We start from the raw sequence: 255,178 nt of genomic DNA, 5'->3' as shown, positions 1-255,178 counted from the left end.
AAGGCAGCCAGTGTGGGGTAGACACGGGGTGCTTCTGTTCTTGAGCACCTTCGACTCTCTCGGTTAGAATCCAGCACAGTAACTAAAGGACAGTGTAGGAAAGGGGGGTGAACACCAGCAGGGTAGCACCTTTTAATAATCAACTTGAGACTTGTGTTACATCTGCATGAATTGGGAAGCAGATAGAAGAAAGGAAAAATTCAAGAAAGCACGTGTGAATATAGAATAAGTCTTGGAATCTTGTTATCAGAAAAGAATGTCTTTTGTTGTGATGGGCTTATTGGAGTAGGTTACCTAGTATCCCATTACCCGTTTTAAAACATCACCTGCTATGTGCACAGTTCAGTGGCAGAGCTGGGTATACTTGGAGACTTGATGTATTACACACGGAACCTGTTGTCCAAAATTGTTACAGGGAGTTTGGAGAAGAGAAATGGAAATAAGATAAACTAATTGGGAAGGATTTGCAAAGGATGAATGAGAGGGAACGTTGTTGCTTAGGGTAGGAGGGTTAGAGGACCCTTCGGAACACAAGGGGAGAATTACTGAATGAGCGTGTCCAAGGGTTTGGGGAGGTAGAGATGTCCGAGTGGCATCTCCAGGATGAGTTACGTCTTGTTTTAGGAGCAGGCGGTATCAGAGAGGGCCCACGATGAACAAAGGCTGGGGGCTAGTAAAGGTGTATGAAGCAACAAGTTAGCGAAGATGAGACTGGAAAACTAGTCAGCTCTTACTCCATGATAAAGGACCACTAGTAGATTTTTGGCAAGAGAGTGAGGGTCCTGAGATTTGTATTTCGTAAAGGTTAACCAGATTAATCGTGGAAGGATGGCTTTGTACTCAGACTGCAGGCAGGACAACCAGTTGAGATCTGGAAAAGGATTGGAGAAGAAGAGTAGGAATCAAGATGTATCGGTGAATTATAAAAGTCAGAATATGGGTGGTTAATTGAATGTTGGGGAGGTTACATGGAAGAAAGCAGGCAAGAATGACTGGTTTTGAACCCCAAGGCAGGTAATTTTGGTGCTACCAACCTGTAAGAACAGAGCAGCAAGGTCAGGATTGAGGTCTTCAGGTCCTTTGACGTCTAGAAAGGGTGCTGCGTATGTAAAATCATTCTGCTTAGGAAATGGTCTTGGCTCAAGAATCTGATTGTCATCAACAAAGTAAGCACCAGTTGATGAATGAAAGTATGAAACAAATAGTTCACCAGTGCAAAAATTATAGAGGATGGGGGCTGGTACACCCTTTACACATCTGTAGATGGCTGTTTAGGTCAACCTTGGAACTTTTGGTGGACTGAGTCTCATATTGGAAGCCTTTAAGGCTTTATAGAATACTGCCAATGCATTCATTAATTACAGACAAAAGCATTTTATAGAAATGGGCATTTAATACAAATTACTCATTTTATTCATACTTGGTTAATGGCCAGCATGAAGCAATGTGGAAACCAGGGGTGGATTAACCCCTATTTTCTTATTCCTCAAGTTTAAAAGTTAACCTAAATAGGCCCTGTTCTGTAGCCTCATTCAAGCCCTTCTTGGAGATCTAGAAATAATCCTTTGCACACCATTGTATTTTAGAAAGCATTAACATCTAATAAAAATCATCTAGCCTTCAAATACTATTGATGGCATAAACTAATTCAATATATTTTTGAATTTTTTGAATAATATGCATCTGGTACACAAACGTGGAAATGAAAGATGGTACACAGTGAAAATTTCTTCGTGCTGTCTACGCGTCACCCAGCTTCTCTCTCCAGGGTCAGCTGTGGTTACTAATTTCTTATGTATCTTTCCGGAAGTTTCTGTGCATTCCCAGGCATATTTGTGTACATTCTTAATACATATGTAAGCACACTGTATACACTTTACCATTTGCCTCACAATATTCTGTTTTGGATATTGTTCTAATTCAGTGAGTATAAGAGAGATCCCTCTCTCTTCTTATACTTACTGGTAGGTCATTGTTAGGTATGTTTACCAGATCTTTTGGGGACAGTGTTTCACTGATACTTCGTTTTTCCCCGTTACATGCTTTATAGCATGTTGTTGGATACATGAGATAGAGCATGTGTGTGAATATGTCTATAGCGTAAAATTTCTACTAGTTGAATCACTTGGTCATTGGGTATGTGTGTTTTTAATGTTTTTTATTTTTAAAATTTATTTATTTTTGGCTGCGTTGGGTCTTCGTTGCTGTGCGCAGGCTTTCTCTAGTTGCAGCGAGCGGGGGCTGCTCTTCGTTGTGTGTGGGCTTCTCATCGCGGTGGCTCGTCTTGTTGCTGAGCACGGGCTCTAGGCGCGTGGGCTCAGTAGTTGTGGCATGTGGCCTCAGTAGTTGTGGCTCGTGGGCTCTAGAGTGCAGGCTCAGTAGTTGTGGCACACGGGCCCAGTTGCTACGCAGCATGTGGGATCTTCCCGGACCAGGGCTCGAACCCGTGTCCCCTGCATTGGCAGGCGGATTCTTAACCACTGCGCCACCAGGGAAGTCCCTTTAATGTTTTTTAGATGCTGTGCTGCCTGTCCTTACTGTGGACAGTGAGAACTTAACGTTATTCCCGCTGGTCCCCAGCCAAGGGCATAAAGTCAGTAAAGGTCAGATGTGGATAAGAACTGATGGCATCATTGCAGGTAGTAGTAAAAGTTTAGGAAGAGAAATTACACGAGTGAACTGGGGAGAGCCTTGAAGAAGTCTAAAGTTGGCTAATGAGAATTGCAAGAATTCTTGTGTTTTAAATATTAGGTTACATAAGTAGATGCCTGTTTCATTAAATAAACTGTGTTAATGTCCTGGGGAGAGTTCTCTGTATGTTAGAGTTTTAGATGACGTGGTGAATATTAACAGTTTCCCTTCCTAGAGGTACCGCGTGAGTTTAATGATGGCTCAGTGTGTTCTTTGTGATAGAGGAGGGTGTTTGACTCAAATTCAGAAATCTTCATTTTAAAAAAATTCTACAGTTCTTCAGCGATGGGAATGAATATTGTTAACATTGGTGTGCCTGACTTGAAGTTCCTTTCTTAAATATCAAGAATAGGAAGAATCGAAAAGTCTTTCTTTTAGAAGAATCCTTCCCCTCCCCTTTGCTGTTCATATTAAAATTTCACTTTGAATTTTAAATCTTATATTACTTGGAAATACTGGAGGGGGAGATACTTCATTTACACACCTAAAAGGTGGAGTCTCTAAGCTGTATTTTAAGTTAGCTTTACCTAGAATTAATAAAATACTAAAAAACACTTGTGTTCATTCCCAAAGAATTATGGTTTGTTATTCAGTGAATTATTATATAAATTTGAACACTTCATAGCAAAATGAAATGATTTTTTTAATTAAAAAGTTTCTGTCTCTTAAGATAGTAGTAATTATGTGTACTTTGTACACCCAAGGACTGAATGAGTACAGTTTGCTATTTGAAAAATGGGAATCGCCTTAGTCACAGGTCACTTTTTCCAGTATCCATTGTCATTGTGAAGTGTTCTCTCTCCAGGGTGTGACCAGAGAGGAAAGGTGGTTTTGTTTCCTCATGTGTCGTGGGTGTTAGAGCAGGCGAGCAGTGTTCTCCAGCACGTGGTGTGGCTGGGCCAGGGCCGTAGACACAGCCGGGAGTGCACATCACTGGGCTGGGGAGACATATTTGTCCATTTTAGCTCGGACGGTCGGGGAGGCCTCCCTGGGCAGGAGGTGGCTTCTGAGCTGATGTGAGTGACAGGAGGAGGAGACTTGGAAAGTTGGACTTGAAGGCGAGCCCAGTTCAAGCTGAGGGCGTACCATTTAGCAAGGAAGGGATTGTGGCTGGGAATGGAGTGAACCAGCCCAAGGATGTTCTCAGCCCTCTTTTTTTCCCATTTTTGTCTGATTGAGACCGCCAAGCCTCCCATTCAGTGAAGCTTCAGCACGACAAATAGCTGTTTATATACTGTATTTGTGCTTTACACAAAAAAAAAAGAGTTAAGATTTTTGCCATCTAACTCATTTGCTCCCTCTTGGGGCCGTTCTGGCCCATTGAGAACACAAGACTAGAGCAGCATGTGCCAAGGCCACAAGGCTCACGTGATGAAAGGAGAAGCTGTAGGAAAGGCTTGGGCTGGGCAGTAATGCGACCCCGGGGACTTGACTGAAGGAGACCCCAGGGGGCAGGCAGACCATTCAGACCAGTCCAGAGGGGTGGACGGTAGCTGGGCTTGGTCCACCAAGGCTATTAATGACCGGGATACGGAAGAGGAGGGAGAGTAGATGGGCACCGCATTGATGGTCATAAATAAAAGGTGTCTGTTTAATGCTCAGGGCAGCTCGGGGCAGGTGCCCCCTGAGACACACAGGGAGGTTACCTATGGGCCCCACTGAACTGTAGCCAGGAAACGGAAGGAGAAACTTGAGTCTGATTTTCAACCTAGATACCATTTAAGTTTCCTATTTTTCAGTCATTTGGATATAGCTAGATGATCACACGCACACAAATTTACAGTGGTCAAAGCTCGAGTTATTTCATCTCGCTTTCTCCCTCCCTCCCTCCCTCCTTCCTTCCTTCCTTCCTTCCTTCCTTCCTTTCTATATTTGGCTGCGTTGGGTCTTTGTTGCTGCGCGCAGGCTCTTCTGTATTTTGTGCCTTTGATTCCAGACTGATTTCTGGGGAGTCTGTTGAAACGCCTGCCTACTCTTCTTTGCTTTACTGCAGTAGGAGTGCTCATGCATTAGTAACGTGAACAGTTTCAGTTGAATTCCATTTTTTTCTGTTAGAATTCAGTGATTCTGAACCACCGTATTGAGGGATGCTGCTGTGAATTCCCTAAGGTGTGGGGGCTCTCATTGCATGTGCTCGCTGCATTTTGTTGAATCTGTGAACAGGCAGCTTTTCCAGGCTCACACTGGAGTTAAGTCAAAGTGAGATTTTTTTAATATCACACAGTTTTTTGTCAAAGCTGAGTGTTCTCGTAAGCTTTCGTGGTGACTGAAAGCGGGAAGTAGCATATATGGTCTAAAAAAGGGAGTCGAGGGGGCTCTGAGGCACCCACACCACTTGGGAGGTCCTGTCTGTCTTTGAGGAGGGGGCTCGGGGTCCCCAGCCGAGCAGTGGGACAGGGGGCAGCCTCTGAGCTTTGCTGAGGCGGGTGTGTTGCATGTTCAAATGATGTAGAGTCGCAAAAAGTTAAGTGAGATTTATGGCTGTATTTTATGGGTTCTGTGCCTGGTTTGCACAGTCTTAGTAATTTCTCAAACTCTGGTAATCAGTAACCAGGACACTCTGTGCATTTTAAATATATGACAAGATTTTGTTTTAAACTCTCCCTTCCGTTTTTAGACTTTTCAGTCCCTTTTTTTAGATGAAATGTTGGCATCTTGTGTTCAGAACAAAGCATTAAAATGTTTAACCACCTCAGTGTATTTTCATGTAAATACCGTTCAGGACACACTAACTCAGCAGCGGTTCCCAGCAAGGAGGGCTTGGTAGAAGGTGCCCAGGGCAAAAGAGCACCTGGCCTCCCCACTGACAGAGCGCAGCACCTGTTTTCACCCTGTATTTAAGTACATCTGAATAGATGATCAGCTCACAACAATTCACATTAAACTTGTTTGGTGTTTGAGTAGTTTCTCCCCAGTACAACATTGTGATGTTATTTACTGCATATGAACGCATAATGGATTCTGCCAGTAATGTTTTTCCTAGTTTGTTGATTTACATGGTATCTTCAAAGTAAGTAACAGTAGATGCTGTTTTTAAGTGGTTTTAAGTATATGTTGAAAAATAAACTTATTATCAAAAATCTGATAATTATCACATTATCATTTGGTAGTTCATTCTAGTTCCTTTTCATTATATATGAACATGGTTAATTCGTGAAATAACTACTGTGGGATTCTTCGATGTGGCAGTAATTTACTTGGAATATTGAACTTTTACAGAAAACCGTGGACGCTGAACATGTAAGTTCATAATGATCATGTCATCTTGAACTAAAAATGCAGTTTTTGTTGATGTTTGTTTTTAAAACTTAACCTCATTATGCGACCACAGAGGCAGGTTTTCTTTGAGAAAACCTTTTGGGTTTTGGGCACTTGAGAAATCTTAGGTGATCGCAAGATGTTAACGCTGCTGGGTTTTTTCCTTTTGAACAGTTTTACTTTCTGTTTGTTTGTTTGTTTGTTTAACTAGAAATGCCTTCGTAGGAATTTGGGGACAAAATTCAGTTTGAAAATTTTCAGTGGTATCTTTCACTTCCAAGGCCTTTTTTCTCTCATCACAGTTGCCTTGCAGATATGGCAAATAGATACAGGTCTGGGCCTTTGAAACTGAGTTAATGTTAACTTTTCTTAGAGGCACTAATTATGTTTCATAAAATTATCAATTTGTACTTTATTAGATTTTATATGAGTCTTTGCTGAACTTTATGTTGATAACTACAGTAAATGTTATGTATGACGTTTGAGGAAAAAGATGGCATGTAGTATCAGTGAATTATTCTCCTGAAAATTTTAGTTGCCCTCAATAAAGCTGAATTTATTTTATTTTATTTTTTTGGCTGCACCGTGCAGCATGTGGGATCTTATTTCCCTGACCAGGGATTGAACCCGTGCCCCCATGCAGTGGAAGCACAGAGTCTTAACCATTGGACCAACAGTGAAATCCCAAAGCTGAAGAAACTTTAAAAATAAATGTGCCTTGTGCCTAAAACAGAAAAAGTTTCACTCTTTGATTTGTTTCTTCAGTATTTTCCAGATTTCAGTGTTACGTAATATTTATCAGTGATAGATGATTCTTACCTCTTTACTTGAACATGACCTTATCTTACATACTTATTTCTTTTTTTAAAAAAATTAATTTATTTTTGGCTGCCTTGGGTCTTCATTGCTGTGCAGGCTTTCTCTAGTTGCGGCGAGCGGTGGCTACTCTTTGTTGTGGTGCGCGGGCTTCTCATTGCGGTGGCTTCTCTTGTTGCCGAGCACGGGCTCTAGGCTCGCGGGCTTCAGTAGTTGTGGCGCATGGGCTTAGTTGCTCTGCGGCATGTGGGATCTTCCTGGACCAGGGCTCGAACCTGTGTCCCCTGCATTGGCAGGCAGATTCTTAACCACTGCTCCACCAGGGAAACCCTAAGTACTTATTTCTTAATTTTGAGTTGCTACGTGAACTTTAAAATAAATTCTTTTCTGATTCTTTAATTTAAAAATACTTAAAATTTTGCTTTTTAAAAATTTGGACTTGCCTGTTATGCAAAATTTGTGAGTTTTGTTTGGCAAAACAAACTGACAGCCTCAGTTTTCATAAACTTTGGAACTTGTGTGCTCTTTTCCAGTCCATCCATTCTGTGTCAGAGGCAACAATTTGTCTGTTTTGATCATATGTTAGTTTTCATTTCTGAACTTCATACTAATGGAATCTTACAATGTATACACTTTTGCCTCTGGCCTTTTTCACTGGACATAGTGTTTTTGAGATTCACATATGTTGTTGCATGTGTCTTATTACCACTGAGTGAATATGCCACACTCTGTTGAGTCTCCTGTTGATATATTCTTGGAGCAGTTTCCAGTTTGGGGTTATTAAGAATAAATCTGCTATGAACATTCTTCTACAAATCACACTTCTCATTTTTCATGGGGAAAATATCCAGGAGTGGAGTTGCTGAGTGTAGGGTATGTGTTTGTTTCTTAGAAACAGCCAAGCAGTTTTCCATAGTCAGCGCGGCCTCGTACCCCTCGAGCAGTGATGGATCCTTGCCAGCGTCAGTGTTGTCAGTCATGTCAGTCTTCGCCATTATTGTGTGTGGAGGCATATCACTGTGGTTTAATTTACATTTCTCTGTACCTTCTGATGTCGAACACCTTTTCATATACTTTTGGCCATTCGGAGACCTTTTTTTGTGAAGTACATTTGCCCTTCTCTTACTCACCATGCTCTTAATTGCTGTTTATAACTAGGTTGTGTGGTTTCATTACCGGCTGATGTGAGACTCACCGATCTATGTATAACCTATGATATTTTTTTAAAAAGATTAGGTAGCTTTATTAGAATTCTGAAAAGCCAGATGATATTGGGAATCCAAAATTGAATGTTCATATTATGGATTTTTGTATAATACCAGCTGAAAGACGGAAGTTATTTATTACATAATTGAACTTGTGATATCTGGCAACTTGTGATAACTTGGGTGGAAAATCCATGGATTTGATAGAAAATCAAAGCCTTAGTTTGTTATTTTTATTGCAGATTTTCAACCCAAAAGAGTCATGTGAAAAACATGTTGAGAAAATTTGTCAGCCTTCTAATTAATTAAGTCGATTGGAAGTATTTATTTATTTATTTATTTATTTATTTATTTATTTATTTATTTATTTATGGCTTGGGTCTTTGTTGCTGTGCGCGGCTTTCTCAAGTTGGGGCGAGCCGGGGCTACTCTTTGTTGTGGTGCGCGGGCTTCTCATTGCGGTGGCTTCTCTTGTTGTGGAGCATGGGCTCTAGGCACGCGGGCTTCAGTAGCTGTGGCTCGTGGGCTCCAGAGCTCGGGCTCAGTAGTTGTGGCGCACATGGGCTTAGTTGCTCCGTGGCATGTGGGATCTTCCTGGACCAGGGCTTGAACCTGTGCCTCCTGCATTGGCAGGCGGATTCTTAACCACTGGGCCACCAGGGAAGCTCCGATATTTTCTTATTTGTTCATCAGTTTAAGTTGTATTACATTGTATTACATCAAAAAGCAGGAAGAACTTGTAGTTGTATTAGCATGGGTTTTACAGGTTTACAGCTTTCATGGGTATTTTTTCAAGTTTCCTTGGGAAATGATGACTTGAATTTTTGATGTATTGTTCTCTTAGTCACAAACTATCTCTCTATATTCTTTGTTGCTTAAAGAGAATGTTAGGTAACAGAAAAGTAAACTTATTCCAGTGCAAAGTATACCGCATATTTTGGCTGTTGTGAATTGCCTGTAGTAATAGCATTTGGTTTATTTATTACTTTAGCAGCCGCTATTGTGGTCTGTGTCTTTGCCATCAAGGCAGAGGGTCACATTCAGTTGTGAACACTGTTGTGTGTTGAAAGATCTCGGATGGTGACTTTGATCATGTGGACGTCCCCTCCCCCATACCTACAAATTTCAGAACTTGTTTCTCAGAAGGAGGCCCTGCTGCAGAACAAGCTAATAAAGAATGTGGTTCCTTTATGGTTCGATATCACGGGAGTCTGCTCCAGAGGAGATCATTACCTTTTAGGCTGATTTCTGGCAAGGTATTTTTCAATTTGAGTCATTATTAAAATCCTGTTTCTTGGGTTTTACAATTCATGTGTTGTAATTGGAAGAGCTTTTGTAGAGTATTCCTCGGCCTCCATACTTGTTGAATTATGTAGTATTTATCTTCCATAGTTATTTCTTAGAGTGTACTTCTGTTATTTATATATAATTTATATTACATGATACAGACTGTAGTTTGTTAATGATTGACTTGTGTACTCAGTGGAAAATGAGATATTAGGTACACTGGTACATAGTTGACCATTAAGAATGTGCCTTCTGTAGTTTTAATGTTTTATTCTTTCAGAAAAGTCATCAGAAAAGTGCCTGTGGTATTGGCCGTTCACGTTTCTGACTATATGAAAAAAGTCTTAGGGTGTGGTTGGAGGAGCCTTTTCTTCTTTCATTTTTACCAACTAGTTCAGATGTGTTGGCATGAGAGGGTAAAATCAAACATGAACTCACTCAGTTCTTACTCAGTTTTATCCTAAAATTAATTTAAAGCAGACTACTTTTGCCACATAGATTTGTTACAGTTATGGCTTAAGATTTCAGCTGAAGTCCTTTTCTTAAGGAAATCCCTGGCAGTCCATTGGCTAGGACTTGGCACTTTCACTGTCGGGCCTGGGTTCGATCCCTGATCGGGGAACTAAGGTCCTGCAAGCTGTGTGGCACAGCCAAAAAAAAAAAAAAAGAAAACCTTTTCTTTAAATGCATTTGTTGGTTGATTTTCATATTTGGGTGTTCTTGAGGATCAGAAAATAGGAAAGTGCATCAACTTTCTAGGCCTTCCCAGGTTCTTAACTCCATATTACGAGCATCACTGAATGGGTGTGTTATCAGCACATCCGTAACTGTCTTTTTAGAGTTGGTTACAACCCAGTGCACAATAAACCTGGCCACTTAGTTATAGTACCACCTCTTTAAACAGAACTCTAGTGGTTGTTTTTTACTATTAAAGGATTAAGATAAGCTACCCTTTTAAAGACTCTTGGCAACTAGAAGTTCCTCAGTTCTGGAGATTACCTTTCTAGGTTTCAGCGTAGTTAGTGCTTTGTAAAACTTTCAGGTTCACATTTTTGAAAAGTTGAGAAGACCATTAAAATTTTTAGTAGACCTGGTGTCATTGTGTCTTTAAGAATTAAGTAATCTGGTTGTCCAGTTTGATTTATGGTTCCATTTATTCTTCTTGTCCATCCTTAACTTTACCAAAGGCAAAGTATATATAAGTGATACAGTTATAAAACCAGTGTAAGAATGCTAGTTGCAGATGGAAATAATATGCGAGATAATTTTTGTTGATTTATGGCATGCTTTGCTTGAAAAAATATTTAAGGTTTTTAAAGTGGGACCATGGATCCTATTGGATCATTGTGGCGTATTAGTGGAATCTATGAGTCTGATTAATTCACATGCAGAATTTTGTGTACATAATTTTTGCACGTACTTTTTGGCGGGGGTGGGTCATACTTTTCATCCAATTCTCAGGTGAATTTGAGACCCAAATGAGTTTTGAAAACTGCCAATTTAGGATAATTATTTCCAGTATCTTTGGGTCATGTACCCTCACTTTAAAAATATTGAGCCCAAAGCTGGGTATTTATTTCTCAGTTGTAATTGTGTATTACTGCGCTGATATTTCAGGTATGTTACAAAACACATTTCATAGGCATGAGGTAACAATAAACATAAACCTGGACCTCAGCAGAAAATCTGGAGTGCCTGCTGTCTGGGTAGGTAAGCAGGTCATCTTCTAATGGAGCACAGCAGACACGTTTGTGTGCCCTGCCTTGGTACAAGCAGAGTAAAATTTTGTACATAGGATAGGAATCAGGATCCTATGTAGGATTTTGGATTATAAGGGTCTTGGGCTGTGGTGTGCTGAGGGACCAGCAGTCCAGACGAGAGGACCTATGGAAAATAAGAGGGAGACGTTCAGCGTCGTGGATTTAACAGTGTTTACTCTGATGCTGAAACAAAATTTAGCTGAATTTTAAGTCAGTTGATGTTCTTAGAGGAAATGAAAGGAAAATCCTTACTGAATGGACATAATCAGATGAGGTAAAGACTAAACGGCATCTTAAGGGAACTTGATTCCTGTCACGGACTGTAGGAAGTGAGTTATCGCTTGTTTTTTAATTGATGGTTGAAACTTGTTTTTAAGAGGCTAAGTCTGATTTTATTGTAATCCTAGGAGAAAAGAAAACATGGATGAAGCTACCTGAAATTTGGTTTCCGGGGTGAACCGAAGTCGAGAGACAGGAAACGCTGGAGTCTCCCTTCAGGTCAGCACCTGTTGTAGCAGCTCCCTCTGTCCTTCCTGGTCCCCGTGTCAGAGTCAGTGGGATAACACTGCATAGCTCATGGCACAGTTAAAACCTCTGCTTCTCTGCCTGTCTTCTTATGCGGCTCCCAGCGTCACTGCCCTTTTCTTTGAGGAAGATTGGAGGGTATTTTTAGCTCCAAATTGCCCTTGTCTTTCCCCACTGGTAGTAATGTGTATATTGATTTGTCTTCTGGCAAAACTGGACTGGGAATAGAAATGATGTGTTAACACAGGTCTTACGTACGAGGGGAAAAAAAAGTCCCTCTTGTTTTTCAGTGATTCCAAGCCTAAAATTTTAGTCTTGTGGTCCTTTGGAAAGTGTGTGATCTTAAAATGGTTTAATATCATAAATTCAGATTCAAGCTAGGGACACTAGCTCCATTTCTCCCTTGCTGCTTCCCACCTTTTTAGAGGGTAACAGTTTTCCTATTATTTTATTGTTTTTTTCCATTATTTCTTAAAGACATAAAATTCTTTAGAATCATTTACGCTATGTGATCTGTATGATAGAACTGTGATGATGGTATGTTGTCACCCTAATAGATGCAAGAAGTATTATTTTAAGTATATTTCTTCCCTACCCCCCCACCCCCTTACATGGTGATTCTAATCTATTCTTGTTACAGCTGTGGTCCTGGGAGCCAGGAGCATCAGCCTTTCCTGAGAGCTGCTCGCAAGGTGAGAATCTCGGTACACACGGGCTCATCGAATCAGACCGCCCAGTTTAACGTGGTTCCAGGGGATGTGCGTCCACACTGAGTGAGAAGCACTGATAGGTACCATACCTTTGGGAAATGTCATCTTTTCAAAGTATCTGACGACTCATGGGCACAAAAATGTGACAGCTGTTTCTCACGCTATTATCCAGCTCTAGAAAATTAACGTTGGGTCGTGGTTCTCAAAGCTGGTCTCTGGATCCGCATCACTGTCACCTGGAAACTTGTTGAAAATGCAGATTCCCAGGTACATACTTGCTCTACTGAACAATAAAATCTTCAGGGGTGGGTGTTTGTGTGTGTGTGGGGGGTAGGATCCAACAGTTTATTTTATTTATTAAATTTTGGCCATGCTGCACAGCTTATGGGATCTCAGTTCCCCGACCAGGGCTTGAACCCAGGCCACGGCAGTGAAGGCGCTGAGTCCTCACCACCGGGCCGCCAAGGAACTCCGCCCCCTCCACCCCCCTTTTACTTTATCATGCTTTGTTTTCAAAACCTCTCCAGGTAATTCTGGTTTTTATGGATGAAATTATAATTGCCCTTTGAAATAGGTTTACAGAGAATCACTTTATATTCTTTGGACATTTTGTTGGTATTAAATTTTCCAAGTGTTTTGTTAAAGTAGGTTCCTTACTTAAATAAAATTTGAAGAAATAATCTCAAAATATACGAATAAGGAAAAAAACCCCTAATGTACATAGGTGAATTGTGCTGTGATAGTGAAGCTGTGGTTTCATGTGGCCATCTTTTGGTTAACAGTATTCCGGGGTTTTTTTTGTTGTTTTGTTTTGGTTTTTTTTAGTTAAATAACTGCTTTTCATTCCAGATCTCATTTTCTGGTCAGTGAAAAGAAACTGTTCATTCCAGGAAGAGATTAACTTTATGAAAGTTAAATAAAATGCCAAATATATATTTAATTCTAGTAGAAGGAAGTAACTTGACAGTTTCCCCTTTTAGAAATCTTATTTAAAACGTTGGTTCTCATACTTTGAAGGTGCAGGAGAATCTCTTGGATCAGAACACAGACTGCTGGGCCCCCAGTCTGTGGTTTAAAAGCCCAGGAATTTTCATTTCTTAACAATGTGGTGCTGCTCTGGGTTGAGGCACAATGAAATACTAGTTGTAGAAGGTTTTATAGGCCGAATATACAAATTCAGGTCTTGAATATTTTTTAGGTTTCCTGATCAGTAATTCTAGCCCAGTAAATTATTTTCTTTATAACTGAAACCTCTTTGTTCTTCCTTTACAAAAATATGCAATATTACTTCCTGTTTTCTAACAATTAGTTTTTTCTTTTCAGGTCATTTTGTGGGAGAAAAAAATTTTTTTTTAATTATCTTTGGCTGCGTCGGGTCTTCATTGCTGCATGCGGGCTTTCTCTAGTTGCGGCGAGCGGGGGCTTCTCATTGCGGTGGCTTCTCGTTGCAGAGCACAGGCTCTAGACGCGTGGGCTTCAGTAGTTGTGGTGCACAGGCTCCGTAGTTGTGGCTCACGGGCTCTAGAGCGCAGGCTCAGTAGTTGTGGCGCACAGGCTTAGTTGCTCCGCGGCATGTGGGATCTTCCCGGACCAGGGCTCGAATCCGTGTCCCCTACATTGGCAGGTGGATTCTTAACCTCTGCACCACCAGAGAGGTCCGGGATAAATGATTTTAATGACACAGGAGAAACGAGCCAGAAGAATCTTATTTTTTAATTTATTACTTTATATAACAGTCTATGGATACATGAGCAGTTATGACACTTTGATCCAGGTTGTTTTCCTAAGTTATATACCGTCCCCCTGGTACACTTGCTGGCTAATGCTGGCAAATGTTATGGTCACAGAGCAACCAACCCTCCCCCCCCCAGTAAATGGAAACCACTGGAGGGTTTTCTTTTAGGGACACGAGTCAAGGCACAGACTGGGCGGTGGAGCAGCAGAGCTGATCGGGTTAGACTCCACTTGGGGCTGGCTCTCTGGGAGCTCAGATGACTGTTTCCCAATTTTGTTTTAATTTGGTCCTGACTGAATTGTGAACCTCATTCCATTTTCCAGCCCAGTAGCAAGGCTCTTCTGTACCAGGAGGGAGCAGTCAGGCCTGGAAATCCCAGATTTTGTTGGAAAGGAACACCGTCTGCAGGTGAGCAGAGGATGGAGGGAAGTGGTATGGATTCCATCCGTTTTCTTCTGATCCTACTCAGTAAAGCTTTAGGATGTCAAAATAACTTTAGGCGTTTGTACCGTATTATGCTATGAAACATACTAACTGCATGAAATATTAAATTTTTCTAAATTCTTACATATATGTTCTTGTACATATAAATTTATATACATTTTTTTTTGGCTGCGCAGCAGGTAGGATCTTAGTTCCCCAACCAGGGATCAAACCCACACTGCCCGCAGTGCAAGCGCAGAGTCTCAACCACTGGACCGCCAGGGAAGTCCCCAATTTTTCTAAATTCTTATTTCATTTTATAAATCACCTTGCAGTACTCTCCTTGTATCTGTGTCCTACTGTTGCCTGGTCTTTGCTGATCATCCTCCTTGCACTTTTATGTTTTTCCCCGTTTTTATGCAAAGACTCTGGAGTTTCATGGTTAATGCTTTTTAAAGGTCTTGCTGTCAACGTTCTGGATGCTAAAACCTTGCCAACAGTAGTAAATTACTACTAATGAACTAGTAAATTCTCATAAGGTAACTGAAAGCTCTCAGCATAACCCTGCCGAGTAGAATTCTAAAAGCAGCACCTGAGCTTCAAACTGCAACCTCCTAACATTCCACTGAATACATTCTACAAATTTAAGAATTTAAGATGGGAATGACTTGAGAAGATAGTGTATGAAGTTGAGTAACTTGTATTCCTGGACTAAATCCAAACTCCTCATCCAACTGTAGTCCAACGTTTATTGGCGGGTATTAGGTACTAGGCACTGCTCTTTGGTACTGGGTATTGTAGGCAAAAGGATTGTAAGGTGCTTTCTACTGCAGCATACTAATTAGTGGTGACCAGATCTGGGTGGTATGGTTAGTAAGTTAAATTAATTGGATAACCCGACTTTGCATCATGTCCTTACCTCAGTATACACCGGAAAGTAGTGATAGCTGAGGCGTGATGATATTTCAGTGAGTCTGGATCCAAAGAGCCATGCATCCTGCTTGAAGTTACGGCCCCGCCCATGGCCTAGAGGGTGACGCTCCACTTACGCATTCTGTACTGTGTGCCCGGTATAACTACACGAGCCACAAGGAGATGGCTTTGCTTTCCACAGGTAGTACTAGCATATCTGCAAACCTTTGATAAGGTGCTGCTGGAGAATTGCTTTTTCAGGGCAGTCATTGTTCACACTTACTTTAAATATCAAAGTAGCAGCATTAACTGAAGTATCTGATGCGATTGGCTGCCTTATCGAGTGGAGAAGTCCAAGACCTCATCATCCTGGTCAGAATTTCCCCACCCCAGGGCTATAGAGAAGCAAGTTCAGATGAAAAGACCTGTCATAAACTGCACAGCTCTACAAGGTTTTATTCCTAGTGCTCCTGTAAAGGTGTTACCTAGGCATGCTTTTTAGGTGATGGGAATGTTTTTTAAAAACCCATTTCTCTTCCATGTATTGGACAGGGTGCACCACCGCTGAAATAGATCTCGTGGCTGTGAGGCTAGATGCAGCAGGAGTACAGCATTCAGTATCGTTGAAAAGTCTAATCCCAGCCATTGTTTAGCTAAACTATACATTTCGTATCCACCTTGTTTTGAAGTCCTGAGACTTCAGAAAGAAACTAGCAAGACCAGCATTGTGGTATTTTATTGAGGAAAGTAGGAAAAGGCAGTTGTGCTCTGAAATATCTCTACAGTGTGTGTGGGTTAGCTCTTAGTATCCACAGACTCAACAAATAACCGGGGAAGAAGAAAAATTTTCCAGCAAGTTCCAAAAAGCAAAACTTGAATTTGCTGCACACCAGGAACTCTTTACATAGAATTTACACTGTGTTTACAACTATTTACATAGCATTTACCTTGTATTAGGTATTGTAAGTTAATCCAGACATGAGTTAAAGTATATGGGGTGATACTCAAGGGGTTAAATGCAAATATGACACAAGGACTCGAGCATCCTCAGATCTTGGTATCTGAGGGGTTCTGGAACCAGTTCCCCATGGATGATGAGGGATGACGTATGTGACATTCTGAATTTTTTTCATTAAAATTGTAACTCACGCAATTGAGTTACAATTTTAAAACTAATCTGGAAATTAACAATTTTATACATTTCCATAACCCAGACAGCTTGATTCATTAGTCTGCCAAATATTTCTTGAAAGAATATAAGCATTAGACCCTGTGGGCAATCACTTTTCTCAGGAGGCAGAGTGTGGCAAAGCCTGGCTGGCCTTCCCAGTGTTCAAAATAAGTAACAAGATCTGGCTGTTCGAAATGACTTGACGGATTCCAAAACAAAGATAAAGTCCACATGTAATATCCCCTTTTATGCTCATAATGTCTGGTTTCTGGGGTTTTTTTTTTTTTGCTATATCTCAGATTGATTGATTTACTATCTTTTCAAACAATAAAGGGTAACCTGCAGATATATAAAGTTGTCACCTACTCGGGATCTGTGTCAATAGCACGTTGGAAAGATCAGACCTCCTCCCTCAAACCCGCCTACCACCTTAGATTAGTCCTACTTCAAGGGATGCAAACTCACACATTAACTTAGTGCTAACATTCCCACTGGATTTTTTTTTTTTTTAAACACAAAAATTCATTAGGGCTAGTAAAAAATTTCAAGTTAAAAAAAAGTTTTAATTTTCTTAAATAATCCTCATATGAACCATTCCACACTGTGGAAAAACATACAGTCTGGACACAATATCTAGATTTCAGAGCACTGGCACAAATACTTACATCTGTGTTTTATATGTTAGATGCACCATGCCCCATCTCTCAGACTGACAGGCCTTAAATGCAAGAGGCTTACAGAAGAAACTTTTAATTTGGAAGTGTGAGCTGTGCCAGAATTCCATACTGCTTTGAAGAGTGTTTAGAAATAGGTCTGAGAATAACTCTCCCAATTCTTTGGTCATTGCAGCTGTACTCTGTACGCACCTATTAGCAACTTAACCTGTTGAAAGAAAAAAAAGCATATATTTCAAGAGTTCCCCTTTGTTAGAAGAGGGGAAAAATAGCACGCACGGGCAAGACGTGTTTCCCTTCTTTGGCAATACTGTCAAATTGGTTATCAGTTTGGGTTGTTAGACTACCGTTATTTTAATTAAAAAGTCCAATTGAGGGATTTCCCTGGTGGTGCAGTGGTTAAGAATCCACCCGCCAATGCAGGGGACATGGGTTCGAGCCCTGGGCCGGGAAGATCCCACATGCCGCGGAGCAACTAAGCCCGTGTGCCACAACTGCTGAGCCCACGTGCCACAACTACTGAAGCCTGCGCGCCAACTCTCGCCATAACTATAAAAGCCTGCGCGCAGCAACGAAGACCCAACACAGCCAAAAATAAATAAAAAGTCCAATTGGGTTTTAGGTTACTACGTTAATTGTACTGTCACACAGATTGTTCCGGTCCAGCTAGTGATCATACATCTGGCAATTAAATATCAAAAGCACAGAACATCACCAGACTGCTGCACACCATGGATATCAAAGAGGGTTGAAATCATTTCAGACCCAGGCAGGCACACCAGGAACAGCATGACATTCCTGAAAACCTTCTCTAATAATGTGACCTGAAGGAACGACCTGAGCAGTGAGAGCAGATGCAAGGAGATTCTTACCTTAGCAGACGGCGCTTCCGTCAACCTTATAAAGAGTTTATTGAGGCCTGCGGCAGGGCTGAACGAGTAAACAAAATGACTGTCCTGGGGAAGAGACCAAAAGATAGATCAGCATTTCTGCAGACAGACTTCTCCATCTAGACACAGCCAGACTCCAGAAACCTTTAAGACTAGTGATGTAGAAGAAAATCCAAGTTTGTCTGAATTTCTTTATAAGACAACATGCTGTGATTTCTTTACTTTTCCCTTGCATTAAAGAGATAACATTTATCTGGAAAAACAATATATAGATAAAAAATCTTCAGCATTAGAATGTATCCAGCCATATACAGCATGCATGTTAAAAATCTTCATAACCAGTTAAATTCATCCTAAGGAGAGAATTTTATATGTGGCAAAGGAAACACACAACGATTCTTCAAGGGCATTTTTAATGCTAAAGAATTTACATAGCCACTATTAGTTTAGTTATTATATATTTATATTTTAAAACGTTCACAGTGGGGCTTCCCTGGTGGCGCAGTGGTTAAATCCGCCTGCCAATGCAGGGGACATGGCTTCGAGCCCTGGTCCGGGAAGATCCCACATGCTGCGAAGCAGCTAAGCCCGTATGCCACGACTACTGAAGCCCACATGCCTAGAGCCCGTGCTCTGCCAACAAGAGAAGCCACTGCACCGCAACGAAAAGGAGTTCCCGCTCGCCACAACTAGAGAAAAGCCCACACACAGCAACGAAGACCCAACGCAGCCAAAAATAAAATTTATAAGACAAAAAGTTCACAATGAATAAAAATCAAAATTATACTGTGATTACCTAAAATTAAACTAGGCATAGATACAACCAGTGTTATTCAGTGTTTATATTTAGATAGGATGTTTCTTGTACCTAAGAATTTATCTTCAAAATGTGAGTTCCAAGACTTGGTAAACATAGTTTAAAGCACAGATACCAATTAAAACAATTTATGATTATGGATTATTGCCATTTCCAGCAACTACAATTAACAGAAGAATTTATGTCATCTGTGCTTTTGATTAGAAGACTGTACTCAGTAATGAACTATAGAAACTTACCAGGAAAACAGGGAGTTGAAATTTATCATTTAAAACGACAGCTTGTACACTACACGGTCCACAGAGGCGAGCAATGACCTCTTTACCCAGAAAGTTTGCGTGGAAAATAAACAGCAGGATGCCGGAGCCTGAATTGGGGAGATACAAATAGAGATTTTAATTCCCCACCCAACAGGGCCACTTTGCAGAGCCTGAGGGAGGAGGCCCATGCGGGTAGGAAGCGGCCCATACCCCACCCTCGATTGTAAGATTTGATCAGTCTTCCAGGTGCAAAACCTGCTGGTGTTTATCTAGTGCTTTTCAGACCACAGAACCCTTTTTACTTTTAGTTTGAGTAGCTACTGACAGCTCATCGGCAGGCTTTTTAAATATGCTTTTTCTACACTGAAGTTATTTTTTTTAAGTGGTATTTAAAAGTTCCAGCTGAATGTATAAATGTCAATGGCAGCGAAACCTGCAGACTGTGGTTTCTGAGTGTGGGTTTGAGGAATTTTCCACTGTCTTCCACATACTATTTTGCCTTTTCTGAATTTTCTTATAATGTGAAAAAAATCTTATTTTTTGAAAAAAAAAAAGGTTGGGTAAGATTTGAAGCTTTTGAACATGCAAAATATTCTGCAAGATTCATTCTCTGAACAAAAACTTTACTTTTGATAATATAAAACAGATACATGAGTTGTTTTTTAATATGATGTTAAAAACTTGCGAATGAGGAGACTTCATAAAAAGACCCCTAAGAACGACTGGCTTTAAAATTTGTCCTGGTTCCAGGAAAAAAGGGCACACCAGGTCCCTGGCTCTTTTATCTCCTTTCAGGCTATGTGAGGTTTGACATAGGGTTTTGCTCTCCGTTTTATGACGCAGCTTCCCTGCTTAGAGCACCGAGGATGAGAGGAGAAGAAAAGGTCCGCGGAGGACAGAGGCTCTTCTTGTTTTCCCCTCAGCTCCACTGTGAAAACGCAGCTGTGTCCCCGTGACTGTAGAGCAGAACAGGCAGTGGAACCTCGTCAGACAGCCTGTGGGGATGGCCGTCCGCAGTGAAATCCTATTAGAAAACACTTTGACGAAGGTCATGTTTCTATTCCCGCCGACCACGGTGAGTGCTATCCACCAGAGGAATGGTCATCCTTCGTCAGCTCTAGTCGGACTGAGAAATACTTGATCCATACGGAGAATATGACACAACGGACCCTAATCAAGTTCCTGGTGCTTGTTTCATGGTATCAGTATAATTGTTTCTCTTCATTTCTTAAGAGCCACACACCCCTCAACAGACCAAGGTCAGTGTTTGTCAAACTTGAGTACTTTCAGGTCACCCAAGATCTCACCAAGGTGCTGGCTGAGAGTCCTGGTCTGGGTGGGGCTCTGAGAGGAGACCACAGTCTGAGTCTCGAGGGTCAGGAAAATCTACCAGGATCTCACATCTGAGGACGACAGGGCATCTTTGGAAAAAACCGCTAGTGGATGCATACATTGTGCACGTGCAGAAACAGCCATGCGTAGCCCAGGGCTGTCCAGCTGAGCCGAAGCACTGGTGTGGAGGTGGGTGACCGGCCAGTTCACGGACTCGGCTCACCAGCTCATGCCTGGCAGTGCAGACGGTCCACTTGGACTGTCAAGACCACAGTTCGCTATCACTGAGATGTTGTGAATGGCTGGCTTTGATTGGTAGAGCTATATTTTCTTCAACTAAATTTCCATTAACAAATAGGTATTTTTCAAACAGGTGGGTTGTTTTTTTTTTAAATGAAACAAGCCAGAACCCCGTTTCCTACCTTTCCTCCACTCTGTATACGGAGCACCCGTGTCCTGGAGGAGGGGCCATGGCCATGGTCTCTACCTACCAAGTAGCTGTTAAGCAGAAACTAGGAAGCAGAACTGAAGTTCTATCTCTTGCTACTAAACTGTACCATGGGACAAGACGTTTTCATTTTTCTTTGTCTTTTTAAAAGGACAAGACTATTAGTGATAATAAAATTCAGGGAAAATATTGATTTTGGGCTTATCATCTTGAAAGCTAAATTTTAATAAAAGTCAATTTTAATAAAAACTAGTATAATTATTAAGACTCAACTTGCATACTTCTAAAACAAGTGCTAACACGCTGCTGTGTGGACCCCTTGGGGTCGCCTGGGATGGTGAGTATCAGCTGCGTTTCTTTTTTTCTGCCAGAGCAGCAGTGCTGTTAACTATTGTACATAATTATTACACATAATGGAATTCGTTTTTATTAAAAGAATAAAGAGTTCTGCCTGAAAATCAGTTTATAATGTCACATTTCAAAATGAGAGAAAACACAGGCTTACCTTCTGGTATGTTCTGTGGGATTCTATAATTGAAATCCATTGAAAAGTCTGGGCCCTCACAGAGACGATGACATGCTATTGGGAAAACTGGTTCTAGGAGAGCAAGACGCGCTTCAAAGTAATCCTTTATTGTTTCTTCTGCTACTCTTGAAAGTCTAATAAACAAGTACAGTAAACGCTGTTAACGTTTGTGTCGGGAAGCACCATGAGCTACATTATCAGACTGTTGAATACAATGAGGCTTTCCCAGATCAACCTTAAGGGGGATAAAAAGCAGCCTCTCTCCTGCTTCCCTGCTTTTTTCGTAGCTCTCACACCTGACACGTCACATGCCTGTCTGTCTGGAGGCTCCGAGTGGGCAAGTCTGTGCCCCGCTGCCACCCCTACCCAGTGCCCAGCACACGGACAGAGCTCCATACACACTCCTCGGATGAGTCAATGAATCAGAAATAAGAATTCTGTCGGAAAATAAACCCAAGAACGGCCACACACAGAAAAGTCTTGTTACAGTACTTAGTTTAGAAAGCAGTCAAATACGGTGATTACTGCTAATTCCAAAAGTCTTTTCAGACGACCCTGCTGGGAATGTAACCAACCCACCCCATCCCAGGATGCTCTGCTTCAAGGAGTAGACAGTCCCAAGAACCCTTTCGTCACAGATGTAAAACCAAGCCCAGCGTCCCAGGAAGCCCAGCCTTGGGCAAACCAGGCAGGTTGGTCACCCTGCTTGCTGGCTCCCGGTCACTGCCACCCGGGTGGGTGAAGGCTGTCTGCGTGGGCAGAGTACCCAGGCACACACTCCCTTTTCGGCCTTTGCCTTTTTTGTCTCCTGTCTGAAATTTACCTTATTTTCTGCTTAGAACATGGGTCCTACATCTGGAAGGGGAATAACCATCTTTCAGGTGTGAAGATCCAAGTCATGTCCTATGTTTGGTGGGTGAGGAGAGGGGAAGAGTGGCTGTTCCTGCCCAAGGCTGCTGACCCAGGACTCTGTTACATGAACAATAAACACGCTACCTGCATTAGCTACTGTTCCTGAAGCTCGTGTTGCCAAAATAAGCAATAAAAAGCTACTAATATGAACTTCCAATAAAATGACTTAGAATTCATTTGAAAAAGCATGAACTTGAATGCGTAAACTGTGGTAGTTTCCAGACAATGTAATTATTATTCAGTACTAAAAGGAAACGAGCTCATCAGGCCATGTAAAGATACGGAGAAAACTTAAATGCCTATCAAAGAAGCCAATCTGAAAAGGGCGAATATGATTCCAACCAAATGACATTCTGGAGAAGACAGGAAAAGTATCAGTGGTTTCCAGGGTTTGGGAGAGAGGAACAGGTGGAACGCAGAGGATGTTTAGGGCAGTGAGACGACGATGTGGAGACACGTCATTATGTTTGTCCAAACCCACAGGATGGACAACACCCAAGGGGAACCTCAGGGGAACCAGGGGCTCTGGGTCATGAGCACATGTCACTGTAGGTCCATCAACTGTAATGGACACACCACCTGGAGAGGGTATGCACATGTGGCGGCAGGAGGTATATGGGAAATCTCTACTTCCTACTCAACTTCGCTCGGAACCTAAAACCTGCTCTAAAAAATTATCTGTTAAAAAGTTTAAATGGTTTTAAGAAAATGTTTGGGAGCCAAATTAAGCATAATTAAGATTTTAAGATGATACTCTTAGTATAAGTTTGACAGTTTCTAAGTCCTCAATAACTTGCAGAAAAATAATTCATACACCACTTTTAAAATTCATCATCTTCTGAGACCACAGACCCGTCAGGACTTGTGCTTGACAATCTTCTTCTGAGCAGTTACACACAGGCCACTCCAATTACGTGTCTGGATAGGCACCGGGCACATTCACTCCACACTTACGTCTCTAAGTGATTCTTCAGCAGGTCATACACCAGCACGTTGTTACACTGCTTTGCGAAATGCAGCGCACTGTTCTGGTGCTTTGACAGAATGTTGCAATCAGCCCCGCACTCAATGACAAGGCGGACGATGTCTGAATTTCCCCTTTTACAGGCCTGCGTCAGGAATAAAGGAGCAATAATTACTCGACTGTGCTCAGTGATCCTCTCCACGCTGAGCGGGGAGTAAGTTCTCCGTGACGGGAGGGAAAAGAACCACTGGGGTCGGAAACTGGGAAGCGTAAGTGCTGTGGTCCTTTTCCTCAGTGTGCAGTACAAACAGGGCTGCCTCATTCAGACCGCAGTCAAACGCCTCCCCCTCCTGGCCCTCCTCCATCTCTGGCCTTTTCCGACCCTTAATGGGTGACCTCTTTCAAGCCAAATCTGAGTTTCCCGCCTACCTCTCTCCTAGCTTAAGATCCACGTGTAAAACACCTAAGCATTTCCAGGTCCAGTGCGTGTAAAAATCTTCCATTTGTGCTGCCCGTGTTCTCTAACTTAGGAAATAGGAGACCAACCATCACCTTCAATTACTAAGTCCTGTGAATTTGACCTCTTTAAGACTGGTCAGTCTGTCCACTTCCGTCTCCACTGTCACTACTTCCGTGCAGACTATTATTATCCCACTTAATTTTAAGAACCTCCCTACAAGTCTGCAAACCAATCCATTCCCCCCACTGTAACGGGGGACATTAAAAACAATGCAGCGAAACCCAACCTTTATTCTGCTTCTGTCTTTCTCTAGGCTGGCCCTTCAGATGGCTCCCCGCTGCCGTGAGGGTTAGCCCCTAGCTCCCTGGCACAGATGCAGAGAGCCTGCCCCACACCCCCGTCTCACACCGCCCCCCCCCATGCTTCAGACTGTGCGAGCATCTGCTGTTGAGAATGTGCCTGGTGATTTCTCAGTAAGATGAAGTTTTAAATTCATGCTTCCACGTGCGACCTGTGCTCTAAACATACTTCAGTAGAAACACACAAGGAGAGTTGAAATTCAAAAGAAGGGCTCCTGGACAAAATAAACATTTCCGTGAATCAAAAATGAAACAGAAACACCAGCAGTGAGCAAGGTTTAACCCCCAAGTGTGGAAGAAGGCCGAGGAGCAGGTGACGCAGGCCTTAAGAACTGCACAGTCAAGCACAGACTCAGGGCCAGGGCCCCCGCCAACCGGGGGCTCTGACCAGTCTGCCTTCCTGACTCAGGAAAGAAGGTCGGGAAGAGGTACCACAGACACACACCTTCTTGGTGAGCAGCTCACACAGCTGCACGTAGGGAGCAGGCAAGTGAGCCTCAGCCTCCACGCACGGTACAAGGTCATAGCCTGCTGTGTGGACAGCATTATCAGGCCAGAAACCTGGAGCTGCCACAGGAAAGTGCTGGACTGGGTGGGGTCCCCTAGAAGCAAATGCAAGACTGCTAAACAGGGAGGGGGGGCTTCAACAACCTTCCACTCAAAACTGTTTGCAGGGGGCTCCCCTGGTGGCGCAGTGGTTAAGAATCCGCCTGCCAATACAGGGGACACAGGTTCGAGCCCTGGTCCGGGAAGATCCCACATGCCGCGGAGCAACTAAGCCTGTGCACCACAACTGCTGAGCCTGTGCTCTAGAGCACATGAGCCACAACTGAGCCCGTGTGCTGCAACTACTGAACCCGCGTGCCTAGAGCCCATGCTCCGCAACAAGAGAAGCCACGGCAATGAGAAGCCTGCACACTGCAACGAAAAGCAGCCCCCGCTCGCCACAACTAGAGAAACCGCGCACGCAGCAACGAAGACCCAACGCAGCCAAAAATAAATTAAAACAAAAAAACCCCACTGTCTGCAAACCACAATTCTGAGCACAGAAGATGAAGTCACCAGTGAAACAGTAACACGTGCACATCCCTCTTCTCCACACCCAGGTCTGCGCAGGGCACAGCCTGCTTCCCTTCCACTCGCACGTTTCATCCCTGCTGACCTGCATCTTGAGGATGTGGCTTAGCCACCTGCCAGGTCCATCCCAAGGCTGAGCTCAAATCCACACGACTGAGCCTGGTGTCCACTGTACACAAGCTCATAGCTCCCTGTGCTATTCCCACCACGTTGCTCATCACACCGAGTAACTGCCTCTTTGCGGGTCTGTTTCTCCCACTCAGCTGTGACCTGTAGGTCCACAGACAGTCTCGTCCCCATCATACACCAGCCCCAGCACAGCAGCAGCTGGAGACCCCAGCAGGACCATGCTGCATCTGAGGGGAGGACTGCTCCACGGGAGGCATTTACCTTCATTAGAGCCGTCTCACCATTGCTCTGCTGGACGTTTACAAAAGCTCCTGCTTCCAAAAGAATAGCCACTGTCGTTAAAAAGTTCTGTTAAAGAAAAAAAAAGGAAATTTAATTCCCCAAATTTTTTACAACTAAGATATTTCTAGATGTTTTAGGATTTTTATCCACCAGGAAAAGTACTCAGATTCTGTCCCAAGCAGGATGGTGAACACAATATAAACAGCTCCCCCGTGCAGGGTCCTGGGAAAGCTGGAGGCCGCGGGGAGCAGGCCCAGCACAGGTACCCGGACAGCCGCGCACCGTCTGCCGGAAACTTCAACCTCAAGTTTAACCACTGGTTTCAGCATAAAAAACTCTGCATATCGATCTTTTAATAAGATAATATATGGGAACATTTTAATTAAATTATTAAACAAAAGGGACACTTAATTTAGATTGGAAAACATTTTTAAAAGATCTAAGAATATTAATACCTTAATCAGAAGTTCTTTTTCAATATAAATCACTTCCAACTAGATAAATGATTTTGCAAATTCAATTACAAAGTATGACTGTCAATAAAAACGTATCTATTTATGACAAGTTACAGATGAACTGAACTATGAAAATTTAAAGTTACGTGACTGTAGGACCGGTACATTTCCCTGCAGAGACAGACTCTGTCTCGGTCCCAAGACTATCGAACCAAAGCCTTGAGTGGCCGACCTTCTCGGCAGCGTGGATGAGCGCGGTGGTCCCGTTCTTCTGCCGACCGTTCACTTTTGCCCCCTTCTTGAGGAGCAGCCTCAGCAGGTCGTCCTGCCCCCCAGCTGCCGCAAGCATCACCAGTGTCATCCCGCTGGAATCCTGTATTGGTTTTGTTTATGAAAAAACATGTCAATGTTTAATCAGAAAAATTTTAGAACTAAGTTTTTTCATTTACTATGTTTCAATGCGAAATCACTGAAATACATTGATTTATGTATCTACGTACTTAGGTTTTTCATTAAAATACCCTAACAATCAGAAACTAATCACCTTTAGAATTTTTCCATATGTGTTACCAAAAAATTTTACAACATCCACTTATTAAGTTCTGAAGGTATACCAACACTCTGCATGATACAAAATGAACAGTGAACCATGAGCCACATAAATGGCAAAGGTACTCACTTCCCTCAAAAGTCTGTGTTTTAGGTAAAACAGGTGAAACGCACATATTCATTACACTCATTTGGTTGGCCCAAAAACAGAAGGCTAGAAATGACGGTGAGAAGTCACACAAGTCCATTCTATTGGTTACAAACTAAAATGAATGCTTTCTGGATGAGACAAATGTTGGCCTATGTAAATATAACCGTTGGGAAGTGAGAGTGTGAGTTCTCTAAGGATACAGAAGGAAATTCAGAAGTGGCAAACAGGACACTGACATGGTTAGTTTCTGAGAGTCCATAACAAAATAGAGAAATTAAAGAAAAGTGCTTTTAATAGAGATAAAACTACAAAAGGCTGACAAAAGATAAAAAGGTAACTATTAGCTAAAATATTTCCGATCACTAGTTCAAGCAATCACCATATGAGAAAACCAAACAATTTATTAAATAACATTTGATAAAACCAAATTCCAGTAGTATGAATTAATTTAGCTATAATCTTAAAGTCTAGCAAAATTTGCGTGTCTGAGTAATTGGAGGGAACACAAATATAAGAAAAATGATTCTTGGCCGTAGTACTTTAGACAGACTCAACAGGATCCACTTAAATTGAAATAAGGGGGCTTCCCTGGTGGCACAGTGGTTAAGAATCCGCCTACCAATGCAGGGAACACGGGTTTGAGCCCTGGTCCAGTAAGATCCCACATGCCGCAGAGCAACTAAGTCTGTGCACCACAACTACTGAGCCTGCACTCTAGAGCCCACGAGCCACAACTACTGAGCCCAGGTGCCACAACTACTGAAGCCCACACGCCTAGAGCCTGTGCTCTGCAACGAGACAAGCCACTGCAATGAGAAGCCTGCACACCGCAATTAAGAGTAGCCCCCACTCGCTTCAACTAGAGAAAAGCCCGCGTGCAGTGTGAGAAGGATGGGTGCTAGCTCTTCTCTAAATGTTTGACAGAATTTGCCTGTGAAGCCATCTGGTCCTCGACTTTTATTTGTTGGAAGATTTTTAATTACAGTTTCAATTTCATTTACTTGTGATAGGTTTATATTTTCTAATTCTTCTTGGTTCAGTCTTGGAAAATTGTACCTTTCCAAGAATTTGTCCATTTCTTTGTGGTTGTCCATTTTATTGGCATATAGTTGTTTGTGGTAGTCTCTTTTTTTTTTTTTTTTTTTTTTTGCGGTACGCGGGCCTCTCACTGCTGTGGCCTCTACCGTTGCGGAGCACAGGCTCCGGACGCACGGGCTCAGCGGCCACGGCTCACGGGCCCAGCCGCTCCACGGCATGTGGGATCTTCCCGGACCAGGGCACGAACCCATGTCCCCTGCATCGGCAGGAGGACTCTCAACCACTGAGCCACCAGGGAAGCCCTGTGGTAGTCTCTTATAACCCTTTGTATTTCTGTGGTGTCAGCTGTGATTTCTCCTTTTTCATTTCTAATTTTATTGATTTGTGTCCTCTCCCTTTTTTTCTTGATGAGTCTAAGGGTTTATCAATTTTGTTTATCTTCTCAAAGAACCAGCTTTTAGTTTTATTGATCTTTGCTACTGTTTCCTTCGTTTCTATTTATTTCCGCCCTGATCTTTATGATTTCTTTCCTTCTACTGACTTTGGGTTTTCTTTATTCTTTTTTCTCTAGTTGTTTTAAATGTAGGGTTAGATTGTTTGAGATTTTTCTTGTTTCTTGAGGTGAGAGTGAATTGCTATAAACTTCCCTCTTAGAACTGCTTTTGCTGCATCCCATAGGTTTTGGGTCGTTGTGTTTTCATTGTCATTTGTTTCTATGTATTTTTAATTTCTTCTTTCATTTCTTCTGTGACCTCTTGGTTATTTAATAGTGCAGTGTTTAGCCTCCACGAATTTGTGTTTTTTTACAGTTTTTTTCCTGTAACTGATTTCCAATCTCATCACGTTGTGGTCAGAAAAGATGCTTGATATGATTTCAATTTTCTTAAATTTTCCGAGGCTTGATCTGTGATCCAAGCTGTGATCTATCCTCAAGAATGTTCCGTGTGCCCTTGAGAAGTGTATTCTGCCACTCTTGGGTGGAATGTTCTATAAATATCTATTAGATCTATCTGGTCTATTGTGTCATTTAAAGCTTGTGTTTCCTTATTTATTTTCTGTTTGGATGATGTGTCCATTGGTGAAAGCGGGGTGTTAAAAGTTCCCTACTATTATTGTGTTACTGTCGATTTCTCCTTTCATGGCTGTTAGCATTTACCTTATGCATTGAGGTGCTCCTATGTTGGGTGCATAAACATTTATAACTGTTATATCTTCTTCTTGGATTGATCCTTTGATCATTATGTAGTGTCCCTCCTTATCTATTGTTAACAGTCTTTATTTTAAAGTCTATTTTATCTGATACGAGTATTGCTACTCCAACTTTCTTATGATTTCCATTTGCATGGAATATCTTTTTCTATCCCTTCGCTTTCAGTCTGTATGTGTCCCCAGGTCTGAAGTGGGTCTCTTGTACACAGCATATATATGGAAAATGATTTAAAAATTATAAAATATGTATGAATACATCTAAAATAAACATACAAGAACTATATGAAGAAAAAAGCCCAAAGAACTTTGCTTAAGGGAATAAATGAAGAGCTGAATGAATATAGAGTTGTCATATTCCTGGATGGAAGACTCAAAGTGTCCATTCTGAGCTAAAATAATCTATATATTTCATGTGGTTTTAATGAAAATCCCAATAATCTTTTTACTGCAATCGTAAAGGATTCAACCTAACAAATCCACTATTAAAGCAAGAAAACTGAAGAAGAAAATACAAGAATCTTTTCTAAGCAAGGTAGGACACCCAAAAGGCTTAAAGGAACAGATCAACAGATGTAACTACCTAAAAATAAAAATCCCTCCAAGCAATAAGACTCAAAAAATAAAAATGTAAAAACAGAGAATGGGTTAATATGCTTCCATTAAAATCTTTACAAATCAGTGTGAAAAAACCTAGCAACAATAGAAAGCTGGGTGATTTCCCTGGTGGCTCAGTGGTTAAGACTGTGTGCTTCCACCACAGGGGGCACGTGTTCGATCCCTGGTCGGGGAACTAGATCCTGCAAGCCTCACAGCGCGGACACACACACACACACACACACACACACACACAACAACAGAAAGATGGGCAGTTGTTGTAAATAGGGAACTACCAATGAAACACAAATGGTGACATGAAAACGAGGAGTCACTTTCCCCTCAAAGTGCAGAGGTTAAACCACAGACAAAACCAGGCAAATCACGGCTAAAACTAATGGTCATTATACAGGGTTGGAATTACGGGACCTGTAATTTTCTTTCATTTTAAAAAAAATAATAAATAAATAAATAAATAAATTATTGGCTGTGTTGGGTCTTTGTTGCTTCACGTGGGCTTTTCATTGCAGTGGCTTCTCTTGCTGCAGAGCATGGGCTCTAGGCACATGGGCTCAGCAGTTGCGGCTTGTGGGCTCAGTAGTTGTGGCTCACAGGCTCTAGAGCGCAGGCTCAGTAGTTGTGGCGCACGGGCTTAGTTGCTCCGCGGCACGTGGGATCTTCCTGGACCAGGACTCGAACCCGTGTCCCCTGCGTTGGCAGGTGGATTCTTAACCACTGCGCCACCAGGGAAGCCCTATAATTTTCTACGTTATACATTTCTAGAATGTTTGAATCCCATAAAGTCAACATGTATCACTTTTATAGTTAGGAAAAGAAAGAATAAAACTGAATTATTTTAAAAGAGTTACTTTCTAAATAAATAAATAAATAAATAAATAAAAGAGTGACTTTCCATCTTCCTTTCATGAGATTTTTACAAAGACACTTTACCTCTTGGTCCAGGTTATATTCTTCACTTGAATTAAGTGCAAACTTCACAGTAATATAATCCCCGTTTTTCACAGCATCCCTCAATACATCTAAAATGAAAGGAAAGATAAATTAGGTTTTACATACCTAGATTCATGAAGGGGATCCCCGTAATTCCAGAACTACTCACTGCTTGGAATTGCTTCTGCTGTTGTAAAATTCTCATCTTCCCCATCAAGATGTTTTTGAAAATCCTCTAATTTCATCCATTCCAACTGCAAATCCATGCCGAAACTCAAAATCTGTTGTCTGCCATCTGGAACACAGAAGAGCCTTATTAAGATACATTTTGCTGGACTATAAAAAAAAATACAATGCTGTTTTATTAAATATATGGTGCCCTAATCAGAATGTTACACACACTTTGAACATACGTCACTACGTAACCGAGTCTCTAGTTAAATTTCTGATTTCCTTTGGGAAGTAACATGAATTATCCACTTTTAGAGGTCACACACAAAGAGGCATCAAGACAAATAGGTTTACTATTAACTGTAAAATAATAACATATGAACTTTGGAAGCTGAAAGGCAGCGAGAAATCAAGGATTCAGTAAGAGGAAGCGCTAACGTTTCTTCCTTCAGCCGTTCTTCTTGGACAGACGCTCAGCCCTCCTCATCCGGAAGGGCCAGATGCAGAGCATCAACTGCACTGCGCCACCTTACAGGAGGGGCAGCTGTACACTGCTCCCCGCCTCCATGTAGGTACAGGCATTCTGAACGTAGAGACCAGATCCGTGAGTAAAGAAGAGCCACTGCCTGCGGCCATGTCGCACTAGGCTGGGTTTCTCCCCCGGAAGCGCCACCATGACACCCCCAGCGCCCTGGGCTCCGAGCCACCCCCCGCACGCACGAAGCCAGCACTCATTCCCACTCTCATGTGTCTGGTCCACGGGCTCGTCAACACCACGGCTGAAAACGTTCATTCTCTACGGGCAGTGCAGTGGAGGGGATCTGGGGATAATTCAACATGACCGCACTAGTTTAAAAAGTGACAAGCCCATCAAATATTTGATGGTAAGAGATAAAGGATTTAAACACAGATGGCCAGCAGGCACATGAAAGATGCTCAACACTGCTAATTTTCAGAGAAATGCAAATCAAAACTACAATGAGGGCTTCCCTGGTGGCGCAGTGGTTGAGAGTCCGCCTGCCAATGCAGGGGACACGGGTTCGTGCCCCGGTCCGGGAGGATCCCACATGCCACGGAGCGGCTGGGCCCGTGAGCCGTGGCCGCTGAGCCCGCGCGTCCGGAGCCTGTGCTCCGCAACGGGAGAGGCCACAACAGTGAGAGGCCCGCGTACCGCAAAAAAAAAAAAAAAAAAAAGATACAAACTACTATATATAAAATAGATTAAAAAAATAATAATAAAATAAACAACAAGGACCTACTGTATAGCACAGGGAACCACATTCAGTATCTTGTAACAACCTATAATGGATAAGAATCTGAAAAAGAATATATATATGTATGTATACCTGAACCACTTTGCTGTACACCTGAAACTAACTCAACACTGTAAGTCAACTATACTTCAAAAAAAAAAAAAAAAAGTTCAAGGATTTAAAAGCGTCCCATCACAGAAACAGCACAGCCTTTGTTTCTTTGCTCCATGTTACATGCACGGCTCTAAGTCGCATATATGCTTGTACCTCACTTCTTGAACCCACCTGCTTTCGGGAAGACTTCTAAGTTTGATGAACTCTTGCATAAATTTGTAAGACTATTTTAAATTACTATTTCACATTCTTTCATAGTAATAAGACTATCCAATTTTTTTTTTTTTGGCGGTACGCGGGCCTCTCACTGTTGTGGCTCCTCCCGTTGAGGAGCACAGGCTCCAGACGCGCAGGCCCAGCGGCCATGGCCCTCGGGCCCAGCCGCTCCGCGGCACGCGGGATCCTCCCGGACCGGGGCACGAACCCGCGTCCCCTGCATCGGCAGGCGGACCCTCAACCAGTGCGCCACCAGGGAAGCCCAGACTATCCAATTTTTGTATTTCTTTTTGGGTCAGTTTTGTTAAACTGTATCTTTCCAGGAATTTCCCATTTCAATCAGTTTTCAAATCTATGGTAAGAAAATGCTCATAGAATTTTTATCTTTTTAATCTGGACGCCATCTATAATCACGTCTCTTTTTTCCCTGGAAATACTGTTTAAGTCTTCATTCTTTTTTCCCTTAAACTAATGGTGCCCCAGGCTGCTCTATTCTATTAGTCTTTCAATGAACCAGCTTCTGGGCTTTACCAATGCTCCGCTGTGAGAGAAGGTCCGAGGTGCTCACCGCCCACACCCTGGCCAGGAGGGGGCCCCTCACATCCTCCCCTGTCCTTGGGCTGTATGTTGTGCCCACTGTTCCCACAGTAGAAACAGTGTCAAGGACACAGCCTGGAAAGAGTAAAAGCTGCTAAGACCACCTGGACTGAACTAAGGCCTCTCCGTAAACTGTTAAGATTCTGCTGGGCGGGCGCGAGGTCTACTCATGCTGCGGCCCCCAAGACGGGCCTCCTGGAAGTTCTCTGCCAGTGCAGCCTGCCACCTCCCCATCTAGGGTGGCTGCCTCTTTCCTGGGTCTCTCCCTGCCCTCTGTGAACGGGGATAGTTTCAGGGTTCACCCAGGAGCTCCCCAGGTGGCTGGACCAACACCTACTGGACCTCGTGTTTATTGCTTGGTATGGCAGCAGCTGTGCTATTTGGTATTTGCCCTCTGGGCAACCCACTGCCCCCACCCCCACCCCCACGCCCCAAGGCACTGTCCCAGTCTCCTGCAAGCTCAGGCCTGTCTTGTCTGTATCCCAGAGCCTAGCTGCTCTGTAGTAATAGGGCCCCCAAGCTACCTGCTTTGCCATATATCCCAAATATTTCAGAACTTCTCTTCAGCTGTTTCACCAGTTATACAGAAATTTATCAGATTAACCTCTTTCGTTTATTCTGCCCTATCCCTTTATTACTCTTCTCCACAGCTACTGTCCTGTGTACTCTATACACGGCCTTCCCCTCCTCAGCTAATTCCGGTATCCTCAGGATAGCACTTACAATCTAACCTCATTTAATAAGTGTTATTTACTGCAAAGTTAAAAGGGAAGAATACAAATAAGTTAGTATTTGATAGCTTTCTGAAAGAAATCTAGTAAGATATACCATCAGACTGCTTGGCAACAGTAGGTAAGGCAGCAAACCAGAAATCTGTATAATTTCTAATGTGCTGAGCATAGCACATCCATTTCTGATCAATTCAGCAATCACAGAATAATCTAAGTCTCCAATACAAAATGTTACTTATTCAGGAGATTCAAATGGTTTTCTACTCCATCCTGAGATCAGAATGACCGTGGGAGCGGAGAGGAAGGCGAGGGAGACAGCTCAGTGCACAGAACAGAGAACGCTCCGCAGAATGACTACGGACACACCTACCAGAATTCTCGTCCGCTTGGGGCGTGCTGTCCACAACCTCTTGACCACCATCTGCAGCTATATATGCCCATGTATCAGTCTCATCTCTCGTATTTCTCCTTTCTTTAAGTAGCTGCTTGTTTTCCTTGCTCCTGTGGTCTCCTGTGACTTTACAATCCGGTGGTACTTCTTCTCTTTTCCGATTATTCTCAGGAAAATCACTTTTTTCTTCTGGAGTTAATTTAAATAAATCAAATGCATTTCTGATTTCCTTAAATGCTAGTGACAAAAATAAGTTGATAATAAATGAGTCACAAATTTCTGTTGTAACCAAAAGAAAATCTGGGTTAGTGTTAAAAAAACAGATATTTTCTTAATTCTTACTAATATCTGCCTTGGTTAGAAAGTCTGGTCAGGTTGACTATCACAGCCATGAAGTTCTTTCCATTCATCTTTCTATTGGCCGCTCCATATTCAGAAAGGACGTCCAAATTAAATGGTTATTCTTCTGGGGCTCTGAACCACTCCCAGTTTTGACAAAGGCCGCTGCAGACAGCAAGCCTCAGAATAATCCTAGTCACACCACCAACTGTCCTTCTGCTGAGACAGCTGCCTCCAGTTGTATCCTGAAGGTAACCTTGTACAAAAAGGACTTCTGGTGGAGAGTGGGAGGGGTGTAAGGGTGTCAGCACGGTGACTGTGGCCTGGCAACACTGCACCTGACGCCTGTGGAAATCCACTCGCTTTTAACTAAAGATATGAGAAAAACTCTATTATAAACTTTGGGTACATAGCGGATAGGTTTTTTTACTCAATTCTTTCATGTTAAATAGGGACATCTTCTCAGTAGCACTCTTAAGTCACTTCTCATTTATCTTCCTCAAGAACTGCACAGGCTTGTTTCAAATAGTTTAAACACCTGTGATAAACTACAGTTTGCTAAGAGTACAGGTACTCTGGTTAATGCTCAAAATGGTGTGGCCAGCAGAAAAGCAAGCATTATTAAATATGAGTGCAATCCTTACCAACACAAACTGAACCTTTTTTTTTCAATAAAAAAGCTAGTCCAAAAAAGGCTCTCTCTCGATAAAGATTTACTGTTTCCAAATTACAGTGAAAGGAACTTAAGTAATTTACCAATTTTGTTTTCTACTATGTGCCTTAAAGATACCTCACTAAAAACTAGTACCTGGGGACTTCCCTGGTGGTCCGGCGGTTAAGATTTCGCGCTACCAACGCAAGGGGCCCGGGTCCAATCCCTGGTCAGGGAACTAGATCTCGCACGCCGCAACTAAGAGTCTGCATGCCACAACTAAAGATCCTGCGTGCTGCAACTAAGACCCAGTGCAGCCAAAAAAAAAAGGTATCTGACACCCGAGAATGACATATGCAGAAGGTAATATTGTATAGTGACAGTACTGAGGTTGATTGTTACAGACATATTTAAACTCTGAGTATTAAATGGTGACATCCTAATTATTTATATAGAACATTGGTCCAATAACAAAAATACAGAACAGCAGCTAGAAATTTATCTCATTCAATGAGATAAAGAGATAAAAGTGTTAACCATTCTTTCCACTATTTTCTGCAGATAAGTCCTTTTTTTCTCATATTTAAATCCGATGGCAACTGAATTCTGGCATTTTCCCAAGCTACTGTATGCAGAGGATGCTGAAGGCCATCACACCACAGCATCTGAAACGTAAGGACTCTCACGTTCACCAGTTCTGGCACACTTCCAAAGTATACCCAACAACCCAGCTTTATTTCTGTCCAGGAGGCTGGGTGCCAAGCATAGATATAAGCACAGGTACACATGAGCAGCAAGATTACGGTCAACAGACTCTGAAAATTGAAAATGGAAGACACAGTGAGGCCCGTGAGGCCACATCACCCTACCAGGCCTGGATCAGAAGCAGATTTTAGTTTCAGGGATACTAACAATCAGACTCCCTGGAGTGCCCTTATGAACTTAACGAATAGTCATTTAAGACTAAACATTTACAGTAAAAATGTACCTGAAACTGACAGATAAGATACTCGGGCGAAGAAAAAGTTATGAACCAGTTCTAATCTTACAATATTTTGAACCTCCAGTCACTCTCTAAAGAAAAGATGCTTCAAGCTGTTGCATCGCTGTGAACAGGCACAGTCTCTACACTACGCTCACCTGCACACAACCCCTCAAAGCACCACTGCTCCTTCCCAGAGTCCCTCAGCCGGAGGCCTACTGCCAAGTCTAAACTGAGGCCTAGAACCCAAACCCACTTTTAATATTACCTCAGTTACACACAGCTTTGGGGAGAAAACCCCCAAGAAATCATCCATCTCTTAGAAATCACTGCTTCCACGAGAACATGTGTTCCAGGTACTTTCTGGTGTGTGAACTAAAATATCCAATTTTATTCGAACACTGTAATGGTGAATGTCTTATAAAGTACTTGTTCCAGTACTAATATGCACTATGGATCCTTAACTGAGCTGTATCCTGATGTGATCAAATGTACATTCATTATATTTATACAAATGACACAGAGCCAAATATATAAATATATTAAACAGTAGTTTACCTCAGCATCTACTATAAAAGAGATACTTATTTACTTTTCTGTCATAACGAATCTCCTATCTCTCTAAAGATAATGTATCCCCAACCTGAAACTAAAACATTGTAAGTTGACTATACTTCAATAAAAGAAATAAATAAATAAAAATAAAGAGAATATATTCTACCTCATATCCAAAAGGAAAAAGAACAAGGTGAACAGAAGGGGGGGGAGTTAATTATATTAATAATATAAATTATTATGTAAGTAACTAAGATAACTGGTAAACAAAAAGTAGCATAAGGTTCTAAATTCCCCAGTAAACGTATTTTCTAGCTCTATGACCTTGCAGCTTAGAAAAGAGAGTCTGTCTTTACAATGAACTAGACTCATTGTCTGAAAGACCCATGTAAATGACAAATGTCAGTATTCACACTCACTCTTTAATGCCTTGGGCTCTTTTCGGCCTTTTTCTTCCTTGTCCAAATCATGCTTTTTCGGGTATTTTTCTTTGGGTTCATTTTTTTTGGTCTCTTTCTCCTGAAAAAGACACATGTAAGACCCAAAACAAGAACAGATAGAGCTGACACCGATTCTGAAAACTGGAAAACAGGTTCCTGGCATCAGGTCCCCCTTTTATGCACTGTGCACATGACCCCTGATGACTACATCTGCGCTCACATCAAATGCTTCCTCAGTCAAGCTTACCCCTCAACCCTGACAATTTACAAAATATCATATTCAAAAGCCAACACCAAGTTTCCTCACTCTCTTTGAAGAATTATTATTAAAACTAAAACATGTAAAATTATTTTTATAATAGTGAGATAAGCTCTATTAAATATATCTTTGCAAGAATTTAAAGACTCAGAAAGTTAGCGCACTCTGCTATTATTTAAGGAAAAAGTGGTATGTTCTTCTCTCTTTTTTTTGGCCGTGCGGCGCGGCATGTGGGATCTTAGTTCTTCAACCAGGAATCGAACCCACGCCCCCTGCACTGGAAGAGCGGAGTCTTAATCACTGGACCGCCAGGGAAGTCCCACAAGTGGTATAGTCTTGAGACAACAGGGGGAACATACAAGTAGGATGTGAAAAGCTAATAAAATAAGCTGAGGAAGCTAGCTATAAGCTTTACTTCACAATGCTACATAGTAGCTGAATACCTCTAAAAACCCCTGACTTTTGTTCACAAATTCGCCCCCAGTTTTCTAGTTGCGGTCAGTCCAAAAGAAAGCAAGTCTGGAGACTGCTGGGGCGGTTCAAAAGCTGGATCTTCAGCATTTATAACTGCCTCTCACTAATCAGGCTTGAAGGGGAGCAGAATTTGCCTCCCCAAGTATGTCTCTTGGGCGTATTACTTCTTTTAAGCTGCTTATTTTCCAAGAAACAGCAGGCATGGGGAAAACTCTGAAAACCAAGTAGGAGCTGCCCTCTTGTGAGAAACATTTGCATCTGTAAGGGAGATCTCCGTTTGTAAGGGTGTCTCCCAAACCTCCAGAGCCATCAGTGGAGCAGCAAGGACTTCCGTCTGTGTGACGGCCCCGCCCTTGTCTACTGTGCTTTGCCTGGTCGCTGCCCCTAACTGCTTCCCCATCTTCAACATCCTCTTTGGTCTTTGGCTGAGGACGGTACATGAGGTGAGGACTTCGTCCGTTTTGGCGAGTTACTCCGTTTTCCTGGGTCTCTTCCATGTGTACGCGTTATTAAACTTGTTTGATCTTCCCCCTGTTCATCTGTCTCATGCCAATTCAATTCTAAACCAGCCAGACGAACCTAGAAGGGAGAGGAGAATTTCTTCCTTCTGATACACTATTATCTCCCTAATGGTAGAAAAGCTTCGTACACAGACACACCTCAGAGATACTGCGGGTTTGATTCCAGACCCCTGCAAATAAGGCGAATATTGCACTAAAGTGAGTCACAATTTTTTTTGTCTTCCAGGGCATATAAAAGTTATGTTTTTACTATAGTATTAAGTGTGCAACAACATTATGTCTAAAAAACCGTACATACCTTAATTAAAAAAAATACTTTACTGCTAAAAAATGCTAGCCATCATCTGAGCTTTCAGCCTTTTTTGCGATAACAACATCAAAGATCACCGATCACAAACACTGTAACACCTACAGTATTAACCTCCCCAGTGGTCCAGTGGTCAAGACTCCGCACTTCCACTGCAGGGGGCCCGGGTTCGATCCCTAGTTGGGGAAGTTCCGTATGCCGCACGGGGTGGCCAAAAAACAAAACAAAAGTTTAAAACGCTGCAAGAATGACCAAAATGCGGCACAGAGACACGAGGTGAGCAGATGCTGTTGGGAAAACGGCGCCGATAAACCTGATCGACGCAGGGTCCCCACAGACTTCCAATCTGTAAAAAAGGCACTATCTGTGGAGTGCAAGAAAACGAGGTTGGTCTGCTGGGCTTTACCGTCTCCTCATTACTCGTGGAGCTTCCTGACCACTCAAGAGTGCTAGCTTGATCTGAACATCTGTGTGTTGTGTGAGATGCAAGCTACAGCCCTTCGATCAGATCGAGCCAACCCCTCCACCCTGCCCCGGCACTCACCTCCGCACTCACCTCCCCCGAGGAGTCTGCGGGCCTGGAGCCTCTCTCCTCCGCACACGGTCTGGAGCTCTTCTGTGCTGGAGCGGAGGCAGCCATTGGCTTATCTAACTCAGCGCCACTTGGGCCTTTGTCGGGATTCCTCTGCTTTTTCTGTGTATTTTTCTTCTCTAAGAGGCTCTTGTTTTCTAGCTTTTTGCTCTCTTTAAGTTCCTCTGTCCTTCTCAGTTTCTTTTTCTTCCTCTTTGCTTTGACATCATCCTCATCAGCGCTCACAGTGCCATCCTGCTGTTTATCAGAAACAGTATCTTGAATCGCCTCCGGCTCTGCTTTATCTTTTGCACCTTTAATTGGCTGCTTCTCGTTTCTGTTGTCAGAATGCAAATCTTCACTGTCTTCTTCCTGAAAAGGGGAATCACTAAGGACACTCAATTCGGAGTCCACCTGAGATTCAACACATTTCTCTTTTTTTATTTTTCTGTTTTCTTTGGAATCTTCTCTTTTTTTAGTCTTTAAATCTCTTATTTCACCCTTTTTAACTTTCTTTAACTCCTTAGTTTCTTTTATATCATCTTTTTTGGGCTTTTTGGATTCCTTTAATTCTTCTTTGGCTTCCAAAATTCTTTTCTTTGTCCTTAAATCAAAAACCATACTTTCAGAGGAGCCCTCCAGGTCTGGTTTGGGTTTATCTTTTAGTTTCCCAGTCTTTGCTTTTTTCTTTTTCAGATCATCTGGGCTTTTCTCTTCTTTTTGCCTTAGTTTTTTCTTTTTCTTCTTTGAAGAAGTGTCTTCTTTGGTCTCACTTTGTTGATCACTATCAGAGTTTGCCTCAAATATGTCATTATTTAAGGGCAGTCTCTATAAAGTATAAAAAAGATTTAAGTACTCATTAACATAGTAATTTAAAAGGTTTTGAACAGCAGTACTAATGCAATCTGGTAGGAATTTTTTTCTCCAAGCAGTTTCTCAACTCCTTAAAATTACTTATGTGAGTTAACGTTGTACAGTATTACTTATATTTCTGATTTAACAAATAGGTCTTGGTGGTGACAAAAAGGGTCAGTTTAAGGAAACAGATAAAACACAGAGGGACAGAAAATGTCAACGCTGCTGTAGGTCCCAACAGTCATATGTATGGTGGGTTGCACATGATTCCAACTTCAGAATTTCCAGAGACACCAAGGAAGTAATTTGTACAGACTTTACTGGATGCCAAAATAGTAGTTACAAACCCAAACGCAAAGATTTTTTTAAGACTTTGGATCCCAGAATATCTTTAAACTTGCTGTTACATTTCACAGTTTACATAAGAAACTAGCAAGACTGCAAAGAAATCTTACTTCCCCAATTGACTTGGTTCGTGTAATACAGTAATCTGAAATATCCCCTCTGGAAAATATCTTTTCCTATTCTAAACAAACAAACAAAACCCCTTAAGAATAAAGTCTCTGTATAGATACAAAAACACTATGCAAAGCATTTTCAGTTCCCATTTCCCCAAATTCTCTTCTAAATGACTTGGGGAAGCAAAGGAGGGAAAGAAAGGATAGGTGTATTTTTAGAAGTTAAAAGACCACCACCAAGGTTACTAAGGCAGCAGAATGTGGTGGCATTGGCAAAGCTTTCTGACTCCTCCTACCGCGCTTCATAAAGACAGAGCAACTGGAGAGCAAAACAAACCCCCCACAGACGACATCCATAACCCAGTTAGGTGGCCAAGTATCCCAAGGAACCCCAAAATATAAGCTGGTAGGGACAAACTACTAATAGCCGTAAGACCTCTGTAGCATGAATATCTCCACAACAGTGAGCAAAGGCAGCAATGAAAATGGGAGAAATCACTGAAAAGTCTGGCAGGTGACCATGTGGGGAGCAGCTGAAAGGGGAGGAGCTTTGGGAACCAGATGGTGCAGGGCTGGTCCAGGCCCTGGGGATGCTCCCTGCCAGGACGGCCGAGACAAGGTCCACAGTGAGAAGCAGCAGAGACCAGATTCCAAATAAAGCAGGACAGAGAAACAGAAAGAAAACAGAAGATTCAGACGTAAGTGGTGGTGGTGGCGGCGGGGCGAAAACAGAGCCGGAAAAGCCCTCACGGAGTCTAAGGCTAGACTGTCCAACCCTCCGAAAAACAGTAAAGAAGGCTGCCCAGCAGCCACGAAGCTAAACAGATCATCTTGTTCTCCTCCTCTGCCTTCTAAAGTTTCAGAGAAAGAAATTTCACATAAATATAAGCAACAGAAATTGATTGGGATAGAATATTTTACTAAACTGTTATAAGAAAAAACAGACTAAGGAAAAAAAAACCAATAACAGACTAAGGAATAGAGTAACTAACCTAAAAAGGACAACAGCATGTCCGAAAGACACGCCTACTTTAAAAAGAGGCCCCAAATGTAGTCACTCATTGTAAGCCCACCAAGACCTAATGCCTAACCTCTCCCGTGATTGGAATTTTAAACGCTTCAGTCTGGAATTTCCTGGTCAGGACTGGTGAGGTAACTTCCCTAGTAAGACCCTCAGTCTCCCCCTAAGGGAAGGTGACCCGGCCTGAAATCATCCACTCTTTTAACCTCCTTATCCCACCTCCTCTGCCAAAAACAACCTTCCCTTTTATGCAGCTCCTGGGAGCAACCGTTTCTTTGTTAGATGGGATGCTGCCCGATCCATGAACTGGATAAAGTCAATTAGATCTTCAAATTGCCTCAGCTGAATTTTGGTTTCTACAAAACAGTGAAAATAAAAAAATTTGAGGCATCAGGTAAAAAGACTAAGTCATTTATAAGAGAAAGAAAACTCAGATTTGTCATTAGAGAGCAGTACTTCAAACTGGGTATGGAGGGAAGGGAGGGCAGGGAGAACAGGTCCTAATTAACAACAAACAAATAAACCTCTTTATCAAACTGATGACCACACAGAAGAAAAAAAGAATTAATCCATGTAACTTTTGAACAATCAACACCCGAAGTGAATATACTCTAAGGACAAAAAGAACTGCAAATAAATTTGGAATTTTACAGTAGAATGGGCATAGCAAACCTGAAACTGATTTCTAATTATTGTAGGACTCAGTAAATGAGTACATATAATGTTGATGAGAACCAGAGTTCTCATGGAAGAAAAGGGAGACAGAACTGCGGACGGTGAGAATGATAGGAGGACGCTGAGGTGATGGACCGAAATTACAGACATCGGAGTGAACTTGACTTAAAACAAATAAACGTGTATTTTTTCCCTTTATCTCTGTCTAAAGGGTCTGGAAATAATGATGTCCCAGTAGCAATAAGTACATCTTGGTTTCTAAATTCTATTCTCCTCTAAAAAGAATCAGGATTCCCTGGAAAATAGGTGATATCAGGGCCAGAGCAGGAAAGTACATGCTACTGGGGAACCTTGTGCCAGAGAGCAAAGACGTGCCCAAAACAGACAGGGACATAGCAAGAGGACACAGGAGCTGGCCTAAAGGGGCTCTCACAAGCCAGTGTGGGACCGTTTTAGCATTAATGTAAACAACAACAGTAATTAAATAAAAAGATTCCATGAGTGTGTACTGGTATTTAAAAAATTTAAGGGGGTGGGAGGAGCTGCTCTTTATAGGATACAAAATGAAAAATATGGAATAACAGGATTAGAAAAGTCATTATTTGAAGCCACCACAGTAATAACTAATTAAGGCAAGATTCTTCAAAGTATTTTACGGAACAGATGAACTTATCTGCAAAGCAGAAATAGAGTTGCAGATGTAGAGAACTTCCGGTTACCAAGGGGGGAAGTGGAGGGGTGGGATGAATTGGGAGATTGGGATTGACATATACACACTGTTGATACTATGTATAAAATAGATAACTGAAAAGAACCTACTGTATAGCAGAGGGAACTCTACTCCGTGCTCTGTGGTGACCTAAATGGGAAGGAAATCTAAAAAAGAGGGGATATATGTACACGTATAGCTGATTCACTTTGCTGCACAGCAGAAACTAACAACATTGTAAAGCAGCTATACTCCAATACGAATTTTAAAAAAAGAATAAAAGATTCTTCAAAGTATTTGAAAATCATGGATGAGAGGTTGTTGGGGAACAAGTGATTCTCACCATCTCAAAGATTACTTATAATCAGGTTGCTTACTATCAGGTTACTTATTATCGTATTACTATTTTACAAGGGAAAAAGGTACCTTTAAAAGGGGAGAAAAACTGATGCACCTCACTTTATCACATAATTATAATTTAACATCAGCAATGAGATAACGGACACATGGCTCATCTCTTGATGTCACGTACCTTACCTACAGAATACATTGGCCAGAATGTTTACACTAAATCTACAAATCATCTAATTCCAATTTTAAAAATACTATTTGTGATTTAACATTAATTACCATTCATCTAATTCCAATGTGAAGAACCTTCTATAAAACAACTGGCCTGGTGTCTTAAAAGGGGGGCAAAGGGCTCTGGAGTGCTCTAGATGAGAGGAAACCGAAGACGGGAGACTAAACGCATGCAGGACAGAGAGCGGTGAAGGACACCCCAGGACCTCCAGGAAACCCACACGGTGTCACCAGGCACCAGCTGTGTATGAGACAACAGCACTGCTGCTGTCATGCTGCTGAGGTATCACCCGTCCTGATGCAGCAGAGGGTCTGTGTTCCTATGATACACATGGTCAGGAACACAAAGGCAAAGTCTGCAACTTGCTCAAGGCTCACCTGAAAGCTACCCCTTTGGTTTAAGCAAGTTCTGTAAGAGAGACTTCTCAAATTTCCCTCAATCCGGAAGAGTTTACAACTGACTTCCACCTTCTTGAAAACCATTTTCCTAAAGACTAGTGTTGACCTCCTTGTTTCCAAGCAGAACAGCCTGATTTTACTTAAATTTTCTGCATTGGTAAAGGGGAAAAGGGGGGAAAAAGAGGAAGAATAAACGAAGCTTGCTAGGTGCAAGACTAATATTACTTCAAAAAAAGTTTAAACAAGAATTCTAAAACAATTATTTTTTCAAAATACTTACAATCCATCAGATTCTTAGTTGGAACACAGTAATAAGAAACACTATCCTGCACACTCCACCGACTCCCCACACTCCACATTTCCAGCCCAGATCTCCCTCCTTCAACTCAGACCCATGTTGCCAATGTGAGACTGGCCATCTTTACTTGGATGACAAGTAAGTAACTAAAATCTCATGTGTTCAAAACTGGAACTGTTCCCTGAATAACACCATCACTTACCTAGGTTCCCAAGCCAGTAACCTGAGACATCTCTGACACTTCTTCCTTCATCAGCTCGGTCACCGATCCTATGTGCATCAATTCTCCAACCTCCCCACCTCAGTTCAGCCCCTCGCCTCTCCCCGCCAGCAGCCTCTCCCCACTCCAGAGTCAGGTCAGGACCACAGCGTCTCAGAATCACCTTCCCAGTGATGTTAGTAATAAAGGCAGAAGGAATGTCAGAATTAGAAAATCACTATTTTCCAACCTGCAATGAAATAATGGTTCTAGGCAACAATCTTCAATGGCTCCTAAAACCTACACACGAAATGTGAGGAGTTTTCTAATGGTAGATAAGACTGAAAACACCTAATCTCAACGATCCTGTTAACTTCACTGGAAAGGAGTCAGCTAGACAAGATGGGCCTTCTGATGTGTTATAGCACCACTCATGACCATCCTTGCAAAATAAATCAATCAACCAATAAACTTGAGAGCAATCCTGCTTCTACATCTAGCCACCAGTTCACAAGAACACGGGACAGAGGAACATGTTATACGCTATCATGTGCTCATCCAAACCCAGAATATGGGAAATTCTACAGAAAAACAATGTGGTCTCTTCATCAAATAAACATGATGGGGAAAAATAGGGGAAGGTTAGAGGAAGAAGCCGTTATAGATTAGAAGATATTTAGAGATTACTGATGATATACAACATGCAGACCATTTTCACATCCCAATTCAATCAAATCAACAAAGACATGTTTTGTTTTGTTTCTTTGAGACAGCTGGGGGGAACACATTATTAGATAATAGAAGACATTAAGAAACAAGTGTAAACTTTTTTGGTACGATAATGGTATAGCGGTTATGTTTTCACAATGTCTGTAATTTAATAAAGTTTTGCAGGGTAGAGTGATATGCCATCTGGAGTACTAAAGTATTTGCCTTAAAATACTCCAGCAAGTAAAAGGGGAGAGTGGGAGCCGCAGACAGGAAGAATGGCGAAGTCCTGATAGTGACTGGAACTGGGTGATGAATTCTCAAGTCTCACGATACAGCCTTCTGCATTTTTATATGTCCAAATTTTCCTAATAAAATTCTTCAAAAAAGCAAGTTCCTAAAACATAAATCTCATCACACAACTTCCCTCCAAACTTCTGCCGGCCCTTCTACTGCCCAGACGGTTGAGTTTAAATCCAGGCGCACACGAATTTCTTCCCAATTTCTGCCCCCGTGTCACTCCTGCTCCTTTCCAAGTGAAAGCTCCGGCACTTCTCACCATCACCCCAAAATCTGTGCTTCTGCAAAACTCTGCATCTTTGTACCTGCCTCCCCTCCTAGGACCCTTGAATTTCTCATCTCTTAGGGCTTCGGCCAAAGGACGAATCTTCTGTAATGCACCTTTGATGCTTATCCTCTGACTTTCCACAGCGGCCTCACAGCTGCCCGAGATCGTGTCTCACTCCGTGTTTCAGGTTCCGTCCACCTGGCCCTCCCCTTCACGTACCGTGAGCGCCTTGAAGGCAGAGGCGCATCTTATTCTTCTTCTTCCTAATGACTTACATATGAGAAATGGATTTTTTTAATGAATGAACATGAAATAATTAGCAAACAAGAGGCTGGACTTATCCCTTTCATCAGGTAAAACAACTTAAAAGAAGTCTACAATTCCAAAGACTCTCGCCTGTACACAGAAAGACCCCCGGGGTCCCCCCCCCGAAATCCACAGCTGGGACCCCACAGCGCGAGGTCAGCCTCCTCTCGGCGCAGCTACTCGGCGCCTCCCTGTTGTCTCACCTGGTCCTGGCCACCAGCCAGGCTGCTGGCCCCATGTGGTGGCTGCTGGGTCACCCGTCGGCTGCTGCCCAGCGCAGCTGATTTACAAGGCCGCGTCAGCTTCTGGCGCACAGCGAAGTGATTCAGTTACACCTCCACACTTATGTCCTTTTCCATGATGGTTTATTACGGGTATGCAGACAGTTTTCCTGGGCTCTGCAGTAGGACCTTGTTGTTTATCCACTCTATAGATGATAGTTTGTATCTGCTAACCCCAAACTCCTAATTCATCCCCACCCCTTCCCCTTTGGTAACCATCAGTTTGTTTTCTATGTCTGTGAGTCGGTTTCTGTTTCGTAAATAAGTTCATTTGTGTCATATTTTAGATTCCACGTATAAGTGATATTTTATGGTATTTGTCTCTCTGACTTACTTTGCTTAGTATGATCATCTCTAGGTCCATCCATGCTGCTGCAAACGGCATGATTTCATTCTTTTTGATGACTAATACTCCACCGTGTATAGGTACCACATCTTCTGTGTCCATTCACCTGTCCATGGACACTTAGGTTGCTTCAGGTCTTGGCTACTGTGAAGACAGCTGCTGCTACCTATCCTAATTCCTCAGTCACCTGGGAAGAGCTCTAATGCTGGCTCCTTAGCACAAAACTTTGAAACAAGACTTTTCCTCTGGTCATTAGACTACTCCCAAGATAGTTACAACCTGTATGTTTTAAATAAATGGGTTGATGCAAATAAATAATATAGCACTTTGGCTTTAGGCTTCAAAATACTCTGTGTGAAATTATTATTTAGCATTATCTAATGAATCAGTAGGTTAGTTGCACCAGGGTAATCAGCCCTGGAGTAACTGGCCAGATTGAGTGAAGTCAGGACATAAAAAATAGCTACCATCTGATGAACAGTTGTTTGCCATCAAATGATGCAAAGAAATTAGTGTTAACTTTTAAAATAACTAAAAAATAGTCGAACAAAATTAAAACCACACATATCACAAGTCTGAGCACTTTCAGTATACTAGTAATCTGTCTTCTTACTCATTTTAATAGTTTCACACATAAAGTAAACATACTATTTATTATCCAAATTAGGACAACTTTGAAAATGAACGGGACTCTGATCACAGTCACACCAGGTCGACAAGCTTTTAAGCTGGGACTGGCCCCGGCAGGTCAGGGTCAGTCACCCTGCCCCACCTGCTCAACGCCCAGCCTACAGGAATGGTGATCAATACTGTGCATGAGGTGTGATGGCAAAACAACTGAACAAGGCACGCACACCCCAGCATCACTGCCTCTACCGAACCACCTCTGGAAACCATGAGCTTTTCAATAGTGCAACCACTGCTCGAATAACTTTTGGAAGCTCACCCCTGCACTTTTAGAGCCATCACCACGCTTTCCTTGGGTACAAAGAGGAGGCGTTACTAGAAATTTTCTTGCATGACATATAGATTCTTATGAAGACAATTCCAAAATAAATAATTTAAAACCATTTTGGGCCATGGAACTATTGGAATAAATGTTTACTTCACAAAATGTACACTCAAAAATAAAGCCTATTTGGGTGCACAAATTCTAATTCATTTTACATTAAAAGAGCACATATATTATTTTATAGGCAGTATTTCAAAAAGCTATCCTCAGACAAATTTTAAAATAAAGGCAAAACTATCTCCTAGCTGAGTAGTAGGGACACAAATGATTATTAAAAAACACAGTTGTGGGCTTCCCTGGTGGCGCAGTGGTTGAGAGTCCGCCTGCCGATGCAGGGGACATGGGTTCGTGCCCCGGTCCGGGAAGATCCCACATGCCGCGGAGCGGCTGGGCCCGTGAGCCATGGCCGCTGAGCCTGCGCGTCCGGAGCCTGTGCTCCGCAACGGGAGAGGCCACAGCAGTGAGAGGCCCACGTACCGCAAAAAAAAAAAAAAACAGAAAAAAAAACACAGTTGTTTGCTGGTTAGAATATGCATTGATAAAAAATTATTTTAAAAGAAAGGCAGGGGCTTCCCTGGTGGCACAGTGGTTAAGAATCCACCTGGCAGTGCAGGGGACACGGGTTTGAGCCCTGGACTGGGAAGAACCCACATGCCACAGAGCAACTAAGCCCGTGCGCCACAACTACTGAGCCCGCACTCTAGAGCCCGCGTGCCACAACTACTGAAGCCTGCATGTCTAGAGCCCATGCTCTGCAATAAGAGAAGACACCACAATGAGAAGCCCACGCACCACAACGAAGAGTAGCCCCCGCTCACCACAACTACAGAAAGTCTGCAAGCAGCAACAAAGACCCAACACAGCCAAAAATAAAATAAATAAATTTAAAAGAAAAGAAAGGCAGAAGGCAAAATCCTTTTATATGGTACTACTCTTGAAAGTAAGATCATACATGGACAACTTGTAAGGCCCCTCAAGAGCAAAAGATACATATGATCTATCTTCATAAAACTGTGACCATTTAAGGGTCTGGTCCATTTAAGACACTCTATATTTACTTGGGGAAGAAAAAGAAAAAAGCTATCTCTTAAAAAAGAACCAAAAATGTAAAAACAATAAAGTGTTGCCATGACAGGCCAGTAGAGGTTCTTCTGTGTCATGTGACATCCATCATCAAAGCTCAAGCAGACCAGCGGCCGCCTTGTCCGTAGATTTTCAGTCACTAAAGATGAAGGTCTGGAGTGTCTCACACAAATGAATGTTAAATAGCACCTTAGTTTTTCTTTTTAGCTTCAAATACCCGATGGTCAGCAAAAAGGTAAAAAGGTATCCGAATGCTAAATGACAAAAAGTATTTTAATGAACAAATACTATTTCTGCATCATGTATATTTTCTGGTGAAGAGTATCAACAATCACTTTTTGGGGTATTTTAGAATCCATTCCTAACTTCTGTGATGCTTACTAAGTCCTAGGCAAGCAGTGCTCCCAGATTTAAGTGGATAAACTGACGAATCAAATAGTCTTAAATACTGCTGTAGTAAAACCTCTCCACAAGACAAAGATTTTGGTGAATGGGAAATATCACAGTTTTCACATAGGTAGCAAATATTTGTTTCTTGCATGAACAGAACGATGACGAGATGAACAAAGCATTTTCTCCTACTGGCTCTCTACTTCTATACCTACAGTGAAAGAATCACAAGAACTTATGAACAGCAAAACTATTTTGCTGGGCTTCCCTGGTGGCGCGGTGGTTGAGAGTCCGCCTGCTGATGCAGGAGACACGGGTTCGTGCCTGGGTCCGGGGGGATCCCACATGCCGCGGAGCGGCTGGGCCCGTGACATGGCCGATGAGCCTGCGCGTCCGGAGCCTGTGCTCCGCAACGGGAGAGGCCACGACGGTGAGAGGCCCGCGTACCGCAAAAAACAAAAAAAACTATTTTGCTAAAGTGGGAAAAGGTTAGCGACCAGTGCATTTTTGCCATATGCCTGTCCACTGATACTACTCAATGATTAGGTCAAAAAGTCATAGCATTATAAATACTGGAATACTTTATAAAAGACAGAATTCAGGAGAAAGTTCACCTGACATAAGAAATAGAGGTTTCAGTCTTACAAAAATTCAAAATGTTGTTAGTGCCTAGAATTTTAAGTTACTTATAAAATAGTAAGGATAGCTTAGAAAAAGACACTTCCAAGTGGACAAGTGTCTTCCTTAAACTAGGACAAGGATTAAGAATAAGCCTCAGGGACTTCCCTGGTGGTCCAGTGGTTGAGAATCCGCCTTCCAACGCAGGGGAAGTGGGTTCGATCCCTGGTCGGTGAACTAAGATCCCACAGGCCAAAGGACAACTAAGCCCACTCGCCCCAACTACTGAGCGCCACAACTAGAGAGAAGCCCATGCACCACAACGAAAGATCCCGCATGCCACAACGAAGATCCGGTGAGCCGCAACTAAGACCAGATGCAGCCAAATAAATTAAAAAATTAAAAAAAAAAAAAGAATAAGCCTCAAACAGACCAGTCGATCAGGAAACATTCTCATTCAGACTGTCATCAATAATTTTAAATCAAGAGAGTTGCAAGTTGGGTTTAACCAGAGCCTTGGTAAAGTGAAAGGGCCAATAAAGCCAGTATTCTATAAGTCAAGACTTCTTGGGAGAAGTTTCAGCAAACTTATCTCACTAATAAAAGCAGGAAAGTTAGAAATAAATTTAAGAAGATTTCAATCAAAATGTCTAAATTTTGAGAGTAATATGAACCAATCACTTAGTAAGACAGGTGCATTTGTATTTGTATAGTGTTTTTACTGAAAGAAATAGGGAAGGAGGGAGTAGGCACCCATTCTAGAAAAGTGAAGTATAACTGCAGCAAAAAACTAAAGAAAACATTCTCTAATCTGAACTCATCTTGTGAAGGATTTCCTTTACAAAAATTTTAAAAGTACTGAAGGTTTTGCTTAGTAATTTAAAAACTGTATTTATTAAAGACTCTGCCACTACAGCATACAATTAAAAAACTGGTAATTCTACTCCTCTAAATGGATTTCAAACTACAGCCCAAACCAAAAGAAAACCTACCATAGTGGTTAAGAGTGTGGCTGCCTGTCTCTGTCACTACTAATGGGTGAATCTGGGCTGGCACTGAACTTACCTAAGCCTCCGTTTTCTCATCTTAATCCATGAAAGTGCTGGCCCAGCATTTGGCACAGACAGAGGACACGTGCTGGGTGAGCAGAAGCTGCCTCTATCACGGCTATTATTGTTAACAACTGCTACACACAGTCAAGTCCCAATACTGTTTTTGTCATTTAAAAAATACTAAGTATGCAGCTGAAACTCAAATTGTTGGGAAAGAAGGGATCAATATTCAGCCCTTAAAAAATAACTTCAACAACTAAGACTCTTTATTGTGAGCAATTTTCACTATATAGTTCTAAGTTCAAGAACCTCTGTCAGTATTCTAAAAAATGATAATTATTTCTAATGAAAAAGAAAACTAAAAGCAAAAGCAATAAGTTGAATTAGAGTCAGTTCAATTTATAAATAGAAGCTATAAATGAAACTTACAAAGAAAAGTAAAATGGGAAATTCTTAGAAGATTCATAAATAAAACCAATTCAATAATGTGTGGAATATGAGAATCAAGGATAAAACAATGGACAAATCCATAGAAGGAAACGCTTAAACCGAGTCTGTGCATTAGTTTTAATGTTATCCCACTTTAGACCACCATCAAGTCTTTTTTCAAACTGCTGATGATAGAAGTTTAACTCATCTGAGTTCCTTTCAATTCTTTATCCTTCCTTACCACCACCAAGAGCTACTAAAAAACCATAAAGTGGTTAAAAATTGAAGTGGAAATAGAAAAGAAAAACAGAAGACCCGGAGATAATCAGACCTATGAATAATCTGAAACGGATTAAAATTTATAGCTTTGTAAAGTGATCTAAGAATTGTTTGAATTAGCAGAAAAGTCAGACTTAGAAATATGTTAATAATGCTGATTAAATATAAGAGTATGTGTTGTATCTGTAATAGTAACATAAATTTTCCTCAGGTATACAAAAACATGATGAATATGACCATATTTAATGTGACCATAGTTAATAATAATAATGTGACCATAGTTAATAATACTATGATGAATAGCATAAAAAATATTCCTCAGGTATACAAAAACATGATGCTCACATCATGGACGAACAAGTAAAGTTTCAACACATCGCTTTTCTCCCCACTATCATCTTACTCTTAACTTAAAGGAAAATAACAACATGCCCCAACTATACCTGTATGTCACCTGCAATCACAGCTTGGCTACAGAAAAAAGAGCCTGGCAAAAATCAATGAAAGCATTCTATGAGAATCAACTGGCTATACAGAACTCACAATAGGAATGTTGTATATTTTATTATTATTTGTAAATTCCTTACTATACATTCTGTATATTATTAAAATTTATAATAAACTTATTATACTAAAAAAACCCACTATGAGATAAAATATAATACCTGGACATCCTTCTTCACTGGTTTAGCTTTGTTATCCGCAACTTTCTTCCTAAATTCAAGAAGAACTTCTTTACAGTCCTCAAGGTGAACCTCAGGCTCCCAGGTATCATCATCTGATGTGTATCCTTTCCATCGAACTTTATAAACGATCTTGCCCTGTTATATAAATTAAAAACAGGCAAATAGAGGATATTAGACTTGACTATAGCTCCAAAGCCATACAGTTGCTGAGAATACATGAACCAACCTGAAATGGAGATTAAAATCATGGTAAAGACTGTTCATCTCCTGAGATCATTTGTGAATTCCTTAAAATACATAATTAAAGTCCATCCGATCTAAGTACAGCTGTAGCTTCTCCCTCTGAGGGCAAGTGCTTACTGTAGTGGAATAATAAAATATCAGTCATATTTTAATCTGTCCCCTCCAAATGTGAATCAGCCTAAAAGCCTCTCTTAAAATGTTCTCTGCAAGACATGAGAAGCTGGTAATTGTAACAGTTTCTGGGGAGAAGGAAGGAAGGAGAGTCAATCTTCAATCTATTTTGCACGTATTACTTTTCACTTAATAACTAATTTTTAAATTAAGTAACCACAATAAAACAAATGTAAAAAAATGTTAATCTCCTGAAGCAAGTGGCAAAAACAAAAACAAAAACAGTATCACACCAAAAGCAAAAGCAACAAAAGCAAAAGTAAACAAGTCATACTACATCATACTAAAAAGCTTCTACACAGCAAAGGAAACCATTAATAAAATGAAAAGGCAACCTACTGAGTGGGAAGATATTAGCAAATCATATATCTGAGAGTCAATATCCAGAATACATAAAAAACTGATACAAGTAAAAAGCAAAAAACAATCTGATTAAAAAATGGGCAGAACAACTGAACAGTTTTCCAAAGAAGACATACAGATGGCCAACAGATAGCTAAAAAGATGCTCAACATCACTAATTATTAGAGGAATGCAAATCAAAACCACAATGAGTTGTCACCTCACACCTGTTAGAATGGCGATTATCAAAAACAGAAGAAATATCAAGTGCTGACGAGGATGTGGAGAAAAAGACCTCTTTTTTGCACTTCTGGGTGAGACTGTAAATTGGTGTAGCCACTAAGAAAAACAGTATGGAAGACCCTCAAAAAATTAAAAACAGAACTACCATATGATTCATCAATCCCACTTCTGGGTATTTATCAAAAGAAAATGAAAATACTAACTGGAAAAGATATATGTACCCCATGTTCACCGCATTAGTTACAATAGCCAAAAAGTGGAAACAATCCAAGTGACCATCAATAAATGAATACAGAAAACGTGGTATGTGTATATAGACACACACATATATATCACATACATATATAATCATATACATCACACATATATGTATGTACACACACACACACACACACACAATTATTCAGCCATTAAAAAAAAGAATGAAGTCTTGCCATATGCAACAACATGGATGGACCTCAAGGGCCTTACGATAAGTGAAATAAGTCAAAGAAAGATAAACACTACATGATCTCACTTACACATGTAATATAAAAAGATAAACAGGGCTTCCCTGGTGGCGCAGTGGTTAAGAAATCCGCCTGCCAATGCAGGGGATGCGGGCTCGAGCCCTGGTCCAGGAAGATCCCACATGCCGCGGAGCAACTAAGCCCGTGAGCCACAACTACTGAGCCTGCGCTCTAGAGCCCGCGAGCCACAACCACTAAGCCCGCATGCCTAGAGCCCATGCTCCTCAACAAGAGAAGCCCGCGCACTGCAAGGAAGAGTAGTCCCAGCTTGCTGCAGCTAGAGAAAGCCCCCACGCAGCAACTAAGACCCAAGGCAGCCAAAAATAAATAAATAAATAAATTTTTAAAAGGAAAAGAAAAACAAACACACACACAAAAAAACCCAAGCTCACAGATACAGAAAGCAGACCGGTGGTTGCCAGAGGCAGGGGTGGGGGTGGGAAATGGGTGAAGGGTGTCAAGAGGCACAAACAAGGTAAATATGTCGCGGGGATGTGACAAATGTGCAGCGTGTGGCCACAGTTAATAACACTGTGCTGCATATTCGAAAGGTGCTAAGAGTGCAGATCTTAAACGTTCTCAGCACAAGAAAAAAATGTTAGATGTTAACTAGACTTACTGTGGTGATCATTTCACAATGTATACAAATATCAAATCATTATGTTGTACACCTAAAGCTATTATAATGTTATATATAATGTCAATAATACCTCAATTTTTTTTTTTTTTTTTTTTGCGGTACGCGGGCCTCTCACTGTTGTGGCCTCTCCCGTTGCGGAGCACAGGCTCAGGACGCGCAGGCTCAGCGGCCGTGTCTCACGGGCCCAGCCGCTCCGCGGCATGTGGGATCCCTCCAGACCCGGGCACGAACCCGTGTCCCCTGCATCGGTAGGCGGACTTTCAACCACTGCACCACCAGGGAAGCCCAATACCTCAATTTTAAAAAAATTAAAATAAACAAACAAATAAAACCACAATACCATCAATCCATGTTTTTAATAAACCAAAGACTGAGGTCTTTTTCTGATTATATAAGCAATGTGCAGTCTTTGAAAATCAATGAAAAACAGGAAAAAACAAATAAAAGTCACCTCAAAATACTGATAACAATTTGATCTATTTCCTTCACCTTTTGCATTTATAAGTATATATTTAATGTATATATACTTAAAACACTGGGATACTATCAGTTTTATCTTGCTTTCTCACTGATATATCAAACATTTCTTGCTTTAATATCTTCCAGAAGCATAATTTTTAGTGACTGAACATTATTCCATCATATAAATACAACAAAAAATACATGGGCTTCCCTGGTGGCGCAGTGGTTGAGAGTCCGCCTGCCGATGCAGGGAACGCGGGTTCGTGCCCCGGTCTGGGAAGATCCCACATGCCGCGGAGCGGCTGGGCCCGTGAGCCATGGCTGCTGAGCCTGCGCTTCCAGAGCCTGTGCTCCGCAACGGGAGAGGCCACAGCAGTGAGAGGCCCGCATACCACACACACACAAAAAAAAACCAAACAAACAACAATGAAAACTCTCCCTTTGGAAACCAAAGGTTGTTTTGATTGTCTCCAATTTGTGTTTTTTATAAGTAACACTGTGACTCTGATTAGGTTGTTAGAATAAATTCCCAAAAGAGAGACAGGATCAAATAATAAAGCCATTTAAAGATTGTAAAAATGCACTGTCAAATGTCTTCCAGAAAAGATGCTCCAACTTTCACCTCACCTGATACAAGAGCAGGGATCAGCAAACTGTAGCAGGGCCTGCCTCTGTTTTTGCTCATCCTGTAAGCTAAGAATGGTTTTACATTTTTAAATGGTTGAAAACAAATCACCCGATCATTACACCTGAAACTAATGTAATATTCTAAGTGAATTTCACTTCAACTAAAAAAAAATTAAAACAAACACACAAAAACAAATCAAAAGAAGAATTATATTTACATCAAGTGCCTCAAAATGTGTTGTGCACTGTCAAAATCTCTTCATTTATTGGTTCACTTAATCTTTAGAATAACCCTGTGAAGTATTAATATTCATTTTACAGATGAGGAAACTGAAGCTTCTAGACAGACTAACTACTAATGATTACACAGCTAAGGAGTAGTTCAGGGCTTCCCTGGTGGCGCAGTGGTTGAGGGTCCGCCTGCCGATGCAGGGGACGCGGGTTCGTGCCCCGGTCCGGGAAGATCCCACATGCCGCAGAGCGGCTGGGCCCGTGAGCCATGGCCGTTGAGCCTGCGCGTCCGGAGCCTGTGCTCCACAATGGGAGAAGCCGCAGCACTGAGAGGCCCGCGTACCGCAAAAAAAAAAAAAAAAAGAGTAGTACAGCTGAAATCCAAACCCAGGACCTGGGCTGCATGCAGAAAGTCAGCCCGCACTGTGAAGGCAATACGTGTAAATGCCAAAGGCAGATGCGGGTAACACGTTCTAGTGAGTTCCCAAGAAGGAAGATCACTGTCTTTGAGAGAACGAAAGTTTTTTAGGAGAATGAGGTCACATTTCTACCATGACAAGGAACACCAACTCTAAACCCCCAAATTGTCTCTCAGCCTACAAAGTCTAAAATGTTTACTATATGGCAATTTACAAAAAAAGTTCTGCCATATTCCACATCCACTTACTAAATTATCATTAAGCCATTTACATTTTTTCTTTGAAAAATTACCTGCTATGTGCCCACTTTCACCACTGCTATTCAACGTTGTACTGGAAGTTCTAGCCAGAGCAATTAGGTAAGAAAAGGCTATAAAACGCATCCAGGTTGGAAAGGAAGAAATGAAACTATATTCATGGATGATATGATTCTATTTATAAAAAAATCCCAAAGAATACACAAGAAAGTAACCAGATCTAATAAATGAACTCAGCAAAGTTGCAGGGTACAATACACACAAAAATTAATTGTTTCTATACATCTGAAATGCCCAAACCAAAAATGAAATTAAGAAAGCAATTCCATTTACAATAGCATCTAAAGTATAAAATACTCAAGAATAAACTTAGCTAAGGACATAAAAGACTTGCATACTAAAAACTACAAAACACTGCCGAAAGAAATTAGAGAAGATACAAGTAAATGGAAAGACATCTGTGTTCTTTGGTAGGAAGACTTAATACCGTTAAGATGTCAACACTACCAAAGTGACCTCAGGTCCCTATCAAAATTCCAATAGCCTCGTTTGCAAAGGTAGTAAAGACAAACCGCAAATTCATATGGAATTGGAAGAAGTCCTGAATAGGCAAAATAATCTTAAAAAGAACAAATTTGGAGGACTCACACTTCTTGATTTCAAATTTTACTACAGAGCCACAATAATCAAAACAGTATGGTACTGGCATAAGAACAGATACATGGAGTCCAGAAATAAGCCCACACATCTAAGGCCAACTGATATTTGATAAAGGTGCCAAGTCCAATGAACAGGGACACAAATTGTGCTGGGACAACTGGATTTTCACATATGAAAGAATGAAGTTAAATCCCTATCTCACACCATACACAAAAATTAACTCAAAATAGATCAAAGACCTAAATTTAAAAGCTAAAACCATAAAATTCTTAGAAGAAAACACAGGGGTATATCTTCAGGACCTTGGATTTGACAATGAATTCTTGGATACAGGCATACCTAAGAGATATTGTGAGTTTGGCTCCAGACCACTGCAATAAATATCACAATAAAGCAGGTCACACAATTTTTTCGGTTTTGCAGTGCATATAAATGTTATGTTTATATTTATACCTTGGTCTACTGAGTATGCAGTAGCATTATCTAAGAAAACAATGCACCTACCTTAATTAAAAAACACTTCATTGCTAAAAAATGCTAACCATCATCTGAGTCTCCAGTGAGCGGTAATCTTTTTGCCATAGTAACATCAAAAATCACTGGTCACAGATCACCATAACAAATATAGAAATAATGAAAAAGTGTGAAATATTGTGAGAATTACCAAAATGTGACACAGAGACATGAAGTGAGCATGTATATATGAAGTGAGCAAGGTATATATACAACATCAAAAGCCCAAACAAAAGAAAAAAATAGGTAAAATAACTTCATCAAAAACAAAAACTTTTGTGCATCAAAGGACATTATCAATAGAGTGAAAAGGAAACCCATGTAACTGGAGAGAATATTTCCAAATGACATCTCATACGGGATCAACATCCAGAATATATTTTTTAAAAAAAACTCCTCCAACCCCAAAACGAGACAACACAGTTAAAAATGGACAAAGGGGGGCTTCCCTGGTGGCGCAGTGGTTGGGGGTCCGCCTGCCGGTGCAGGGGACATGGGTTCGTGCCCCGGTCCGGGAGGATCCCACATGCCGTGGAGCGGCTAGGCCCGTGAGCCATGGCCGCTGGGCCTGCGCGTCCGGAGCCTGTGCTCCGCAACGGGAGAGGCCACAACAGTGAGAGGCCCGTGTAGCGCAAAAAAAAAAAAAAAAAAGGACAAAGGAAGGACATGAATAGACATTTCTCCAGGAAGATATACCAATGACCAATAGCACCTGGAAAGATGCTCAACATCATGAGTGCTTTGGGAAATGCAAATTTCAAAACCACAAGATACTACCTCACACCCACTAGGTCAAACAAAAACATAGAAAGTAACAAGTGTTGGTGAGGATGTGGAGAAATGAGAATGTTCTCACATTGATGGTGGGAACCTGAAATGGTACAACTGCTGTGGAAAACAGTTTGGCAACTCCTCAAAAAGTTAAACAGAATTACCTCATAATCCAGTAATTCTTCTCCAAGGTATATACCCAAAAGAACTGAAAACAGAGACTCAAACAGATATCTGAACACACATTTCAGGGCAGCATTATTCACAATAGCTAAGAAGTGGGAAACAACCCAAACAAACAATCAACAGATGAGTATATAAACAAAATGTGGTATACACATATAATGGATTATTCAGCCTTAAAAGGGAAGGAAATTCTGACACATGCTACAATATGGATGAACCTTAAAAACATTATGCTAGGTGAAATAAGCCAGACACAGAAGGAAAATGCTGAACTGGCCAAAAAGTTCATTCTGTAAAAACCCAAATGAACTTTTTGGCCAACCCAGTATTTATGATTCCATTTATATGAGGTACCTAGAATAGGGAAACTCATGAAGACAGAAAGGAGAATAGTGGCTGCCAGGGGCTGAGAGGAGGGAGAATAGGGAATTAGTATTTAATGGGTACAGAGTCTCAGCTTGGGAAGATGGAAGAGTTCCGGAGCTGGATGGTGATGATGACTGCACGTCAGTGTGGATGTACTTAATGCCGCTGAACCACACACTGAAAAATGGTTGAAATGAAAAGGTTTAAGATACACATATATAAAAAAAAAGATACACATATAAAATCATATATATAAACTACATCAACAATATTTTAAAGTTACTTGTTGTATCTTTTGCCCATTTTCTTGCTCATTTATGAGAATTTTTCTCTTTAATACTTCTTTTTTTGGCCTTGCCACACGGCTTGCGGGATCAGTTCCCCCACCAAGGATTGAACCCGGGCTATGGCAGCGAAAGTGCCAAGTCGTAACCACTGGACTGTCAGGGAATTCCCTTTCTTTTTAATACTTGATGGCTATTAAATCTGTCATATATATTCCAAATTCTTGCTTTTCCAGATTTCTGATTTTTCTTTTCTGCTCAATACCCAATCTCACTGAGAAGCAAGAACATACTCATGCAATAGTTTTCTGCACGAACTGCAGAGCACCATTCTAGCTATACTCTTAACACTTGTCTGATTTTATTCATACAACCACCAAGGCAATAAACTTTCGAAACTGACTGCCAACCACTGTTCCCTCCCATTGCACCCTTCCATCATGCCCACACTGCCTTTCAATCATTCTGCCATCTGTAGAAAGACCAAGCATTAGCATCTAACAGGATTAGAAACTAAGAAATAGTGGGAAAAGAGTAGCCTCTTAACTTTTAGAAATAATCCTGAAAATCTTTATAATTTTAAAATAATAATTAAGAGTCTATGTTGGGAATTCCCTGGCAGTCTAGTGGTTAAGACTCCGAGCTTCCACTGCACAGGGCGTGGGTTTGATCCGTGGTCAGGGAACTAAGATCCCGCATGGTGGGCCCCCCCCCCAAAAAAAAGAGAAAGCATGTCAGTTTAACGGTTCAGCTATATAACTGGGCGCAGGGCAGTGATTATAACAACTGAAAATGCATGCGTATGCTTTTTAGCAAAACAGTGTGGAAAGAGAAAACTATTAATACACAACCCTGTAAGAGCTTCTATGAAGGCACAGTTAAAACTGGAGATAAACCAAGGTGAGAGAGCGGCTTGCTTAGGTCCTCGTGGCGGCACTCCTGCTCTTGGCACAAATACCACAGGAGAAGTTACACCGCTACAGGGGAGTGGAGGGATGCCTGAATGTACCCAACAACAGGGCTCGGAGACCAAAGATCCTTACCTGTGGGCCACCTTAGTTTTGTGTGCATAAAAATAGTGCTAAATGTGTTACTCAAAGTTGCTTTTAAAAAACACTATTTACTTTCAAATGGGCCAGAAAAAAATGTATATAAATAAAGAGAGAAAAAAAATAAAGCCAATATCAACAACTGGGGGATCTGGGTAAAGGCGTATGGGAGATTCTACACAATTCTTGCAACTTTTCTGATGATTAAAAAAAAAAGGCAGTAATGAACACATATAAATTTAATACTTGTTATCAATTAGGTTTGGTCTAGTCAATGAGAATGAGGGAGTATTAACAATCATTCTCAAGTACAAGGAACACATCTCAATTTTAGCTCCAGATTTAACTGACTGATAATTGTTAACAGCCTTCATTTCAGCAGTTTTGCTTCATTCATTCATTCAACAAATATTTACTGAGGGTCACTATGTGTATAGCAGTATACAAAACAAATGAAAACCTGAATTACATGTTTTTTTATAGGAATAATGTCAACCCAAATATTGCCCAAGACTTTGCTGTATATTAAGAAATTTCATGATAGCCCTGGGATCTATAAACTTATCTTCAAAATTCCCCAAATGTCTATTTTCTTGGTAGCCACATTATCTTTTCACTTAATCAGTGGGACAAACTAAATGGCAGCAGATGGTCCGTCCTCTTATCCTCTTAGGTTGTATATACTAGATAATTAGCTAAAAATTTTTGTTGGGCTTCCCTGGTGGCACAGTGGTTAAGAATCCGCCTGCCAATGAAGGGGACATGGGTTCGAGCCCTGGTCCGGGAAGATCCCACATGCCACGGAGCAACTAAGCCCATGCGCCACAACTACCGAGCCCATGTGCCACAACTACTGAAGCCCGCGCACCTAGAGCTCATGCTCTGCAACAAGAGAAGTCACCACAATGAGAAGCTGGCGCACTGCAACGAAGACCCAATGCAGCCAAAAATAAAAAATAAATAAAATAAATTTATAAAAAAAGAAAAAGCAGAAATAAATGAAAAAATAAAGAAATATATAATCTAACACTAAAAAAGGGTAACATCACAACAAACTTTGGTTTATTCTATGAACACAAAGTTGATTTAACATTAGGAAATCAATGTAGTTTATCACATTAGTGATATAAGGGAGAAAAATTATGCGATCATCTTAACAGATGCAGGAAAAAATTTAATAAAATTCAACATCCTTTCGCAATAAAAGTATTTAGCAACTAGAAATAAATGGAATTTCTTTAACAAAGGGTAAATACACAAAAATTAATTGTATGAGCAACAAATAAGACAATGAAACTTTTCAAAAGACCATTTACCACTGCATCAAAAATATCAATTATACCTAAAAATCAACTTACTAAGACCTCAACACAGAAAGCTATAAAACATTATTGAAAGAAATTAAATTGATCCTAAATATACCCACAGATTCAATGCGAATCCCAATAAAAATTCAAAGTTTTTAATGTGTGCAAGGAAATTGACAAGTTGATTCTAAAATTTATAAGGCATTGTTAAAGAATAAAAAGACAGATTTGCTCAATGTAACCTGATCCCTACATTACACTATACACAAAATCAATTCCAAGTGAAATGTAAATATAAAATCTGAAAGGCAAAACAACAGAGCTTTCAGGAAAAAAAAAAAGAGAGAATATTTAGGGTAGGGAAAGATTTCTCAAACCAGACATAAAAAGCACTCAACATTGGGCTTCCCTGGTGGCGCAGTGGTTGGGAGTCTGCCTGCCGATGCACGTGACACGGGTTCGTGCCCCGGTCTGGGAGGATCCCACGTGCCGCGGAGTGGCTGGGCCCGTCGGCCGTGGCCGGGCCTGCGCGTCCAGAGCCTGTGCTCCGCGACGGGAGAGGCCACAAGGGTGAGAGGCCCGCATACCGCAAAAAAAAAAAAAAAAAAAAAAAAAGCACTCAACATCAAGACAAAGATTAAGTTTTTCTACATTAATCATATGAACTTCTACTGACCAAAAAAGACATAGCAGGAAAAGAGATATACATGACATCACCCACAAAGGATTTGAATCTAGAATACAACAAATTAATAAAGAAAGACAAAGTAGAAAGAGATCTGAACAGGCACTTCATAAAAGATAACCAAATGACCAAAAAATAAGTATTGGGTTGGCCAAAAAGTCCGTTTTTTGGCCAACCCAATATATGAAAAGATGCTCAATGATTTCAACACTGATTACCAGTGCAGAATCCAGAGAAATATAAATTACAAGTAGGAAATACCATCAGATACCCCACCAGTACTGGCTAAAAGTATAAAGACTGACAATATCAAGCGCCAATAGGATGCTTAACAAAAGGAATTCTCATAAAACATTAGCAGTAGTGTAAATTGGTACAACCAATTTCAAAAACAGTTTCCACTTAAAGCTGAAGACACATGCATCCTGTCTGAACAATTCCACTCCTAGGTGTATACAACCAAGAGAAACATTTGTGCACAATACACCAGGAGACATGTTCAATAAAGTTCACAGAAGCATTATTCACAATAGCCAAAAACTGGAAACCCAAATGCCCATCAACAGTAGTAGAAAAGAGAGACTGTAATATGTTCATACAACTGAATACACTTGACCCTTTAAAAACATGGGTTTGAACTGCGGGGTCCACCTATATGCAGATATTTTTCAATAAATATATTGGAAAATTTGGACTTCCCTGGTGGCACAGTGGTTAAGAGTCTGCCTGCCAATGCAGGGGACACGGGTTCGAGCCCTGGTCCGGGAAGATCCCACATCTCTTTTGATGTCCATTTGATGTTTCATTTTTGATGCTGCGGAGCAACTAAGCCCGTGCACCACAACTACTGAGCCTGCACTCTAGAGCCTGCGAGCCACAACTACTGAGCCCATGTGCCACAACTACTGAAGCCCACACGCCTAGAGCCCATGCTCCACAACAAGAGAAGTCACTGCAATGAGAAGCCCACACACCACAATGAAGAGTAGCCCCCGCTCACCACAACTAGACAAAGCCTGCGTGCAGCAACAAAGACCCAACACAGCCAAAATATATATATATGTATATATGAAAATTTTTTGGAGATTTCCGACAATCTGAAAAAAGTCACAGACGAAACACATAGACAGAAGTACTGAAATGATTAAGAAAAAGGTATGCAATGAATGCATAAAGTATATGTAAATACTGGTCGATCATTACAAAGACATAAGGTGTGTGATATTTAATGTAAAATTAATGTGTTAGTTTTCTTAACGTTTTATAACTTTGCTTTCAAAGATTTATATTACCATATTCTTTTCTAATTGGAGAAAGTGAGTATTAGATTATTACAGGTAAGTAACTTCTTTAAAAATGTAATAATGTTTCTGATACTGTACTATGAATATGACTGTAATACCATACGCCACAAAAATTTTCTAACAATTCATTCATTAGTGTCTAGGCTAGGCTACTGGGAAGCAATTTTATCGATTACACTAGGCTACCATAAAGTATGAATCAATAAACTTTTTCACATTATCTTTTCATTTTTGGTGTCCAGTGCTGGTAACACATATAACATCTACAGTGTTTTATATCATATAAGACAATATTGATGTAGGTTCTGACAAGCAATTCATCTCATAAACAGAAGATGTATACTTAGGGTATAAATTACTGTAAATACATTTTCTCTTCCTTCTGATTTTTTAAATATTTTCTTTTCTTTAGTTTACTTTTTAATTAAGGATACAGTATACAATACACATAATATACAAAATATGTGTTAGCTGACTGTTTCTACTATGGGTAAGGCTTCCCCTTCTGGTAGAAGGCTATTAGTTAGATTTTGGGGGAGTTTATAAGTGGCTTTTCAGCTGTACAGGGGTCAGGCACCCCTAGGCCCCAAGTTGTTTGAGGGCCAACAACTATGCAGCAATGAAAAGGAAAGAAACTATAGCTCCAACAACATGGAATAAATCTCACAAAGATATTGTTGAGCAAAAAATGCAGACACACACCAAACAAATATAGTGAGATTCCATTTAAATGAAAGAAAAAAATTTTTTTTAATGTGGGGCTTTAGGTACAGTGCCTACAGTTCTTTGGAACTGGCAACATTGAATATTGTAAAAGAAGTGAATCAACAATTCTGAAGATATTACGCTCCTAACCAAATATTTTCTGAATATCTTTCACCTGCCAAGCACTATGTTAAACGCAGGTGATACACCTATCACCTCAAGGTGCTTACAAGGTATCTGGGAAAATTATACATAGAAATGTCCCTATCTTTACTGCAACTAACAATAAGATTGATGACGCTGGATTTCGGTTATTTATCCCCCACTGTACAGGAGAATCTTTTTTTTTTTTTTTTTTTTTTGCGGTACGCGGGCCTCTCAGTGTTGTGGCCTCTCCCGTTGCGGAGCACAGGCTCCGGCCGCGCAGGCTCAACGGCCATGGCTCACGGGCCCAGCCGCTCCGCGGCATGTGGGATCTTCCCGGACCAGGGCACGACCCCGTGTCCCCTGCATCGGCAGGCGGACTCTCAACCACTGCGCCACCAGGGAAGCTCCAGGAGAATCTTTAATGTCAGCAACTGTGTATGCTACAACTCATCTCTATATCCTCAGGACCTAACACAGCACCTACCCATGCAGTAGTTGAAAACAAAAAAAGTCTGCTGAATGAATGGACAAAAAAAATTAATATAAGGTAGCGTATGACAAATGGGAAATAACAGACAATAAAAAGAACACAGGGGGACTTCCCTGGTGGAGCAGTGGTTGAGAGTCCGCCTGCCGATGCAGGGGACACGGGTTCGTGCCCCGGTCCGGGAAGATCCCACATGCCGCGGAGCGGCTGGGCCCGTGAGCCATGGCCGTTGAGCCCGCGCGTCCGGAGCCTGTGCTCCGCAACGGGAGAGGCCACAGCAGTGAGAGGCCCGCGTACCGCAAAAAAATAAAATAAATAAAAAATAAAAAGAGCACAATATACAGAACGACCACCGTGTAGGGCCTTTGGTCATCTTACACCTATTTACTAAAACAGATTATTTTCCCATTGCCCATCCTCCCACCCTCTCACCTTCCCCCAGCCTCCAGCCCACAGTTCATTCACTCAATCTGATATACACAAAGCAAGCACGGTATGCTAGGCACTGGATTAAAGTGTCAGCGATAACAAATTAATAAAAAGCATAGTCTACCAAAGGAGCCTACAATCTAGCAGGAGACAAACATGTAAAGAACGATAAGCTTGAAGGGCATAAATGGGGAAGCACCACACTCTGCGGGGACCAGGGTGAAACACGGCTTTCACACAGACACTGGGCGGGAAGCGCCGGGCAGGGCGCGGCGAGGAATTCAAGGCTCCTGAGAGGCTGCTGGCACACGCCGCACAGGGAGAGCGGGCGAGGATGCTCAGGCTCTCAGACCCGAGACGCCGTCCCCCGGGGATGGGGATGGGGATGGCGCGGACGGGGCCTAAGAAGGAAGCCTCCTCTCAATGTCCCCGCGCCGTGGACATCCGTCTACACCGCCTCCAGCGCCTCCTGAGCGGGCAGCACCACTCCGGCCGCGCCGATCGCCGCGCGTGAGCCTCCCTCCGGCCCGGGCCCCGCATGTACCCCATCGATCTTCATGTCCAGGATTTTCTCCACCTCGAACACATCCTCGCCGTCATCCTCACTGTCCCCGACGGCCTCCGCTCCTTTTGCGGCCGCGTCCTTCTCTTTGCCCACCGCTCCTCCTCCCTCTCCTTCGACTCCGGGCGACTTGCCACTGCCGTCGGCACCCGAACCAGGAACTGCAGCCGCGCTCGCCCCCTCCGCCTCCGCCGCAGCCATAACGGATCTCTGCCAGCCGCGGGGAGAGCGGTTGCGACGCGCGCCCCGCGCTCGGCCCCGAACCCCCGCCAGCAGGATGCCGCTGACTAGAAAACGCCAATGGCGGGCTCGGGACCCCAGAGCGACGCGCGCGCACAACAATCACGTCAGGCGGGCGCGCCGGAGCCCCGCACCACCCACAGGAAGCGGGTGGGCTGGCCGAGGTGGGGATGCCCCGAGCGGAAGGAAGAGCAGGCCGATGGAGGCGCTAGGAGAGGCCGCGGTGTAGCGCCGGTGGGCGGGGCTTGAGGAGCGTGGGCGGGGTGTGGGCTGAGGGGAAGGGAGCCGCGGAGCGGAGGCTGCATTGTAGCGCTGGTGGGCGGGGATTGCGGGACTTGGGCGAGAAGTGGGCGGGGCGAGAGGGTCAGCGCGCGGGTCTGGTTCGTGGCGGGTTCTCTTCGTGCCGCCCGCTGCCCAGAGCAGGTGACCCTTATCTGGGTGATTTTGATTCGATTAACGCCTGTGGAGGATCCAATCAAACACAGCCTATAGTGCTGTTATATTTTAGGGAGTGCTGTTTAAAGATAAGGAAAACATTTATTTTCCAATTTCTAGTAGGGTTTTGTTTTGTTTTTTTAATTCCCACAGAGAAAAATCAGAGGAGGTGATAAAAGTAATTTGTACACGTTATGAATGATTGACAAAAATAGTCACCCCTCAAAATGAATTGTCGCCCAGAGTTGCTAGGTGAAATATTTCTCAGTTTGAATTGCAAATAAGCAAATAAAGTCTTTGTAGCAGCGAGCTTTTTATTTAACAGTGAACTTTGTCGACTGAAAATAAATGCACAAGGTGAGAGTTGCGAGTTGGGTTTTATTTGGGGCAAAATGTCCCCTATGTCCAGGGGACAGCGCCTCAGCAGCTCAGGGCCTGGGTGACCGGCCAGCAGACGAGCGGTCAAGCACGCGCTGCTGCTGGCCACGAGGAGCGGACACCCCGTTAATGATTTTGTGCCTTTCTAGATGTGAGGGGAGGCGAGAACCGGGCTCCTAAAACCTTCTCCAGCTTTTCCCAGAGCACAGAGCGCCTCACTCCTGATCTCCGCCCTGAGTTCCTCTCAGGGGGCCTTGAAGGTCCGCAGCTGTGGTGGCTAATGACCTCATCCTCGAGTGAGAATTTTCACCTGGCAACTTAATTTACAAAATTAACTCTTTTAAATGGGCTCCCTGAGTTCATTTAAGACTATGATCTGGCAGGCGCCTTTTGAGAGCAGCGCCAGATGTTTGAGTTGGCTCACAGAAGGCATCCTAGGCATTAGGAACACAGCGATCGCTACACCATAGCCTGCCCGCCAGGCACTCTCATCTCTAAGGGAAGACACAGCAATTCTAATGCTTCCATATTTTTTTTAAATAAGTTTAAAAAATATTATAAAGCAACGTTAGTTGATGGGGGACAGCTGATTGTTTCACAAGAATTCCAGCTAACAAGTATAGAAGAAAAAATAGAGAACCACAATATTTCATAAAATGATTCAGACAACAGAATCGTTAGCTGAAAGACTGAAGAGAAACTGGATGCCAAAGTATCTGTCCACAGGTGAGTGTTGGCTGTAGGCCACAGTGGAAACCTGCTGATCAATGTTAGCATTATTACAGTAGAACAACCAGCCTTCATGGCTCATGTTGACAGAAATGCTGATCCTTAATCTACTCAGGACTTTAGATCTAATTTCCAGTTTACAAGAAATATGGGGAAAGAGAAATGGAAAGAGACATGTCCAGAATGTGGGACATCCTGTAGGAGAGCCAACCCGTTTCCTCAGCAGCAAAAGAGGGAAGAAAAGGCTGTTCTAAGCGTCCAAAAACTTGACAAAGCATTTTAAGTCTTGAGGGAGTTAATTACACTATTTACTCTGCTTTTATGTATTTTTGAAATTAAGTATCTATGTTCATTGTAAAATTTTTTCAATTAATTCAAAAATGTATAAGATAGAAATAAAGTTCCTGTTCCTCAAAGGTAACTAGTTTGGAATATGACATGACGGATTTTTATCTCATACATATATAAACACCCATTTATACAACTTTTTTTTTTTTTTTTGCGGGCCTCTCACTGTTGTGGCCTCTCCCGTTGCGGAGCACAGGCTCCGGACACGCAGGCTCAGCGGCCATGGCTCACGGGCCCAGCTCCGCGACACGTGGGATCCTCCCGGACCGGGGCATGAACCCGTGTCCCCCGCATCGGCAGGCAAACCCCCAACCACTGCACCACCAGGGAAGCCCTTATACAACTTTTGAAATGAGCTCTTTTGCACATGCTCTGCCACTGCACTGTGTATCTATGCACATAAAATACATGCATGTGTTGGTGTGTCCATATTTCTGTAAGATGAATTTCTAGAAGTAGAATTCCTACTAGCGGAATTTATATGTCAAAGAGGGTAGTGATTTAATTTTTCCTTCCAGTTTGATTGAGATATAATTGACATCCAGCATTGTGTAAGTTTTAGATGTACAGCATAATGGTATGACTTACATACACGATGAAATGATGACCACGGTAAGTCTAGTGAACATCCATCATCTCAAATAGACACAAAATAAAAGAAAAATATTTTTCCTGTGAAGAGAACTCTTGGGATCTAGTCTCCGAACAATCCTTATATGTAACACACAGCAGCGCTCATTCTATTCGTCATGCTGCACATCACGGCCCTAATACTTACTTGTCGTATGACTGGAAGTTTGCACCTTTGGACCACCTTTGCGCACTCTCCCCTTCCACCACCCCCATCTCTGGTAACCACAGGTCTGATCTCTTTTTCCATGAGTTTGCTTGTTTCTTTTGGAAGCATAATTGACCTACAACACTATATTAGTTCCTGGTGCATAACATAGTAATTCGATATTTCTATACATTATGAAATGACCACCACATTGTGATTTAAATTTTGATAAACATTGCAAAATTTTGTTTTACTAGTATACGTCTCCAGTAACAATGTAACGAGGTACCCAGTTTGTCTTCTGTAATTACGTCAAGCAAACAAGCAGGGCAGGCCAGGGCTAAGACCTGACTGATTTGGCCAGTAAAGATATAACAAGCCTGTTTCAGATTTAGATGGTTTATACATATATAAACAGCAAAAGGCAGAGTAGTCAAAGATGCCAGCTCCCCTTGGCCTTGGGCCCACGGCCCCGAATGGAGCCGGACGTCTGCAGCGTGAGTAGTGGGACAGGTCCTGAGCTTCTTGCCTCATCGGGGAGGAAGGTGGGAGGAGGCCTTTAGGCAGCTCCTCACAAGCCTCCCATTCCCTCGGGCACCAGCAGGCTCACAGGGTCCCTCATCAGGGTGTTGGGAGCCACTGGAGAGGCAGGCGGGCAGGCCCCGCAGCAGGAAGGAAACCCTGCACCTGTGTGCGTGAGGGGTGATGGGCAGGATGGGTGGGAGGACAGCCAAGACTGTATGTCAGTCTTGGCGCAGTGGTTGAGAATCTGCCTGCCGATGCAGGGGACACGGGTTCGAGCCCTGGTCCGGGAAGGTCCCACATGCCACGGAGCAGCTGGGCCCATGAGCCATGGCCGCTGAGCCTGCGCGTCCGGAGCCTGTGCTCCGCAACAAGAGAGGCCGCAATAGTGGGAGACCAGCGCACCGCGATGAAGAGTGGCCCCCGCTTGCCGCACCTGGAGAAAGCCCTCGCACAGAAACGAAGACACAACAAGCCAAAAATAAAGAAAGAAAGAAAGAAAGAAATATTAAAAAAAAAAAAAGACTGTATGTCAAAGACACCGGGGTTCTACGTAAAGACAGAGCGGAAATGGACTGGAAGGCATCGTGTGGAGTAGGCTGGACAGAGACCTCACTCCCTTCACAAGAAAAACTCAAGATGGATCAGAGGCCTAAACAAACAATGCAAAACTATAAAACTTCTAGAACATAACATAGGAGAAAATCTAGATGGCCTTCGTTTGGTGATGAGATTTTTAGATGCAACACCAAAAGCATGATCCACCGAAGAACTGCTCGAGACACCTAGTGTCTCTAAACGATAAGAAAGGTGTCCAGGGACTTCCCTGGCAGGCCAGTGGTTAGGACTCTGTGCTTTCACTGCCGGGCCGGTGGGATCCCTGGTCAGGGACCTGCGATGCCACAAGCTGCGTGGTGCAGCCAAAAAAAAAAAAAAAGAAAAACAGCTGCGCAGGGATCTGCAGCTGAGGGTCCATACCAGGGAGCGTGCACACCAAGTGCCAGGGGGGCCCGGGTTCAACACCCGGTCCAGAAACAGGCTTGTTTCCTCCCAGCTTGCTCAGCCTGGCTGCACCGGCTCCCTGCCAGCCTCCTGAGAGGGGAGAAGGAAATGAGCCTCCAGCAGCACCACCCCGATGTGTCTCTCATCACCTTAAAGTATTCAAACACAAAAAATCTGTAATACTGGAATTTAAAATTTTTTTATTAAAAAAACTTTTTTTTGGCTGTGCTGCTCAGCTTGTGGGATCTTAGCTCCCCAACCAGGGGTGGAACCTAGGTCCCCGGCACTAAAAGCTCGGAGTCCTAACCACTGGACTGCCAGGGAATTCCCTGGAATTTTAATTTTATAATTGCTGGTTCGTTCATTAAAACAATAGACTGCTTCCACTTATTTTAAAGTGATTGCTACACTGAATAAAATCATAATTAGATTTCATTATAGGTATCTATTAGTATCTGATTATTGTATACATGGAAGCATGAAAAAAGTTTAAAAGACAAGTTCATGTGCTTCAGCCTTGACTGTACTTAAGAAGCCTGTGAAGAGGGGAAGTGGTGTATCCGGGTTGGGGCCCCAGCAGCTGTTTGGTGGCAGAGTCCTAGTCTTTCCCCAGCTCGAGCCGTTGGCAGATAGATGGATACTGCCCTTCAGTTCTTCTCAGCCATTCACTTGCTTTCTTTATTTTCTCAAAATCCCAGGGAATATTCCTAGATTAAAAACATTTTTCCATCAACTTCAGAATATAATTATATATGAAATGTAATGTGGTACCAACTCCAGCACATTATATCAGACAAAATCTGTCAAAAATTATGATACTTAGTAAAAGCAGTTCTCTCTGACTTTTTTCTTTTCCTTTCTGACATTTTATGAAAGTTCTTCCAGTGGCCTGACATGGTGCTTTGAACTTATTCAAAACATTTGAAATATAGTAAGCTCCTCGCTGCCCGGCTTCCACATGCTTCGCAGACGTTCTTGTTGCCTCCAGGACAACTCAAGCTTCTTTTTTTTTTTCTAATATCTTTATTGGAGTATAATTGCTTTACAATGGTGTGTTAGTTTCTGCTTTATAACAAAGTGAATCAGTTATACATATACATATGTTCCCATATCTCTTCCCTCTTGCGTCTCCCTCCCTCCCACCCTCCCTATCCCATCCCTCTAGGTGATCACAAACCACCCAGCTGATCTCCCTGTGCCATGCGGCTGCTTCCCACTAGCTATCCATTTTACACTTGGTAGTGTATATATGTCCATGCCACTCTCTCACTTTGTCACGTGTTACCCTTCCCCCTCCCCGTGTCCTCAAGTCCATGCTCTGGTAGGTCTGTGTCTTTAGAGTCTGTCCTACAGAGTGAAGTAAGTCAGAAAGAGAAAAACAAATACCATACGCTAACACATATATATGGAATCTAAGAAAAAAAAAAAAGTCATGAAGAACCTAGGGGTAAGACGGGAATAACTCAAGCTACTTCTCCCCTTCATATGTTGGTTTGCTGTCACTCCCTTTCCACTCTGAGTACAGGCTCAACGCTACTTTACAAACTGCTTTCTACTGTCCCAGGAATTCTCAACTGGATTCTTTACCTGTAAAGTACCCGAGAGTCACCCAAGAAACTGGCATATATTTAATTTTAGCACACAAACCACGAACAACTTACTAGTAAAATGTGCATAACGTAAAAACTTCACATTTGTGTTCAGAAAATGGTGTCAAATATTCAAGTCTACTGAAGACGCAGAAAAATTCTGAGATTTTTCATTAATATTAATTAGCTACTTCCTCATTTGTTTTGTTATCTGCTAGAACCTGTTAGCAAACAAATGGTAACATATACTAAAGAATATGGGGGGAAACTGAAAATTTGGAGAATTCTCTCCATCTTTGATTTTTTTCCCCTGTGAACTGGGAAAGGGCCATCAGAGTAGTGTGGTGGTTAAGAGATGGGTTCAAATCCTGCCTCTGCAATTACACAATATTGCTTGTGTGACATTGTTTGTTTTTTGTTTTTTTGTTATTTTTGGCTGCCTGTCTTGTGGGATCTTAGTTCCCTGACCAAGGATTGAACCCGAGTCCTCGGCAGTGAAAGCCTGGAGTCCTAACCACTGGACCGGCAGGGAGTTCCCTGGGAGTAGAGAATTTAATCAGTTCTTGTGAGAGGGTACACATAGACCTACTAGTTTATTTTAATTTCATCTGTAAGTATGTTATCTCTAAGGGATAAGAACTTTTTCCTAAGCATGAAATTTAAAGATAGTAATGAATAATTCTTTAATATCACAAAATATCCAGGTAATGTTTAAATTTCTGTAATTGTTGGGTTTTTTTTTAATACAATGGGTTTTGTTCAAATCAGGATCCAAACAAAGGCTACATATTGCCTCATTTCAAATATCCTTTAAGTTATAGGTTTCACCCCTCCCCTCTTTTTTCTCTTTTTTTTTTTTTTGGCGCCTCCCGTTGCGGAGCACAGGCTCCGGACGCGCAGGCTCAGCGGCCACGGCTCACGGGCCCAGCCGCTCCGCGGCAGGTGGGATCTTCCCGGACCGGGGCACGAACCCGTGTCCCCTGCATCGGCAGGCGGACTCTCAACCACTGCGCCACCAGGGAAGCCCCCTCTCTTTTTTCTCTTGCCATTTATTTCCTCGTATTCCAGACATTGCTGACTACGTCCCCATGGCATAATTTAACATATTCAATCTCAATTCCCTGATATCTGATCTTTATTATGTAAAATATTTTCATAGTTTCAAAGTCAAAACCATAAAACAGTGTACATTAGGAGAAACCTAACTTCCATCCTGTCTCCTCCCCTTCCCCCTCTAGATAATATTTTATTAGTTTTATTAGTTTTCCCATTATCTTGCCTTTTGAAAAAACATAACCAAATTACGTGCGTGTGTGTGTGTGTGTGTGTGTGTGTGTGTGTACCATGCTTAACCACTGCGCCAGCAGGGAAGTCCCTCCAGATGGATCTTACGTTTCTTTTTTTTCCTTCGTTCTTTTTTTTTTTTTTTTTTTTTTTTGGCTGCGTTGTGTCTTAGTTGCCACACATGGGATCTTTCCTTGTGGAGCGTAGGCTCAGTAGCTGTGACCAGCGGGCTCAGTTGCTCCGAGCCATGTGGGCTCTTAGTTCCCCGACAAGGATCGAACCCGCGTCCTCTGCATTGGAAGGCGGATTCTTAACCACGGTGCCACCAGGGAAGTCTCTCTTTTTATGTTTCTGCTTAGATATTTAACTAAGGATACAGATTTAATCATGTTTCCCCCCTGCTCCTTGTGACTTCAGTTTCAGCCACACTATTAAGTGTTATTCAAAGCAAACAGAAAATTAGAGCTATGTTTTGAATAGGTAATTCATGGTATCTGGGCACTTTAATTTCTGGACTATCCCTAGACTAGATACACACAGAAGAGTCAGGAAATAGAGAGTCCCCTATTCGCATGATACTATCTTCAAGAAGCAATTCATATCCATGCACTACACTTTAAAATATGTATAATAATTAATCTATGACTTAAATCACATACTTAATTATAATTTAAAGTGTTCAGTTTTCTCTGGAATTCAATAAGCTGGCTGATTTTAATGTAACAGATCCATGTACTATAGAAAAAAAAAGTAAAACACTTCACATTTGTGAGGCTGAAAAATGTGGAAACTAAAGATGGCATGCTCTTACCAGGATAGGATTCCTACAAAGCTCTGTACAGGGGACCTGTGCAGCAAGGGCGTCACATTGCCAAGGTGGCTCAAAAACACTGTGGTTTCACTCAGTCGGCCAACTCTAAATATCTGCAAGATGTCCACTGGACTCTCACTGTAAGAATTAGAAGAAAACCTTGAGATTACATAATTGAAAACAAAATAAAACATTGTTATTAGCAGAAAACCCAAAACAACCCAAATGTCTATTATTAGAGAACTGATTCAATGAATCACAATGCAACATTTCTTGGAAATACTATGCAGCCATTAAAAAATCACACTCTTAAAAATAAATAAGGGGGGCTTCCCTGGTGGCGCAGTGGTTAAGAATCTGCTTGCCAATGCAGGGGACACGAGTTTGAGCCCTGGCCCAGGAACATCCCACATGCCGCGGAGCAACTAAGCCCGTGCTCCACAACCACTGAGCCTGAGCTCTAGAGCCCACAAGCCACAACCACTAAGCCCATGTGCCACAACTACTGAAGCCTGCACGCCTGGAGCCCGCCCTCCACAACAAGAGAAGTTACTACAATGTGAAGCCCGTGCACTGCAATGAAGAGTAGCCCCCGCTCACTGCAACTAGAGAAAGCCCACACGCAGCAACAAAGACCCAACACAGCCAAAAATAAATAAATAAATAAATAAATAAATAAATAATATTTTAAAAAAATTTAAAATAAATAAATAAGGGTATAAAGCAAAACTTGTAGCAAAAAATAAGTGTTAGAAGTAGGTTATAAGGACTTCCCTGGTGGCGTAGTGGTTAAGAATCCGCCTGCCAATGCAGGGGACGTGGGTTCGAGCCCTGGTCCAGGCCGATCCCACATGCCGCAGAACAACTAAGCCTGTGTGCCACAAGTACTGACCCTGCGCTCTAGAGGCCGCGAGCCACAACTACTGAGCCCACATGCCACAACTACTGCAGTCTGCATGCCTAGAGCCTGTGTTCCGCAACAAAGAGAAGCCATTGCAGTGAGAAGCCTGCGCACCACAACGAAGAGTAGCCCCCGATCGCCGCAACTGGAGAAAGCCCACGTGCAGCAACAAAGACCCAACGCAGCCAAAAAATTAATTAATTAATTAAAGAAAAAGTACATTATAAAACATTAAGCAAAATATGATCCCATATTTTATCGAATATATAATATATAGAACATACTAACTGAATAAGTTCATTCATTCAACACTCATGCATTTATTTAACAAATACACCCCGTGCCTAGTACTCTACCAGCACTGGCAATAAGATAACATGGCCTCTGCCTCATGGAGCTTATGATGAGAGAGACAGAAGTCAAGGTGACAAACACCTGATCTTCTGTGCTGCTCAGCAAGCCAGCCAGGTTCAGAGAGACGGTGGCCAAGAAAGGCTTTGCTTTGGAGGTGACATTTATTGGACATGGCCAAATACGTGTGCTAAGATCTAACTGGTTGTTTGGGGAAAGTTAACTGGATGGGCAGGATGGAAGGAACATCAGGAAGGCTGCTGCTGCAGGGACGTGGTCTCTGCTCAAGGCAAGAAGCCAAGGGTAAACGGCTTTTGGAGGCAGAGCTGACAGAACGGGGATGTGCGGACGAGGGAGAGAGAATCGACGATGGCTCGGGGTGACTAAGATGGGGAGTGTGGGGACAGACCAGGGGGCTGCCGAGGGACCGGGCTTTGGGGGCTGGCTGGTTACTGGAACGTGCTGAGCAAATCGGCAGATGTTACTAACCACAACTTTTATTTCAGACAGTTGGCTTCCCAGCACCCTCTGGGTGCAGAGAAGCATCAGTGATACAACTGGGAAAACGTTCTATACCAAAATGCTAACAGTGGTTATATTATCTCTGCGTTATCGCTGGGTGGTGAGATTTTGGGCGATCTTTAATTTTCTTCATGTTTTCACATACTTTCTAAGCTTTTAGAAAAGAACGTGAATTTTATAACTAGAAAACAATTAATATGAAAAAGTCATTATTCGTGAAATGAAATGGAGAGAATCTACTTTTTCACAGCAGCAGAATCTCTCCCTAGGGAGAGGCCCACTTTTGATGTATGAATTCTTTAATACCTGGGGATGGGGTGGTTTGAGATCGCCAAGGGCTTGCTGTAGTTACATTAGATGGTTGCTGCTCCCTCCAAGGCTTGAAAATGCAGCTGCTCCTTCCCTTTGACTCCTTGGAAAAAGCTGGTGACTCCCCTCCTGATTCTACTGTCCTCAGATACCTAGGGGAGGCTCAAAGCCAAATCAAGCTAAAACAGTCTTGAGAAAGAAGAACAGAGCTGGAGGGATCATGCTCCCTGACTTCAGACTATACTAGAAAGCTACAGTAATCAAGACAGTATGGTACTGGCACAGAAACAGACACATAAATCAATAGAACAGGACACAGAGCCCAGAAATAAACCCACACACTTTGGTCAATTAATCTATGACAAAGGAGGCAAGAATATACCATGGTAAAGGCCATATATGACAAACCCACAGCAAGCATCATACTCAATGGTAAAAAACTGAAAGCATTTCCACTAAGATCAGGAACAAGACAAGGATGTCCACTCTCACCACTCTTATTCAACATAGTTTTGGAAGTCCAAGACACAGCAATCAGAGAAGAAAGAGAAATAAAAGGAATATAAATTGGAAAAGAAGAAGTAAAACTGTCACTGTTTGTGGATAACATGATACTATACACAGAAAATCCTAAAGATGTCACCAGAAACTACTAGAACTAATCAATGAATTTGGGTCAGGTTGCAGGATATAAAATTAATGCACAGAAATCTCTGGCATTCCTATACAACAACAACAAAAAATCAGAAGGAGAAATTAAGGAAACACTCCCATTTACCATTGCAACAAAAAGAATAAAATACCTAGGAATAACTCTGCCTGAGGAGACAAAAGACTTGTACTTGGAAAACTATAAAACACTGATGAAAGAAATCAAAGATGACATAAACAGATGGAGAAATATACCATGTTCTTGGATTGGAAGAATCAATATTGTGAAAATGACTATACTACCCAAAGCAATCTATAGATTCAATGCAATCCCTATGAAACTACCAATGGCATTCTTCACAGAATTAGAACAAAAAATTTTACAATTTGTATGGAAACAAAAAAGACCCCAAATAGCCAAAGCAATCTTGAGAAAGAAAAACGGAGCTGGAGGAATCAGGCTTCCCGACTTCAAACTATACCACAAAGCTACAGTAATCAAGACAGTTAGGGTATTGGCACAAAAACAGAAATATAGATCAATGGAACAGGATAGAAAGCCCAGAGATAAACCCATGCACATATGGTCACCTTATCTTTGATAAAGGAGGCAAGAATATACAATGGAGAAAAAACAGCCTCGTCAATAAGTGGTGCTGGGGGCTTCCCTGGTGGCGCAGTGGTTGAGAGTCCGCCTGCCGATGCAGGGGACACGGGTTCGTGCCCCGGTCCGGGAAGATCCCACCTGCTGCGGAGCGGCTTGGCCCGTGCGCCATGGCCGCCGAGCCTGAGCGTCTGGAGCCTGTGCTCCGCAACGGGAGAGGCCACAGCCGTGAGAGGCCCGCGTACCGCAAAAAAAAAAAAAAAAAAAAAAAAAAGTACCAAGCTGTTTACTAGTGTCTAAACCATTTCGCATTCTCCTTAGCAGTGTATGAGAGTTCCAAATGCTCTGCATCTTTGCCCAAACTTGCTATTATCAGGATTTTTTTGTTTTCTTATTTTAGCCATTCTGATAGGAGCGTAATGGTATCTTATCGTGGTTTGGATTTACATTTCCCTAATTACTAATAATGTTGAGCATCTTTTCAGGTGTTTATTTTTCATTCATATACCTTCTTTTGCAAATTATGTGTTCAGATCTTTTGTCTATAATTTTATCTGGTTGTTTTTCTCTTTACTGATTTGTAGGAGTTATTTATATATTCTAAAAACAAATTTTATACCAGACACATATTTTGCAAATATTTCCTCCACAGCTAAGGCACGTAGCTCTGTTTTCTGGATAGTGTCTTTTATAAAGCAATTAAAAAAAAAAAAAAGGAAATGAGGCATTGTTAGAGACAGGACACGGTCTAAACGAAAGTAGCCCCCTTGGCAAGGAGAAAGGCGGGGATGCTGGCACGTCATGCAAACCAAGGTAATGGCAGGCCGGGAGGGGCTCCTGCATAGGCGAATGCCTCCGTCATCCCAGCCGTCCTGATGGGGTGTTTGTCGTACCGAAATCCTGCCCCCGCCTTAACCTTGGAGAATGTGGAGGGTTTGCTCGGCATAACCCTCCTGCGCTAGCTGCAGGGCACACACCACGTCCATGTCACTTCATTCAGGAAGGTAAAATTTAACATAATTTTGGGAGATTTCCACCAAAATGGTTTAACAAAGGAGAAGGGCCAGCTCAAAAAGCCTCTTGTACAGAAAAGCTCTGTCCATCTGGTCAGGGAGGGTTACTCCCTTCGAGGAAACAGACTCACGGTCGCGCACGAGGTGAGTGAGGGAGGCCAGAAGGGACGGCTTCCTTTCCAATGAAGAAAAAACTAACACATCCTATCATGGTTTCCAACTTGATTTTTACTTACTTTTTACCCACACAACTAAATTCTCCACAAAATATGGTATACATTTTTAGGTAAAAGGTTAACAAAAGCCTTTCTCCTTCTTGGACACATTTGACCTTGGGTTAACTTTTTATATGTTTTCATGGAATCTGGATAAGAGTGGATGCCAGATATAACATTAGGCAAAACTCCTTGGGTATCAGAGACCTCTCCTTAATAACCTGTCCCGGGACTGGAGGTCAGTGAGTGAATGCAGACAGCGGGCGGCAAGCCCGAGCCCTGGGCCCAGGGCCCTGCATAACTGCCCTTCCCTGGGCTGCATCACAGGAGGTCTGGGCCCCTGGATAGATGTGAATCTCCTTCCTCAAACCAGAGCTGACACCTCGAGTGGGGCAAAGTGAGGAGCTCCCAGAGCCTGAGGGAACTGCTCTGTGGACGCTGCCGAGGAGCCCTGTGCCCTCCGGAAGTCTGAGTGTCTGGACAGAAGACACTCTGACATGGGCTGCAGAGTTTACTGGAACTTTAGGTATCGGCTCTGGGTTTGTTTTTGTTCCATTATTGTTTTAGGTTGGAACCATGCCCTTGACCTGACACAGACCTAGCGGAGGTCGTGGCCTCTATGCAGCCCTCCTTGCTGTCCCTGAGCCCAGGGCACTTCGCGTACATTTCAGGATCAGTTGAGTCATGGGGGGTGGGATCACGATGTGTTGTCCCTCCCAGGTGGCAGTTTCCGAGGGGCGGGGTATGAAGTCTTTTCATCTTTGGGCCTGGCCTCTAGTTGGCTGCTTGCTACACAGCAGGTGCTTAGTGAAGTGTGTGAAGGGATCTCTGTGAGGTGTGGACATTAGGAAAGTTTCCATAAGTGACTCAGAACAGGAGCAGGAACCTGCACCCCAGGGAGTGTTTTCCTTTGCTGAGAAATTAGCTATGAGCAAGGTGGATAAACACATAGGAGTCAACATGAAGACTGTACCTCGATGCCGTCGGCTGGGAGGAAGTGTGCGGATATAAGAAAGCTGTGGTCCCCGGGGTCCTTGGGGCTCTGGGGGCACCTCAGCTCCACCATGGCCGTCTCCTTACCTCCCTCTGTCCCTACCTGGAAAACAGGTTGTTCTTTCATAAGCTGCATTCATTAAATAACAAACCATACACGCCATTTTAAAATGTTGATTATAAAACTGATACATGTTCATTTGCAGATATAATTTAGAAAATATAGAAAGTAAATAGAAAAAATAAAAATCATCTGAAGTCCTACTACAGATATATAATCACTAGTAATATTTTGTTATATTTCCTTCCAGTATTTTTGCTATAGGTACACCTGTATATGTTTAAACTGTACCACTTTTCATATTTTCTTAATCACAGAAGAAATGTTATTTTCAAGTAACATTTTATTAAAATATCTAAAAGATACAAATGGAACATCATTTTGAATGCTGGTGTTATTTTGCATTTGTATGACGTCGCAGGAAAAGTTTTTTGTTTTTCTTTCTAATGAAAAATAATGGAAATTCAACATAGTATAAATACTTGGTGTCAAAGTAGACTTGGTGTCTACTCTTAAAATACAAGAAACTGTTAATAACAGGGAGGAGTACCTTTATTTTTTAATGTCATATTAAGATTTTATACTGTTTACATTTTTATTATAAGCATGCATTTCTTTTACAATAAGCTAAAAATTAAACATTAAATTTTAAATGTAAAAATTTTCTTGACTATTAAAAATCAACTCATATACTAAGGAATATTTATTCAGGATATGCACAATTTTTCCAACAACAAAAAAATTATCAAACAGGAAAAATAATTAGAACAGAACTTTCAAACAGTTCTGTTCCTCCAAATAGAAATCAGACTCTTACTTTTACCAAGGTGTTATATTTTGCAACTTCAAAATCTTGAGGAAAATGAGGAATTCCAACATTCTCTGTATAAAACCTGAAATTTGTATAATAAAATTTTAACATTAAAATGAACTTTTAAACAGAATTTCCATAAAATTCTTCTTGTAGATCTCCTAATTCTATACAAAATACATTATAAGTCCCTAATGCCTCCTTAGATATTCGAAAGATGGTTAAAAGGTCTTGTGGAATGAACTGGATTTCTCCTTCACATAATTCTAGAGCTCTGATTCTATAGCGAGGCTGCAGTGGATGGCAGCGGTGATGTGAAGCAGAAGCAGAGGCCCCTCCCAGAGGCGGGAGGCCTGTGTTCACTCTGGGCTCTGACCCTTACAAGCCGGTCACTCCAGACAGACCCACACCTCTCTGGACTACAGTCAGCTCCGCTTTAAAATAAATAAACGGGGCTTCCCTGGTGGCGCAGTGGTTGAGAGTCCGCCTGCCAATGCGGGGGACACGGGTTCGTGCCCCGGTCCGGGAAGATCCCACATGCCACGGAGCAGCTGGGCCCGTGAGCCATGGCCGCTGAGCCTGCGCGTCCGGAGCCTGTGCTCCGCAACGGGAGAGGCCACAGCAGTGAGAGGCCTGCATACCGCAAGTAAATAAATAAATAAATAAATGAATTAACTAACTAATTAATTATTTAATTAAAGGTGTCAGACTTATAATTTGTACTTTTAATTTTGATATTTGTTCTCTCCTTTAACACGAAGATTAACAAAGTAAGATCAAATGTGATGTCTAATTGATATTGCAGTTTGGGGTACGTATGCTTTAAGAAGCCATGTAGAACTTTAGACTCATATACTGCATTTCTTTCGCATTAATATTTATTAACTTCATAGGTATTGATTGTCTTTTACACTCAAATTGATTCAAAATTATCAGTGTGTAGATGGGAATGATGATAGATACTGTGAAAGATATTAGACTATGCTATGTAGGTTAATCTAACTTGCTCTCAATGCCCAACAGTGAAAAAAAAAAAAAAAACTCTGTAATGAATCTTTCACCGTTTTCAGAACAGTCTGTGTCATGTGCCCGGCCTGTGCTGGACATGGCAGGCTGAAGCCAGCATGGCTGCTCAGACCCACCTCTGGATCTAGATTTGTCCTGGGTGAGTTCTTAAGTCCTCTGAACTGGTCTTTTTTTTTTTACATCTTTATTGGAGTATAATTGCTTTACCATGGTGTGTTAGCTTCTGCTTCATAACAAAGCGAATCAGCTATACATATACATATGTCCCCATATCTCCTCCCTCTTGCGTCTCCCTCCCACCCTCCCTATCCCACCCCTCTAGGTGGTCACAAAGCTCCGAGCTGATCTCCCTGTGCTATGCGGCTGCTTCCCACTAGCTATCTATTTTACATTTGGTAGTGTATATACGTCCATGCCACTCTCTCACTTCATCCCAGCTTACCCTTCCCCCTCCCCGTGTCCTCAAGTCCATTCTCTACGTCTGCATCTTTTCTTTTTTAGATTCCATATATATGTGTTAGCATATGGTATTTGTTTTTCTCTTTCTGACTTACTTCACTCTGTATGACAGTCTCTAGGTCCATCCACCTCACTGCAAATAACTCAATTTCGTTTTTTTATGGATGAGTAATATTCCATTGTATATATATGCCACATCTTCTTTATCCATTCACCTGTTGATGGACACTTAAGTTGCTTCCATGTCCTGGCTATTGTAGAGCTGCAATGAACATTGTGGTACATGACTCTTTGAATTGTGCTTTTCTCAGGGTATATGCCCAGTAGTGGGATTGCTGGGTCGTATGCCAGTTCTATTTTTAGTTTTTTAAGGAAACTCCATACTGTTCTCTATAGTGACTGTATCAATTTACATTCCCACCAACAGTGCAAGAGGGTTCCCTTTTCTCCACACCCTCTCCAGCATTTATTGTTTGTAGATTTTTTGATGATGGCCATTCTGACTGGTGTGAGGTCATTGTACTATACCTCATTGTAGTTTTGATTTGCATTTCTGTAATGATTAGTGATGTTGAGCATCCTTTTATGTGTTTGTTGGCAATCTGTATATCTTCTTTGGAGAAATGTATAATTAGGTCTTCTGCCCATTTTTGGATTGGGTTGTTTGTTTTTTTTATATTGAGCTGCATGAGCTGCTTGTAAATTTTGGAGATTAATCCTTTGCCATTTGCTTCATTTGCAAATATTTTCTCCCATTCTGAGGGTTGTCTTTTCGTCTTGTTTATGGTTTCCTCTGCTGTGCAAAGCTTTTAAGTTTCACTAGGTCCCATTTGTTTTTTTTTGGTTTTATTTCCATTTCTCTAGAAGGTGGGTCAAAAAGGATCTTGCTGTGATTTATGTCATAGAGTGTTCTGCCTATGTTTTCCTCTAAGAGTTTTATAGTGTCTGGCCTTATATCTAGGTCTTTAATCCATTTTGAGTTTATTTTTGTGTATGGTGTTAGGGAGTGTTCTAATTTCATTCTTTTACATGTAGCTGTCCAGTTTTCCCAGCACCACTTATTGAAGTGGCTGTCTTTTCTCCATTGTATATTCTTGCCTCCTTTATCAAAGATAAGGTGACCATATGTGTGTGGATTTATCTCTGGGCTTTCTATCCTGTTCCATTGATCTATATTCCTGTTTTTGTGCCAGTACCATACTGCCTTGATTACTGTAGCTTTGTATTATAGTCTGAAGTCTGGGAGCCTGATTCCTCCAGCTCTGTTTTTCTTTCTCAAGATTGCTTTGGTTATTTGGGGACTTTTGTGTTTCCATACAAATTGTGAAATTTTTTTGTTCTAGTTCTGTGAAAAATGCCATTGGTAGTTTGATACGGATTGCATTGAATCTGTAGATTGCTTTGGGTAGTATAGTCATTTTCACAATGTTGATTCTTCCAATCCAAGAACATGGTATAGCTCTCCATCTGTTTCTTTCATCAGTGTCTTACAGTTTTCTGTATATAGAAATTTTGTCTCCTTAGGTAGGTTTATTCCTAGGTATTTTATTCTTTTTGTTGCAGTGGTAAATGGGAGTGTTTCCTTAATTTCTCTTTCAGATTTTTCATTATTAATGTATAAGAATGGAAGAGATTTCTGTGCATTAATTTTGTATCCTGCTACTTTACCAAATTCGTTGATAAGCTCTAGTAGTTTTTTGGTAGCATGTTTAGGATTCTCTATGTATAGTATCATGTCATCTGCAAACAGTGACAGCTTTACTTCTTTTCCGATTTCGATTCTTTTTATTTCTTTTTCTTCTCTGATCGCTGTGGCTAAAACTTCCAAAACTATGTTGAATAATAGTGGTGAGAGTGGACAACCTTGTCTTGCTCCTGCTCAGTGGCTCCCAGAAGCAGGCTTAAATTAAGCCCCTTTAGAATACTGTATGGCAGGCCATTGCAGGTGTGTGCCCAGGCAGGAGCATCTATGATGCTAAAGAGCTAGCAGTGGCCAATCACATTAAAACTTTGGGCGCTTATACTATTCATGAGTTTACCTCCAACAGGTCTGTCCATCCAACCGAAGTAGATGGGAATTCCATTGGAGAAGGGGCAATCAATTTGTTTAATTTTGTCCAGAGAAATACAGGAATCTAGCATATGTACTGGGAAGTGGAGCCAAAACCCCACGTTCAGTTACAAATTAGACAACAAGTGCTAAGTTTCATCGGGTTCAAACAGCTGTGGGTAAAAAGGACTGACTAAAGATTCTAAGGAATATTCATCACCTCCATTCAGCAGAATGGTATTAGCTTCTTTTCCACAAGATTGTGGAATGGACATTGACATTGGGGGACTGTAATAGGAAAGAACCTTCTGTATTCTATTACAAGTGAATCACTAAAGGGATGTTGCCTGTAAGCTTAAGTTATACACAACGGCCCATCTCTGGGAACCCTGCCTGCCAGGTGATGAGCATTAAGCTAAAATACCTTTGTTTAGCTCACAAACCTCCTGACCAGGCTCACCTGTGAATGACTGACTGCAGGGTGGAAGAAATTAACTCATCCCCTCCAGAGGCTCATGGGAACCAGGAGATGTTTGACTTTACTGCTCTTTGAGTATAAAAGGAGCCTGAATTCTAACTCAGGCAAGATGGTTCTTTAGGGGCACAAGCTCACCATCTTCTCTGTCTGCTGGCTTTCCGAATACAGTCGTTAGTCCTTGTCCCAAGTACTGCTCTCTCGGATTATTGGCCTCTCCTGCGGCGCAAGCAATACAAGCTTGGACTTGGTAACAGTAGTTTGTTTCTTACATTGTACCGGTTGTTGGAAATAGCACTTCATTTGATTTCTTTAAATATTTATTTAAACAGACACAAAGCCTGGGTGTGTACACAATGGTAACTTGCAGTGTCTGCATCTGCAATGGCAATTAAGAAAACGGTTTTCGAGTTTTGCACTTTAGTGTTCAAAACAGAACTAGGTTTATTTTAATAAAAAATAAACAAAATAAAATTAGGCTTTATTACCTAATGGGCAAAGAGCCAACTACGCATTAGGCAGAAAAGACGAGCGATAGCTACTTTAGAAGTGACTTCATCACAAGGTTACTTTTGACTCATCAGAGAGTGTGGCCGACTGTCCTTTTTTCGTTTACTTGGTCACTCGTGGCAAAGAAGACAAAAACAAAAAACAAAAGACACGCGGAACTAGACAGACGCCCCCGCCCCAACCGCGAGGGCGCCAGCCGAGGTTTTGAAAGGCAGGGGAGGGGCTCGGTCTGTCCCGGAAGTTCTCTCCGGGAACTTTTTCCCCCCGCCTCTCCGCCCGCCACCACCACCCCTTGCCCTCCCCTCCCGGGCGGAAGACGCCGGGCCGTGAGTGCCTAGTAACGTGGAACGCTGGGTCGCCGGGAGTGGTAGTTTGCGTGAGTCCGGCTGCGTGCTCTCGCAAGCGCAGAGGGACAGGTAGGAACTACATTTCCCAGGAGCCCTCGGGCCTGGGCGGAGCCGGGCTGGCCGCGGAGGCTGTGGCGGGTGGTTTGTAAGGGTAGCGGCGGCGGCGACGACGGCTCGGGCGCTGGCGTGAGTGGACTGAGAGGCCGTGGCCGAGGAGCGGGACTTCGTGGCGGGGGTGGGGTGGGGTGGGGGTGGGGAGGACCGCAGGAGCTGGTGTGTTCGTCGCCGTGCGTCCACGAGGGACGGCGGGGCGCGCGGGGAGCGGCGCCGGGCGGCGAGGGGAGCTCTGGGTCAGTGTCGGGCCTGCTAGCGCTGTTCCGCGGCGGCTTCTCGCGGGCTCCCGCCGCTTGTGGTCTCGGCTGCACTCTGAGCTGCTGCGCGGAGGCGCGGGGCCGCAGCTGCGCGAGGAGCGCGTCGGTGCGTCACCTTCCTGCTGGTCTGGGCCGGTCTCCCTGCCGGCAGGTGCGGTCTTGCAAAGCTTCGGGTTTGAAAGCTTTGCTGTGGGTTGGTGGCTTTCAAGGACGTGTACTTTGGGAGACCGGTAAGTCACCTTTCTAAGCGACCAGTTACTTCTCAAGGCCTGAGGGAGGCTTTGAATTGTTTGCGTCTACCTTTTCCTCCTCGCGAGGTAGAGAATTTATCCCCCCCGGCCCGCTGCTTTAAATAATGTTTACGTGGTAGTCTTTGGAGGTTTCAAGGCTGTCCGTTCGTTTCAAACAGATTTTGATATCAGGAAGATCTGAGTCCACCTCCTAATAATCCATTCTGGGCATTTTGCTGTATATGCTCCCTTTACCAAGGCCTCAGCATCAATACTAAGTAACAGGTTAAGGTGGAATTGTATTTCTGTGCGTCATGCCGACAGTAAATATACCTCTAGGATCATAGTGATGAAGCTGAAATGAAGCAGGGGAGGTTTCTTTTTTACGTGGGCGAGATATGTGTTACCGAAAGTGAGTTCCGGATGCTCCTGCGCAAAAGCCAGTGAAGAGGCAAGGCTGGTGGAAAGGAAAGTTTGCTTTCTTTTGGGTGCCGGGAGCGGGGAGGGCGACTCCTGTCCAAAGGCCGACTCCCCTCCCCTGCCCTCCGCGGCCACAGTCGACAGTCGTGGGTCAAGAGCTGTTATAGGCGGCGGGAGGAGCCCACGTGGAAGCAACGCAGGCAGCTCGGACAGGCATCTTGAAGCTGGTCATGCGGTGCTCTGGCCAGCGTCATCTTGACTGTTTTAAGTAGTTAACCTTAGGTTCCAAAGTCGGTTTGTTCCCATTTTCTTGAGGCCAGTTTTTAGAATCGCGGCAGCTTATGTCATGGCTACAGTTAATGTAGTTCACTTCTCCCACCTGATGGGGGTTTCATTATCTACAGGACAGCCCACCGGAGAGGGCTCCCGATATTAGCTACAGCCCTTGAGAAGGAGCTAAAGTGCCTTGCCTTTGCTTAATGACTAAACTGTTATTGTTTTGTCCTGTTTGACTGCTTTTCTTTGCTTCTGCATTTTCTCACTTCTCTGGTTAAACTTATTCTTTGGTTTTTCCACAGACAAAAAGGCAGGCTGAGGACATGGGGGGCAGGGACCATAGGGTCCTGCTCTGTTTTACATGCAGACGTCTGAGTGCTGCATCACATCGGTGCTTGCGCTTGCCAGTCTAGTAGGGAACTTTGCTAGTTTTTTTTGTTTTAATTAGAGTATAGTTAATTTACAATGTTATGTTTCAAGTGTATAGCAAAGTGATTCAATTATACATACATACATATTCTTTTTCAGGTTGTTTTCCTTTATAGGTTATTACAAGATATTGAGTAGAGTTCCCTGTGCTGTACAGCAGATCCTTGTTGTTTACCTGTTTTATGTTTAGTAGCGTGTGTCTGTTAATCCTAAACTTCTGATTTATGCCTCCCACCCCCACCCCCTGCCAATCTACTTTGGTAACCGTAAGTGTTTTCTGTGTCTGTTTCTGTTTTGTAAATGAGTTCATTTGTATCTTTTTTTTTTTTTAGATTCCACATATAAGTTATATCATATGATACGTGTCTTTCTCTGTCTGACTTCACTTAATGTGGTCATCTCTAGGTCCATCCATGTTGCCGCAAATGGCAATTTTCCATTATTTTTTATGGCTCCTACTCCATTGTGTATATGTACCACATCTTCCTTATTCATCTGTCAGTGGACATTTAGGTTGCGTCCATGTCTTGGCTACTGTAAATTGTGCTGCTATGAACATTGGGGTGCATGTATCTTCTAGAATTAGGGTTTTCTGTAGATATATGACCAGGAGTGGGATTGCTGGATCATATGGTAGTTCTGTTAGTTTTTTAAGGAGCTTCCTTACTGTTCTACATAGTGGCTGCACTAACTTACATTCCCACCAACAGTGTAGGAGTGTTCCCTTTTCACACCTTCTTCAGCATTCATTATTTGTAGACTTTTTAGTGATGCCATTCTGACTGGTGTGAGGTGATACCTCATTGTGGTTTTGATTTGCATTTCCCTGATGATTACTGATGTTAAGCATCTTTTCATTTGCCTGTTGCCCATCTGTATGTCTTCTTTGGAGAAACGTCTATTTAGGTCTTCTGCTCATGTGTTGATTGGGTTGTTTGTTTTCTTGATGTTGAGCTGTATGATCTGTTTTTATATTTTGGAAATTAATATCTTGTTGGTTGCTTCGTTTGTAAATATTTTCTCCCATTCTGCAGGTTGTCTTTTTGTTTTGCTTATGGTTTCCTTTGCTGTGCAAAAGCTTTTAAGTTTTATTAGGTCCCATTTTGTTTTTTTGTTTTGATTTTATTTTCATTACTCAGGAGACGGATTGAAAAAATATTGCTACAATTTGTGTCAAAGAGTGTTCTGCCTGTGTTTTACTCTAGGAGTTTTGTAGTATCCTGTCTTACATTTAGGTCTTTAATCCATTTTGAATTTATTTTTGTATATGGCCTTACAGAATGTTCTAATCTCATTCTTTTACATGTAGCCGTCCAGTTTTCCCAGCGCCACTTATTGAAGAGACTGTCTTCTCTCTATTGTGTATTCTTGCCTCCTTTGTCATAGATTAATTGACCATAAGTGTGTGGGTTTATTTCTGGGCTTTCTATCCTGTTCCATTGATCTGTATGTCTGTTTTTGTGCCAGTGCCATACTGTCTTGATTACTGTAGCTTTGTAATACAGTCTGAAATCAGGGAGTGTGATTTCTCCAGTTCTGTTGTTTTTTTCTCAATATTCTTTTGGCTATTCGGGGTTTTTTGTGCTTCCATACAAATTAAAATTTTTTGCTCTAGTCCTGTGAAAAATGCCATTGGTAATTTGATAGGGATTGCATCGAATCTGTAGATTGCCTTGGGTAGTATGGTCATTTTAACAATATTGATTCTTTCAATCCAAGAACACAGTATAGCTTTGCATCTTTTTGTGTTGTCTTCATTTTCTTTCATCAGTGTTTTATAGTTTTTGGAGTACAGGTCTTTTGCCTCCTTAGGTAGGTTTATTCATAAGTATTTCATTTTTTTATGTGATGGCAAGTGGGGTTGTTTCCTTAATTTCTCCTTCTGACATTTCATTATAAGTGTATAGAAATGCAACAGATTTCTGTGTATTAATTTTGTGTTCAGCAAATTTACTGAATTCATTGATGAGCTCTAGTAGTTTTCTGGTAGTATCTTTATGATTTTCTGTGTATAGCATCATGTCATTTGCAAACAGTGACAGTTTTACTTCTTTTCCTATTTGGATTCCTTTTCTTTTTCTTCTCTGATTGCTGTGGTTATGACTTCCAAAACCATGTTGAATAAAAGTGGTGAGAGTGGGCATCCTTTTCTTGTTCCTGATCTTAGGAAAAATGCTTTTCACTATTGAGTATGATGTTAGCTATGGGTTTGTTATATATGGCCTTTGTTATGTTGAGGGATGTTCCCTTTATGCCCATTTCCTAAGAGTTTTTATCATAAATGAATGTTGAATTTTATCAAAAGTTTTTTTCTGCATCTACTGAGATGATCATAATGTTTTTATTCTTCAATTTGTTAATGTGTTGTATCACATTAATTGATTTGCAGATATTGAAAAATCCTTGCATCTCTGGGATAAATCCCACTTGATCATGGTGTATGATCCTTTTAATGTATTGTTGGAGTTGGTTTGCTAGAATTTTGTTGAGGATTTTTGCATCTGTGTTCATCAGTGATACTGACCTGTGATTTTCTTTTTTTTGTGATGTCTTTGTCTGGTTTTGGTATCCGGGTGATGGTGGCACATTTAAATAGAATGAGTTCAGACGTGTTCCTCCCTCTGCAATTTTTTGGAATAGTTTGAGAACAGTAGGCGTTAACTCTTCTCTCAGTGTTTGGTAGAATTAACCCGTAAAGTCATCTGGTTCTGGACTCTAGCTTGTTGGGAGTTTTTTAGTTACTCATTCAGTTTCAGTACTGGTAATTGGTCTGTTCATATTTTCTTTTTCTTTCTTTTTTTTTTTTTTACATCTTTATTGGAGTATAATTGCTTTACAATGGTGTGCTAGTTTCTGCTTTATAACAAAGTGAATCAGTTATACATATGTTCCCATATCTCTTCCCTCTTGCATCTCCCTCCCTCCCACCCTCTCTATCCCACCCCTCTAGGTGGTCACAAAGCACCGAGCTGATCTCCCTGTGCTATGCGGCTGCTTTCCACTAGCTATTTTACGTTTCGTAGTGTACATATGTCCATGCCACTCTCTCGCTATGTCACAGCTTACCCTTTCCCCTCCCCATATCCTCAAGTCCATTCTCTAGTAGGTCTGTGTCTTTATTCCTGTCTTACCCCTAAGTTGTTCATGACATTTTTTTTTTCTTAAATTCCATATATATGTGTTTATATTTTCTACTTCTTCCCGGCTCAGTCTTGGGAGATTATTGTACCTTTCTAAGAATCTGTCCATTTCTTCTAGGTTGTCCATTTTATTGGCATATAGTTGCTCATAATAGTCTCATATGATCTTTTGTATTTCTGTAGTGTTGGTTGTAACTTCTCTTTCATTTTTTTTCTTTTTAAGGAACGTAATGCAATCTTTTGAAATTTTTTAAAAATAAATTTATTTATTTATTTATTTTTGGCTGCATTGCGTCTCCACTGCTGTACCTGGGCTTTCTCTAGTTGTGGCAAGTGGGGGCTACTCTTAATTGTGCACGGGCTTCTCATTGCACTGGCTTCTCTTGTTGCAGAGCACGGGCTCTAGGTGCACAGGTTTCGATAGTTGTGGCACATGGGCTCAGTAGTTGTGGCTCGCAGTCCCAGTAGTTGTGGCGCACTGGCCTAGTTGCTCCGTGGCATGTGGGATCCTCCCGGACCAGGGCCTGAACCCGTGTCCCCTGCACTGGCAGTCAGACTCTTTACCCACTGTGCCACCAGGGAAGTACCTCATTTCTGATTTTATCGATTTGGGCCCTCTCCCTCTTTTTCTTGATGAGTCTGGCCAGTGGTTTATCAATTTTGTTTATCCTTTCAGGGAACCAGCTTTTAGTTTCATTGATCTTTTCTGTTGTTTTTAAAAACCTTTTCTGGTTTTTGATGTTACAGAATGACCTTGTAGCTTGTCTTTGTTCTAAATTTGGATTTCATAAGTTTCCTGACGAGGTCGTTTAAATTCAGTCAGGGTTACTTGGTTGATTCTGATGAAGAGTTTTGCCTTTTTACATAGGTTTCCAACTCAGAAATAGTTAGAATTAGTTTGCTTACCACAGTTTAAAAAAATTATTCAGGAGTAAGAGATATCCAGTAAAGTGCCTTAATCTTTTTTTTTTTTTTGGCCACACCATGTGGCTTGCCAGATCTTAGTTCCCCAACCAGGGATCGAACCCTGGGCCCTTGGCAGCGAGAGTGCGGAGTCCTAACCACTGGACTGCCAGGGAATTCTCAGAGTGCCTTAATCTTAAGTGTACAGCCCAAACATATATACCAGTGTAGTCACCTCCCAGATACAGAACATCCCTAGCATCCTGAAGGCAGAAACCCCTTCCCGGGCGATACCAGCTTCCTAGACAGCCATGCTTCTGACTTCTGGACCTGGGAGTTTATTCTGCCTCTTCTCAAACTTCATACTAAGTGGAATCACACAGTATTCGTGTCAGACTTTTTTTTTTTTTTTTCGGTACGCGGGCCTCTCACTGTTGTGGCCTCTCCCGTTGCAGAGCACAGGCTCTGGATGTGCAGGCTCAGTGGCCATGGCTCATGGGCCCAGCCTTTCCAAGGCATGTGGGCTCCTCCCGGACCGGGGCATGAACCCGCGTCCCCTGCATCGGCAGGCGGACTCTCAACCACTGCGCCACCAGGGAAGCCCTCGTGTCAGACTTTGATTCCACTTTTCTCATCCATGTCGTTGCCTATAGCAACTGCCTATAGCAGTAGGTTTTTTTTTTTTTTTAAATGCTGTAGTAGCTGTGGTTGTCAACGTGTGATATCAGTGAGAAAACAAATCACGCTGCCATTTTTTTTGTTTTGTTTTGTTTTGTTTTATCCCCAGTTTTCTCCATTTCAGTTAATGGCAACTCTGTTCTTCGAGTTGTTTAGCCAGAGAATTTTCAGGAATGAAGGAGAGGATCCCAGGACACTCTGTAGGTTGTGGTAGACAATAAAGGAATAGTAGGTTATATAGTCTGATAATACGAGGTTCAAAATTGGGGATTTTGATGGTAGAGGAAGGGAGAATAATCCAGGTCTAAAAAAGAACAATAAAGAAGGTACGTATTCCAAGGGTATGGGCTCCATAGGAGGAGGTTTTCTCAGGAAGGTGAGAGAAGAGGTTAAGAATAATAGATTTTGCTTGTGACGCACAGTGAGTGTTTGGCATTGGGATGCTTGGGACACGGAGACAGGATAAGCACATGCGTGGAGATTAGCGTGGCACGGATGAAGGGCGCTGACATAAATAGATTCCCAAACATAAAGACGTGAACCCTGGAGGAGTCAAGGTGGATAGTGGTGATGGGCTGTAGGAACTGGTGGTTTTCGGGAGGAATGGGGCATTGGTGGGGGCTTCCTGCAGATGGGAGTTATGAAGTCTGGGTGACTGGGTCTTATTCTGCCCCTCATAGCTGCACCACATGCACTTCTTCCACCGGGTCCTTAGCTTTTCCTCTAAGTGAGGCCTTTCTGTGCACCCCGTCTAAACTTGCAGTCTCCTACCCCCACATGGCTTTTGTGTGTATTTTCCCCACTAGACTCTGAGTTATTAACTGCTGTCTACCCAGTGCCTACAGCAGTACTGGGCACAGAGTAAGAACACAGTAAATGTTAGTTGCTTATCTGTTGCACTAGTCACAGAGTTACACTAGGAATTTGGTTGTTTTAGAGTATGATTCATACAGCATAGCTGTCCCGTGCTATGAACCAATGAAATTTTTATTGTTGAACATTGAATGAACACAAACAATACTTTATAAAACTGAATTGTCTTCAACAATATAACCTTAGTTCTGATTTAATTTTAACTTACTTTTAGCAAACATTTATCAAGTTTCTTCTATCTCCCAGGGACGGATGGTGCTAGACAGTGGTGAATATACAGATACCTTCAAGGAACTCACAGCTTGGTAGATTATGAACACAGAAGCGAAATACCACTAATAATGAGATGACGCCAAAGCAGTGATGTCAGAGACCTCTAGGGATGCAGATGAGAGACTGCCTGCTGGGCAAGGGGTTATAAGAGAGAAGAGGAGGAACGGACAGCAGCAGACAGTGCCAGGTGAAGCCATGGGGTGGTGGTGACTTCTGTTCTGGGACTAGGGAGAACAGGGTTCCCCGTATTGGGCAAAGAAGCAGTACTGGACTAGGGCCAGACGCATGCACGTGGTTAAAGTGGATATTGATAGTGGCCTATTTTTCCTTTGGTAATCAAATAACTTAGAAGATGCTTTAGCTCCCTTAGTTTTTGGTCGACTGATTGAGCACTTGTGTAAATTCATCAGTAACTGATTAAATCAGAAGGGAACTTTGAGTTTTGATCCCCTCAATTTGGGTATTTTAAAGACGTTTTAAAAATATGTAACTTACTGCCCAATTGCTTTGCTAGTTAAAGTGTTTCCTGTAAGAAATATTCAGTAGGTTTTTGTGCTGGGTTAGGTTTGGGTTGAATAACTTTAACTAATAATTTTTGTTGGCTGTCTTGTTTCTACAGGTGTTGGAAATTAACAGCTCTTCTAGCTTTTACATTATTTAAATACAGTAGTGTCATTGGACTAAAATGTTCCTGATGTCAGCCTCTTCAGAGTTAAACAGTGGGCAGAACTTCTTAACCCAGTGGATGACCAGTCCTTCTCGGGCTGGGGTCATATTAAATCGTGGATTTCCTGTTTTGGAAGCAGAGGAAGAGAAGCGAGTAAATGTGAACATTTCTACCAGCTTTCCTATTAACCCCACAGATTTTTCAAATAGCTTCAGCTTTATAAGTGAAGAAGATTCACTTCATGAAGAACAGAAGTTGGAGCCCAACAGCCCTTACAAGTTACAATCAGATAAATCTGAAACACAGAGAGTCTTTCCTTCGACTAAAGAGGGAACACAAATAGTGGCATGTCAGCATGCTCCTGGACACTGGGAAGATAACAAAAATGACTTTATTTCAGATCCTGTGAGTGAATTCAAAGAAGTGGCTTATAAAGACCCACTTTTTAAAAAGCTTGAACAGGTAAAACGGGATTTGACTTAATATGTATCTGTGTTATTGCACAGTTATTGCAGGTACGACGAAAGGTCACCTGTTCCAGGTCTTTTTGTTTCTTCCCCTGTACTGTGAAAGCCTCATAACACCATATTTTGCCTTTTGTTTGATATGAAACATTAAAGCCTATTTAATATGTAAGATATAAATATAGCACTTACGGTAACATCTTTAGGTTGCTCCCTCATTTTGTAAAAACTAAATTGGAAATGGTTGACCAAATATTAGGGAAGAAAAGTTGATTATAAATGTACTGATACCTATCCTGTTTTAAGAGTCAAAGGATTCATGTGACTTGTTCTGTTTCTTAGTTGAGAGTTTAGTTTTGGTGGCAGATTTAGTTACTTAGAGATCCCTCTTTTTTTTTTTTAATTTTTAGAACTTTAAAATTTTTATTTATTTATTTGGCTCTGCCAGGTCTTAGTTGCGGCATGCAGGGTCTTTAGTTGCAGCATGTGGGATCTAGTTCCCTGACCAGGGATTGAACCCGGGCCCCCTGCATTGGGAGCACGGGGTCTTAACCACTGGACCACAAGGGATGTCCCTAGAGAGCCCTCTTTGAAACTCTTTATTAGAGAAGATATGAGAAGGGAGATGGGAGGGATTAAGATAAATGTAAGGGGCAAAGGTCCATAAAGAAATATTAAGTTAGTTTAATCAAGTTAATTTTATGTTTAAAAAGCTGAAAGAAGTACAACAGAAGAAGCAGGAACAACTGAAGAGGCAACAGTTAGAGCAACTGCAAAGACTCATGGCGGAACAGGAGAAGCTGCTCACCATGGTGTCTGGGCAGCATACACTCCCAGGTAGTATGTGCTTACGTAAGACCTTTGCTTGGTACAGCGATGGACAGTTACCTACACTTCCTGTCTTTCATTGTTTGACAGGTCATTTCTACCATTTCTCTATCATGTGTTGCAAACTCCAATTTCTTAAGAAGCCAAGCAGACAACTATGGAATGGTGGTGGTGTAATATAATTGGGATGAGGGATCTGTGCCATTCTGGAGCATGTGTGCCCTGCTTAAAGGCATTCATATTTATTTATAAAATAAAATTTTAAAAAGACCCAGCAGAATGAAAGATCCAGAGCTGAATTTGGCCTAGGGCTACTGGTTTACAACCCCTGCCTGATGAATGAAAAACTGCTCAGGGTCGTAAAGATGCGGATGTGTAGAAGCCATGCTGCTCAGCTAAAGAGCCGCACCAGAAACATCTTCTGTGGTAGTAGAGGACAGTTTTTCTGTTGTATGCCAGGTCAGTTAATAGAAAGCATGATGTGCTTATCAGTGGGGGGAAAGCAGTGGAAATGTGATCCGGAGCAGTAGCTTTGAAAGTTTTTTGACCGTGCCGCATAGTAACAAAACCATCTTAAATGATGACTCGTAATTTCAAAGAAATTTCATGAATCAGTTCTTATTGGTGTGCCTGGCAGGTAACAAGGATATTTTGTTTATTCCATTGTATGTCATTAAAAAAAAATGCCATTCATGATCTGTTGTGTCTGCTGATAAAATGGATTATGTCCCACAGTTTGAAAAACAGCGGTCTGGAGCAGTGTGTTTGCTTCTTGGGCTACCTTTTAAGAGACATGCTTTACTGATTCAGTAAAATGCTTGTTCTCTTCAGAGGTTGCGCTGGACATTGAGAATACAAAGAAGAAAAGATTGGCAAATGAATGTGCAGAGTGTGGCTGGATGGTACTCGGGGAGTGGTGGTAGTGCTGGTGATGAGAACTGTAGCAGATGAAGAGTGGTTTAGGGCATTTGGATGTTTATCTTAGAGAACATAGGGAACGTGGTATGTATCTTGAAATAATTGAGTGCCTGTATGGAATACATAAAAATAATAATCAGAATCACTTACAATAGCCTGTGATAGTTCTTAAGGTAGAAATAGCACTATGGTAGAGCAATAGGGAAGCAGATGTCAAACTTATTAATATAAGAACTACCTCCATGGAGTTATGAAACAATTGCTTTAGGGCCATTTTCACATTTTTTGGTTTCAGGACCCTGTAACACTCTTAAATTATTGAGGACCCCAAAAAGCTTGTGTTATATGGGCTATAGCTATTGATATTTACTGTGTTAGAAATTAAAACTTAGAAATTTAAAAATTAATTCATTTAAAATAATAACCAATTACATGCTATAAATAACTTTTTTTTTTTTTTTTTTGGCTGCGTTGGGTCTTTGTTGCTGTGTGCGGGCTTTCTCTAGTTGCGGCGAGCAGGGGCTACTCTTTGTTGTGGTGCGCAGGCTTCTCATTGCGGTGGCTTCTCTTGTTGCAGAGCATGGGCTCTAGGCTGAGCGGGCGTCACTAGTTGTGGTGCACAGACTTAGTTGCCCCACGGCACGTGGGGATCTTCCCGGACGAGGGCTCGAACCTGTGTCCCCTGCATTGGCGGGCAGATTCTTAACCACTGCACAACCAGAGAATAACATTTTTTAATGAAAAAAAATTTTCTAAAAAATTAGTGAGAAGAATTGCATTGTTTAATGTTTTTGAAAATCTCTTTAACATCTGGCTTAAAGAACTCAGCTGATTCTCGTATCTACTTTTGCCTCCCATCTCTTCAGTTATGTTGATTTGGTTGATGTATGTGAAAAAAAACCCAGCCTCACACGGACATGTAATTGGAAAAAGGGGAGAGAAGTATTTTAATAGGCTTTTCAAATAATTTTGGTTATTTCTTTGATACTGCACCAAACTCAACAAGTGGTCGTTTCTTAGCGGTTATTCACAACATGGAATCTGAAATCATATTAGTGAATTTTCATGCTCTATTACATTAAAATATATTAGAATGTCTTGCCATTTTTTTCTTTAAAAATAAAGATTATTAAAAATAATTACTGCATTAATTAAAATAGATCTCAGTTTCTTTTTTTATTTGGCTGCGTCAGATCTTACTTGCGGCACACAGGATCTTCGTTGAGGCATGCGGGATCTTTTTCTCTTCGTTGCAGCACTCGGGCTTCTCTCTAGTTGTGGTGTGCAGGTTTTTTTCTCTCTCTAGTTGTGGCGTATAGGCTCCTGGGCGTGAGGGCTCTCACTGAGGTGTGCAAGCTCAGTTGTTGTGGTATGTGGGCTTAGTTGCCCTATGGCATGCAGGATGTTAGTTTCCCGACTAGGGATCGAACCCGCGTCCCCTGTATTGGTAGGTGGATTCTTTACCACTGGACCACCAGGGAAGTCCCTAGATCTCAGTTTCTAAAGTATCATAAAATTTTAGGAAGTTTCTGAAAGTCAGAATCATTCAAGGTCAGAATGATTTATTCTTGAAAGTAATTTTGAGTACTGTAGATGTTTGTATAAGCATAAAAAAGGGTGTGAAATCGTACATGAATATTAATAATTTACTCCAAGGGATTGATATATTGTTTTTTTTGCTGTACTCAGGCCTCTCACTGTTGTGGCCTCTCCCGTTGCGGAGCACAGGCTCTGAACGCGCAGGCTCAGCGGCCATGGCTCACGGGCCCAGCCGCTCCGCGGCTTGTGGGATCTTCCCAGACCGGGGCATGAACCCGTGTCCCCTGCATCGGCAGGCGGACTCTCAACCACTGCGCCACCAGGGAAGTCCAGGGATTGATTTTATAAGAAGATGTGGACTTATGCAGATTAACTTTATACTTCGAACTATTTGAGTTGCCAAAATAAGCAAGAATTACTTCCACAATTTAAAACATCAAATTAAGTGAAATGAATAAATAAATAACAGTAATTACAAACCATACCACTCAATGGGATGTTATATTATACCTTTATGCATTCTATGAGTGATTGGAATAAACTGAGTGTACATTTCCTTCAAACTCTGGGATCATACAGTTCTAAGTAGAATGACAATAATCTCTCTTTTATTTGCTGTACCCAACCTGTATTTAATTTCCACACCTGGAGTGAGGTTTGTTGAACTCCAGAGTCTGGGTCTCTACTGATATCTTACTCTCTCAGGTGCACATGGCATAAGAGAAAGGTCACATTAAAAGATAAAGTCATAGGCAGATCATCTAATTTCTCAGATAACACCAAGAGCAGGGATTCCAGAAGGAAGTCACAGAAACTCAGGAGTGAATCATCAAACTGTACTTGGCAAAGCACTGTGCATTTATCCTTCCATAAGGCAAAAAGAAACGAAACTTTTTTTTTAACATCTTTACTGGAGTATAATTGCTTTACAATGTTGTTTCTTTCTTTTTTTTTAAACATCTTTATTGGAGTATAATTGCTTTACAATGGTGTGTCAGTTGCAGCTGTATAACAAAGTGCATCAGCTATACATATAAATATATCCCCACATCTCCTCCCTCTTGTGTCTCCCTCCCACCCTCCCTATCCCACCCCTCTAGGTGGTCACAAAGCACCGAGCTGATCTCCCTGTGCTATGCGGCTGCTTCCCACTAGCTATCTATTTTACATTTGGTAGTGTGTATATGTCCATGCCACTCTCTCACTTCGTCCCAGCTTCTCTTTCCCACTCCCCGTGTCCTCAAGCCCATTCTCTATACAAGTAAAACTTTTAAGTGATGTTTTCTGGGAACAACATTTAAGTTAACTGTCAGTGATCAATAATTTTTTTTAATATAAAAAATACCTGAACTTAACACATACATTTTGAAAACTTACTGTGCCTTTCAAAACATTTTATATAAACCTGGTAGTAAATTATTATGATTATTTATTCTTTCATTAATTATCTTGGCATTTTGAATGGATTTTTCATCACCTTTGGTTTGGTAAAACCAAACCATGCATTTGGAAAATAATAATTCCCTGAGTTATGTAGGTTTTTAAAATATTGACATATTTCATTATAAAAATTTATATCCATTAATACTACCACAGATCTCATCATAACTGTATTATAAAGTTGTCAAGCTCATGGCGATGGACATGTTTTCCAACATTCTCATTTTTACTTGGAAGTTCAAATTTTATCATTGGCAACGAATATTGTCAGCTTCTTTGAAGTAACTGGCTCACTTGTTTCATCTTTGAGAAAATGCCTGCCAAGTACTGAGGTTTAAATCACTCATCGTTTGTCGTTTGTCGTTTTGTAAAAATGATGTTCCTGGGCTTCCCTGGTGGTGCAGTGGTTGAGGGTCCGCCTGCCGATGCAGGGGACGCGGGTTTGTGCCCCGGTCCGGGAGGATCCCACGTGCTGTGGAGCTGCTGGGCCCGTGAGCCATGGCCGCTGAGCCTGTGCGTCCGGAGCCTGTGCTCTGCAAGGGGAGAGACCACGGCAGTGAGAGGCCCGCGTACCGAAAAAAAAAAAAAAAAATGTTCCCTGAAAGAAGTGTCTAGTTGAGCTTAGCAGATTTTTTTTGTCTGCGCCACGAGGCATGTGAGATGTTAGTTCCCCGCCAAGGGCACTCTACCCCCCTGCGTTGGAATCTTGGAGTCTTAACCACTGGCCTGCCAAGGAAGTTCCTCTAGTTGAGCTTATAGCTCAAAAATTTCACAGTCCATGTCTTGGTTTACGGCAGAAGTGATTTATGCGTACTTCTCATTTTGTCCTATAGAATGTTCATGTACTCAGGCTTAAAATTTAATTTAAAAATTTAATAATTTTTGCTGCTTTATCTAGAACATTCTTAAGTAAAACTTTTTTTTAAGGTTTTTTTAAAAAAATTATTTATTTTTGGCTGCGTTGGGTCTTTGTTGCTGTGCGTGGGCTTTCTCTAGTTGTGGTTACTCTTCTTTGCAGTGCACGGGCTTCTCATTGCGGTGGCTTCTCTTGTTGCAGAGCATGGGCTCCAGGCGTGCAGGCTTCGGTAGTTGTGGCTCATGGGCTCTGGAGTGCAGAGTCAGTAGTTGTGGCGCACGGGCTTAGTTGCTCCGCGGCATGTGGAATCTTCCTGGACCAGGGCTCGAACCCATGTCCCCTGCATTGGCAGGTGGATTCTTAACCACTGCACCACCAGGGAAGCGCAGAACTGTTCTGTTTTGGTTTTAAACTGAGAGTACATGGCGGTGACGAACACAGTGACTGCTAGCGCAGTGGGTGCTGCTCTACTGCTTTTGAATGGAGTCTCCAGGAGGTTTCCATTTTGCCTTTGCAGCATCAGTACATATGTCAACACAGTGAAAAAGGCAAGTACTGTCTTAATATTTCTGAAAATAGCTTAGAGCTTGGTGGATGGCCTGAAAGAGTCTTGGAGACCTCCAGGGGTTTACAGATCATGCTATGAGAGCTGCTGCTTTGGGTTGTTGCTCTTCTGTCAAAGATGTTTTTAGGCTGAAGTGGGTTGACCATTCGTTAAAAATATTTAGTGGGAGAGTATTGTTTTTAAGGAAGGGAGGTTGACTCTGATACTCAATGAGGGCCTACCTGATTTCCAGTTTTATTTGTGGGCTGGGGATGAGGCAGATGGTATAGGACATAAGTGGCATGCCTTTTTTATGAAACACTTCCCATTATGTCTTTTAATTCTGTTTAATTGAAACAATCCGGGAGAACAGAGGAAAGTAGCAGGATTTCAAGGGACTGGTACAGCAGGCAGGATGGCTAGTATTGCCACCTATCCTCTAAGAATTGTACCTCAGAGGTGTATAGAAAGGGCATCCTCTCTCTGTTTATCGGGTGATTTCAAAAGTAGAGACTTAAGAAACAAAACAGGTAAAAAGTAATACAGGAAATCTAGGAACTACAGAAAAGTACAAAACAGAAGTCACCCATAATTCCACCACCTGAGGTTACCAACATGTTAATGGTAATATAAAGGGAAGATGCGTTTGTGTGTTGTGACACAGCAGTTACTGATCATCAAGGAGCAATTCAGATTATTTGTAACTATCTGCATTGGTGCTCTCCATTTAACTGTATTCGTCACAGGGCTGTAGAGTTGACAGCTCCCAGCAGTGCTCATGGATGGAGCGTGATCGGTGCCTTCCAGAGTTAGGCGGTGCTGCAGCTCTGCCACGTACAAACTGCACATGAATCGTGGTATAAATATATTCAAAAATCAAAGGTCACTTTGGAGTCTTACAATTTCATGATTTTGTTAAACATAGTTTCCTATTAATGAGGAAAAGATACTTTTATCACTTGGGAGAAAACTTTGTATTCAATAATAGGGGTAACAGGTAGTACAGAAAATGTTATAGAAAGTCATCAGTTTTTTTCATTTTCTTAATCGTAAGGTTTAACTCTAGTGCCTGATGACCAGAGCCAGAAGTACAGATCTCCAGGAAATTCAGCCACTGTAGAGAAACCCACGCCCTTCTTACCATCATATATCTACCAGAATCAAACCCAAGAAAAAAAACACACTTCCAACATTTTATCCGATGAACAAAACAACTTCCGTAGAACTACTCATCCAGATTTTGTCTTAACTTCAAAAAGTGGTGCTTCTCCCAATTTGTTTTATGAGGCTCAACATCAAGAAGCACTTGTGAAAAAAAATGATTTGAAGGAAGAAAACCATAACCATCCTAAAGGTGAGTTACTTCTTTTTCTCTCTTCTGTAGTTAACTGACAGTGTCACCTGGTTGTTCTAAGACAAGAAAAGTCCTTTCTGCATTTTTTCCTTGTCCCCTGCATCTTTGTTTTTTTTTTTTTTTTTTTTTTGCGGTTATGCGGGCCTCTTACTGTTGTGGCCTCTCCCGTTGCGGAGCACAGGCTCCGGACGCGCAGGCTCAGCGGCCATGGCTCACGGGCCCAGCCGCTCCGCGGCATGTGGGATCTTCCCGGACCAGTGGGGCATGAACCCGTGTCCCCTGCATCGGCAGGCGGACTCTCAACCACTGCGCCTCCAGGGAAGCCCTCCCCTGCATCTTTTTTTTTTTTTTTTTTTTTTTTTGCGGTACGTGGACCTCTCACCGCTGCGGCCTCTCCCGTTGCGGAGCACAGGCTCAGCGGCCATGGCTCACGGGGCCAGCAGCTCCGCGGCATGTGGGATCCTCCCGGACTGGGGCACGAACCCGCGTCCCCCGCATCAGCAAGCGGACTCTCAACCACTGCGCCACCAGGGAAGCCCTCCCCTGCATCTTTAATTGTGAGATCCTACCTGCTACACAGCCACTGAGCCTGGATAGGACACAGAACCAGACATAGAATTTGTGACTTTCCAGGAACAAATTGCAGGACAACTCATGCCAATTTCAAACCTCGCGTGGCAGCGTGGGTCTTCAAAAAGGGAGGCAGCGAGTTCTGCATGCACCATTTTCCTTGAGACCTTAGAAAAGTTTAAAATTGAGTTAAAATGTGTGTGCTAGTGGTGGGGCACAGGATAGAAGATGTGAAGTGTGAGCAGTAGGTTGGTGATGGGAGTTATTACTCACAAAAGGAATCCCCCTAACCCAGACACTCGTCGCTGGCCCTCTGTGTTCCCAGAACCCGGCACGTGCCTGCCAGAGAACTGGCACTCAGTGTCTGATGGTCCAAACTCATGGAGCTCTCGAGGCATTTCTAGTATATTTTCTTCTTGTCCTTTTTTTAAAAATTTTTTTAAGTCCTGTTGCTGTGCTCACTCCCTGGCCTTTTTTTCCCCCTCCACATTTTGTAATCATAAAATATTGTATAATAAATTGTGTTCTTTTCCCACTCAACATGGAAAATGCTATGGTACGTTCTGTAGCCTTCATAACCGTAATTTTAATGGTTGTCATCTTTATGCAGATCATCAAATAATATATCAGTATTTAATGTTCTTTGTGGTAGGACTGAGTCATTTCCATTATTTTTAATTTAGTTTTCAATTTTAATGGTGTTTTTATGTATATGTTCCTTAGAGTAAGTTATAGAAAAACACAAATGATATGGCAAAAGGTGTCTATACTTACAGTTTAGGATTGGGCAGTTTTGGGATAAAAACTTATTCCTAATTTCGAGTAATTCCTGGGTGTAAAGAGGTCGTGTCTCTTCCTTATTTTTTAAACAGTACTCTCCCTTAACCTTTTCAATGTTTTTTTTTTTTTTGGCCGCACTGTGCAGCATGCGGAACTTCCCCTACCAGGGATCAAACCCGCGCCCCTTGCAGTGGAAGTGCAAAGTCTTAACTATTGGACCACCAGGGAAGTCCCCTTAACCTTTTATTTTGGAAAATTTCAAACATCCAGAAAAGTTGAAAGACCACTGCTGTAATTACCAGTATACCTACCACCTACATGCAACAGTTGATATTTTTCCATATTTACTTTGTCTATCTATATTTGTATGTGTGTGTATATACCTGTATCTATACTTAAATTTATATCTGTATTTACATCTGTATATAGTTTGCTGAGTCATTTCATTGCAAATAATATGCAGACATTATATCATTTCAAATATCAAGTAAAAATTAGGACATTCTTCTATATAACCACAATACTGTTATTATACCTAGGGACCTTATCTATGCAAATGCAATTCAGAATTCTCCCTATGATCCCAAAATTGCCTTTTAAAGGTGTTTTTTTAAAAATAGGATCCAGTCAAGGTTTATGTATTACATTCAGTTGTTACAACTCTTTATTTTTTTTGTTTTGTTTTGTTTTGTTTTTCCGGCCGCACAACGAGGCGTGCGGGATCTCAGTTTCCCGACCAGAGAGAGAACCCATGCCCCCTGCATTGGGAGCATGGAGTCTTAACCACTGGACCACCAGGGAAGTCCTTTAGTCTTTTTTAACTTAGGAAAGCCCACACCTTTTTCTCCATAACATTAAACTTTTGAAGACTTGTGTTTTTTTCTTTTTTTTTAAACATCTTTATTGAAGTATAATTGCTTTACAGTGTTGGGTTAGTTTCTGCTATATAACAAAGTGAATCAGCTGTACATATACATATATCCCCATATCCCCTCCCTCTTGAGCCTGCCTCCCACCCTCCCTATCCCCCCCTCTAGGTGGTCACAAAGCACCGAGCTGATCTCCCTGTGCTATGCGGCTGCTTCCCACTAGCTATCTATTTTACATTTGGTAGTGTACATATGTCCATGCCACTCTCTCACTTCGTCCCAGCTTACCCTTCCCCCTCCCTGTGTCCTCAAGTCCATTCTCTACATCTGTGCCTTTATTCCTGTCCTGGCCCTAGGTTCTTCAGAACCACTTTTTTTTTTTTTTTTTTTAGATTCCATATATATGTGTTAGCGTATGGTATTTGTTTTTCTCTTTCTGACTTGCTTCACTCTGTATGACAGTCTCTAGGTCCATCCACCTCACTGCAAATAACTCAATTTCGTTTCTTTTTATGGCTGAGTAATATTCCATTGTATATATATGCCACATCTTCTTTATCCATTCATCTGTCGATGGGCACTTAGGTTGCTTTCATGTCCTGGCTATTGTAAATAGAGCTGCAATAAACATTGTGGTACATGGCTCTTTGAATTGTGCTTTTCTCAGGGTATATGCCCAGTAGTGGGATTGCTGGGTCGTATGCCAGTTCTATTTTTAGTTTTTTAAGGAACCTCCATACTGTTCTCCATAGTGGCTGTATCAATTTACATTCCCACCAACAGTGCAAGAGGGTTCCCTTTTCTCCACACCTTCTCCAGCATTTATTGTTTGTAGATTTTTTGATGATGGCCATTCTGACTGGTGTGAGGTCATTGTACTATACCTCATTGTAGTTTTGATTTGCATTTCTCTAATGATTAATGATGTTGAGTAGTCTTTCCTGTGTTTGTTGGCAGTCTGTATGTCTTCTTTGGAGAAATGTCTATTTAGGTCTTCTGCCCAGTTTTGGATTGGGTTGTTTGTTTTTTTGATATTGAGCTGCATGAGCTGCTTGTAAATTTTGTACATTGAATTCTTTGTCAGTTGTTTCATTTGCAAATATTTTCTCCCATTCTGAGGGTTGTCTTTTCGTCTTGTTTATGGTTTCCTCTGCTGTGCAAAGCTTTTAAGTTTCACTAGGTCCTATTTGTTTATTTTTGTTTTTATTTCCATTTCTCTAGGAGGTGGGTCAGAAAGGATCTTGCTGCGATTTATGTCATAGAGTGTTCTGCCTGTGTTTTCCTCTAAGAGTTTTATAGTGTCTGGCCTTAACATCTAGGTCTTTAATCCATTTTGAGTTTATTTTTGTGTATGGTGTTAGGGAGTGTTCTAATTTCATTCTTTCACATGTAGCTGTCCAGTTTTCTCAGCACCACTTATTGAAGAGGTGGTTTTTTCTCCATCGTATGTTTTTGCCTCCTTTATCAAAGATAAGGTGACCATATGTGCATGGGTTTATCTCTGGGCTTTCTATCCTGTTCCATTGATCTGTATTTCTGTTTTTGTGCCAGTACCATACTGTCTTGATTACTGTAGCCTTGTAGTATAGTCTGAAGTCTGGGAGCCTGATTCCTCCAACTCCATTTTTCTTTCTCAAGATTGCTTTGGTTATTTGGGGTCTTCTGTGTTTCCATACCAATTGTGAAAGTTTTTGTTCTAGTTCTGTGAAAAATGTCATTGGTAGTTGACAAGATGGGGATTGCCTTGAATCTGTAGACTGCTTTGGGTAGTATAGTCATTTTCACAATGTTGATTCTTCCAACCCAAGAACATGGTATATCTCTCCATCTGTTGGTATCATCTTTATTTTCTTTCATCAGTGTCTTATAGTTTTTTGAGTACAGGTCTTTTGTCTCCTTAGGTAGGTTTATTCGTAGGTATTATATTCTTTTTGTTGCAGTGGTAAATGGGAGTGTTTCCTTAATTTCTCTTTCAGATTTTTCATCATTAGTGTATAGGAATGCAAGAGATTTCTGTGCTTTAATTTTGTGTCCTTCCACTTTACCAAATTCATTGATTAGCTCTAGTAGTTTTCTGGTAGCATCTTTAGGATTCTCTATGTATAGTATCATGTCATCTGCAAACAGTGACAGTAAATAAAACAGTGACAGTTTTCTTTTTTTTCCTATTTGGATTCCTTTTATTTCTTTTTCTTCTCTGATTGCTGTGGCTAAAACTTCCAAAACTATGCTGAATAACAGTGGTGAGTGTGGGCAACCTTGTCTTGTTCCTGATCTTAGTGGAAGTGATTTCAGTTTTTCACCGTTGAGAACGATGCTGGCTGTGCGTTTGTCATATATGGCCTTTATTATGTTGAGGAAAGTTCCCTCTATGCCTCCTTTCTGGAGGGTTTTTTATCAAAAATCGGTGTTGAATTTTGTTGAAAGCTTTTTCTTCATCTATTGAGAATATCATATGGTTTTTATCCTTCAGTTTGTTAATATGTTGTATCCCATTGATTGATTTGTGTATATTGACGAATCCTTGCATTTCTGGGATAAAGCCCACTTGATCATGGTGTATGATCCCTTTAATGTGCTGTTGGATTCTCTTGGCTAGTATTTTATTGAGGAGTTTTGCATCTGTGTTCATCCATGATATGGGCCTGTAGTTTTGTTTTTTTGTGACATCTTTGTCTGGTTTTGGTATCAGGGTGATGGTGGCCTCGTAGAATGAGTTTGAGAGTGTTCCTCTCTGCTGTATTTTGGAAAGTTTGAGAAGGATAGATGCTAGTTGTTCTCTAAATGTTTGATAGAATTCACCTGTGAAGCCATCTGGTCCTGCACTTGTGTTTGATGGAAGATTTTTAATCACAGTTTCAATTTCAGTGCTTGTGATTTGTCTGTTTATATTTTCGATTTCTTCCTGGTTCAGTCTCGGAAGGATGTGCTTTTCTAAGAATTTGTCCATTTCTTCCAGGTTGTCCATTTTATTGGCATAGAGTTCTTGTAGTAATCTCTCATGATCCTTTGTATTTCTGCACTGTAAGTTGTAACTTCTTCTTTTTCATTTCTAATTCTGTTGATTTGAGTCTTCTCCCTTTTTTTTCTTGATGAGTCTGGCTAGTAGTTTATCAATTTTGTTTATCTTCGCAAAGAACCAGCTTTTAGTTTTATTGATTTTTGCTCGTTTCCTTCATTTCTTTTTCATTGATTTCTGATCTGATCTTTATTTCTTTTCTTCTGCTAACTTTGGGTTTTTTGTTTTTCTTTCTCTAATTGCTTTAGGTGTAAGTTTAGGTTGTTTTTTTGAGGTGTTCCTTGTTTCTTGAGGTAGGATTGTATTGCTATAAACTTCCCTCTTAGAACTGCTTTTGCTGCATCCCATAGGTTTTGGGTCGTTATGTTTTCATGTCATTTGTTTTTAGGTATTTTTTGATTTCCTCAGTGATCTCTTGGTTATTTAGTAGTGTACTGCTTAGCCTCCATGTGTTCGTGTTTTTTGCAGATTTTTTCTGTAATTGATATCTAGTCTCATAGTGTTGTGGTCGGAAAAGATACTTGGCACGATTTCAATTTTCTTAAATTTACCAAGGCTTGATTTGTGACCCAAGATATGATCTATCCTGGAGAATGTTCCATGAGCACTTGAGAAGAAAGTGTATTCTGTTGTTTTTGGATGGAATGTCCTATAAATATCAATTAAGCCCATCTTGTTTACTGTATCATTTAAAGCTTGTGTTTATTTATTTTCATTTTGGATGATCTGTCTGTTGGTGAAAGTGGGGTGTTAAAGTCCCCTACTATGGTTGTGTTACTGTCGATTTCCCCTTTTATGACTGTTAGCATTCGCCTTATATATTGAGGTGTTCCTATGTTGGGTGCATAAATATTTACAATTTTTATATCTTCTTCTTGAATTGATCCCTTGATCATTATGTAGTGTCCTTCTTTGTTTCTTGTAATAGTCTTTAAAGTCTGTTTTGTCTGATATGAGAATTGCTACTCCAGCTTTCTTTTGATTTCCATTTGCATGGAATATTTGTTTCCATCCCCTCACTTTCTGTCTGTTTGTGTCCCTAGGTCTGAAGTGGGTCTCTTGTAGACAGCATATATATGGGTCTTGTTTTTGTATCCATTCAGCCAGTCTATGTCTTTTGGTTGGAGCATTAAACCATTTACATTTAAGGTGCTTATCGATATGTATGTTCCTATTACCATTTTCTTAATTGTTTTGGGTTTGTTATTGTGGGTCTTTTCCTTCTCTTGTGTTTCCTGCCTAGAGAAGTTCCTTTAGCATTTGTTGTAAAGCTGGTTTGGTGGTGCTGAGTTCTCATAGCTTTTGTCTGTAAAGGTTTTAATTTCTCCATTGAAACTGAATGAGATCCTTGCTGGGTAGAGTAATGTTGGTTGTAGGTTTTTCCCTTTCATCACTTTAAATATGTCCTGCCACTCTCTTCTGGCTTGCAGAGTTTCTACTGAAAGATCAGCTGTTAACCTTATGGGGATTCCTTTGTATGTTATTTGTTGCTTTTCCCTTGCTGCTTTTAATATTTTTTCTTTGTATTTAATTTTTGATAGGTTGATTAATACGTGTCTTCGTGTGTTTCTCCTGTATGGGACTCTCTGTGCTTCCTGGACTTGATTGACTATTTCCTTCCCATATTAGGGCAGTTTTCAGCTATAATCTCTTCAGATATTTTCTCAGTCCCTTTTTTTTTTTCTTCTGGGAGGCCTCTCTTTCGAATGTTGATGCATTTAGTGTTGTCCCAGAGGTCTCTGAGACTGTCCTCAATTCTTTTCACTCTTTTCTTTGTTCCGCTCTGTGGTAGTTATTTCCACTATTTTATCTTCCCAGTCACTTATCCGTTCTTTTGCCTCAGTTATTCTGCTATTGATTCCTTCTACAGAATTTATAATTTCATTTATTGTGTTGTTCATCATTGTTTGTTTGCTCTTTAGTTCTTCTAGGTCCTTGTTAAATGTTTCTTGTATTGTCTCCATTCTATTTCCAAGATTTTGAATCATCTTTACTATCATTACTGTGAATTCTTTTTCAGGTAGGCTGCCTATTTCCTCTTCCATTTTTTTGGTCTGGTGGGTTTTTACTTTGTTCCTTTATCTGCTGTGTATGTCTCTGTCTTCTCATTTTGCTTAACTTACTGTGTTTGCCGTCTCCTTTTTGCAGGCTGCAGGTTCGTAGTTCCTGTTACTTTTGGTGTCTCCCCCCAGTGGGTAAGGTTGGTTCAGTGGGTTGTGTAGGCTTCCTGGTGGAGGGGACTGGTGCCTGTGTTCTGGTGGATGAGGCTGGATCTTGTCCTTCTGGTGGGCAGGACTGCGTCTGGTGGTGTGTTTTGGGGTGTCAGTGAACTTTTTATGATTTTAGGCAGCCTCTCTGCTAATGGTTGGGGTTGTTTTCCTGTCTTGCTAGTTGTTTGGCATAGGGTGTCCAGCACTGTAGATTGCTGGTTGTTGAGTGGAGCTGGGTCTTAGCGTTGAGATGGAGATCTCTGGGAGAGCTTTTGCTGTTTGATATTATGTGGGGCCAGGAGGTCTCTGGTGGATCAATGTCCTGAACTTGTCTCTCCCACCTCAGAGGCTCAGGCCTGATACCCGGCCAGAGCACCAAGACCCTGTCAGCCACTTGGCTGAGAAGAAAAGGGAGGAAAAAAAAAAGAAAGAAAAAAATAAAGTTATGAAAATAAAAAATATTATTAAAAATTTTTTTTTTAAAGTAATAGAGAAAGAAAGACGAGAGCAACCAAACCAAAAAGCAAATCCAGCAATGATAACGAGCGCTAAAAACTATAGTAAAAAAACAACAACAACAAAAAACAGAACTGTAGGACAAATGGTAAAAGCAAAGCTATACAGACAAAATCACACAAAGAAGCATACACATGCACACTCACAAAAAGAGAAAAGGAAAAAAAACATGGAAGAGAGCAACCAAATCAATAAACAAATCTACCAATGATAATAAGCTCTAAATACTAACCTAAAATGAGCCTAAAACTAGAAACAAATTGATGCAGAAAGCAAATGCCAAGTTGCTCCCAAAGTCCACTGCCTCAATTTGGGATGATTCGTTGTCTATTCAGGTGTTCCACAGTTGCAGGTGCATCAAGTTGATTGTGGAGATTTAATCCGCTGCTCCTGAGGCTGCTGGGAGAGATTTCCCTTTCTCTTCTTTGTTCTTCACTCAGACAAGACAGGGTTAAATGAGCAGCTGATTCGGGGGCTCTGGCTCACTCAGGCTGGGGGAGGGCGGGGTACGGAATGCAGGGTGAGCCTGCGGAGGCAGAGGCTTGCGTTATGTTGCAACCGCCTGAGGCGTGCTCTGTGTTTTCCCAGGGAACTTTTCCCTGGATCACAGGACCTGGCTTGGCGGGCTGCACAGGTCCCCGGGGTGCATGCATGTGTGTGTGTGTGGATAGTGAGCTGTGCTCGCACACAGGCCTCTTGGTGGCGGCAGCAGCAGCCTTAGCGTCTCATGCCCGTCTCTGGGGTCTGCGCTGATAGCCGCGGCTCGCGCCCATCTCTGGAGCTCGTTTAGGTGGTGCTCTGAACTCCCCCTCCTCGCGCATCCCGAAACTGGTTTCTTGCATCTTAGGCAGGTCCTGACTTTCCCGGGCTCCCTCTCGGCTAGCTGTGGCATACTCGGCTAGCTGTGGCATACCCCTTCAGGCTGTGTTCACGCAGCCAACCCCAGTCCTCTCCCTGGGATCCGACCTCTGAAGCCCGAGCCTCAACTCCCAGCCCCCCGCCTGCCTCGGCGGGTGAGCAGACAAGCCTCTCAGGCTGGTGAGTGCTGGTCGGCACCGATCCTCTGTGCAGGAATCTCTCCGCTTTGCCCTTCGCACCCCTGTTGCTGCGCTGTCCTCTGTGGCTCCGAAGCAATCCCCCCTGCCACCCCCTGTCTCCGCCAGTGAAGGGGCTTCCTAGTGTGTGGAAACTTTTCCTCCTTCACAGCTCCCTCCCAGAGGTGCAGGTCCCGTCCCTATTCTTTGTCTCTGTTTTTCCTTTTTTCTTTTGCCCTACCCAGGTATGTGGGGAGTTTCTTGCCTTTTGGGAAGTCTGAGGTCTTCTGCCAGCATTCAGTAGGTGTTCTGTAGGAGGTGTTCCACATGTAGATGTATTTCTGATGTATTTGTGGGGAGGAAGGTGATCTCCACGTCTTCTCCGCCGTCTTGAAGGTCCCCAAGTAAAGTTTTATTTTGTAGAATTACCTCTAAAACAGTGCCCTATGCTTCAGAGTACTTCGTCATTACAGCTCTGTTAGTTTCCTGCTGCTGCCCTGTCGAGAAACTGTGACCACGTGGTGTATAAATTCTTTACCAAGGCAGCTCGACACCTTCTTTCTCTGGGGCTGAATCCCCGCTGCTCACGTGCTCTTTACACACACAGATCTTTCATTGACTGCAGTGGGAATTCTCAGTGTGTAAAAGGAGAGGTTTTCCTGTCTGCAGACTTTCACTTGTCAACTTCACAGGATGGCTTCCGGATTATTTTGGGGGTCTCAGTCCTCAGTAGCTTGCCAGCGAAGTTGATCTGAATTGAGAACTCAACACCAGATACTTTGAATAAAGTCCAGTCCTAGCAAAGGACTTGCTTCAAAATTTAATCAGGTAACAGTGTGACCGAACAGAGGGCTCACTGTCAGGTCACAGAAGCCAGTACTATGGCACGGGTTTTTGAGAGGTCAGCTGGAAAGGAGAGCAGAATGTTGTGTTTTCATTAGCATTTTGTAGTTTTTCTTTATCATATTAAAGAATTCCTTGAGAGTTCTAAAATCTTTGGTATACATTAAGTTTAACTAAATATTTTTTTAGTACAGTAACTTGTAAAATTCTCAAGTTTTAAGACTTTAATATGCTTTTTTTTGAACTAAATTGTTGCTCATTTTTATCCTAGGAGAAGGTATTTTACCATGTTCGGAGAAAATGACGGAACAGATTCAGGAAGGGAACAATACGAACTTAAAAAAAATTGGTGATTCCTCAGAAGTGGTTAATATCGAAGAAAGGTATCGTCCATGTTGGAAGGAATTTAGTATAATAGTCATTATTATTGGTACTTTCTCTGAAAGATCCATAGTTTTCTTGTTTTTGCCTGGGTATGCTTTTAAGTAAAGGGTTGAAGATCCAACGTATTCCATGTTGTCAGCAACAGAAGCAGGTTGGGGAGATACATCAGGTTGACAATGTCCTGGAAAAATGGAGCAAAGTTTTTTCACCTAAGGGAAATACCTGGATAAAACTAAGCTTCTCTCAAATAAGTAAATCCTGTTTTGGAGAAGAGAAAAAAGTCATATATTGGAGTCTTACACATGGTATCACTTACAAATAATAATTGAGTGAGTGTGGTTACAGAATTTAAAAATTTTATGTCAGAGATAAAATATCAACTGTGAGGTTGTTTATTATTTTCTTAAGTATTTTAATATACATTATGGAATGGCAAATGACTTTTGATTGTTTTGTTTATATTATTAAGGATCTTAAAGAATGTATTTAATGAACTATTTTTGAAATATTTTTATTTATGTAATGAATATGTTACTTCAAAAGTTAATCTAAGGTCAGTAGGTGGACTTCAGAGGGGTTTTTCAAATCATGTGTAGAGTGACGTGTATTTCTGTGCTTTGGAGGATGGAGTGGGATTGTAGCTTTTAATAGATTCTCGGAGGGGATCTGAGACTTTGAAAAAGGTTAGTTCTCAGTCAGGCACACTAAGTGTAAAGTATTCACCACATGATTTGAATGTTAAATAACTTTACTTTCATGATTAGGCCTATTAAAGCTGCTATTAGAGAAAGGAAACAAACCTTTGAAGACTACTTAGAAGAACAAATTCGGTTGGAAGAACAAGAACTGAAACAAAAACAGCTAAGGGTTAGCATTTCCACTATTTTGATTAAATTATCTTAAGGCTTTAGAGATTTGTTTATAATTTGCTTTAAAAATAACTTTGAGATTACTTGGATATACCAGAATTAATTCAAATATTCTTTTATTTTAGGAAGCAGAAGGATCCTTGCTAATCAAAGCAAAACCAAAACAACCATTCTTAAAACGAGGAGAAGGTTTAGCTAGATTTACTAATGCTAAATCTAAGTTTCAGAAGGGGAGAGAAAATAAACTAGTCACTACTCAGAGCATTTCAGAGGACAAACCTGTGTTTAAATTAGATAAACAACAATTCCAGCGGAAAACTGCTCATATAAATAAAGAACTGTGTACAGAGAACCTTCCTGTCAAAAAGAACAGTAAAGCCAGAACAAAGAGTGGTTGTGTCACACTCAGTCAGAAGCCGAAAGTGCTTAAGGGTAACAATAGGAAAAGTCTCTCTCCAGCAGGGTTGAAGATACTGGCAGGGAAGAAATGTGATGGGCAATTTAGAGGTCAGATCAATTTAGAAAAAACGGTAGAATCTAATAATAAAGAAAATGTACCCGAGTGTACAAAGCCTTGTGACGTTGGTTGCAAAATCTGGAATAATACACAAGGTAAAGACAGACTTTCCCTTTTGACAGGGCTGGCCAGCTGCGTGGCTTCTAAGAGCCCAATAAGTGAGACTTCGAAAGAGTCAGAATCTTCTCTTGACATTTCTCTTCAGAAAAAGTTAGAGAATTGGGAACGAGAAAAGGAAAAGGAAAATTTGGAATTAGATGAATTTTTGTTTTTAGAACAAGCTGCTGATGAAATATCATTTTCTAGTAATTCCTCATTTGTACTGAAGATCTTAGAGAGGGACCAACAGATCTGCAGAGGTCACCGGCTGTCTTCTACTCCTGTCAAAGCTGTGCAGCAAGAGAAGACAGCAACACCGGATCCCATCAGTGAGCGTAACCAAAATGAGGATCCAGACCGTACCAAGTGTGAAAGTAAGGGTGAGTGTGAGGTTGCACCCAAACAACCTGATTCAGTATCCTCACCTGATGGATCGCAGGAACAGTCCTGTAAAGTCAATAGGAAAGTGTTCCAAATGAGCATTTGTGAAAGTCCAACTAGGTGGAATGCAAGCGATGACGAGGGTGGTACAGACAGTGATGATAGCACTGATTCTGAGGAACACCTTGATGTCACCATAAAACCATCAACTGAGGATAAAGAAAGGGGTTTCAGCAGCAGAGAAGATAGTCCCCAAGTCTGTGATGGGAGGGGACCTTTAAGGGACACCAGGACTCAAGAAGAAGATAAGAGGAGAGATGTTGAGTTAGATTTGTCTGATAAAGATTACAGTAGTGATGAGTCTATCATAATAGCAGGCTTGAAAAATAAAGCTTCTGATTCCTCAAGAAGATACCCATCTATGAGTAAAATTGACTTTGATGATGAAAGAACTTGGACTGACCTTGAAGATGATTCATTTAAACATGATGTTATTCTTGGGAATGAAGCCATTTATGGGACTCCCCAGACAACCTACCCTAATAAGAGTGAAAAATGTGTACTGGACAAAACAATAAAAAGGAAGGTTGCAGCAGTCAAGAAGGGAGAAGACTTGAATAAATCCAGTAGGAGCACAAGTCCTCCTCCTACCTCGGATCTGATGATGAAATTCTTCCCTTCTTTGAAACCAAAATCAAAATCAGATTCACGCTTGGGAAATGAACCCAAGTTAAACATAAATCAAGACCAGCCGCCTGGTAAGTCAGAGCATTGTAAACTATGTAATGGAATGTTACAAGTTTAACATTTATTTTATCAGTATGTTGTCAGAATGCTTATTAAAATCCCAACCTTTCTAGTTGCTCAGTGGAAATCTAGTAGGTGATTTGTTAAAGTTTAGTAGGTAATTTGTTAAAATTGGATTTGTTTTGTGAATCTAATGTAATAGTCACTAGTATAAGAGTTTTGGAAGAATTGTGATTTCAGATTTTTCAAATTTTAGCCTGTATCTTATTGCTAAGGCTTTAAAATTAATTATTATAAAGTGAGATAACATTTAAGTTTCTTTTATAACCAGGGAATACCCAATTTGTGGTTTGTGCTACTGTGCTACCTCTGTGTGTATTTTTTTTAATTAGTTTTTTTTTTTTTTTTTAACTACCTCATGCATTTACTTGCCAAATATGATGAGGAAGAAACACAGTAAAATTCAAGTTTCTTTTCTTCCCCAGACCTGGGCTCTTAGAGACATCAACTTTCCCATTTCATTTGTGTATTCTACAAAGATTCCATGCATATGAAAGCATATGTGTGAATGTGTGTATAATCCTCCTTTCTGCACAAATGAAAACATATTTTTTATATACTGTTCTGCACCTTGCTTATAATAAATTTTGAAGATTGTTCTAATACACGCACATCTGTCTCATTCCATTTAGTGGCTATATAGTATTTAGTTTATGTGATGGATTTTATTAACTTATATTGAAAACAGTTTTCCATTATGTCATGTTATAAACTCTGAATGTCTAGCAAAGCATAGGTGCTTTAAAATAGAAATTATAACTTAAGGTAATTTTTAAAAATACTCTGATTTTAAAAATATATTTAAAATATATATATATTTAAAAATAATATTTTTTGCAGGAATTTTGGAAGTTAAAAAGTGTAGAAGCAAAAATGTTTATAACTACCCTATCCTAAAGTAATTGTGATATCATTTTGGGATATTTCTTTCCATTCATTTTTCCTGTGTATTTTTCATATGGTAGAGACATATATTATAACTCGCCTCATCCTTTTTGACCAGGTGTATAATATGCTTTGGCCATATCATTAAAACTCTTTGTATACTTTAAAAATGGTTGCAGAGCATTATATGAATGTAGCATAATTTTATTTAGTAATTTCTTTAATGTTGGATACGAATTATTTTTCACTATTAGAAATAACACTTCAATGCATATTTTTGTGCAGGACGATTTGTATGATTTTATAAGTTCGTTCTTTAACTAGATTTTTAGAAGTGGGCCTAAGGGTAGATAATGTGTATTTTAGCCTTGTGTTACAAATCAGGGTTATTTTCCAGAAGGGTAGTTGAAGGACGAAAGCATTGGCTATTTTCTTAAGTAGCAAATTTGATACTGAAAAAGATCTTAATTTGTATTTCTTTGATCAGTGGGGGGTAAACTTTGATTTTGGTGTTCATTAGAGCTTTAAGTCTCTTGCAAATACTTATTCATGTTCTTAAGCTATTTATGTATATTGGTTTAAAAATTTATTTGATTTTTTAAATACATAACGTTCATTTGTCATCAGATTGATACTCTTGAGGTAGAATGATTTGATTCTTAAATTTAGGCTGTTCCATCTGGAAAGTTCGACTATAATAATTTTTTTCTTTGCTTTTAGAAGCATTGTTTCTAATGCATTTTAATAGTACAGGTGTTTACCATATTTTTGGCTCCTAGTGTAATAGCTAGCTAGTGTTTTGCTGTTGAAAGCTTTTTGTGAAGTTCAGTATTTGTGGCTTATCTTATAGGTGACAATGTTCGATCTCAAGTTTTGAGAGAGAAAGTTATTGAATTGGAAACAGAAATAGAAAAATTTAAAGCTGAGAACACATCTTTAGCTAAACTTCGCATTGAACGAGAAAGTGCCTTGGAAAAACTCAGGTAAGTTTGCATCTGTAAGTGGGGGAAAATGTATAGTGATTCAGCTTTATTTTTAAGATTATATCTGAACTATTTGAAACAATTCTTATTAATCCAACAATAAAAGTGAGAGAAGGAAGTGAAATAAATACCACATAAGAATTTTTAAATAAAATGACCCACTGTGGTCAAAGATGTCTTAAAAGGAGAATTGTCGTCGTGATGAGGTCATAAATTGAAATTTGAAAAGCAGTGTGGAGCTCTGAATTCAAGGGCCACCTTGGCCAGTGTATTAGTTTCCTAGGGCTGCTGTAACAAAATATACACAAACTGGATGGCTTGAAACAACAGAAATTTATTTTCTCATGGTTCTGGGGGCTAGAAGCCTGAAGTCAAGGTGTCAGCAGAGCCATGCTTTCTCTTGTATCTTCTGTTGGTTTCTGGTGATCCTTAGCCTTCCTTGGCTCACAGCTGGACATGTGGGTTGTGTCTATGTTTGGGTTATTGTGAATAATGCTGAGGAACCACCATACTGTTCGGCACAGTGGCTACACCAGTTTACATCATGTTAGTTGATTTGTGTGTGTTGAACCAACTCTGCATCCTGCGGATGAATCCCACTTGGTCATGGTATTTAATGCTTTTACTGTGCTGTTGAATTTGGTTTGCTAGTATTTTTTTGAGGATTTATACACTGTATTCATCAGGGACATTAGCCTATAGTTTTCCTTTCTTGTATCTTTGTCTGCCATTGGTATCAGAGTGATAACTAACCTCACAGAATGAGTTTGGAAGTATTCCTTCTTTTCTTGGAAGAGTTTAAAAAAGAATGGTGTTAATTTTTTCTTTGACTGGTGGAATTTACCTGTGAAGCCATCTGGTCCTGGACTTGTGTTTTTTGGGAGGTTTTTGATTACTGATTCAGTCTCCTTATTTGTTATTGGTCAGTTCAGACTTTCTGTTTCTTCTGGATTCAATTTTGGTAGGTTGTATGTTTCTAGGAATTTAACCATTCTAAGTTATCCAGTAGTTTCGAATATAATTATTCATATATGGTCCTTTTTATTTCTGAGGCATCTGTTATAATGCCTTGCCTTTCATTTATGACTTTATTTATTTGAGTCTTCTCTCTTTTTTCTTAGTCTAGCTAAAGGTTTGTTGATTTTTTTCCTCCTGGACTCCCATAATGCGTATATAGTTCATTCATACAGTAGTGTCCCATAAATCCTGCAGGCTTTCTTCACTCCTTTTCATTCTTTTCTCTTTTTTCCCCCTCTGACTGAATAACTTTGAATCACCAGTCTTCACAGTCACAGATTCTCTCTTCTGCTTGAGTCTGCTGTTGACGTTTTCTGTTGCATTTATCACTTCATTCCTTGTATTCTTCAGCTCTAGAATTTCTTTTTGGTTCTTTTTTTATGATTTCTGGCTCTTCGTTGAACTTATTGTTTTGTTTCACGTATCGTTTCCCTGGTTTAATTGAGCTGTTTTTCTGTGTTTTCTTGTAGCTTGCTGGGCTTCCTTAAAGCAATTGTTTTGTGCTCTGTGTCAGGTCATCTGTAGACCTCGATTTCTTTGGGATTGGTTACTGGAGCTTCATTAGTCCTTTGGTGGTGTCACGTTTGCCTGATTCTTGGTGATCTATGTGGACTTGTGTTGATGTCTTTGCATTTGAAAGAAGAAACACCTGTTTCTGTCTTTACAGACTGTTTTTGGCAGGTAAAGACCTTCTTCCGCTGGATCCCTGGACCGGTGGGTCTACTTTCAGGATCACAGTCAAGTGGGGTTGTAGCTGGGTCCACAGTTGGTAGGCCTGTTACCAGGGTTGCAGTCAGCTGTGGTTCCTGCTGGATCCCCAGTAGGACAGGACTACTTCTTGGACCACAGTCAGGCAGGGCTGGAGCTAGGTCATGGGGCTGCCTCGTGGTCCACTGTTGAGTCTGTAGACAGGAGGTGTGTTTCCAGGCGTGAGGATGGGTGGGGCTCCTGCCAGGTTTCTGAGCAGCTTCCTACCAGGTCCCTGGGTGGGCAGGACTGACTCCGTACCACATAGAACAGGGCTGGAGCTAGGTCACAGGGCTGTGTCAGGATCTGTAGGCAGGAGCAAGGTCTGTGGGTCTCTTTCCAGGGGCATGAATGGGCATGGCTCCTCCTGGGTCCTTTGGCAGTGGGGCTGTTTTCAGTGCGTCAGGACCACATTTGGTAAGCCTGGCACTGGGGCATGGGCCTGCCTTCTCTAAGTGGCTGTCCTTGATCTTAGGCTTCACCAGCGTTTCTCATTTCCTGCCTGAATCCTAGAGCTTCCACAAACGCACTTCTGTCTGTGGATGGCGTTTGTGTGGAAGGATGTGAGCTAGGGGCCTCTTGTTCCACAGTCTTGTGTCGTCACTCTCCCTGTGCTCTTTACACAGCATCCAGAAGGAGCCCGAGTCCTGACAGTTCCTCTGACCCGCGTGCTCCTAAGCTAAATACCAGGGTCTTCACAGTGATCCACAGACCCTAGTTAATCGCCCCGCCTCCCGCGCCCCCCACCCTTTTTTCCTGACGTTTTCTCCTACCGTTCTGTCTCTTTAGCCACACTGGCCTCCTGCCTGTTCTTTGAACACATCAGGCATGTTCCTATCTCAGGGCTTTTGCATGTGGTGTTCCCTCTGCCTGAACTGTTTTGTCCAGATACCTCCATGGTGGTTCTCTCACGTCCCTCAGGTTTTACCTCAAATACTGCCTCAGCAAGATGACTCTGTCCATAATTTCAGGCTCCTAACCTCCATATTTCCTAACCTCATTCCTTGGTTTATTCTTCTTAACATTTCCAGTGTTCCATATATTTTACTTGTTAATCTTATTTATTGTCATCTGTCGCTCCCACTAGAATGTAAGAAGCTTTATAGGAGTAAGGATGTTTATTTTTCTCACTGTGGTTTCTCCAGTAGTGTAGTAGTGTAGTGTAGTGTACACGTAGTGTAGTACTTGAATCATAGTAGGGATGCAGTGAATGCTTGTTGAGTAGTGCTTTACTGAGTTAATTGACTGTTACTTCACTACTGTGGGCTGAAGATGGATTCACCAAAACTAGCAGCTCCTCAATTCCAGGTTGTCACTGGTGTTCCATTTTGGTACCACATGTGGATTACTGTACTGAGGTGGTCTCCTTAGATTATAACGTGGTTTGGTTGTTTTAGGAAAGAAATTGCTGACTTTGAACAACAGAAAGCAAAAGAATTGGCTCGAATAGAGGAGTTTAAAAAGGAGGAAATGAGGAAATTACAAAAGGAACGCAAAGTTTTTGAAAAGTATTCTACAGTTGCAAGAACTTTTCCGGATAAAAAAGAACGTGAAGAAATACAAGTATGTCAGTTCCTTACATTATACTCATATCAGTTAGTAAAGATGACAGTCTGGTAAGAATCTTAGAATTATTTGATGTGTCAAAGGGAAATTGGGTATCAGTTTATTAATCATCCATTGACTCAGCAAATAATCTGAGACATCAGGAACATCTTTTGTAGTCTTGACTTTCTTTTTTTTTCAATTTTTTTTGGCCATGCCATGTGGCATGTAGGATCTTAGTTCCCCGACCAGGGATTGGACCCGTGCCCCCTGCATTGGAAGCACGGAGTCTTAACCACTGGACCGCCAGGAAAGTCCTGTAGTCTCAACTTTTCAAGAGTAAAATGCATCAGTTCTTTTCTTACTGAAGGCTTCCCCAGAAAATGCTCCGGTAATGACACGGCTGTATTAACAAGCAGGAGCTGGGGATTCACCAGTGGAATGTGTTAATTTGTTTGACCCACCACACATTGTTCTGTTCATTTATAATAATTTAAGGCTTGTATACTAACTAGGTGTTTAACTCTAAAACTTGTAAACTGATAAGCCAAATCATCAGTCCTATTCATTTCAAAGTTAGAAATGGACATGATCAGAGGAAAGTAGTAGTTAAAAAGAACTAATGCATTTCTAGCTAAAACTATAAACCTTCTAGGAAAAAATGTAGGTGAATATATTTGCGACAGTGGCATCTGCAGAGGTTTCCAAGAGAAGACACAAAGAACTAAGTATAAAAGAAAAAGTGGATATATTGAATTTCATCAAAAGTAAAACTTCAATTTACCAAAATAAAAATTTTAAATGGCTTTCTATTATTTATAGCATAAAATACAAACTCATCTTCCACTTTCATATTTTACATACTAGTTTTTTTGAGTCCCGGCCTTTGCTTCCTTCCTTTCATATATAGTGCACCATCCTTGATTAGTCTTAGTACACACCTGTAGCTTCAGTTACCACATGCAGTGTCTATTAGGGTCTTTAATTCTATTTATTTCTGTAGGCGGAAACGTGCCATTATGTTTTTGTTCATGCTTGGTTTATTATATCTAATATGTTAGACTTTAACAATCTATTAAAGTTTTTATTTCAAAAGGTAATATATTCCTATTCAAAAGGTACAAAAAGATGTGCTGTGAAACCTCTCCGTCTCACCCTTGCCCTGGCACCTGATTTACGTCTCTTTTGAGGTATCCGGTGTTACCAATCTTTTGTATCTTTTCAGAGAAATTCTAAGCAAATACATATGTATATTCCCAATTAAAAAAAACCAAAAAGCAAATTAATGGTAGTATACTAAAATCATTTTACGTCTTAACGTAAAGAGCGTTCTCCTTTACCATTGAAAATAGATGCATTATAACAGCTGCATTGTATGGAAGTGCCGTAATCTACCTAACCAAGCATTTACGTTATTTCTGCTTTTTCTGTATATAAGAAGTGCTCTCCTGAACAACCTGTACATACCTCCCCTCTCGCAGTCATTCTGCATAGTCATTTAACATGTGGTTATTGAGTACAGCCTGTATAGCAGGCATGCACTAGGAATGAGGTAGTGAACAAAATAAATTCATCCTTACCTGTTTGTAGCTAATGTACACAAGCATATCTGTGGGATAAAGTCCTGCAAATGAAATTTCTAGGCTAAAGGGTATGTACTTAGTAGATATTGCCAGATTATCCCTCCATAAATATCACGACAATTTTTTTTTTCTTTTTGGCTGCATTGGGTCTTCGTTGCTGCACGCGGGCTTTCTCTAGTTGTGGCGAGTGGGGGCTACTCTTCGTTGTGGTGCGCAGGCTTCTCATTGTGGTGGCTTCTCTTGCTGCAGAGCACGGGCTCTAGGCGCGTGGGCTTCAGTAGTTGCAGCACGTGGGCTCAGTAGTTGTGGCTCACGGGCTTAGTTGCTCCATGGCATGTGGGATCTTCCCGGACCAGGGCTCGACCTGTGTCCCCGGCATTGGCAGACGGATTCTTAACCACTGCGCCACCTGGGAAGTCCCTGTCATGCCAATTTAAAATTCTACTAGCAATTTTAAGAGTGTTTTTTGCTCTTTGCCTGAAAGGTAAAAGATAAAAATTCGTGTTAAATTTAATTGAATTTCTTTTCTCTTTCCCTCTCTCCCTCTCTCCCTAACCCTCTCCGTTGGGTCTTAGTTGTGACATGCAGCATCTTTTGTTGTGGCTCACAGCATCTACATTGTGGTGAGCGGGCTTCTCTCTAGTTGTGGCGTGTGGGCTCTAGAGTGTGTGGTTTTAGTTGCCCCACAACATGTGGGATCTTAGTTCCCTGACCAGGGATAGAACCCACATCCCCTGCATTGGAAGGCATATTCTTTTTTTTTTTTTTAATTTTAAAAATTAAAAAAAAAATTATTTATTTATTTTTGGCTGCTTTGGGTCTTCTTTGCTGCATGTGGGCTTTCTCTAGTTGTGGCGAGCGGGGGCTACTCTTCATTGCGGTGCACAGGCTTCTCATTGCGGTGGCTTCTCTTGTTGCAGAGCATGGGCTCTAGGCATGTGGGTTTCAGTAGTTATGACATGTGGGCTCAGTAGTTGAGGTGCACAGGTTTAGTTGCTCCGCGGCATGTGAGATCTCCCCGGACCAAGGCTTGAACCTGTGTCCCCTGCATTGCCAGGCAGATTCTTAACCACTGTAACACCAGGGAAGCCCTGGAAGGCAGATTCTTTTTTTTAATTTTAATATTTGAATTTTATTTATTTTTTTATACCACAGGTTCTTATTAGTCATCAGTGTTATACACATCAGTGTATACATGTCAATCCCAATCGCCCAATTCAGCACACCACCATCCCCACCCCACCCCGTGGCTTTCCCCCCTTGGTGTCCATACATTTGTTCTCTACATCTGTGTCTCACCTTCTGCCCTGCAAACCCGTTGATCTGTACCATTTTTCCAGGTTCCACATACATGCGTTAATATACAATATTTGTTTTTCTCTTTCTGACTTATTTTACTCTGTATGACAGTCTCTAGATCCATCCACGTCTCAACAAATGACTCAATTTCGTTCCTTTTTATGGCTGAGTAATATTCCATTGTATATATGTACCACAAATTCTTTATCCATTCGTCTGTTGATGGGCATTTAGGTTGCTTCCATGACCTGGCTATTGTAAATAGTGCTGCAGTGAACATTGGGGTGCATGTGTCTTTTTGAATTGTGGTTTTCTCTGGGTATATGCCTGGTAGTGGGATTGCTGGATCATATGGTAATTCTAATTTTAGTTTTTTAAGGAACCTCCATACTGTTCTCCATAGTGGCTGTATCAGTTTACATTCCCACCAGCAGTGCAAGAGGGTTCCCTTTTCTCCACACCCTCTCCAGCATTTGTTTGTAGATTTTCTGATGATGCCCATTCTAACTGGTGAGAGGTGATACCTCATTGAAGTTTTGATTTGCATTTCTCTAATAATTAGTGATGTTGAGCAGCTTTTCATGTGCCTCTTGGCCATCTGTATGTCCTCTTTGGAGAAATGTCTATTTAGGTCTTCTGCCCATTTTTGGATTGGGTTGTTTGTTTCTTTAATATTGAGCTTCATGAGCTGTTTATGTATTTTGGAGATTAATCCTTTGTCCATTGATTCGTCTGCAAATATTTTCTCCCATTCTGAGGGTTGTCTTTTCGTCTTGTCTGTGGTTTCCTTTGCTGTGCAAAAGCTTTGAAGTTTCATTAGGTCCCATTTGTTTTACTTTTGTTTTTATTTCCGTTACTCTAGGAGGTGGATCAAAAAAGATCTTGCTGTGATTTATGTCAAAGAGTGTTCTTCCTATGTTTTCCTCTAAGAGTTTTATAGTGTCTGGCCTTACATTTAGGAATTTAATCCATTTTGAGTTTATTTTTGTGTATGGTGTTAGGGAGTGTTCTAATTTCATTCTTTTACATGTAGTTGCCCAGTTTGCCCAGCACCACTTATCGAAGAGGCTGTCTTTTCTCCATTGTATATCCTTGCCTTCTTTGTCATAGATTAGTTGACCATAGGTGCGTGGGTTTATCTCTGGGCTTTCTATCTTGTTGCATTGATCTATGTTTCTGTTTTTGTGCCAGTATCATATTGTCTTGATTACTGTAGCTTTGTAGTATAGTCTGAAGTCAGGGAGTCTGATTCCTCCAGCTCTGTTTCTCCCCCTCAAGACTGCTTTGGCTATTCGGGGTCTTTTGTGTCCCCATACAAATTTTAAGATGTTTTGTTCTAGTTCCGTAAGAAATGCCACTGGTAATTTGATAGGGATTGCGTTGAATCTGTAGATTGCTTTGGGTAGTATAGTCATTTTCACAGTATTGATTCTTCCAATCCAAGAACATGGTATATCTCTTCATCTGTTGGTATCATCTTTAATTTCTTTCATCAGTGTCTTATAGTTTTCTGCATACAGGTCTTTTGTCTCCCTAGGTAGGTTTATTCCTAGGTATTTTATTCTTTTTGTTGCAGTGGTAAATGGGAGTGTTTCCTTAATTTCTCTTTCAGATTTTTCATCATTAGTGTATAGGAATTGAAGACATTTCTGTGCATTAATTTTGTATCCTTCCACTTTACCAAATTCATTGATTAGCTCTAGTAGTTTTCTGGTGGCATCTTCAGGATTCTCTATGTATAGTATCATGTCATCTAAAAACAGTGACAGTTTTACTTCTTCTTTTCCAATTTGTATTCCTTTTATTTCTTTTTCTTCTCTGATTGCTGAGGCTAGGACTTCCAAAACTATGTTGAATAATAGCCGTGAGAGTGGACATCCTTGTCTTGTTCCTGATCTTAGTGGAAATGCTTTCAGTTTTTCACCATTGAGAATGATGTTTGGTGTTGGTTTGTCCTATATTGCCTTTATTATGTTCAGGTAGGTTCCCTCTGTGCCAGCTTTCTGGAGAGTTTTTATCATAAATCGGTGTTGAATTTTGTCAAAAGCTTTTTCTGCATCTATTGAGATGATCATATGGTTTTTATTCTTCAGTTTGTTAGTATGGTGTATCACATTGATTGATTTGCGTATATTGAAGAATACTTGCATCCCTGGGGTAAATCCCACTTGATCATGGTTTATGATCCTTTTAATGTGTTGTTGGATTCTGTTTTCTAGTATTTTGTTGAGGATTTTTGCATCTATATTCATCAGTGATACAGGTCTGTAATTTTCTTTTTTTGTGGTATCTTTGTCTGGTTTTGGTATCAGCGTGATGGTGGCCTCATAGAATGAGTCTGGGAGTGTTCCTTCCTCTGCAAGTTTTTGGAAGAGTTTGAGAAGGATGGGTGTTAGCTCTTCTTCCTTCAGTTAGTCATGGATTCCTGTTTCTGTTTTCTTCACCAGATAACCCCATCCATCTCTCTCTGTTTCACTTGCTGTCTTAGCTTAGACCTTTATCGCCGTGCGCAGTGTAACGCGCTGGCTGCCAAGTGGTGTCTGCCTCCTCTGTCTCCTCAGTTCTGGATGGCATGAGGTGAGACTCTAGCCTGAACCCCACTCCTTTTCCTGCGAAACCCAGTGTCATTGACATTCCTTTTTCTGCTGTCTGTGATAGGCTGGCAATTCTGTTTTGTTGATGTGTCTTGTCTCTTCTCTTGCATTGTTTCAGTTCTAGTAATGCTTTTCCCCCCTCCCCCCGCCCCCCGAGAGGCTTTGAAGCAGCAGGTAGCAGATTTACAGGAAGATTTGAAAAGAAAGGAAGGAAAATGGTCCAGTACACATGGCCGTCTTAGAAGCCAGATAGAAATGTTGGTCAAAGAGAACACAGACCTCCGGGAGGAAATGAAAGTGATGGAAAGATTCCGACTAGATGCCTGGAAGAAAGCCGAAGCCACCGAGAGCAGCTCCAGGATGGGTCAGTGCGCGACGGCCTCGAGAAGAGACGGGTCCAGGGTAGGTTTTGTCACGTTGGGGAGATGCTAAATATTTGAGCAGTCAGATTCGTAGAAACGGAGTAGCAGGGTGGGTGCCAGGGCTGGGGGGAGGGGAGAATGAGAAGCCGTTGTTTAGTGAGGGCAGTTTTGCAAGGTGAAGAGTTCTGGAGGTGATGGTGGTGATGGCTGCGCAGTGGTGTGAATGTACTTAACGCCAGTAACGTGTACATCTTAACGTGGTTAAGATGGTGATTTTGTGTTCTGTGTATTTTACCACAATTAAATACTTCTTTTGTGCATCGCTATACAGATAGTTTTCAAATTCATTTTTATAATTCTTATAAAGGAATTATAACACAGTAGGCGGGTAATCTCAGTTAAAACAGGGTAAAATTTTTGCAGAGATTTTTTTTTTTTTTGCATATGATCCTTTTAAATCAAGTATTTGGTTTTTTATTCGTCTGTATTCACAACTGTGATGTGCCGGTCATGGCTTTGAGGCACTGGAGACCAAGCAATGAATAAAACAGACAAACTTCCTTGTCCTCTTGGAGCTCGGATTCCAGCCGTGGGAGAAAGCTGAGTGAAGCATATGGTGTGGGACGTAGTGGCGAGAACTCGGGAGGGAAAGCAAGGAGGGGGATCACCGCTGGGCGGAGTGTGTTGCGGTTTATACAGGATGGCTGGGGAGGCCCTCCTGAGAAAGCGACATTGGAATAGTGGCCCGAAGAGGGCGCAGCGAGCCGGGCTGAGACGTGGGCCAGGAGCCCCGAGGCTGGGAGGACCAGGGTCCGTGAGGGGCAGAGCAGCAGGTGGGACCAGAGACGGGCTCGAGGGTGGTGGTGCCGCTTTCGTTAGGCCTTGGTAACTACCTGTGAGCGTTGCCTTTTTCCTCTGAGTCAGACGGGGAGCCCTGGCAGGGCTTGGACGGAAGGGGTGGCCTCCGCCTCTGTGTTGGTGAGCCCACCCTCCCTGCTGTAGACATGCGAGTGGCCTGAAGTGGGCGTCTGGGCGCCATCAGGACACCAGTTGGGGGGTTGCTGCAGGTGGATGGGGTTTATTGATGAACTGGGGATGGGGTGTGACAGCAGGAGAGGGGCGGGAACGGCTTCCAAGTTGAGTGTGGTTTTTTTGGCCCTTTACCGTGAGTCCCCGCAAGAAGAGAGCACGCTTTTCCTGCGGGTGTGGGTGTTGGTTAGGAGCTCAGGTTAGATCAGGTGAGCTCGAAATGCCTACTAGACATCAGGTGGACATCAGGCGGGGCTGTGCGTGTCCAGAGAAGCTTAGGTTGGAGCGAGAAGTTTGGGGCCCTCGGAACGTGTGGGAGAGATCGCTCGGCTGAAGGCGTGGACGGGGAAGGGTCCTGGGTCCTGGCCAGGTTGTAAGAAGATGGCGGGGAGGAGAATGAACCCGAGTCTGAAGTAAAGGAGGCCAGTGTGGTGTCCTGAGGGCCAAGTAAAGCAGCAGAGATGCCCGTGCCCCAGAGGCCGCTGCCGAGTAAGCGGGGGACTGCAGATGGGTCCTCGGATATGCCGGGTAAAAGCCTGACCGGCTAAGAGAGCGAGCGGTTTCAGGCAGAGTATAAAGCGCTGTGGAGAAGTTTTGCAGTAACAGTAAGGAAATGGGGCAGTAGCTGTAGGGGAAGTAGTTTTTTTTTTTTTTTTTTAAGATGGGAAAGTCAACACGTGCTTATGTATTGGTAGGATTGATTCAGTAGGAAAATACGGATGCAGGAGAGAGTGGGCGGGTTGCCGAAGCTGCGAGCACAAAGGAGAGGAGACTGGGTTTGGGGGAGTGGAGGCGCCCGCCCGGTCGGGAGCTCGACGTCCGTGTCTGGTGACGGGGCCTCAGCCGTGGACCTGGGGCTGGACGTGTGGGGTCCGTTGGTGGGACGTTCCCCCCTAACCCTCTGGCTTCCCTCGGGGAATGGAGGCTCGGGCATCTGCTGAGACTGAGGATGGAGGCCACTCTGGGAGGCTGGAGGGGTGGATCGGGGTCCACGAGAGTGGAGAGCAAAGGGCGAAGTGTGGTCTGACTCCTGGGCTGCGCTAGGGGCCCATGTAGGTTAGCGATTATATGTTTCAAGTGGGAATTGTTTGCGTTATTTTTCCTTATTCAGCTCTTTGGGTGTAGGGTGGTGGAGAGTAATATTGATATTTTAGCAGAGGTGTGGTCATCCAGGTGAATCATACAGAGTGAGAGGGGCTGGAAGTTGACAGTATGTAAATACAACAGGAGTGCCTGCAGTGCACCATGAATTCAGGCTGCTCAAGGAGGGCATAGGTTTTGGGGGACACAGAAAACATGTGGATCAGTGAATTGTGGGACCGTGTGGGCTGTAAGCATTGTTGGAGTGAGGGTCTCAGAGGGATGAGCTGGAAGGACAGGACACGGTAGTTAGAAGATGGAATTCTGCCCCCCATTTTATTATGAAAGCTGCCCCGAATAGAGCAAGTTGAAAGAACAGTTTGATGAACACCTGAGTGCCCACCTAGATCCAGCCATAGTTCACATTTTGCCATACTGCTGTATAGGTATTTTGCTGAACCATTTGAAGGTAATTGCAGAAATTGTGGAACTCACCCCTAAATACTTCGGCACTTTATTAAATGGCACTGGCTTTTTGGATAATTTTTATTTATGTCCCACATTCTGGATTCGAATGCTTTGAAATTGATACTTTTGCAGTTCTTAATAATCGCAGATACTGATAATGACTAGTTCTAGACTTTGTCCATTGGAGCGCATGGCCACGGTGGGAGAGAACAGGTGTAGAGATGGCAGCTAAGGTATTGGGGTGGCTTCTTCTGGCACGCGGGGTCCACGGACATGAGACTTGCTGGGGCAGGGGTGGCTAGGGAGGAGAGAAGGAGGGTCTGGTTGGAGGTGGTGGTGGGGAGCAAGGAGGACATCTACCTTGACCTCTAAATCTGGGGGCTGCGGAAGGGGCAGTGGTGAGCAGTCTTCTGCTGTCTGACCGTGAGTTCATGTCCTCTCCTCTGACCGCTCTGGTAACAGTCACAAAAACCTGTTTTGTTTTACATGGTCTGTTATGCCTTCACTTGAGGATTGCATGTATTTCCAGAGGCGGCGTGTGCGTGTGTGTGTAGCTCATTCCTAGTAGCAGCTTGTTCGCTCTGGCCTGTAGCAGTAAACGAAAACAGCATAAATGAACAAACTTAAAACATTCCCATTGCAAGCTGAGTTCTGTTAGTTTCATTCCTTGTACTAACGTGTAAACTAATACTAATTTTATATTCAAAATTTTCTCATACTATAGAAGTCATCAGTTCGATTTCAAAAGAGTCAAGTTTCTTCAGGAACCCAGGTAGAAAAGTACAAAAAAACCTATTTGCCAACACAAGGTAAGATAGTTGCATGATCTTCTTTTAAAATATTTCAGGAATTTAAAGAGTGGAGAATTTACACCCAACTTAAGAAATAAAACATTGTAAATATAATTGAAGCCCCCGTGTATCCTACTCCCAGTTAATGTGCACCCTGACAGCATTCCCTTTCTTATTTTTCATTCTTTTACTACATTGTGTCCGTAAATCAATATAGTGTTGTTTCATAGTTCATCCCTCTGCAGTTTGCTGCTTTCTCAGTATTTTAAGACGTAGCCTCATTAATACATATAAACTCTAGCTGTACAGATTCCATGGGTATTTGCCACAGTATATTTTCTTGTTGGCGGGCATTCAGGTTTTCCCCCAGTTTGTCACAGAATGAACAAGTCTCGGTCATGTGAGTTTCTCTCTGACACATGTCAGGAGTAGGATATTGGGTCACATCAGGTTTGTGCCACTTTAGGAGGCTTTCCCTTTGCAAAGCGGTTACCAGTTTCTTTTTTTACTGTCAGCAGAACATGCTCTTTGTGCTTGCCAACACTTGCTCTGCTCAGACTTTACAATTTTGGCTAGTCAGATGGGTGTGAAATGGTGGGTCAGTGTAATATGCATTTCCCAGGTTACTGATGAGGTAATGTGAGCATCTTTTCATATTTAGTGGACATTTGGGTCTCCTCTTTTGTGAATTGCCTGTTCATTTCTTTTGCCCATTTAAAACTCTGTGTGTGTGTTTGTGTATGTGTATGTTTTTCTGTATTGAAGTTAGTCATTCTGCATACTAATCCTTTGTCATTTGTAAGCACTGCCAATATCTTCTGCCAATCTGTATGTAGCTTTTTGGTTTGTGGGTTTTTTTTTTTTTTTTTTTTTTTTTTGCGGTACACGGGCCTCTCACTGCTGTGGCCTCTCCCGTTGCGGAGCACAGGCTCAGTGGCCATGGCTCACGAGCCCAGCCGCTCTGCGGCATGTGGGATCCTCCTGGACCGGGGCACGAACCCGTGTCCCCTGCATCGGCAGGCGGACTCTCAACCACTGCGCTACCAGGGAAGCCTGGTTTGTGGGTTTTTTAAAAAAATAAAATTATTTATTTTTGGCTCTGTGGGGTCTTCGTTGCTGTGCGCGGGCTTTCTCTAGTTGCGGTGAGCGGAGGCTACTCTTTGTTGCGGTGCGTGGGCTTCTCATTGCGGTGGCTTCTCTTGTTGCGGAGCACGGGCTCTAGGCGCGCGGGCTTCAGTAGTTGTGGTGCATGGGCTTCAGTAGTTGTGGCACACGGGCTTAGTTGCTCCGCGGCATGTGGGATCTTCCCAGACCAGGGCTCGAACCTGTATCCCGTGCATTGGCAGGTGGATTCTTAATCACTGTGCCACCAGGGAAGTCCCTGGTTTGTGTTTTTTATATACATGTTTTTCCTTTTAATATTGAAGTTAATCAATTTTTTTAAAAAATGGTTTTTGCTTTTTGTGACAGATACCCTTCTCAATCGTCAGGTCACAAATATGCTATTTTCTCCCATGAACTTTTGTTTTCACAACTGGGTCTTTAAGATCTACCTGGCATTTTTAGAAATTATTTCTGTGAATTAAATTTATAAAAGTGGATATAACATATGCAGTTTGGCAGTTATAAAGGAAATACTTGGGTAACCACTGCCTAGATAAAGAAATAGATTAGCAGCATACCAGAATTGACCCCTCCATGATTATATTACATTGCTTTTCCCTTTCATAGGTACAGCCCTAAAAAAATGTTTTACTTGTTTTTCAGCTTTCTGAATAGAGTTGTACTGTATGTATCGCATTGTCTTCTTTCACTACCTAGTTTTTTTTTTTTATGCATCTTTATTGCAGTATAATTGCTTCACAATGCTGTTAGTTTCTGTTGTACAACAAAGTGATTCAGCCATATGCATACACATGTCCCCATATCCCCTCCCTCTTGAGCCTCCCTCCCACCCTCCCTATCCCACCCCTCTAGGTCATCGCAAAGCACGGAGCTGATCTCCCTGTGCTATGCTGCTGCTTCCCAACAGCCAACTATTTTACATTCGGTAGTGTATATATGTCGATGCTACTCTCACTTCGCCCCAGCTTCACCCTCCCACCCCATGTCCTCAAGTCCATTCTCTATGTCTACCTCTTTATTCCTGCCCTACAACTAGGTTCATCGGTACCGTTTTTTTTTTTTTTTAAGATTCCCTATCTATGTATTAGCATACAGTATTTGTTTTTCTCCTTCTGATTCAATTCACTCTGTATGACAGTCTCCAGGTCCATCCACCTCACTACAAATAACTCAATTATGTTTCTTTTTATGGCTGAGTAATATTCCATTGTATATATGTGCCACATCTTCTTTATCCATTCATCTGTCGATGGACACTTAGGTTGCTTCCCATATCCTAGCTATTGTAAATAGAGCTGCAGTGAACATTGTGGTACATGACTCTTTTGGAATTACGGTTTTCTCAGGGTATATGACCAGCAGTGGGATTGCTGGGTCGTATGGTAGTTCTATTTTTAGTTTTTTAAGGAACCTCCATATTGTTCTCCATAGTGGCTGTATCAATTTACATTCCCACCAACAGTGCAAGAGGGTTCCCTTTTCTCCACACCCTCTCCAGCATTTATTCTTTGTAGATTTTTTCATGGTGGCCATTCTGACTGGTGTGAGGTGATACCTCATGGTAGTTTTGATTTGCATTTCTCTAATGATTAATGATATTGAGCATTCTTTCATGTGTTTGTTGGCAATCTGTATATGTTCTTTGGAGAAATGTCTATTTAGGTCTTCTGCCCGTTTTTGGATTGGGTTGTTTGTTTTTTTTAATATTGAGCTGCATGAGCTGCTTGTAAATTTTGGAGATTAATCCTTTCTCAGTTGCTTCATTTGCAAATATTTTCTCCCGTTCTGAGGGTTGTCCTTTTGTCTTGTTTATGGTTTCCTTTGCTGTGCAAAAGCATTTGAGTTTCATTAGGTCCCATTTGTATATTTTTATTTCCGTTTCTCTAGGAGGTGGGTCAAAAAGGATCCTGCTGTGATTTATGTCATAGAGTGTTCTGCCTATGTTTTCCTCTAAGAGTTTCATAGTGTCTGGCCTTACATTTAGGTCTTTAATCCATTTTGAGTTTATTTTTGTGTATGGTGTTAGGGAGTGTTCTAATTTCATTCCACTTACTGAAGAGGCTGTCTTTTCTCCATTGTATATTCTTGCCTCCTTTATCAAAGATAAGGTGACCATATGTGTGTGGGTTTATCTCTGGGCTTTCTATCCTGTTCCATTGATGTGTATTTCTGTTTTTGTGCCAATACCCTCACTGTCTTGATTACTGTAGCTTTGTGGTATGGTCTGAAGTCTGGGAGCCTGATTCCTCCATCTCCGTTTTTCTTTCTCAAGATCACTTTGGCTATTCGGGGTCTTTTGTGTCCATACAAATTGTAAAATTTTTTGTTCTAATTCTGTGAAGAATGCCATTGGTAGTTTGATAAGGATTGCATTGAATCTGTAGATTGCTTTGGGTAGTATAGTCATTTTCACAATATTGATTCTTCCAATCCAAGAACATGGTATATTTCTCCATCTGTTTATGTCATCTTTGATTTCTTTCATCAGTATTTTATAGTTTTCTGAGTACAGGTCTTTTTCTCCTTAGGTAGGTTTATTCCTAGGTATTTTATTCTTTTTGTTGCGATGGTAAATGGGATTGTTTCCTTAATTTCTCTGATTTTTCGTTGTTAGTGTATAGGAATGCAAGAGATTTCTGTGCATTAATTTTGTATCCTGCAACCTTACCAAATTCATTGATTAGTTGTAGTAGTTTTTTGGTGGCATCTTTAGGATTTTCTATGTATAGTATCATGTCATCTGCGAACAGTGACAGTTTTACTACTTCTTTTCCAATTTATATTCCTTTTATTTCTTTTTCTTCTCTGATTGCCGTGGCTAGGACTTCCAGAACTATGTTGAATAATGGTGGTGAGAGTGGACATCCTTGTCTTGTTCCTGATCTTAGTGGAAATGCTTTCAGTGTTTCACCTTTGAGTATGATGTTGGCTGTGGGTTTGTCATATACGGCCTTTATTATGTTGAGGTAGGTTCCCTCTATGCTCATTTTCTGGAGCGTTTTTATCATAAATGGGTGTTGAATTTTGTCAAACGCTTTTTCTGCATCTATTGAGATGATCATATGGTTTTTATTCCTTAATTTGTGTATATGGTGTATCACATTGATTGATTTGCCTATACTGAAGAGTCCTTGCATCCCTGGGATAAATCCCACTTGATCATGGTGTATGATCCTTTTAATGTGTTGTTGCATTCTATTTGCCAGTTTTTGTTCAGGATTTTTGCGTCTATATTCATCAGTGATATTGGTCTGTAATTTCCTTTTTTTGTGATATCTTTTTCTGGTTTTGGTATCAGGGTGATGGTGGCTTTGCAGATCGAATTTGGGAGTGTTCTTCCCTCTGCAGTTTTTTGGAAGAGTTTGAGAAGGATGGGTCTCATCCTTCTGTAAATGTTTGATGGAATTCTGTAAATGTTTGATGGAATTCGCCTGTGAAGCCATCTGGTCCTGGGCTTTTGTTGGTTGGAAGATTTTAAATTACAGTTTCAATTTCATTGCTTGTGATAGGTCTGTTTATATTTTCTAATTCTTCCTGGTTCGGTCTTGGAAAATTGTATCTTTCCAAGAATTTGTCCATTTCTTCGTGGTTGTCCATTTTATTGGCATATAGCTGTTTGTGGTAGTCTCTTATAATCCTTTGTATTTCTGTGGTGTCAGTTGTGATTTCTCCTTTTTCATTTCTAATTTTATTGATTTGCATCCTCTCCCTTTTTGACTTGATGAGTCTGGCTAAGGGAGAGGAAAGAGGAATGATTTAGCCGCCATGATGCTGACTTCACCTTTAAAAGTTCCCAGATTTCTTTCTTTAATGTAGTTGAATTTCACCTTTTTCCTTTATGGGTGGTGCTTCTTGCCTTAAGTCTTTACCTATCCTGAGGTCATAAACATATACTCCTAAAGTATCTAGCTGTTCCAGCATTAGTTATTAATTTTGACATGTCATTTTATAAGGTGCTCACAGTGGTGGACACCCATCCCCCTCTGTTCCTCCCAGTGAGAATGTGCTCAGAGGCTTGTTCATGACGTTCACAAACAGCTGAGAGAATTAAGCTTGGTGAGCTCGAATACTGGTTCTGACTTGACTTTTATTAGTTGACAACCGTGGCAAGTTATTTAGCCTCTCAGCTTTGATTTCCTCACCTATAAAATGAGGCTATTAGTCTTTTCTACGAGGCTGGTTGTAAGATTTAGAGATGATGTGACACGGAGCTCAGACTGCACTGTGGTTCTTTGTGCCTGTGAGGTGGAGGAAGGTGTTCATTTAGCCAAATCTGTGTGCACTCCTTGATCCCTTTTTTCTTGTCTCCTAACCCCCCACTCCCATCAATCCCTAAACTAATCCTGATGTTGGTATTTTCTGAATTAAGTAGGTTGAACCATACGACATTGCTAGCACTCCCACTGTTTGGGACCCACGGGTCAGTGATTTGACACAGTACAAACACTGCCGTCTCCACAGTCGCCCACCAGCCTCCTGACTGGACTCTGCCTCTGTTCTTCTTCTCTAGTCTATTCTCCCTGGAGCATCCAACATCCATTTTAGTGTTTAACACTTAAGTCAGATCCTGGCACTTGAGCTTGAAACCCTTCAAATTTGGGAGTGTTTACAATACCCATTGGCGTATAAGAAGAAAATATTAGAACTTCAGTGTATTTTCAGTATCACTTTGTTGGTGGTGGTGTCTGTGTGTATGCACATACCTGCTTATTTTATAATGTACGAACGTGTACAGTACATGATTTGTGTGTTGGTCATGATCTAAAAAGTTTAGACCACAGCCATTAGGTCTAGATTATAATTAAATACCCAGTTATTTGTTTTCAAGCCAAATTCTATGTGTATTCCTGGATGCTTCTATTATCTGTACCCCATTCCTACCCTCTAACTAAAGTCCTGGTGATTGTCTCCAAAATACCTTTGGGTCCATCTGTTAGGTTAGTTGAGCACCTTTCTCCAGATTGTACACTTTCAAAAAACAGATACTTTGCGTTTCTTGGTCATCAGACTTAAGTATTTGAATAAGTATTTGAATTTATACAGTGAAGAACTCCTAGGAATTAATAACGAAAAGTACTAAGACTTCCTTAAATAATGGGTAAAGGACGGCAGTTCACAAAAGAGTGAACTAAGGAGATGTTTGACCATAGTATTGAGTAAACTTAAAACTTTCAATTAAATAATAAAACTAACTCTGGTAATTATATTCTAACAGGCAATCCATCTCGAAGATCCAAGTCTGTGTCTCGTGATTTAGGCAATTCGGATAAAGGACAAGTAAATCTCTTTATGTTTTTATATATTAAACATATTATTCAGGCTTAAAGTTGACTGGTTAACTGGCTTAAGTTTCTAAACCATTTATAAAGGAAGCTTTTTACTTAACATTGTAAATGTTTTCTATACAACACCAAATACTAGTCATACTAGAATCCTGTAATAGTGGAATCTGGCTTTTGGACTAAGTGTAAGTTTTAGCTGCTTGAGATTTTTATTACATGTAATGTAGGACAGACCGAGAGCCTCTTGTCCTTACAGACAGCCTTACCCAGGGAGCCACCTGAACCAGTGAACTCTCCAGATCCTGAATGTAAAGACGACGATGAAAAAGAAGAAAAAGAAGAAATTCAGGGAGAAATCAGCCATCCTGATGGAAAGGTTAAACTTTTTTCTTTAAACCAATGAATACTATAAAAAATGAACATGGGTTAAAATAGAGTTGAGGGGCTTCCCTGGTGGCGCAGTGGTTGAGAGTCCGCCTGCCGATGCAGGGGACACGGGTTCGTGCCCCGGTACGGGAGGATCCCACATGCCGCGGAGCGGCTGGGCCCGTGAGCCATGGCCGCTGAGGCTGCGCGTCCGGAGCCTGTGCTCTGCAACGGGAGAGGCCACAACAGTGAGAGGCCTGCGTACCACAAAAAAAAAAAAAAAAAAAAAAAAAAGAGTTGAAACAGATTCTGCAATAATTGATCTTCAAGACTTGATGGGGCTGAGGACCTTGGCACATGACTCGGTTTGAACCTTGGGACCCTATGAAAATACTAAATGGACAGCATGCATTTAGCTGCCATTTCTAATTTAGAGATGATGCAACAAAAGGAGGAATACAATCCAGTTGCTTAAACTCTTGTTCTTTCTCCAGACATAGCTAAGAAGCCTTGGTAATCCTTGGTACTTTTCAAAACCTCAGTTCTCGGCCCTACCCTTCCTGCAGGCTTCCTTAAATATTTCCTGGATCAGCTGCTCTCCACCCCCAGCCTGACAATTTTATTCTTGTGCTTAGGAAAGGTTTTGAGTGGGAAAACGGCCTGGCTGGGTGTTCCAGCTAAAAAGTGAAAATGACAAGAGGAGGAACATAAACAGGGTTACTGAGGAGGTGATGAGGGAATTTTTCCTCGGGTTTATAGAACATGTACTTTTCCAAGTACTCTAATCTGATCCACTTTAATAGAAATCAGAAGGCCAAAGTTCACTGCAAATCTTGAGGAATGAGTGAAGGACAAGACCAACAGTCAGAAGTAAGTTGTTAGGCTCTTCCTGTACAAACTCTACTTCAGGATAACAAATTGTTGACGAGGGAAGGTTTTCTTTTTTAGAAGAAGAATCGCAGCTAATGAATGGAAGAGGAATGAGAAAATTAGAGAATCCCCAGTTTACAATTTCTGACGACACGAGGGTCTAGGTAGTCATCAGTGGCTCCTAAAACCTTAGACGAAAGGTTGACGGATCTCGAGATGCCACCCACTCAGTGCTGAGGTCAGGAGGCAGCGCATACCTACTGGATCTCTGGACGTGCTGCCACACAAGGCCCACTGCTGCACCTAAAAAGTACTCTTGTCAGAGTAATTCAGCTGGAATTTAATCAAGCCTCGAGAGCTAACTACTGGGTTTTTTAAGGAAAAAGTGATATGGGAACATGTTTAATGACACTATAATGGAAAAGCAATCAGCCAAATCCAGAGTGTGGGAAATGTTACATATTCAGTGACCCAGTTCCTTCAACAGTTGTCATTAAAAGGGGAAAGGAAGGGACCATTAGAAATTGAGGGGAGAGACACATCAAGTGTGTGTGGATCTTGTTTTGATCCTGATTCAAGTAAACTGTAAAAGGCCTTCTTTGTGTGCATTTATGGAAAATATGGTTATGAAGGAATTAATTACAGCTTATTAGGGATGATAACGGTTTGGTTATGTTAAAAATACTTCCATTAGAGATACCTGTTGAAATGTTTACAGGAGAAGTGATGTCTGCAGTTTGCTTGAAAAAAAAGTTTGTTTTGGGGGAACAGGTGACCTAAGAACAGTGATGTGTAGATAGGTGAAGCTGATTATTATGAACTTATTAACTTTTCTCTCCCTCTGAGAAGTGTTTTAATTTTTATTATGAAAAATGTCAAAGTAGGCAATTAAAAGTATTAGGGATATTTTTGTCGTGTGGTCTCAGGAAGTTTTACATATTGATAGTCCTGGTTTTTCTTTTTTTTGTAGATAGAAAAAGTTTATAAGAATGGGTGCCGTGTTATATTGTTTCCAAATGGAACCCGAAAAGAAGCGAGTGCAGATGGAAAGACGGTCACTGTCACTTTCTTCAACGGTGATGTCAAGCAGGTCATGCCGGATGGGAGAGTGGTAGGTTTCCACGGGCGTGTTTTGTCCGTAGCGTAAACACCTCTGAAGAGGAGGCAGTGCTGACTCTGTGTCTTTGCAGATCTACTACTACGCAGCCACACGCACCACCCACACCACGTACCCAGAAGGACTGGAAGTCTTACATTTCTCAAGCGGACAGATAGGTGAAAACCTGCTGTGCCCTCTCAGTTATTACATTCTTCCTTTCTTTAAAAATAAAATATTTATGGTAACCCCTTTTTCTACAGAAAAACATTTCCCAGATGGAAGAAAAGAAATCACGTTTCCTGATCAGACTGTCAAAAACTTGTTTGCTGATGGACAAGAAGAAAGCATTTTCCCAGATGGTACAATCGTCAGAGGGCAACGGTACGTTACCTGTTTTGTTTCTAGATTTTCTAGTTTTCAACTTTTATTACCAGTTGAATTTTAAAAATCTTAAAACATTTGTGTAAGTCATTCAACATTTCACTGAGTTCAGAATTTGAGAGCAGGTGAGACATGTTTTCAGCATTCTGGAGTTTAGGATGAGGTTGAGATAAATGCATTGCAACGTCTAGGATAATCTTTAGCCTACAGACCTCTAAAGGGTGTCTGAACAGCACTTCACGAAAGGCAAATGGCAAGTATTTGTTTAGAAATCAATCTGGTGAAATTTGAAAGCAGTGAGTGAGACACAAGGAAGGAAAGCTGCCCTGTCAATTTTTAACAATAACCAGACTCTGTGTTTTGCTTATCTGGGTCTCCCTTTCCCAGCGTAAGCACTTTACTCTCTGGCCACCCTAAGCCAATTCCTTAAAATCAACAATTATCTTTCTTTCTCCTTCTGAGTATTAAATGTCTTGAAGTTAGAGCCAACTTCTTCAATCCACAGTGAAGAGCATCTTATAAGCACCATTTTAATTGAAACCTTGGTGGAGTTTTGTCACATCGAGAGTCCTGTTTTTAGTTTCACCCTCCTCTCCTGGAGTGTAACAGTTTAAGTACCCATTAACTTGAATTCTGTGATATAAACTTGGCAATAATGTAGGAACTTTTCATGGTCATGATTGTGTTTTTCCCTTAATGTGGTCTGAAACTTTATCTGGTGCTCAACTAAAGATTTTCCTCAAACTTTTATTTCTTCTGTGTACAGTACACTTTGATTTTAGAAACTTTTCAAAAAAATTGACTCGATTGAAATTTTCTGTAGTAGAAAGAAAATAATATGAAAAGGTTCCCATATCCGTCTGTCCATCTTCAAGTATTAACTCATGGCAAGTCTTTTTTCATCTACACTAAAGCACATCCCGTGTATTAATTCATTCAGGATTATCATGTTTTAATTGAGATACAATTAAATACAATTAATTAGTTTCAGGTGTACAGCAAAGATTTGATATTGGTGTATATTGCAAGATGATCACAGAATTCTAGTTAACTTCCATCATTACACACACATACTTACACATTTTTCTTGTGATGAAGACTTTTATTCTCTTAGCAGCTTTCAAATATGCAATTCATTCAGGATTACTTTGCCGTTTTTCACTTACAGCAGTGGTTCTCGAATCAGCTGGAGGGGACTGTTCAAGAGTAGGTTGCTGGGCCCCAGCCAAATAATTTGCGTTTCTAATGAGCCCTTGGGTGATGCTGACACCCTAGGGCCACACTTGATAGGGCACTGGCTAACACCTGTATGTGGCACAGAGCCATTGTGTTCATATAAAATTTGAGAAATAACCAAAACAGAAAAAACCACTCTGTGCTGAGGAGTCCCAATTATACCTATATAAGGACCAGGGATGTTGTAGGAGAGGAGTAACTGCCAGAGTTCTCCTGCTGTATATACTCCATATTTTTAAAGAAATTAAATTCTACTTTAAATTTACAGAGATGGCAACAAAATCATAGAGTTTAATAATGGCCAACGAGAACTACACACGGCCCAGTTCAAGAGACGGGAGTATCCAGATGGCACTGTTAAAACTGTGTATGCAAACGGTCTTCAAGAAACCAAATATTCATCTGGTCGCGTAAGAGTTAAAGACAAGGATGGTAATGTTCTAATGGACACAAAGTTGTCATGATCCTTGTGTGTGGCTAATCATGAAATAACATTAACTCGATTTTCTTCTTTAAAAAATGTACATTTTCTTGTGGATTCTGTGGTTTAATTTATATATACTGTGTGTATATATAAATGGAAAAGATTGTTTGGAATTTTTTCATAATGTTTGAAATGCACAGGGACAGCTTTCATTTTTAGTTCACCTACCTTGTCTTTCTATGGTTCTAACCAGTACAGACTTTTAACAAGTGGATGCTTTCATTGGTTGGAGATGGTTATGAGAGCCAAGAAGTACAAGCAGCACAGTATCACAGATTTTCCCACCACCTGCCAGGCCTATGAAGGGCTTGCTTAGAAAGTTTACTGAAGGAGTAAGAGGATTTCTCCAGTCAAAATATTACTGTGCTCAATTAGTACTAAAAGTGAAGCATTATCTACCACAGAGGTCACAGAATTGGAAGTTAAAACAGTGACTGAGTACAAATAAACAGTAAAACAAACAGGCAGAAGAGTTCATTCTATGAGTGCAGATAAATCTCATGGGAGGAAAAAGCAGTTGTCACGAGGGTGACAGCTGAGAAAGGCGGGGCGTGAAAACTAACCAGCCAGTGTTAACTGATTGATAGACCACAGGTGCCTTGACCTTATTACCTGTAAGGCGGGGCTGACAGGAGCAAGATGTCCTTGAAGGGGTGGGGGGCAAGTCACCTACAAGTAGATTCACATAGTAAGTTTGGTCTAGTCACTTAGTGCAGTCTGACAGTAGTGCTGGCAGTAACTCAGTATTTTTAAAAAAGCCACATGTATTAATTCCAGGTGATTTAAAACTGAATAACAAAAAACTTTTCAAAGAAAATAAATAATTATATATATTACCTCAGGAATAGAGAAAGATTTTTAAATTTTATTTTTTAAATTATTATTATTTTTGGCTGTGCCCCACCTCTTGGGGGATCTCAGTTCCCAGACCAGGGACTGAACCCAGGCCACAGCAGTGAAAGTGCCTAACCCTAACCCCTAGACCCAGGGAGCTCCTGAGAGAAAGATTTTTAAATGAGACACAGCACAAACCTTAAAAGGTTGATGAGTCAAAAGTTTGTTTGTCCAAAGATAACACAAAAGAGAGTAAAGTCACAGCCTAGGAAAAGAAACACGTATCTGACAAAGGATTAGTAACCAGAATATATAAAGAATCCCTATTAGTTAAAATAGGTAATTACAAACAAAGGATATTAATAAGCAATAAACTAAAACCAGTAAATGCATATTTCAACAATGAGGTACCTTTTTACGTTCGTGTCATAAACTGGCAAACAATGGTCTGGCCACACCACATGCTGGCAAGGAACTTGGACTACTGATGGTAGAATTAGCTGGTAAAATCCCTTTTTTGGAAAGCAGTTGCCTCATGACCTAGTACTAAATTCCACTAAAGTATATTTACTAGAAAACCCCTCACAGGTGCATAAGGGGTTGTACAGTAGAGTATCTGTAATTGAGAAAAAACTGGTAACGACCTAAATATCTTAACAGGATAAATTATATGCACAGATGGATGTAACAGTGAAAGTGAATAAAATAGAGCTATGCATACCAATATGCATTATATAGTGGAAATAAAGTAGGGAAAAGGTAATCGCGTGATACTGCACACACTTAAAAATATACAGAGCTCTTGTTTATGGATGTGTGCACATACAATAAAATTATAAAGCGCTATATGAGAATGCTAAACACCAAATTCACAGTACTCACCTCCTCTGTAAGAAACAGAATGACTGGGGAAGGGTAGAACAGGGGCCTACAACCATGCTGATGATGTCTTATTTCTTCAGCTGAATGTACATTAGTTATAAAATGAACTAAATATGTTTTTTCTAACGTGCCTGAAATATTTCATTTAAAAATTACAGTAAAATAAAATAAGTAAATACTTGAAAGCAAATATTTATTAACTTTTTTTGAACAATTCCTAACAGTTCAGCATGTAAAGAACAGAAAAAAAAAGCCCAGCACTATTGCAGAACAAGTCAAGAAAAATAAGCCTGAAACGGTCTACATATAACAGAAAACTTTCTTCTGGGCTGCTATAGATGCTCTGTACTGTAAACCTGAAAAACAAAAGGTGTGTTATTTTAAACCTTTGCTTAAGGTTCAAATACAGTTACTGAATCACGTTACATTTATGTGAACGGATAAAGAGTGAGCTGTTTACCGAAGGACTTTAATAACCTTGTTATCAGGGCATTGACTGTCCAGTAGTGCTGCACGTGTAGCATAGAGTTCTGTGCTTAAATTATTTATAGTGCCCACTTTCTGCTGCTCTCCTCCTTGCCCCCATAACCATCTGGCACCATGAATGGTCAGGACAGCCGTCCCAAGCGTCTTTATAGCTATGGAACCTCTCTGTTGCTGGTACTCAATAGGTAAGAAGGGCCTATGAAGGAGAGATCTACAAGAGAGACTCTGGTCGAACTTTGTTGTCATTCCTTTGACAAGTCAAGGAAAGGCCAAAGGTGCTTTTCAGGGCAATTTAGTATTAATCTCTGCTACATCAGTCACATGCCGTATGCTGACTATAAGGGTGAACAAGAAGTCGTGGTACTTACATCACTCATCTTGGTCTGCAAGCCCCATTTCTACTAATGACATATGAACTGGATACCGTTCATCTTCATATAATGTCACTATTTGTTCTGGTACCTGAGCCTAAAATTAAAAAGATACATGTCAAGAAAACACCATCATGTCTTTGCTGCCTGTTCCTCCTACAACTGGCAGGAGGGACAAGGCACTGTCTAAGTTTATTTATAATTTATACGCTGTTACTTTCAAAAGGTATCTTGATGGTTTCTTGCTAGGTCTCACTCTTTCCCTCTTTTACTTTATGTAAAATGTAACTAACTCTCCCCAAGGTTTTCCTAGATTGGGCCAGTGGGCTTTAATACTACCATCGCTGTTAAAATTCATTTACATTCTACACAGAAAGCATACCTTACGCATACAGTCAGCAAATTTTGAGTGTTACTCATAGAGGTGAATACACATGTATTTACAAGAACATCTGTTATTTTCACTGGCTTCTTGAGAGAAACCCTGCATAAGCTATTTACACCACTGCACACACGGGAACGTGGTATGTACAGAGGTTTTGAAAAAGCACTTTCTAGTAATAGCACTGCTCCATTAAGAGCTCATTCTTGTCACAGCCAGTATATCAGAAATCCCCCAAATCTCGGGTCCCCAAACCAGGGCGAGCTGGACTGAAACAGCAGTGGTGAGGACTAGGGTGAACCGAAGAGCATGCTCCCACCTAGAGGGACTGCTGTTGCCCCGCTGGTGCTAGCTGTCATTCCAGAAGATTTTGTAGTACTTAGAAATAAGACTTTTGGTATAATTTTCCAATTTTATAACAGCTGTGCACTAAATCAAACATGGTTACAAGCCAGATATGGCCTTTGAGCCACCCCTTTGTGACTAAGCCTCAAGTAGAAAGCATATTTATACCAAGCATGATCTGAATTTTCTTTTCTGGACCTTCTACTGCATTAAACAATTCAAAGTCAGTACAGTTATGATATGAGCACCATTTGAACCTTTCTCTGACTCTGACCAGAATCCCCTTTCTGGTCTTTTCTACTTTTAGGATGCAGCTCAAATGTCACTTTCTCCCGGTCATACTTAACTGAATAAGCACTCGAGTGCCTCCTAAGCAGGGGCTCAAACACCCTACCCTGATCTCTCCAGACAGAATTCATCGCTCTTGCTTCTCTCCCCACACCCACACCCCAAAGATACCTATACCTTTTTTATAGCATTTATTTCATTCTACCTTGTATTAGTAGTTTACATGTTTTCCTCATTATCAGTTCTTTGATTATAGGATACTCATCTTGATCATTTTTCATCTTAGTCATTACATCACTGATATTTTATATCATTGCAGGGCGAATCAAAAGGTTGTAAAATATAAACTAAGACATTTGAACAAGCCTTAAGATTAATCCTATAGTATTTACAACATCAAATGCTTTAAAGCGTTTTTGCATCTAGAGCTGCAGAGATAAAAAGCACTTCAGAAAGTTAACAGGGATCCTTGAAATAGCTTTGAAAGTATTTTGGCTAATTAAGACAGATATTTACCATGGAAGAAGCATAAAGTTGTTTTCCTTGAAGACAGTCTATCATAGCCCACAATGCTTCCATGCTCCACTTGGGACAGTACGGTATTCTTGCCTTTCCTATATCTCTTAAGGGAGGTTTAAACCCTGCCAAGAGCACCTTTATGGCTCGGGCTGGATACTGCATAAGATGAAGAGGAATTTGACGAAGTCTGTCACAAAAGAAATCCTTCAATTAAAATGTTAGGAATGTCACAATTAGAGGAAAAGTTAATGGTGTTGGATTTGGCAGTGTTTCTTGGATATGACACCAAAAGCACAGGCAACAGAAGAAAAAATTTTGATAATATCAAAATTTAAAACTGTGCAAAGGGCACAATCAACAGAGTGCAAAGGCAACGTACAGAATGAGAGAAAATACACATTAAAAAAGACATTTCTCCAAGGAAGGGATATAAATGGCCAACAAGCAAATGAAAAGGTGCTCAACATCACTAATCATCAGGGAAATGCAAATCAAAGCCACAATGTGATTTCACCTCATACCCATTAGGATGGCTACTATTAAACAAACAAACAAAAACGGAAGGTAAGTGTTGGTGAGGATACAGAGAAAAACTGGAACCCTTGGACATTTGGTGGGAATGTAAAGTGCTACTGTGGGGAAGTTTGGTGGTTCCTCCAAATACTAAGAATAAGCATATTATCCAGCAACTCCACTTCTGAGTATATTTAAAGCAGGGTCATGAAGAGATTTTTGTACACCCATGTTCATAGCATCATTCACAATAGCCAAGTATCCACTGATGGGTGCATGGATAAATAAAATGTGTTATATACATATGATGGAATATTATTCAGCCTTAGAAAAGAAGAAAATTCTAACATATGCTATGACATAGTTGAACCTTGACATCATGCTAAGTGAAATAAGCCAGTTACAAAAAGACGTATGAGATACCTACAATCAAAATTCATAGAGATGGGAAAGCGGAACAGTGGTTGACGGGCTGGATGAAGAGGGAATGAGGGATCGTTTAAGAGGCACAGGGTTAGTTTCAGTTTTCCAAAATGAAGAGAGTTCTGGAGATTGGTTGCACTAACAATGTAAAGAAAGTTAACACTACTTAACTATACTTCTAAAAATGGTTAAGATGTTAGATTTTATGATATGTGTATTTTACCACTATTAAAAAAGTATCACAAACAACAATAAAAAAAGTTGGAAAATAACAGTGTCGGCAAGGATGTGGACAAAATGGAACTCCTGTGCGTTGCTGGTGGAAATATAAATAGTATAGCTACTATGGAAAAGTTTGGCATTTCCTGAAAAAGTTAAACACAGAATTATCATATGGTCCCGCAATTCCATTTTGAGGTATATAATACCCCAAACAGCTGAAAGCAGGAACTCAAAACGGCTCTTTGTATGTCAGTGTTCATAGCATTATTCACAGACCAAGTGTCCATCAACAGATGAACAGATAAACAAAATGTGGTATATACGTAAAAACGAAATATTATTTAGTCATAAAAGTAATGAAATTCTGACACATGCTTCAATTGGATGAACTGTGAAAACATCATTGTAAGTAAAATAAATCAGACATAAAAGGACAAATACTTATGATTACACTTGATGAAGAACCTAAAATAAGCAAATTCATACAGGGAGTAGAAGAGGGGTTACCGAGAGCTGAGGGAAAAGAAATGGAATGTTATTGAGGGGTACAGTTTCTATTTGGGGTTATGAAAAAGTCCTGAAAATGGACAGTAGCAATGGTCACACAACACTGAATACTTAATGCCAGTTAATTGTATACTTAAAAATGGCTAACGTAAGTTTTTTCTCTAAGAATTTTTTAAAATTTATTTTTTAACATGGTAAATTTGATGTATATTTTACCACAATAAAAAATAATTTTTAGACAGAAAATACTCCCAATATATAAGCAGCTTTAAAATAGATTTTTCTTTTAAAAAAAGAGGCAAAATCTTTTCAATTATTTAAAAAAAAAAGAATAGAAAACTAAGAATGCTAATTCAACTAAGTTTACATTTTTGTTTTTCTAACCTGTTTATTGTCAGCTTTTCAGTTGATCCATAATCAACAAATTGTACCAGGACAGCCAGAGGATTAAATTCTTTAATGGAAACAATCTTTGCTCTGTACCATACGCCATCATCATATTCTGCAAGGCAAGGCATTTCTGAAAAGACAAAAAGGGGAAAATGACATTGCCTTTTTTTTTTTTTTTTTGGTGGTACGCGGGCCTCTCACTGTTGTGGCCTCTCCCGTTGCGGAGCACAGGCTCCGGACGCACAGGCTCAGCGGCCATGGCTCACAGACCTAGCCACTCCACGGCATGTGGGATCTTCCCGGACCGGGGCATGAACCCGTGTCCCCTGCATCGGCAGGCGGACTCTCAACCACTGCGCCACCAGGGACGCCCCACATTGCCTTTTATTTTCTTAAAAACGTTTTTAAAAAAAAATACAGCAAAGTACAAAGAAAATTAATCACCAATTACCCATTATTCAGAATTAAACACTCAACAGTTAGCCACATGTTGGCTTATGCTCTTTTTTCTGTTTATACTTTATAAACCTTGTTTGTCTTAATTCCTAAGTTAGGAAAAGGCTGGAAGGAAGACACCTCTCCATTCTCAGAGTCCTAGTTCTTCCACCACCCAAGGCTTAAACCATCCTTCCATTGTTCCCACTTCTTATATGCCCCCGATTTTTTTTCCTTTGGGCAGTTGTCTTCTGCAAATGACAGTAAAATGGTTTCTGTTATTCCTACTTTTAATTTCCTTCTCCTCCAATCCAATTCCATTGCTCTGTAGTTTAAAAAATTTCAATGGCATCTTAACTGTCTGCAGTACCAAGTCCTTAGACTGCAATTTACAGGGTTCTTCACAATATACTCCCAACCCACTTCAACCACATATCCTCAACGTGTTACCTAAATAGATTCCTTATTCAACTCCTTCAATATAGATTCCGTACATATTTAAGAAGCACTTGTCTGTGAATCAACTTGTACATATGCATACTTAATTGAAGAACCACCACAGAAAAAATGCACACATGTATGTATAGCTCCGTGAATTATCACATTACTCATGGACTGTTGGTGCAGCCTCCCTTGAGAGAAGAGCACAGTGAGGAAGGAATTGTTTCTTCCAGATTATACATTAATTTACAAAAAAAAAAGTGACAGTGAGTTTATTTTTTCACTCATTGAGCAAATACTTAAGAGCACCTATTTGTGCCAGGTGCCCTCCTTAAGTGCTGTGGCACAGAGTCCCTGCTGTGGTGCTGCCTTAAAGGCCCGGAGGGGGGGAGGAGGGGAGGAGGGGGTGGGGTGGGATGCATCAGGGAAGAGCTGCCATTCGGGGATAGCTGAGCAGAGACCCTGCTACACATCCCAGAACTTTCCAGGCAGAGGGAACAGCAAGTGGTGGTCATCAGCCAAACATGGGTCACAAGTGATTAAAATCTCATTAAGTAAAATCAGACAGGACGTCAGACCGATGTTTTCCTTTGCTAAATTATCCTCTGATAGGAACAAAATACCAAGGATGAATACATCCCTATACATCACATACTGATGAAATGTGTAGACACCACTCCTTGTACTCAGGAACCGTCATCACCAGTAACTAGATGCATTTTCCTCACAGGAGAATGCCATGTATTTAATAAAGATAGGGAAATAGAAAGGGAAAAAAGCAGGGTTTCACCCATGCTGGCAGGACTCAACACGATCTGAGTTCTGCTTACCCACACCACAATTAGCAGCTTAGGTGGCTTGTAATTAAAATAAGTGCCGTTCAGGTCCAAGTAACAACTCACAATCTGAGCTACTGGCGAAATTGCAAGCTCAGAAAAGCCATCTTCATGCAGTCAATGTTACAGTTCGACTTGAGCTTTGAAAAACAAAAGCGCCCCAAGGCAAGAGACCATGCATATCAAGTGAGGGTGATAAAAATACCAGTTAACCTTAGAAACAACCCAGTCTCGTCAGCACTGAAACAAAACAGGGGCTTCATTAGGAATCCCATTTTACTCTGAAAGTTTAGTACCTGTTCTGAAGTCCGTCAGAGGAGGGAATGTCTCCACATCCACATTGAACCTCCCTAGCGCTTCCTCAAGGCTCTCAGGCTCAGGTTCCCAGCTGACTCCACTGTCAACTGTGTCATCATGCTGCTTAACCAGATTACAGTTTTCTACAGAGTCAAGGCAAATATACACCTAAGTGGGGAGAAGGGAAGGGAAAAAGTTCAAATTCTGTAATTTTTAGTATTCATGATGTGGACAGAACGACTGCGCAGCCAGTCCCCAGCAACGGCCTCACAGTCCTCACAGAGTCAAGTCCCCACAGCAAACCAGACTTGCTCTTTGTGACTGTAAAGCACGACAGCGGCGGCGGTATGTGACCACCGAGCCCAGGTTGTCAAAGGCGTGGTCTCTGCCTTGGTGGCGCTCAGCCCACCAGGGGAGCGTGCAGACCCGCGCCAGCAGGCCCAGGAGAGGCCCGCGGGGCCGGGGCCCAGCACTCAGGCTCTGGAAGTGGATCCTGCACACCCCCCAACACACACCCCGACTGCAACCCGAGATCCTGGATTCCCGACTTTCACGTGTGTTGTTTTATGCTGCTCAATTTGGGGTAATTTATGTGGCGACTAATAACTAATTAAAAATCATAAAAACCAACAATAGTTTGCACTACTATGTTCTCTGATGAAATTATGGAGCAAATTCTTCTTGTCTGTGAAAAGAATGGTTTACTGTGTAAAAATGGCTGAGGGACTGCCTGGCCACTTAATTTGTCATTTCTTTCTCTCATGTTAGCCAAGCATATATAATTGAATTTTCTTTAGTGTACTTACTCATTCAGTCAATATTTACTGAGTGCCTGCTATATCAGGCAGTATTCTAGGTTCTAGGGATACACCTCTGACCAAAACAGACAAAAATCCCTGCCTTCATGGAATTACATTCTAGTGGGAAGAAGCAGACAAAGAAAATAAGGAAGTGGCACAGTGTGTTGTTACAAGGTGATAAGTGGTATGGAAAAACAGCAAATAAAGAGCACCTAAGTTCAATGTAGGAAGAGGACAGGGGAATGAGATGTTTAATAAGATTTCACAGGTGGAAATAAGTTCCAACTTAACAATCTAAATATTTGATTGAAAAAGCTACACAATACTTGGAAAACCCAACAGTGATTAAGGAACACTTGCCTCATTAAGTACAAACAAGTGTCTGAAGAGGACATTATAGGGCAGGCAACCTAGCGGCCACCAGCTGTCAGCTATGAAAATCAGGAAGACGGAAATGTGGAGAATCAACCCTAGAGTTAAAGACCGAGACTGCCTGTCATGTTTTTAACCACCAGCATTACTGGAATCACATACTTCGCTGGGTGAGACAACGTGCTTAACTTGAACAGCGTAGAGCTCTCCAGGGGGAGGAAGAGGTGAAGACAAATATGGCGGTAAAACAGGAGTCTCTGTTTCAGGCAAGAGCAATTCCTAAAACACCAAAAATAAATTCCAATTTCAGAGTGACTATTACAGAAACCCACCACGTTATTAAAGCTTATTACAGTGTCAATTTACTTTCATTTAGCAAAAATCTAGCTGAGACACTGAAAATCACAAAATAATTTTTTTGTAGGACCAAAATGTGATAAATAATCAAAAGATCTTTAGCAATCTTTCGTCCCCTGCCCCAAAAAAAGATTTTGTGTAAAAAAAAAAACCCCACAGGAATATTTACTTATATATAATATTTACATATAACACATAAAACTCTAGAAGAATGATTAACAAATTGCGGCTGCTTAGTGGGATGGACTGGGGTGTTCAAGATGTAGAATTGGGGCAACTTCTTTCTTTTCACATTTCTGTGATATTTCATTTATTTTTAGAGTATTTTATAATAAAAACTAATATATGAAATGACAAAGGAAGATTTAAGTTAAAAATCATGAAAAAAGTGTGCTCTCTCTTAAGCTCTATAAAAGCATGAGGAGTAATTAAAAGTTATATGATTCCAAAGAGGATCAAGGCAGTTAGCAGTTGTTAAAAGAAATATACATATAAAAATATAGGGGATTTTTCTTTTAGTAAGTTAAAAAAAACTTGAATATGGTGATTAATATGGTGATTAATACTAAAACAATCATATTCAAATTTGTAGACTCACTTATTACTATTTAACATTTCCAAACTGGTGGCAAAACAAAACATTTGAACCACTTAGATTTCAGCAAGAAGTGACTACCTACTGTTGAATTTTACTGATTTGTTACAAAACACTTTACAACAAGCATGTCATTTTTATAATTATAGGAATTAAATTCTACTTAAAATTTTAAATGATAAAATTTTACTTATGAAAACACTTCTTTCACCAAAAAGCAAAAGTGACAAAAGAAAAAATAAGATAAAAAGGATAAACTAGACTCCATCAAAATTTAAAACTCTGGTGTTTCAAAGGATACCATCAAGAAAGTGAAAAGACAACCCACAGAATGGGAGAAAATATTTGCAAATCATATCTGATAAGGGACTTGTATCTTCACACCTATCCTAAGATGGCTAGGAAAAAAGTCAGATAAGTCTTGGTGAGGATATGGAAAAAGTGGAACCCTTGTACAATCCTAGTACCAAAGTAAAATGATGCCGCTGGTTTGGAAAACAGTTTCACAGTTCCTTAAAATGGTAAACATCGTCACCATATGACTTAGTAATGCCACTCCTAGGTCCATACTCAAGAGAACTGAAAACAGACATCCACTTAAAAATTTGTACACAAACGTTCATAGTTGCTTTAATTCACTATCTGTAAAGGTAAAAACAACGCAAGTATCCATCAACAGATGAATGGATAAACAAAATGTGGTGTATCTGTATAATGGAATATTATTCAGCAATAAAAAGGACACATACTACAACATGATTCAACCCTGCAAACATTATGCTGAATGAAAGAAGCCAGTAACAAAGGGCTGTGATTCCCTTTATATGAAAGGTCCAGAATAGACAAACCCACAGAAAGTTTCCAGGAAACTGGGGGAGGGGAAATGGAAAGTGACCGCTGCTGGTATGGAGCTTCTTTCTGAGACGGAATGTTGTGGAATCAGATCGTTGTGATGATTGCACAACTCCATGAATATATTAAAAACCACTGACCTGTACACTTTAAACAGTTGAACTTTATGGTATGTAAATTAATAAAGCTGTTATGCTTACCTACCTGATCTTGTATCAGATTATTTGTACTGATGAAGTGTCCAAATTTTCAAAATATTTGGATTGAAACTTACCTCAAACCTTATTTCCCATCTCTCTTCCTCACACTTTGTATTGTAATCTGTTGGTTTCTGAAATAATATAGTATTATTAATGAATAAAACTATCTTTAACTATGTAATATTGTTTTAAGGCACTTTCATATTTCATCCCACAAAAACTGCGTGCATGACCTTGTTGGCATTCATTTCAGCTTAACTATGGGAAAATTTAGTGTTCTGAGTGATCTTAATATTGCAACAAGAATCCTCAAAATTATGCTAAAAGCATGTCAACTGTCATTAGTTTATAATAAGAGTGGGAGCTCTTACCTTTCCTTTTAAATGTTCACACTGAAGAGTACACCTGGCAGAGAGACTAAGTAATCTTTATAAAACCGGTTTAACAGATGAAACACCCTTTACACAAACACGTGGGGGCACGCATGCGCGCACGCACGCACGCGCGCGCACACACACACACACACACACACACACACACACCCTCTATGCTCAAAAGAAACAACTGGCTGTGAGCATTGCATGTACAAAGTTATGTCATAGTTTCCTATTTGAGAGAAGAAAGTAGTTTCCTATATTGAACTGAACATCCACTGTTTGGTTGTGTACTATCACTAAAATGAATTTCAGAAACCTAACAAGTGAACTGCAAGTCTAAAAATATCTTGCTATATAAAATGTTCACATTCTTATTTATGAGTACCCTGTTTCTATAAAGTATTTGTGGCAGCCTGCAATGTGAAATCGTATCTGTAACAGACTAATTATGTTTTTTAAAATATTAAAAACAGAAGCACCAGGCAACTGGGAACGGGCTATTTACTGAAGCTAAGCTTAAAATCTGGCTCTGAGTTCCCTGTAAGAAAGCAAACTGGGGGAAATGTTATAATACTGAATATAAGGCAAAACCATTTTATCTTGGGAGAGAGTCATTTCTGGCAGTGAATTCCATTATGATTTTATAATTTACATCTATATTCAAACAACGTTAGAGAACATATGAGCTTCTCATTAGGTTTGAAGATATAGAAAACTAAGTGACTCTTAATGCAACTGAAGTCTTTTTTAGGACTTTATAAAGCATGATATAGGGTATTGCTTTCTCAAAGAATTTACAAATCCTCTAGACCCTCTTAACATATCAGGCATGTAGAACTATATGGAAGGCTTGAGGCAAAAGACAAAATATGACATTTTAACCAGTTTCTTTTTCTATAGTTTAGAATTTTATAGAAAAATAGTTCACTTACTTCCTTCAGTATTTCCTCAGAATGTTCAAAAGTACAACACTTATGGTGTGCCATAAAATAAGAAAGTGACATTCCATCAAAATAGAGATGAATAGATAATTTCTCCCATGGATTTTCTGGTAATTCCTATTTAAGTTCAATAAAGGAGATTATTACTATAAAAATAAAGTCTGCTTGTAGATTAAAATTTTACAGTCAGCAAAAATGAAATTAGATTTCTGACAATCACAGTATTACTAGTTTGACTAGTGACTCGTTTTGTAAAATTTTCTTCCTGGTATTTTGGCAGATAACAAGGCAATAATGCTACTACTACTCTGGTTTTTATAAAATATATTTACATGTCCATAAGGTAGAGTTTTCTAGTTATGTAAAGAAAACAATTTGCTATACATCATCTTTAGATAATACTAATAATTTATACTAAGTAGAAGGAGAAAGAAAAAGTTATGCTCAGGGGTAAAGAAATGAAGTTTAGTTAAAAATCCAAAAATGGCAGGAATCAGAAGAAATTAACAACAGTCTAGGAGTCATATAGTGGCTTTCAAACCCGTGGGTCCATTTTCAAACATTAGGTACCAAAATGCACATGACTGATAAGCTGATCGTTCCTCACTGTTTCCACTCGGTACCACCTTAGTCCTAACTCAGAGTTAAGTGTAATCGCCTTCCAGCTGATCTCCTGCTTCTACCTTTTTCTACCGTCCAGTTTTCACCAGTGCAAAGTGAAAACAGTAGATTGTGAGGTCAGATCACATCCACCTCCGCGCAGCGACAACTGCACCTCTCACAGGTGGCCTCCCACCTCCGTCCGTCCGTCTGCTCCTTGGACACTCCAGGCGTCTCCTGCCCTGCGGCTCTCTGCACTGATCTGGTAACGGCGTGGTGTGTCCTCTCACCACTCGGAAGTCTCAATCAAATTTTATTTTTTAAGGGATGTCTTCTCTGACCACTGTATTTAAAATGTTATCTCCTCCCCCACCCACCTCTCCTTATCAGCCTTTCCGAATTCATTTTTCTAGCCAGCACTACTATTTAACATATCATATATATATATATATTTTTTTCATTTTACTTCCCATCACTAAAATGGAAGCTCAACGGAGGCAGGAGCTTCTGTTCGGCTCTTGCTGCGCCTGCAGGCCCAGGACAGAGCCCAGCAGGTAAGAGGCACCGGGTCCGTGCCATGAGCACGTAAGGTAGGAGGAACACTTCTGGGGAAGGTCCGCTACGGCAGCAGGGCTGCAAGGGCAGGCACAGGCATGGTTTCTGAGAAATCCAGTACCTTGGTATACGCCACACTGTTTTCCTAGGCTAATAAGCTAAGCAGTAAAGAAAGCCACCTGGATAACCTGAACAGTTCCCATCTCTGCAGAACTTCCGTGACTGTCCACAGAGGCTGTGAATAACCAGAGGCGGAGAGGCTTCTCCACTTTCTTATTTAAGTGCGTCTGTGGCTCTTTTTAGGTCTTTATTAGCCTGCCATCACACCTTTCATACAGAAACACTTCCTTAAAGTTTTTCTATCTTTCTGCCTGAACCCTCCAACACAGCTCCAGGAGAATCTTCTCACTGCCTCACTGCTCAAGAACCCCCAGCGGGGCCTCCTGCCTGACGTCTACTTCTCTTAAACCCTATTCGCACTGCTGCTCCTCCCAAAACTTCTTCTGTTCTAGCAGATGCATTTCCCATTTCTGTCTCCGCACCTACCTGGTCAGGAGCACTTCATCCACTCCCATTTCTACATTCCTATTACACTCACTCTTTTTACCAGCTGCCTGGCTCTCAGCAAGTTGTGGTGTAAAGTCTTTAGGGTTTTGTCTTGTGTCTCACTGTTTCACTAACTAGACAGGGCCCTTGAGGATGGGAATTACCTGCACCTAACACAGTGCTACACACACAGCACCATCCTGAAAACTACCATGTGTTTATAAACATCTCTACTTCCTTAGTACTCTCCTTGTGTCAAAATAAGTTGTTAATAAGGAATCTTCCAAGTTACTTGCTTATGGAAGTTCTCAGGAACTTGCTCAAAATTAGGTTTATTTAAAATGAGCCTAGGAACCAAAGTGGTAACTTCTTTTATGTTAACGAGTAACTGATAATCACACAGGAACATAGTTCTTCATAAAAAAATCCCTCAAATTATATTACCTGTAACACTTTATGGCTAATTAACTAAATCAATGATATATGCTTTATTTTAAATTTTTTTTGAAGTTGGTTGTTTTAAGATTTTTTGATGTGAACCATTTTTAAAGTCTTTATTGAATTTGTTACAATATTGCTTCTGTTTTTTGGTCCCTTGGCCGAGAGGCATGTGGGATCCTAGGTCCCCGACCAGGGATCAAACCCACAGCCCCTGCATCGGAAGGCAAAGTCTTAACGACTGGACTCCCAGGGAAGTCCCAATGATATATGCTTTAAATACAAATTACCATAATGTGAACTTCCACCTCTCTCTTTGAAAGCAGTTCCTGAAGGAGTTCTACTGCATCTGGTTGCCAGACATTCCCGACCTATTTGGGATTAATAAACTCAGATTCTTTCACAAAATAAAAGCAGGAAGTAAATGAAGATACACAAAAGTAGCCATAAACAGATAACACTAGAGAGAAGGACAAAATATATAGGCAGTTTTCAGAGAATATCATGGGTATATGATAAAAATGATCTTAAGAAACTAATAATTTGTCTCAGCTTCTCCCCATGTTACTCTCTTAAAGCATTTTATGCTTTAAAAAGATAAACCTGCACTAAAAACAAAGCATCATAAAACTTTTAAAAGAGGCCAATATGCCAAAGCAGTGCTTGTATACTGACTACAATGTGTATTTATTAAGGAGCAGTGACTATTACGTCTTATGTGTTAAGAGGTTCACTTGGCCAGGAAATTGGAGCCTCCTGCCAAAAGCCCACGAGGAGGCCCAGCTTCCTGCCAGCGCCCTGTACGTGAGCATCTGGAAGCAGGTTCTTCAGCCCAGTCAGTCCTTTGGGTTATTGCATTTCTGGTGCACATCTTGGCTGCAGAGTCATCAGGGACCCTGAGCCAAAACACCCAGCTAAGCTGTTCCCAATGCCTGAGCCACAGAAACTGTATGAAATTTTTAAAAAGCTTATTGTCGATTTAGACCACTAAATTTTAAGCTTAATTTGTTATATAGCAAGAGATAATTAATATACCATTCCCTTCTCTGATCCAGCTTCAAATTTCTTGAAATTTTATTTGAACCGTAACTAAAAATTAACAATTCCAAACAAAATTCCCATCTACGAAGACATTATCTCTCTTAATTTATTCAGATATTTTTATATCCTTCAGTATAATTCTGTCATTTTCTTCCTAAAGGCCCTTTAGCTATCTTTGTAAGCTTATTTCTAAATATTATTTTTGTTGCACTGAAAGGGATTTCATCTTACATTCTAATTTCTAGAAAACTATTGTTAATAAAGACAGTATTTTAAAATTAATCATCCTATAAATCCCTGTTTACTCACAGGTATGGTATTATAGAGCTGACAAGGAATACAAAGTTGGGGTGTATCAGGATATAGCAAAATAGGGTAAAGATGACACTGTGGAATCTTCTCAGTGAATCCGTGATCTAAATATTGTACCTGAAACAGGACAAAGTTCATAATTAAAACATACTACTAAAAACTAGGGGACAGAAAGGACTCCCTGGTATTAAAGAGAATAAAAAAGAAAAGACATTCTAGAAGGAGATATAAATCTGGATTTAAAAAATCTCTAGAAAAAAAGTAACACTGTATTTCCTCATCCCATAGTGTATCAAACCTCACTGTCAAAAGGTTTTCTTACAAATGAACAAAAGCTTTTTCTTTTCTTGAGAATAATCAATTTTTTGGAGGATGTTTAAAATTTTTCTTTTGTTTTTCCAAGTACTTTAGAAGTCCTGATTTCCATTTAATAAAAGAACATTTCTCAGTATTCCTCAGTTTCACAGTTTGGGAAACTCTGCATGTAATGTTTCCTTCCTGGAGAATCACACTGCATAATAAAGGTTCTGAGAAGTCCTATGAGAAAGAAACTTGTTTTTAAGTCATCCAATGTTCCTCAAATTTTGTAAAATAACTTTCTAAAGACTTCATTTTTTAAAGAACTTTGGGTTCACAGCAAAATTTAGAGAAAGGTACAGAGATTTCCCTCACACCCCAGCCTCCCTCACTGTAACATCCTGCACCACAGTGGTAATTTGTTATAATCATGAACCTACATGGATACGTCAAAATCAAGGTCCATATAGATTACGTTAGGGTTCACTTGGTGATGTACACCCTGTGGGACTGACAAATGTATAAAGATACTCTGTGAAAACAAAGGGTGTTTTCATTGCCCTAAAAATCCTCTGTCCTCCCTCCCCGCAACCCCTGGCAAACATCTTTTTACTATCTCCATATTTTGCATTTTCTAGAAGGTCATATAGTTGGAGTCATACAGTATATGTAGCCTTTTCAGACTTGCTTTCACTTAGTGATATACATTTAAGGTTCGTCCTTAAAGCCATGGCTTTTCATGGCTCGAGAGCTCATTTCTTTTTAGCACTGAATAATATTGCATTGTATGAATGCACTACAAGCTTATTTATCCGTTTACCTACTGAGGGACATCTTGGGTGCCTCCAAGTTTGGCAATTATGAATAAAGCTCTTATAAACAGGTTTTTGTGTGGACATGTTTTCAACTCCTTTGGGTAAATACTGTAAAAATTTAATAAACAGAAACCTCACTTAAACAGAGTTGGGAGATCAGAAAGGGGGAGCTCCATGTCCTTTGATGATAGCAGAGCCCAACAGGAGGAATACAGACTCTTCTTCTTTCCTGGGAAGGACTCAGCCAATGAAAAGCCACGGACGCTTTGTTTACTAGAGCCATACCCACTTCCTTTTTTTCTCTATAAACGTGTTCTCCTTTCCTTGCTTTGCAGGAACTTGCACGTTCCTGCAGACCCTGAATTGTAATTCTCTGCTGATCCTGAATAAACCCAACTTTGCTGGAGAAGTATCTGGCAGTCTGTTTATTTCAGGTCAACAATACCAAGGAGTGCGACTGCTGGATCATATGTTAAGAGTAGATTTAGTTGTTGAGAAACCACCAAACTGTCTGCCGAAGTGGATGTACCACTGTGCACTCCCACCAGCAGTGGAGGGTTTCAGTTGCTCCATATCCTCACCAGCATTTGGTGTCGTCAGTGTTCCAAATTTTGGCCATTCTAGTATATGTGTAGTGCTATCTTGTATTAACTTGCATTTCCCTGGTGACATATGATGTGGAACTTCTTTTCATATCCTTATTTGCCATCTGTATGTCTCCTTTGGTGAGGTATCTGTTAAGGTCTGTGGTCCATTTTTTAAATTGGCTTGTTTTCTTACTGTTAAATTTTAAGAGTTCTTTGTATATTTTGGATAACAGTCCTTTATCAGATGTGTATTTTGCAAGTATTTTCTCCCAGTGTTTAGCTTGTTTTCTCATTATCCTGACATTGTCTTTTGCAGAGGAGAAGTTTTTAATTTTAATGAAGTCCAGCTTGTACCTTATTTCTTTCATGGGTCATGTCTTTGGTGCTGTATCTAAAAAGTCATTGCCATATTAAAGGTCATCTATGTTTCTATGTTGTCTTTCTAGGAGTCTTACAGTTTTATGTTTTACATTTAGGTCTGTAGTCCATTTAGAGATGATTTTTATGGAAGGTGTGAAATCTGTGTCTAGATTTTTTTGCATGTGGATGTTCCATTGTTCCAGCACCATTTGCTGAGGAGACTATCTTTGCTCAGTTGCATTGCCACTGCTCCTTTGTCAAAGATCATTGACTATACTTATGTGGGTTTATTTCTGTGTTCTCTAGTCTATTCCATTGATCTATTTGTATTTTGCTTTGCCAATACCACACTGTCTCGGTTAACTTTATACTAAGTCTTGAAGCCTAGCGTTGTCAGTCCTTTAACTTTGTTCTTCTCCTTCAATATTGTGTTGTCTATCCTGACTCTTTTGTCTCTCCATATAAACTTAAGAATAAAGTTTGCTGATATCCACAAAATAACTTGCTGTAATTTTGACTAGGATTGCACTGAATCCATAAATACAGTTGAAAACACCTGACATCTTGACATCGAGTCTTCCTATCCAAGAACAGAGTGTTGCTCCATTAATTTTGTTCTTTGATTTTGTTCATCAGAGTTCTGCAGTTTTCCTCTTATATATCTTTGTATATATTTTGTTAGATTTACACCTAAGTATTTTGTTTTGGGGGTGCTAACGTAAAATGGTATTGTTTTTTGTTTCCAATTCCATCTGTTCACTGCTAGTATATGAGAAAGAAATTGAGTTATGTATATTAACCTTATATTCTGCAATCTTCCTGTAATTGCTTACTAGTTCCAAGAGCTTTTTGATGAGTCTCTTGCTTTTTTTTTTTTTTGCGGTACATGGTCTAGTCCATCTAGGTTATCCAATGTGTGGGTATACTTGTTCACAGTATTCCTTTATCTTTCAGTGTTCATTAAATCTGTATTGATATCCCTTTTATTTCTGATATTAGTAATTTGTGTCGTTTTTCTTTTTTTTTTCTTGGCTAGCCAGGCCAGAGGGTTATCGATTTTATCAAACTTTTCAACGAACCAACTTTAAATCTCATTAATTTTTTTCCCTTGAATTCCTGTTTTCAGGGATTCACAGATTTCAGCTCTACCTGGTCAGGAGCTCTTACTATTTCTTTTCTTCTGCTTACTTTGGCTTTTTTTTTCTTTTTCTAATTTTCTAAGGTAGAAACATAGATAACTGATTTTAGACTTTCCTTCTTTTATTATATATGTGTGTGTGTGTGTGTGTGTGTGCGCGCGCGTGTGTGTGCATTCAATGCAATGAATTTTCCCCTCAGAACTGCTTTAGCTGCATCTCATAAATTTTGTAAGTTATTTTCATTTAGTTCAAAATATTTTAATATTTCTCTTGAGATTTCTTCTTTGACCCATGAGTTATTTAGAAGTTTGCTGTTAAATCTCCATGCATTTTGGGATTTTCCAGTTGTCTTTCTCTTACTGATTTCTAGTTTAACTCTATTGTGGTCTGACAGCAAACACTGATTCCTATTCTTTTAAATTTAAGGTGTGTTTTACAGCCCAGAATGTGGTCTATCTTGGTGAATATTCCATGTGAGCTTAACAATGTGTATCTTGCTGTTGTTGGAGGAATAATTCTATAGATGCTAATTATATGCAGTTGATGATGTTGTTGCTGAATTCAGTTATGTCCTTACTGATTTTCTGCCAGTTGGATCTGTCCATTTCTGATTTGGGGGGGGTGTTGGAAGTCTCCAACTATGATAGTGGATACACCTATTTCTCCTTGCAGTTCTACTAGTTTTTGCCTCACGTAGTTTGACTCTCTGTTCTTAGGGCCATGTTAAGAATTTATTAAGACATTCAGAATTTTATGTCTTCTTGGAAAACTGACCCTTTTTCATTATGTAATGCCCTTTTTCCTTGATAACCTTCCTTGCTTTGAATCTGTTCTGAAATCATTATAGCTACTCTTTTTTTTTTTTTTTTTTGTGGTACACGGGCCTCTCACTGTTGTGGCCTCTCCTGCTGCGGAGCACAGGCTCTGGACGCGCAGGCTCAGCGGCCATGGCTCACGGACCCAGCCGCTCCGCAGCATGTGGGATCCTCCCGGACCGGGGCACGAACCCGTGTCCCCTGCATCGGCAGGCGGACTCTCAACCACTGCGCCACCAGGGAAGCCCTATAATCTATTTTGAGTTAATTTGTGTGTACTGTTTAAGACAGTGGTCTAGTTTCATTCTTTTGCATGTGGCTGTCCAGTTTTCCCAACACCATTTATTGAAGAGACTGTCCTATCCCCATTGTATATTCTTGGCTTTGTCATAAATTAATTGTTCACATGTGCGTAGGTTTATTTCTAGGCTGTCTATTCTATTCCACTGATCTATGCATCTTTTTTTTATGCCAATATCATACTGTTTTGTAGTTTTTTCTTGATAGCCAGATATGTACTGTGTAAAAGGAACTGCTATAAATGGGCCTTCAGTAATGTGGTAGGAAGGTGTGGCGGGAGGGGAAATGTTCTATAGTCTTATGATTACGTCTCAGTCTTTCACTGAGACTATGCTTTCAGACTGTGAACTTCACAAGTGTTTCTCAGTTTTTTGCTCTACTCCCTAAAGTGGGAAAGGATTATATAGTGAGCTGGAGTTGGGTCTTTTTCCCATGTGGAAAGCTAGAGTTAACTGGAATTGGGTAATTTCCTTTCCCCCAGGTTGATTAGGCTCTGGTAATACCCCAGATGCTTAGGCCCTGCTTAACTACTGTCTCCTGAGTGCAGGCCTTATTAAGAAAAACAGAATGCTCTAGCATATTTCAAAATGGTTCCTTTTCTCCTTCCTCTGCTGGAAGCATCTCTGATATTTATGTGAGAACCTGGTCAAGCTCTTGGAGATAAATCTCACAGAACCGTGTGGAACCTTCTGATGACTGGGTTCCCTGGAGTTTTTGCCTCTCAGAGTTGTCCACACTAAATTCCAGCAATTCTTGGGAATTCCCTGGCAGTCCAATGGTTAAGACTCTAGGCTCTCACTGCCGAGGGCCCGGGTTCAACCCCAGTTGGGGAACTAAGATCCCATAAGCCATGTGGTGCAGCAAAAAAAAAAAAAAAAAAAAAATTCCAGCAATTCTTCCATTAGAGTTCTGGTCGTCAGTCTCTGCTCCCATAAGCTGTGACTCCCTATATTCACCTGACTCTCTAACTGTTGGGGCAGTGGTTTGCCCTTTGTACTCCCTCTCTTACAGATACAAGAAGAGTTACAGATTTTTCAGTTTGTTCAGCTTTTTACTTGCTGTTAGGATGGTGTGGCAACTTCAAAGCTTCTTAAATGTGGAACCAGAAACTAGAAGTCCTCAACAGTCCATTTTTAAAAATGCTTTATTTAATTTTGATTATTCAGTTTCTAAATTGTTTCAAGAATAAGGAATGTCAATAAGTTACTTCTGTTACCCCAACTTAATGAAATGAACATATCACTGTTTAATTGGGCTGTCTTGGCAGTCAGCATTAAAAAAATGAAATAGAATTGAATAAAAATTATCTGAGTACTTCACAGGTAGTTAGGGTACGTACAGTTACATGTAATGTCTATTTCTTAATGTGGATCACAGGATAACCTTGAAAGATATCAGGTTAAGGAATGAAAAATTTATTGTGTATACTTGAAATGCATAGGAAAATAATTAAAAATGATGATTAAAATATCAAAATACTCTCAAATTTAAAAAAGAGATATTAGAAAGTATGAAAAAAATATAGTTCACCACTATCTTATTTGGATCCTATATATGTAAAGATTATGAATTTAATAACTTAATGAAAATTGAATTTCAATTTACTTTTAGATTAAAAAAGTTATCTGAACAATTCAAATGTATGTGAAAATAGACTCATTTGCATATAAACACATGAATCTGTTGCGTATCCATATACCTAAATAGTAACCCAAAATTTGAAACCATCGTACTTCTATTAAAAACCTATGAAGGGGCTTCCCTGGTGGCGCAGTGGTTGAGAGTCCGCCTGCCGATGTCGGGGACACAGGTTCGTGCCCCAGTCCGGGAAGATCCCACATGCCATGGAGCGGCTGGGCCCGTGAGCCATGGCCGCTGAGCTTGTGCGTCTGGAGCCTGTGCTCCGCAACAGGAGAGACCACGACGGTGAGAGGCCCGCGTACCGCAAAAAAAAAAAAAATCTATGAAGGGCTTCCATGGTGGCGCAGTGGTTGAGAATCCACCTGCCGATGCAGGGGACATGGGTTCAGTCCCTGGTCTGGGAAGATCCCACATGCTGCAGAGCAACTAAGCCCCGTGCGCTACAACTACTGAGCCTGTGCTCTAGAGACCACGAGCCACAACTACTGAGCCTGCGTGCTGCAATTACTGAAGCCCACGCGCCTAGAGCCTGTGTTCTGCAACAAGAGAAGCCACCACAGTAAGAAGCCCGCACACCTCAACAAAGAGTAGTCCCCACTCGCGGCCAACTAGAGAAACCCCATGTGCAGCAACAAAGACCCGACACAGCCAAAAATAAATAAATTGAATAAATAAAATTTTTTTTTAAAAACCTATGAAAATAAATAAATGTATATGTATAACTAAATCACTTTGCTGTATACCTGAAGCTAACACAACATTGTAAATCAACTATACTGCAATAAAAATTTTAAAAAATAAAAATAAAAGATACCTTCCAGGAAAAAAACCCACAAAACCCTGTAAAGTCTGTATTCCAGCACAAAAAGCACAAGGCTTAGATCAGAAATTTTGGAATCAGATGCTTAGATATGAATTCTAGTACCACCACCCACTGACATGTTGACCTCAGACACATCACTGAACATAAATTTCAATTTTCTTACTGGTAAAATGGGAATAGTAATCTACATCTATGATAGTTGGAAACGAATAAGAAAATACAAACACGCATATGTGAAAAAAGCTTAGAAACCTGAAGTGCTACGTTATTGTCAGGTATCATCATCAAATAGATAATAATCTCCTGTTCAAGTATTAACAAAAGACTTTTCTTCTTAATTTTCCCTCCCTTCCTAAAACCAAAATCTTCACAGGCTGAATGTCTCTTGATTTCATTGCTATACTTAAAGTACAATGTAAATGGAGGCATTTTCCATCTATATTTTTATATACACATATTTTCAAAGTACAGTTGACCCTTGAACAACACGGGTTTAAACTATGAGGGTCCACTTCCACATGGATTTTTTTCAGTAAAAACCTACTACAGCACTACATGATCGACAGCTGACTGAATCCGCGACACAGAACCGTGGACTTGGAAGAATGATATAAATTATACTCAGGTCAGCTACAGAGAGTGTCGTCTCCCCAGCCCTAGTGCTGTTCAAGGGTCAACTGTATGCAGCTCTTTCTGAAGATTTTAGATGAAACTCAAGTACTATTCTTAGTATTCCGGAAAGAGTAAATTAACCCTAATGTGAAAGGGTAAATTAGGGGGTCCCGTAAACAAATTTACTAAGGAGATATAGAATATACTGGAAAGTAAATTGTTTTATTTAGCACCATGCACACAAATAAGGCTGCCAATCACAAATAAGTGGTACCATTAAAGTTTCAGTGGTAAAAATCCCTATCTGGAAATATTCTTTTGTTATTCAGGTTAATAAATATACTTGAAAATAAAAAGAGGAATTCTTATTACAAATAAATATATAATGCATCTAAGTGATTCTCCTACATGAATGAACTCATTAAAAGATGTTTTAATCAAAATTTCATGTATCTGAACTTGAAAGACCTCTTAATGTTATAGCACTTAGCCTTAAAATAGTCACAAAAGAATTTCAGACTCACCCTGATAGTGCCGCCAATGACTTCCATTACTTTGCCTCGATACCACAAAGTATCTGACCCCCTTACTGCACAAGCTTCTCCCTTTCTCCAGAAATAAGGCTCCAAAAGACCAAGGCATTTTAAATTACTCTGAATTTCATTCATCATTTTTATTAGTTCAAATTCTGAAGAAATTATTAAAAATAGAAAGCATTTAGGAAAAATTCCCTACCATTTTCAAATGAAGTCATCATCAAACTTTAGTAACTTCATCACTTAGATAACATTAAAAGGAATTAAAAATCACTCCCCACATAATAGAGCTTTAATAAAAATCTAATTTAGTCAATAGCTTCAATATGTTTCGAAACATACTACTGACTAACAACATGTAAATTATTATTCTGATCTATGGTTACAAACACAAGCATTATCTTGGAAGTGCAAGAATCATTAAAAGCTCTTTGTTATTTGATGCTTAGATACAGCATAGTGCTGCGGGTATAATATTAAAATTCTAATATTGCTACTTCCTGCTAACTGGCTCATTATTTCCACAGTAAATTTATATGCCCATAACTGATGCCAGAGAGGGCAAGCTCTGGTGTCAGTTCCTATAACAGCTCTACTACTTTAGTTGCAAGCTCCTGGGCATAAGCCTCAGTCTGTTCTTCTGTAAACTGGGTGTAATAGTGCTAGCCCACATTATCAGTATTGCAGGAGATTGAAAGTAAGGCATCTGGCAACCAGTTCTAGCTATGATTATTTACACACGTCAAGCAAAGTTTCTGGATTAAGTACTGTTGCTACAAGTCTGAAACACTACTCACTTCTAGAATAGCCAATTACACAGATTTAGTCTGGTTTTCAAATTAAAAAACAGTATTTAGCAGATCAACACATGAGACAAAAATTTCAACAAATTCGTAGCCCCCATACCCCTATCCGTAGGTGGACTTACTATGAAGCTAATGGAGCTTAAGTCCCGTGAAAGCTAGAGCTGCTGTGAGTCATCAAGTGTCCTGGACACACTCAGGTTGTAGAAAGGAAGCGTTAGTACATAAGCTAAAGAGATCTCAGGAAGGACCTGAATCTCAAATGGCCCTGACTCTCCAGTCATTTGTTGTGACTTCTTTTCTCACTTTTAAATGAATATAAACATTTGTATTCTTTTTTCTTAGAGAGCCTCCAAACTTGTATAACTGGATAACCATGCTTATCTTAGGCCCAATGTTTATCCATGCCCAATGTCTCAATAAATGATTTTCATGTGCTAGGCATTGTGCAAAGCACTTTTCATGCATTATTTCATTCAAACCTCACAACAACTCAGTGAAAAAGAGGTTCAGAAAGGTTAAATATCTGCCCAAGGAATTTCAATCCATGTGTATTTTACTAGAGATATTCCCTTCCAATTAAAATTCTCTAGTAGTAAAAGCGACCACTTGTACAGAATACTGCATAATGTGAAAGATCTTACCTGATAATTTAGGTATCACAAATATAGTTCCATCATCACCAATGCAGCTGACTACTGCCTCAAATACTTTCTGGTTAGGAATAGCTGGTGGTTTATAGCATCCAGTGGTTCTTGGTTCTAGAATTTTCTCCTTAAATTCAGACACCTCGTGTTCACTGAGAATATCAGCAGCTTTTTTGTCAGGGTCAGAGTTAATTTTAATACACTTAGTAACCACTGACTCTCCTTGTACCAGTGGGATTTCCAGAGACTTCTGGGATAATGAATGGTTGTTATGTAATTTATTAGTTCTGTAACATGCAAAAAAGAATATATCTAACCATGAGCAAATAAAAAAATTCTGGGAAAACAATATAAAAAGAATCCTTCAAATATACTTGAAGGATCAGTCTAGTCTAATTAATCTAGGATATCCTAGTCTAATTTGTTACATAAAAATGAGCATACTTTAAGTTATAACGAAAATTATTTTAAATTATGCATGAGCTTGATGATAATAAAGCAATATAATTTCACTTAAATGCATTAAATTACTATCCCATATTTACACGCTATTCTCTCTTAAAATCTATTAAGTATATCCCAAGTATCATACAATTAACTAGGTGTTATTGGGAAATACAACAGCTTCAAGCTGATTCTAGTTTAGCCCAAAGACAGATCATACATGTGGCAAGTTATCAACATTCATAAAATAATACAAAGATAATGAGTCCCTTAAAAAATACAGTTTTTCCATACTATTCAGATATTAAGTGTTAGTGGTAACACATGCTATATTCATTCATAATTGCTTTACTTCCTGTTATTCCCTTCCAATTAAAAAAAATGCCTATAAAAAACCCTAGAAGGAAATATTAACATTTTTATCTTAGAAAAATGATGGCAGATTTTTGTTTCTTCCACTTTCCTGTATTTTCTTTCTTTCAAAAGGAAATGAGCACTGATAAGATAATAGCTGCATAATTCCTCAACTAACACCGCTCCCTCATCACTCCCAGCCTTGAGGTAGTAGTTTTAGTGCCAGAAAAGTAGAAAAGAACATTAAATTAGTGGCAGATATTGTTAGTTAATATAAACTTGCCCAGCATTTTTCACTTTAACATTTCTTTCAGCGAGGAACTGTGTTAGCCTGAAGTCAGTGAATGCAGGACTAGATGCAGAGCCTGGCTAACTGCCAAGGCCCAGGCAGTGAAGTCAGCATCTACCACACCTGGCCAACTACCTCGGGTTTCGTATTATTTCTGATCTCTCATTCTCCTTCCATTTCATCAAGATTGGGGTCCTGATCCAAATAAGGTAAGGTATAATAATCTAAGATAAAAAAAGAGATCTGGCCACGTATGGTAGAAGGTGACCACTTGGAACATGTATCTGCAATTCTAATATACCTCTACCTCTAGAAGGAAAAAGATAAAGAGGAAACTAGAGTTACAGTGATATCCTGATCCTTCTCCCCTTGGATCAAAGGTATTTAAACCCCAAATTTAGTATCTGAAAGGATCTTTACATGTAAATATTGTTCAATTACTTTTTTGGCTACCCATTTCTACTCATTTGCTACCTATATCACACAAATATATTTTGGTATATACCTACCAGAATTTCCAACATAAAGCTTAAACATTTCTGCTTAAGCAAATGAGGCCAAAGGGTTCAGATCTGGTACCCACTGTGTAATTCTCTTTTCCTTTAGTTTAAAATGTACTGATAAATGCCAGAGCAAAGGGGGAAGTATAAAAGCAAAAATGTCTAGGGATTTAAACATTTAGCAATTCTGAATGAATTTACTTCTAAGCTGGCTCCTCAGGATTAGGTTATAAATCATTTTTAAGAGCAAACAAGAGGCAATTCATGTCTGAGCACACACAGATACGAACATTTACACAGGCACATAAGAAGCCTCCATCACAAAATGCTGTTTTAAAAAAATAGTCTATACCTCGTTTCTCTCAAAGCCAAACCCCTTTTAATCAAATATTTGGAGACATCAACAAACCCTCCTTCTTTATCTCTGCAGAAAATTTTCACAGGTAATGGCCATGTTGTGTTGTTTTCCTGCAGTGATTTAAGAGCAGAGTAAATATGAGACACAAAAACGCAACTTCGTATAAACATTACACTTTTCACAGGTATTCCCTCCACATTTCTCCATGCCAGAAAGAAAAATTCCCAAACAAGTAATTTTGATATCGGAACATATCAGAGAGAAAACAGCATGGAAGACAGTCATCAGAGAAAGACAGTTGTTTTGTGAAGTCTATCAGGAAGACTTCACTGTCCAGGGGAAAAATACCAAGCGGAGGAGAAAAAAGGACGACTGAAAACTGTGTTTTCCATCCCAGATTGGGGAGGGAGGAAAACATCCTCAATTACAAGTTCTCTATTCTCCTGAATTCTTTGTAATTATAGAACTAAAATATATTTTCACAGGTGTGCCTTTCTTCTGCTGTGAAAAGCCAAAGAAAGAACTACAAAACATATATTCTGTTTTATATGTTATTATAAAAATGGGGGAAGTACACAAAGAAAAAATTAACATGGAAAGACTTACAAGAAAATTCTAATCATTAATGCAATAAAATGTATCAAATTAGAAAAAAGTTAAGGAGACAAGGAATATTTCTTAGTGTTCTGAAAGGACATGTCCTATATATGTATCCTCTTCTCAAATCGGCACTCATACAAACACCTTTTATGATGTACAGTTAATATGATTTCACTAGAAGCCTAACTACCAATTCGTAAAGAATATCAAAGGCTTCAGAACTGCACTCTAGCATACATACCTTCTGGTTTTTAATATGCAAATTATCAACTCAAGAATATTAGTTTAGAAATGTTTTGATTCACTCATATAATCATTTACAGTACGTATCTATTATGAAACAGGCGTTACAGTGTTTTTTATTGGCCAGGTCGTGTGGCTTGCAGGATCTTAGTTCCCCAACCAAGAACAGAACCTGGGCCCTTGGCAGTGAAAGCATGGAGTGCTAACCACTGGACTGCCAGCGAATTCCCAAACAGGCGTGATAACTTGAAGACCAAAAAAAAATGATGCAAAAAAATATCCAAATAGGGAATTCCTTGACAGTTCAGTGGTTAGGACTCCACGCTTCCACTACAGGGGGCACAGGTTCGATCCCTGGTTGGGGAACTAAGATCCCACATGCCACGCAGCCAAAAAAAAAAATCCAAATAGCTTACTATTATTTTCTCAACAAAATAAATGCTTTTGTAGAAAATGTCAATGAAATAACCAGTACACATCTACTGTACCTGTTCACACACTTGTATGACGACGGTTGCTACGGCTCCAGTGAGGTAAAACGAGAGACAGTCACAGGCTGTTGCTGTCCATTTGTCACTCCCACCAGCTGGTCTAAAACAAAAAATGACAACTTGTTTTGTAACAAATAGCATAGGATATAGAAACATAAAAGAACCATCATATAAAAATATATTTCAACCAACTACATATGTAGTGAGAAGTCAATTTAAACATGGCTTTGTATTATTCTCACAATTTTCTTCCCCATTTTCATAGCCTTTTATTCATCCCTCTATTCTAGCTACGGCCCAAATTACATGCTAAGTTATTTATGTACATCTGTTCTGAAGCTACACTGAGAACTCTTAAAAAAGTAGATGTGTTTTAAGTTTTTTAAAGCTAGTATATACATTTCATATATGCTAACTACACTATAAACTCAGAGAGCAGGGATGGTGTATTTTGTGTTATGTGTACACACATTTGATTCTTGAACGATGTGGGGGTTAGGGGTGCTGACCCCCCGTGCAGTCAGAAACCTGTGTGTAACTTCACAATTGGCCCTGCATATCTGTAGTTCTGCATCCAGATACAACCAACCACGGACATGTAGTGCCATAGTATGTATTTACCATTTATGTATAAGAGGACCCGTGCAGTTCAAACCTGAGCTAAGGGTCATCTGTATATTATGTGTTGTATGTGTTATGTCCATCATATCTCCAATGCCTAGCATAGTGCCCAGCTCACAGAAGGCACGCCAAAAATATTTAATGGAAATACAAACAGTCCCTTTGTAATGATGATTTCTCTGCCCAAATATTTTTGGAAGATTTTTTCTGGAATTTAAAGCTAATTTGTATTACTACCCATGAATATTAGCCTCAATTATTTTTAGAAAATTTATTTTTAATAATCATGGTAAAAAGTGTTCAATAAATATTTGACAAATCAATGAAGAGCAGAGTATCAACTTCATCATCTATTTTCGTTTGCAAAGTCGAAACTGAGTGACTTTAGATGTTTCTAACCATCAAATCCACCCCCAAAGAATAAAGAACTAGTACCACTAAAGAGATTACAAGTAAATACTGCAGGCTCTGAAGGCTCTCTAGAAAAGGCTTCTAGATGTGGAGTTTCATTAGCGCTGCCCCATCCTCTGAGTAAATAAGCAATGTGGCCAATCTTTTCACACTGAATGGTTTATGTGAGTGAACTAAAGAAATCAACTGTGGGGCTTCCCTGGTGGCACAGTGGTTGAGAGTCCGCCTGCTGATGCAGGGGACACAGGTTCGTGCCCCGGTCCGGGAGGATCCTACATGCCGCGGAGCGGCTAGGCCCATGAGCCATGGCTGCTGAGCCTGCGCTCCGCAACAGGAGAGGCCACAACAGTGAGAGGTCCGCATACCGCCAAAAAAAAAAAAAAAAAAAAAAAAAGAAATCAACTGTGTATGTAGTTTGACCAAATAGGATTTAGTAAAACTATTTATTAAGAAGCCCAAACAGTGTTTCTATGAGCTAAGAAGCTTGTATTATCAGTGACGCCTTGAATTAGTTATCGTTTTTTATTTATAATAAATAAATAATAATTATTATTATTAGCATACAAGCATCATTAAGGTTTTCCTATGATTTATTAAGAATACACACTTTAAAATATTACCTTTTGAACATCTGAAAGTATTCACAACATTTCAAAAAATCTATGGCATGTATCCATAAAACTTTGTGTTTCAGTTGAGAAAGATAAAAAAGTTCTGGAGATGGACAGTGGTATAGGTTCCATTACTTAAAGCCATGGAACTGTACACTTAAAAATGATAAATTTTATGTTAATGTATATTTTACCACAATAAAAAGAAATCTATAAAAAAGATTTCTCAGAAGGGTAGTAAAGCATAGTGGTTAGAACTCTGGTTCCAGAATCAGAACTTTAATAATCCTAGTTCAACAGTTTGATGTATTACTCTGGATTATAAAATATTTAACCTCTTGAAGACTCAATTTCCTTATCTTTAAATAATACTTTTTATCTATAGCTTAAAGGTCTGCTGTGATAATTAAGTAAAATAATGCCTGTTAAGGCAATTAATACAGGGTCTAGACATGCTTAAGGTTAGCTATTATTAGACTCCTGAAACAGTGGTATTCCATTACAGTCCATAAGACATAATTCAAGGTGTCAATAGGAATGCATTCTCTACAAGAGGGGTCCCCAGCCCCCAGGGTGTGGACTGGTCCACGGTCTGTTAGGAACCGGGCTGCACAGCAGGAGGTGAGTGGCGGGCGAGCAAGCAAAGTGTCATCTGCCGCTGCCCATCGCTCTCGTGTTACCACCTGAACCATCGCTCGCATTACCACCTGAAATATACCCCCCACTACACACCCCATCCATGGAAAAATTGTCTTCCATGAAACTGGTCCCTGGTGCCAAAAAGGTTGGGGACTGCTGCTCTACAATACTGGGTACAATTAAGGGACTGACAGAATTCTGTTCTATCAATGAACAGAGCCTCCACAACAAAGGGAAAAGGACAGCATCAAGATAGGGAGGAGAGACAGAGACACATTCTCGCCAAGGAAAGACCCACGCCCCAGCTGCAGCGATCCAGAATCAGGAGGGACCACAAAGGACGGAGAGAGCTGAGCTCTACATGAGGCATGCCAACTGATACTGAGCAGGGCCCTGTAGGGCTCCTGGGCACAAAAACTTTGTGTCTCCCATTTTTTTGAGTATAGGAAATACCCTTCACTTGGCATCACGACCTCTAGATCCTGTACAGGACAGAGTCCCCGGAACACCTGGCTTTGAAAACCAATAGGAAATATGACCAGGAAAACTACAGAACTGCAGAGAACATGATGCTGAAAGCTCAGCTTCTCTGTACACTGGTGCTGAACTGAATCTTGGAGACAGAGTTTTGGGTGAAGTAGAAAAGGATAGCTTTATTACTTTGCCAAGCAAAGGGGGAAACAGAGGGCTACTGCCTCGAAAAACTATGTGTTCCAACTTGGAGAGGACAGTGAGAAGTTTTATAGTAATGGTTCGGGGCTTTCCTGATGGTGCAGTGGTTAAGAATCCACCTGCCAATGCATGGGACACAGGTTCGAGCCCTGGTCCAGGAAGATCCCACATGCAGTGGAACAACTAAGCCCGTGTGCCACAACTACTAAGCCTGCGTTCTAGAGCCTGCGAGCCACAACTACTGAGCTCGTGTGCCACAACTACTGAAGCCCACACACCTAGAGCCCGTGCTCCACAACAAGAGAAGCCACAATGAGAAGTCTGTGCACTGCAATGAAGAGTAGCCCCTGCCCGCCACAACTAGAGAAAAGCCGACATGCAGCAATGAAGACCTGATGCACCCCCCAAAAAAAAAAAAAAATCGTTCAAAGAAGGCGTGATCACATGGACATTCTTCTGATGGGTTGGTAGAGACATATGTCAGCGTCAGCATCATCAACCTTCACTGGTTCCAACTGGTCTGGGGTCTACATGCTTGTGGGCAGCATACTATCATTAATCGTTAACTTCTCCCACCTGGAGGGGGTTTCAGTATCTCCAAAACAGCTCAAAGATATTGTTGTTTATCCACTGATGGGGAACCAGGACCCTCCCCAAGGCTGCACTACTGTTTCTCTTGACTGTTTTTCCCTGGTCTCGCATCCCCTCCCTTCCCTAATTAACAACAGTTTGAATCTGCCCATTGGAACTCAGGTCATGGAGGCTGAATGAAAGCTATTTCCTGTAATCAAAGAAATGGGGGACACAGAAAGTCTTTGTGCCAGGGAGTCCCAGAGGGCCCTGCTTGGTAGTAAACAGAAAAACCTGCCCTTAAAGGGCCTGTGCCCAAACTCACTCAACCTAAAAACAAGTGCAAAAACACCAGATTGAAAAGGGCATGGGCCACACACGAAGAGGACCCACTTACTAAATCTTAAAGCGTTTGCTGGAGAGGGAGAAACCAGCTGGGATGCCCCCTAGGGACTGAGACACTAGCAGGAGCCTTTTTTTGTGATCTCAGGCTACCTTGCTATCACTAGCACTGAAATTCTCCCTCTAACCTATTAGCACTAACGGGTCTGCCCTGCTGAGAGTCCTGCCCACCCGAGCCTCAGCTGGGCCTCACAGCCATGCAAGCAACAGCCCTGCCCACCAGCACCCCACAGCAGCCGCTGCCCTGCCACAAGAGGAGGGCACACAGAGCCCACAGAGGGGACACCCCTTGAGTGCCAGGCTGTGGCCACCAGGCAGGATTGTACCCCTGAGTCCCACTGAGCATCTCCTAAGTAAGGCCACTCTTTCAAGACTGGAAGAGAGAGCTGATTTATCTAATACATATGAACAGACAGAGAATTAGGCAAAAAGAGGAGACAGAGGAATATGTTCCAACCAAAAAAACAGATTAAAACCTCAGAAAAAGAACTAAACAAAACAGAGATAAGCAACGGACCTGGTAAAGACTGAAAAGTCATCATCATAAAGATGCTCACCAAACGCAGGAGAAGAATGGATGAACACCATGAGAACTTCAACAAAGAGACAGAAAATATAAGAAAGAACCAAACAGAAGTTGTAACTGAATGAAAAATGCCCTAGAGGGCTTCAACCGCACACAGGATGAAGACAAAGAGCGAATCAGCAGGCAGAAGACAAAGCAGTGGAACTCACCCAGACAGAGCAGCAAAATGGGAAAAAAAAAAAAAAAAAGTGAAGATAAGAAACTTTGGAGACAACAAGTGGAATAAACATTTGCATTATAGGAGACCCAGAAGATGAAGACAACAAAGAAAGAAAGAAAGGACCAGAAAAATTATTTGAAGAAATAGTGGCTAAAACTTCCCTAATCTGAGGAAGGAAACAGACACCCAGGTCCAGGAAGCCCAAGAGAGTTCTAATAAGATGAACCCAAAGGATCACATCAAGACACACCATAATTAAAATGGTAAAAGTTAAGGATAAAGAGAAAATCCTAAAAGCAGCAAGAGAAAAACAACTTGTTATGTACACGGGAATCCCCATGAGGCAATGAGCAAATTTTTCAGCAGCAACTTTAAAGGCCAGATGGGAGCGGCATGACTATTCAAAGTGCTGAAAGAAAAAAACTTCCAACTAAGAATTCTCTACCCAGCAATGTTTTCATTCAGAATTGAAGGAGAGATTAAGAGTTTCCCAGATAAGCAAAAGTTAAAGGAGTTTGTCATCACTAAACCAGCCCTACAAGAAATGTTAAAGGGATTTCTTTAAGCTGAAAAGAAATGGCACTAATTAATAATAAGAAAACATACAAAAGTAAAAATCTCACTGAAGATGGTATAACAAAAGTAGTGGATCAATCACTTATAAAGCTAGCATGAAGGTTAAAAGATAAAAGTAGTAAAATTAATCAGAAGAAAGTACGCACACAGACTGAGAGTGAAGTTATAAAAAAAGAATTCCATGCAAATGGAAATCAAAAGAAAGCTGGAGTACCTATACTCATATCAGGCAAAAGAGACTTTAAAACAAAGATTGTAATAAAAGACAAAGAAGAGCATTACATAATGATAGAGGAGTCAATCCAGCAAGAAGATGTAACATTTATAAGTGTATATGCACCCAACACAGGAGCACCAAAATATATAAAGCAAACATTGACGGACTTAAAGGGAGAAATTGAAAGCAATACTATAAAGGTAAGGGACATTAACACCCCACTTGCACCAATGGATAGATCATCCAGACCAAAAACAGTAAGGAAACAGCAGATTTAAATAACACGTTAGATCACATGGACTTAACAGATATATGCAGAACATTCCATCCAAAAGCAGCAGAATACACATTCTTCTCAAGTGCACATGTAACATACTCCAGGGTAGATGACATGTTAGTTTACAAAACACGTCTGAATAAATTCAGAAAAATGAAATCGTATCAAGCATCTTCTCCAACCACAATGGTATGAAACTATAAATCAATCACAAGGGAAAAAAATGGGGAAAACCACAAAAACGTGGAGATTAAACAACATGCTACTGCACACCCAATAGGTCACTGGAGAAATCAAATAGCTGGTGACAAATGAAAACAGAAATACAACATACCAAAAATCTACAAGACACAGCAAAAGCAGCTCCAAGAGGGAAGTTCACGGCAATTAGGCCTACCTCAAGAAACAAGAAAAATCTCAAACAAACCAACTTTACACCTAAAGGAACTAGAAAAAGAAGAATAAACAAAACCCAAAATTAGTAGCAGGGAGGAAATAATAAAGATCAGAGCAGAAATAAATGAAATAGAGACCCCCCCCACCGCAAAAAAAAACCCAATAGAAATGGCCAACAAAACTAAGAACTGCCTCTTTGAAAAGATAAGCAAAATCAACAAAACTTTAGCTAGACTCACCAAGGAAAAAAAAGAGAGAAGACTCAAATAAATAAAATCAGAAATAAAAGAGGGGATGTTAACAACTGATACCACAGAAATACAAAGGATCATAAGAGACTATTAACAATTATATGCCAACAAAATGGACAACCTAGGAGAAATGGATAAATTTCTGGAACCACACAATCTTAGCAACTGAATCCTGAAGAAATAGTGAATAGACTCATTACTAGCAAGGGAATTGAAACAGTAATTAAAAAATCTCCCAACTAACAAAAGCCCAGGAGTAGACAACTTCACTGGTGAATTCTACCAAACATTCAAAGAAAAATGTTTTGAAGAATTCTCAAACTCTTCCAAAAAACTGAAGAGGAGAGAAACCTTCTGAACACATTTTATGAAGCCAGTATTTCCCTGACACCAAAACCATACAAGGACACCACAAGAAAAGAAAATTGCAGGTCAGTATTTCTGATGAACATAGCTGTAAAGATCGTCAACAAAATATTAGCAAACAATACATTAAAAGGGTCACATATCACGATCAAGTGGATTTATTCCAGCAGTGTAAGGATGGCTCAGCACCCACAAATTAATCAATGTGGTACATACAGTAATAGGATGAAGGATAAAACCATATAATCCATCTCAATAGATGCAGAAAAAGCATTTGACAAAATTTAACACCGATTTATGATAAAAACTCTCAACAAAGTGGGTACAGGGAGAGTGTATTTCAACATAATAAAGGTCATATATGACAAACCCATAACTAACATCACACTCAATGGTGAGAAGCTGAAAGCTTTTCCTCTAAGATTAGGAACAAGACAAGGATGCCCACTCTCATCACTTTCATTCAACATAGTATTAGAAGTCCTAGAACAAGTAATTCTAAAATTTGTATGGAACCACAAAAGATCCCGAATGTCCAAAAAACAATCTAGAGAAAGAAGAACAAAGTTGGAGGTATCACGCTCTCTGATTTCCAATTATACTACAAAGCTACAGTAATCAAAACAGTATGGTACTGGCACACAAGCAGACACATAAATCAATGAACATAATAGAGAGTTCAGTAATAAACCCACACATATATGGAAAATTATTTTATAACAAGGGAGCAAAGAACATACAATGGAGAAAGGATAGTCTCTTCAATAAATGGTGCTGGGAAAACTGAACAGCCACATGAAAAAGACCACTAGACCACTATCTTAAGCACAAAAATTAACCCCAAAAGAATTAAAGACTTGAATGTAAGAACTGAACTATAAAATTCCTAGAAGAAAACATAGGCAGTATCCTCACTAACCTCAGGCTTAGCAATTTCTGTGGATCTGACGCCAAAGGCAAGGGAAACTAAATCAACAAATGGGACTGCATCAAACTAAAAAGCTTCTGCACAGCAAAGGAAACCACCATCAAAATGAAAAGGCAACTTACTGAATGAGAGAAGATATTCTGCAAATCACGTATCCAGTAAGGTGTTAATATCCAAAATTATAATGAACGTATACAACTCAACAACAAAAATCCCCAAACAGCCTCATTAAAAAATGGGCAGAGGATTTGAATAGACATTTTTCCAAAGAAGACATACAGATGGCCAACAAATATATGAAAAGATGTTCAACATCAGTAATTATTAAGAAAATGCAAATCAAAACCACAAGAAGGTATCACCTCACATCTGTTAGAATGCCTGTTATCAAAAAGACAACCAATAAAAAGTGTGGGCAAACATGTGGAGAAAAGGGAACCTTCCTGCACTGTTGGTGGGAATGTAAATTGGTATAGCACTACCAACAGTGAGGCTGCAACAGTGAAAGGCCCGCGTACCGCAAAAAAAAAAAAAAAAAAAAAGCTATCTGCACCCCTATGTGAACTGCAGCACTATTTACAACAGCCAAGATATGGAAGCAACCTAATGATCCATAAAATGGAATAATGGATAAAGGACATGTGATATACACACAATTGAATACTACTCAGCCATAAAAAAAAATGCAATCTTGACATTTCTAACAACATGGATGAACCCTGAAGATATTATGCTAAATGAAATAAGCCAGACTGAGAAAGCCAAATACCACATGATTTCATTCATATGTGGAATCTAAAAAACCAACAAACAAAAGAGAAACAAACTCATACATACAGAAATCGTATTAGTGGTTACCAGAGGGGAAGGGAGTTGGGAGATGGGTGCAAAGGGTGAAGGGTGTCAATTATAACGGTGATGGATGGTAACTAGGCTTGTGGTGTGATCACTTTGCAGTGAATACAAATGTCAAATTATAATGCTGTACAGCTGAAACTTATATAATAAAAAATATCTGGTGAATTTACCTTTAAAAATTTTCAATTTGTTTTTCAATTATAGTTTTCAAACATATTCAAAAGCAAAGAGAATATAATAAATCTCATCTATCATTCAGCTTTGACAATTGTCAATACATGACCAATTCTATTTCATCATATTCCCATGTATTCACTCCCATCCCTGATTATTTTTTTTAATATTTATGTGTGTGTGTATGTATGTATGTATGTATGTATGTATGTATGTATGTCTGAGCTGGGTCTTCGTTGCTGCACGAGGGCTTCTCTAGTTGCAGCGAGTGGGGGCTCTTTGTTGTGGTGCACGGGCTTCTCATTGCGATGGCTTCTCTTGTTGCAGAGCACGGGTAGTTGTTGCACGTGGGCTCAGTAGTTGTGGCTCACAGGCTCTAGAGCACAGGCTCAGTAGTTGTGGTACACGGGCTTAGCTGCTCTGCAGCATGTGGGATCTTCCCGGACCAGGAATCGAACCCGTGTCCCTTGCATTGGCAGACAGATTCTTAACCACTGTGCCACCAGGGAAGCCCCTAATTATTTTTAAGTCCCAGATTTAACATTATTTCATTTGAAAATATTTTAGCTTGCATTTCCAAAACTAAATCTTTTTTTTTTTTTGCGGTACGCGGGCCTCTCACTGTTGTGGCCTCTCCCGTTGTGGAGCACAGGCTCCGGACGCGCAGGCTCAGCGGCCATGGCTCACGGGCCCAGCTGCTCTGCGGCATGTGGGATCTTCCCGGACCGGGGCATGAACCCGCGTCCCCTGCATCGGCAGGCGGACTCTCAACCACTGCGCCACCAGGGAAGCCCCAAAACTAAATCTTTTTAAATAAACATAACCACAGTACTGTTGTCACATTAAAAATTAATAATTTCTTAAGATCAACTATTCTTAAGATCAACTATTCAGATGGTGTTTTTTTCCTGATGTTTCAAAACAGTCTGAATTGGTAAACAAAATCCATACATCATGAATGGGCAATATGTATCATTAGTGCCCCTTCCATCTCTTTCCCTTGTAATTTTCTGTTGAATAAACAGAGTTGGTTTGCAGTTTCAATGGTCTGAATTTAGCTGACTGCATTCTCATGGTGTTTAACATGTTCATCCATCTCTTGTATTTCCTTTAAATTCATAGTTAGGTCTAGAGTCTCGATCAGATTCAGGTTCGCCTATTTCTTTTTTCAGCAGTACTATTCAGAGATGGTGCTGTGTACTTCCTTCAGGAGGTACATAATGTCTGATTCTCTTTTGTGATGTTAGCAGCCACCAACAATCATGTCTAGATCCCTTCGTATATAAGAGTTGTAAAATGGTGGTATTCCAATGATATCATTCTTCCTTTGTTAGAAGGAACGCTTATAAAGAACAACTTTCCCTTACCACCTAATTGATATCTCGAGACACAGATTGTACAGGAAAAACAAGTGCTCATTTCCCTTATTTACCAATTTTCAGAATAATGAACTAGTTCCCTAGAATCCTCTAAAAGTGATTTTTTTTTAAAAATCACTTTATGAATTTAGAGACTTAAACATATCAAATGCTTTGATACAACATAATAATCATCCTACTGCTGTTCAAACTGTCCCATCTTTGGCCAGTGGAAGTTTATTCAGGTTGGCTACTGAGTCCTGTTGTCATAATGTATCTATCCATCCATCTATTTATTTATAGCTTTCTTGCTTTTTGCTAGGTCAAGATATTCTAGGCTCACACTGTGTATTTCCTTCCCAAGACCTGGAATCAGACATTTTCCCAAAGAGCACTAAATTCTTTTAGTGGGAAATGGTATTTGGAGACCACAATTTGTGCACCAGCATGGCTCATTGCTACTGGGTCCTTCATGTTACAAGGCTAAATAACATGTTTTTTTATAATTAAAATACCTTATCAGTTTCTACTGATACTATGAATTCAAAATCAGGAGTACAAGGTAAATCAACCTTAATCTTACATTTTTACCATCTAACAACTGTTCTTTATGATATGTAACATAATTACTATTTTGAATTATCCCACAAAACACACACAACAGTTTCAGTAACACTACAACCAACTTTGGGATTAATAAAAACAGCTGACTTGGGGGGGGGCAGTTATTTCTTGTCCTTACGATATATTTTGGTAAGCATGTACAGTCAACTTATTGTGTTTTAAAGTCACTTGAAAAAGTTCCTCTCTGCGAGGCTATACCACCACCACATACAGTTAATTTCATTTTACTATTTTTACTGATTTGTCTGCATAAAATATTAATGTTGTTCTAATGTTAAACTGATATTGTTAGTAACCTCTTTTCCCCAACTTATTTGAAGTACTTACTCTTAGTTAATACCAATGTGACAACAGGAAGTTGATTCAGCTTCTCACATATACTCTCCTTTCTCCCTCCATTCTTTGAAATTGTGGCTGATCTACTTTGCATTCTATACTGTTTTCCTAATAACTATCATTTAATCTTGGTTCTTTTGGTAAAATAAATGTAATGTTCACCACAATTCTTATGTCAAAATCTCTCTCGTTGGTTACCTAAAACTTGTTCTCTTACAGGGACCGTTCCTGGAAACAATATCCCCTGAGTGATGAAATCAGTATTTTGTGGTCTTTTTACCAATACCTGAAAGTCAGTTGGCTGGATATAAAACCCACAGCTTGCCATTTTCTTTTGAGTATTTTTAGAATGTTACTCTCTTACCTTCTGGCATAAAGTGTTGATGATGACAATGTTATTTTATATCTCTCGTGAATCAATGATTTTACTAGATAATCTCTCAGTGTTGGCATTCCTGAACCGATTTTCCAAGATAGGCAGTGCGCCTTTTCAATGTATTTTTTAAAGCAGTATTTTAGGGACACTTTTTTGAATTGGGTTTTTAGTATTTGTTTTGATCTATTTCTTTTAGTCTTGTTCTTTGACATTCCTATTACATGTATATTAGGTCTCCGTCTAGGTATCTTTTGTTTTCTTTTAAATCCTTTGGATTTTTAAATTAAAAACATCTGCCCTTCTTTTGATCTTGTATTTCTTTTTTTAAACATTTATTTAAATTTATTTGTTTACTTATTTATTTATTTTTGGCTGCGTTGGCTCTTTGTTGCTGCACTCAGGCTTTCTCTAGTTGCAGTCAGCAGGGGCTACTCTGTTGCGGTGTGCAGGCTTCTCACTGTGGTGGCTTCTCTTGTTGCGGAGCACGGGCTCTAGGCATGCAGGCTTCAGTAGTTGTGGCACGCGGACTCAGTAGTCGTGGCTTGTGGGCTCTAGAATGCAGGCTCGGTAGTTGTGGCGCACAGGCTTAGTTGCTCTGCAGCATGTAGGATCTTCCCGGACCAGGGATCGAACCCGTGTCCCCAGCATTGGCAGCTGGATTCTTAACCACTGTGCCACCAGGGAAGTCCCTTGTATTTCTCTTTAACACATTTTCTATTACTTATTTGCTTTGTGTTTTTTCCAGTTTAGTCTACATTCTGATATGATTTTCTTTTCCTTCCTGAGTGCTATCATCTCTTTTCAAATCTTCCTTTTTCTGTAATCAATCTTATTTGAGTTTTTCTAATTCTATTTTATGTTGTTCTTCACAGTGTCTATCATTTTCTAAATTTTTTTAGTTTACTTTGAAATACTACTGCTTTGTAAGCCTGTCTTTTTCGTGGATTCCATTGCCTCTAGGGATATTATTTGGCTCCTAATTCTCTTTTCTCATAATAATTTGTAAGGAGTTCGACTGTAATCCTTCTTTTCACTAATGTTTTAAGTGAAGTAAAATTTCCTGTACTTCAGGAGAACGGGGGGGATCACAACTGCTTTCCGAGCTTCATGGCTCTGGAACTCTGACTTGTGTCGTTCTCCCAAAGTGACAGACAACATGGCTTCATACCTTGCTCTCTACTTTTATCTGCATCTTTTCTTTCCTTTGCCCCACAGTCTGCCTTGCTCAAATCAGGCTCTCTTCTCAGCAGATTCTCCTCTGTCTGGGGGTCCTAGAAGAGAGCTTGTATGGCTAAGAAGGCTTCAGTAGCATGAAACACCGGCCTGTCACAGAGCTCTCGCATTGAACTACAAAGAGCACCCTGCGTCTCACTTTTGGTTGCTGTTCTCAAGTTGGCCCATGTGCTCTAGTGAAATGCTGTTGCCAATTCCTATTTTCAGACCTGTGAGGACCCCAGGCAGCTTTCCCTCTCCATCCTCCCCCACAAGTGTGACACCACAGGGTCTGGTTTGTGGAGCACCCCACCTGCTTGTGTTGCCTACTTTCGTTGTAGATGTTGTCCATGCAGTCTGCAGATTTGCATCCATGTTTATGTGTTTATGGTAGGATTCTAGCAGACTCTACAATTATACCTTGCCATTTCCCAGAATCCTAATTCACTCTTTCTGGTAATTTACACATTTTTAGCTATCCATGCAGTTTTAAGCTTATGAAATACATTTTTATTTCTATCTGCTTGTGTGCCTCAAGGGTTTTTTTTTTTAACAGTTTGAATTCTTTCTAGATACCACCAAAGTTTATTATGTACTTCACATTTTTATCTTTCCTGTTTTTGTTTTTTAATTTTTTGGCCACACCATGCGGCATGTGGGATCTTAGTTCCTTGACCAGGTATTGAACCCACGCCCCCTGCAGTGGAGGTGCAGAGTCTAAACCACTGGAATGCCAGGGAAGTTCTTCTTTCCTGCTTAAAACCTTAAAATTAACTAGACAGATCAACTAGATCTTATGAAAATTTCAGAATATGTCAGAAAAATCAAAACTGATAAGAATCCATCCAAAAAGAAACATATTTAAAATCATATTCAATAATGAGAAAATTTACTCAGCTAAAAACTACCTTATATCAACAAGAGAGCATTCCAAAGATAATCTTCCCATGGTCTTTAGGTTTTCTTGAAGTTCTCTTAAACAGTTAATATTCACTACTAGTTCAACACCCACGTCATACAGCAGGACCTATGAAAACAATAACTTATTAAGTCTATGGAAAGACAATGCTTAAAAATTTTTTTTTTGCAAACTGAAAAGCATGATAAAAATTGGATGAAAATACAAAATGCATTCACTTTCATGATTATATTCTTAATGCTGCATTTACCTCCACCAATGTGTCTGTAACCATTCTGATGATCTGGCCCCTTTGCCACTGATTTTCATCTGGGATCTTAACAGCACAGTGCATATTGCTCTTCCATTTAACAGGTTCCCATTTTGAGTTTTCATAAGCAGAGACCATCTTTTCTCCTAAACTATGTAAAGAAAAAAAATGTTAACTCTCGAAACCTTTTCTTGTGACGTACAATTCCCTGACTCCCTGTCTTCTACTGTCCTCCCTCCCTCATTCTATTCCAAACAAACCGGCTACCTTGTTCTTCCTTGGACACCCAAGCACATTTCCACTGCAGGGTCTGGAACTAGTTCTTCCCTCTGCCTGACGTGAGCTTCTCCCAGGCATCTTCATGGCTCCCTCCCTCCCTGCCTTCAGGGTCCATTTCAAGTGTCACTGACTCTGTGAGGTCTTCCTCCCCCACTGCTTGATCTTTCTCGTCCTCATCATCATCTGCTGCACTGAATACTTTGTTCACTGGCACTCCCTCTACTAGAATTTAAGCTCCATGACAGCATAAGCTTGTCCATGTTTTTAGCACTGTATCCCCAACACCTATAATACTGGCTGTCAAATAATAGGCACTCAGTAAGCATTTGTGGAATTTATAAACCCTAACACAGTGAAAATAACCAGTAAAAATATTATTTGTATATTTTTAACTGTTTTTTTAGTGAATATTTAGCTGAAATAATTTTGTACTTTTAAAATTCTGCATTTATGACTTCTAGATCTTTGAAACGAAATACAGAAAGAAGAATAAAGCTACACGCACAATGTTTTCTTTGAATGTTATACCTATGAAGTAAGTCTTCTGTTAATAACCACTGAACATAGATCTTCTCAGGAGACACTACATTGCAGATGTACACAGGCAGTTCCTTATAATAAAGTGACTGCAGATCCTCATTAGGTAGAGATTTTGCAAATACAGGATTTAAGTTGTTTACTTCATTTGAAATAATTTCTTCTGGAGAAGGATCCCATACTTCAGTATGCTTTTTGGAATTATCTTTGAGGGTGTATCTGAAAAATAACAAAACCCATTAGCAAAAAGAGTAGCTTGCAAAATATTTATGTTTGTATTTGCTTAGATCTAGAGATGAATAATATGATTTTAGATACGATTCACTGCTTTGCAGTTTTGATACTAACAGAAATTTTAGTCTTTTGCAGAGCACAGGCTCTGGACGCGCAGGCCCAGCGGCCATGGCTCACGGGCCCACGGCATGTGGGATCTTCCCGGACCAGGGCACGAACCCGTGTCCCCTGCATCAGCAGGTGGACTCTCAACCACTGTGCCACCAGGGAAGCCCTAGTCTTTTTTTTAAAAAGAGTTCTTAATGATTAACAAAGGACAAAGAGGAAAAGTAAAAGCCAAACTTTCTATTTTAAAAACAGTTTAAAATACCAAGCGTGCTCATAATTACACAATTTCCCACTGATATTTTGTACTCACAAAGGAATAGAACTATTCAGTGTCTTTTTTTTTGGTGACTTGAATATTTCTCCTTGACTAAAAAGTATCCATCTGTCTGAGAATATAAGTGGAAAACAACTGCTATTTTAAAATATCTTAATAAGCAAAATTATAGAAGTGTTTAGAATGTTTAATGAATCAGATTAGCTCAGATTCTAATCACAAATAATTAATGTCAAAATTTCTTTAAAGGAAAAAACTTAAGTTCTTTCACAATAAGCTTGAGATTTTGCTAACCAAAGAGACTAACAATTTTTCCTTCTAAATCTAATGGACAGTTTTCAGTCCTTACTCAACATCTACTCTGAGCCTAAACTAGCTACTCTTTCCTTCTTGAAATGTTCTCTTTCTTTGGTTCCTCGTTTTTCTTTAGTTTTAGGTTCCCGATTTTTTTTTTTTTTTAACTTCTCTCTCTTGTAAGTGATAATGCTCAGACTTGCATCTTCACCTAGGAAGACTGGGATGATTGATGAAAGTGATGGACTCATTTATTATGTGTATGTTAACTTGCCATCTGAATCACCTAACCAGGTCTCTCTTCCATGCTCCAGACCCAGGTACTCATTTCTTTCATTCAACTAATATTTCCTGGGTACATACTGTGAGCCAAGAATGCTAGATCCCAGAGATATGGCAGTGGACAAAATAAGCAGGGTTCCTGTCCTCCTGGAGTTTATGCTATTGTGATACTGAGAGATCACATAATTACACAAACAATAAATTATACAGAACAAGGGCACAGGCCAACGAAATCTAACCCAGTCTGTGAGTTGGAGAAGGTTTCTCTTGATTAAATGACATTTCAATCGAGATTTTAAAAGGACAAGCAGAAGTTAGTGAGGCATTCCAGAAACCAAAAGAAAACATGTAGCTTTGACATAGTAAAGCAGTAGGACATGACATGAACCTTAAGGTAGACAGGCACCAGAATATTTGGGAAACATTATGTTTTATTTTATAAAGGATGGTGTGCGTATATGATATAGTTGAGCCCGACAGACTAGACTGTGGAACTTCACATTTCTTTTCTTCTTACGCCTCAGGTGCTCAGGGCACGCACTGATCAAGGGAAGCTCATGTTCTACTTTGACGACAGGGAATAGATACTATGAAAACAGTGGGACTGGTTGCAGTCCTCAGGAATCGGCAATCCGGGTGTGGAAGGGCAAGGAGACTGGCTGGGCTGCCAGAGCAGCAGAGGTGGTTTATGAAAACTGGTACCTTGGGAGGGGCAAAGCAATGTGCTTTTACAAAATTTTCAAAAGTAAATACTGTAAGTGCAATTAGTTAAGATCACGGGCTCTTTCCACTCTCACTTTTCCTGTCCTTTTTTTTCTCATCTTGGATGTTGGCCAAAGCATTCTGGGGTGGCTAAGGGGAAGCTGAGTTGGAGACACATTTAGTTTGTATTTAGTGGGATACAGTTTTGTGGCTCACGACACATCCTGTGGAGTTACGCTATTGCTAGCCATCTTGGTGCAGCAGTGGGTTCCAGAAATGCTCCCACAACCTTAGTGTCACATATGAAGACATAAGGTTCAATACAAAGCTAATGCACCACTATGTGTAATAAGTAATTGAGCCACTGTACACCTGTTTTTCTGGCATAACAGTGCTTCTCTTTCATTCTTTAACATGTCCCAGTTTGGACGAGAAATAGGGTTACCCTGTTAATAAACAAATTAAATCATAAATCAATACATTAATAAATGTCAAATCAAACTGTATTAAAGATTCATTATAATAAAACTTGAAGTGTCTTGAATATTATGTATATACATAATATATGTATAATACATGAAAGAAATAATAGATTCTCCTAAAATTAATTTTAGAAATTTACATGACATTACCAATAATTGAGCTATGGCTCTAAAAAACTTTAAAAAAATTACCAATAAACAAATTTCGATCAGCCACACTAAAGACTGGATTACTTTTCTATTCTCTCCATAGGGATATCACAAAATCTGATATTTCATGTGGTAATCAGTATACAGCTAAAAAAGAAAGTATTTTACAGATGAGTCTGAATTTTCTAACATTTGTGGTATTTGTTAACTTTTGAAAATCTGTAATTTGTTGATTTCTTTTGCCAGCCTATATAAATATTACTTTTGTTTTTTAAATTCTATAGTTATAATTTTGCATTCTTTTTCTCAAAATGGGGTCTCCCAAATGGTACAAACTTCAGGCTGACCCAGGAGACCTGGAGTTGCCCTTGCCGGGCACAAGCCTGAGCACCAAGGGTGAGCAGACATGGCTGCCTCTCCCCTCACCCCCCTTCCTTAGCCGCTGCAGCACCCGCTCCTCACTCTCACCACGCGACTCCTGCGGTCCCACGGCTGAGGGCACGGCCCACAGCTCCCGACCGCTGCACAATGCTTTTGCTGCCTGGAGATTCTCCCTCTGCTTTCTTAGCCACAGGACCTCACGCCAATACACCCAGAGCGGGTGCTGCCTTCACTCTCCCCACAAACCTGTGCTCTGTTCTCAGGGAACAGTGTCACCAGTCACTGGTGGTCAGGTCAGTGATCCTGAGTCAACCTCAACTCCCTCCTCTTTCTCACCTACAATGAGCAGCAGGGTCTTGTGATGCTCACCCCCTTTATGTTTCACGATCTAGCCATTTTCCATCTCCAGGTGTTCTTTGAAAACTTGCCATCAGACACAGCTTTCTAAAATGCAAATCTCTCAGTCCTCTGTTTAAAATCCTTCAATAGCTCCCCTTTCTTCAAGGGATAAACTGCAAACACATTCAAGTGTTTGAAAAGTACTGTAATTTACTTCTCAGTGACTGAGGTTCCTCAATTATCTAGTCTCTGCGTTTCTCCTGCCATACCAGCCACTAGTACCTTTTTTTTCTGTCCGTTAGCTGTGTGACTATACTAACAATACATAAACACACATATTCTCCCTGAATGCAGGCCTTCACTCCTGGTTGTATTAAAGAATTCAGCTTAAGTGAGAGCTCCACTGGTGAGCCCTCCAGGATTCCCCCACAGCACCGTAATTACCCTTTGCACAGCTCTTATCGCACTGAAAGGTCAGACTGACCATCTCCTTTCCTACTACAAACCAACCTTACTCACCACTGAGTATAGCATAACAAGTCAGCCTGTAAATATTTCTCGCTTATGTAACTGAACAATAAGGACTATTAGCTAATGGGCTATTTAAAAAAAAAAAAAAGTTTACTGAAGTGTATCTTAGATGTCAAAAAGTTCACTCATTTCAAGTGTATGACAGTAACTTTACCAAATGGTATAACCACCAGCATCGATCAGTTTTAGAACATTTTCACACATACACCCCCGTAAGATCCCCCACGTCCATTTACCCTTAATCCTTGTGCCCACTTCTAGCCCCAGGCAACCCCTAATCTACTTTCCGCATCTACTGGTTTGCCTTTTCTGGACATATCATACAATTAGTAATCTCCTGTTTCTGGCTTCTTTTACCTAGATTAAAATTTCTGAGGTTTAGGGACTTCCCTGGTGGTCCAATGGTTAAGATTCTGTGCTCCCAGTTCCGGGGGGCTGGGTTTGATCCCTAGTCAGGGAACTAGATGCCACATGCCGCAAAGAAGATCCCACGTGCTGCAACTAAGACCCGGCACAGCCAAATAAAGAAATATTTTTTAAAAATTTCTGAGGTTTATCCATGAAGTAGATGTGTCAGTTTGCTTCTTTTTATGGCTGAACAATATGCCACTGTAGGAATATACTGTGTTCTGTCTATTCACCAGTCACTGGATATTTACATTGTTTCCAATTTTTGGCTAGAATATGAATAGTGCTGCTATGAACAACTGCTTGCAAGTTTGTGTATGGACATATGTTTTCATTTCTCCTGGGTAGATACCTAGGAGAGGAACTGCTAGGTTTTATGGTACTTTTATGTTTAAATTTTGAGACATCCACAAGCCATTTTCCAAAGAGCTACACGCTGTTCTGCGTCCCCCAGTAATGAGGGTTACTCCACGTCCTCACCAGCATCTGTAATTGTCTGTCTTATGTATAACAGCTGTTCTAGTGGGGGAGAAATGGTACCTCATTATGGCTTTAATCTGCATTTCCCTGATGATTAATGACATTGAGCATCTTTCATGTACCGATTAGCCAATTGTATATCTTCTCTGGTAAATGTCTGTTCATATATTTTATCCATTTTCTTTGGTTGGACTGTCTTCTTATTGAGTTTTAAGAGTTCTAGGAATTCCAAAAACAAGTCCTTTATAGGATACGTTCTGCAAGTATTTTCTCCCGGTCTGTTGTTTGTCTTTCACTTACTTAATAGTGTCTTTTGAAATGTACATGTTTTAAATACGATGAGAACAAACTTATCATTTCTTTTCTTTTATGGACTATGCTTTTGGTGTCTTATCTTAGATATCTTTGCTCAATCCACTGTACTGAAGATTTCCTTTTTTCTTCTGGAAATTTACTTTAGCTCTTAATTTTAAGAGTATAATCCATTTGAGCTAGCCTTTGTGTACAGTGTGAGGTAAGAATTATGCAAATGCAAATTAAACCAAACCACTACACATCTACTAGAGCCACCAGAATCGAGAACACCGACAGCACCGAATGCTGGCGAGGATGTGGAGCAGCAGGAACCCTCACTCACTGCTGGTGGGAACGCACACTGAAGTTACTGTGGAAGACAGTTTGGCGGTTTCTTATAAAACTAAACATACTCTTATCATAGGATCCAGCAATTGTGCTACTTGGTATTTACCCAAAGGAGGTGAAAACTTATGTCCACACAAAAACCTGCACGCAATCTCTACAGCAGCTTTATTCATAATTGCCAAAACTTAGAAGCAACCAAGATGTCCTTCAGTAGGTGAATGGATAAATAAACTGTGGTGCAACTAGACAATGGAATATTATTCAGTGCTAAAAAGCAATGAGCTGTCAAGCCAGAAAAAGACACAGAGGAACCTTAAGTGCATATTACTAAGTGAAAGATGCCGATCTGAGAAGGCTACAGACTGTATGATTCCAATGTGGAAAAGACAAAACTACGGAGACAGTAAAAAGATCAGTGCTTGCCAGAAACTAGAGGGGAGGGAAGGATGAACAGGCTCTCACAGAGTTTTAGGACAGTGAAAATACTCTGTATGATACTATAATGGTGGATTCAAGTCATTATATATGTTAAACCCCACAGAATACACACTAATATAAACCATGGACTTTGATGATTATGACACGTCCATACAGTCTCACTGATACCAGCGAACACAACACGTTAGGGGGTGATGATGGTGGGGAGGCTGTGCCTGCGTGGGGTAGGAAGTGTACGGGAACTCTGTGCCTTCCGCTCCACGTTCTGAACCCAACACTGCTACAGAAAACAAAGCCTATCTAACAAAATAAAAAGGGTGACAGACCTGAATATGAAACATAAAACTATAGAATACACAGGAGAAAACCTTTATGACCTGGGGTTAGGCAAAGATTTCTTACCTAAACACAAGCACCTGAATTATAAAAGAAAAAACATTGTCAAACTGAACTTCAAAACCAGAACCTTCTGCTTTTCTTTTTTTAAATAAATAAATTTATTTATTTATTTTTGGCTGCGTTGGGTCTCCATTGCTGCGTGTGGGCTTTCTCTAGTTGCGGCGAGCGGGGGCTATTCTTCGTGGTGGTGCGCAGGCTTCTCACTGCGGTGGCTTCTCTTGTTGCAGAGCACAGGCTCTAGGCACGCAGGCTCAGTAGTTGTGGCGCAAGGGTTCTAAGAGCGCAGGCTCAGTAGTTGTGGCGCACGGCATTTGTTGCTCCGCGGCATGGGGGATCTTCCCAGACTAGGGATCGAACCTGTGTCCCCTGCACTGGCAGGCGGATTCTTAACCACTCACTGCGCCACCAAGGAAGTCCCCCTTCTGCTCTTTGCAAGACACTTTAGGAAGTCAGATTGGAAGAAAATATTTGCAAAGCACATGCCTAATGAAAGGCTTGTATCTAGAATGTATAAACAACTTTCATATTTCAATAACAATAAGCAACAATGTTTTAAAAGCCAGACACAAAAAGGCAAAATGTTATATGACTCCATTTATATGAAGTTGTGGAATAGTCAGAATTATGGAGACAGAAATTCGATCAGGAGCTGCCAAGGACCGGGTGTGGCGGAAGGAGACTGACTACATGAAGGCACCAGAGGGAACTCTGAGGGGTGATGGAAACAGTCTGCATCTTGACTGTGATGATGGTTGCATGACTATATGTATTTATCAAAATTCATAACTGTACCTAAAAAGGGTGAATTTCTTATTGTATATGTTATATATCTCAATAACCCTACTTAAAAAAAAAAAGAAAACCCAGTCCAATACATTTGAATGTTTCCTCTCCTTTCCTTCCCTCCCTCGCTTAGGACCTATAGTGAAAAAGGGCAGGCCCTCTCTTCTTCTACTAGTTCCGTTCCTCCCTTGTTAGGGGCGAGGTGGGGGGAGAGCCAGACCACACGCTGAGCACGTCACTGCAGGCCTCTGCTGGGTGTCTCCTCACTGCTCCTCTGGCTTCCCCTGGCAGGCATCACGTGTGGGTGTTATCAAATATTGGCTTTCTTAATGGCTGTGCGAGGGAGTTCTTCAGAAGACCCCTCAGGGGCCAACCCCAATGCACAAGTCACTATTGTGGAAGAACTGCTGTGTCTTGACTACACACCCTCCCACCCTCCCTAGCACCGCTCTGCTCTTCTGATTCCGGGGTCACCTCAACCACTGGCCTGGCCTGGGTCTCAGCACAATAGCTCAAGCCTGGGTCTCTCTGAAAGTATCTACCTGAGCGCAGGAAAGATCCACATGTCTCCAGGTGAGAACATGGGCTTCTCTGCCACGATGCTCACGCTCGACCCTGCCGTTTCTCTTCCTGATCCTCTTCACAAAGGTTCAGGAGGCACCTAAGCAGACACCCCACCTAGAATAAGACGCCAGTCTCCTTTTCTTAGAAGCACCCTCCATCTCCAGGAGCCATTCTTGTTGTTGTAGAATCCCTTACAGATGAAGGAAAAAGCCACTCTATTCCCACTAGACTAAAGACTCCAATTATTTTTCCTTCTCTTTTTACTGACCCATTAACAGGGAAAAGCTCCCAAGTCTATAGCCTAAGCAGATAATCAATGGGGAATGATATGCCAGTTTCCCTTCTTGTGAAGTGTTACATATGAAGTAAAAATAAAAGTTTACAGGTCCACTTACCCTACTTCATAAGATGCTAGGCCCTCTTTAACTAGCTGGTCATTAATACTGGTAGGAGTCATTCCAGGAGCACCATGAAAATCGAAAAGCTCAACTAAGAGCACATTGTCTTCCAGAATTTCTGTAAAACCATTAAGACTAGTTTGGGGAAAGAAACAAATATGTCCCAAAATATACTAAAGAGCAATTTTTAAAAACCTGAGAACTTAATTTCCTTCATTTTGCATAATGTCAGTCTCTCTCTAGGGGTAAAAGTAGCATTTTTCACACATAAAAGAACTGCCAATGTTAATAAAATTTTCATTTTAGGTTATTGTGTACTGTTCCATAATGAACCGAAAGCAGCTTAAAGCTTTTAGGTCCAGAAAAAACATAGTGACATATACTTATTGAAGCAGCATTCTGTTGTGTTTTTAAACTGTTTTATTGGATTCTGCCAAATTCCAGAGGACAAAAGAAATGAATGAAAGTTAATTCAGGCCAGTGCTTATTTGCAAAGTTTTACAGCTTTTATAAGAATGGCACCAAACAACAACAACAAAAAAAAGCAGCACAAAGTTTAAAACAACAAAAACTCAACCCAGAGCATTAAGTGGAATTTTTCCCCGTCCTTCTGTTTTTAGGACAAACCATTAGGTCTATTTCTTAATCTAAACTGGGAGTTAGCTGAGGGTAAAGTTACACCTCGTGTGCCTATTTACTTATTTATAGTACATAGCATAGAGAACCTGCTCAATATGCATTTGAATAAACGACTGAGGAATTTCTTTAGGAAACACACAGTTCTATGCACTGAGATCGGTTTATGTCTATACTTCTATACAATAGTAGCTGGCAGGTGCTAAGAGAATGATGATTCCAAATAAAAAGATAACTCATTACCAGCAGTAACATCCTATATTACCTAGTTGTAAGAATACATGTTAGAAAGCTATTTTTCAAGAGCTTAAAAATCATTCTTCACTACTTTTTTAACACATAAATTATCTAGAAACAAAAAGCTAGATAAATTATCTAGAAACAAAAAGCTAAGCAACTCTGAGCCTCAGTAAACTCTAATCTCCTCACTTTCCATCTTTTGTGTTCCCTTTAGTGCTTTGATTTCATACTGCCCATGCACAAGTTCTTTATTCCACAGGGCCAGCTTCCCATGGTGCTGTACCTTCACCATCTTCCCTGCTCTGCTCCTAATTAAAATTTAAATGTCTCTTGCTTTGTAAGGTAACAATGTATACTAATCTCATCACTGTGCAGGTTAATGGGGAAAGATGTTTTAGGTCTGGTGGGGCCTTCTGGCATTCCTTAAATCAAATTATCTAGGTTAAGATACACTACAACTTGTGTTTAGATATTATTGGTATAACAAGTAATTGAGAATGAAAAAGGGGGAGTCAAGAGAGAAACCCAGGAGGTCTTGCCTTCGTGGGTTAACCTCGGGAGGAGACGTTAAAGGGAGAGCTAAAAACCAACAGAATAAAATACCAAAAGGAAAGCTGAGAAGCAGAATTAAAGCACATTAAAGTCAGCTCAAAATCAGTGGAGATTACTCAAGACTAAGAGGCCCTTAACTTACTGTTTATATCAGAGAATCCAGACATAAAAATTCTATAGACTAAGGGTACAATTTCTACCATCATATTCCTCTTCAACAGAGCTACCACGTCAGAACAATGTCTTATGTTAAAGTGAATAAATTAACACAAATATGCAATCATTTCTAGGTTATGTGGCCTTGAGCAATTGATCTTTAAGCTTCAATTCCCTTGTAAAACAGGCTAATAATCTCATGGTATTTTGGGTTTACTAGATGGGAGTATGATGAAAATAAAAAAAATGGATACAGTAAAAAGTACCTTTTGAAGTCCCTTAAGTCAACCCTAAGTAAACATGCTCATGTGTATCCTGCACTAGTACTTGTTAAGACCAACACAGCCACGTTGGTCACAGCTTTGGAAAAGATCAAAATCCCAGATAATAACAGCTTTCAAATCCCCCATCCAAATCCCTTGGGGCCAGACATGTTTCAGAATTCTTCAAATTGAGAAAAGCTATATAGAACATATATTGCTTATTTTGTAATACCCACAGCAATTCTGAGGCAGCAGCTCAGAAGCGAACATGACTATCCTGAAGTGGAATATATCTCACTGTAAAGAAGATCAATACAACATATAGCATTGTATCTTCATGTAAATTCAGATCAGATTTTGCCATTAAACTTGCTGGGTTACCAAACTGTGGGCTAGCGCTCAGCCTGTGTATCTCAGACCCAAACTGTTCCAAAAAAGAAGCAACTTTTTTCAAAATATGCCGAGAGCCTATACTTAAACTTCCTCAAGTAGAATGAAACAAAAACAAAAAAACCTATTTACCAGTTATGTCCCATCTCCCCTCACTTTCTTGCAAATTATACCTTAGCATCCATCACTCCAAGATGAGGGACAGAGACCCAGGACAAAAGCAAAGAGAAACAAGAGAAGCTAACTCCTTGCTTTACGGCTTTCAAAGGGCCATGCTGAGGGTGACTTGATCTTTAATGGAAATTTTTGCCTCATGTACTGATTTTAGGCTCTAGAGCCTGCAGAAGATATTATTCCATTGTCCCCAGTTCTCAATAAATGTTCTCTCTCACTACTCATACTGATGACACATTGAATTTATTATATGATCTGACAAATGTTATATCATAATGTTAGTCTTATTTAAAATTATGATCATACAGCAACAAATAAAAATGGAAATAGCTTACTAATGACTGAACATGTCATAAACTTATCTTGAGTCTTTTCTTGAAATTTTTCTGTAGCTTTTTTTGACCACTGCAGTGTCCCTTTACATGGTTCAATATAGGCCAGCTTACATTTAATTGCCTGTGTCAAACAAAATTGCACCATTAAGAAAGTAAACTTAACTTAGTTATTTTAGAATTAAAATAAAGTGTTCAATGTGTACAAAACTAAACTTTGCATTTGAATTTAATACATATTTAGAAAACAAATAAATGTCCAAAGATGTCTCTAACAGTACTTTTATAAATGCAAACAGTTAATCAACAGAGTATGGGATTAAGAGGTACAAACTATTATGTATAAAATAAGCTACAAGGATATATTATACAGCACAGGGAATATAGTCAATATTTTACAATAACTATAAATGGAGTATAACTTTAAAAAATCATGAATCACTATATTGTACACTTGCAACATACATAATGTACATCAATTAAAAAATAAAATCCGTAATAACCTATTAAAAAAAATCCAAACCAAAAATGAAACAAACAACAAAAAAACAGAGTATTTTGTTGAATGAATTATTGTATACTCAGACAGTGGAAAAATAAGCATCCACTGAAAGAATTATGATACACTGTTAAATGAAAAATCAAGTTATAGGACTATATATAGTCTAATCCCATAATTTTTTTTTTTTTTTTGCCATACGCGGGCCTCTCACTGCTGTGGCCTCTCCCGTTGCAGAGCACAGGCTCTGGACGCGCAGGCTCAGCGGCCATGGCTCATGGGCCCAGCCGCTCCGCGGCATGTGGGATCTTCCCAGACCAGGGCATGAACCTGTGTCCCCTGCATCGGCAGGCGGACTCTCAACCACTGCGCCACCAGGGAAGCCCTAATCCCATAATTCTTAAAAACACAGAAGATGTATCTTACAAGTATATATATCAAAAATATTGAATAATTCTGAGTGATTCCCCCCTCATTTTACTCATCCGTATTTTCAAATTTTTCCTGTATCATTTTACCCATTTTTAAATGAAAAATACTGCTTAATAACAATTCAAATACTAGGAGTATATGAATTAGGAAATAAACCTCCTTAAACTTATCTCTGGGGACTAGGATTCCAAGATAATGATAAGTTTTTTATTGATACTTATTCTTCCAGACTTCTCTCTTTCTCTGGCACACATTATATATACTTAAACATAAATGGCATCACAGTAAAATCATTTCTATAATCAGTTTTTTTCACATAATATATCATATTCTTACTACCTTATACAGATATTTCAAAATAACACTAAAAGCTGCACACCAGTAAGTACTTATAAAGACACAAATATATACACATTTAGAATTAATGTTTATTTGTTAAGATACATATTATTTTTTAAACAGTAACTATAGAGACTCTTTTCTATAGCCCATGAATCAGAAATTATTTACAGAAAAAGTAAAGTTAAAAGAACATTTCTACAGTGAAAATAACTTCTAAAAATACTTGCATATTTGTGCTAATATTCTAACCCTATGATTTATAATGAGTAGATTACCTTCTCTGCAGGATTCAGAAACTCATCCTTTATTTTACGCATTTCTTTAAGTGTTATTTTTGCTGTATTGCCAAAATCCACATATTTAACTTCAACTTCACGATGTCCAGGCAATCCTTCAAAAATTATGAAATTGGAAATCACAAACTTGGGAAAAAAAAGAATTATCTAGCAAGATTAAGACTGATCTACAATCAACTAGATTCGAACACTTCTATGTTCAACATACAAACTTAATATTATTTTAATGTAGAAAACATTTCTAATATGTGAACTTCACAAAATCAACCATAATGCACAGCTGTTCAGACTCGGTGAATGAGAAACTAACAATTTAAAGATATCTAGGGCTACCCTGGTGGCGCAGTAGTTGAGAGTCCGCCTGCCAATGCAGGGGACACGGGTTCGTGCTCCGGTCCGGGAAGATCCCACAGGCCACGGAGCGGCTGGGCCCGTGAGCCATGGCCGCTGAGCCTGCGCGTCCGGAGCCTGTGCTCCGCAATGGGAGAGGCCACAACAGTGAGAGGCCCGCGTACCGCAAAAATAAAAAAAATAAAAAAGATATCTAAAGGACAAACAAAATCAGGATAACAAAACAGCCATCAAATGCTAGGTGTTATGTCCTAAAAGTTAAGAATTAGGTTTGGAGTTAGACACTTAAATGACATGTGACTCTGAGAACGCTAATTAATATCTCTAAGATACTACCCTGAGCAAGTTACTTTTTCTCTGTAGGCCTCATTATTTCACCTGTAAAGTGGGTGTACCAATAGAATCAAATCTTATTAAGACTCTTTTTGAGGACTCACCTATTTAAAATACTCTGCAAAGAACCAAGCATAAAAGAAGCACTTAATGTTTGTTAGTCAACATAGGTAATCAAACAAGGCAAAACACTTAATGATCAAGACACAGGTTCATTTGTATAATATCTAATTGTGAAATTTAAAAAAATTATCTGGGGATATTGTGAAAAATGAACAGAAACAGACCTCTATGTGAAACTAGTTTTCATATTTTAAAGGATACCAAAGAAACCTCTGGAAGGTTTGAACACATCAAAGTTTGAATAAAGATCTACCATAAACTGACCTTTTTGTAAATACTCAGAATACGAAATATGACTGACTTTAGTCCCCTAAGCACACGTATGTACAATGCTACAAAACTTGTTGCCATTACTTTCAAATTTAAAAACTAATACAGTACATGTAATTTCAAAATGGAAAAAGTTTGGGCATTCTCTGCCCCTTGGTAGAAGTGAAAGCAGATGTAACAATACTGGCACTGCTCGAGATGGCACTCAAGCAGCTCAGGTACCTGAGAAGTCGTGTGTACCCTAAGAGTAAGGTAAAGAGGTGAGGGGACCTTGCCCTGTTTCCACTGGAATCCTCATGCAAGAAAGATAATCTCAAGTGTAACGACACCATTAGATTCTTACCATTCCTCAAGTCTCTGAATGCAGATGCGGTTTTAAACAAAAACAAACAAATGGATATGGGACTTAAAAGAACAGTTTTCCCCAAATTATCAATCATGTGTGAGTAGAATCGGGAGACATGGAAGGTCTCAAAATTTCCCTTCCATTTATTCTCTCTGAGGAAAATGCTCCACCAAAATATGGGAGTAAACCGAAAAGGTAAATGAGATCCAGAAAACAAGCAATCCAACTTAGGAAAACAAGTGAAATAAACTCCCAAAATAACAAGCCTAGGGGACAAGCAGTCTAATTGGAGCAAATAACAGGATGTTTTCACTGTTACGAAAAAAAAAAAAAAATCAAACCAGCATTATCTGAAAAGTCTAATCATGTGGAAAATTGTTTTAAACTATTAGGAAAATGTAGCCATAGGTTACTGGCCAAAAAGTTCTTTCGGTTTTTAAAGTAAAAATAAAAGACACATTTTTCATTTTCACCAAGCACTTCATTGAACAACATATTCACCCTTTTTGTTCCACTACCTTCTGCCATTTTTCAGGCAACTTCATAATTTGATCTTCCCAAAACTTATCTTTTTGAACAAAGAACTGTTCCAGGTGCCTTTTACAGTCTTCCAGGAGATGGAAATTTTTTCCATTAAGAGAATTTTGTGAAGACCGAAATAAATGGAAATCTCAAGGTGTAATGTCTGGTGAATACAGCGGATGAATCAGAACTTCCCAGCCAAGCTGTAACAGTTTTTGCCTGGTCATCAAAGAAACATGCAGTCTTGTGTTACCCTGATGGAAGAGTATGTGTTTTCTTTCTTTCTTTCTTTCTTTTTTTTTTTTTCTTGGCAGTACGCGGGCCTCTCACTGTTGTGGCCTCTCCTGTTGCGGAGCACAGGCTCCGGACACGCAGGCTCAGCGGCCATGGCTCAAGGGCCCAGCCGCTCCGTGGCATGTGGGATCTTCCCGGACCGGAGCACGAACCCGTGTCCCCTGCATTGGCAGGCGGACTCTCAACCACCGCGCCACCAGGGAAGCCCAGAGTATGTGTTTTCCGTTGACTAATTCTGGACGCTTTTCGTCGAGTGCTGCTTTCAGTTGGTCTAATTGGGAGCAGTACTTGTTGGAATTAATCGTTTGGTTTTCCGGAAGGAGCTCATGATAAGAGGATTCCCTTCCAATCCCACTATATACGCGACATCACCTTCTTTGGATGAAGACTGGCCTTTGGTGTGGTTGGTGGTGGTTCATTTTGCTTGCCCCACGATCTCTTCCGTTCCACATTATTGTACAGTAACCACTTTTCATCCTCCGTCACAATTTGTTTTAAAAATGGAATGTTTTTGTTACGTTTCAGTGGAGAATCGCATGAGGAAATACAGTCAAGAAGGTTTTTTTCGCTTAACTAACGTGGAACCCAAACATCAAAGCGATGAACGTAACCAAGCTGGTGCAAATGATTTTCAACCCTTGATTTGGACGTTTTGAGTATGTCAGCTACTCAAAAGCATCTCCAGCATGGTATGACATTGACTGTTCTCAATTAATGTCTCTATTTGATCGATATCAACTTCAACTGGTCTACCTGACAGTGGAGCATCGTCCAGAAAGAAATCTCCAGCATGAAACTTCGCAAACCACTTTTGACACGTTCTATCAGTCACTGCACCTTCTCCATACACTGCACAAATCTTTTTTTGCGTTTCAGTCGCGTTTTTACCTTTCTTGAAATAATAAAGCATAATATGCTAAAAATGTTGTTTTTCTCTTCCATCTTCAAAATTAAAATGGCTACACAAATTTCACCAATTTTGATGTTTCTTTTTAAATGCACGCTGATACGACAGCTGTCACAATACAACAAACAATACAATTGTTTCGAATGAAGTTAAAGACAACTAAGTGCTATGAGAGCCATCTTACGGGAGAAATGAACCTTTTGGCCACAACCCAATGAAAGAAAATGGAGTGAAAAACTGATGCAATTATTAACTCAGAATTAAACTATACTTTATGGAGTAGCACTGAAAATACCTGCATAGAATAAGAATATAACTAAAAATTTTGATATATCAATAACTATGTGGGGGGAGAGAGGGGACAAAAGAGCTACAAGAGATCTAAAATTCATATAACATAATTAATACCTAAGACTGAAGTACCTACAAAGTATTATATTATTTAGAAGAAACAACACAGATAAATAACAAAAAGTATTTGTCTTTTTGGAGAAGAGTGAAGTATGTGTCATTTACCACTATTTAACTTTCTCAATAAGGCAATGTTAGAAAAAAAAAAAAAATGGTGAAGTCCTAGTCAAATCGAATGAAATCTAAGGAGCCAGAGGTTCATCTATCAACACTATTGCTAGCTTTCTAAAGAGCAAAACTGTAAGATCAAAAATATCACTTCCATGATTTAATTTGTACTGACTCAAATGGTATCAATTTTTAAGCATAACACTTCCCTGAGGAAATAGTGTGCAATTTCCTACCAATAACTTTTGCTCGGTACCAAACTCCATCTTCAAATTTAGCTACACAGGCTTGATCTTGAACTGGACAGAGGATTTCAAGATTTTCTGCATCTTCATTTTTATAGAATTCCTCAATTGCCTTTAATACAAATAAAAAATCCAGGCTCTTTATCTAAGAAACAGAGTTAAAGCAGGGATTAAAGCACTGTAGTTTCATAGAAACTTAAAATTTAAGTGTTGCATGTTTATAGGCACTGCTCATAAAATTATGAAATATTAGAACTGAATTAGATATAAGCTGTCATGTAATTTATATCTGAAATATTTTGTTACAGAAGTAGTATATAAAATTAGCATATATAAACATAACAAAATTTTTAAAAATCACATTTTTCCAGATATCTAAAACGTATATGCTTCTAGGTATTTTTCTTTTTTTTTGGCTGCGCTGTGCAGCTTGCAGGATCTTAGTTCCCTGATCAGGGACTGAACCCAGGCCCAGAGCAGTGAAAGTGCTGAGTCCTAATCACTGGACCACCAGGGAACTCCCGCTCCTAGATCTTTTTCTAAGCACACTTTCCATACTTTTGTATGTACCAAAAATGAGACCATACCATACGTATAATTCGATAATCTGCATTTTTCTATCAATTCTCACTTTTTCTGCCTCAGTAAGTGTTCCTACTAGTACTTCTAGACCATATTAGATTTCCCTAACTGACCAAACCCAGTATCCAATCTAAGACTACATGTTATATTTGGTTACCTCAATAAGTCTTATAATTTAGTGTAGTGTTCTTTTTAAAATGACCCTGTCTTATTAAAGACAGTGTGCTATTTTTCTGCAGAATGCCCCATCTTCTGGATTTATGTGGTTATGTTTTCATCCTGTTATTTATCTTGTTCCGCCACCGAGCAGGGCCTATCCCTGGAATTTCTCCCAAACTGAGAGTTGTATCTACAAGTTTGATGGATTCAAGCCAAATCTTTTGGCTAGAATACGTCAAGTTGCAACAAATCAAGACACAATATTACTGACTCACTAAGGATATGCTAAGATTCACCTACAGAAAGGGCTTGTGATTCTCATCCCTTCATTATACAGTTACATTTTTCCCTTGTGGTCACCAAGTAATTCATGTAGTACTACTCTGGCATTGTATGAACGTCCAATTTCCCATCAGCCATCCATCTAATGGTTTTAATGTGAATTGATAAATCTTCTTTAATAAATCAATCATTTCAGTAGAGTTTGTGAAATGACTGCATAATTGAATAGAGCTTTATCTTATTAAATGGGACTATTTGGTTACTTAAAACCTGATGTTCTTATACTACTTAAAACACAGCTCCTAAAACAAAACCAAGGATGAATGTTTATTTTTCCAAATACCAATTCTTAAGATGAAAAATATTTTAAAATCCATCTCAAATGGTCAAAAAATGAAGTTTTTCTCTTTTGTGGGTATAATAATGCAAGTGGAAATTTTCTGAATCTTTTGTTATTTCATATAAATTATTTTCACAACACTTTAAACCTTTCTTTTTTTTTTTTCCACAGTACATTGTTGTAATTGTTCTATTTTATTGTTGGTTATTGTTGTTAATCTCTTGCTGTGCCTAATTTATAAATTAAACTGTATCTTAGGTATACATGTATAGGAAAAAACATCATATATACAGGGTTCAGTACTGCCCACAGTTTCAGGCGTCCACTGGGAGTCTTGTATCCCCTGCAGACAAGGGGGGACCACTATATGTGATGGAGGAAATGGACGGAGGTCTGGATGCACAGACTGTAAACCTTTATTTCTAAGTAGGTATTATTCATATTCTTCCATTAACAGATTACCCAAATGGAACACTGGAAAATTCAACAGAGAAATGACATCAGCAAAACAGCAGACTCTGAAGCTCCAAGCTCTTGTGTCCCCACAGAAACACTGAAAAAATGAGAAACCATCTGAACCAACTTTGTTAGAGCTCTGGGAAACAAAGGCTTACAGCACCCAAGCAAACACCCAATCAAGCTTTCAACATTCAAGGAAATCAACATAAACATTTGCTGAACACGAGCTAAAAGAACAGAGAGACTTCAGTGATCACATACTAGGAATAGTATTTGTAAGAATAGTTTGAAAAAGTCTCAAAATAAACCAACTACTAGTCTTCAACAATTTTAAAAAATCCAGGATGTGTGTGGCGGGTGATCTTTCAGAGTTCTGTAATAGTCAATGCCCAATTTTCAACAAGAAATCAGAAGGCATACAAAGAAACAGGAAAACATGGCTCATTCCAAGGAACAAAATAAACAGACAGAAATCAGCCCTTAGGAAGCCCAGATAATGGATTTACTAGACAAAGACTTTAGAACAACTGTCTTAAATATGCTCAAAGAGCTAAAGGAAGACATGGACAAAGAACTAGAGAAAACCAGGAAAACAATAAAGGATTAAAATGAAAGTATCAACAAAGAGACAGTAATTATAAAAAGGAATCAAATTCTGTAGCTGAAAAGTACAATAACTGAAACAAAAAATATTCTGGAGGGGTTCAATAGCAGATTTGATCAGGCAGAAGAGTCAGTGAACTTGAATATAGGACAACTGAAATAGTGAGGAACAGAAAGAAGAAAGAATTAAGTGAACAGAGCCCAAAGTATTTGTCAGATATTAATCACACCAATATATGCATTATGGGAGTCCCAGAAAGAGAAGAGAGAAAGAAAGGAGCAGAAAGAGTATCTGAAGAAATAATGACCAAAAACTTCCCAAATTTGATGAAATACACAAATCTACAAATCCAAGCAATATTATGGGTTGATTTGTGTCTCCTCCAAAAAGATATGTTGGAGTTGTAATCCCCAGAACCTCAAAACATGACCTTATTTGGAGATACGGTATTTATCAAGTTAAAATGAGGTCGTTAAAGTAGGCCTTAATCCAATGTGATTGGTGTCCTTATTAAAAGGGGTAAATTTGGGCACAAAGACACATACACAGGAGAATGCATGTAAAGATGAAGGCAGAAACTGAAGTGAGGCAGAAGCCACTGAACACCAAATTTTCCAGCTAACCACCAGAAGCTAGGGAAAAAGGCATGGAATAGATTCTCACTCACAACCTTCAGAAGGAACCAACACTACTAACAACTTGATCTCACACTTCTAGATTCCAGAATTGTGAGACAATAAATTTATGTTGTTTAAGCCACTTAACTTGTGGAACTTTCTTATGGCACCCCTAAGAAATGAATACAGATTTTGGAATAGGAAAGTAGCGTGCTGTTGTAATAAATACCTAACATATGAGAGAAGCTTTGAAATTGGGTAATGAATAGAAAGAAAAGGAAGAATTATGCGGTACTTGAATGAAAATAACCAGATTGCTTTGGAAAGATTACTGGCAGAAATATGGATGTTAAAGGTGCTTCTGGTGAGGTTTCAGACAGAAATGAGGAATACGATACTGAAAACTGGAGGAAAGGCAATCCTTGTTACACAGTGGTAGAGAACTTGGTTGAATTATGTTCTACTGAGTGAAAAGTTGAACTTGGATATTTAGCTGAGGACACTGCTAAGCAAAGTGTCAAAGTGCCAGCCAGGTTTCTCCTTGCTGCTTATAATAAAATGTGAGAGGACAGACATAAATTGAAGAATAAATTGTTAAACATAAAGGAAGCAGAATCTGAAGATTTAGAAAATTCTCAGCCTATATGTATTTCAAAAAATGAGAAAGCAAGCTCTGGAGTGAACACCAAGGGCATGGCTGGACAGTGTCTGCTCAAGAGATTATGGGTAGGGCTTCCCCGGTGGCACAGTGGTTGGGAGTCCGCCTGCCGATGCGGGGGATGCGGGTTCATGCCCCAGTCTGGGAGGATCCCACATGCCGCTGGGCGGCTGGGCCCGTGGGCCATGGCCGCTGAGCCTGCGCGTCCGGAGCCTGTGCTACACAATGGGAGAGGCCGCAGTGGTGGGAGGCCCACGTACAGCCAAAAAAAAAAAAAAAAAAAAAAGAGATTATGGGTATACGACTTGTGGATCTAATCATTCGTCTCAGCAGAAACAATGCCAGCGTGAACTGAAGGGGACAGAGGTGAGAGGAAATGAAGGGGGGCCGGTGGGCTTGTGGGATTCTATAGGCAGGAAGTGAGCTGATAGAGCTATTCAGTTATGAACTTATGTTTCAAGAAAAGGGAAGACTGATCCTGAAGGAGATTCAGAGGCTAGTGTGTCTGCAACTGCTACTCAGGCCCAGAGGGCACAGACCTGAGAGGCAGGGCTGGTTCCTCCTCTGTTCCAGGGATGGGGCCTCCTCCTGGGTTCCAGAGGGTTAGGATAAATCCTCAATTCCAATGGGTGAGGTTGCTGCCATGACTGAAGGGGTAGGGCCACCACCCTAGTGGGACTGGAGGACAGAGCATCCAGCCAATGAGGATTATTCTCAAGCCGTAAGAATCTAATGGAATTTTCCCTGCTAGGTTTTAGACTTACTGTCTAGTCTCACAGATTCAGAGACAGAGAGGAGTTCTGCCTCAGCTTGAGTTAAACAATTCTTACCTATACCTGATTCAGATAATCAGGGATTCAGTGATTTTATATGAGATTCTGGATTTAGATTTGATGCTAGAATGATTAAGATTTTTTGGAATGTTGGGATGGGGTTATTGCATGTGGGGAGGAAATTTTTGATACAGCAGAAAGTGGACTGCTTATGGGTTGAATTGTGTCCTCCCCCCCAAATATGTTGAAGTTCTAACCCCCCCAGTACCTCAGCATGTGTCCTTATTTGGAGATAGGGTTTTACCTTGATAGGTATTATCAAGTTAAAGTCTTAGGCGGGACCTAATTCAACATGACTGTTGTCTGTATTAAAAAACTGAGACAGACAAGTACACAGAGAGAGTGCCATGTGAAGGAAGCAGAGACTGGGATGACGCAGCAGAAGCCAATGAGTGCTAAAGACTGCCGGCAAACCACCAAATCTAGGGGAGAGACATGGAACAGATCACAGACCTCACCCTCCCAGACCACAGAAGGAACCAACTCTGCCAACACCTTGACCTTGAACTTGCAGACTCCAGAACTGTGAGAAAATAAATTTCTGCTTTTTTAAACTACCTACTATATGGCACTTCTTGCACGAGGCGGGTGGGAGTGGGCATGCCACACAGCTTGTGGGATCTTAGTTCCCTGACCACAGATTGAACCTGGCTCCTGGCAGTGAAAGCGCAGAGTTCTAACCACTGTACTGCCAGGCAATTCCCTGTGGCACTTCGTTATAGCTGCCCTAGAAAGTTACTATACTCAAAAAACGCAAAGTAGGATAAATTCAAAGAGAGACACACTAGATGCATGATAAACAAACTGTCAAAAGCCAAAGACAAAGTGAGAGTTGTGAAAGCAGCAAGAGAGAAGTGACTTGTCATATATAAGGGATCATCAATAAGATTATCATCTGACTTCTCATCAGAAATCCTGGAGGTCAGAAGATAATATTAAACTGCTGAAAGAAAAAAAGCATCAACTGAGAATTACAGATCCAGCAAAACTATCCTTCAAAAGACAGGAAGAAATAAGCTATTCACAGATAAACAAGAGGTGAGGAAGTTCACTAACACCAGACCTGTCTTATAAACAATGCTAAAGGGAGTCATTCAGGAGGAAATGAAAGGTGCTAGAGTGTAACTCAGAGCCACATTAAAATGTAAAGATCTGTGGTTAACATAAATACGTGGACAAATATGAAAGCCAATATTATTAACTTTAGTTTGTAATTCCACTTTTATTTTCTACAGGATTTAAAAGATAAATGCATAAAAATAATTATAAATCTACATTATTGAGCACACAATGTACAAAGATTTATTTCTGAGATCAATAATATAAAAGGAGAATGGAGTTATACACGAGTAGGGTTTTGTTCAATTAAAGTTGGTAACAATTTGTATTAACCTCTGTCACTTTAGGATGTTATATGTAATCCCCATGGTAACAATAGATAAATATATAGATACACAAAAGGAAATAAGAAGGGAACCAAAACATGATGCTACAGTATTTCCACACCCATGTTCATTGCAGCATCATTCACAATAGTCAAGAGGTAGAAGCAAACCAAACGTCCATCAATGGATGAATGAATTAATAAAATGTGGTATATACATACAATGGAATATTAGTCAGCCTTAAAGAAGTTAAGTCCTGTCACATGCTACAACATAGGGCATTATGCTAAGTGAAAAAAGCCAGTGCCAAAAGGACAAATACAGGTATCCCTGCTATCTGAAAGTGGAGTGTTCCTATGAAATCTTTTGTAAGCCAAAATGCAGTAGGGCTTCCCTGGTGGCGCAGTGGTTGAGAGTCCGCCTGCCAATGCAGGGGACACGGGTTCGTGCCCCGGTCCGGGAAGATCCCACATGCCGCGGAGCGGCTGCGCCCGTGAGCCATGGCCGCTGAGCCTGTGCGTCCGGAGCCTGTTGCTCCGCAATGGGAGAGGCCACAACAGTGAGAGGCCCGCGTACCGCCAAAAAAAAAAAAAAAAAAAAAAAAAAGTAGTAGTAACCAAAAATTCTCTTCAGATTTCTTCAGTTAGTAAAAACAGATACTAACACAGGTCTTTCAGAAAAGCGAAGCTGGTGTAAAGCGAACTTTCGAAAAGCAGGGTAAAGCTGTACTGTATGATTCCACTTACATAAAGTATCTAAATAGCCAAATTCATAGAAAAAGAAAGTAGAATTGTAGTTGTCAGTGGTTGAGGGTAGAATGAAATACGGAGTTACTGTTCAAGGGGCACTGAGTTTCAGTTTTGCAAGATGAACAGATTCTAGAGATCTGTTGTACAACAACATGAATATAGTGAACACTACTGAATATACATCTTAAAGTGGTTAAGAGGGCAAATTTTGTATGTGAAGGACTGACAGATTTTCTTCTAAGAACAGTAACAGGACAGGATGCATGCTTTTGCCACTGCTATTTAATATATTATTTTAAGTTCTAGCCAGAGTAATTAGGCAAAAAAAGATAGAAAAGCCAAACAAATTGACAAAGAGTAGGAAAATGATCTCTTTTTGCAGATGACATGACCTTACAGGTAGAAAACCCTAAGATGCCACAAAAATACTAGTAGGTCTAATAAATGAATTCGGCAAAGATGTAGGATACAAAATGAACCCACAAAAAAATCAGATGCATTTCTACAAAATAACAATGAAGAGTCTGAAAAGGAAATCAAGAAAACAATTCATTTTACAATAGAATAAAAAGAATATACTCAGGAATAAACATAATCGAGGATGCTACAGACGTGTACACTTGTAGTACACTACACAACACTGCTGAAATGAATGAAGACAAAATAAAGATGCAAGATCTCCCATGTTCATGAACTGAAAGATTTAATATTGTTAAGATGTCAGCACCCAAAGCAATCTACAATTCAAAGCCATCCCTATCAAAATCCCAACGATGTTTCATGTAGAATGGAAAAACGCATCTGAAAAGTCACATGGAATCTCAAGGGACCCCAAACTTCCAAAACAAACTTGAAAAAGAACAAAGTTGGAGAGCTCACACATCCTGATTTCAAAACTTGCTACAAAGCCACAGTAATTAAAACAGTGTGCCACTCAGCATTCAGACAAGGAACAAAAGGTATCCAAATTGGAAGGGAAGAGGTAAAATTGTCACTATATGCAGATGACATGATACTATACATAGAAAACCCTAAGGATGCCACACAAAAACTACAAGATCTGGGACTTCCCTGATGGTCCAGTGGGTAAGACTCCACACTCCCAATGCAGGGGGCCTGGGTTCAATCCCTGGTCGGGAAACTAGATCCCACATGCGTGCTTCAACTAAGAGTCTGCATGCCACAACTAAGAATCTGCATGCTGCAACTGAGACCTGGTACAGCCTAAATAACTAACTAAATATTAAAAAAAAAAAAAAAGCTCTACTAGATCTAATAAAGGAATTCAGCAAAGTAGCAGGATACAAGATTAACATTCAGAAATCAGTTGCATTTCTTTACACTAACAATAAAATAATATCAGAAAGGGAATGTAAAAAAAAAAAACCTTTTAAAATTGCACCAAAAAAACCCCACCTTGGAATAAACCTGACCAAGGAGCTAAAAGACTTACATGCTGAGAACTATAAAACATTAATAAAGGAAATTACAGAGGAATCAAAGGAATGGAAAGATATCCCACGCTCTCGGATTGGAAGAATTAATACTGTTAAAATGGCAATACTACCCAAAGCAATCTACAGATTTAATGAGATCCCTATCAAATTACCCATGACAGTTTTCAGAGAACTAGAACAATAATCCAAAAACTTACATGGAAACATAAAATACCCAGAACTGCCAAAGCAATCCTGAGGAAAATAACAAAGCAGGAGGCATAATTCTCCCAGATTTCAGACAATACTACAAAGCTACAGGAATCAAAGCAGTGTGGTATTGGTACAAAAACAGACATATGGATCAATGGAACAGAACAGAGAGCCCAGAAATAAACCCACACATCTACGATCAATTAATCTTCAAAAAGGAGGCAAGAGGGCTTCCCTGGTGGTGCAGTGGTTGAGAGTCCGCCTGCCGATGCAGGGAACACGGGTTCGTGCCCCGGTCTGGGAGGGTCCCACATGCTGCGGAATGGCTGGGCCCGTGAGCCATGGCCGCTGAGCCTGTGCGTCCGGAGCCTGTGCTCCACAACGGGAGAGGCCACAACAGTGAGAGGCCCGCGTACCGCAAAAAAAAAAAAAAAAAAAAAGGAGGCAAGAATATAAAATGGGAAAAAGTCTCTTTAGCAGTGGTGCTGGGAAAGTCGGACAGCTGAATGTAAATCAGTGAAGTTAGAACACACCCTCACGCCATGCACAAAAAATAAACTCAAATGAGATGGCTTGAAGACTTTTATAAGACATAAAACCATAAAACTCCTAGAAGAGAGCATAGGCAAAACATTCTCTGACATAAACTGTACCAATGTTTTCTTAGGTCAGGCTCCCAAGGCAATAGAAATTAAAACAAAAACAAACAAACAGGACCTGATGAAACTCACAAGCTTTTGCACAGCAAAGAAAACCATAAACAAAACGAAAAGACAACCTACAGTATGGTAGAAAATATTTGCAAATGATACAACCGACAAGGGCTTAATCTCCAAAATATATAAACAGCTCATACAACTCAACAACAACAACAAAAAAAAACCCAACTGAAAAATGAGCAGGAGACCTTAATAGACACTTCTCCAAAGAAGACATACAGATGGTCAGTAGGCACATGAAAAGATGCGCCACATGACTGACTATTAGAGAAATGCATATCAAAACTACAATGAGGTACCACCTCACACTGGTCAGAATGGCCACCATTAAAAAAGTCTATAGGGGGATTTCCCTGGTGGTGCAGTGGTTAAGAATCCACCTGTCAATGCAGGGGTCACGGGTTCGAGCCCTGGTCCAGGAAGATCCCACATGCCACGGAGCAACTAAGCCCACGCGCCACAACTACTGAGCCCGTGTGCCACAACTACTGAAGCTCGCGTGCCTAGAGCTCATGCTCTGAAACAAGAGAAGCCACTGCAATGAGAAGGCTGCACACCACAACGAAGAGTAGCCCCCACTCGACACAACTAGAGAATGCCTGCGTGCAGCAACTAAGACCCAACACAGCCATTAAAAAAAAAAAAAGAAAAAGTCTATAGGGACTTCCCTGATGGTCCAGTGATTAAGACTCCGTGCTTCCACTGCAGGGGGCACAGGTTCGATCCCTGGCTGGGGAACTAAGATCCTGCATGCCACGTGGCATGACCAAAAAAGTAAATAAAAGCAAAAAAATTAAAAATATTAAAAGTCTACAAATAACAAACGCTGGAGAGGCTGTGGAGAAAAGGGAACCCTCCTACACTGTTAGTGGGAATGTAAATTGGTGTAGCCACTATGGAGAACAGTATGGAGGTTTTAGAAAACTAAAAATAGAGATATACCATATGATCCAGCAATTCCACTCCTGGGCATATATCCAGAGAAAACTATAATTCAAAAAGATACATGCACCCCTATGTTCACAGCAACACCATTCACAATAGCCATGACATGGAAGCAACCTAAATGTCCATCGAAAGATGAAAGGATGAAGAAGATGTGGTATATATATACAATGGAATACTATTCAGCCATAGAAAAGAACAAAATAATGCCATTTGCAGCAACATGGATGCAACAAGAGATTATCATACTAAGTGAAGTAATTCAGAAAGAGAAAGACAAATACCATATGATATCACTTACATGTAGAATCTAAAATATGGCAAAAATGAACCTATCTATAAAACAGAAATAGACTCACAGACATAGAAAACACTTGTGGTTGCCAAGGGGGAGGGTTAGAGGCAGAGGAATGGACTGTGAGTCTGGGGTTGGTAGATGCAAACTATTACATTTACAGTGGATAAACAACAAGGTCCTACTGTACAGCACAGGGAACAATATTCAATCTCCTGGGATAAACCATAATGCAAAAGAATATTAAAAAAGAATGTAGGGCTTCCCTGGTGGCGCAGTGGTTGGGAGTCCGCCTGCCGATGCAGGGGACACGGGTTCGTGCCCCGGTCCGGGAAGATCCCACATGCCGCGGAGCGACTGGGCCCGTGAGCCATGGCCGCTGAGCCTGCGCGTCCAGAGCCTGTGCTCCGCAACGCGAGAGGCCACAGTGGTGACACCCGCATACCGCAAAAAAAAAAAAAAAAAAAAGGATGTATATATGTATATAACTGAGTCACTGCAGTGCAGCAGAGATTGGCACACTGTAAATCAACTATACTTCAATTAAAAAAAAAAACAACCAAAAAAACCAGTGTGCTACTGCCATAAGGACAGATGGATGGACCAATGGAATAGAAAAGAGAGCCCAGAAATAAACATTCACGTATATGGTCAACTGAGTTTTGACAAGAGTGCCCAGACCGTACAATGGAGAAAAGACCATCTTTTCAACAAACAGTGCTGGGTAAACTGGATATCCAAATGGGAAAGAATGAACCTTTCCCTTACACCATATATAAAAATTAGCTCAAAATAACTCAAAGACCTAAATGTAAGAGCTAAAACTATAAAACTCACAGAAGAAAACACAGGGGGGAAAAGCTTCACGATGTTAGATTGGCAATGATTTCTTGGATATGACATCAAAATACCGGCAACAAAAGAAAAAGTAGATAAACTGGACTTTATCAATTAAAAACTTTTTGAAAGAATGCTATCAAGAGAGTGATAAGGTAAGCCACAGAATAAGAGATAACATCTGAAAATGATATATCTGATAAAGGATTAATGTATAATCCTCTATACATTATACATACATCCTTTATACATTATACATATAATGTATAATGTATAATCCATAATGTATAAAGATCTCCTATAACCCAACAACAGCAAAATAAATAATCCAATTCAAAAATGGGCAATGGACTGGAATTAACTCATTCTAAGGGCCATACTGCTTTGTGTGACACATAAAGCACGGACACAAAGAGATCAATGAAGATAAACTTTAATGCTGGTAGCTATCTAAAACAGACCCATCAGTCATATACCCAAAATTTTCTATGAATGCCTTTAACCTGAATCTATTTTGGTATTGTAATTCAGAAAATTACCTAGGAATAAGAAGTAAATTCTCATACATTATCAGAAGCAGGTGTTATCATTTTATTTTGATTTGCCAGCTCTATGTGCTCTCCTGGTTTCTAGATTTCAGAAGGTAGCAAGAAACATTTACACATTAGGGATCCTTCATTTTCCTTCCCCTCCATACTTCACTAACTTGCCTGATAAATTTAGATTTCCTTCAATTTACTATGAATCATGTGAATTTCTTGTTTAAAAACAAGAAACTACTAAGCTACTAAGAAACTTAAATTTGCAGAAGGTTGATAGTGGTTTGCTCTCAATTCATACTGGGCACTCACTTCCATTATAAATTTCTACTTAAAATTTGAAAAAATACTTTGTCTCAAAGGACCACTATATACTTACCAACTGAAGATAGAAATCAGTAGGACTATTTATATGACAAACCATAACTGAAACATCTGTCATTTCCTTAGGCAAAACAGGTGGATGATAGTGTAAAGTCGTATTTTTTTCAGAGTGACTTCTTGATAACTGAGACCTAAACCTAATTAAAAGCATAAGCAAGAGCCATTAAGTCTCTCTTCTCTCAGTGGATTAACTGATCTGAAGAAAGGACTTACACACATACTGATTTATCTACCAAGAGTATTTTTCCAATTTCTCTCTTCTAACTTACAACATTTCTTAGTATTGTCTCCAATTATCAAACCAGGATAAATAAGAGGTCAAGTCTCAAAACTCAATAATTAACCTTCAAGTTTGTGCTGGAACATTTGTGAGTTGGGCCTGTATGTTCTACTCAAAGTTTCTACTCTTTTGGTTGACAATACCCAGCATCTATGGTAGCAATCAGAAAGGCCAGCTGAGGGGTTTCTGTGACCCCTTTCAGCTCCAATACTCTAGTTAAGTTTTATTTTTCCAGAATGGAATCTACTTGGGTCACTTCCAGAGTCGTGTAATTGCTCAGGACAGAAAGTAGTATCTTCCATTATCTCTGTGGTTACTTAGTCATCTTACTTTGCTCATCAGACATGAGAAAGGAAAGAAATTTAAGTATCTACTCTAGATTCATACATTAAATATAGAGTGGTGATCATGATCTTATTCCAAAGGTTAGAAAATGTAAGAACTCTTAAACTATAATTCTTAAAACCCTAGTGGAGCTACTTGTAAAAGTTAGCAAGAGTCTAAAAAAATGTTCCTATCTACCAATAGTTTCTATTTTGAGCTACCTTAATTTTTCTATTTCCTTAAATCAAATGACCTGAATGCAATTTTCACAGACAACCATACTTAGAAAACTCTGACAGCAATATTTTTAACCTCTTCGAGTATGTTAGGATGTCCCTGGTGGTCTAGTGGTTAGGATTTGGTGCGCCCTCTTAGTGTATGTTACAGTTCACTTTAGAGCCCATCTTTTTTTTTTTGCGGTACGCGGGCCTCTCACTGTTGTGGCCTCTCCCGTTACGGAGCACAGGCTCCGGACGCGCCTGCTCAGCAGCCATGGCTCACAAACCCAGCCGCTCCGCTGCACGCGGGATCCTCCTGGACCGGGCCATGAACCCGCGTCCCCCGCGTCGGCAGGCGGACTCCCAACCACTGCGCCACCAGGGAGGCCCCAGAGCCCATATTTTTTAAAGGTAAAATCTGCTGTTCCAATTTATAGCTATAACCTTGAAAATATTTACATTTTAGTAAGTTACCTACCTTGCTAGTTCCATAAAAACTAATGCATCTCTAAGAGACACAGGCATATCACTGCTTATTTTATTTGTTGGTGGCTTCTGCAGATCTACAATTAGCACACCATCTTCTTCTTTAAAAACTTTCATTAAAACAGCCTTCTTATTTACCATTTTCAAAAATTCTATTTTAGCTTCTTCTCCCCAGCCTTCAGTCTGTGGAAAAAGTAAAATTCCAATGTATTCAGTAATTATAATTAGCTCTAATGGTACAATGTTGTAGATTTAGCTTTCTAACAGCCAAAGTCTGCAAATTCGAACAAAGGCACTTAACCAACCATACATATTTAGAAGCGGCTGGGCCCACAAACCCAAAGACAGTCTTTATGTATGCACAATGTACGGATCACACTTAGATTTTATAAACATGGTCTCAAGGTGACCATAAGCTGTTGTACTTCAGGACTTAGTTTTACTTCTGAATATTAATATCAAGATAATAAATAAAAGTTTAAAAACAAAACAAGTATTATGTACGAATTTTCCACTTAAACGATGAAATCCAAAAGGTAATTTTGAAAGCATGATGGAAGCCATGTAATACATTAAAGATATTTACAATCATTACCAGGTAACTTAGTTTCCATTACTAGCAATATGTGAGGTAAATGCTACTTAAACAATAAGGAAAAATACTCACCCATTGAAAAAAAAATTTCTCACTGAACTTTGAAACTTTAATTACTCATACCTAAAGTAAATTTCACAGGCCAAAACTACACATTCCTTAAAAATAAAACATCTTCTAAAGATTTTGTAAGTATAAAAGTAAAGCCCATTCAGAATAAAAAGGCAAAAAAAAAAAAAAAAGATAAAATTAAAGCCAAAATAATTTTCCCATTTTGAGGAAAATACCAGGGCTAATATGTTTATGTGTTTCCTTTTACTTTTTTATTCATTTGTTCATTCTTTCAAATATTTGCTGAACGCCTACTACGTGCTCAGTGATTTGCTAAGTGTTGGAATACAAAGATGAGCAAAGGTGCAGACTCCTGCTTTCACAGACTTTATAATAATATAACTGCTTAACAAGTATTTTTACACACAATTTCTGTCTCATAGGAGTTTTAAATCTTTCTGGGAAATAAATATTCATTAATAATATAAACAGAATGCAATATAGGCTATAAGCAGTGAGCAAAGGGCCATGGAAATAGTGAAGAAATGAATGGAAACACATACCACATAACATTTAAAATTTATTTTTCTCTCCATATTTATTTGACTCCAAAATTTTATGGTTTACTTGGCTATTTCACCTATCATTATGTTCATATATGCATATTCAACTCAATTTCCCGTTAAGAACGATTCTAATTGTAGAAACTGAAGTTCATTTCCTTTTTTATTGGCACCAATAGTTTATTATACAAAATGTATTTAACAAGAGAACTGAACCTACATTCAGTAATCTGATCAGCAATGCATAGCTAAAACTGGACTATTTGGCCCCTGAATAAGAAATAATTTAAGTCTCACTTACTGAATTCTGTGGAACAATGTCTTTCAATGAGCATGGCTGTGCTAATGGCTGGATGTCTTTCAGCAGCCCTTCAATATATGGCTCAGACTTCCTCAGAGCCAGACACAAGTCATTTAGTGTGACATGCTGCTTAGCAATGTGTTCTGATCTCACATAAGTATCACCAACTCTGGGAAGAATTCAAGCAATATTTACTGAAGATAATGCTTCAAGCCCAAACTTGCCTTACCCCACAAAAGGTATGCATTTCTAAGGATACTCTCTTTATGTTAAATCTTCTAGGAAGTTATACTCTTTTAAAAATTTATTTATTCATTTATTTTTACATCTTTATTGGATTATAATTGCTTTACAATGATGTGTTAGTTGCTGCTGTATAACGAAGTAAATCAGCTATACATATACATACATCCCCATATCTCCTCCCTCTTGTGTCTCCCTCCCACCCTCCCTATCCCTCCCCTCTAGGTGGTCACAAAGCACCTAGCTGATCTCCCTGTGCTATGCAGCTGCTTCCCACTAGCTATCTATTTTACACATGGTAGTGTATATATGTCGATGCTACTCTCTCACTTCGTCCCAGCTTACCCTTCCCCCACTGTGTCCTCATGTCCATTCTCTACATCTACATCTCTATTCCTGCCCTGACACTAGGTTCATCAGTACCATTTTTCTAGATTCTATATAAATGTGTTAATATACGGTATTTTTCTCTTAGAAAGTTATATTCTGATTCATACTATCTCACTATATAGATTTAATCTAGCTTTTATAAACACAGACACTGTTTCTACCTATAGAAATAAATCTCAACTGCCTTCATCTGGATTGTCTTTCATATACCTATTTGGTTTAAATTTAAAAGGCATAATGACACCCCCAAACAAAAAGCTATTTATAAAGCTATGACCATTTAATAAAGTGACCATGCAAGAGTTAATACTGGTCCTTACTAGAAGAACATTTTCAGTTTGTTTTATTTTCCTAGAAGACTGAGGGAAACAGTTTTGAACACCTAGAGTTAGACACTATGCCACTTTAACATACAATAATGGAATTATGGAAATATGATTAAAAATTTTACTCAATCATCTGGCAACTAACCGTAACATTTTATTTAAAAGAACCATTTTTGAGGCCTCCCTGGTGGCGCAGTGGTTGAGAGTCCGCCTGCCGATGCAGGGGACACGGGTTCGTGCCCCGGTGCGGGAAGATCCCACATGCCGCGGAGCGGCTGGGCCCGTGAGCCATGGCCACTGAGCCTGCGCATCCAAAGCCTGTGCTCCACAACAGGAGAGCCCACAACAGTGAGAGGCCCGCGTACCGCAAAAAAAAAAAAAAAAAAAAAAAACCCCACCATTTTTGTGCTTCATTTCCTGCTTTGAGGCTATATAGAAGAGCATTTAAGTTTGAAACATCAGAAAGTTCTTTTTCCAAGCTCCCCATCTAGTAACACTGATAGCTAATACTTTACTAATTCAGTAATTAGTAAGACAAATTACAGAGCAAAATAAAAGGTATATGCCTTGGAAGTGAAGAAGGATAACTTATTCCTCTCTACCTCTTCCTACTTTTCTTTCTTCTTTAGTATCTCCCCTCCTCCCCCATCACAAGTGTTTCTAAGCAGACCAGGAACACATAGTAATTATAAAATAACATACCCTGCAACAATTAGGACTTCAGAATTTCCAAAATCTACCATGAATATTTGTATTAGTGCAACTTTGTGGACTGAGAATTTGGTTGGAATACAAGGTTTTCTAATACTTTCACTTCCTATTGGAATTAATTCAGTAATAGTTCCTCGACACCACATTCCATTTTCAATACTGTTGACAAATATTCTTGCACCTAAATAATGGAGACAAATCATTATCAATGTTTATGAAGAAGAATATCTAATTAGCTCTAATTTACAAACATGTACATTAGTTCCACCACTAAGAAGTCTTAATTCATTTATTAACTGATGATACAGTACTGTGTCAAGTGCTATGAGAGGGATTAAAAGGTAGTGTATTTTGGCAGTCTGTTATACAGAAACTTATGTCCTAGACGGGGAGGTAAAAACAAAGAAAACAAAGCCAGCAGTCCTTTACTGAGGACCTGTGTTTTATAAACTATAACAAAGATGAGTAAGACCGTCCTGCTATCAAGAAGCTCAAGAAAGGAAAGGAGACAGGCAAGTGACTATAATACACTGTACTTATAACAATAAAGACCTATCCTTGTGCATGTACACACATGCAAGTACAGATATATATATACCGAAATCTATAAAATACTTTAGTAGCATAAAGGAAGCAGCAATGACATTCTCTTGGTAAAAGGGGAGTGAAAGTAAAGAAACCAAGAAAGGGAGAGTGTGAAAGGCCAAAATTAAGAAATTGATACACAGTGGAGTTCAGAGAAGGGGAAGATGAACCAAGGACCAAGCAGCAGAGGAAGACCTTATGGTCTTTCCTTATGGAGGGATCAGATGAATTACAAATTAATAACCAGAAAAAAATATCAAGTTAGAAAGAATTTTTATTTTTACTATAGGCTCAGCAATGTTCTCAGTATTTTATGTTTGAATTCACCTCCTCCCCACAACAACCCCATGGAGATGATGCTTCCATCCCATAGGTGAGGAAACTAGGCAAAAAGAGGCTGAAAACCCAGCCGAAGCGACATGGCTACTTAGAAGAGGTAGGAAGAGAACCCAGGTAGTCTTAGAGCCCAACCTCTTAAAAACTCATCTAGCATCAGAGATATACTTGTTAAGACTTGATCACTGATTATATACAGAGAGATGCTGCATAATCCCCTCTATACATGCTAATAAAAACAGGATAGTTGAGATGCACATCAGGGCAACCTTTTAAGTTCTACCAAAACATCTGTTTTGGCCTTGAGATTGTCATAAACCCTTCTCTTATGCTGATATACCATATAACCAATATTCTTAGTTTTAAACTATACGCTATTAAACTATTCTTTCTTGCAACAGATGAGATAAAAGTCTATTGAAGTAATCTGTTGTTCTTTATAATGAAGAACACAGGTAGGAAAAGGGAACATGAGGAAACTCTGCTAAAGCGTTATATTACATTTCTTCCCTTACCATTAATTTCTTGAAAGATAAATAAGGGCTTCCCTGGTGGCACAGTGGTTAAGAATCCAGGGTAATGCAGGGGAGACGGGTTCGAACCCTGGTTTGGGAAGATCCCACATGCCACGGAGCAACTAAGCCCGTGTGCCACAACTGCTGAGCCTGTGAGCCACAATTACTGAAGCCCGTGCGCCTAGAGCCCGTGCTCTGCAACAAGAGAAGCCACCACAATGAGAAGCCTGTGCACCGCAACGAAGAGTAGCTCTTGCTCGCCACAACTAGAGAAAGCCCACATGCAGCAACAAAGATCCAACGCAGCCAAAAATAAAAAAATTGAAAGAAAAACGATAAATGAGTATTTAAATCATATATATCTACCTTGAAATAATAATTATCCTTGACAACTTAAAGGATGACTTTTTGGCTTTCATAGAACATTTTCTAAATCTAAACTGAGCTCTTTTGTGCATGTATTAAATTTAGAGAATTATTTGCAGCCGTAAAATTAAGTTTAACACTACACTCTTCCCTCCTTAGATATTCAGAATTTAAACACGATTTTTAAAATTAATTTATTCTATTTATTTATTTTTGGCTGTGCTGGGTCTTCATGGCTGCACACGGGCTTTTCTCTAGTTGCTGCGAGCGGGGGCTACTCTTCGTTGAGGTGCACGGGCTTCTCATTGTGGTGGCATCTCTTGTTGCAGAGCAGGGCTCTAGGTGCGCGGGCTGCAGTATTTGTGGCATGCAGGCTCAGTAGTTGTGGCACACAGGCTGTTGCTCCGTGGCATGTGGGATCTTCCCAGACCAGGGATCGAACCCATGTCCCCTGCATTGGCAGGTGGATTCTTAACCACTGCGCCACCAGGGAAGTCCCGTGGTGGCTTCTCTTGTTGCAGAGCACGGGCTCGAGGCACAGAGGCTTCAGCAGTTGTGGCTCGCAGGCTCTAGAGCACACAGGCTTCAGCACTTGTGGCTCGCAGGCTCTAGAGCACAGGCTCAGTAGTTGTGACGCACAGGCTTAGCTGCTCTGTGACATGTGGGATCTTCCTGGACCAAGGCTCGAACCCGTGTCCCCTGCACTGGCAGGAGGATTCTTAACTACTGTGCCACCAGAGAAGGCCCTAAACACTGTTTTTTAACTTTAAAAATTATTATTCATTTTTATCAGAAGTATGTGATGATTCTAGTCTTCTGATATTCTGATAAGCTACAAAGATGAGCTGAGAGTTAGTTAACACTTTTAAAGAACTACTATGGGGATTTCCCCAGTGGTCCAGTGGTAAAGAATCCCCCTTCCAATGCAAGGGATGTGGGTTCAATCCCTGGTCGGGGAACTAGGATAACACATGCCGCAGGGCAACTAAGCCCACGTGCCTCAAACTAGAGAGCCCGAGTGCCACAAACAACGGAGCCCACATGCCCTGGAACCCACGCGTCACAACTAGAGAGAGAAAACCCACATGCTACAACTACAGAGAAGCCCATGCACTGCAACTAGAGAAGCCCACGCACTGCAATGAAAGGTCCCACGTGCCGCAAGCAAGACCCGATGCAGCCAAAAAATTAAAAAATTAAAAAAAAACCCATACTATATAAAGCTGAACAGACAATATAGTACTTTTTGGTATTAGTTATATGTAGGCATTGATATTAATAGAAGGAGAAAAATGCTCTATTAATAAATCAAACAAATCATAGCTTCATCTTATTACAGAGTATAATCAAATTTAATCAAGTGTTACAAGGAAAACGTTTGTAATGAAAGCCTAAATTACAGCAAATTACACACAGCCTTAGAATTAAGATGGACTGATTAAATTTACCAACTACCCTCTGTGTGACCCTAGGAAATGGATGCCACTGCCCTGCATCTATCTCACTCGGGCGTTCAACGACATCTTCAACATTCACATGTAGACAGCAAGGGATGGTAGTCGTACTACAAGGAACACTCAGAGGAATACTTTTCTCTGGAGATGAGGGGACAAATTATATAACCCATCATGGGTTTTGTAATTTTAAAAATATCTCACCTTACTCCATAATGGAGTTTTTGTGTATATCTCACTCAACAGTCAATTTTATGTCCAGTGACAGATGAATGGATAAAGAAGATGTGGTACATATATACAATGGAATACTACTCAGCCATAAAAAAGATCAAAATAATGCCATCTGCAACAACATGGATGGACTAGAGATTATCATACTAAGTGAAGTCAAAAAGAGAAAGACAAATACCATATTTGGTATTTGATGAAGTGGGAGTTTGTGGTTGGTAGATGCAAACTATTATAAATAGAATAGATAAACAACAAGGTCTTACTGGATAGCACAGGGAACTATATTCAATATTCAGTGATAAACCATAATGGAAAAGAACATTAAAAAAAGCAAGCTCCAAATTAGTATGACTCCAGTTAAACTTGGCAAATGATACTAAAAATATTTAAAAATCATTTTTAAATGACATTAAAAATACTGGAGTTATGTATACTGTATACTGTAATAATATTACTACTAGGTAACTCTGAGCAGAAAAAAAAAACAGTTGATTTTAATACTTAGCTAAGTTACCTAAATGTAATTGAACTTATGTTAAATAATTCCAAAACCTTTATGCTTGCACAAATCTGTATTACAAGAAGTCTATATGAGTTGGCCAATATTATAATATTTAAATAAGCTTCATATTTTAACTTAGAGTAATATTTCATTACCTAGCTCCAAAATGTCTGAAGGATCAAGATATACACTCTTACTGCAAAACTCATTCACCTTCTTTTCCAATACTGTTGCATCTTTTATTTGTGAATACTTCCGAATGTAGAAGTGGCAAGGATGTATTACATGGCTTACAAAAACTAGCTCTGGAGAACCTGGATGAGAATATTTAAACGACATTAATAAGCCAAAAGTCAGGAAAGAATTCACAGAAACTGAATGCAGTATCCTTTGAAAGAATGTGTCTTGTAGCACTGCAAACTTTAGAATACCTGGGCCCACAAAAGGTAACCCAAACCCCAAACAGTAACTAGACTGATAAAACACACACATCCCACTTCCACAATGATTTCTTTAGCAACCTGAACTGCAAACCTTTTATTTTATTTGCAAAATATGTTAAATAAGTGGAACTGAAGTTCAAGAAGTTAGTTGGGTTCTAAAGTCAGGGTATATGCTGTAACTCTACTGTATTACAACAAAATTTCAGAATTTATTTATAAACATAATTGGAACTCAGAACCCCATTGATAATGATGTTTCTAATATAGAAACAAAATCCTGTTTAAACTATACTAAACTGAAAGAACTAATAATTAGCTCATAGCCACTTTGAATCTTAAATCAGGCTGGAGAAGTATGAAAAAAAGTCTGGGAAAGACAACATACTGAGCAGCATTTAGGGGGAGATATGTGTGTTTTGGTGGAAGTAAGGGTGGGGCAGAATAAAGGACAGTGAGAAACTTTTTGTATACAGCAGTAATTAAGCCAAGTGTTTCTACTGATATGAAAAGATCTCCAGAATATAATGTTAAGGAAGGAATTAAGGGGCTTCCCTGGCCGTCCAGTGGTTAAGACTCCACACTTCCACTGCAGGGGGCACAGGTTCGATCCCAGATTGGGGAATTAAGATCCCACATGCCATGTGATGTGGCCAAAAAAAAGACAAAAACAAAACAAAAACAAAAACAAGGAAAAAAGAAAGGAATTAAAAAAACACTGCAGTGTATATGGTATGCTATGTTTTGTGTACAAAAACAACCAAAAATGAGAATTAGAAAAATAATATATGTGTATTTGTTCAAATATGAATAAAGAAACTGGAAGGGAGGAAGAGACAAATGGAATGGGAATAGGTTAGGGGAAAAGGTTCACAGGGTATTTTAATACATATATATTTAATTTTTGAACAATGTAGGTGTCCTAGTATATCTAGTAAAAATGTTTAAAGAACAAAGACTAGGAGGAACTGAAGTATAGATAGATGATAAAAACTGAACAAATAGATCATTTTACCTATCCAATACAGATCACACAGAATAATACCCATACTGAGGATGAGGTAAAGAGATAAGTATGTGTAGCTGGGGAGACAGCTGAGAGAAGTGTTATAAATTTCAGAAATATTTTTGCCAGTAACAGCCAGAACTTATAACAGTAAAAAGGAAGAAGTTTTAGGAATTCCCTGGAGGGCCAGTGGTTAGGACTCACGCTTCCACTGCTGTGGACCTGGGTTTGATCCCTGGTCGGGGAACTAAGATCTCACAAGCCGTGTGGCGTGGCAAAAATAAATAAATAACTAAGTTTTAGTTATTAGTAAAATTCATTTTACTCACTGCCTCCCTCTCCATAAGAGTTACTATGTATTAACTCTGCTTCAACAAGTTCAGAGTTGTTAACGTACCTGCTTTTGATCCAAAAGGAACAGATGATTTTTTCTGAAGAGGCTCTTTTGGATATCTAGGTGTCTCCACAAGATAATCTGTGAAGCATGCTTCGTCAAGAGAGAAAATAAAGGCAATTGTTTTTAGTTTTATTATGCTGACAATGGCATACTTAACATACTGTTTAAAAAGCTGTACTTGAATGGGCAAAAGACTGGAAGGGCAAGACCCCCTTGCATCAGCAGGCCAAGTCCTGATAGTTCTCTTAACTCACTGAGATAATGTGAGATAATAATAATATTGTGGAAATGAGAGAAAACAGCATGTCCTTTTTTTTGTATTGGGGTGAACACCAACATTGGAAATCTAATCAAACAATTATGATACATTTAAATGTTAACGAACATTATTAACAGATGCTACTACATTCATGCTTGTTCATTTTATAAAGGACTGTATCTCAGAACAAAGATTTAAGATATGCTGTTCTTAAATTTAAGAACAAAGTCATCAGACTGCTTCTAATATGGTTGTCATTTATTTATAGTATTTTCATCTTTTATAGAGGTTTGTATGTGGAACACTAAAAAGTCAAACACCCTAATTAAACCAAATATTAGAGTTTAGCTATATTATTGCATTAAAAATTATCCTAACTTTGGAAAATGTGAAAGTAGGGGCATGGAATCAACAGATTAACTCAGAATGAGGTGTAAGATAACAGCAATATGTTTGTTAAGTACAGGGACAAAAAGGTACTAACTTCGTTTCTAATTCCAGACACAATATATTGTTTCCTTGCTTTTCTATTTTCACTCACTTTCCAGGTCTTCTTCTATGACTTCTTCGATGATCACGTCAGGGCTCGGTCCCGCCTGAGGCAGAGCAGCAAGGGTTTCGCAGGGGGTCACTGCAACAACCTTGCTCTGTGGCGGGAAGTGTTTTGCTTCTAAATGCGTATCACTGCTTTCCCGTTGCCAAGGAGTTGGTGGGGGGGCTTCACTAGTTTGGATAGAAACGTCAACCTTTCTCTTTTCTAGTGATGGGTATGTATCACTACAAGAAAATTCCTTTTTATGATTATATTTCTTTTGAACATTCTGTCCCATTTCACTTTCTTGAGGATCAAATCTGTTTAAAAATACAGAGGCTACTTTAAATCATTTCATAATTTTTTTATAACCGCCTTAAAACCATTCCCTTTCCACATGACAGTACTGTGACACATACAAAGAGTTAAAGTTGTATAGGTGTCCCACAGGTATTTTTTTAAACAGCTGTATTGTTATAATTTACACACTATAAAATCCAATTAATTTTTATTAAATTTAGAGTTGGTAACCATAACCACAATCTAATTTTAGAACATTTCCATTATCCCGAAACTTCTGCCCATTCCCAAGCAAGCCCAAGGGTTTTAAAAGGTCAACAAGAGGTAAAATCAATGAGAACCTGAAGAAAGAACTTGATATACAGTCATATCACAGTGATCTGATCCTAAAAGGACAGTGGATATAGGTTTTCAGTTTCAATTATCCAAATTTTAATTTGGCTTAGGTGTTTGATTTTAAACTATGCTAAGATTATTTCTTCTTTTAATTCACTAGCTTAAAAATAAAGTGTAGGAAGCAGTGAGAGGTACAATCCTGAGAAAATTACTAGAAATCTCCATCTAGGCCAAAAATCACCATCAGTCTGAATCCTTTGGATATGATTATTCAATAGCCATTATTCTACAAATTTTTCTATCTTCTTCATAAATCCACACAGATACGGGCTATCAAATCTAAAAGTATAGATATTCTATCAAAAAAATGAGATTCTCAAAAGCTTTAATTTTCGTTAACCCATGACACATTTAGGTTCTTCACAGATCACCATTTAAGAAGCCAAATGAGGACGTCCCTGGTGGCGCAGTGGTTACGAATCTGCCTGCCAATGCAGGGGAGACAGGTTCGAGCCCTGGTCCGGGAAGATCCCACAGCCAAGGAGCAACTAAGCCCACGAGCCACCACTACTGAAGTCTGCATGCATAGAGCCCGTGCTCCACAAGAGAAGCCACCGCAACGAGAAGCCCGCACACTGCAACGAAGAGTAGCCCCCGCTCGCCGCAACTAGAGAAAGCCCACGTGCAGCAAGGAAGACCCAACGCAACCAAACATAAATAATAAATTTGGGGAAAAAAAAAAAAGCCAAATGAAATCAGAAATAAGAACCTAAAAAGCCAACTGGATTCAGCAGACCTAACTTACCCGTCTCTTAATACACACTGACTAAAAGTCCAAACACCTTCTGAGGATTCATATAGGTCGACAACTCTGTAATCTAAAACATTTCTTTTTACAGTAACTCTTGTCTGGCTTTACTGAGACATTTAATGCCGCCAATCAACCTGTCTCACAGACTTCTCCTCTTAGTTGTAGACCACCACTCTCTCCTACCCCTTCTTGGTTTTGTTTTGTTTTTTTGCAGATTACCCTTTCCCTGTCTTAAAATTTAATATTTTTTCCAGGGCACTGTCCTTGACGCACTTCAATACTTGCTCTCACTGGGCAAACCCATTCTTTAATTACCACCCATCATCAGTAGAGGCAGGCTACAGCGATACTTTCCCTAAAAACTAGGAAGAAATTTAAAAGCCTTCTGAGTTAAATTTAAAACCAAGGCAAGATCAATACAGACTCTTAAAGAGACAATATACCCTTTGGTATTAAAAATATTTGATAGTAACCATATTCAAGTTATGAAAATATCTAGAAGAACGTACTGCCTGGAAAGGATGATCATCCACGAAAGTGCAAAAAGTCAAGTCACAGAGGCAAATAGAGGCCAGGGCTCCACATGTGGGGAAGATGAGCTGAGCCAAAGGACTGTACTTGAGGCCTCTGGCAAGGTCTTCCCTGGGGGGAAAGGAATGTAACGGGCTGTCCAGGACCAACACTGTTCAGCTATTCGATAAACCTTATTCCCTTTATTCGGAAAACACCTCAACAAAGCAACTTCTGATGATTTGGCTTCTTGTGTCTGTCTGGATATTGGAAAAGAATGCCAACATAAGTATTCTAGTCCCTGTGTCAATTATATTTGCCCCTTAAGTTAATAAACTGGCATTCTGACTATATGTCAGTGTTCTGAACTTGGCTTACATGAGTTTACCCGGCTTAGAGTAAGATCTGCTCATGTCTGTTTCTGAGCTTGTAAGGCTGTGGGCTGGACCCTCATTATTTCCTCAGAATAATGAACGTGATGCTTGTTGGGGGACGATTTCCTTAGGAGTCATACCACCTACAACTGAATAAACTTATTTTCTTTTGGGGGTTTCTAAACCATTTACATTCTGACTACTCCTAAACCAAGAATGAAATTCAGAACCTCCTGTTAAGTTTCAGCACATACAGCTCACTTCCCTCGACATTTCTCCCGAGATACCTAGTAAACAACAGTAAGTCAACATATCCCACTATCTTCCCCCTCCCAACTTCTTTTCTTCCTGTATTTCCAAACTTGGTGAATAATACCACAATTCATCACCAAATATAGACCTATAAATCACTGAGGATGCTTCCCTTTTCCTCATTCCCCACACCCGAACAGTTACTAAGTTACACCACTTTTCCCTATTCAGCATTTGTCATTACCTGTTCCTCTCTAGTGCTACTACCTACGTTTGGTTTCTCATCATTTGCTGAGACTATTTATATAACAGCCTAACCCATCCTTCAGCCTCCGGCCTCATATTCTTCCCAAGAACCCTCTATGGTCACTAGAGTTATCTTCTACAAGTGTAACCTAATTATTTTTACTTTCATGCTAAAAATCTTTTAGTGGCTTTCTATTATTTACAGCTGTGCTGTCCAACAGAACCTTCTGCAATAATGAAACTGTGCTGCACTATCTGACAGCCACTAACCAAATATGGCTACTGAGCACCTGAAATGTGGCTACTGCAACCAAAGAACTGAATTTTTCATTTTATTTAGTTTTAATTAATTTACGCTTAAATTTAAATGAACAAACGTGGTTAGCAGCCACCATATTGGATAGCACAGGTCTAAGAAATGAAGTCCAAATACCACTACACAACAAAGTCTTTAGGATTCAGCCTCTATGTATCCTCTGCCGTATGGAATTATACATGCAGGTCCCTGAATGTAGTATGTGATCTCACTACCCATACAGTTCTTTCTGCAAAGATGCCTGCCTCCCTTTTGTCTTCCTTTCCAACTGCTACTCATTTTTCATGGATGAGGGAAAATAAAATCTCCTCTTTGCAAGACCCGTTACATCTCCAAGAACTGATCATTCCTTCCTTTGCATCTCCATTGAATTCTGCACAAACTACTATCATAGCAATTATGTACTTTATTATTTATGTGTATCACTGTCTACTTAGTTTAACTTCTCTGCATAAATCTCAGCATCTAGGGTGTTAGTGCCTAGCACAACATCAGTGTTCAATGCTAGCTGAATGAATGAATCTCAAAGATGACTCGGAGGACTTCCTTGGTGGCGCAGTGGTTAAGAATCCGCCTGCCAATGCGGATTCGACAGATTAACTCAGAATGAGGTGTAAGATAACAGCAATATGTTTGTTAAGCACAGGGACAAAAAGGTACTAACTTTGACCCCTGGTCCGGGGAGATCCCACATGCCGCAGAGCAACTAAGCCTCTGCACCACAACTACTGAGCCTGCACTCTAGAGACCGTGAGCCACAACTACTGAGCCCACATGCTGCAACTACTGAACCCGTGCGCCTAGAGCCTGTGCTCCGTGACAAGAGAAGTGACTGCAGTGAGAAGCCCGCACACCGCAACAAAGAGTAGCCCCCGCTCGCCGCAACTAGAGAAAGAGCGCACACAGCAACGAAGACCCAACGCAGCCAAAAATAAATAAATAAATGAATAAATTTATTTTAAAAAAAGATGACTCTGATATATATCATTGAATACTGACCCCTTCTACGTCTTTTAATTCTTAAATATTTTATGTGGAATTTAACTGATAGTAACCATTTTGCCCTTTATATTATTTTTCAGGTTTTGAATCATAAATATTACACTGAACATCAATTTTTCTGTCTCAAATAATATTTCTGTCCCTTACACCATGTCAGACACTAATAGCATATTGCCATTCTCATACTTACTTTGTTGAATCCTCAAATTCAATCTTTCCCATATTGTTGAACATACAGATGATCTCACTGCAATTCATATTCAACCTAAAATTAAATACTTAGCATTAAAAAATATTCTAATACAAGTTTATTACTTTCCCTAATAAAAATTAGTTGCTAACATTAAAAACTCTGAAAGACAGAACATTTAAATAACTTTCTAATTTATCACAAATTACACTTATTTTAATTTGGTTGCTAATTTGGGAAACATTTTTTGACCCAAATTTTCAATTTATAACTGCTTGTTATTTTAATAAATCTAGCCTAATACATTTTTATATTTAATTACCACGCTCTCCTGAATTATAACTTACTTACTTGGGAGAGTTCCTTAGTTTTAGAGAGCTGACTTGTGACAATTCGCTCTCAAATGTTAATTTCAAAGTCCAGATAATCTAAAATCAAAAGAGAAGTATCACTCATGTGCATTTTGCTTTGTTATAAATACCGTTGAAACAGAGTAAGATTTTAGGAAAAAAACTATACCCTTTAGGTATTTTCACTAATTAATGTGCTCAGGGTTTGATTTTAGGCAAGCAAAGGGAGGGATGCAAATAAGAGTTTATGAATTTTTCCCCAAAAGAAATTTAAAATCTTTTGAAGATATGTATTAACAGATAACAAAAGACACCAGTTAATACATGGGATACAGCTACGTGATCAGGGAAAATTCTGATCAGATTCATTCTGCACCTGCACTGCTGTCCTCAAACGTTTCTCTTTTTTTTTTTTCCCCCATCTTCCTAATGCAGCTAACTAGGGTAAAGACCAAATTTTACTTTTTTCACCTCCTAATGCCTCACATGTAATACACAGGAACTATTACTATTCTTAGAACTACAGCTGGAGGGAGGCCTGGTCAAGTAAGATGGTGGCAAACTCTTCTCCTTCAAAGTTCAAGACTCTGGAGGCAGGTAAACCAATGGCTTCTATTTTATATTTCAGTTCAATCCAAATATCTGATCATCTATGGGTAATGATGCCCTGAAGATTCAAAGACAACAGAGTAGGATCTACACCCCAAGGGAGCAAGACAGAAATCAGCAAAGAGGATCAATGGTTAACCCCATCCTGCCAAACGATCTCATAAGAAACATGTTTCTACTGCTGCCTAATTCTAGGCACATGATTAGATGACAGGGCAGAGTTGAATCACCTTGTCTCCTGAGGTGCACAGCTCGGGGGGCTGGGAGAAAAACCTAAATGGCATCTTGATAAGTTTCTAAGTCAAGAGTTGACAGTCATACCTAACTGTTTATAAAAAGAAAATAGTCCTATTTACTTTGCTACTCTTACTTGTCCTCATTTTTTACTCAACTGTCCTAGAAACAACTTTCGACTCAATGTCATCCTACATGTTCTCAGACTGTGTGTTATAAAGACTTTACTGCACCATTTCCCTAAGTGGTAAATAATAATAAAAGGCCAAACAAGTTTATTAATGTTTATCTTAGAATTCAAATACCTAAGAATTCTAAATTGATGCCAATGCAAATTAGGATAATCTGAAAAATAAATTCTTCTTAAGTCTTAAATATTATATTCCAAAGTAGGTAATATAAGCCACCACAGAAATAATTCACATTATGAATTGTTAAAACTACCTGATTCAGGTCACAGTATATTCTTAGAGAAGGTGTGGATTTTAATTCTCTTGCTATCTTCATAGCTGCATCCAAATCATTTTTTTTCACTTCAATATATCTTTTAGCCGTTATTATATTTGATAAGTAATCATCCGTATTTCTTACTACCTCTTCACACAGGTTCTTTTTCCTTCATTTAAGATAAAGTTATTTTTCAGTATTTCATAAACATTTTTATGAAAGTAAATTTAAAGTAACTCAACAGTATTGAAAAGGTAAATTCACTACTTTATGAACTTAAATAACATGGTTAATGAGGCATTCAACTGAACTGAAATCTATTACAGTTTTAAATTAATTAATTAATTAATTTTTGGCTGCGTTGGGTCTTCGTTGCTGTGCGCGGGCTTTCTCTAGTTGTGGTGAGCGGGGGCTACTCTTCGTTGCAGTGCACAGGCTTCTCATTGTGGTGGCTTCTCTTGTTGCGGAGCACAGGCTCTAGGCACATGGGCTCAGTAGCTGTGGCTCGCGGGCTCTAGAGCGCAGGCTCAGTAGTTGTGGCACACGGGCTTAGTTGCTCTGCGGCATGTGGGATCTTCCCGGACCAGGGCTCGAACCCGTGTCCCCTGCATTGGCAGGAGGATTTTTAACGACTGTGTCACCAGGGAAGCCCAGAAATCTATTATAGTTGAAAGCTACATACATATAACTAGAAAAAAGGTAAATTTTGTACAAGGATACAGTTATCATGTCACAGATACAGCTGTCACAGAACTGCAGAGGTATGACAGACACTAGACGATTCTATCACTTTTAAAAGTAAGAGAGAAATCCTGGCTATCTTGCAGTCACTTGTGCCATTACAAAGACATATCTGTACTCATTTCTCACAAGGACCTACCTAGACATTTTAGAATTTCATAAGCAGATACATATTACATGAATTTAAAATGAGACTTCAGGACTTCCCTGGTGGCACAGTGGTTAAGAATCCGCCTACTGGGCTTCCCTGATGGCACAGTGGTTCAGAGTCCGCCTGCCGATGCACGAGACATGGGTTCATGCCCTGGTCTGGGAAGATCCTGCATGCCACGGAGCGGCTAGGACCGTGAGCCATGGCTGCTGTGCCTGCGTGTCCAGAGCCTGTGCTGCGCAACGGGAGAGGCCACAACAGTGAGAAGCCCACGTACCGCAAAAAAAAAAAAAAAAAAAAAGAGAATCCGCCTGCCAACGCAGGGGACATGGCTTCGATCCCTGTTCTGGGAAGATCCCACATGCCACAGAGCAACTAAGCCCATGTGCCACAACTACTGAGCATCTGCACCTAGAGCCCATGCTCCACAACAAGAGAAGCCACCGCAATGAGAAGCCCGCACACCACAATGAAGAGTAGCCCCCGCTCGCCACAACTGGAGAACGCCCGCGCGGAACAATGAAGACCCAACACAGCCAAAAATTAAAAATAAATAAATTTATATAAAAAATAATGAGACTTTAAAATAGACTTCACCAAACCAAAACTTAGGTAGCGATTAACTATAATCTTCAAAGTAATCACTTACGAAGCGCACAGAGTTATTTCTACATTATTTGTGCCTCACTTCTCAAAAATTTTTCTGTCTACAGTGGAATTAATTATTATGGAAATTAAGATATTTTGACCAAAAATTATAGTGTCTAACTTGCTTATTCATCAAATAAAACGATTTCCTTAAAATCAAATCTGGCCTCAAAAAAGGAGTTTGCCACACTGAAGAGTAATAAGAATGTGACATGGCTCTGAAGGTGAAGAAGTATTCCAAAACACTTTTAGTAATTATATATATACTTTATGAAAATCATTTTTTTAGGGGTAAGTGGTCATTTTGATAAGTTCCAGATGATTCCTAAAAAAATCATGCCCAGGGAGTGATGTCAGCAAAATGGCAGACTAGGAGACTCTAAGCCCTCGTTCCCCAATGGAGATTTCAAATGAGAGCCAAAGACTGGTTAAAACAATCTTATAGGACTCTGGGAAGTGGACAAAGGTATACAGCAATGAAGCAAATGTGCAACTGAGAGAAACCCACAGTCAAATCAGTAGGAAATTTCATTTCTTGACCCCGCCCAGACCCCTGCTCAGCGTGGTGCAGTCCTGGTCTGGAGACAGCAGCGCAGTTCCCAACACTTTCCCTCCGAAGGGGCCGCAGCAAACCTTATTCGCAACGTCCTCATTTGTCTGGAGGCTGCCTGAAGAGCTGTTTTACCTAATGTGGAACTCAGGCAGCAAGAGAAAGTGGGCTGGGAAGGCTGCAGAGAGACTAACAGCTACAGGTGCTCTGGCAGCAGAGACCACAGATACAGACACACAACAGCCCGCCTGAGGCTCAAAGGAGAAGCTGGGGTGAGATGCTTTAGGAAATTAAGACATTGCAAAGAGCTAAGAATACAAAGGAGTCAAATAAGCCACGCTCATGCAAGATACATGTTCAGAGAAGACCTCAAAGTACCTTAAGCCTTCACCCAGGCTGATCCAAAAACTCAGCTGCACAGGCAAACAGTCTGCAAAGACTGGGAGAGGTGGCTGCTTTTGCAAATGCCCAATTCTCTTTTTCAAAACAATTTTAAGTTAAAAAATTTTAAAAAACTGAGGTATGTTGACATATGACATTGTGCTAATTTCAGCGTACAGCATTTTGAACTGATAATTGCATATACTGCAAAATGTCCAGCTGCCATCCACCACCACAGTTACAGAGTTCTCTCGTGACAAGGACGTTCAAGACCTGCTCTCTTAGTGGCTCTCAAATACGTGACACCATGCTAGTAACTGCGGCCGCACGCTCTGCGCCGCACCCTCACGACACAGTTATTTTGTAACTGGGAGGCGGCACCTCCTGCCTCCTTTCACCCACCTCGTCCACCCCTGTCTCCACCTCTAGCAGCCACCAATCTGTTCTCCACATCTAGGGCCTGACAGGATTCCCTTCTTTTTAATGGCTGTGTGATATTCCATTGCATACAAAGACATCTATGTGTGTGTGTGTGTGTGTGTGTGTGTGTGTGTGTGTGTACACACACCCACACACCCCACATCTTCTTTAAACATTCATCCATTGATGGACTCTTAGGTTGTTCCCTTATCTTGGCTATTGTAAATAATGCTGCATTGATCACAGGGGTGCATATATCTTTTCGAATTAGTGTGTTTATTTTCTTCGAATAAATACCCAGAATTAGAATTAGTGGATTCTTAATTTTTTGAAGAACCTCCATATGTTTTCCATAGTGGCTGCAGCAATTTACATACTCAACAATACACAAGGGTTTGCATTTCTCCACATCTTTGCTACCATTTGTTATCTCCTGTATTTTCAAGAATAGCCATACTAACAGGTATGAGATGATATCTCATTGTGGTTTTCATTTGCATTTTCCTGATGATTAGTGACGTTGAGCACCTTTTCAGGTACCCATTGGCCAGGTGTATGTCTTCGTTGGAAAAATGTCTATTCAGTCCCTCTGTTCATTTTTAAATCAGATCGTTTGGGGTTTTTTTGCAAAAGGGACTCCTTCAGGTTAAAATGAAAGAGATCAACATCTCTGGAAAAGGTAAATACATGGGCAAATACAAAATGTATTATTATTGTAATTTTGGTTTATGACTCCTCTATATTTTCCACAGCATTTACAGAATACATAAAATGATTATAAAGCTATGTCAATGGATACACAACGTATAAAGATGCAACTGTGACAACAAAACATAAAGAAGGGGTGGAAATGTAAAGTAGAGGTTTTGTATGCAATTCAGTTGTGCTGGCTTCAATTCAAAATAGATGTGAGGATGTTATTTGTAATGCCCATGATAACCACACAAAAAACTAACTATAGAATATGCAAAAAAGAAATGAGAAGGGAATCAAAATGTGTCACCACCAAAAAAAAAATCAAATAAACAGAAAAGAAGGTAGTAATAGAGGAAATGAATGTCAAAAAAAGCTATTAGACATATATAGAAGCCTGCACACCACAAAGAAGAATAAGCCCCGCTCACCGCAACTAGAGAAAGCCCATGTGCAGCAACGAAGCCCTAACGCAGCCAAAAATAAAAATAAAAATTTTTTTAAAAGGCAGAGAGTGGAAGAAAAGTGAGTTGTTTTTTTAAATTTATTTTCGTCTGCGTTGGTTCTTCGTTGCTGTACGTGGACTCTCTCTAGTTGTGGTGAGTGGGGGCTACTCTTCGTTGTGGTGCACGGGCTTCTCATAACCGTGGCTTCTCTTGTTGCAGAGCACGGGCTCCAGGGGCCCGGGCTTCAGTATCTGCAGCACGCAGGCTCAGCAGTTGTGGCTCGTGGGCTCTAGAGCACAGGCTCAGTAGTTGTGGTATATGGGCTTAGCTGCTCCACGCCATGTGGGATCCTCCCGGACCAGGGCTCGAACCAGTGTCTCCTGCATTGGCAGGTGGATTCTTAACCACTGCACCACCAGAGAAGCCTGGTTTTTTTTTAATGACAGCATATAGTTAGGTCTATAAGAGACTCATTTTAGATCTAAAGACAAAGATAGGTTGAAAGTGAATGGATGGAAAGAGATATTCTATGCAAATAGTAACCGAAAGAGAGCTAGGGTGGCTATGCTAATTTCAGGCAAAATAGACACTAAGTCAAAAACCGTTACAAGACAAACAAGGACATTATAGACTGATAAAAGGGTCAATTCACCAATAAAACAATTATAAATACATATGTACCAAACATCAGAGGCCCAAAATATATGATGCAAACGTTGATGTAATAAAGGAGAAAGAGAGAGCTCTGTAAGTATAGGTGGAGACTTCAATATCCTACACTTCCAACTGTGGACAGAAAAACCATACAGAATATCAGTAAGGAAACAGACTACTTAAACAACATTGTAGACCAACCGGACCTAACATACAAACACTCCACTGCTTCCCTGGTGGCGCAGTGGTTGAGAGTCCACCTGCCGATGCAGGGGACTTGGGTTCATGCCCTGGTCCAGGAAAATCCCACATGCCGCGGAGCGGCTGGGCCCGTGAGCCATGGCCGCTGAGCCTGTGCGTCCGGAGCTTGTGCTGCGCAACAGGAGAGGCCACAACAGTGAGAGGCCCGCGTACTGCAAAAAACAAAAAAAACCAAAAAAAACCCACTTCACCCAATGACAGACAATACACATCTTCCTCAAGCATACATGGAGCACTCTCCATGTTAGACCACATATTAGGGCAAAAAGAACTCTTAATACATTTTAAAAGACTGAAAGTATACAAAGTATCTTTTCTGATCACAATGGAATAAAACTAGAAATCAATAATAGAAGGAAACTGGAAAATTCACAAATATGTGGAAATTAAATAACATACTACTAAACACAAATGGATCAAAGAAAAAAAAAACAGAAGGAGAATATCTTGAGACAAACGAAAATGGAAAAACAAAGTATCAAAATTTATGGGATGCAGTGAAAGCAGAGCTAAAAGAGAAATATACAACTGTAAACACATTAAAAAAGGCATGGCAAACCAACAACCTAACTTTACACCTTAGGAACCGGAAAAGAACAAACTAAACCCAAATATGCAGAAGGAAGGAGTAGTAAGATTAGAGTGGAAATAAGTATATAAATAGGATAAAATAGAGAAAAATCAAAGAAACCAAAAGGTGGTTCTTTGAGAAGATCAAAATTGACCACTTTCAGCTACACTATCTAGGAAAACAAGAGAAGAGCCAACTTACTAAAATCAAAAATAAAGTAGGCATAGGATGATCAATTTGACAGACAAAAAATATTTGAAAACAGTGCTGTGAATAACTGTATGCCAAGAAATTGGATAAGCTAGACGAAATGGACGAATTCCTAGAAACACACCACTTACCAACACTGAATCATGAAGAAACAGAAAATCTGAGCAGACCAAAAAAAAGTAAGAAGATTGAATCAGTAATCAAAAGCTTCCCCAAAAAGAAAAGCCCTGGACTAGATGGCTTCACCAAAAATTTTATGAAGAATTAACACCAATCCTCCTCAAACTCTTCCAAAAAACTGAAGAGCCAGAGAAGACATTTCCTAACTTATTCTATGAGACCAGCATTGCCCTCATACCAAAGCCATATGAAAACACTATAAGAAAACTATAGATTAATGTCTCTTACAAGTATTAATGCAAAATCCTCAATAAAATACTACTAAATTGAATCAGCAGTATAGTGAAAGAATACCACATCATGTCAAGTGGGATTTATTCCCTGGAATGAAGGAAGCTTCAACATATGAATATCAATTAATGTTATACACCACATTAACAGAAACAAGTAAAATCCCCCCACAGGGTCCTTTCAAATGATAGAGAAAAAGGATGTGACGTTCTCAACACCTTTCAGGATAAAAACACTCAAATTAGGAATTGAGGGAAACTACATCAACATAATAAAGGCTATATAAGAAAAACTCACAGCTAACATTACATTCGATGATAGACTGACAGCTTTTCTTCTAAGAACGGTAGCAAGAAAAGGATGTGAGATTTTGCCATTGCTATTTAATATATCATTGTCAGTTCTAGCCAGAGTAAATAGGCAAAAAAAAAGAAAGATATAAAAGCCATCCAAATTTACAAGAAGTTGGAAAATGATCTCTTTTTGCAGATGACATGATCTTATAGGTAAAGATGCCACAAAAACACTAGTAGGTCTAATAAACGAATTCAGCAGAGATGTAGGATGCAAAATGAACACAACAAAAAATCAGATGCATTTCTACACACTAACAATGAACAGTCCGAAAAGGAAATTAACAATTCATTTTACAACAGAATATAAAGAAGAATATACTCAGGAATAAACATAACCGAGGACGCAACAGACTTGTACACTTGTACACTACACAACACTGCTGAAATTAAGGAAAACAAAATAAATGGAAAGATCTCCCATGTTCATGAACCAGAAGATTTAATACTGTTAAGATGTCAATACCCAAAACAATCTACAATTCAAAGCCATCCCTATCAAAATCCCAATGATGTTTCATGTAGAATAGAAAAGCCCATCCTATAAGTCACATGAGATCTCAAGGGACCCTAAACTTCCAAAAGAACCTTGAAAAAGAACAAAGTTGGAGAGCTCACACATCCTGATTTCAAAACTTGCTACAAAGCCACATTAAAACAGTGTGCTACTGCCACAAGGACAGACAGATTGACCAATGGAACAGAACAGAGAGCTCATAAATAAATCTTCACATATACGGTTCAGCTGAGTTTTGACAAGAGTGCCAAGACCATTCAATGGAGAAAAGACCGTCTTTTCAACAAATGGTGCTGGGAAAACTGGATATCCACATGGGAAAGAATAAGTTGGACCCTTTCCTTACACTATACACAAAAATTAGCTTAAAATGACTCAAAGACCTAAATGTAAGAGCTAAAACTATAAAACTCTTAGAAGAAAACACAGGGGGGAAAAGCTTCATGATGTTAGATTTGGCAATGATTTCTTGCATATGACATCAAAACACAGGCAACAAAAGAAAAAACAGATAAGCTGGACTTCATCAATTAAAAACTTTTTTGGATCAAAGAATGCTATCAAGAGAGTGAAAAGACAAGCCACAGAAGCAGTGTTTTCTTAGGTCAGTCTTCCAAGGCAAAAGAAATAAAAGCAAAAATAAACAAATAGGACCTAATCAAACTTACAAGCTTTTGCACAGCAAAAGAAGCCATAAACAAGACAACAAAAGACAACCTACGGACTGGGAGAAAATATTTGCAAACGATGTGATCAACAGAGGCTTAATGTCCAAAATATACAAGCAGCTCATACAGCTCAATATCTAAAAAAAAAAACCAATCAAAAAATGGACAGAAGACCTAAATGGACATTTCTCCAAAGAGGACGGTCATACAGATGGTCAACAGGCATATGAAGAGATACTCAACATCACTGATTATTAGAAAAATGCAAATCAAAACTACAATGAGGTATCACTTCACATGGGTCAGCATGGCCATCATCAAAAAGTCTACAAATAATAAATGCTGGAGAGGCTGTGGAGAAAAGGGAACCCTCCTACACCGTTGGTGGGGATGGAACTTGATACAGCCACTATAAAGAACAGTACGGAGGTTCCTTAAAAAACTAAAAATAGGGGCTTCCCTGGTGGCGCAGTGGTTGAGAGTGGTTGCCTGCCGATGCACGGGACGCGGGTTCGTGCCCCAGTCTGGGAAGATCCCACATGCCGTGGAGCGGCTGGGCCCGTGAGCCATGGCCGCTGAGCCTGCGCGTCCGGAGCCTGTGCTCCGCAACAGGAGAGGCCACAACAGTGAGAGGCCCGCGTACCGCAAAAAAAAAAAAAAACAAAAAAAAAACCTAAAAGTAGAGTTACCATATGATCCAGCAATCCCACTCCTGGGAACATATCTGGAAAAGACGAAAACTCTAATTCAAAAAGACACATGCACCTCAATGTTCACAGAAGCACTATTTACAATAGTCAAGACACGGAAGCAACCTAAGTGTCCAACAGATGAATGGATAAAGAAGATGTGATATATGTATATGATGGAATACGACTCAGCCATAAAGAAGCATGAAATAATGCCATTTGCAGCAACATGGATGGACCTAGAGAATATTATACTTAGTGAAGTCAGAGAAAGACAAATATCATATATCACTTTTATGTGGAATCTAAAAAATAATATAAATGAACTTACTTACAAAACAGAAACAGACTCATAGACAAAGAAAACAATCTTATGGTACCAAAGGGTAAAAGGAGGGAGGGATAAATTAGGAGGTTGGGATTATCAGATACACATTACCCTATATAAAGCAGATAAACAACAAGGATCTACTGTACAGCACAGGGAACCCTATTCAGTATCTTGTAATAACCTATAATGGAAAAGTATCTGAAAAAGAATACATGTATGTGTAAATGAATCACTCTGCTGTACACCTGAAACTAACTCAATATTGTAAATCAACTATACTCCAACAAAAAACTTTTTTAAAAAACACAAACAAAAGGTAAGACACAGAAAGAGAGAGAATATCTGAAAATGATGTATCTGATAAAGGACTAACATCCACAATGTATAAAGAACTCCTACTCCAACCACAACAAAATAAATAATCCAAATCAAAATTGGGCAAAGGACTGGAATACATACCTATCCAGAGAAACAAATGGTCAATTAATAAGCACATGAAAAGATGTGCTCCACAACACCAGCCATTACGGAAATGTAAGTCAAATCCAAAAATGAGACATCACTTCACATTCTGAAAATGGCTCATCTTTTAAAAAAAAACAAATGTTGGTGAGGATGTGGAGAAATTGGAACCTTTGTGCACTGCTGGTGGGAATGTATCATGTGTGGCCACCATAGAATGCAGTTTGGCAGTCTTCAAAGAGTTAAACATAAAATTACCATATGCCACTAAACTGTACTTTTTTAATTTTATTGGTGTATAGTTGATACTCAGTGTTGTGTTAGTTTCAGGTATACAGCAAAGTGATTCAGTTATACATATACATATATTCATTCTTTTTTAGATTCTTTTCTCAAAAAGGTTATCATAGAATATTTAGTACAGTTCCCTGTGCTATACAGTAGGTTCTTGTCGGTTATCTATCTTATACAGTGTGTGTATGTTCATCTCAAGCTCCCGATTTACCCCTCCCCCCACCACTAAACTGTATTTTTAAATGCTTAAAAAGGTAAACTTCATTATGTATATTTACTACTTTTAAGAAGTATTTTTTAAATGCATGCACATGACCTATCACTTAAGTGTTATAATTAAATACCAAATGTGACATACCATCAGCATTGAGGAATAAAGAATATCAACTGATACATTCATAGTGTTGAGCATATGTTCTAGTCATCCTAATCAGACAAAAAAAAGAACTAAGAGCCAAATAGGCAAGTACCATTTCTAAATATATTTATCACAACTTTTATGAGCCTGTCTCTTGAAATGCAAAGTGTGATCAAAGATTATTTGAGATCATATATATCAACTTTTTAAAAAGATTGGATATGTAACAGTATGGTATTTGTTTAGAAAAATCACTAGAGTATTATTTGCTCTGATGCAAATACCTAAAAAAAAGTGATGGAACTATCCACATGAAAATGTATGTTTGCATTTTCCCAAGTACGCTGAATTCTACAACAGGATTCAGAATTAGAAAGTATTTTTTTGTGCTAACTGCTTTAAGAAAGAAATTGTTTATTTTAATAGCTTTGGGACCAGAAGACAAATAGCCTAAATGAATAAATAAATAGTTCTTCATTTTGAGGCTGTAAACATCAGCCTGTAGGGACCACCCATTACCTTCCAAACTTGTTTAAAATTTACTAATTTCTTCAGTCTATACAAAGAAATAAAATGACAAGTTAATGTTAAAAGCTTCAGTTGCACTAAGTCTATATTTTTAACTTATTACCTGGAATCAAGAGAAGTGAAAAGCTGATCAAACTGTTTCTCCAGAACCTCTATAAGACTGACTGTCTCCTCTTTTGTTTGATTGTATATGTGTTCGAGCACCTGGGAAGAACATAATACAAAGACCTCATTTGGTATTTTTATTTTGTAGGAACTGTACTATTCAACATAATTTTTAAAGTAAAAGGTACTTTTTGGACTTTTCAAAATAACAACACAAGAGATCAGATAATAAAAGTAAGTCACAAGGTTAAACTTTAAATCCTGGTTCTTGTCAACAAGATCACATCTTTGTTAGCACTCTGTACTGATAAATTAGCAAAAAGGCCTAGAAAATCCACCAAGTTTTCTAAAATTCGTATCACTTTTAATCAGTACAGGAAATGGATCATTTTGGATAGCTGAGTTTCTCTCTGGCAGGATTCCTTAAATTCATAAAAACTTAAAATATAATATTAGGGAATTCCCTGGCAGTCCACTGGTTAAGACTCTGCGGTCCCTGTACCAGGGCATGTGTTCAATCCCTGGTCAGGGAACTAAGATCCTGCATGCCGCGGCCAAAAAAAAAAAATTTATACCTATATAAAATATTTTTTAAATACTTGAATTAAAATGTTGACTATTCTACATACTTCTTTATATATATATATATATTTTTTTTTTTTTTTTTTTTTTTTGCGGTATGTGGGCCTCTCACTGTTGTGGCCTCTCCCGTTGCCGGAGCACAGGCTCCGGACGCGCAGGCCCAGCCGCTCCGCAGCATGTGGGATCCTCCCGGACCAGGGCACGAACCTGCGTCCCTAGCATCGGCAAGCGGACTACCAACCACTGAGCCACCAGGGAAGCCCTTCTTTATATTTTTAAACAAAGAATCATTGCTTGAGATCTTTCTTTTTTTCCTTTTAATTCTTCCTTTTTTGGAATGGGAACGTCTATCCTTTGCTTGCCCAACCAACGTATTTCAGAAGGAGATAATTTATTAGTTTCACACATTCAGATTGGAGAGGAATTTTGCCCCAGCATGAGTCATACCCTAAGTCTCACCCATACCTGATTTAGAAGATACTTAGATGAGATTTTGGACTTAGAGTTGATGCTGAAATAGGTTAAGAATTTGGGGGGTGTGAGATGTGCTGAATGTATTTTGCATGTGAGAAGGACATGAACCTGTTATGGGTTGAATTTTTACCCCCCTCCCAAATTCATCTGTTGAAGTCTTAAATTTCATTATCAGCTATAACTTTTTGAATGCCCTGGTTGTAAATTTGCCATTGCTAGGTTCAAGGAGCTTGCTGTTTGTCAATAAATGAGGGAGTCTCTCTCTTGGGTGATGAGGTAAGAAAGAAAAGAACATAAGACTCAGTGTAACAGTATACAGCCAAATAATGAGCAATGTTAGAAGGGTGATCTGCAATGCTTCCAAGACAAAATTCAGCTCGCAGCAAGCAGAAATGAGAGTTCCTTAATAGAGCTCCAATTTCAGTAGGCTGTTAGCACAACAATGCTAGGAGACTAATCCTAGCAGGCCATGAGAGTTTTCTATTCTTTTGTACGTTTCTCTCTCATTAGGTTATCATAGTTAATAACTCAGTGCTAAGCTCTACCTTCAGTGATGTTACATCTAAATACACACATTTAAAGAGAACATGCCTTAATTTATGATAGAATTTGATCATTCAGAATGCTTACTTTTATAGCAGTACTTAATTGTTCAAAATTTTTCCCTGCCACCTTCAATGCTTCATCAATTTCTTCCACAGTTTCAGTCTCCTAAGAAGGGGGAGGGGGACCACATACAAATACAAAATATAAAAACAGATGCTTAGATATACTGTATTAGTTGCAGAAACATCAAGCTACCGTTTTGGTTACAAAAGCAACATAGACAAATTACAGAAATCTGAAAACAAGCAACAAAGAACATTTTAGAGTTTTGGTGATAGCATTCCGGATTTCTTTTTTTAGCTATCTTTTTGAATAAATGGGATTATGTCCTATAAACATTTTGCAACTTAAAACTACCTGAAAATTTTATCGCGGCCATAAATAAATACATGTAAAAAGTAATAGTTTTTAAGAAAACAAGATTATGATTAGGCTACATTAAGATTTAAACACTGAAGATAGTGCTCTCTCCTCTCCCAGCCCACTAATGATCTCCTTAACAAAAAAACTTAATACTCCATTCAACTGCATTTTGGAATTTATTCTGTTTCTAACCTTCAATTAAAAGAATACATTATTTAAAGTCATCAAAAGTAGTAACTGGTACAATTCAAATCTTCCAACAACAATTACATCATCATCAACGAGTGCCATTAGGCCTTTTAGTTGTCATTAAAACAACTGGAAAATCACACTTAGAATTTAGAAACTTGTGGGACTTCCCTGGCAGTCCAGTGGTTAAGACTTCGCCTTCCACTGCAGGGGGTGTGGTTTTGATCCCTGGTCGGGGAGCTAAGATCTCACATGCCTCGCAGCCAGAAAACCAAAACATAAAGCAGAAGCAATATTGTAACAAATTCAATAAAGACTTTAAAAATGGTCCACATCAAAAAAAATCTTAAAAAAGAAAAGAATTTAGAAACTTGTACTTTACACAAGTTTCACAGAATCTGAATTCAGTAACTAGGTTCAAAGGGAAACAGCTACATACAGGTAAATATCAAGAGCACTAACAGAGTTGGTCAAAGGTAGAATGGGCTGCCTTGGGAAGAAAAGAGAATTGTTGAGACATAGTTTAGAATAAAACAAGAGATTCATGCAAGGAGTGTAGGTTTACCTCTGTTACCTTTAAGCTTCCAAAACAATCTATAATTATAGGACCCTTGAGAGGAGAGGAAAGTTAAGCTACCAGAGAAAAGTAAAAATGTTTGGCCTCATCTCACTTCATGAATTACATTTTTCATACCTCTATTACAGTTGATGGGTACAAAACAGTCCCGTGTGTGGAGATTGAATGTTCTAAACCAACAGTTAGTAGATCAGCAGTCTTTTTAAAGTCCTGAGAACAATTCTTCATCCTGGAAAAATGTCAAGTACATTATTTTAAGTATCAACATTTATATAATGATTTACATCTTCTATTCTGATTTTTACCCTCTATCAAAAATAATTCTGGGCTTCCCTGTTGGTGCAGTGGTTGAGAGTCTGCCTGCCAATGCAGGGGACATGGGTTCGTGCCCCGGTCTGGGAAGATCCCACATGCCGCGGAGCGGCTAGGCCTGTGGGCCATGGCTGCTGAGCCTGCGCGTCTGGAGCCTGTGCTCCGCAACAGGAGAGGCCACAACAGTGAGAGGCCCACGTACCGCAAAAAAAAAAAAATAATTCTTATGATGACTTATAAGAACACTTACAGTGGGTTCTCAATTATCTATGATATGCAAAGAGAGGAAAACCATGACTAAATACGCTTTCACATAAAACAATTTTAATCAAGAATTCAACTTCTCAACAAATTCCTAAAAATAACAGTTTACAGTATAAATTGTGCTTTAATTTCCTAATCATCTCTCCTTCCCGGATATTTTTTGGTAGAGATGTTGGTAATCATTGAACTGTCCTAAGCTCAATTAAAGTATTTATACACACAAATGCCAGCTATTAAAAAATGTACTTATAGGCCTGCCTTATGTACATAAAGGTAATGAATTTACTAGGCAAGTTAATTTCAACGGAAGAGTAAGCTGCATTTTTTGTCTACAGATGCTAGAGTTTCGGCCTATTTTTATCTTTATATCCCTATGTTGGCTGGCACACAGTAAGCACTCAGTGTTTGCTGAATAAGTTAATCATAAGCCTATAATAGTTTATTATGATTAAATGTTCCTCTCATAGAATAATACACTAGGTAATTTTTAAACATTCAATTACTTTAAAAAGTGGATATTCATGTTCTTGAAAACATATGTGAATGCATTAGCCATAAGGAGTCCATCATTCAATTCCTGTTTCAAAATATTAAAGACAAATCAGGAAGGAAATACATCATGTATCAAGGAATACTTCTATTTTAAAATATATGACTATTTGAACCAAACTCTACTGGAATTAGGAAATAGGAGTTTCTAACGTAAGTACACTTGACATGGAGAACTAATTAAAAAATGGCAATTTGGAAAAAAAATGGGGTACCTAAAACAGATTCATCTACTTCTGAAAGTAAAACTTTACTTTGCAACTGTATTTGACATTACACATACCTAGACAAAAGTACAATCAGACTTGACTTGCATGATGGTTAAAAAGTAAGGAAGTTTCACATATAAGTCCAGATTTCTATTTTGTCTTGGAAAAGAAAAGGATAATCTGGGACCACTGGGATGGTCTCAACACACAGCTCCAGTGACTAGCTGGAGCTGAGCAGGGGCTCCCTCCTCTGGAGCGGGTGCACAATCTTTACTGCCCTTTTAAAGTCGGTCTCCCTCACACAGTAAGTCATCTGCTAGATATGTAGGTGTTCCTATATGTTATGACTCACACAGAGCCACAAAGATTCCTAAAGATTTATTCTAATCACTCCACTCAGAGCTTATGGAGGAAGTGACTGATGGAATACAAATAGAGGAGCTGGGAGCAGTACCTGCATTCAATGAGCCTGAGTGCTACCGCTGGTTCTATCAATACCCAGTTGCCAGACTTCAGCTAACTGCTTTTAGTACCCAAAGAAATAACTCTTCTGTTGGTTTCTAAGCACCCATTTAAATCTGGACAGAGAAACTGCAGCAGTAATGTGAAAAGTCATGACTGCTAGCCTAAAGGATTTTGGATTTTATTTGGACAGGCAATGAAGAACCACAGAACAGGAAAGAGTCTGGAAGAGCTAAAGGTAGGCAAAAGAGACTAAAACAATTAAACAGAGTGTAAAAATGGTAATCTTGCATTCTTTCTTTTGCCTCACTTTAAATAAGGACAAACTAATGCTGCTTCTTTAGGAGCTGGATTCCCATTTCATTAACAGCTCAAATTATAAACTTAAAGAGCTCTCTGTAAACAATGGGTTAGAAACACTAATCTAAGAATGACCGTTAATCAATAATTCTAAAATAACTCTTTCAGAAACATACTGAACTTTAAATACTAAAATAAGTGCACATAGAACATACTTTTTAGGCTGAAGTTTTTCCATAAAAGGATCTTCTTTAATACATCCATCTATTGGGCAGTATTCTTGTTCTGTATTTATAGTTGAAACAACCTTAGGACAAAAGAGTAAAAACAAAAAAACAGAAAGTCATTCAATAAATTCTTTTTATCCAGAATTCAAAAAACTAGTGAGCCATTCATAGATAAATGAAAAGATCCTTAAATCCTCTTTAAATCAAAGAAAAATTGTACTTATGTGATATTTTTATCCTATTTTAATTTTTGAGGAAATCAGTAATTTGACAGCTATTAATTAAACAGAACATTAAAATACCACACTTATAAAGGAAATACTTGGAACATTACTTTAAAAATTTACTGTAAAAATTTTACAATGCTATCTTAAGGTATGTTCAAAACTCTAAAATACTTGGGGATAACTTTAATAAGAAAAATATAAGCCCTAAGAAAAGAAAACCAAAAAAACTTATTGGGTATCATAAAACAAAAACTGAATAAATGGCAAATTATGTTATGTTCCTGAAGACAAAGATTTAATACCCTAAAATACATCTAATATAAAATTAATATAATCCTAAAGTTCATATGGAAAATATAATGTGTAAGAATTACAAAAATTTTAATATACCGGGTATAAATGGACCTACACAGTTCAAACCTGAGTTGTCTAAGGGTCAACTGTAAATGAACAGAACAAAGCCCTGAAACAGATCCTCATATACAGGGAACTTCATACAGCCTATAAATGGCATTTCCATTAAACAGACGAAGCATTATTCAATAAATCATGTGGGAAAGCCAGCGAATCATTCTGAAGAAGAAAGTTACATACCCACCTTACATCATATAAAACAGAAAGAGATTTAATATGCACCTTTTTAAAATACTTATACTTCAATACTTATATAAGTATTGAAAAAAATAAATATGTATAACTCTGAGATGAAAAGTCTGCCTAATCAAAGAAAACTTAGAAGCCATGAAGGAGGGGGGAAAAAAACAACTGAAAAAGGAAACATTTCTGAATGGTTAAATGTAATAAAACTAAAAGTGAAAAACTGGGAGAAAATATCAATAGTTAAAATACACAGAACGAAGTGTTAATATTTCTATCACATGAAGTATCCTTACAAGTTAGGAAAAAGACAATTCAAAAGGAAAATATGGAAAGGACCTGGAAGGATCTGTTAAAGATCCTCCCAGAAGAGCTGAGAAATCAACATATGAAAAATTGCTCAATTTCGCTAGCAATCAGGGATTTGCAATTTAAAACAAGCAGATACCCAATTTTTTGCCCATTAAATTGCCAAACATGTTTTTTAAAATGTGACAAACACCGATTTTTTTTTTTTTAAGACACAGAAATTAACAGAACCTGCTGATGGGATTTTTTTTTGGTGGGAGTGGGTTTGAGGAATTATGCAAAAATATAGTGAAAGAATTTGAAAACCACCTAAGTGTTTTTGATAAAGAGATTATATTACAGCACTTATGTACCAGGGTTTATTATGCAGCCATTAAAAGTAACGTAGGAGGGCTTCCCCGGTGGCACAGTGGTTGAGAGTCCGCCTGCCAATGCAGGGGACGCAGGTTCGTGCCCCGGTCTGGGAAGATCCAACATGCCGTGGAGCGGCTAGGCCCGTGAGCCATGGCCGCTGAGCCTGCGCGTCCGGAGCCTGTGCTCCGCAATGGGAGAGGCCACAACAGTGAGAGGCCCACACACCGCAAAAAAAAAAAAACGTAGGAGACGCTCATGAGGATAGGTTAATGCTGAGAGAAATAAAGCAGACTACTAAATGTTATAGTCTCCCATGTAAATACATATGTGTCTTTGGTGGGAAGAGGATGTCCTAGCAAGGTTTCAAGTATAACGTACCAAAGACAGTTATCTATTATTAGATAATTAGGAGAAAAGCATTACTTTAAAAACATCACATTGGATCAAATGTTATTTTTAAGTGCACACCCCAAAACTGGGGGCTATAACCTTAATAATTTCTATCCACCTACTCATTTATGCCCCTTTGGCTGGTCATTTCATAGTAAGAAGTTAATGTTACCACCAGTAGATTTGATGCAGGACATTTCTCCCAGGAAATTTAAGAAAATATTAAATACAACTGATTTAAAAGATTTCAGTTAAAATTGTGTAGAGTCTTAACTTCTAATATATACAATAAAAATTTTCTCCCTGTTCCCCTAGCACAGCTTGTCACTTAAGTTTTATTTATGGTGGTGTTTTCGCTTGGTTGTTTTTTTCTACTTGTAAATGAAAAAATGCGGTCAAATTTAAACGGCATTTCTTCTATGGTTTCTGACTTCAGTGATATATTTAACAAGGCTTCGCCATCCAATATTACACAATTATCTATAGTCTCTTCTATTTTACATTTTCAATTTGCATGTTATTAACATTTCCAATCCACATGGGATTTTAATATATATTAATTACCTATTGATTGGATAAATTATCATTTCCTCATGGCCCAATATATTTTTGGACTCAGGTCTAAATTATCAATAAAATGCCAGTATTTTTGGAATGGTACCTAAGTATGATCCTATCCTTGAACAAAACCTGCCATATTGCTGTATGTAATTATAGAATGGTTATTATTAACCATTAATATCAATCAAAAGCAGAGAAGGGATGCTATAAAAAAAACCATACAAGTATAAAAGATAAAGACTGGGAGATAAATTCATATTCACCCAAACTCAAAAATAAGAACACAAGTATACCCATTAACCCTGAATGGAATCATTTTAGGCTTAAGCTTGAAATAATCAGCACTACCTAGGCCTTCAACATTAAAGATAAATTATAAATATGTCTAATGTGAATATAGGTACCTAAATCTTACTTTTTAGAGCAATGTACATTATTTAAAAATAATAAACTTCAATCCTGAAATAGTCTATAAATTCAGACTTTTCACTAATTTAGACTTGATTCTTCCATTATCTCTTATTCTAAATATAAGATATCAGGAAAAATCTAAACTTTAAAAACTAATAAAAGAGTGGTAACAATTTCAGGATGGTTTCTTGAAGGACTCAGCACAGGGGAAAAGGAGGGAAGGATGGGACAGATCACATATTCCCCAAAGTGAGAGTCGGAACTAGTCAAATGATACAAAATAGATTTGATACAACCCTAAAATCAAAAACCAATATTTGTAAATACACTATAAACACTTCGTTAGATGTTACCCAAAACACTAAAAATAATACAAGTATAGTGATTTAAGAGACCATTAAACACAAAGTCATTTGCCACAAAAGGCAAGAGGTTACCATTCTAATAAACTAGCTGTTTTTTGAATATCAGAACAGGATGGATATGAGCAGAGACAGTCCTGCCTCTTCCTTTTCCCTTCACACTCTTTACCCACCATAAAATTCAATGTGTCAGGGATACTCCATTTCAACCACAGGAGCTAAGTTCCCCTTTGCCTTAACTATGTAGCTAGCCACATCTGAGGAACCGACTGTCAAAAAAAAAAAGGGAAAGGGGACAGGAATTTCCCACAATAAAGGCCATGATTTGTGAAGTATGTAATTCCAAAACAGATGTTTTCTTATATGTAAATGTTTATGCTATAATTGAAACTTTCACAAATTATACATTTATGTTTATATACATATTATTATATATATTTTTATCACGTTTAACCTGCAAACTAGTTAATCCACACCTAAATAATCAAAGGTCGACTATAACACTTATTTTAAAGCTTGTAGAGAACTTTCACATAATTCAGATTTGACTCTTACAATCCTATGAGATAAAAAAAGCAGGTATTATTTCCATCTCACAAATAAGGACACTCAGCCTTCGGGTGACAGAACTAGGACTGCATTCCAGGTCTTCTTCCTCTATGTTAATTGTTTGCCACAGAAAACAATGGATACAAATCCCCAAACTCTGATCTCTCAAGTGGAACATTATGAATTTAGAGATTAAGACAACTTTCCAGGAACATACTATATAAACTGAGCAACATTTATATTTGTAGTAAACGCAAAGAATGGTCAGTAAATTTTATTTTAAATCCTTAATTTGTTCTCATTATTACCGGCGCACAGATTTTAGTGCAACTGTACTATTTTTAGCACTTCTGACGTTAACATTAGGCCATTGTTTGCCTTCTGTTTCGTTTTTGTTTTTTTACACATCTCCACAAATGTAAATTTGATGACATGCAAAGGTTGAGGGTCAGGGGAAAATTCAAAATTTGCTTGCATGGTACTGGTGTGGAAAAGGGGAGTAGAGATTTGGGGACTTCCCTGGCCGTCCAGTGGTTAAGACTGCACTTCCACTGCAGGGGTCGCAGGTTTGATCCCTGGTCAGGGAACTAAGATCCCACTCGCTGCGCGGCCCAAAGAAAGGGCAGGGGGTGTAGAGATTTGAAAGGAATATACTTCATTAAAATAAAAATAAATTAAACAATGAAATATTCCACAGAAATCTCCAGAGTCAAAATATGTAGGCTAATAAGTTTATGACCTTAACCTTGCATTCTTCTTGATCTCTTTGAACAATTATAAAATGGATGTGAAAAGCTTTACCTTTTGCTAGATTTCTTTACTTAAGACTCAGCAGCAAAAATGCAAGTTTCTAGTTCCTAACTAGAAATATGATTTATTTCTTTAACATTTTTACCTTTAGCATTAGGCTGCAATGCATTCAGTGTGAAAGACAATAAAACTTACCTCACAATCAGGGCATGTAATTGTGCTGTATTCTTCAGTTATTAACAAGCACAGTTCACAAAAAGCATGTCCACATTGAAGTTCATGGTGGTGACCTATTGATGAAATTCTATTGTGAATTAAACTTCTCAGTTTGTCAACATTGAATATTCAGTATAATCAGGGGAGAAAATTAAAGGGAATTCTCTTGTATAGGAAAAGATATCTAGTTTGGTTAGAAATGGATGATTAAACAAAATTCAGGAGAAACAATACAACTCAGAAGGAGGGAGAAAAATCAGAAGAAAAAACAGGCAGAGCTATGTAGTATTGTTCGCCTTTCTTTATACAGTTATTTGGTACCTATAATACTTTGAATCTGCCATCTCTTATAATCATATAAAGTGCTCTGAGGTACTTCATTTTGACATTGTAAATTCCCAGCTAAGTAGGCTGGGAATATTTATTCAACCTAGAGATGGATAAACATTTTGGTGATCTGGGGTAAATGGTATAATCCAGACTCCAACCTAGTTCTGTTTCCAAGTCTAATGTTCTTTCTACCTGATCATACTTCCCTCTGCTAATTTATATTTCCCATCCTGTGAAGGGGACAGTGAGGGCCGACATGAGAAACTGGCAAAACCCCTCTCTTGAACAAAATAATGCCATTTGCAGCAACATGGATGGACCTAGAGATTGTCATACTGAGTGAAGTTAAGTCAGACACAGAAAGACAAATATCATATGATATTGCTTACATGTGCAATCTAAGAAAAAGGGTATAGGGACTTCTCTGGTAGCACACTGGTTAAGAATCCACCTGCCAATGCAGGAGACACGGGTTTGAGCCCTGGTCCGGGAAGATCCCACATGCCGCGGAGCAACTAAGCCCATGAGCCACAACTACTGAGCCTGCGCTCTAGAGTTCGCGAGCCACATTACTGAAACACGCGCGCCTAGAGCCTGTGCTCCGCAACGAGAAGCCACTGCAATGATTAGACCGCACACCGCAACGAAGAGTAGCCCCTGCTCACTGCAACTAGAGAAAGCCCGTGCGCAGCAACGAAGACCCAACGCAGCCAAAAATAAATAAATAAATAAACAGATTTATAAAAATAAATAAATAATAAAAATAAATTTAAAAAAAGGGTACATATGAACTTATTTGCAAAACAGAAGTAGAGTCATGGATGTAGAAAACAAACTTATGGTTACCAGGGGATGGGTGGGAGGGATAAATTGGAAGATTGTGATTGACATATGCACACTACTATATATAAAATAGATTAACTAATAAGAACCTGCTGTATAGCACAGGGAACTCTACTCAATACTCTGTAATGGCCTATACGGGAAAAGGATCTAAAAAAAATGAGCGGATGTGTGTATATGTTTAACTGATTCACTTTGCCGTACAACTGAAACTAACACAATATTGTAAATCAAATATACTCCAAAAAAAAAAGACCCCCCCCCCCCCCCGCCTTAATGATTAAGACATTGGCAAAGACAGAAGCCAGGGCAGAAGTCAAATGCCACCACTGTCACACACACGGCCCATATAAAGATCATTTTCACAAACTTAGCATGTATGAAGGGAAATACCATAATCCTGACTGAAAATCTAATACCAAGATTTTGATACTCTAAGCAGAACTTTATCATAATAAACATTATAGCTATGTCACTTCAAAAGGTTGTCATTTTAAAAGACTTCTCAAGAAAAAGGGAAAAGTAGCTAAATAAAGTTAGTCATCATTTACTATAAAATTATAGTGTTCCTGCTGATTTATATTATAATAATTGCATTCTTCTGATAAAAAAGAGCTTTAGTTTTTAAGCCAAGGAAACATCTTAAACTTTCTTACAACCAAGCTAAATTTTAAAGCTCTATTTAAATTCCAGAGATAATGTTACTAAAGAAATCAAAAGGCTTTTATAAGACTTCTGATACTGTACAAGTCGAGATAACGTGTGCTGCACTACAGCTTACAAAGCACTTTGACAATTCTACTTGCAGAGGCACCATCTTTCCAACTGAGTACTTCTCAGCACGACAATACAAATGTATGAAAGAACCAGTGATTTTAAAAACGTACGTTCTAAAACTCTATTCTGCAGTACTACATCATTCAAATAATGGAGATGTTCTACGTAACAGCAGCGATCGAATTCCAGGCAGGAGAAACTTGCCTCTTCCTCCGGAAAACACACCAACTTTCTCTACACGCTCAGGTCTCCCAAGCGGAGTCCGTCCCGGAGAGACTGAGAAAACTGACTTTCGCTCTGCAAGTACAAAGATGTGACAGTCACACAGGGTGACGGTAAGGCTTTCTGGCAGCTCCAGGCGCTGACAGTCAACAACTCGCCCCGGCAGAAGCACAGCACTCTAAGGCCTGTTAGGTGCCGTTCAAGTAACCTGAACCTGTTTTCAGCGGAGGAGAGTCTCGGTGGGGGGGTCAAGAGCGCACGGTGCCCCCGACGGCCCAGGACGGAAGAACACGACGCACAAAAGTGACGCGCTACTTTCCGAACAACGCCTGAAGCAAACGGAGCAACACGCCCCCCGCCCCCGCCCGTTAATTTCAGGAACATTTCATTACCACAACAAGAGCCACACAAGAAAATCACGTGTCGTTGCTGCTTTACCACAGGATGTCGGCCAAATTCCCACATCCCCCATTTCCCGAACCTGCGAACCGGTCGGTGAGGGAGGGGGCGGCGCAAGGTGTGGCGGTGGGGGGAGGAGGGGGCTGGAGTGGAGGGGGCGGGGGGTGAGGGGGCAGGGGGTGAGGCGGGGGCAGGGGTGGGGGGTGAGGGTTGAGTGGAGGGGACAGGGGGCGGGTGAAGGGGGTTGGGGGAGTGGAAGGGGGTGGAGGGTAGGGGGTGGGGCGGGGGAGTGGAAGGGGGTGGAGGGTAGGGGGTGGGGCGGGGGAGTGGAAGGGGGTGGAGGGTAGGGGGTGGGGCGGGGGCGTGAGGGGGTTGAGTGGAGGGGGGCAGGGGGTGAAGGGGAGGGGGTGGAGGGAGAGGGTGACGGGGGTGGAGGGGCGGGGGGTGAGGGGGTAGGGGGAGGGTAGGGTGGGGCGGGGGTGTGAGGGGCGGGGGGGGAGGGGGTGGAAGGGGGTGTGAGGGAAGGGTGAGGGCCGCACTCCAGGCCTCTGCGTCCCGACCTCGCAGGCGGCCTACGGACTCGGGCTCGGGGCCTGGGCTCCCCCGCTCTCTCTCGCCGCCGCGGCCACTGCCCACCAGCCTGTCTCTCGGCTCCCCCGCCAGCCGGCGGGCCGCGGGCTGACCCCCAGCCCCTCACCCGGAGCTCCGGACAACCTTCTTCCACACCGGCTGCACAGGGCCTCGGCGGCTCCCCAGGCCTGGCCCTTGCTCTCCACCTGCCCAAAACAGGACACCGCGGCCTCCATCGTCGCCGCCTCGAATGTGAGGCCAGCGCCGCGTGCCGTCCCGGCGTCCCTCGCGGCAGTGGCCAATCACCGGAGGCGGCGGCTCCAGGGAGCCAATCGGCGGCGAGGAAGCTCCAGCCCTCCCTCCAGTCAGCCTGGGGCAGCCGGCTGCGGGAAGCGGTTTTTTTGTTTTACCCCCTGGAGCGTGAGAGACAAGGCCGCGTGGCCCTCGGGAAGCGTTTCATGACCCAACCACGCATTACTCACTATATTGCATTAGGCGTCGCGAGTAGCGAACGATCCTTTGTGTTGAAGTGGTCTTCCTTCCCTAGTGGTCGTAGCGGCCTTAGTGGAGAAGCCAATCTAGCTACCCATAGGTGGGGAGATTTGGTTAACAATTTCAAACCAAAGGGGTGGTCATTATTACTAACAGTTGTCGACGCTAATGGTATATATACAAGGCCTTGTGCTGAGAAAGTTTGGGGCTGCTAAGGATTTATAAACTAACAGGTTCCTGCTTGAGAGGTATGTAGCCCTCTACCTAAAAGGGTAACTTCTACTAAGGCAGCTTGTATTAAATGCCAGAGGAAAGTTAGAGAAAATAATTGTCTGCGTTGTATGAAAAGCCTTCCTAGCGAATATGGGGTTTGCACTAGACCTTAAAACCTGGGTAGAACTTACAGAGGTAAACAGAAGAAATGAGGCATTCCAGGGAGAAAGAACCGCGTAAGCAAGGGAAAGTAGGTGGGAAATGCTGTGGCCTATTCGGAATTTATAGACCATTTGGCCAGAGTTTTAATTTCCTTAAAGTGAACTTTTTTGGAGAAGTATATTGGGGTCGAATTTTAAAGAGTCTTGAATGTTGGGCTAAGGAGTTTGGACTTACCCTTTAAGCAGTAGTGTCCTGGGGAAATCGAGTGAGCAAGGGATGAAGTAATCTGGTAGCAATTTGGCAAGTATATTGTGGATGAAGCACCTGGGGATGGCAGGGTGGCTTCAGCTGCTAAGAATAAACACCAGCACATAGGCTTCATTTTCTCTTTTTCCCTCTACATATTTTTGGAAATAGAAACAGAAGTATTCTGTTCAAAAGCTCACTCCTGGTTAACATTCCGAAATATGCAAACAGCTCATACATCTCAATATCATAAAACAAACAACGGAATTTAAAAAAATGGGCAGAAGACCTAAATAGACATTTCCAAAGCAGACATACAGATGGCTCACAAACACATGAAAAGATGCCCAACATTGCTAATTATTAGAGAAATGCAAATAAAAACCACAATGAGGAATTGTCTCGCGCCAGTCAGAATGGCCACCATCGAAAAGTCTAAACGCTGGAGAGGGTGTGGAGAAAAGGGAGCCCTCCTGCACTGTGGGTGGGAATGTAAATTGGTGCAGCCACTATGGAAAGCAGCATGGAGATTCCTTAAAAAACTAAAAAAAGAACTACCATATGGTCCACCTATTCCACTGCTGGGTATATATCTGGAAAAAATGAAAACTCTAGTTCAAGAAGTTACGTGCACCCCAATGTTCATAGCAGCACTATTTACAATAGCCAAGACATGGCAGCAGCCCCTATGCTCATCAACAGACGATTGGCTTAAGATGATGTTGTCTATATATACAATGGACTATTACTCAGCCATAAAAAAGAATGAAATATTGTCATTTCCAGTAACGTGGATGGACCTAGAGAATATTATGCTTAGTGAAATAAGTCAAAGAAAGACAAATATCATGGTATCACTTATATGTGGAATCTAAAAATTAATACAAATGAATCTATGTATAAAACAGAAACAGACTCACAGACATAGAAAACAAACTTAGAGTTATCAAATGGGACGGGGTGGGAGGGACAAATTAGGACTATGAGATTAACAGACACAAATTACTATACATAAAGTAGATAATCAACAAAGATATACTGCATAGTACAGGGAATTACACCCCATATCTTGGAATAACCTACAATGGAATATAATTTGCAAAAAAACCCTACAAAGAACAAAAGCTGAATCACCATGCTGTACACTTGAGACTACCACAACATTGTATATCAACTATATTTCAATTTTAATAAAAGCTCACCCGTACTCAAAAATCCTTATACTTTGTTGCCTTCAGGAAAAAGTACTGATTCCTTAACCTATCTCCACGCTACCCAACCAATAGTTTCTATTACTAATCCAAAATGGAATTTAGATTACCAATCAAGCCAGTATTCCCACGTAGCCTGCTAATTTTTCTACAGTTTTGTGAGTGGTATTACCTGTTCCCCTCATCTGGAATGCCCACTCTTTCCTCTTCATCAATTCATATTCTCCTCATCCTTCATGCGTCAGCTTCAGAGCCACCTACCCCTCCTCCAAACCTTCAGATTTCTCCCTGCACTCAACATGGTAGCAATTAGCCACATCTCCTTTTCCATTGTAATTTGAATAATGACAATCTCATTGCATAGGGGTTTTTCTTGCGCCCTAAAGTGAATTGAACGTGGTGCAGTACAAAGGAATTAACTGATCATCACCAGGCCAAATGGAGGGAATTATGCCTTGGTAATCCCAGCTGAATAAATTCTGCGTAAATCGGGGTCAGTGAGAAATACAATGACATGTTTAGGCCTCATCTAATAGGTCTTAGTACCTCCCGGACCTTTCGAATGGAGCAGCCAGAATTATCTTAATATTTAATTTAGATTGTTTAAATCCTTTGTTTGGAATCCTTTAATGGTTTCCCACTGACTGAGACAAATCCTTGAAACGGCCTTCCTAGGTTTTATGATTTGGCCTCTGCTTCCCTCTCTAGCTTCATTTTCCCCACTACTCCTCACTATGCTCCAGATACGCTGGCCTTTTTCACTTCTGTAAGTAGGTCAAGCTCTTTCTAACCTTAGGGCCTCTGCCTGGAATTCCCTCCCCTGCACTATTAAAAAAATGTATTATAAAATATTTTAGCCCCACAATAAGGAGTAAAGAATAAAATTATGGGGAGCTCCCTGGTGGTCTAGTGCTTAGGATTTGGCGCTTTCACTGCCATGGTCCAGGTTCGATCCCTTGTGGGAGAACTGAGATCTTGCAAGCTGAGCGGCACGGCCAAAAAAAAAAAAAAGAATAAAATTATGAATGCTCATCTATGCTCCAACTAGCTTAAGAAATAATCTAATTTTATTCAGGTAATCTAGTTTTATAATGTCTGGCCATTTACTCACACACTGGCCAATTCTTAATTCCTCCTTGTGTCTCATACCTCCCTTCTAGGATAATTTTTCTCCTTCAAGGACACCTGAAGAAATGTCTTTAGTGAAAGTATCTTAATGGTGAATGCTCTCAGCTTTTATTCGAATGAAAATACTCTCATTTCATCTTCATTCTTGAATGATCATTTAGTAACATAACATTCTAAATTGACAGTTTTTTTTTCTCAGACTTTGGAGATA

At 40.1% G+C, this 255,178-nt stretch overlaps 3 protein-coding genes and 1 pseudogene across 5 annotated transcripts; 1 reads left to right on the top strand and 3 right to left on the bottom strand.

The window, feature by feature from the left end:
* Positions 1 to 17,035: 17,035 nt before the first annotated feature.
* Positions 17,036 to 66,156, bottom strand: MPHOSPH8 (M-phase phosphoprotein 8). Of its 2 annotated transcripts, none has more exons than XM_059995563.1 (14): positions 65,679 to 66,156; positions 52,077 to 52,232; positions 39,117 to 39,971; positions 36,991 to 37,090; positions 34,023 to 34,280; positions 30,740 to 30,865; positions 30,571 to 30,659; positions 26,311 to 26,451; positions 25,603 to 25,689; positions 23,307 to 23,461; positions 21,420 to 21,574; positions 19,114 to 19,241; positions 18,040 to 18,123; positions 17,036 to 17,375 (listed from the first exon to the last, which is right to left on the bottom strand). In XM_059995563.1, exons 1-14 carry the CDS (start codon positions 65,895 to 65,897, stop codon positions 17,334 to 17,336), a joined length of 2,595 nt encoding a protein of 864 aa, XP_059851546.1. In that variant the 5' UTR covers positions 65,898 to 66,156; the 3' UTR covers positions 17,036 to 17,333. The 2 variants fall into 2 exon arrangements, with proteins under 2 accessions (XP_059851546.1, XP_059851547.1); XM_059995564.1 differs by having other exon boundaries at positions 39,129 to 39,971.
* On the bottom strand, positions 35,269 to 35,876 carry LOC132413742 (protein kish-A pseudogene; annotated as a pseudogene).
* A 19,423-nt stretch (positions 66,157 to 85,579) lies between the features above and the next one.
* On the top strand, positions 85,580 to 139,419 carry CENPJ (centromere protein J). 2 transcript variants are annotated; one of them, XM_059995544.1, is made up of 18 exons: positions 85,580 to 85,711; positions 92,677 to 92,890; positions 93,323 to 93,832; positions 94,548 to 94,671; positions 101,014 to 101,313; positions 111,426 to 111,537; positions 112,303 to 112,405; positions 112,533 to 114,162; positions 115,947 to 116,079; positions 119,241 to 119,406; positions 125,024 to 125,266; positions 128,528 to 128,612; positions 134,935 to 134,996; positions 135,258 to 135,377; positions 137,208 to 137,348; positions 137,428 to 137,512; positions 137,597 to 137,717; positions 139,222 to 139,419. In XM_059995544.1, the coding sequence occupies exons 3-18, from the start codon at positions 93,389 to 93,391 to the stop codon at positions 139,415 to 139,417; spliced, it is 4,065 nt and encodes a 1,354-aa protein (XP_059851527.1). In that variant the 5' UTR covers positions 85,580 to 85,711; positions 92,677 to 92,890; positions 93,323 to 93,388; the 3' UTR covers positions 139,418 to 139,419. The 2 variants fall into 2 exon arrangements, with proteins under 2 accessions (XP_059851527.1, XP_059851528.1); XM_059995545.1 differs by lacking the exon at positions 135,258 to 135,377.
* A 1,964-nt stretch (positions 139,420 to 141,383) lies between these two features.
* Positions 141,384 to 251,751, bottom strand: RNF17 (ring finger protein 17). The gene is made up of 37 exons (XM_059995543.1): positions 251,643 to 251,751; positions 248,354 to 248,448; positions 243,637 to 243,728; positions 241,443 to 241,554; positions 240,221 to 240,301; positions 238,533 to 238,633; positions 228,090 to 228,261; positions 226,804 to 226,880; positions 226,453 to 226,527; positions 222,125 to 222,435; positions 221,325 to 221,414; positions 219,637 to 219,795; positions 215,481 to 215,670; positions 213,820 to 213,988; positions 212,302 to 212,492; positions 210,997 to 211,138; positions 198,957 to 199,110; positions 195,035 to 195,150; positions 193,490 to 193,610; positions 190,741 to 190,861; positions 182,846 to 183,073; positions 182,039 to 182,189; positions 181,778 to 181,896; positions 168,246 to 168,348; positions 166,909 to 167,024; positions 164,967 to 165,256; positions 163,508 to 163,671; positions 155,592 to 155,711; positions 154,532 to 154,612; positions 152,094 to 152,219; positions 150,859 to 150,915; positions 148,943 to 149,059; positions 147,608 to 147,776; positions 145,594 to 145,729; positions 143,542 to 143,731; positions 142,008 to 142,107; positions 141,384 to 141,509 (listed from the first exon to the last, which is right to left on the bottom strand). Exons 1-36 carry the CDS (start codon positions 251,749 to 251,751, stop codon positions 142,009 to 142,011), a joined length of 4,944 nt encoding a protein of 1,647 aa, XP_059851526.1. The 3' UTR covers positions 141,384 to 141,509; position 142,008.
* Positions 251,752 to 255,178: the final 3,427 nt, after the last annotated feature.

The sequence above is a fragment of the Delphinus delphis genome, chromosome 18, assembly GCF_949987515.2.
Source record: "Delphinus delphis chromosome 18, mDelDel1.2, whole genome shotgun sequence".
Lineage (NCBI taxonomy): Eukaryota > Metazoa > Chordata > Mammalia > Artiodactyla > Delphinidae > Delphinus > Delphinus delphis.
Note: the sequence above shows the minus strand (reverse complement) of the source record. Positions and strands in the feature narration are given on the sequence as shown.

Excerpts from the sequence above, each read along its gene's own strand:
- RNF17 (XM_059995543.1), bottom strand. The coding sequence starts at position 251,751 with ATGGAGGCCGCGGTGTCCTGTTTTGGGCAGGTGGAGAGCAAGGGCCAG. Across the intron at positions 212,493-213,819 it reads ACATTGTTCCACAGAATTCA|ACTGAAGGCTGGGGAGAAGA; the intron begins GTAAGTGAGACT and ends CTTTTTCCACAG. Across the intron at positions 147,777-148,942 it reads ACGTTGTCTCACCCAGCGAA|GTGTATATTTGCCTTGACTC; the intron begins GTATGTGATTCC and ends CTCCCCACTTAG.
- MPHOSPH8 (XM_059995563.1), bottom strand. The coding sequence starts at position 65,897 with ATGGCTGCGGCGGAGGCGGAGGGGGCGAGCGCGGCTGCAGTTCCTGGT. Across the intron at positions 25,690-26,310 it reads TCATCCACGCTGCCGAGAAG|AACTTTTTAACGACAGTGGC; the intron begins GTCGGCCACTCA and ends TTTCTTTAACAG. Across the intron at positions 23,462-25,602 it reads GTGAGACGGCTCTAATGAAG|GCCTGTAAAAGGGGAAATTC; the intron begins GTAAATGCCTCC and ends TTCCTGACGCAG.
- CENPJ (XM_059995544.1), top strand. The coding sequence starts at position 93,389 with ATGTTCCTGATGTCAGCCTCTTCAGAGTTAAACAGTGGGCAGAACTTC. Across the intron at positions 93,833-94,547 it reads TTTTTAAAAAGCTTGAACAG|CTGAAAGAAGTACAACAGAA; the intron begins GTAAAACGGGAT and ends ATGTTTAAAAAG. Across the intron at positions 116,080-119,240 it reads AGTGCCTTGGAAAAACTCAG|GAAAGAAATTGCTGACTTTG; the intron begins GTAAGTTTGCAT and ends TGGTTGTTTTAG.